Here is a 288358-nt window from a genome sequence, read left to right on the forward strand (position 1 = left end):
GAAAGGTGACATTCCTTGGTTGACACTACGAGTCAACTGAATCCTTCCTTCACCTGTGATTTTTAGGCAAATTTTAATCTTAAAATATAAGGTGAATTGTTTTTTTTCCCCCCCTAGGGAGCACAAAGGAAAGTATATCCAAATATAACTTTGTTCTTAGGTTTTTGAAGAAATTTAGGTTTCATAAAAATTAAGAGACAGGGGAGACCTTTTCAGAAATGCCATCCATATCCTACCGGTTAGCAGCATGCTTCCCTCACCAGCTGTGACTCAGTAAGAACCTGCTCTGTCAGTGGATACAGCCTAGGAAGTGTGCTCGCTCCACACCTCCTGACAAACCCCGATTCACACCATATGGCGATTTCCATGGTTTTGACTGATCTCGAGCCAAGGCGATAGTAATTTCCCAATGGGCCAGGTTAGAGTGAGTAGTGCCACAGATCAGGCGAGCACACAACAGTCGATGGGCAAAGTCTGCTTCTAAATTAGAAACCACCAAATGCACAAGAGTTTTCAAAGCTCTTTTCCTGACGGATGTGTCTGCACCTGATTTTCATGGTCCTTGATTATAGCAGCTCTCAAAATTCCTTCCAAATTCTTCTCATGCTAAGTTGCAGATTCTCTGCTTGGTTCCTGGTGTTGGTGGCCAGAGCTGAGAATGACCGTCAAGGAGGCCAGGCTGCTGTCATGCCCCATAGAGCCCAGGAGTCTGATTTTTGAATTCTTTCTGGAATAAATCCCTAGATTCTTTGAGAGAGAAGTTTGGGGAACTTTCTACCTAGAGAATGGTGAGGAGATTTGTTACAACTCCTATCTTTTCTCTCATTGCCAGTCAAACATGGAGGATCCTCACTGGGGCTAGACGCATCTTCCCCTATCCAACCTCTTACCTCATGAGGGAGAGAAGTGCAGCAAGTAGGGAGATGATTTGCTTTGACAACATCAGAGTAAGTGAAAAAAATTCTCTTTTTTTTTTCTCTAAGTGGCACACGTCATAAAATTATAATCTTGTACCTCTTCTTGTTTTGGTGCTATCAACCCAAGAGATGCTTTTATTGAAAATATAATTCCTGAATGCTTGATATCAGATATCAGATTGAGATATTTTGTTTTATGACATTTTGCTGAGCTGTGGCTTCCAGAGTCACTTAAGTACATTTTTTTCCCCCAAATTCTGCTGGGTGAAAAAGAGGATTACAATGCAACATTCAATTCCATTTTTATACAAGTGTCCTTAATATCGCTGATAGGTACCATAGCCGTATTTATATTTGGGGACTGAAAATATAAATGAAACTGAATTCTTAAGAAGGTGCTTTGATCAAATTTTCATACTCTAAACTAGTAGTGATAAAGCAATACAGAAATTGTAAGACTGTTTCAACCTTCTCCTGTTTACTAATAAAAGCAGCATTTTTATGCAATCAAGCTTTTGTGTTCTGAGGTGAACATAATATAATGATTGCATTTGCATTTTCAAGTATTGATCATGGTAGCATCTTTTGCAGCACACCTGTGAAATTTATACTTCGGAAAAATTGCTTTGCAACGTGAGGGGACTCCATTCCAGTTCAGTTGTGTGAAGGTGGCCTTATAGAGAAGTGGTTTAGAACACAGGCTTTGGGGTCAAGCAGAACTGGGATTAAATCCCAGCTTTGTCACACCAGGTGTGTGAACCTGGATACACAAATTAACGTTTCTTAACATCAGTTTTCCCGTCTGTGAAATGGAGTTGATAGTAATTCCTACTTCTAGGACTGTTTCATGATTAAAGGACGTACTGCATATAAAGCACTTAGCACAGAAACCTGCGTTCAATAATAGTGCCATTGGTTTATGATATGGGTGTTGCTGATGGAATTGTCACAACATGGTGAGGGAAACTGTTAGACTTGGTTGTTTCTGACTTGCAGACAAAAGACTATGATACCTCAACCTATGGAGGGAAATGGTCGGTAGTTTGGGAGAGAAGAGGTAGCCAGGGAGGAGGTTCTTTGCATATGTAGACTTGGATTTATTTGTTCTGCACCATCAGAGCAAAAGGTTCTTCTTGTAAAGGAAAAAGGATGGAAGAGACTGTTCCAGGATCTGCAACTGCAAACAGGAATGAGGGTTATAGGGTTTTCAGTCTCAAAGCCCATCTCAGGCTCTGCACACGGAAGTCACTGGGGACCTGGGGTTTATTTAAACTATACCATCTTTAACAACATTTTATTTTTCAAGAGGCAATTTTTTCTATTTTCTTATTTTTAGAAACTGCCTAAATTGTTCTTCCTTCAGCAAACTTGGCCTCATTTGGGAGGACCAGGTTCTCTGGTGATTTTGATCCACATTCTTTTTCCTTAAGTATCAGAGGAGTCAGTGAAAGAAGCTCTTTATTCCAGGGATTCTTAATCTTGGGAGTGTCATTGACTACTTTGAAAATTTGATGAAGTTTAAGTGCTCTTTCCCCAGGAAAAAAATGTGAACATAGAACCATAAACACAATTTTGTATAAGTATGGGACTCCCATGTTCTCCTAAAGCCCACCTATGGGCCTTTGGGTTAAGAGGCTTTGATACAGTTATTTTCTAACCTCAGGTATCAAGAAGGAAATAGTCCCTACAATTCACGACTTTGAGTCTGTCGGTTTCTGGGAACCACCATAGCCTTCAAAGTAGAGTAGGCATCTTGGTTAAAAGTGGCCCATCAGAGCCATGATTTTTGGCTACAGGACTGACAGAAGACCAAAGGGGAGACAGAAAGTAATAGACAATTATGTGACTGATCAGAGCCTGGAAGGGAGTAAGGTGAACAAGGTAAAATAATTGGCCCATGAACGCAGACTAGCAATAAAAAGAGAGATTTTGACTTCTTTAAAGGGTGGATGATTGATGCTCTAATTCAAGATTGGGTGCAATGTTTGTGTCTCAGTTGAGGAGCTAATTATACTTTAAGGTAGAGGACTCCATGAAAGCATTAGTTGCTTTGCTAAGATGTCTTATTGGATTAATTAATATCACAAGAAAAAAATATCACAAGAACTTTGTGAAAGAGATTGAGATTCTTCATAGAGAATCTTGGGAAATGAGCTCTCAGGGTGATTAGCTGTTTGAGCTTACAGAATGGAAGAGACGGTAAAAACAACAGCAGAGTATTTTTATGTATTCTTTCAAATATATGTTCTAGCAGGAAAGAGAGCAATTCTAATAATTGCTGGGTTGGCTTTTTTAAGATAGGTCTTCCTTTCTTGAGAAAGAAGGGAAGATGTTCAAAGGACAGCTCTGTGAGAAATGTAGAAAATAAATCTGGAGTCTGCTGAGTAAGAGGGATTCCTTTTCCTTGTGAAACTGGAGCTATTACCTCATAATTTATATTTTCAAATTTAAAAATTATTGCTGCTTCTTCTTTGTGAAATATTTCCTAATCATTTCTCTTAGTGTACTGTTTTAAATATTATCACTTCAGATACTCTGAGTTGTGGAGTAGGAATACGTTATCAATAGGAATACATTTTTTTTTTCTGCCTAAAATTGATCTAAGCTTGCCTAAGGGTATGGGCTCATGGGATTTTGCCAGGAAAGGTGAAAATACAGTCTGACTGGGCTACAATATCAGGTCCTGAGGTCCTGATGCATGCCTTGCTGTCTCCCTCACTCAGTTAGCCTGGAGGAGGCCTCAGATCACCACACAAGAGGTCTGTACCCTCAGGAATGGTGTCAACCACTTACTATTGGGTCCCATGAGCCATTTTTGCAAGACTGAGGTTCTGGTCTTCCTAGTTGGCACCCAAGTTCAGACACATGCAGATGTTCCATATAGAGATCTTTGTGGAAATTATATAGACCCCCAAATCCATCTACTTCTCTAAAGTTCTTTTTTTCTAAACTGTACACCTAAATTCCACCTATAGCTCTTTCAGAGAGAGAAAAGCAGCCACTTGCAAAGACCCACTGTTTTTATGGCAATACTAAAGCTCACAGAACAATAGCTCATAGAATTTCCACAGCAAACCTCCAGGCAGCACTTTGGAACACGCTTGGGTTCCATATTTTAATTTTATCACAGTGGACTTCTTAAAATTTATTTTACTTTTAGACCAAATAGAGATATTCTGTGCTGTTTCTGGCCAATGCTGATGTAGCATTTTTGAAAGCTTGAGAATCCAAATGCTGTGGGAGACCGGGGATTCATTTCTCCCCTTTAGGGAAAAGCTTCATCATTGCTCTTGCCCAGGCATTGCGTGCCCTAACCCTGACTACCAAAGCTGCATCTCTTCATCATGGGTACCCTGGAAAGGGGGCAGGAGAAAGGAAGATGGTGAGATCGCAATGTCAAGAACGTGCCATAAAGAGAAGGTATTGAATGCTGACCATGGGCCAGGCAGGCACTGGGGTAAGCACTTGTGGTGAAGCAGTGAACAAAACAAAGATCCCTACCACGTGTTTTACATATGAGTAAGTGAAAATATGCAACAATAAATGTAATAAATAATTACACTATATAGAATGTTTAAAAGATATTATGGAGGGTGGAAACAGGAAAACGAAGAAATCTGGGGTGATGGAGTGGGTTTCAATTTCAAATAAGATGGAGAGAGTAGGTCTCATTGAGAGGGTGACACTTGAGCCAAATATTGAAGGAGATGAGGGAGTTAGCTTTAGAGTGTGTGGAGAGAGTCACTCCAAGTACAGGGAACAGCTCGCACAAAGACCCTTAGGCATTTTCAAGAAACAAGGAGGTCAGCATGGCTGGACTTGAATGAGCAAGGATGATGTAGTAGGAAAGAGGTCCCAGAGATTACTTGGAAGGGTCAATCCCTGAACAAATCATTTCCTGCTATCAGACTAAGGCCTTGTGTGGATTGGCCCAAACCTGGATTTTTAAGCCAGTTACTGGCAAGAGCAATCAGAAAAACACCACAATCCCATCCTTGGCTTGTGTGTCTCAGAACCTGCCCTTGGAGCTGAGCTGAGCCACCAGACCACATTGTTATTCACCTGGAAAAGGCAGAATGGATGCTGGAACTCAACCAGAATTTCTTCCACTGTTTAAAGGAAAGATTTCCTGGGTAATCTCTCAAGTTTGAGTCTTATTCTTGGCCAAACAGCTTCTCTGTGTTTTGCTATTATACCACTGGCAGTCATCCAAGATTTTTCAACCACAGAAACTGGAAGAGAAGGAAAAGGGCACAGACGAGGTGTGTGGTTGAGGAGGTAGACAAGGAAGAACTCACTGCTAGTAGAGAGCTGTTTCGGAGAAGGATGTTGACACCCTTGCCCTGGAAGCCTATGGGGAGGGGCTCTGCCTGCATGGCTTAGGTGAGACTCTGCAGGGACGCCTCCGACCCAGCTCCACGAGCTCCCCAAGTTCTTCCCAGCATTTATCTTCTTGTGACCTGGGACTTTGAGGGTGGTGGTTCAGGGGAATTCTAGAAGCCAGCTTTATTCTTGCTGGCCTCCTGTTGCCTCCACATTCACTGGTTTCCTTTAGATCTCAGCCAAAATGAACAGACTCATAAAATGTGAGAGTTTAAGAGATGATCTAATGCTAATCCAACACCCTTAGATTTCAAATGGGAAGGGCAGTGACTTGCCCAAATGTACACTCCTGGGGACTCATTTTCCACCCTCTTAATCCAGTATTGTGTCTACAGTAACACTAAACTAGCTGTTATTCCATTTCTTAAGAGTTGTCTATTACTATAGATTTTTCTGAACCCTGGTTATAAATGTCAGGAATCATGTTAAAGTTATTTAGATGATGACAGATGACTCCTATAGTCAGAAGGGATTATCTAAGACTCAAGTCATCCAGGTTGATTAGGTGGTTATTATCTACTTAAAAGTTAGAGGACATGAGAAAGTGTGCGGGACATACACCGTTATGAACATCTACCCCCAGGAATGAAAATAAATAAAGGTGAAATTCTACCTTAAGTAACATCATAATAGTAATGCACACTAGATTTTGAGATGGAAAACTTGGGTTTTAGGTGTCATGTCTGCTATTTCTGTATGACTTTGAACTGCAATGTACTCATCTGTAAATAGGGACAGTGGGAATAAGCTCAGAGTTTTTGTGAAAATTAAGCAGATATGAAAGCACTTTGTAACACTGAAAGCTCTTCACATATGAAAGATACTATTATTTCCAAGTGTAGACTGATAGCTCATTGCTCTGGTGGAGGTAGAAATGTGATAGGGTTCTCATTGACTTAGGCTGGAGACAAATAAATTATTGTAAACAGTTTATTATTGCAATCCCTGCATCTGATCACACAATTTACAAAGTAATCCTTGCGATGAAAAGACTTTGGGGGTGCTAAGCTTCTCTGCAAGGCTTGCAACTCCCTCCCTGAGAGGTGTTACGATGTAGCCCCACCCGTCTACCTTTAAGAACCATTAGTAAAACCTGGATGTAGACTCATAAGGCTGGGTGGTGAAGAAGGAGCAGGACTTGTGTCCATGAGACAAACACATGCTGGATGTTGGGAGATTGGAGGGAGGTCTGGCCAACAGCAAAGGCTCATTTGGTTGGGTCAGAGAGCCTGCTGTCTCACAACTAAAAGACATGGTCACCATTTTTAAAAGATTTATTTATTTATTTGAGAGAGAGAACAAACGTGGATGGGCACAGGAAGAGGGAGGAGAGAAGCAGACTCCCTGCTGAGTGCAGAGCCCAACACGGGGCTGGGTCCCACTATCCACGAGATCATGACCTGAGCTGAAACCAAGAATTGGGTGCCTAATTGACAGAGCTGCCCAGGCACCCCTTGGCTGCCATTTTTATAGAAGCCTAGAAGTTGGTGCCTCAGAAAACTTTCTTTATTCTTGCAGGTAGTATGCTTAATGGTTAAGAGTGTAGGCTCTGGAATCAGATTGCTTAGATTCTAATCCTGATCCTATTCAGTGTTAGTGGTACGACTTTGTGCAAGTTACTAAATACTTTCAGATTTAGTTTCCTCATCTGTAAAATGGGGATAATAATAATCCTAAGGTATACTTTGAGGATTAACTGAAATAATTCCTTAAAGGGGCTTAGGCCAATATCTGGCATGTAGCAAGTAAACTGTCAATGTCCCTTTCAAATCCATTTAAGTAGGTTTCTTTCTCTACCTAAACAACAAGGGATGAGTACCATATATTTTAAAGCCATAAGCATTATTCCTTTTTGTATTTGAATATTTAGTGTTAAAGATTAACCCTAAGGCTAAATTTTTCAATCTCTTCTTTGACAGAAGAAGAAAAAAAATAATAAATAAGAAGAGTACTCTTTAAAAAAACAGATGAAGTTAGCTCAGCATGGCTTTTTTCTTTTCTTTTTTTTTATTATTATGTTATGTTAATCACCATACATTACAGCATTAGTTTTTGATGTAGTGTTCCATGATTCATTGTTTGTGCATAACACCCAGTGCTCCATGCAGAACGTGCCCTCCTTAATACCCATCACCAGGCTAACCCATCCCCCCATCCCCTCTAGAACCCTCAGTTTGTTTTTCAGAGTCCATAGCCTCTCACAGTTCGTCTCCCCCTCTGATTTCCCCCCCTTCATTCTTCCCCTAGCATGGCTTTTTTCTAAATCAACACTTGATCGAGTAATGAACACTATCTTTTGCTTCTATTTTACCTTCTGTTATTCTTAGTTGGGAAGGCCCAGTTTGGAGAACATATTCTTTCGTTTCTGAGAACTTTTGCTGGGCCACCCCATCTCTCCCACTAACTCTCCTGAGGGCCCCAAAAGACCCATCAGAGAGGAATCCAGCATAAGAGCCTTTCCAGGAGAAGGATACTGTGTATCATTCAAGAAAACCAACAGCAGCCTCAATTAGAGGGGTTTATAACAAGGGTCAACCCCAGCGCTGGGGGCGCTGTGTCCTGGGATTTCAGTCTCTCCTTCTACCCAGGGCTAGGATTTCTGGAGGTGAAGAAGCAAAATCTCTCCCTTCCACCCTCGCAGGGCTCTCAGCCTGTGAACCAGCTGTGTATATAATCTGCACACCTTCTCCATATACCACAGGATGCCCCTCCCAGGCCGGGACTTTCTATGTGAAGATAATCAGCCAAAATACCTTCATCCTCATCAGCATCTTGGTGACTGGAAAACTGGATTTGGGATTACCGTAGCTAGCTAAATGTTATCTTCAGAGCCTCATTTTTAAAGAGTGGGAGCATCTTACCTACATTCTTCAATCAACTAATGTGAATAAAAGAAGCAATAAAAGATAGCTGCTGTCTCTAAGTTGGCTAATTAAGATTGTTTTTTCACTTCACAGAAAAAGATGGAATAGGAAAATGAAAATAAGTTGAAGTTTCCATGAAAAGAAAGAAAGAAGCAGTGGACCTTCAGGAATCTTGGATGATAGGGGTACAAGGGAAAGCATTTGTACCCTGCAAGGAAACCCCCATGAGAATCAAAGGACCTCGCATCAGCCCAGTGCACTCCCTGGGGGCCACCCTCTCCCCTTTTCCTGAACCATAGTAAGCTCTGCTCTGGGGAGTAATTCACATCGTTGCCCTTCCTTATGGAGCTAGTGACTCGGAGATGCTGCTTGCCGTCAAGAATTACAAAACATGACTCTGTTCAAATTCTGGGTAAGCAGAAGCAAAATGGGACTTAAATGACACCAGCAGCCTTTTCCGGGAGGGACCACGACCATGGCAATTTTCACCGCCTCACCTGTGAGGTGAAACCTTAAGTATCTAAGTATCTTCTAAGGCCAAAACAGTCATCCCCTCTTTGGTTTTGAAACTCCTTAAACTAATGTCACAGAGAAGCATCTAATGAATTCGTGATTAAGGTCTCTTTTTCTTCGAAGGCCACGTTGGTTTGATCTGGTGTTGCTTCTCTTTGAACCTTTCATCTTCTAACACTGTTGGTCTCCCAACTTCCATCTTTCTTGGGAATATGTATTGCCCAACCCACAGAAAACTAGAGATGGAAGAAGGTTCCAGGAGCACAGAGCAATATTTAGAGGAATGGGATGTCCCAACTTCTACTCTACCTAACAGCTACTCCAGCTTCCATGTCATCACCCAACAAGATTTTTGTTGTAACAGCTAGAGTTGTAATCAGTTCTAGCTTTGGTCATGCCGTGGATCCATGACCTTGTCCAGAGTTTTTTTTTTTTTTTTTTTCTTTTATTTGAGAGAAAGGGAGAGCGAGAGAGCATGTGCTCACTTGTGTGAGCATGAGAGGGGAGGGGCAGAGGAGGAGGGAGAGAGAATCTGGAGCCCCATGTGGCACTTGATCCCAGGACCGGGAGATCATGACCTGAGCTGAAACCAAGAGTCAGACGCTTAACTGACTGAGCCACCCAGGCGCCCCTCATCCAGAATTTTTGGTCATTCTCTTAAAATTAGAGTTGCAGAAATCACACCTTTATTATCCCTGCGCAGTGGTGTGTTCTGAGTTGCAGTTTCTGCTGTGCCTATTCTGAGGAGCGCCCACACCAGCCACAAGGACGGGGAGAAACAGCTATTGGTTGAGTTCATTATTGCTAGTATTAATATATATATAATGAATGGCTAACGTTGTTCTTGAAGCTTATTTGCTCTAAGCACTGTCCTAAGTGCTTTTATTACATGCTTGAACTGGTTTAATCCTTGACGAGGGTGTTGATGAAACCTTATAAGAAGGGCAGTTGTAATTCTATTATTCCTACTTTTATAAACAGAGAAAATTATTTTTAAAGTATTTAAGAAACTTGTACAAGGTCCCTCAGGTGATATGTGGCGGCTCCTAATGTAACCCACACTTCCTGTACCCAAGCTTATAATCACTATCAGTCTCAGTTCATTCGGTGCAGCAGAAGCTACTCTAGGTCATCTGAGCAGAAGATTTACCACAGGGAATAAGGGGCTTATACAATTATGGGAAGGACTTGGGAAGCAAAGGTCAAGAAGGCTACTCCTGATTTTCAGAAAATCTCGATGCGCTGGAACTGCAGGAAAGTCACTACTTGTGATTTTAGCTTCCTGCAGCACAAAATGGTTGATTCTTAGGAGGATGCTTGACGCTGCCAGCCAAACTCCATGTGTTCTGCCTGCGAATGCCAGGGCCCTGGCCATTGCCAGAGAATGTTCTTTCCCTTTCTTTCACCCTCTAAATCTCATGGGAGTGCATCTCACCCACAGAATCTAATCTGAGACCCTGCAAAACAAAGAATCCTGGAAACTGTAATTCCCAGGTTTATCCCCTGGGGTGGTGGGAAGAGTGTAGAAGGAATTGGGGATGGTACTGGGTTGACCACAATCTGTTCTGGTCACTGCTTTCTACGGCCTTCCTCTAAAACACACTTTTCCATGGTAGTGGACAGTACCCATTCCTCTGGCACATGGTCATTGAACATCTACAGATGCTAGACACAGGGGTCTGAGGGTTTCAGAGCTGCTATTCCTGGCCTCATGTGCTCGTCACACCACCTACTTATCTTATTTAGGTGACCGAAAGCTTTTTTTGCTGTATCATCTTTTACCAAAGAACTCACTTTGTTTAGTAAAAGACAGCAATTCGCGTCGGATGGTAAGCATTGCAATTACTGCCATCCATCACTGTCTATTCTCTCTCCCCCTCCATTTTATCTATTACTTGGTTATTTTGAATGATTTTCGCCAATTGTAGAGGAGTAAATAGGGGTGTGTCTCCTGTTAGGGTTTTTGGTGTTAGTGCCTGAGATTGTTTAGTGGTTTACTATTTACAATTAAATCAGGGGGTGTGACATCTCCATGAGACCCCTCATCTGTCACATGCATTATACCCACAGGGCCTTCTGGGTCCTGAATTCTGGAAGACCAGCCGAGCCATAGACTTGACTGGTAGAGTTAGGGCATGAATAACAGAAGAAGGAACACTGGGGAAAAGAAGAGGGAATCAGGTATGTGAGAAGTAGAAGGAAAAGAAGAAGGGAGAAAGAGAAAAGAACTGTATGTCATGAGAAAGGGGTGCAGTCATGCCACCAACTGGCTTTAAGTGGACCAGAAAAATGGAAGCGATAAATTCTATCCCCTTAATATATCTCAACTCTGTCTCTTTCTCCTCCCCCAATGCCACCATTCATCATCTCCATCTTAGATTATCGTAACAGTCTCCTTATTTGTTTCCATGTCTCCAACCCCACTCCCACCAGTGCAGTCTCCTTAGGACAATCTTACAAAAAAAGAAAATATAATTATTTTGCCCACCCTCCCTCTCCAAGCCTATTCATAATCTGTTCATGTTTGCAAATGTTTTTAATGGGGAAAAGCTGATAAGTTGAACTTTTAAAAGGCATGTGTAAAGTTGCTTTTAAATGGAGAAAATGGAGGCCCAGAGAAGTTTTGTAATCTTTGTGAAGTTTCCCAGTAGGTACTACCCCATAAACATTACTGAGTATGCTGACTACTAAGTCCTCTGTTAAATCACTGATCCTTGCTACCTGTCAGGTAAAAGAATGGCAGAGTTCTCTAATCTTTAAGTCCTATTGATTGGGTTAAAATTTATTGGGAGGTACTTATTGTCCTGGTCAGTCTTTAAAATCCAGAAGATAAAAAATAATCTGATCCAATTAAAAGGATGTTTCCCCCCTACTATGAGAAATTAGCATCTTTTCTTTGTTCCAATTTTCCAGGAAGTTTCACAATAGATTCCAACCCTGGGCCAGTTTATGGCTCTCTTGGTACTTAATTGATTTAAAGTGGCAGAGAGTTCATGCTCAGAAATTCTTCCTCTCTAGGCAAAGAGTTAATAAGGATCCATCCTTTCTGTCTCAATTCTGATACAATTCATTCCATATGTGGTAAAAATGAAAAGATATAAAAAATAACACAATGTTATTTCTTACCAAATTCACAGCAGGAGATAGATAGATAGATGATAGGTAGATAGATAAACAGATAGATAGATAGATAGATAGATGATAGATAGATAAACAGATATCTTAATCCCCAAAGATCCCTAAATTTTTCCCATTTTATTTTATTTTATTTTTTAATTTTTCCCATTTTAATCTATTTTTATATAGACTTGCTACCTAATTGTTATATCCAGTCTAATTTTTTTCCCTCTGTATTCAGTGATATCTTTTTTTTTTTCCCACAGTAGAAGTAACGAGTATAGGAAATAGTTTTTAAGGTGAATTTTTAAGGGGAGCTTTTATTCACCTTATTTTCCATGTTATTTTCCATCCTTAGTTGAATGTGAATGGGTTATTTTAAATGAAGTTCCAAACTATTTCAAGGTGTATTACTGTCAAATGACTTGTTTTCACACAGCAATCATAAGTTAGTGCCTCTTCCATCTGAGCACTGTTGGGTACATCTTTCTCTTTTTAGGAGTGATTGTTAATATATAATAACAGCCCCATCTACTATTCTAATGAAGTTATCAGTCACTTCATCAGATGCTGCAGGAGAAAGATAAAATTAAAGTTGAGTTTGTCTGCCCAGTAGTAGAATGGGTTCCAGAAATAAATTGGACTATAACTCTTCATAGAATCATTACATTACAGGGACCACCGAGTAAGAGATTTTTGTCAAATTAGTCTATACCATCAAAACAATTTGTACTTTGAAGCCTCGCCAGTTTGTGTTGCTATGCAAAGGACTCCTACATGATCTACTTGAGATGAGGTGTAATACAAGAGCCGCCCTGGGACTCTGACTACATATAGTCCAGAAGTTGATTTCCTGGTCCAACAGTAGGAGTGAAATAAATCCCCCAATTCTGAGGAAATGTTTTAGATTTTTCAATGTGCATGTTAGGATTATCATTTTGGATATAAAAATAGATTCCCTCTTATTTCTGTTTTTTCTTCTACAGTGTTTCCTTTCACATTTCCCTTGTATATTTGTCAAAATGCCATCAGATTCAGAAAGAAATGAAGACACCAGGGGCAGGAGGATGGGGAGGGTGGTGGAGTCAATGAGTGGGAGCCCCACTTGAGATACTCTTGAAATCAGGGTACTGGAAGGAACAGGCAGGAAATAGAGGAATAGGAGGCTTGAAATGGAGAATATGGAGAGGCTGCAGATGCCGGTAATGACAAAGTCTAGACTGTGATGGTGGGAGTGAGTGACTGAGATAGGATAGAGGCCAAAGTAATTGGAGAGAGAAGCCCAGAATATCACAAGTATTGTCCCTCTGAATATAAAAATCACTGAGAGTTAGGACTGATGCAGTGTGAGGATTGACAACCAGCCCGGCGTGAACATCTCTGAGGAAAGAATGGGATGACTAGGGGTCGGCAGGTGACTGCAACAAGTAAGGATTCTGGTTGGTGTGTCTGATGGCAAGAGCCCCAAAGGAGCTGAGGGCTTAAAGGCAGGTGAGAGGGTCAGGCCTTCTGGAAGGAAATGAGGAGTGAGGAGGCTACTTATGGCAGTTTTAGGTCCATTTGGAGGCAGAGTGTAAGAAAAATTCATGCAACTTGTTAAGGCTGCTGGGGAGGCGGTGCCTTCAGGGTATGGCCAGGTTTCAGTTAGAAGAAGAAAGGAGAAGGACCAATAGGAGGAGAGGTGAAGGATGAAGGGGATTTGGGTGTGTTCCAGAGAATGTAGTGGAAGGGTTTAGGAAGAGATGAGGGAGGGAGCCCAACTGGGGGATACAGGGAGGTAGAGAGGCTGAGGATGGTGTGCCCCCCTATAGAGTGCACAATGACAGACTCATCCGCGTTAGCAGAACAGCAGTGCTGGGCCAATAGTTCAGAGCCCAGGGCCCCGTGGAGTTGACGTCTCACCTACCGTGCACTCAGAAATCTTTGTGTAGTTCTGCCGGTTGCCCTGACACAGGATCTCTGGATTAATCTGGAGCCAGGGGAGAAGGAGGGAGCCAGGGCCCAGAAAGGGGTTGGCCCAGTGCACTCCAGTCCCAGCAGTTTCACTACTGCTCCCTCACAGGTTTATTCACTCAGTAAACCTTCCTGAATCCTCATCGTGCTCCTGTATGACACAAGGGTTAGATTACGCCAGATCCCTGCCTCCATTCTCCCACTGAGACATGCAAACATGTGATTGCAATCTAATGGGATAGGGGAGAGTTAAAGAGTTTTGTTTAATTTAATAATTTAGTTCAGGGTTTTTGTGTGTGGGTCTTATGTACCAGCAGAGCATACATATAGGGTTCTTTAAAAGGCAATTGGTCTATGGATCTGGAGCTCAGTGGGAAGCACAGGACAGAAGTGTAGGTTTGTAAATTTGGAAGGCTTATGGGGGGTGTCCAACAAATGATAAATAACAGCCCTTCTCTTCACGTGAGTTCTAGATCAAAAAATGAAAGGGGAGAAAGATAAAACTCAGAGTGGAGAACATAGCTCGCACCTGCAGAGAAGGAGCTTTTGCAATGCTGAACACCAGCATTCGATGGAATTACCCATTCGGTGACAGATAAACTCTCAGGGGCTGCCCCTGTTAGGTCAGGGCCTTGGCCATGAAGCTTATGTGCTTGGGAACAGTGGTGGCACACAGTCCTGAGACAACAAGGGATGTGTTGAGCTAAGCAGACTCAGTTCATTCTTCCCAAATCTATCGATTTAATAACTGACTCAACCTACCAAAGGGTCAAGGAAGTGAGAAGAGGAAAAGGGACCAGGAGGGTTTCACTTGTGGGGACATTTCCACAGGGAAGGAATCATCAGGAGTGGGGAAAAAGCATCTTCCCTGCCCCTCACCTCTTAATGAAATCAGACAAAATGAGGGCACGGGCAGTGAGGAGAAGATGCCGGAGCAGGGACTCTGGGGCACTAGAAACCAGAAAAGGGTGAGTCCCCATCGTAAGAGAAAGAAGACTCTCATTTAAGTGACTAAGCCTGACTCTGTCTGTCACTCCAAGAGTTTCTTGAATGTGATGATTGTATGTTAATAAAATTTTGCCTGCATGACTCTCAGTGTTTTCAAAGTGTTTCCTATACATTTTTTTTAATGAATACTCACCACTTAGAAAACCATAAGATAAATAGTATTTCACTGCGATCTTGTAGAGGAGGCCACTGGCATCCAGAGAACGTGAATAACTTAATCATAATCACTCAGCTAGTCAGGAGAATGCTCAGGCCTGAATCCTGGATTCTGACAACTGGCACACAGACAGCCCTCTCTCTAGGTACATCGCTGGAAAAATACATGTCGATCATCTCCTTTGAGTCTGTGATTGTTTAAAAGAAGGATGACTGCAATGATCGTCTGCTATTAGTTATGGCACGATACTAATAGGACAATTAGAAAACACAAGAGCTTCTATTCTTCATAAGAGCGAAATAATTGTAATAAATTATCTGTATGTTGGACATCAGATGAGTATTCCTCTAACTGTGACATAATTGGGTTCTTTTGGGCTCTTTAGTACAGGAGGAGATTCAAAGCTGAGGCAAGTTATACAATATCTGAGAAAACATGTATTTAGCGTCAATGCGACGTTGTGACTTGTATGGCAGTTTTCACCTAATAATTTAAAAATAGCATTTAACGTAAAGAAGTTGAACCTCGAGATTTTTTTCCCCCAAAAGTGTACTTGTCCCCAGTCTGTAGCAGGACTCCCTCCAACATTCCCTAAGCCTTAATTAAATAAGAGCAGGAGAGAGCACTGGGCTTGGGTTCAGGATAAATATCCCCGGCTTGAACGGGAGCTGTTGCTTTAATGACTTGGAATGCATCCAGAAGGCTTGGAGGGGCCAGCAGGCGAAGCTGACAGCTACTGGATCTTGCAGCAATAACCTTCTAACCAATTAAAAGCTGAGCTAGAAATAATGGTTTGTCACTGAGTGGTGTTTCAGAAACCAATTGGTCCAGATTAACCAGAGGATTAACTTTTCTAACTGAATTTAAAGGTCACGGGAAGCTGACTTTAATGAAAAGAAAGAGAAAAAGCATTCAATTAGAAGGGGAAAACTTACATATAGAAATTAGGTTAATAGATCTTGCTGTATTATTTATAGACGAGTAACCAAACTGCTGTCTTCTTTTACAGCAAGAGTTCATAGTCAAGGATAAATATGTTCATTATAAAAAAGAAAGTTAAATGAGAAATCAAGTATTTCTAAGGGATTCCTCTATCGGAAAGGACATGGATGGGCTTCCAACCTCCACAAGTGTGTTCATTTTTAGAAAGGATTCTTGGTAGGTAAATCCAACCTACTTTTGACTGATACTAACTCTGATGGGATCGAAGTGCAGTTAATGATTGGACCATCTGCCTTGTGGGGTCCCAACTCATCAGATGGCACTTGTGTGGGTAAGACCACCCCAGCGGCCCATCTTTATCAGAGCAAGTGAGGCGTGTGCAGAGGAAAGGCTCCAGTGCCACTTGCAAAGCTTTTCACCCCTTGTATGAAGGATGACGTGTCTTGTTCCTCTAAGATGCACCTCTTCATACAGTAACCAACTCCAACAGCATCCATCTCCTGGTGGGCCTGTCAACCCCTTACACATGAAGTGGAAATAGTTTGCTACGGGTGCAAGAGTCTTGGGATAGACCATCCATGAGTTACTGGTGCGCAGTTCCATGTTAAAATGATTTCCAGTTTCAAGTTATTTCCTGTGCCTAGGACGCAGTAGGTTTAATAATCACTTATGGAGAGAAGGTTGGGTGAAGGGGAGTTGAAGGGAAAGAAAGAGGGAGGAAAGTTGATCTGAGGGAAGCAAGATGTTGCTGTTGACTGGAAGGGATTAGAAGGGCCCAAGTCAGTTCGGTGCTGTCATATGTGTAGAAGTTAAGCGGACTGGATTTTGATGTGAAGACTAGCATCATGTCAGAGTGTGTGAAGGACCTTAGAGAAGTATAACCCCCCAACTGGTTCAAGGGAGCCTTTTGCTCCCTCTCTGTGATATGTATCAGCAGCCCTTAAAAGGAACCAATCCTACCCAAGCCAGGCAGGGACTGGCATTTTCGGCAGGATCTGAACTCTTACAATGGATCTATTCACAGACATACCAGACCCAGACAATTTTCTGGACTCTCTCCCCTGGTTAGTTGGTCTAATGCTCAGTCCAGCTGGAATATCCTTCTGAATAGGGTTGAGCACTCATTAAAAGTTCCTCAGGGAGAGAAACCAGATTTTATGCCTATATTCAGGGATAATTTTCAGTTGGTGTGCTCTGGTTTGGCTCTGCTGACTATTAAGAGATCAAAGTGGTTTTGTACCTGTGGAAAAGGGCTGTTGCCATTAGCACCTCCCACCTCATAACGCTCCCCACCTTTGCCGCCCTCACCTCTCCTTCGCTATCCAGCAACCAAAGGCCTGGCCCAGAAGGGGACCTCCAGGACTCTGAACCACCCACCCCTGCAACCAACGCCCACTCTTAAGGGTCGGGTAGAATAGTTCAGATATCGCTCCTGCCTATATCTGTGCTCTACCGTCAGTGGGTATTAATGCTTCTTATGTGTATCCCCCCATTGTTTCAGTTTAGAGAGGTCCCCACACGGACTCCGCTTGACTCAGAAACACCTAAGTAAATTATCTGCAGCTGAACCAGTGAAGCTGTTGGTCAACATCCTTCACCTGTAAACACTGAGGCTGGACCTATATATCCCAAAGTGAAGCTTAGAGCTTACTGTGGCCGGCCTTATTTTCACGTGAAGGTGGTCAAACTAGTTTTCTTCACATAAAATAAACTTTGCTGACTGAATGAAAATGGACCAGTTAGGGGGATTGAATTAACCAAATAGTTGACGACCTCACTTCATTCCAGGTATAACCTTGGGGTTAGCATTTTATAGCAAGAAACATGAGCATTTCAATCCTTCTCAGCTTCAGCAGAAGTCTTTTGTCATAGTTCATTTTTCTAAGCTATCAGTTTAAGCTTTTTTTCCTTTTAAATCAGTTTGACTCAAATCATAAGAGTAGCTGTGACCAGATTGGCAAATGTCCCTATTTTACACCTGCTAAAAAGTTCTTGTCTTTCTAGTAACATTTCACCTCAAAGTCAAGTCACCCCTCCCGTGGAGGGGTAGCCTGCGGCTGAGCGGAGTGGTGTTTGCTCCACTTCCGAGACCCGGCTGAGCTGCAGTTGATAGGTTTTGTGAAAAGCGCAGTCAGCAAATGCTGCTGGAGTTCTGCTCGTGAGCCATGTCCTCCTCTGAGTTGTAGGGACTCGGCAAGGAGCAAAACCAAGTCCCTTCCCTGCGGGGCCTTAAAATAATCCTAAACGTCCATGCTGCTTGCTGGAAAAGAATCAGAAATTCCCAAAATGTTTTGATGCTCTTAAAAAAGACTCTGCTAAATTATTTTTTTATCTTCTTTTCCATTCATTCTAGTGGCTGTGTTTTTCCATATTATATCCTGGCTGGAAATGAGCAAACCTAAAAAGAAGGGAAAAACCTCAGATACTTCCTGTTAGAGTTACCATTTATTTATGCTCCAGATCGTTAGATGTAATCCTAATCAACTACTTCCCCATACATTTTCCACAAAGGGAGCACCTTTAGTAGAATGCCTAGTGCTCAGGATGGCTCTATCCTGGGGTCCTCCCTGTATTGCACAGGGGCAGCCCTCATGCTGGTACCTCAGTAGGGAAAATTCTTCCCTGCACATCTCCACCTGTGCAAGTTCAGTCTTCTTGGTCATTTGCAGACTCACTGCTTTGGTGTATACGTTCCCTCCGTATGTGGGATAGCCTTTAAAATTGAGGACGTTAGGGGCGCCTGGGTGGCTCAGTCGTTAAGCGTCTGCCTTCGGCTCAGGTCATGATCCCAGGGTCCTGAGATCGAGCCCCGCATCGGGCTCCCTGCTCCCACTCCCCCTGCTTGTGTTCCCTCTCTCGCTCTCTCTCTCTCTGTCAAATAAATAAATAAAATCTTTAAAAAAATAATAATAAAAAAATAAAATTGAGGACGTTACAGCCAGGCGGAAACTGCTCCCTCCCCTCAAATCCTTGCTTAAACATTGCCCACCCCAGGATTTCCTCTCAGAGTCCCTGGCACGGAGCTCATCTCTCTTTCCTCTTCCAAGGCCCGTTCTTTAGCAAGTTCCTGCAGTCTATCCTGAAGTAGGGCCCTTTGTGCGTGCATCTGCCTCTTTTTCTAAAGCATGAGCTTCTAGAGTACCAAGACTGCTGTATTTTAATCATTTTTGTATTTCCCAGAGTACCTAGCACAGTGAGTTACACAGAGTAGTCTCTTAATAAATGCTTATTGAATTGAATAGAATAAAATAATTTACCGTCAGTGCGGTCCTTTATCACTGACTTGAAAAGATGGAGAGAGAGAAAATTGGGTTAAGCTGAGCTATACTCATTTTTGCAATATACTACACCAGACATAAAGATCGTTCAATATATTTGTTTCAACTTTCTTATAGAATATTCCTTCAATTCACAGATATACTGTATATTGGAATGCTGAAGTGAATTACACATGAGGGTACCCTGTCTAAAGTATACGGAGTTTATAGAATTGCCTAGGCTTTCTGGGACCTCCAAAATGAGAGAAATAAAGCCCATCAAACTTTTTCTGAAAGCCACGGGAGAGGAATAACGTACAAAAAGGTAATCATGCAGGAGCAGCCGCAACCAGACTCCCTAAGTTGTGTCAAACTGCCTGACTAGTTAGAGCCATGTTCAAGGGCATCTCCCGCCTTTTGCTCTAACTCTCCATCCCTCTGCTGCCTTGGGAAACATGCTCTCATTAAAAGGGGTGGGAAACTAGCCACATCATTACATTCACTTAAGGCAGAGTTTAGCTGGTCAGTTCTCACCGCTGTCAGCAAGAGCTACCACTTTGGGATTTTGAGCACTTATAGGCCTCATGGTTTGGGTTGGGATTTTTATTTGTCTTACTTTAAAATTTACATGTCTTGAGAACAACTAAAATTCACAAGAACAAACTAATTAATGGATTCCATTTTTGACAGCTACAAGAAGACGGATGAGAAAGGAACATGCTTCCGGCAGCGTGTTATCAATTGGGAGGCAACAGTGCATTCCCTCTGTGTGGAACAGTGAGCTGGAACCGACCCTGACAGATGACACGGCCCTTTGACGGTGATGCCTGTACGAGCTGACAGCTCCACTTGCAGTCAGTCAAGTCCACACTTTGCAGCAGAATTTTAACGGGCTTGATTTGCAGAATATGCTTTGCCTACTTCTCAGCTGGTAGCAGAAGTGAATAACAATTTCAAAGCATTCACAGTAAATAGTGGATTCAAGGATCTCTTCCCCAACTTTCCTTTCCCATCAAAACTAAGAGTAATAACAGTACATAAAGCATAATCTTGGAGAAAACCTGTAGGAGACCTAGGAAAGGAACCATCCTGCCCTTAAAATGAGGTTTCCTATAAATCAAGGTAGTTCCCATATTAGTCAAAATCTCTTAGGAAGGACATGATGCCAAAGTTCCCAGGGTAATTAGGATTTAATCATAAAAATAAGTGTGTGTGTGTGTGTGTGTGTGTATGTATGCATGTGTGTGTGTGTGCGTGTGTATGCATATGTATGTGTGTGTATATATATCCAAATTGCAGTAAAGGGACTGGCTGATTTCATTATGTTTTTAAAACTTACTGAATGTGCTGAAAAACTGCTTCCAAATATAAGAATATTTTCCTTTAAGGGAATTCGTCTTACTCATTCACTCCCAGGTTTTAGATCATGCTTTTTTATTTTATCTTTTTTTGCAATCTATTCTCTTTGAACAAGACATCTGCATGAAGCTGATTTTCCTGTGTGACTTCTATAGAGTTACTATTCTGCGTCTCAATTCCTGCACAATAAAATGTAGCTAATCACCCTGTCACCACCAACACACCTCACAGGCTCAGAGCAAGAAATAAGGGCATCTGGGGTTGCAAACTAGTGACTGGAAGGCCAAATTGGATTGGCAGGGGTGTTGTGAATTTGAATGCCTCTAGGCTGGGCAGGTACCCTCCAGCTTCCAAAGCCTCTGCTCCTTGTCTAACACTGTGTCTCTTTGCACATTTACGTAACTTGCCTGGGCTAGGAAGACAATTGGATTTATGACCTTGGCATCATCAACCAAAGTATACTCACTCCTGCTCAGAGAAACACAGAGTAAGTCTATCATTGTTGGTTTCAAAAGACTCACCATAAATGGAAGAAATAAATAGAATTTAATGGTGGAGACAGGCAAATGCAAATGAAATAAGCATACAGTTACAAAGAACCACTACAGTGAAGGATAGTATTGGGATATATTGCAAACTCTGTTCCAAGGATGGTAACTAGCACTGAGCCACACACACTCTTAGCCAGTCCTCCCCTCCATCCCTAGAGCCCTCACCCAATAGACAAACATTAGAGAGCCAAAACTAGCAATCTTTTCTCAGGCCAAAGCAAGGGACTTATTTGTTACTTGGGTTATCGAGACAATTAGGATAACTGACCCAAGCTTCACATATGTATAATTACAAAAGATTAGAGAAGTCCCAGGGAAGGCAACTGCCCCAAGCTTCACATATGAATACTTACAAAAGATTAGAGAAATCCTAGGGAAGGCATATGTGGGAGAGATGAGTTTCTGAAATGTCTTGAAGAAGAAAAGGTTTGTGGATTGGTGGAGGAAATGAAGAAGTCATTTTAAGCAGAGAGCATGGTTAATGCAAACGTTCAGTGATGAGAAAGACTAAGTTATCATCACTAGAATGGAGCCCATGTGGTTTGTAATGAGGAAAAGATAAGGCTGGGCTCCCTGGATTGACTACAAACACAAAGTATTACAGCATGCCAATTTGTAAGGAAACACATTTCATAGACTGCATACAAAAGCCAAGTAAAATGTAATGACCTTCCATTTGTTTTATGGTAATTGGACATTTATTTCATAAAGTAAGTGCTGCTATTATACCGTGACCCGTGATAAAAAGGAAAACTTCTCAGTTTACATTTCACCCATCATAACCTTGAATATTAAAATAAACTTACATGCTCCATTAACTAGAAAATAATTCCCTTCCATGCTTTGAATTTGCCTAGGGTGTGGTTCTCAGTGAGGACAAGTTCAATTGATATGCTTGAAGAATTCTAATTAAGAAACAAGGTAATTTCAAAGGTATGACATTTAATGCATTACTAGCGTCTTTTTTAATGCATGTTTTTATTCCATTCTTCAATTTCTTGAAACCCCATATTTTTTTAAGGTTTAACTTTGTGATTCCTATATCAATTAAACCTTATCAGCTAATTTCTTATCCCATAGATGAAAATTATCATAGGCTGATAAAGGGTATTTGATTAATGCTTAGTATGCTTAGAATAATGTATCAATGAGCATTAGTTGGATATTTATATGCTAAGTGCTTTGGTAGTATTCAAAGAATTATTTTTTCCCCTCTAATGAAGCAGTTGATGATATAAAATAGATAATTGTAGATAACAGATATCCTTATTAAATTAATGCTTTTTGCCAGGTTTCTCTTTTCTTGAATCTCTGGATAATCGATTTTTATTTGCAAAGCCCTTGACCAATTAAAAGAGAGAGAAACACAAAATGGTTATAACATCAAATAGATTATATACGAGTTTTAAATAATATGGGTAGACTGTAAAAGATTCTAAGAAAATTTCCCATCATAGATGGAAAAATGAGGGAACAACATTCAAATAAGTAACTCTAGTCAGGTAACAGACGAGTATCCAAGTGAGACAGGATGCCCAAGTGCTTGGGGCATCCAGGACTGTGGTCTCCTCAATGGCCAATGCATGCTGCATCCACACTACATTCCCACAGTGAAACCAAAAGCCTCTTTGCAGGAAAGACACAACCCAACATTACTTTGCACGGGAGTGAGAAAATCAAGGCAGTCAGGAAATACGTGGTGATTTGGGTCACCATCTTAACTGTGACTGGATTTGTCCCCCTCTTTTTTAACCAGGATAATCAACGGTTTTTGTCAGGACATTACCCTAAGCATGTAAGCATTCGAGACAGGATGATAGATGGCAGAAACCAAGGTAATAGCTCCTGGCTGGAACAACCTCCATGTTCAAAGCAAGTCTTTTTTTTTTTTAAGATTTTATTTATTTATTTGACAGAGAGAGACACAGAGAGAGAGGGAACACAAGCAGGGGGAGTGGGAGAGGGAGAAGCGGACTTCCCGCCGAGCAGGGAGCCCGATGCAGGGCTCGATCCCAGGACCCTGGGATCATGACCTGAGCTGAAGGCAGACGCTTAACGACTGAGCCACCCAGGCGCCCCTCAAAGCAAGTCTTAAAGTTAATTAAGAACTTTCTTTTTGATTGTTTCTATACACTGAAATCAACTTATCTGTTTTATGAATTTTCTACAAAAGAGTTGTATGGAATTATGTGGGTTGGCCTATTCTTCTTTCCTCCTAAGTGGAAGATAAAATTTAAAAAATGATATAAGAACTTCTGTCTGATGTTAAGTGACAATTTTATTCAATAAGAACTTCTTCATAACAGATGTAGCTAGAAATGAGTGTGTTAACTGCAAATAGGTCTTTTCAAAACCTATTCATCTTTTTTTTTTTTTTTTGAAGATTTTACTTCTTTGAGAGAGAGAGAGAGCACAGGCAGGAAGGGGGAGGGAGAGGGAGAATCAGGCTTCCCACTGAGCAGGGAGCCCCATGTGGAGCTGGATCCCAGGACCCTGGGATCATGACCTGAGCCAAAGGCAGCTGCTTAACCAAAGCAAAACCGACTGAGCCACCCAGGCACCCCCAAAACCTATTAGTCTTATCAGCAATCATTTACTCTTTCTTTCTTTTCTTTCCTACACACAATTCTGGCCTCAGTTGCATTAGGTTCACCTTCCCACATCTTCTGGGACTCTACCAAATGGATCTTAGAGACGCCAGGAAAACCAACACACAGTGTAGCCACCATCTCTTTGCTGACATGGTCCCTTGCTGTTTGCTCAGGCTCCAGATTCCTTCCTTTCCCTTCATTTCTTCATCCATTCAGTAAAAATTGATGGACTGTGTGTCAGGCTGTGCTCAGTGCTGAAGAAACAATGCTGAACCCCGTAGGCTTGGTCACTACCCCTGGGGCGTAGTTGGCAGAGGCAGCTATGTAAGCAGTTACAGCCCAATCCAGGAGAGGCTGAAACAGGGAAACCTGGAAGGGGAGCCCAACCCAAAGGCCTGGAGACACTTCCGGGAGGAGATGACATTTCAGCAGATACCTAAACACAAAAGGAAATTGGCCAGCGAAGGGGTGGAAGGTGTTCCTGGCAGACAGCGTAGCATATGCTGATGCCCAGATGCAAGGAATGTGAAGGACATTCAGGATGGCTGGGACGTGGCACACTTGGGAGGGGATGGTGGAGACGGGCCCGAAGCTGCACAGCTGGGCAGGGGCAAGGTCCTGCGGGGCCTTATAAACCATGTCAAGCTAAGAGTTCATCCTTAGAGAATGGGGGGGCATTGCAGGAACTTCCGTTTGAACCACATATATGTTATCTACACTCCCCTTGTTATCAAGGGCAACGAAGGGAGAGAGGCCATAATTTCTCTCCTTGACAAATACCTTATTGTCCTCTTTATCTTACTATGCTCTTCCTCCTCCTCCTCTTTCTCTCTCCTCTCTCTGTATGCACTGGAAGAAGAGTTTTCCATCTTTTGGGGGGTTCTCTCTCCTTGAAGTGGCCTTCTAAAAATCTCTCTGTCTTCTTTCGTCCTCCAACACTCTTTACTGAAGTGTGTCTTCCCAGATTAAAAAAAACATTTTAAAGCACCTATTATCGTCAGGCATTGTGAGCAAAAACAGACACACTGCCTGCTCTGTTAGAATTTACATCTTTGCTATAAATTCTTAAAGAAGATCCTAAGTAAGTAAAAAAAAAAAAATAGGTATTTTCCCAGTGATAAAGGAATAAAAGTTTGGAAGCACTGAGCAACTTTTTTCCCCCAAGAACACTTCAGAGCATACAAATCTGGATTGAAATGAATTATTGGCTCATATTGAAGTGCTGTTGACATGAAGACAAATATTTAGGCAAGTTATAAACTGATGTGTGAAGGCCACGGCAGTATCTTAACTTCTCCATCTCCTCTCCCGGCTTCACTCAGAACTGTTTTGTGAAAATGTCTCAAACTGCTGCAGTAGACAGTCACACCAAAGGCAGGTTTCCAGGAAAAAAAAAATAAAAGAAAAAGAAAACGTGGCAGCAGCTTCTTTGCCACCACTGAGATGAATGTCGGTCTGTTATTTATACCCTTGAGCACATGACTCCGTGGCGTGCCTGGAGGCGCGACGGAGCAGGAAGGAAGAGAAGGACATGGGACAGGGCTTGAACACACATGGCTGGGGCAAGGAGGCCTGCAGGCGGGAGAAAGAAAATGTATGCCATTTTCCCTAGGATTCGGTGGGGAGGGATAGCCATTAAGTCAACTTTGCTGGCTAAATTCACATCCCCGAGCTGAGATGTATTAAGGGTTGCCGTAATGAGGGGTTGGCTCGAAGATGACAATCATTAATTCATGAGTATTTATTGGCCACCTTTGTAATAGATGGCACCGAGAGTTACAGAAGAGCAGAAATCCAAATGAGGAGGTAAGGGTGTGTGTTTTCTTCTAGCTGCTTGCCACTGGTTCCTTCTCTGGGTGGGAGGAGCTGCTGTTGCCTGGCTTGGGGACACTGACATCTTGGGGAAAATGCTTCCCTTCCCTGTGGTTTCTCTCTATGCCATTCTGGGACTTCCTCTCATTGGTCGTACCTCTAGAGAGTTAAAAAAGTCATTTCTGGAATGAGGCTGCAGATGCTGTGATGTGGACATTCCTTAACCAGAAAACTGTTGGGATCTGGCTTCCATCTATTGGGGGTTCATCCTGCCAATGGAAGTACAGGGGACTTTTCTTAAATTGAATTGAAGGTGTATATGGGGCAATGGTCTCCAACCTGGCTGTCTACCGGGATCCCTGTAAGGGCTTTTAAAAATATGCATTTGTGCCCTATTGCCACACCTTTGACTGAGTCAGAATTTTCAGAGTTACCAGAATCCTGAATTTTCAAAAGCTCTCAGGGTGAGTCCTCTACAACCAGTCCTTGAATGTGCTGGGGAAGAACTAAATAGCAACTCGTACTAAGACTATGTTGTTGGACTCTATAAACAGTTCGCCTTCTGAATTTCGATTAATTGAGCAACGATAACTTAAACATCTACCAAGTGTTGTATGGGAGTCACTAACAGACATGGTTACTTTTCTAAATGTAGGTTAACACTGTTTAGCTGCTCACAAATACAGTAGTCCCATATTACCCACAGCTTTAGCTACTTGAGAGCAGTGGCAGATGCTCCTTTCGAGGTATTGGCAGAAGGTCAATAATAGTCCCCTGCTAAGTCGCAATGCCTACATCATTCTCTTTACTTCATCTCATCACGTAGGCATTGTATCATCTAACACCATCACAAGAAGAACGGGAGCTCAGTATGATAAGTTATTTAGGGAGAGAGAGAGAGACCACATACACATAACTCTTATTACAATATATTGTTATAATCGTTCTGTTTTTATTATTAGCTGTTGTTGTTAATCTTGTACGGTGCCTAATTTATAAATTCAGCTTTATCATAGGAATGCATGTATAGGAAAAAGCAGAGTATATATAGGGTTCCATACTGTTTGCAGTTTCAGGCATCCACTGGGGGTCTTGGAATGTATCCCCACGGATAAGGGGGGGACCGTTGTATTATCTTCTTTAAATGTATTGTTTTAAGATTTTATTTATTTATTTGAGAAAGAGATAGAGAGCACAAGTGGTGGGGAGGGGCAAAGGGAAAGGGAGAGGAAGAAGCAGACTCCCTGCTGAGCAGGGAGCCCTAAGCAATGTGGGGCTCAATCCCAGGACCTGAGCTGAAGGCAGACGCTTAACCGACTGAGCCACCCACGTGCTCCCGTATTATCTTCTTTAATGATTAAAACAGCACTAGGCAGTAAATACTATTATTATCCCATTTTGCCGATGGAGGTGCTAAGGATTATGCCAGTTAAATATCTTGACTAAGTCATGTCAGAATTTGAATCCAGGTCAGTATAACCCAAGAGCCTGAGCTCCTAACCTGTCAGCCTACTGAATTTCTGTGCGTTTAATAAAGATGAGACTTAAGAGGAAACACTGTGCACTACTGTGTGGCACATCATTTAAACAACTGGAAAAAATTACTAGCTTTCTGAGTAAAAAGCTTTAAGTGGACTACTTTCTGAAGTTTTTTTTAAAGTTAACTTAATCAGTGAGCAATGTGTGAGCTCCATTCAAAGGTAAGAATGCAAAGATAAAATACTGCTGGATTCAATATTTATGAGTATAAATAGAAAGTTACTTATTTACATAGGTAGATGTAAACATAGCCAAATATAGACATCTATGATTTTTTCCTCAGTCAAGCTTTCTTAGAATTCCTACTCTGATATATTTTAAGTGATTTATATTTACATCAATGCTGTGGTGATGATGCACTTCAAGGCTCGCAGCTTTTAAGGTATCTTCTAAATTTGCATGTGTCCAATAAAAGCAAATAACAAAATGACCTTGATGCAAATGACATATTTTATTGAATTATAAGAAATAATAAATGTGACCACAGAGGAAGTTCCCTTGACTATTTGTGCTTTTTAAACTTATCTACTTTCAGTACCTAGCCATATAAAATAAATGTTTTCATATAAGATAAGCTGTTTGCTAACAATTCTGGTTTGGGCCCAAAAAGAGGGTGCTAAAGAATTAAAGAAGCATTTACAACAAACCCATTGGAAACCGATAATATATGTCACGGTCCAGGATGCTCCTTAACCTGTTTTCACCAATTTAATCACAGTGTGAACTCTGAGCAAGTTACTTAACCTCTTTGTACTTCAGCTTTCTTATCAGAAAAATAAGGTTGATAGTGGTACCCTTTTCTTAGGGGGGGATTGAAGGATGGAAAGAAATAGTAAATGTAAAACATTTCAACAGTCTTTGGCATAGGAAGCACCCAATACAGTTGGCTCTTGTTAATTCAATTCAGCAAATATTTACTGACTGCCAGTCATAGAAAACAAAAGCTGTCCATCTTGTGGATAATAACTGTGTCACGTACTAAGCCACACACTTTCTATGTACTCTCTCATTTAACCCTCACAGTAACCAATAGAGTCAAGATGCTTTTTAGCCTGTTTTATAGATGAGGAGACTGAGGCCTAGAGAGGCCTCAGGTAGAAGAGCTCCCAAGCCCAGAGCCGGCTCCCCTGGCCACCACGCCCTGAGCTGGGCACTGGAAGGCCACTGTGAGCCTAAGCCCCAGGATCCCTTGCCCTTGAGAGGCTACAGTCTAGAAGAGAAGACAGCCATTAATCAAAAATTACCAAGATAATTATGGTCTGGCCCTTCTCTGAGGAACTGACATTTGACCTGACTGAAGAGTCCAGAGGAGTCAACCTGATGAAGGAAGCATGGTAGTCACTGGGAGAATGTTCCAGGCCAGACGACTTTCCAGGTCTTCCCCATGAGGGGAGGCCACCCTTTTCTACTGCACAGTGCCCTGACCTGGGAGGTCCACTCTGCTCAATCCCTCCCAACCCTTCCACATTCCTCTCTAGCAATAGGGCCCCACTACCTGTTGCTTCAGGTGTCCTCTCACTCCAGACCTCAGCCTAGCTACCTCTGCTGTATTTGTTTGATCCGTGGGGAGTTCGGCCATTTTGCCACAGCACATGGTGAAAGGCCAGTGCCGTGTCTTCAGCGTTCTCTTCTCACCCTGCCATCTCACTCAGTACACCCAGAATATGACATTGCACGGGACACATTCAACCAGAGAGTGAGCAGCCAGTCTCTTCTGACAGACTTCAGCCTCTGCAAGTCATGCTCTTAGAGCCTTCCTGCTAACTTGGCAGAAGTGTTGAGGACTGGCAAGAAGGAGGAAAGATAAAACCCACACGAAGCACTCCCCAATGAGTTGATGACTTCTGACTCCGGTGTTCCCTTTAATCCCCATCCCTGTAGTAGTAGAACCAATTGGGCTAATTCTTAACAAGCTCCAAGGATGGTGTTTGTTTCTACTTGCTTTCTGTTTTCCTTATAATGGGGTGTCATCGATTCATCTTTACATCAGTCTTGGGCCCTGAATGTGAGAGAATCCAGGAGAATAAAAAAAAAATTCTAATCAATATCTTGCTATAGCCTACACATTTCTAGCAGTTTTCTGTTCACAGATTTATGCTGCCACCTGATAATGGTGTATGTGTAGGGGGTGTATTTCCTCAAACCCCAGCTTCTGGAACATAGGCCTCCCTGTGGTTCTATAAGTCATCTATCTCATATGTTCATATATTCTTCTGCTGATATTTTTATGTGCTTACTAGTGTCATGTGCTCTTTGGGGAGCAATTAACAAAACAGACAAATTGGCTGTCTCCTTGCAGCTTGCACTCTAGCAATGGAGCAACCATTCTCTACGCAGGTAGATTAGTACAGGTAAGAACATGAAAGAAATTAAGTCTCCCTACATGGCTTGGGCTGTTCCAGATTCTGGTTCTTTTACAATGAGATATCTGCCATTTTCTGTGTGTGTGTGTGCGTGCGCGTGTGTGTGTCTATCTGTCGTCTTTCTCGCTCTCATTGATTAATCCTTAGTCTGTTGAAGCTGTGTTTCTTTCGCCACCTATAAAATCTCTTTCTTTCTAAAACTATTCACTTCCTCTTGACCCACTTCATGGAGTTCAATTTTGATCTCTTGTACCCTGATACTAGAACCACTGGGCTCCTCTGGGTGATTCGTACCTGTTCCTTATCTTTTACTTATCTCCCATCTCTTTGCTCCCACAGCCCGTAGCTTTGCTTCCATTATAGCATTTCCACACTTGAGGGCGGGGGCTAGGTCACTCCTCTTTGTAACTCTTCTGCCTCACACTCACACACACACACACACACACCTCCACCTCCATCACCACCACCACCACTGCCCACGTCACAGCTGCCAACACTACTATCTTTGTGCCTTGTACAAAGCAGGAATTCAACAGAAATGGTTTGAGTTGAATTGTTTATCCATCAGCAATTAACCTTTAACAACGCCCGTGCAGTCTTTTAATAACTCTGGTCGGTGGTATAAGGGCTCCTCCACTCCCAAGCTGGCCACAGGGACGATTCATCACAGATGATTCTACAGGAAGTGACCGACCCTTGCTGCCCAGCTGTCCATTAGCTGTGGCTATTGTAAGAATAAGCAGAGGCCTTCGAATTCCATGTCTTCTCATGATCTGTGAACTCCCGGAAAGATAGATACATAAAGGAGAGGTCTGTTTCAAAAAGCTTTGCAGTGTTAGCCAGACTTTAAAACCTTATTTATTGTGTTCATAATACGTCAATTTAGGACTCATGTTTGGTCAACTCTGCTGAAAAATGTTAGAATTGCAATCTGAGCTTTCTTTGTTGGTTTGAATTTTCCATAGAAGAATTTCTCCTATAATGAAAATAACCAAAAGGGCTTTCATTCATGAAAATATTTGAGGCATCCGAAAGCCTAGTACATGTAGGAGTACTTTTGTACTGGTCTTTTTGAAGAAAATTTCTTTTAACTCTTTTTTAACTCTATCAAAAATATTATGACAGATCTCTCGGCAAATGCCTCTTCACAAATGACTGTAAAATAGACACTAATTTTTAGAAAAGATATTTTCACTGGGAGTGGACAAAAGTGGAGGGTAGATCAAGGTTAATCTCACTAAAAGAAAATAAAGATTAAAAAACCTCCTGGGGTAATGGACTGAAAAAAAAATAAACAATGAATTTTCCAAGGCCAATTTAGGGCAAATTTTCTATGGTAATTTCTGATTAAACAAAAGAATAAAGAGCGAACTTGACATGTCATTTGTTCTCCACATGATTTGGAGACATTGTGACTCATGCTTTCCTTAATTTTATCCCTTGCTACTTTGAAACTCGGCAAAAGGCTTGGTCATGGAGTTAGAGCGTTAGAAGGATAATTCCTTGACTCTTGAGCCGCTCAGTAGTTTCTAGAAAGATGGTCTTTCAGGAGATCCTGCAAGAAAAGAAGTAGAATTTTTCATAACATAGAAGAACGTAAAGGAGGTTTGCACTGGGGATAGAAATGGGTAGAATTATAGTCATTAATTTAAATGGTTTAGAATAGATAGGATTTGCTTCAATTTAAAATGAGAAAACAGTAGATGATTCCCTCATTAATCCATTCAATCTTCTAACAGATATTTACTTTGCATCTGCTATGTGCTAAATATCCATTCATTATGGAAAAAAATAGCCAGGTAGCAAAATTAAACTAACCTATTTTAAAGATCCCATTGTCCTATTACCAGCATATGATTTACCTGGAAGCATGCCATAATCTTCTGTATTAAGGATTCCTAGAAGTTTTTCTAGGGCTAATCAGACTAAAATTCCAACTTCCATAAAACCTATAAAAATTCCATGTTTCTTCAAAGAATCAAGAAAAGTAAAGCAGTGAAGTTGTGTCAGAAGCTGCAGGATTGGTGACTACATTAAGTATGCTCTACAAGTGGTAAAGTGTAGGTCATAAAACAAATGTCATATGGAAACATTAAGATTTTAATAATAAAGTTGCTAATAATTATATTTAAGAGTGACATTCTTTCCTTGCTATCCTTAAAGAGTAAGTCCAAAATAAACATAATTCATTAATTTAGGAATTAAGAGTACAAATTAAAATAGCAATGAGATACCTCTTTGCCTTCTGATCAACAAATACCATTTTACAATGAAAGTGCCTCTTGTTGGCGGGAGTTCTTGATAATAGGAAACCTCAGATAACCATCAGTAGGAGTATAAACTGAAATAATCTTTCTGGAGGGCGCCTGGGTGGCTCAGTCGTTAAGCGTCTGCCTTCGGCTCAGGTCATGATCCCAGGGTCCTGGGATCGAGTCCCACATCGGGCTCCCTTCTCGGCAGGAAGCCTGCTTCTCCCTCTCCCACTCCCCCTGCTTGTGTTCCTGCTCTCGCTCTCTCTCTCTGTCAAATAAATAAATAAAATCTTTAAAAAAAAAAAAAAAAAAATCTTTCTGGAGGACATTTTAATACATATAACAAAAACTTCTAAGATATTCATTCTTTTTGATCCAGCCATTCTACTTCGAGGAATGAGAGCTATGTAAAAAAGATAAATATCCAAGGATATTCATACCACATTATTTATAATAATCCAAAATTGAAACTCATTGAAATGTCCAATAGGAACTATTAAAAATTTAGGTTGCATCTATGTTTTGTCATTAAACATTAAAAATCACAGTGTATAATAGTTAATGCACAGAGAAATGTTCCTCATCTACTGTTAAGTAAAAATAACAAATGATACAGCAGTGGATGATACGCATGTTTCAGTCTGCTCAGGCTATTGTAACAGGACACCACAGATGGGGCGGCTTAAACAACAGAAAGTTATTTCCCACAGTTCTGGAGGCTGGAAGTCCAAGATCAAGGTGCCAGGCAATTTGGTATCTGGTGAAAACTGTTTTCCTGGCTTGCGGAGGACCACTGCCTTCTTGCTGTGTCCTCACACGGTGGGGAGAGAGAAAAAGGAGAGGAGGAGAGGAGGGTGGGTGGGGACAGAGGGGAGAGGCTCTCTGCTGCCTCTTTTTATAAGGATACTAATCCTATTGGACTGGGACCCCACCTTCATGACATCATTTAACTTTAATTACCTCCTAAAGGCCCTATTGCCAAATACAGTCACATTGAGAGTTCAGGCTTCAACATAAGAGTGGGGAGAGGGAGGAAGTAACAAACATCTGGTCGATAACAACATGTATATTTCCAAATATACAACATATATTATATATGTATATGGAAAGAGGCCCGAAGGCTACACATGATATGTATCAAAACATTAACAATGTTTATGTTTAGGTAGTAGGATTGAAGGATTGATGTTTAGGTAGTAAGTAATTTATATTCTTTCTTTCTTGGTGCGTTTCTGTCAATTCAAAGTGTTCTATTAAGAATGTGTAAATATCTTCTCCCATTCCATAGCTTGTCTTTTTGTTTTGTTGATGGTTTCCTTTGCCGTGCAAAAGCTTTTTATTTTGATGTAATCCCAATAGTATAGTTTTGCTTTTGTGTCCTTGCCTTAGAAGAGTTATCTAGAAAAACATTGCTATGTCTGATGTTGGAGAAATAACTGCCTCTATTCTCTTCTAGGATTTTTATGGTTTTAGGTCTCACATTTAGGTCTTTAATCCATTTTGAGTTTATTTTGGTGTATGGTGTTAAAAGGCAGTCCAGTTTCATTCTTTTGCGTGCAGCCATCCAGTTTCCCCAACACCATTTGTTGAAAAGACTGTCTTTTCCCCATTGTATATTCTTGCCTCCTTTGTTGTAGATTAATTGATCATATATGTGTGGGTTTATTTCTGGGCCTTTATTCTGTTCTATCGACCTATGTGTCTATTTTGTGCCTGTACCATGCTGTTTTGATTACTGCAGCTTTATGGTGTATCTTGAAATCTGGGATTGTGATGCCTCCAGCATTGTTCCTCTTTCTCAAGACCCGCACTACTTGCCCAAGTACATTTCTTGCAGAACCCCTGGGATATGTTAAAGTTGCGGAAAAAGAAACCTCTGTAGTTAAGGATTTTAAGGGAACAAAAGAATATAAAAACAAACAGCCACTACCAGGCCAGGAGATAGCCTAGCCATATAAGAGACAATAAATCAGTGGTAAAACTCCCAGTGCTGTTTCAAAAGTAAAGACTGACTTAACGCATATTCTTGAATCCTCTTGGCGGACCGAAACCTCTTTGAGTACTTGAACACCGGACTAACTAGAGCCTGAGAACTTTTGATACTGACCCCTGAAGGCCCTTAAGACTTTAATCAACTAGGACCCTGGACTCTGTTGACTTAGGATGACTTTCGCCCCAATTCCATACTGAATTGTCCTTTGCTGAGCCCTTCATGAAAGAACGTGTGTCTCCTTAGCTTAAGACTTCCCCAATTTTGTTGTTCAAGGGGCCATTGCCCTGGTTCTCCATGCTTGTTGCAAGTAAAACAAACACTTCCTTCCCCCCCCACCCCCACACAGAAGTATTACTTTTGTGATCAGAAAAACACAATAAATAGCGTATGTATTTTTAATCTCATCACCATAGCACGGATCCTCAATGAGCTGACCATGCGCAGAGCAGGCTGCCCATTGTGGAATTGCTTTGGGCAATGTATGCACAGCGCAGTAGGGAACAGCCCGACTTGCTGAACTTCCAAAGGAACCCGTAAGAGATAATACAAAGACAAAGCTTTCATGGGATTTCAAGAAACAGCTACTTCTCCAGGAGGGCCTTATTATAAATGGGGTTTCCGAAGAATATGAAAGCCAAATAAGAATGACTAATGCTTGAGTGGCACTTTTAACTTTTCCAAAGCACTCTCACATTTATTAATTCATTTGATCCTCATAACAACTATGCAGGCAGGGCAGCTATTAGTATTCCTATTTTAACAATGAAGACATAAAGGTAAAGAGCGATTAAGAAGAGGAACCCACAGCACACAATTAGCAGAGCGGGCTCGCACTTGGGACCCAGGTCTCTGGCTCTCCTTCCAGAGCGCTTTCTGCCCGTGCGCCCTCACTCACAGGATCTCTTCCACAACAGAGCCTTGGGGAAACTCCAGAATCTTTTTTGCTCTTATTAAAAGAAAAACGTCCCCCAGCTTTCTTGTGAAAAGAATGAAGCCAAGTAGGGCTGCAAGAAATAATATAATTCAAAAAGCCAGATACAGACTATTTTCACCAAGACTGAAGGCTCTGGTGTAGTACAGGGTTGTTCTGGGCTTAAGATGGTGTCACTTTTTCTACTGATTCCATACAGTTGCTCATTTGCCCTGAGATAGACAGGTAACAGCTCTTTCCAAGTTAAGCGTGGCAAATACTACCGTGGTGAAGTGCTTAAGGACCATACTTATTTAATCCTGGGTTGAGTGACTAGATGTGTAATATAAAATTACACTGTCCTAACCTCTATTCTAATTAAGAAAGGATTTCCTAACTAAGGACGTTATTTTGAATACTAGACAACTTCACAGTTCTACCCAAATGCGGTGTAAGAATATGATTTAATCATTTTGTTTTAAACACGCAAATATGGCAGTTTGAGAGATAGTTTACAACTCTATTTTTAATGAACTGATTTAACTATAGATATTATAACTGCAAATAAAGCACATTTACAAAAAGCTGTTGTCTTTAGAATTGTAAATCTGGCAAGGTTTTTAGCAGTAGAGTCTTAGATAAATAAAAAGTTGCATCTTTTTAAACTGCGGGTGTTAATTGGGCTTTTCTTATCGTCAAGAGAAGTAAAAGCAGATGTTGATCTGAAACAACCACTTATCGTGTGCTGTGGTCCTAAGAGATGGCATTTGCTTTGATGCCCTTATTTGTTCTGATTTATTATCGACCAGATTTACCTGCTGGTCACATACTTATTCTGACTTGGAAATATCATCCAACAATAAGTAATTCAGGAGGTAGCTATTACTAGAAGGGAAGTAGCCAACAAGAATGTCACAAACGTGTGTTGTCAGTGGACTATAGCAGTGTCAAGGTGAGACAAACTAATCGTTTCACCTTGACGGGCTAAATTAAGTAGTGTGAAGAAATCAGAAGACAATGGTGAATAAAATCAGCTGAGTGAATAACTTGCTATTTCCTTGCATAAATAAATTTTTTGTGATGATTAAAGCCTAGTGAACAAGTTCAGGGGTGGGGGTGGGGGAGACAATTATCTCACATAACAGGAGAGAGCATCTATAATTATTTCATGATAACTATTTAGAGTCAAATGGGAAAAGTTATCAGAAGGGTCGTGGTGGTGTATTTATCTAGTAAGCCAGGAATGGCACAATTTGTCATTCTGACTCTGAAAACTTGGATTCATCCCTTTCAAAGTGAGAAAAAAATATTATACGTGCAGTCATTTAAGAGAGGTTCAGGTACAAAAAGAGTGAATAAATGCAAACACCGGAGGCTTTTAGGTCTGAGGCAAGTCGCTGAGGAATGAACCAGAGCAAGAAAGCTTCCTCTCCGCTTCCTCTCACTCTTGACTTTACTCTTTCTCTCTCCTTCATTCCGTTCATTCCACTTCAAGAACAATATTTATGGGGGAACTTGAGTTCCAGGTCCTGTGCCCATGGGCAGTGACCATGCCATGGAAACAGTCCCTGCTCTCAGGGGGGGGACTAGTTCTAGCAGGTGAATTTCTTTCTTTCTGTTTTTTTAAAGATTTTATTTATTTGAGAGAGAGAATGAGATAGAGAGAGCATGAGAAGGGGGAGGGTCAGAGGGAGAAGCAGACTCCCTGCTGAGCAGGGAGCCCGATGCGGGACTCGATCCCAGGACTCCAGGATCATGACCTGAGCCGAAGGCAGTGGCTTAACCAACTGAGCCACCCAGGCGCCCTAGCAGGTGAATTTCTTGCTTTAGTTAAGTGCAATCAGAAGACTTTCTGCATCAGATTGGAGATGAAAAGCAGTCCCAAAGCAGCTAAGGAAGGCTGGATAGGAAAAATACACATTATTAGGTAAAGTGTTAATGAGAGACAGCTGGCTTCTGGGACTGTCCAGTTTGCTTCTCCTTTAAATGCATATGGATGTGTGTGTGCGGGTACACGTACGTGTGTGTACAGGTGTGTGGGTGTGAGCATGTGAGTGTGCACACATGTGCATGCAGGCCTCTAGTAGACCAGCAGTCAGTACGGCATGGCGTTTTGCAAGTCTGAGGGCCGAAGTCCAGGACTTTAACCATCCTACTTTTACACTACTATTTATTCTATGTCTCAAGTTGGTAATTTTCCATTGCATATGCGTTCTAACAACAGAACTTCCCCACATTTCTTTCTAACTTATATTGTTCCCACTTATGTGTTGACATATGTCTTGCTTTACAAAACCCTTTGGTTGCAACTTTTCCTGCCCACCCTAACTCTTTTTGCTTTATACTTTTTAAACCAGTCCCCATGTTTCACTGAAGCTAGTACAGGGCACATGTACTAGGAACGTTCTTGCTTTTCTTACAGAGACACAAGCCGGCAATGCCACTAGGAATTGTAACATAACACACTTTTCTATTAAAACTACGCAAGGCAGGGTCCTCAGGGTCCTTGGCTCTTGCTTGCCAGAGTTAACTCGGGTTTACTGCTTAGGGCCATGTGGTAAGTGTTGGGACAGCAACTGAACCCAAAGGAGGAACCCAGGACCAGGGCAGCACAGTGAAGGAAGTCTTCCTGGAGGAGGTGTTAACCAAGCTTAGAACTGAAGGATAAGAAAGGAGTTAGCCAGGTAGAAGATGTGGAGGAAATATGGCTCAGCTAGAAGGCTCCATTTTAGAAGTAAGAGAAAGTGATACATTCAAGGAGCTTGTATTCATTTGTGAGAGCTGCCGTTCCAAAATACCAAAGACTGGGTAGCTTAAACAACAGTAATCTATTTTCTCACGGTTCTGGAGGCTGGAAGTCCAAGATCAAGGCGCTGGCAGGGTTGGTTTCCTCTGGAGCCTCTCTCCTGGACTTGCAGATGGCTGTTCTCTTGCTCTGTCTTCAAGTGGTCCTTTCTCTGTGTGAGTGCACCCCTGGTGTATTTTCGTGTCCAGATTTCCTCTTCTTATAAAGACACCAGTCAGATTGGATGAGGGCCCATCCTAACAGCCTCATTTTAATCACCTCTTTAAAAACCCTATGTCCAAATACAATCACATTCTGAGATACTGGAGGTTAGGGCTTCAACATATGCATTTTGGGGGGGACACAATTCAGCCTATAACAGAGTTTAAAGCAAAATTTAACATTATCTGTTCATTGATTAAGGAGAGAACATTCGCATAAATTCAACAACCAAACCACAATGTCAAATATATCAGTATTTTGGGACCCTTCAAAAGACTGAATCAGTTGTTTCAAAAGGAACCATGGGCCATTCTCTTCTCCCCCCCAGATGGAACTGAAAACAATATTCTGTCCATGTGAGTTGAAGATATGGGCTTAAACATTTCAGCAACTTGATAGTAGCAGTCCCTGGAATATTTTGTTAAACAAACAAACAAACATCCCTGCCTTTTAAAAACAGCATACATATTCCCTTACTCTATTGGCACAATACCAGAAGACAATTTTCTTTCGGATCTCTGGGGAAGGACTGACAACACTACCACAAATGATCCTTGTCCCCGCACCTAGAGCGACATCATCACGAAAAGACCTGTTGACCAAGAGTAGCACCGTGCGGGATCATTTTTATTAACATGATAGAAAATTCATGCATGTATAGGGCAGGTGATTGTGTCAGCTTGTAATGAGAGAGGTCTTCCGAGTAAGGTTTGAGCCTCAGGGGCCTATCACTGTGGTCTAATTCCGAGAACGACCTCCGCCTTCACTGTCAAGAGACCTGGATTCAAGTATGAGTTCTGCTGCCTACTGCGATCTTGATGTTGCTCCCGGCACTAACAATCTGTGATTCTATATCCCTCATAGATCAAGTCGTGCCCTCGTATATCATGTCATGTCACAGCTAAAGAGTTAAGGCTGCACTTAGTTGTGGCCCACATCTCCAATCATAAACAATGAGCTGATGTCAGAAAGCTCTCCTCGCATGCCCTCAGCCCTAAGAGCCTGCGGATGGCACTATTAATGGTAGGATGCCTGCTTTTCTTTTCTGGGCCCCTGGGCACTAGGCAGTTGAAACCGTGCAAAACTTGGAAAGCTCTCGCCTGCATGATTTATGGCTAGAGCCAGTTCTTTATTCCCTCACTTTCATAAGCACCAAATTCCGCTAGAAAACTTAGGGGAAAATCTGCCAATCCTGGGCTATTTTGGGGTTTCTTCATCATCTCTTGACCTTTGATTTGACAAGCCAGATAACAAAATGAAAAATGGGCTCTGTAGGCTTGACCATGATTACCAACCGGAGCAGGCAGCACAAGGAATGGGAAACAAAAAAGCCACACCGTTTGGAGGCAAAGGTTCTGAGCTAGCGGCAAAGGAGAAACTCGAGGATTTGGACACAAAGTCTCGATAAAGTAAATTATTTTAAGTATGACAAATTATGTTTCTAGTTTGCATCTATCTTTGTGGGATAGAAATGGAAGCGTCAGGACTGGTATGCCATTTTAAGTGGCCGCCTATATCAAGCACATCTTGAAAGGGTAATTTTGATATCCTTGACTTCTAGGAGATAGTGGCTGTGGAGCCTATGAAATTTACTTGGTATTATTAATATCTTTAAGCTATGCCTCAAAGTTAACATTTAAAAATTTTGCGTCCCAATGATCACGATTTTCTTGCATCGTGTTGTAATTTTGTAGGAACATCAAGGTATTTCAGTATTGTTGACGGTTTTCCATTCTTGCTATATATAACATGTCTAAATTTGAAAGTGAAAGCAAAGTAATGAGGAAATTTGCAAAGCACAGAAATATATTCCATTCGTTCCCTTCCTGAATTTTTCCTTGCAGGTAAGGAAGAAGGTGCAATGTGCAAGTTAATCTATTTAAATGAAACCATAGCTTTTTAAGGTTTGAGGGAAAATATTTTTCAGACATTTACATGCATAAACAATTGCACTATGAAAGCTAAACTTAGTCATACAATCTACCTAGATCTTTAGAACATGCGCATACATTAAACCAGCTCAAAATTAATAAAACTCTCTAAATTATGCATGGCGCAGAGGGTGCAAAAAGTTGATAACAGGAACTGCTGTTTGCCTGGTGCTATGAATTTGGTAATGCACTGAGAGCAACCCTATGGCTATGCACTAGAGAAGATCATAATAAGGTATAATTGTTGCTTGCTCATTTGTTTGAACTCCAAAACTATATCAAATAACACTTAATTATACACATAGAATACCATTACGGCGAAGAGCTCGCACTTGAATAGCTTAGTATAAGTGAGGACATTTAATAATACTTGGCTCCACTAGGTGCAAAAAGATACAAAGTAGCAGCTGCTAATTAATCTGGAGTTCTAGGTTTGCAACCTCAAAAGAAAATCTAAAGAAAATTTCCTGGAGTTTGAATATGTAAAGTTTTAACAGCTCCATCTGGTACATGCCCTCTGATTACCCAGAATGTTGGCTGGCAGTTTGAGGGACGCATTTGATAGCTGGCCAAGTTTAAAGGTCTATTGGAGGTAAAACAATGCCCACCCTTTAACAAGAAAGCCATTGTTCCTTCACAATGAAGCTCTCTGGCTTATTTGAATGTCAACAATTCAGAAAAGTTGATGTTTGGAGCCATCAAATAAAATGTTTTTGTGAAACAGTTTATTATTTCAGTGGTAATTATTTGAATCATTCATGGTAAAGGATGTTTGCTAATGAGAGCTTGGCTGCTGTAAATTCCAGAGAGACTGAATGCTCTTTGTGCTGACAAAAAGACCCAAATCACTGGAGAGCGACTGACTGGACAAATCATTCATCTATGCAAATGCCAGCCGAAATGGTCAGATGCATTTATTACCCTCCTCATTATAGTAAACAAGGCAGGAATCGTGACTGGCAGTTATCAACTTGCCCTGAAGTATGATTTGTTCTCCTACTACTATTTAAATGAGAGGAAAAAAGGCATGCCACCAGGGACTTTGTTGGTTTATAAAAGAGTAAATGTCACATAGCCCAGTGCTTAAAGACTTTTGATTGACAAATGTTTTATTTGACATATCAAACAATGATGGTTTTCATATCAAATAGTCCATATTTGTTAGCAAAAATCTTAACCCCTTGAAGTTTGGCCAATGCTTTTAGCTCGCTTCTGCCAATGCTTAGAAACTAGAACACAGATGGCAAGTTACATTAAAGGCAATACCAAATATCTCTACACATAATGTGCAAAGACCTAAAAATACTCCGCATCGGGTGACAGAAATGACACAGTGTTTTATCACAACACATATAGTGTAAAATGTTCTTCTGAACTGATAATGCAAATTAAAGTGATGTTGACCTACTTGCACTTACTAAGTATTCTTCTGCTGTTTAGTGCAAGATAAGCTAAACATTAAAGAATTTATACAGCATATGTCACAGTGAAATCTAAATTGTCTGGTGTAACTCTTCTTAAATGTCACAACAGTGTCACAACACGCTCAGGGTTTCAGGGCTCACACTTAAAGCCACAGTACCCTCATATAACCTCTTGTTCTCGTGGGCTCAAAACTTTTCCGTCCTTATTTCCCGTCACTGGAGTCCTGTACACTTCATTTCCGCCAGATTACTATTTACAAGCATACCTCAGAATACAGAAGCATGCCAGGCAGATATGCGAGCCTATGGAATTTGTCATCCAGGTTGTGACTTTGCTAAACATCATATGACAACATGCCTTCGAGACACGATGATGCGTTCCTACACACGCTTTCCTTTCCTATATTTTAGGCTGTCACCACTGCTGGAGTCTAAAGCCTCTTCTTTCTTAGAACCAAGATGGAACTGTTCGTTTTGAAAAGCTAGAAAGTAATCACTAGAGGAGGTTCTAAACCAACCCCAAACTATGGTATGTTTTCCTAGCAAAGACAATCCAAAGTTTCATAACCCTAAGCTAGGGGTTCTCAGTCAATGACCCCTAGTTACATAGTCCAGTGCTTAAAGACTTTTGATTAAATTTTGACTTAACTGTTAGTTAAGCTGACATATTTTTAGGCATGTATGTTGTTACCCTAAACATAAAAATAAAGGAAGCCCTTTTCACTGACAGAACTTGAGCATTCGAATGAGCGTTTTTATCAGAAGAAATAGTTGTATTCCTCCTTTAAATGGAGGACTGTGAAAGTGGTGGTTCTCAAGTAAAACCATATCATCTGGGATCTAAACTCACTCCACAGCAACACTTCCACTTTTGTAATTGCCGTCACAGAAGAGAATGTGCTATTGGAGAACACCGACTCTCAGTCCTGCTGTTTCTTTCTATGTGGAGGGCCATCCATTAGGAAGCTCAGCTTCTCTCTGCCCTGTCACCGGGTGGCTTCTCTGGCTGGCGCACTTGAGAAAAGCCCAAGCTCTATCCTCTGCCTATCACTTGAGGATGCATCTGCCTCACTTCCTGGAGAAACTGTGAGCTCCAATCTGCCGCTGGAGTGGGAAGGTGAGATCTCCAGCCACTCCTAAGACTGAATGACTAAATGTGGGGGCAGCATGGGGACGCCCATAGTTGCCACGTACCAATGCCATAGTCTTCATAGTTTTTTCAGAAGTTTGATCCCCTTCCTCTTGACTCCTTTATCTGTCAGTTGGTTCAAAACTTGGGGGAGCAGGAGAAGTATATTAATATTAATATACCATGAAATTTGTTTCATTGATAAGATTTGGGGAATACATTTCTTCTGAACTAAGTAACACAAATACATTAAGAGGCTGGACTCGACTGGCTCTGGTAAGTTCAGCGACGCCAGGGTTGAACAAAGTAGAGAGGGCCACAGTCACACACAACCAGCTTGCCTGGGGAGGGCTTAGTCAGGGCAGCATGGGAGGTGGGGGAAGCCCCTTCTGGCAAAAGACTTTCCAGAAACAGCACTGCTAGGCCACCACCCAGAAGGGGAATAGGGCAGAGGAAGTCCTAAAGAAGTCAGGGGAAATCAGAGTGAAGGGCTCTGATTAGGTGCTGTGGTTCAGCAGTAAAGGGTGGGGGGGGGGGGTTCTGGGTCAGAGAACTCTGAAGGGCAACAAGGACTTGCCTTCTTTTATAGCCACAGGCTTTGTCTTATCTATGCTTAGCAGATACTGGGTGCAGTTTCACAGGGTATGTAAAGTAGGTAGGCTCCAAATGGCTAAAAATATGTTTATTTGGATTCTATGTAAAGCAATTCGATGTGTGAACACTTGAGGTTGGCACTGGCAGGCTTGGGGCTAAAGGTCTTAGCCTGCTGTGAGGAAGTAAATAGCCACGGGGCCATTTTCGGCTAACAGGGGCTGTCTCTGGCTCATAACTCTAGCTCAGTCACATTTTGTTTCTGTTGCATGTAAAAAATGTCTCTGTAGGACTAAGGCACCAAGCTTTGTTCTCTTACTGCACAGAAATGTCTCTGGGAGTGGGAGTTTTGGCCTTAAGGAGTAGGGCGCATTAAAGGCCTGAAGTGAAGGTACTTTTCCAGTCAAATGAAGACCGAGTTCTGAAATCACTCTAAGCACCTGGCTGCTCATTTCCCTTCCCACTGGGGGCTCTAAAGCACATTTCTTGATGGAAAGCTTCCTGAGGGCAGGGAAGCCTTAGGGATTGGAACAGGTCTCTCCTCTTCAAAGCAGTGACTTTTGCCTCAGCTACAGCTAGGGACTTCACTGTTTTTCTCTGACACTGAGCTTATCTGTGTGAATTTGTCAAATTGGACCTGGGTTGGACCAGCCATGTTTCTTATGCTGCTTGTTGGTTTGCAGGGCCGTAGCTGCTCCTTGCAAGAAATAACCATCTTTGCTGCGGGGCTTTTGCCGAAAAACATTGTCCCATCTTGCATGGCAATTGCACTCTACTGCTATTGATTGATGATAAATGGGATATGTGTTGCTGTTCTGGTTTGTTCCCCAAATATATCCCCCAGTTTCTAGCTACAAGCTTGTCTTCATCCAGGTGCCTGTCTATTGGAGCTCTACCCTCTGAAATGTTCACGAGGTCATCTCTAGATGATAGGATTATGGGCAGTGGGTTATTTACCTCTTTAGCCTTGTTTATGTTATCTTTATGCTTTTCTATGTTTATTTTATAATTGGGAAAGGACTATAAAGTTATAATTAGGAAAATAGATTCAAACAACATCATCAGTTACTCTTTGGTTTTTTTTACGGCTTGTGAGATAACAGAAATACATATATTGGTCTCTGCTCCCAGGTCCCGACAGCTCCTAAAACCCTCATAAATTCCTAAGTGATAAGAACACTAGGAGCATCTTACTGAGCATCCTACTGAGGTGACTGTGGGTGGGCTCCTGGGTGGCTCCTGGATAAGGACTGGTCACTGGAAAGACCAAGCCTTGTTTAGACGCTGGGAAAAGCCATGATTTTCAGCCCTGCTCCTCATTCTCCAGGGAAGAAAGGGGCTGGGAATGGAGTTAATGATTGATCATGCCTACAGAAGAAGCCTCTACACAATCCCAGTAGAGGTGGGTTTGGAGAGCCTCCAGGCTGGCAAACACATTTATATCCGAGAGGGTGATTCACCCCCAGCTCCACAGGCACGGACGCTTCTGAGCTCCGGAGCCTCCCAGACCTCACTCTGTGTATCTCTCCATCTGGCTGTTCCTCTGTATCCTTTATCACATCTTTCAATAAGCTGGTAAAGGTGAATAAGTAAGTGCCTCCCTGAGTTTTGTGAGCTGCTCAAATTAATTGACCCCAAGGAGGGGGTTGTTGGACCCTGCAACCTATAACCAGTTCGTCAGAAGCACAGGCAACAGCCTGGACTTGCACCTGGCCTCTGAAGGAGTGGGGGCGAGGGTGAGGGAGGGGAGGAAAGTACTGTCTTGTGGGACTAAACCTTTAACCTGTGGGATCTGGGATCAGACACTACCTCCAGGTTGATAGTGTTAGCGTTGAGTTAAATTGTAGGATACCCAGCTGGTGTCCCAGAGCATTGCCTGCTAGTGTGGGGGAAAAACCTCTACACATTTGATGACCAGAGGGTCAGAAGTAGAGTGTTCTGTGTGAGTAGTAAAGGAGACTCACAAGGGCAGAAACTCGTAGTAGGGAAGAACTGGGTTTCTCTCTGCTTAAGAAGGTAGGACACCGAGTTTCTCCAGTGCACTGTTGAACTGTGTTTCATCATTGTTGATCTTATTCCTGGACCTGCGCTCTTCTTGTGGTTGCAAGCTGGCTGCAAGTGCCCTTGGGGCATAGTCTTCGTGGCTCATGCCCACCAGGGAAGTATGAGAATATTTGTTCCAGCGTTCTCATGAAAAGTCCTGACATTCACTCTGATTGGACCGGGTGAGGTCACGAGCCCACCTTTGAGCCAATCACTGTAGTCATGAAATTTACATATTGATTAGCTGAGGCTTGGGTTTACCCCCTAGGGTTAGGAGAGGTCTCATCTGACCTCTGATAAGAGAACTAAGAGTGGAGGAGAGATGCATCATTAATCAAAAATTATCCAAGCAAGCAGTGGACAAATGTCTACTCTGTCTTTCTGGCTACCTTCATTTAAAATGACCAAGAGAATATTTACTGAAGCCACAGTGTTGATTAGCAGTCCTATGACTCTCTCAGCCTATGCCTGATTTACCTTTCCTGTGTTGGCTACTATGACTTTTGTCATGGAGAGTTTAAGTGTGATTTTATTTTCTAGAAATTTCCTATTGCTTAGTGTATAGTGTCTTGAATCCCAGTTGTAGGTTTGTTTTTTTGTTTGTTTGTTTTCCTATAAGCCTTCAAAGCATAGAACACATATATGGTCAATCTAACTTTTTTGGAGGACTAATTAACAAGAGTGACAATGTAATCAACAATGGTAATAAACTCTTTAAAATCTAACAGTGACTTTTCTATCCTACATATATCTTCTAATAAATCATGATAGAAATTTTAGGTCACATTTGGAATATTTGCTAGAAGTTTTGACAAGAGAAGGAAATGCCCAAATTATTAATATATCAAATTTAATGAGGTTAATGCTCAGAAAAATTAGCACATGTACTCTAGATGCTTCTAGAACTAAATTTTTTTTTTTTTTTTTTTTTAAAGATTTTATTTATTTATTTGAGAGAGAGAGCACATGAGATGGGGGAGGGTCAGAGGGAGAAGCAGACTCCCCGCTGAGCAGGGAGCCCGATGCGGGACTCGATCCAGGGACTCCGGGATCATGACCTGAGCTGAAGGCAGTTGCTTAACCAACTGAGCCACCCAGGCGCCCTAGAACTAAATTTTTAAAAACAGCAACTCATTAAAGTGCATATAGAGTCCTGTAAAACATAGAGACCTGCTAAGTCAACTTTTGATAGACCTACACTGAGAGACTGAATGTACAAACAAACAAAGGCCAAGCCATATGTAAAAATAAAACTCTGACCCACAATGTGCAGCAACCAGCCCAGGAAATGAATCCATGACCTCCAGTAACTAGCCTAGGAAGTCAACCTGCTGTAAGTCAAACTTGTGGAAAGTCAGACCACTATCGCTAGCAACTAATCCAGGAAGCCAAACAATAATGTTCATAACAAAATGGCCAGGACTTGATTAATAACTGACAGGTTCCCTAATTCTTGTCTCTGCTCCCAACTAAGGGCCAACGAGAGAAAACCAGATATGCACTCTAAACCACTCACTTAGGATGCCCCACCTCTAGTTAGCCTATCTACAGCTTCCCCATGCCAACAGTCTCCAATTAGAGTACACTTAAAAGTTCTCTTCTTTCTACTATAAAATTTTCCCACTCCTCTGCTTGCCTTCGAGTCTGCCACAATGCAAGTGATGGTGGCTGACTCCCTTGTGATCTCAAGCTCTGAACATATAGCCCCTGTTTGTTCTCATTTGGATGGTCTTTGTTTTTTTCTCTCAGTTAACTTGAGAAGTCACCTAATTGTCTAATATGCTAATGCATGTGTCCTATAATGCTTTCTACGCATGCAATGAAAACTGTAATTGTGTTCACTGAACTAGAATTTTTCAGTTGCATAGTATCAGATGTTCTTAAAATATTAATTAATTCTACCAGGATCCTCACACTGGTATCTCTATTTTACAAATGGAGTGACCTAAAACTGCTAAATTGAGTAACCTGTAATAAATGAAAGGCAGAGTTAGAATTCAAACTTGACATTTTCGTTTCACAACTGATCTTTAAACAAACATATAATAGGAATTGTAAGAGAAAAATATAGCTAGAACTGGGTTTCATTTTTCTTAAATCAAAGTCTGAGGAGAGACAAGATTGAAGTTTATAAAATAAAGAAACGTATGTTTACCATGGGCATCCTCTGATATTTGAAAGGCAACACAAGGACAAATGAAAGAAATCGCTATTTTATTTGGTATAAAACATATTTCTTAGTTGCTGTGTTCTTTGGACTGGTAAAGGATAATAGGCAAGTGGAAGAATTGTGTAGTTAAATGAAAATCAAAGGCCTAAATCCTGTCCCAGGACGGATCATATCTACCTGAGTAACCATGGTCAAGAAACTTCACCTCTCTGGACCTCAATTTCCTTATCTTCTAAAATGAAGCTTATAACCTCTGTCTGCCAGACTATTGTAGGAATTAAATGAGATAATGTGTGGCATCTAATATATATTGGTTCCTCTTTTCCTCTCTGTTCAGAGTGCTCTGTCATTCTCAGAATCATAGCTGTGTATAGATCCTAGAGTACCACTGTTAATGATTTGCCAGCCATTTTCTCTCAAGATTGAACTCCTCCAGGATAGGGATAGAGTCTTACTCATGTCTGTATACCCAGTTACATTTAACTGCAAAGGCTACTTAAATAAAGATGAATGATTTCAGATTTTAGGAAGCCTATATTCTATAGGAAAAGACTTACATGCATGACATAACAAAGGCATGACACAAGATAGCAAATACTCAAGGGATGAAATCTGTGGCACTGAGTGAATGAAAGAAAATGGGTAAGTGAATTTAAGGAAAACCTCACCGAGGGTGGATGAACCATGAGGTAGACCTTAGCAAAGGAGAGGATTTTGCTACCAGGGTAAAGGTCTAAAATGTGGTGCCATGAGGAATGTACAAAGGCATAGAGGTAGAAGTAGGCAGGAACGGCTTGGAAGGATGGTGCAAATACGAGCTTAAGAAGCAGAAAATTCATTTGGGGAATGGGGGAGTAAAGAAAAGGTTGCCTAGTTATGGTCAGATTGAAAGCCAGTTTTGGCCTTGAAGTTGTCAGGTATTTCAGAGGACCTATCCATGCTTGTGCTTGCAACAGCCTACATCCTCTGCTAACCCCCCTAAAACCTGCCTACTTGCTGCTTCTGGAACATGCTGGGCAGCATCCTGCCTTAGGGTCTTTGCTCTTCCTGTTCCCTCTGCCTGGAATGCTCTTTTCCCAGATATCTTTCTGGTTATTTCCCTCACCTCCTTCAGGCTTATGCTCCTATCTCACCTCCTCCACAAAGTCCCCCTTGATCTCTATATTTAATATAACAACTCCACCCCACCTCCTCTCCTAATTCCTCCCCAGCCTGCTCTACACTTTTCTTGTTCTCAGAGAACTAATCACCTACTCACATACCATAGATATACTTATTTATTAGGCTTATAATTTTATATCCCCACTCAAGTATAAGCTTTGTGAGCAAAAGGTCTTAGCTTTATTCACTGATGCTTCCCAAGTACCTGGCACACAGTATGCCCCAAAAAGGAGTTCCTGAATGAATAAGTGAAGCAGTGGAAAATATTTGGTTTTACTCAAATGAAAACAATACTGAGGTCTCAAATTTAAGTCAACCCTCTGCCAGCCAGTGCTCGGATTATCGACATCTTAGCTTCCTAGTTTAAGACTCTGACCGTTTTGGTAATACCTGCTAATATCTGAACAATCTGGACTTGTATTTATTCATCTGAGAGTCAGTTGAACTTTACAGAGGTCAGAGGAAAAAAGAGAAAGTAACGGATAAAGAGTGACAGATTTCACGCTGACACTGGGGGAAGCCAAGGAGCCACATCCAGAACAGAAAGCTCTCAATCAATGAGCTTAGTTTCAAATGTGTATTAAGAAAGCCTGAAGTCTTAATTCCCTTTCTCAGAGATGTAGAAAGGTCAGGAACCTTTGTGACAGAATTTTGTTTTATTTCCCAGCTGAAGTTTCCAAATGTTTTTCAGATATTTAAATGTGGACAAAAAGGTCAAACATCTCGAACCAGAAATTACAATCAGGCTTTAAAACTTGGTGCATTAAATGGTTACACAAACTAAATCCCCATTCATCAGGGAGCAAGAGTAACCTAGAAACAAAAGCTATGGCACTTAAACATCATCAGCACAAACAGGAATTTGGCAATCAGCTCAGTTCTGGGCAAGAAATCTTCTGTTCCCAATGGGGATAATGGTTATAAGTATAATGAGACTTTTGTGCCAAATGGAGAGAAATAATTTAGCCGTACCATAAAATTCAAATTGAAGTTTCTTATTGGAATTAATAATATTATTTATCCGTGGGACTCCAGTCATGTAACTTTGGTACTTCGCCAGGAATTAAAAGTTGGAAGTTTAACTCATTTTTCCCCCTCATACTCTATATTCATGTATATATATTCATACTTCATATTGTATTCTACTAATCAAACATCGGAACTTATGGATCTTTCTTTTGAAAGTTCACTAGTGCTTATGCCTTTTCTATTCTGTCACACCCTAATTAGGGTCTCTCAGGTTTTTTGGTTTCCCCTCTATCTGGGGCCTATGACTTACTGCTTTCAGAATAATCTTCCTAAAATTCCTCCTCCAAAAGTCAACTTAATAAAGATGTTATTAACCCCTCCTATGTGTTGTCTACCATGCAGATGTTACACCTTCCCATGTATTCCCTACTGGAAGCCTGGGACTAATGCATTCTCTGTCTTTCTCTCATCTAACCCAGAATGTGGCCACTGTGCTAGATGCTTTCCTGCACGTCAGTGTTACTCCCTGAATATCTCTCATCCAAACTCCTCTCTACTCCTACGGTTACTGTCTTTGTTCAGTACTCAGTGTTGGCCTTAATTAATGCAGCAACCTCCTAAATTGGCATCCATTCCTGTCTCCCTCCATCCTCACTGTGTTCAGAGCAATATTTTAAAAATATAAACCTTAGTCTGCAGCGGCCCACGTAAATTCCTTCGATGACTTCTCATTAACTCCAGGATAAACCCAACTTCCTTAAAATGGCGTGCACTATTTTTCTTGGTCTGGCTTTGTCTAACCTGAAATATCAAGAGTGGGCCTTTAGGTGTCATTAAGAGTGGCATCATTATCAGCTTCACCCTCTGTGTCCTGAACTCAAATATTCTGGTTATGAGGGAGGTGGGGCATTGCCAATCTAGAATACACGCTTTGTTCTGTAGGGTCGAATCCCAGCCTTGCAAAGGATTGTGTCTAAAGTAGTCTAGTTAAAGATTAATATTTTGCTTACTTCCAAAGAAGGAATCGAGAGCAGGTTCTTTTTTTCTAACCAAATGGATCTTTTCAAAAGAACTCCAACTCACCAATTCCTGATGAAGCCCAGGCAAGCTTCTTTCCAGCTTCCCCAGACCAAGTGGATGAAGAGTGGTTGCATTTCTAGCCTAGAGGATAGTAGAGGGCTTCTTTTCCCATCCCTCCAGGCAGGATACAAAGCTAACTAGAAGTAAGGGTGACAAGTGGGAGTTGGAGTGATGTTACCTCAGGAATGATGAAAACACCTAGTCTGAGCAGAGAAGGGTCAGCATTTCAGCCACTGGACATTTCCTGTTACTTAAGACTGCCTGGGAGAAAGTCAGGGTGCTCTTTTCTTTCTCATACTAATGCATGGTGGGTGTAGGTGTAGACCAGGTACTTACTGAGAGCAGCTGGGTGCTCAGGACTTGGGCTGTGGGGGCAGAAAAGGGTTAGCTCAGTGGACCTCGGTTGTTCATACTCATCACATTCCAGAGAAAGCCCTGTCTTCAGGGCTGGCCCTGGGCTAACTGCTAGGAGATAACCTCTGACACCTTGGAATATTCTGCCTGATCAGAGTGTTTTTGTGTGCCTGAGGCCTTGGGCCATCTATACCTGTTTGACCAAATAAGCTTACTCTAAAAGTATGCTTCATATGCGGAGCTACAGAAACTCTCATTCATTGCTGGTGGGAATGCAAAATAAAACAGCCATTTTGAAGACAGTCTGGCAATTTCTTAGAAAACTAACATCTTCTTACCATGCAATCCAGCAATTGTGCTCCTTGGTATTTACCCAAAGGAGCGGAACACATTTCCACAGAATAACTTGTATGCGGATGTTTATAACTGCTTTGTTCGCTATTGACAAAACTTGGAAGTAAGCAAGATGTCCTTCAGTAGGTGAATGGATAAATACACTGTGGTACATCCAGACACTGGGGTATTATTCAGTGCTCAGAAGAAATGAACAGGCCATGAAAAGGTATGGAGGAAAGTTAAATGCATATTATCAAGTGAAAGAAGCCAATCTGGAAAGGGTAAATCCAAATGATTCCAACTATATGACATTCTGGAAAAGGCAGAACTTTGGAGACAGTATAAAGATCAACGGTTTCCAGGGGTTGGGGGGTCAGAAGGATGAATAGGCTGGACACAGAAAATATTTAAGGCAGCGAAACTACTCTGTATGATACTATAATGGTGAATACTTGTTATTACAAATTTTTCCAAACCCATAGAATGTACAACACCAAGAACACAGCCTAGTGTAAACTACGGGCTCATGGGGATAAGGATACAGCCGTATAGATGCATCCATTGCGACAAAGGTACCACTCCGCTAGGGGACGCTGTGCACGGGTGGGGCAGGAGGTATTTGGGAAATATTCGTACCTTCTACTCAGTATTGCTGTGATTCTAAAATAGCCCTAAAAAAAAAAAAAGACTATTTAAAAAATTAAAATGTGATTTGTGATGAATACCTGTTTTCGTCTGGGCAGGTAGGTGGATTCTGAGGAGCTGTGATAATGCAGCTCTGCATGCCTACCTGACTGACCTCCCGTAAAAACCCTGGACACCAAAACTCACTGAGTTGCCTATTTGGGAACACTTGGTACGTGCTGTCAAACACTGTTGCTGAGAGTATTAGGTGCGTCCCTGTGCAGTTCGACTGGAAGGGGGCTCCTGGAAGCTTGGTCCTGGTGTTTCTCAGACCTTACCCTATGCTCATCTTCATCTGTATCTTCTCACTGTAGTAAACCACAGCCATGAGGACAAAAGCTTTCTGGAGTCCTGTGTGTCCTTTCACTGAATCATTCAGTCTGACAGTGGTCTTGGGACTCTTGAAATAGCTGCCTGTGCATGCAAACCACCAAAGTATATATATATTTTAAGATTTATTTATTTATTTGAGAGACAGTAGGGAGAGTGGCAGAGGGAGAGGGAGAAGCAGACTCCCCACTGAGCAGGGAGCCCACCACGGGGCTGGATCCCAGGACCCCGAGATCATGACGTGGGCTGAAATCAAGAGTCAGCCGCTTAACCAACTGAGCCATCCAGGCGCCACCCCCCAAGTATATTTGTAAAAAGTAATCACGTGCTTAGATTTCAAACATCATCTTTTCACTTAAATTTCAATCTTTGCCTTATAAACAATTTTCATCATCTACTATTCGTTTAATGCCTGCAGGCTCCGCGATCAGGCAGCTTTGCTTCATATAGCAACTTCTTCCCCTATTGGCATGGGCTAGAGTGGCAGGTGGGCTTCCCCTGAAGCAGGACGCACATCTCATCCCCAAGCTCGAAGGAAGACAAAACCAAACGAAACAAAGCAGTTCGGGAGACCGTCCTTAGAAAGTGGCAGTGTGCCTGCAGGCCCTGAGGTCTTCACGGCCCTGTGTAACCTGGTCTGCACATCTCTCTCTCTCTTTACCTTCCAATCTGTAGGATGCACTTAATTAGAAGTAAATATCCCAAACTATAGCACGTAGTCAGTGTGGTTCCAGATGTGGCTACGGTCATGGTTTTGGTCCTGTCGCAGTTTGCCTGCTCCTCCTCTACTGAGCTGAAATCAATGACTTTTTTCTGTTCCCCACCGTTTGGGTCCTCTCTCACCTACATGAAAGGATCACCTCTCCACACCGGAGTTGTAATGTCCCTTCCAGAGAATGAACAGCTTTTTCATTGGCATTTGCTCCATCGGGTGTATTTCTCCCTGACAGCATGCTCATTAAAGCGCCTGCCGTGGCTTCCTGCACTGTCCCCCTGTCCTCTATACCCACTCTTCTCCAGGGAGGTGCCGTGCCAGGGACTTGGCCTTTCAGTCTCCATTTCTGGGAGGAGAGAGTACATAGAATTGGATTGAAACAGGCTCCTTCACTGCACAGAATATGTGGAGTTTTTGCTACCTCGTGACATCTCAGGGCATCTTGTTTCACTATTTCATACCATTTTAAGAGCAGATGATAGTTATGCCAACCATAAAGTATCTGTGCATTTTCCTAGTTCAAGTTTATAAAAATAAATGCCTCCTCTTTTTTTTTTTTTTTTTTTGCAGTACACAATAATAGTATGATTTTCCTTTTGATCTATTAATACATTTCCCACTATTGAACTATCCTTGCATTTTTGAAATTAACTTTGCTGGGTCATTCTTTATCATTTAAAGTAAATGGGTTTATCTTTCACTTGGGAGTTTTGTGTCAGTTCTTTCAAGGGCGATTGGTCTGAAGTTTGTGTTCTCCTTGTTAAATGGATGCTAACTTCATATAAGGAAGAGAAACAGTTTCTTTCTTTATCTATGTTCTGGACCAGTTTATATAACATAGAAACAATTTGTTCCTGGAAAGTTTGAAATAATTCATCTGTAAAACCATCTGGGTCCTGCACATTTTTAAGTAGTAGTTCTGTGACAACTTTATTTTTTTCCATGAAAATTGATTTATTTAGATTTACTACCTCTTCAAGGGCCAATTTTGGAAATTTATATTTTCTTAGACTACTGTTCATTTCTTTTAGGTTTCATTATTATAGAGCTGTGCAAAGTATTTTCTTGGTGTTCTTTTAATAACTTCTTTGTTCTCTTTTTCATTTCTAACTTTGTGTGTAGGGCACTTCTGACAGCATAATTGGTTCTTATATGATTGTTAGAAGTCCAGTCATTCTTAGACAAATTCTTTTCATCTTGTAGATATAATGTTACAAATCAGAGTTCTGTCCTATTCATACTATAAAAATACCAATGTTAATCATAGAAGTAAATGCCAGGAAAATACAAAATATAGTTGTTAACTAGAAGCAAATATTTATAAATTTAAAAAACAAATATTAAGAATAAAATGTAGATTGAAAACATACCCTTTGGAGGATTTTTTTCCCTGTGGAATTATACTAGGTAAACTTTATTTTCTTTCTGGAGCCCAATGCAGGGCTTGAACTCATAACCCTGAGATCAAGACCTTAGCTGAGATCAAGAGTCAGATGCTTAATATTAGGTAAATTTTCTTAAAAAGAATTCAGAAAGTTTTGATTGCGATAGTTTCTTTTCTGTTTCTTGAAGCCAGTAGAGATGGTCTTTGTTGATCAGGTTAAAATCTTCTGTTTTAAAAATTCCATTATGCCAAGTTTTTGAAGGGTAAATTCTGGGAGGGGGGTTATTTTCATGATAAATCCATATGACTGATCATGGAGTACAAGGGGTAGAGATGAATCTGGAGAAAGAAGCAGAGAACAGATCACAATATGACATATATACTGTGTACCATCTATAGAATTTTGGGCTAGATCCTATAGACCATGAAAAGCCACTGAAGAGTCTTAACCATTTGTGCAATATAATCATATTGCATTTTACAAATATAACTCTGGTAGCAATGGGTTAGAAGGGAGAAAGCATGAAGGCAGAGAAACCAGTTATGAAGGCAAGGAAATGAGTTAGGAGGCAGAAGGGACAGATTCAAATAATATTTACAAGGTAAAACGGGAAGTCTTAGAGACCAATTAAATGTCAGGGTAAGGTAAGAGGCGACATTTAGATTGGTTTCTTGATCACCCATTGCCTGAATGATTGGGTAAATGATGGTATCATTAGTTAAGGTAATTTGGAAAAGGAACAGGTGTTAGTGGGAAGATGATAAATTGCTTGGCACGCATTGAATGTTCAATGAGTGTTCTGTGGAACATTCGAGAAGAGCTGTATTTGGGACCCAGCTGTATATACTAAAGTTCAGCAGAGAGATTTGAGCTGGATTATGAATTATGACATGATTAGAATATGCTAACCAAAGCCATGAGATGAGTTTACATAGAGAGAGGATTTGGGGAAGAAATGTAGAGGGCCCAGGACCAAATCCTGGGAAATATCAAAGTTTAAAAACCAATTATATTTAAATAAAGCATTTTCATTATTCCCTTCCCAAATCAAGTTCTCTCTTCTGATGAACTTCTTTTTAAGTACTCAGGATCAAGCTTTGCGATCAGAGTCCTTGCTCTCCTTTTGTGTGCAAGCAATTTTCAAGTTCTATAGAGTCTCCTTCTACCAAGTCTCTTATCTCGGCCCCTTACTCTCCATTCTCCCTGCTCCTGCCATAAACTCCTAGCATCACCCACCTGGCAAGAGCCCTCCAGACAGAGAAAGATCTCTTATCTCAGATCATTGGAACCAATGGCTTGTCAGTGTTGTTTATAAGTCTGTTTCAGCAGGGAATTATAAAAATAATGATACACGTATACCTTGTAAACATATGAATGTATATTCATGCACTCATCTTTTAATGTAGCCATAGCATTTTCCTGAATTGATCCATTTATTGGTGTTCTGCATTGTCCTTCTTTTATTTTTTTGTTTCTTAAATATGTTTTATTTATTTATGAGAGAGAGAGAGAGAGAGAGCAGGAGCAGGGAGAGGGACAGAGGGAGAAGCAGACTCCCCACTGAGCAGGGAGCCCAACACAGGGCTCGAACCAGGATCCTGGGACAATGACCTGAGCTGAAGGCAGATGCTTAACCAACTGAGCCACCCAGGAATCCCTGCACTGTTCTTCTTTTAAAAACTATCCACAGTGTATAATAATAATGAAAAATTAATAATAATAGCCTTCTTTAATACTTTCTATGTAGCAGACACTCTTTTATGCACTTTATTAATTTTAACTCTATTAACCCTCATACAAACTATGAGGTAGGTACTATTAGTAACTCTATTTTATAGATAAGGAAACTGAGGCACATAAAGGTTAAGTAAATTACCCAAAGTCACATAGATAGCAAATGGTAGAATTGGAACTGGTTTCATTAATTTTAGCTCTATGGGCTCTTAACCACTGTGCTACACTGTATTGTCTACTCTGAAAGTACAAGACTGACTATAGAATCTTTCCAGATTTTCATTTTTTTCCCCAATCTTTTATCTTTGCTCCACCCACCCTTAATCCTACAGCAATTATTAGACCCTTTTTTAGTCTTTCCCAAAACAGGTAGTTTGGTTTTCACAGAAACAACAACCGTCTTTGCTTTTACACTTACCATTACTTTTGTCTTAAAATATTTTCTTAAATTATGTAATTGCAACTAAAGCTCATAAACAGATTTGGAAACAAACATCCTGACTCTTGGTAAGCAAGCAACTCATCAGGAAGGAGTAGGAGTACAAGGGAGGGTTAGGATGTGTCTTACTGGCTCAGCATCTATGGTGTCCTGCAAATCAGTCCATGGATTTTGGAGTCAACATTGAGAGCTAGGAATAATGAGACATTTCTGTTAGGAGGAGATCAGTTAAGAGAAATTCTGTTTTATTTTGGTGTAATCCCAACAGTTTAATTTTGCTTTTGTTTCCCTTGCCAGAGGACACATATCTAGAAAAATGTTTCTATGGCCAATGTTGAATAAATTATTGCTTATGTTTTTTTCTAGGAATTTTATGGTTTCAGGTCCCACATTTAGGTCTTTAATCCATTTTGAAGTATTTTTTTGTGTATGGTGTAAGAAAGTGGTCCAGTTTCATTCTTTTGCATGTAGCTGTTCAGTTTTTCCAAAGAAGACATACAGATGGCAAACAGACACATGAAAAGATATTCAACATCACTCATCACCAGGAAAGTGCAAATCAAAACCACAATGGGATATCACCTCACACCTATCAGAATGGCTAAAATCAAAAACACAAGAAACAACATGTGTTGGTAAGGATGTGGAGAAAAAAGAACCCTTATGAACTGGTGGGAAGACAAGCCAGTGCAGCCACCATGGAAAACAGTATGGACGTTCTTCAGAAAATCAGTAAGAGAATTACCATATGTTCCAGTAATGTCACTACTGGGTATTTACCCAAAGGAAGAAACAAAAGCACAAATTTGAAAAGATGTATGCACTCCTATGTTTATTGCAGCATTATTTAGCCAAGATATGGAAGCAAACCAAGTGTCCATCCACAGATGACTGGATAAAAAAGATGTGGTATATATACAAAATGGAATATTACTCAGCCATAAAAAAGAATGAAATCTTGCCATTTGCAACAATATGGATGGATCTAGAGAGTATAATGCTAAGTGAAATAAGACAGTCAGAGGAAGACAGATACCATATGATTTCACTCATATGTGGAATTTAAGAAATAAAACAAATGGATAAAGAAAAAAAGAGACAAAAAAAACCAGACTCTTAAATATAGAGAACAAACTGGTGGTTGCCAGAGGGTAGGCGGGTGGGGGGGATGGGTGAAATAGGTGAAGAGGATTAAGAATACACTTATTAGGGGCACCTGGGTGGCTCAGTTGTTAAACGTCTGCCTTCGGCTCAGGTCATGATCCCAGGGTCCTGGGATCGAGCCCTGCATAGGGCTCCCTGCTCAGCGGGAAGCCTGCTTCTCCCTTTCCCACTCCCCCTGCTTGTGTTCCCTCTCTCACTGTGTCTGTGTCTGTCAAATAAATAAATAAAATCTTTAAAAAAGAAAAGAATACACTTATTACAAAAAGCACTGAGTAATGTATAGAATTGTTGAATCACTATATTGTACACCTGAAACTAATAATACTTGAATTAAAAAAAAAGAGAGAACTTCTGTTTTCTCTCAGTTTCTAATGTCTTGCCATCCTGCCCAGGGCTTTAAGAATGAGTCATTTTCCTAAATGATTATGTCACTCACCTGATCAAAACTGTGCAGCCATTTCTCCACTGCCACAAAACAAAGTCCCAAGTCCAGCATAAAACCTGAATTCTCAGTGTGGCATTTAAAGTTCTCAATGATTTATCCCAAGCCACCTCTTCAAATATTTTTATCCTTCCCATGCTCCAGGAATATTAATCTATATTGAGTTTGAATTTTGAAAACCCATAGTAAACTTTATTAATAATTCTCCTAATCAGAGTCCAGACGTCTTGTTAATCCTCTGCCTCTCTCTTCATTTAAGAAACCACAACAGTTACAAAAGGTATAGGAGAGGGAAAGAGAGGGGGGCAATGGTATTTGTTCTATGAGCTCTCTAGGGTCCTGTGGCAGATTGTATTTTCCAAATATGGCAATAGCAGTATTTCTGGTTTGACATGGTCTTCAGAACCTTGCCATTCTACCTCTCAAGAGGTGATGTCTCTGTTTTCTTACCTTAAATTTGGCCAGGAACTTGAAACTACTTCCACAGGTAAAATAGGACAGAAGTAATGTTGTATGACTTGCAAAGCGAGGGCACAGAAAGGACATGTGGCCACATGTGGCTCTGTCCCTTAGGATGCTTGCCCTTTGAACTCTGCCGCCATATTGTGATGAAGTCAAACAAGCTTTTTTGCAGAGAGACCACAATGAGAAGCACAGGCGGAGAGGAACTCTCCAGCCAACAGCCAGTGTTAACTGCAAGGTATGTGAGAGAATGAGCCTTCAGATGATCCAGTCCTCCACTTTCCAGCTTTCCAGCTGAGGCCCGGAGAGTACAAAGCAGAGGCAAGCTGACGCCACTAACCCGACCCACAGAATCTGTGAACATAATAGTTATTTTTCTACGTGAAGTTCTAAAGTAATTTGTTCTACAGTCATAGTAAGTGGAATAGGCCCTTTGGGCAAATAAATAAATAAATCGTGTGTTTGGGGGTTCTCTTTCCAGAATTTTGAGTTCGAAATGGTTGAAGAAACCAACCTATCCATTTCAGGATTATTTGCTCGATGCCATCCCAAACTCCCAGGCCCCTTTACCACGGGGCTTCAACTGGAGTATGAAGTGATTCTTGGTGCTTGGACCTGCATCTCAGCAGACAGACTCTCACCCAGCGGCCTCTTAGGCTTTGCCAGCCATCTTCTCTGTGCACTGGGCCTGTCACATGGTTGCTAACACTGTATTATCAGATGATTCTTTTTTCCTTTTGGGTACACCCTAGGCCCCCATGAATGTTTACAATGTTAGTTAATGCCATCCTCATTTGTCTTTGGCAATTCAAAGCAGTGAAATTATTGTGTATGTTCTCCCTGGGAAATCACTTTCTGCTTTAGAATTTCTTCACATATCAATCTGTATTCAAAAACAATTTTTCACAGCATTGATGAAAAGGAGGTAAGATGATCACAAAGTGCTCTGGGTAGCAAAGAAATAGGAGATACTTTGATACTCTTTGCAACTCTCTCCCATCACCAATCCCAAAACACTTCCTGCCTTTTTTTTCCCCCTGCAGGCTTTTTTTCTTGTTGTTGCCTTTGCCTGGAAATCCCTCGAATTGTTATCTTTTTAGCTCAGTTAAATATGCCAACTCCTTTAAGCAGCCGTGCGTAGTGACAATTTTGTCCAACTTTATGCTCACACAGAATTTTGTTTATAATGCTTTTAAGCTGTCCTCTCGTGATTAAGATATTTGTACACATGGATATTTGTACACCTAGATAGTGAGGTCCTTGTTAGTTTTTATTTCCTCCACAACATTCAGCAAAGTGCCTTTCACCTAATAGATCCTTAATATAAGATTGTTGAGTTAATTTCTAAATGAAAAGGAATGGCAAAATTTTAGAGTAAGGCTATATTATAATAGTGAAAAGCTTCAGAAACTTAACACTGATTAAAGGCCTCAACTTGAGTCCAGGGTGTGTGCGTGTGTGTACATTTATACATAAGTGTGTGTATACACACACACACACATGTGATGTACATTGGTATCTCATTTCCTTCAGCATGTCCATAAATTATTGTTGCCACTATTTGGGTTTACTTCTGTAGATAAACTCAGAAAATGCTCTGAGAGACTTACCTGAAAGAACTAAGGGATTTTAGTGATGGCAAACTATCACATACACCTAGTATTTTATCTGTATAGTTAGTGGAAGTGTACCCTAATTATCCCGTTCTGATTAAGAATTAATAAACCCTACAGTGACTGATGTGAAAATTTGAACATGGGAAGTGATAGAAAATACGAGAAGAAGGAGAAAGGAAGAAATTTCAGTGTTTCAACATAGCTTTTACTTTAAGTTAAAAATGTGTTAACATATTTCCATTTCAAAATATTTCCTCAATACATTGAATAGCTTATACTTTGGAAGTGAGATAAACTACATAAAATAATTGTTTAGATGAACAAATACACATGAATGAATTATTTCTTACTAATAATACGATATACATCTTCCATTCAAAGATATTAATATTAATCCTTTCATTATGCAAGATTTTTTTCCAGCTACAGCATTCCATTTAACATACCCATCTATTTCCATATGAACAGGGATCTGTGCTAATTTTACACTAATTCCTAAGATGAATAATTGAGATACTGGATGCAATGCCTCAAAAAACTGACTCTTGTTTGGTGTTTGAAGTAACAGGTCCTGAGCCTTGAGTTAATCAAGAAAACTATACATAGGTCTTCATTAACATACTAAGAATCAGCCTACCAATAAAGAAATCACATGCACATTTAATGGTGTAAAGTTCAATCACACTTAACTTAGCCTGAAAATATCAGTATCTTAATAATTCCTTGATTTATATAGACTAGAACCTTTGCTGTGGAGAGAGCAAAGTTCTCTTGCATATCTTCTTTGATTAACCACATTTAAGAGGAGATGCCATTATCCACACTTGACAAAATATCAAAAAGGTGAAGTAACTCAGCCAAGGTCACACTGCCAGAGAGAAATCTAAATCAACTCTAGATGTCTTGGCTGCAATTAGCACTCTCCTGAAGCCAGAAATAAACAGGACAAAATACATTTCTATACTTGGACACTTCCAAGATATTATAAGGTCTCAGTTGGTTTCACCATCCTCTGCCTCCCTCCCAGTGCTGTATGTGATGAATGAAGAAGTGGAGAAAGAGATGAAGGAGGCACCTGATGGGAGGTTTTGATTCTGGAAAATGAATTAACTGGTAACCAGAGATTTATCTATGTGTCCAACTATAGTGAGCTGTGGCGTGGTCATAAACATTTTATAGTATGATTCAAGGGTTTCTGTAACATGATCCTTCAGGCACAAAGCACCCATAGTAACATGGACTCCTTTGGAAATTTTAACGGACAAAGGTTGCTGTGGAAGTGGTTATGGGGAGCCCCAGGTGCTTGTTAATAATGGAATGAGTAGTAGAAGTTTGAAGGGGAGGTGAAATCGATAGAATTGTCTTAGGCTCTTGATATGACCCTAATCCTTCCTCGGATCTAATTTTGAGGTTTGGTTGGTACTTGTATCTAGGTGGAGAGTGCCAGATAATGAAGAAAGAAAGCTAGAAAAGGAAAAAAAAAAAAAAAAAAAAAACCAAAGAAGGGAAGCATGGATTAGAAGTTAGGGTTGATACTAATTCTGGATCAGAAAGTAAAAGGCACATCTGCCCTCATTCTTCTGTCCTATGACACTGGAAGTGAAATCCATTTGTTATCCGGGACTAGATGCTCTTTTAGAAATCCTTCTAGTTATATCATTATCTTATCCTGCTTAAGTAAAGAGCTTTAAGAAGTTGTAGAATGATAAAATTTATTTCCCACATGCTCTATTCTATTAATTGCCCTCCCTGAATGCACAGAAGTGTGGATTTTTTCTTAAGAGGTAAACTTAAGGCAAGTAAAGTCCTACAAAGTCATCTCAACAGCAACAGGTAAAAGGACAAGATATCCTCTATTTAGATATGTCAATGGCAAATCTCACAGAGAATGTGAACTGACTGATTCAACACTTTTCCAGAAGATGAAGGTATATTAGAGTCCTGAAGAAAACAAGGCTGAGAAAACTTTGCCCATAAATCAGCAATTACTGGTAGTTAGTCAATATCACAGGTTTGATAAAGTGCCAGAGCCCACTAATGGTATGAGAACATTAAGTCTTTGGTCACAAAGTCACAGCAAGACCTTGCTCAGATTTACTTTGGAGCTGTCTGGGCTTGGAACTGTTGCTGTGAATAACAAATCTGATGTTTTTCTTATCCCTCATTTCTCTGCTGGACTTGAGCTGGGTGAAAACAAAGGCAGGATGGAGCAGAACAGCAGCTGGAGACGTGATATTCCTAGTGGAGAACTTTGACATATAGAAAGCTAAATTGGTCAAGTTCATGCAGTGTTGGCATACACCAGAATTTTATCCCCCAAACTATTCTGATATTGGCTGCTGGCTTTCTCAATTACCTTGCAAGATGGGCTTGCCACAGTCTTCTAAGACTAAAGAGATGCCCACTTATGCCAACACTTCATAGATTTTTCTCTTGTACCTGCCTTTTCAGTAAAACTGAAAGAAAATATGGATTACCTGCCCCTACTCCCAAGGAAATCCAAAACCATCTATAGGAGTCAACACAAATGTTTAACAAGATTCTATCAATTTACTTTATTCGAGTCTCCAGTTGAAGTTGAGGTATCGCTTTGTAACATTAGTACCTGTTCATGGTAAGTCTTCACAGTTCAGATATAATACTCTGCAGGGGAAATGGCCTAAAACTTTCTACTGAAAGTGGAGTGCAGGGTTCAGTAATATCTGGATCATCTAGGAGCTTGTGATCAGTTCAGAACTCAGGTTCTACCCACAATGAGAATCATATTTTAACATGATTCCCAGGAGATTCATATGCACATTAAAGGGTTTTTTTAAATTGGATAAATTGGATATGTAACATTGTGTGAGGTTAAGGTGTACAATGTGTTGCTTTGACACATTTATATATTGTAATATAATGGCCAATATAGCAATATTTATCCCATTACGTAATTACGGTATAACATTATTATCTATATGCATGATACTGTGCATTAGCTCTCTGTGGTTTATTTACTACCTGTTACAAGTTTGTACCCTTAAACAACAGCATTTTAATCCTTCCCACCCCATCCCCTGGTAACCAATATTTTACTCTTTTTTTTCTTTTTACAGGTTTAACTTTTTAAAATTCCACATATAAGTGAGATTATACAGTACTTGCTTTCTTGGCTGGACTTATCTCACTAAGCATAATGTGCTCAAGGTCCTTTCATGTTGTCACAAATGAAAGAATATCTTCCTTTCTCGTGGCTGAGTAATATTTCATTGCACATTAAAGTTTTAGAAGTATTGGCCTATAGGACTTCTACTATTTTTACCTAAATTGTATTAGTCAGGTATTCCATGTAAAATAATGCTTGCCTAGATTCCTGTCTGTAGTTGGAGGCACAGACAAAATTGGAATAGAAAAAAAACACCAAACACAATTTGTATGTGAACTCCAACTCTCAGTGTAAATGAACATCAATTGTTAGTGGAAGAATAAGATACTAATATTGCCCATAGAAATATTAAGGTGGCTCCTCCCATCCTCAAAATATGACCTTCAAAGAAAGTAGCTCAAAGACCCACTCTTCTGAGTCTCAAATACTTGTGTTGGTTCTCTGAGGAGGTGCTTCTGAGTGATTGCATTAAGCTCGTTTTCCAGCTGCATTAAAGGCTATGGAAAAATATTCATTATTAGGGAAATAGGACATAGAAATATGAAATTAGCCCAAGGCATCTTCTCCTATAAAATAGTCCAACACTGTATGAATAGCAATCTACTTAGTAAATAGTAAATAAAGTGCCCAGTTCCATAACAGATCGATCCCAACTGACCATTGTTAAATCTTGTCTGGCCCATCGCCAAGTTGTTTGGGCTGTCCTGGCAGCCAGAGGCATTATCAGGGGGCAGGAGGCCAGGAGGCGGGTGGGAGGGGGGACGCTGCCAGCAGGCCATCCTGGCTTCTCGCCCTCTTCTCTTAGTGACTTGCTTTATGAGTCATTTGATCTGGAGGAAAAGACCCCTACTCAAAAGCTATCAAATCTCTCACCATTAAAGGCTGAAAAGATAAGCAAGAAGAAAAATAGCTAAAGAATAGTATATAATAGGGAGCTTTATCTTCAGTAACATTTTGAGAAATGTATTAAAGAAAAGTCAATTTCTCCTCAAAATTCTGGAAACTTTCTACCAATTTATAACTTGGGGGGGGGGAGGCAAGTCTATAAGTAAATTTGTTTTCTGTGTTTCTTTTTAAATGACTTTGAAATAGAGGAATTTTTCCCAATAAGGCACTGAGGAATCGAACCAAGAAACCCCAAACAGAGTACCTCAAAGAATGGTATTTATATGTTTTTTAAAGATTCTATTTATTTATTTGAGAGAGAGTGAGAGAGAGAGAGAGAGAGAGCATGAGCGGTGGTGGGGAGGAGAAGCAGAGGGAAAGGAGACTCCCCACTGAGCAGGGCATGATCGCAGGACCCCAGGTTCATGACCTGAGCTGAAGACAGCCACTTAACCAGCTGAGCCACCCAGGTGCTCCTCAAGGAATGATACTTAAAACTGTACTTTTAGGGAGCTTTCTGCCAGATTATCTTTGTTCTTTCACATAATATCCATGAGAGATGCAGGATTGCTGGATGAAAGAAGTCCATCAGCAAAGGGTTCTGGGTTTGGGGGATGCTTTATAATAAAGTTTCAAAAATTGTAAAGATTTCATTTTAAATTATGCTTAATATATTATTCTTGAGTCATTTGTATTTACTGTAGACATTTTATTACTGACATTAACTAGATGGGGAACACATTTATGGCTCAATAACAAAAATAGGATGCACTTGTTTGTATTCCAAAGGATTTGGGTTACCCGGAAAATGGTATTTTCAATTTTTTGTTTTAAATACACAGATTATATTACAGTGGGGAAGGGACATTCACAGTTGTGTAAGGGCACAAATAAATAGGTGAATAATGAGTGTTTATCAGGATAATCCAGTCCCCTCAAATCTTCCATTGAAGACTGAATTATATGGACCATTAATATTGAAACTCTCAGGTATTTGTTTTACCTGTATGGACAGAAAATCTTTGCTTTTTTTTCTATTGATTGCCATGTCATTCTGTGAATAGACCACAGGGTTCTGTCTAACAGAAATACACAGGAACTCTTTCAAAAGCATCTTCACTTAAAAAAAGAAAAAGCAGGAAGAAGAGAGATTGTAGCAATTGGCCTTACCTGAGACCCTGCCCATGAGTGTCATTTTCGTGGCTGTGTTTTCAATCCTCATAGAACCATAGGCAGGAAGTTACTTCAGGAAGAGATCTGTTTTTGTCCTCTGTATCTAGGCGGTCTTTCTCCTACATTATTCTCAACCACCAACAATGTTTTTCTTTTTTTTTTTAAGATTTATTTATTTATTTATTTATTTGAAAGAGAGAGAGAGAGAGAGAGCACAAGCAGGGGGAGGGGCAGAGAGAGAGGGAGAAGTAGACTCCCCACCGAGTGGGGCACCCAACTCAGGGCTGGATCCCAGGACCCTGGGATAATGACCCGAGTCAAAGGCAGCCACTTAACTGACTGAGCCACCCAGGCCCCAACCACTGACAATGTTTTATTAATGCTTAGTTATGATCCAAGCTATAGGAAAAGGAATAAGTAAATGATCCAGGCTATAGGAAAAGGAATAATACAAGGCAAAACAGCATAGACAGTACGAATTAGAGAAGTTTTTATTTTTTAAAAATACTTTAAAAAAGTATTTGAAGATATCCCTTCTAGGCCTGTGTAAATTCAGTCTGAAATTTTATCAGATTATTTTAAATCATCTTGCTGATTTGTAGTTAGTGTTCACTTATCAAACATATTAGAAGTTCATTGAAACTGCAAGTTGGGAGACCTAATTCAAGTCCTGGTTTGCCAGCAACTTGCCATAAGTCTTGGACAAATTACCCAGTCTTTCTAGGCTTTTCTCTCCTCTGGTGACAAGTGAAAGGATTAGACTAGAATGAATGTGAAAGTTCTAGTCTGACATTTTGTGCTGGAAAGATTCAATTTCTTATCTTTCACATGTTTTAATAAATATTAATAATATTCATACATTTGCATACTACTTTATAGCTCACAAAGTGCTTTCACATATATGATCTCTTTTAAATCCCTCTAGTGCCTGTGAGTTAGGCACATTTCATAGAAGTGAGAACAAGTTCAGAGAAGTTGTAACTTATCCAAGATCACAGAGTTACTTACATAGCAGAGCTGGATAGACAGGTCTTCCTACTCCCAAGTTCGGTTTTCTTCTACTGTATTCAGGGTACTTCAAGGTTATGGTAATAGGACTAGTTAAGTTTCTGTTAAATCATAAGGTAATGTGGCATTGTTAAAAAAGAACCCTCTGGATGTAAAGTCAGAGAACCAGGTGTCATTGAGAGTCTTACAGTATGATTTGGAGAAGTCAATCTCTCTGAGCCTTAGCTTCCTCATCAGTAATATAGGGTTTGGACTACATGACTTTTGGGTGGACTTCTTGCTTAAAATTCTTAGTTTTTTTTTCGTAGGGCTGTGACTGTTTCTAGATGAATATTGTGGTAGATTAATATTAAAATAAAACTTGTCACAGAATCTAAGAGGTTAAAAAAAGTACACCAAAAGATCACTCCTATTGGCTATTATTCATGCTCTTTGGCCACTGGCATATTAAAAACCTTGGACTAATATTATTGATGGAAAACCACTTTTCAACTAACTAGTTGACTTAAGATTTCACAAAGAGGCAAATTATTTTGGCTGAGTTAGTGGAAAATGTATAGAGTTGCATTTTCTGAGAGATCTTGACTTGACAGAAGACTTTACTGGGTAACCAATGATAGAAAACCTAAGGGAGCTCATGGTGAAGACATTTTTGGTCTTCTCTGCAGTGTGCGGAATACACTATTTCTGCCTCTGATGTAGTGTCTTCTTGTCATGCATACTCCTCCCCGTGAAAGTTTATAATTGGTACACATTTCATTTTAAGATAAAGACAAATCACTTGAAAACAGTGGAGGGTATGATGGTGAGTGTTTTAAGAGTTAGAGACAAAGAAGAGTTTTGAACCTGCTGCTTCTTTGCCCGCCTCCCCATCTGAGTAGAACATTGTAACTTTTGAAGCGAACACAGAATGGATCATAACCAGCTTGCTGAGCTGGTTCTTTATGCACAATTAAGCTTTGTTGGGACTTTCTTTATTTGTAATAGTGCTGTTACGGCGTGGGATGCTATTCAGCTCCAAACAACATTCCATTTAATAACTAGGCATTAGTTCACCCATTAAATCAGTGCCATCACTAACTGATAAGTATCGCCCTGTTCCTTGGCCCCACTTGGCTCTTCTGCTCAGTAAATGAAGCATGGCAATGTCATGGCGCTTGAGACGAGAAGGTTGGAGGGAGGGTAGATTGAGCAATGATGACCAAAATTCCGTCTAGTCACAGAAATGAAACTTTGCCCTAGTCTTTCCCTTTCCTTAAATATAAGCTTACATACTTTCTAAGCAGCACTTTAAGTGCCTTTAAAAACAAAACTAAACCAAAACACTCAATAAAACAAATAATAGCACCAACCACTATATCTCTTCTACACCAAGGAGGTGAAAATGTATGGGGAGGCATGCTAAAGATATGCAACAAAAGATATGAATAAGAATGTTCATAACAGCATTGTTTGTAATAATCAAAACAAAAAAACAGCTCAATGTCTATCAGGAGTAGAATAAATAAGTTACGGTATATTTATACAATAGAAACTCAAGAAACTACCACTACACTCAACATGAATAGCTCTCACAGACCTAATGTTGAGAGAAAGGAGCCAGACGGTAACGTATGAATCCAACTACATAAAGGCAAGAAAAAAAAAAAAAAGGCAAGAACCACTCTGGTATTAGAAGTCAGGAAAATGGTTACCTTTGGGGAGGAGTGAAGGATAGAGTTTTCAGAAAACAAGTGGGGGGGGGGTTCTGAGTGCTAGTAATTATTTATTTTTTTATCTGAGTGGTGAATACGTGGGTGTGTCCTTTTCTGAATATATTTTATACCTTAATTAAATTTTTTTTCAAAATTATTTATTTATTTCAAAAATTAGAAATGAGAAACTTTTTTTAAAATTTTTTTATTGTTATGTTAATCCCCATACATTACATCATTAGTTTTAGATATAGTGTTCCATGATTCATTGTTTGTGCATAACACCCAGTGCTCCATGCAGAACGTGCCCTCCTCAATACCCATCACCAGGCTAACCCATCCTCCCACCCCCCTCCCCTCTAGAACCCTCAGTTTGTTTTTCAGAGTCCATCGTCTCTCATGGTTCTTCTCCCCCTCCGATTTCCCCCCCTTCATTCTGCCCCTCCTGCTACATTCTTCTTCTTCTTTTTTTCTTTCTTAACATATATTGCATTATTTGTTTCAAAGGTACAGATCTGAGATTCAACAGTCTTGCACAATTCACAGTGCTTACCAGAACACATACCCTCCCCAGTGTCCATCACCCAGTCACCCCATCCCTCCCACCCCACCCCCCACTCCAGCAACCCTCAGTTTGTTTCCTGAGATTAAGAATTCCTCATATCAGTGAGGTCATATGATACATGTCTTTCTCTGTTTGACTTATTTCGCTCAGCATAATACCCTCCAGTTCCATCCACGTCGTTGCAAATGGCAAGATCTCATTCCTTTTGATGGCTGCATAATATTCCATTGTATATATATACCACATCTTCTTTATCCATTCATCTGTTGATGGACATCTTGGCTCTTTCCACAGTTTGGCTATTGTGGACATTGCTGCTATAAACATCGGGGTGCACGTACCCTTTCGGGTCCCTACTTTTGTATCTTTGGGGTAAATACCCAGGAGTGCAATTGCTGGGTCATAGAGTAGCTCTATTTTCAACTTTTTGAGGAACCTCCATACTGTTTTCCAGAGTGGCTGCACCAGCTTGCATTCCCACCAACAGTGTAGGAGGGTTCCCCTTTCTCCGCATCCCCGCCAACATCTGTCATTTCCTGACTTGTTAATTTTAGCCATTCTGACTGGTGTGAGGTGGTATCTCATTGAGGTTTTGATTTGGATTTCCCGGATGCCGAGCGATATTGAATACTTTTTCATGTGTCTGTTGGCCGTTTGGATGTCTTCTTTGGAAAAATGTCTGTTCATGTCTTCTGCCCAGAAATGAGAAACTTTTTTTAGTTGGACTGGGTCTGAGTGCCCTAAAGGCATTAACTCAATTAAGTTGCACTGGCAATCATAAAAGCGCAGGTTTTATTTACTCATTAATAAATTCATTTATTTGTAGTTCACTTTTGATTTTAGAATAGACTTGAGATTTGCAGAAAAGTCGCAATGGTGGTAAAGAAAGTTCTACATACCACTCCTCCATTTGCCCCTTATTTGTTAGCATCATATATTATAATAGTACACTTGCTACAACTAAGAAACCAACATTAGTACATTAGTACATCACTGTTCACTACATACCACTCATCCATTTGCCCCTTATTTGTTAGCATCGTATATTATAATTACACTTGGTACAACTAAGAAACCAACATTAGTACATTACTGTTCACTAAATTCCATTCCAATTTCACTAGTTTTCCCACTAACATCCATTTCACGTTCTAGGATCCCATTCAAAATACCATGTTACATTTAGTGGTCCTATCACCCAAGTCCCCATCGGGTCTGTGATAATTTCTCAGTTTTTCTTTGTTTGTTTTGTTATATTTTTTCCGTTAACTAGATAGTTTGTTCAGGTATTTTGTAGGTTTTTCTGGGTTTTCTAATGTTGCCTCAAGGTCAGACTGGGTTTATGGGTTTTGAGGAAGAAAATTATGAAGATGAAGTGCCTTTCTCATCACACCATATCAGGGTGCATGCTATTAACTTGGTTTATCACTGATGGTGTTATCTTTCATCTGGCCAAGGTAGTGTTTACCAGGTTTCTCCACAATAAAGCTACTTTTTCCTCCCTTCCATACTCTTTGGAAGCAAGTCACTAAGCTGCCCACACTCAAGGGAAATTGGGGATTAAGCTTCAAGTCCTTTTTAAAATGTCCAGTTTTGCATGCAATTTATACTGCACATCATATATTCTTTTTAAAAATGTCCAGTTTTGCATGCAATTTTTATTGCACATCATATAACAGTTCAGTTCATATATATAATTTATAAATAAATATCTATTATCTATTATTTTGCCTCTTTAGGGGCAAATAGATAGCAAGTAATATGTTTTCGTCTCTTCATTAGTCAATGTTTTTTTCATCTCAGTAGAAATCTTGTAACGAGATCAGTATAATGCAAACTTTAAAAAGTTTATATTGTATCTACTGAAAATAAATAAAAGTAACTGAGTAAGGGAGACGTGAGACCATCTCGTTCCTGAGAGATCATGGTCACGGGTTCCACATGTGAGGGAAATGAGCTTGCAGGACGGATTTGTATGTGGGGCAGAAGAGATTTGCGAACTTGGTGAATTATGCCTCTAGAGCACCTATAATTTATTTTCCATTTCAGCTCTGAAGACCTTACCACCCATAATCCCTATCCATTACCTGACCCACCAACTCTGGACTGCAAAAGCCCTAGCAGGACTACACTACAGATGGCAGGCTGGTGCGAGGAACGGATTACTCCCGCAGTGGATTTCAACCACTGCCTGCTGGGTAGTAACTGGGCGATTTATAGGGCACGACTCGGGCTGGGAAGTCTGTAGGAATCTCCTCCCCTCGGCCTAGGAGGGGGCGGTCCAGACGCCTCGTAAGGTTCCAGCGGGAACGGCGCCCCGCCTCCCCTCTGGCTCGGCCCCGCCCCTCCTCGCGGTCTTTGCGTCTTCCTTCCGGGTCGCGCTGGGCCGGCCTCGCAGTCGCCGTGCCGGAGCGCGGGACTCTGGGAGCCGCACCCGCGCCCGCGTCTCCCGGTGCCGCCTGGGTCGCTGGTGAACCCCACGGCGTGCACCTCTCCCGGACCCTGCAGGGTACGGCCCTTCCTATACTTTTTCCTCCTGCGGGTCTCCGTCTTCCTCCTTCAGCGCTGGGGCGGGGCCGGGCCAGGGCTGAGCGCCGTGCTTCGGGGAACGCGGGCGCGGGGCAGAGGTCCCCCACCGGTCGCCCCCCCTCGAAGCCTGCGCCGCGCTTGCGGAGCTTGCTGGGCACCTGTGAGCGGCTTACGTGCCTTGGGCGCTGCTTCTCTGCCCCACTCTGTCTGCACGGCGTGAGGCGTCGTCCCGGCATCCACCCTGCCCAGGGTTGTTTACACCGCGGTATCAGCGGGCGGTGCTGACCCTGAGGTCTCGCGTCGGCCACCTGCCCGCCTGTGTACTTGTTGCTCCTCTGCGTGTTGCCTCGGTTTCCCTCTGGCATGGATGGTTTTTGACTAACCAGGCCCATGTCTTCAGGACTGCCACAAGATACCGGCAGCAACCTTGTTTCTATGTTTAGGGGTGTCCTTTAGAGTGTAGTGTTGATGGTGACCATCCACTTGGCCTCCTTGTCAACATGCTTACAGTGGGAGTGGTTTTGGATTGCCTTGATGGTTCCCAAATGCTTATTGCCACATAGCCTCGGGATGCAGTCACTAATTGAAATATACGAATAAATAGAAAATCAAGGTGATATAAACCTGTGGTCCGGTAGTAGCACTGACGAGATCCCGTGTTTGGCGTTGTGCCCTGGAGGATTCAACACGAGGTGTGGTGATCTTGTTCCAATTTGTTTGAGGACACAAGCTGCCGTTACTGCTTCCTGGCGTGTAGTCCTTGGTTTCAGGCACATTTTATCCTTAAACGGCTCACTTAATGCCTCTGTAGTTCTGTACTACATATTATACCTGTTGGTTAAGTAAAGGGAGATTTTTCTTAATACATCAACTATCCTACAGTTCTTCATTTGGGGGAAAGAGACAGCGTTCTTGTCTTCTAGTGGCAGTGTGGATCACCCTATGGTAGGCTCTCTCTAATTGCTCATTGAATTGGATTCTTCTTTTCATACCTTTTTTTTGAGTATCAACTTTTTAAACTGTCTCAAATTTTGGCTTTTTCTGAACCCTGCAATTTCCTGCGCTTCTCTTCTGTTACTGACTTGAAAATCAGAGAGGTCATCTCAATGTAAAATGGTTAATTTCTTCTTTATAATGCTGTGATCAAGTAATGCAATTATAGTACTGTGTACATGACATCTTAAAATGTTAACTGCTGTCTTTTACTTTCAGATATGGTCAGTTAGCAAAAACTGCCCCTTTGTTCTTTGCTGTCTTAGTCTCTGACTCATCATCATAATTTTCCTGTGATCAACATTCTGTCTTAACTTCATGGAGCTAACTTTGGTGTCCTCTTAGACTTTTTGCCACATGAACTGTAGATATATATATCCACCTGTTTTTTTCTAGTACTTTTAATGATCTTAGACTTCATCCAAAAATCTTTAACCTACCTCATGTATATTTTAGTGTGAGGAAGGAAGTAAGGCACTTCCCCCCATCCATAATTATCAGCCATTGATCCCATCATCATTTGTTGGATTCTGTTTTTCCCTACTGATAACAAATACTCTATTTATCCAAGGTCCTAATTCTTGCGTATTCTAAAGACGTTTTCTGAACTGCTGTTCAGTGATTTCTGGCTTCTTGTGCTGATACCATGCTGCTTTTCTTACTCAAGCTTTATAATGTGTTTAATGTCTAGTGATTCAAACAGTGTCTGGCATATCATAGACCACTAAATATTTTTGTAATGAGGACACTTAGTGGGGTTAAATAGACTTCCTTCCCTCCCTTCTATTTTTTTTTATTTATTTTAAAAGATTTTATTTATTTATTTGGAGAGAGTATGAGCAGCAGGGAGGGGCAGAGGGAGAGGGAGAGAGAAGATTCAAGCAGACTCTTCATTGAGCGCAGAGCCCAACCTGCAGAGCAGGGGCTCCATCCCAAGACCTTGAGATCATGACCTGAGCCGAAATCAAGAGTTGGATGCTCAACCGACTAAGCCACCTTACCAACCCCTCCCCTGCCCCTCTGAAATTTCTTGTCTACGCTTGAAATTATTATTTTTTTAGTTAACCTAGTTCATGGTTTGTTGAATCATTAACCATTGCTAAATAAATCCCTTCTCTTGGTACCTCAGAACTTGCCACGTAGAGTTGCTCCTCAGAGTTGTACATAGAAAAGCAGCTGTTCAAAATCTGCATTGTGTTATTAGTAAGTGTAGTGTGTCTCTTCTCAGCTATGACTCAGGACTTTCTGTACCTGGTTTCAGCAGCTCTGAGGGATAAGTGCCCATAGAAATGACACCCAGGACAGCCCCTTGTCCATTTGTACTTTACCATCCCAACTGGACGTCTTAAATGTAATGAATTTTCAAGTGCTGCCGTAACAAATGCTTAGAAACTTTATTAGATTATAAAATGAATATATACATTCTTCAAAAAAAAAAAAAAAGTCAAGTAATACAGAAGTAGCCAAAGGAGAAAGTGAAAATGTTGTGTGCCCACCTACTCAATAACCACATTTCCCAGAGATCATCATTAATCATTTGTTCTCCTTCCAGACACAAAAAATACATGTGTATAAGTCTACATTTGTTTCATAAATGGCAGTGTACTATATATAATTTTCTATAAATTCCATTTAGTAATAATTGATGAACATCTTTCTGTGTCAGTGCATATAACATTATCTTTTGAAAGACTCTGGTATTTCAGTGTAGGAATAACCGAAAATTTATTTAACTGATTCCCTGTTGATATTTAAGCTATTTCAAATTTATTTCTATTACAGAATGGAAATTTAAGCTATTTCAAATTTATTTCTGTTACAGAATAGAAATTTATTTCTATTATTCATTTTGTATGTATATATTAGCACATTTGTTTATTTCCTTGGTGTAAATGCTTAGACAAGCAATTGCTGGGTCGAAGGTTATATACATTTTAAATTATGATAGATTGTGCCATATTGCTCTTCAAAAGGTGTTGGAAGAGTAAATTTATACACTTTATAAGAATGCTGCTGCTGCCATATCATTGCCATGGATTGTTACAGGTCTTGAGATTTTACCCTACTTGCAGCCAACAGTTTCATGGTTACTGGCAAAAGACATGAGACTCCAGGGCCAGAGACAAAGCACAGCAACAGCAGTAGCCAGAGTATCATCATTTTCTTGTGCTGCTTCCTTGAACCCATTTCTGCTGGGTGATGTGATAATGAAGAGATGACTCTAGCACACACAGATTACATTACAGGACAGGAACCCTGAGTTTAGGGAACCTGAATCTTCCATAATGGGCTGCAAGTAAACTTGCTTAACCTTTGTCCTAGAGAGAGGCATTGTATTTATTATACTGGATAATAAACAAACCTGTCCTTTTCTCCAAAGGGAAACCTCTCTTTATCTACCATGGATGTTTGTTATGTAGACCTTCCTGAAAAGATAGTCTGGAACAAAGGCCATCAGTGCTCCGGCTTATAAGACATGCAGAAACATGAGAGACCTGTGAAGAATTGTATCCAGGTGATACAATCATTTTTAACATTTTAGTAGTTTTATGGATGAAAAATGGTATGTTTTTACTGTTTTAATTTTGCATTTCTTTGTTTATCGATGGAGTTAAATATCTGTAAATTATTGGTCATTTGCATTCTTTTGTAACTTACATGTTCATCATCTACTTAGTTTTCTGTTGAAGTGTTTCTCTTTTTCTTATTGGTTTGTAATAGCTCTTTACATGTTGTGGCTATTAGTGACTTTCTACACTGTTTGATAGTATTTTTTTTTTTTCATAGTCTATTCTTCTAATGCTTTTTCTGGGAACTTTTGCTTTACAGAAATTTTGTTCTATTATTCTCTTCCTTTATGACCTCTAAGTTTCCACCCCAAGATTATTAAAATACTTGTACAAATTCCCCTAATTGGATATTTTGTATCATAAATTTAAATTTAAAAATGGTTGCTATGATAATATTCCAAATTTATTTTTCTAAATATCTGGACATTTTTCTAAAACATTTTTTTTTTTGATAAGCCATCCTTTCCCTGTTGTTTTTACTACATTTATTATACTGTATTATTTTTTCCCTCAAAATTGAGCAAAATATGTTGGTTTCCTACTGTGACTATCAATTTGGTTGAATTCATCCTATGTGTAATTGTTTGGATTTTTGTCTTACAAAATATAAAATATCCTTTTTGCCTTGTTTAATGATTTTTGCCTTGGAGTCAACACTGTCTGATAATTACTATTGCCATCTCTGTCAGTTTTGTGTCTACCAGATCTTTATTGCTCATATGTTTAATTTTAGTCATTCCACATCATTTTGCTTTACTTGCCTCTTTTAAACATCAAACATCATATAGCTGGACTTTTATTTCTCTCTCTAGTTTTCCCTCCTCCTAATTCAAAAGTTTATTTTTTTGCATTTTTAAACTTTTTTTAGAAAGATAATTATAGAGGGGCGCCTGGGTGGCTTAGTCGGTTAAGCGTTTGACTCTTGATTTCAGGATTTCAGCTCAGGTCCTGATCTCAGGGTCATGACATCAAGCCCTGCATTGGGCTCTGTGCTGAGTGTGCAGCCAGTTTAAGATTCTCTCTCTCCTTCTCCCTCAGCCCATCTCCTCCCTCTGGGAAAAAAAAAAAAAAGATAATTATAGATTCATATGCAATTATAAGAAATAATACAGAGAAATCCTATGTATACTTCACCTAGTTTCCTCCTGTGGTAACATCTTGCGTAACTATAGGACAGTATTACACCCAGGAAATTGACATTGGTACAATTTATAGACCTCATCCAGATTTCATGACTTTTACATGCACTTGTGTGTGTTTGCATTTAATTCTCTGCAATATTATGTATATCTTGTGACCACCACCACAGTCAAAATACAGAACAGTTCCATTACAAAGATCCCTTGTGCAAGACTTTATCTTTTAATAGGATAATTTAATCTATTCATATTTACCTTTTTTTCTCTCTCCCTTACAAGTTCAGAAATTCTAAAATCATCTATAACTGTTCCCTTATACCTCCATTCAATAACGTGAGGCTGTAACTCCTTGCCTTCCCTACATGCTTAGTTTTATTGATTTAATTTTTTTTTTTTTTACGTTACTTGTGTTTTTTTCCCCCAACCATCCTTTTCATCTTCACCAGTACTGTATCTGTAAAGATTTAAATTTGACTGTAAGGTCACTAGTAACTTGAATATTACATCTTTCCCTTTTGAAAATACTTACTTTCTTTGGTTTTTGACTGGAATATTTTCTTGAAGATTTTTTTAAGAAGAGTTACAGGAAGTATATTTGCATGTCCAGAAATATTTTTCATTGTGTTTTTTGTTTTTCTATGTGAATAAGAGTTTGAGTCAGTTTTTTTCTTTAGAATTCCTGAAATATTACATTATCTTCTAGCATTTCCTTGAATTTCTATCAGCTTCAGTTTCTTGCATTCATTTTATATAGGCATTAGGTTTCTTGTATCTGTGTTCTAAGTTACTCATCATTTTTTTCATTTAAATTTTAATTTGGCCACCATGTTTTTGATTTCGAAGACCTTAAAATTTTTTTAAAATAGTTTCTCCTTGTTTTGTGAATCCTATACTCTATTAATTCACACTAAAGATAACAATTATGATTTTAAAACTACTTTCTTATTGTTTACTAACTTTTACTGGAGACCATTTGCTCTAATTGCCCAACTTATTTCCTTGTCTTTAAGATAGGTAATTCTTCTCCTACATATAAATGCAGATCTGTGTTGGCTGATTTGTTCCTGGTTGGGAATCTCTGTGAAGTCATGAAGGTCACTGTTCTCTCTTCCAGAGGGGTAGTTCCCTAAAGCCAGGTGAATGGAAGGGCCTCTGTGATTGGGCTTTGTCCTAGACACAATGAGTGGGCAGGACATGTCAACTAATAGATATCTTTCAGAGTGTGCTGGTCAAGAACAGACTAATAAAGTAGGACCCCCATAAATAAGCCAATATGAGGATGTTAAATCTCCAACTTGACTTTGTTTTGGTCCAAAACAAAGACTGAAATCAAAAAGCATACAGAACAGTCCTATCACCCAAGGAATTCCTTTGTGTGGGCCCGTTGTAGTCATTGGAGTCAACCTGTCTTTTCCTCTAACTTCCTGGCAATCACTGATCTGTTTGCCTTCCCTATAGTTTGCTTTTTTCAGAGTATTCTATAAATGAAGTTCTATAACATGTAGCCTTTTGGGTATAGCTTCTTTCCCTTACAAAATCATTTTAAGATTCATCTGTGCTATTTGCTAAATCAGTGGTTCATTCTGTTTTATTACTAAGTACTGTTTCATTGTATGGATGTGTGGTTGTTTATCCTTTCACCTGTTGAAGGACATCATTCATGTTTCCAGGTTGGAGTGATTATGAATAAATATGTAAACATTTGTGTACAGGTTTTTGTTTGCAAATAGGTTTTCAGTGCACTTGGATAAATAATGTAGGAGTAGGATTGCTAAATGGTTTGGTAAGGGTATGTTGAGCTTTATAATAAACTGCCAAAGTTTTCCAAAGTGGCTATACCATTTTGCATTCCCACTGGAAGTGTTTGCAGCATCCAATTTGGTATCATCTTAAAATTTCATTAATCTGTAATTAACTGTTCCCAGGTTTAAGGTATTAAATATTATCTGTCCCAGAGTTTACCCTTTTGAAATTATACTTGACATTGCTCTTAAGTAAAATGTTCGCTAGGATACACAAAAATATGCCATAAAAGGAAAAAAAAAATGATAAATTGGACTTAATAAAAATTGAAAAGTTTTCTCTTTAAAAGATATTATCAAATAGATGAAAAGCCCGGCACAGACTGGTAGAAAATGTTTGCAAAACATATATCTGATAAAAAGCTTATATCTAGAATGTACAAAGAACTCTTACAACTCAATAATAGGAAAACAAAAAAACCTGATTCTAAAAAAAATGGGTAAAATAGACATTTCACTAAAGAAGATACAAATAGCAAATAAAGACATGAAAAAATGCTCCACATCATTACTAGTCAATTGAGAAATGCAAATTAAAACAAGATATTTACCACCCACCCCCTGGAATGGTTCAAGACTGACCACATTGACTACTGATGAGGATGTGGAACAACTAGAAGTCTCATATATTGCTGGTGGAAATGTAAAATGTTGGCAGCCATTTTAGAAACACTTTGGCACAAGAAACAACCCAAATGTTTATCAACAGGTGAGTGGATATGTCCATATAATGGATATGATTCAGCAATAAAAAGGAGCAAACTAGTGATACACATAACAACAGGGATAAATCTAAAGATAGGCTGTGCAGAATACCCTAGACACAAAAGAATACGTCCATATTATTTCACTTATGTGTAACTCTAGAATAAAGGACAGTCTCATTTATAGTGATAAGAAGCAGGTTAGTTTTTATCTGGTGCAGGAAGTAGATGGGTGATGGGGAGGGAGCAGCAATGAACCTTTTGAGCTGATGGAAATATTCTATATTTAGATTCTGGAGGTGGTGACATTGGTATATGTCTTTGTCAAAACTCATTAAGCTACACACTTAAAATGGAGTACATTTTTTTTTTTTGGAATGTAAATTGCACACCAAAGTTAATTTAACAATATTATACCATTTTAGTTAATTGCTCTTTTAGCATCAATAGTTAGCAGTGACATACCTATGATCTTGTAGTTGGATTTTTGTTAGGAAGGCTAAGTGTAAATTCAATATATTTCTATTAGGTAAAAGCTCTTTATTTTACTGTACAAAAATGTATAGTTAGTGTTTGAACAAAGTAAATTCAATATACTTTATGGTTTTAGTAGCTAGAGAGATTTGTTTTCTCTCTTCAGTCTTTTTGGTTTTCAGGAATTTTCCTCGGCCTTTAGGTTTTTTCTTCCTGAGTGGTTCCCCTGCTTTCTTTTGCTCTATTTGCCTGGATTTTCAAGAAGCTTTGAAGCTAGCTAGGAAGCTCTGTGTTCCCTGTCCATACACTTGGCTCAGTTAAGAACTTTACATGTTTATTCTATATTGGGGCCTTGTTGAATAAAAACTGTAATCAGAATAAAAGTGTTTTAACTGGAGGAGAATTTACTTAGAGGAAGAGAGGCATGTAAAGTAATATTCCATCCCCAGTAGTCTCCTTACTGACATTGGTACATTATTTTATTTTATTTTTTTAAAAGATTTTATTTATTTATTTATTTGGCAGAGAGAGACACAGTGAGAGAGGGAACACAAGCAGGGGGAGAGGGAGAGGGAGAAGCAGGCTTCCCGCTGAGCAGGGAGCCCAAAGCGGCGCTTGATCCCAGGACCCCGGGATCATGACCTGAGCTGAAGGCAGACGCTTAACGGCTGAGCCACCCAGGCGTTCCAGGTTATCACTTTTTCTAAAAACTTCTTTTCTACTCATAGTTTTTCAGTTCTTCTTAATCATTCTATGGTCTTAACACAGATTTGGAGTGTTAAAAAAATTCATTGTATTTGAGAAAATAGTTCCCTTTTACCTCTCCAATCATCTCTTTCATGGATCTTTCTTTAATTTCAATCAGAGTTTCTTTGTAGCCAAGGTCAAGTCTCTTTTATGTGTTCAGGGGCTGCTTTTGTACTAACAGAGGTTACTACTTTTTTACATTCTCTTTGAATGGTAAAATTTCAATATGTATCCTATTCCTTATTGGATGGCTTCAAAGAAGGTCATACATTTGATTCTTACCTATTGTGTTTCGGTTTTTATTATCCATTTTTCCCCTCTTTTGCTCTGTATCAAGATACGGAACTTTTTTTGCTTCATTTTTCGGTCCTTGTGTTCTTATCTTGAAGAATCCCTGGTTTCATTTCTGTGTTTATTTTAATTCTGTCCCACCATCTTCTCTGCCCATCTTCAAAAAAACCCAGAACAAATGCTTATTGAGCATATCTTGGCATGTGCTAAGCCCTAAGGGTGTAGTTATGATTAAATCACATTCTCTGAACTTGAGGAATTCATAGTCTATTGGGGTAGAAGAAAATCTCACCACGTAAGAAATGGCACACAAAAATGTAAGAGCAGAGAAAAAGTGAGTGGTAGACCAAGTCTGTACCTGACCTTAAAGGATGAATAAGAGGCTGCCAAGTGGGGAAGAACAGGGCATTCCAGAGCAGCCCAGCCTCAGTGGAAGACTTGAGGATGCTGAGGTGTGCAAGCACGAGTGTGGCTGGGGGTGAGGCAGATGTTCTACAGCAAAGGTCGGGAGTGTGGAAATGGAAGGGACGGGGGGAGAAGACGTGCCAAGGTAGGTGGAACATTCTTGGGTGTCATTTTATTAAAAGTTGGCCTTCTCTTAATGGTACCTCTATATATTTGAGAATGAAGAGGAAGAAGGCTCGGGAAGGAGAAGTTATCAGACAGGCAGAAGGAGATAGAAGAGCCCGCGGTGGTCTAGAAGCATAGAGGGGGCAGGCCAGGAAAGAGGGCTGGTTGTGAGGGGCAGCTGCTGCACTGAATTCGAATATAATTCCCCTCTTCTTGATTGATATTTTCCTCCATTCACCGATGTCTGGATTTCTAGACTTGTCCAGAAAAGTCCCTTCCTCAAAATAGCATCTCTTGATCAGTTTCAGCAGGATTCAGAAATGATAACATTACCAGGTTTGGCCTTTTTATCTTGATTTCTTACCACATGCACTCTGTTACATTTTGGTGTGATGCCGCAGAGCTGCCTAGACCCTCGTCTTTCCCCATCACTTCATTGGCTTGTGTCTGTGGGCCGTTCTGCGGCAGGACTGCGTTGTGACTTGCCTTCAGTATCTGGCTGTGCCTTGTTGCCTGTCCTTTTTGCTTCTCCTCTCTCTTTTCACTTTAAGTTGAGAATCCTCTTGGGGTTTTAAGCTTGTTTCTAGGTTCTTTCATCCCACTGTGAACTTGGCCTTGGCGTGGTCCTGTTTCGAGTTCATTTTGATGGCCTCCTTTTGTTTATTTTATGGGCAGTCCTTTGCCTTCCTCCTCTTTGCGGTGCCGGAACAGGAGCCATCTTCTCTGCGGTTCCTGCCATCCTGCTTCTCTCCGCCTCATCGACTCCCCATCTCACTTCAAATCTCAGTAGAAAACATATGTTCTCCCTTGTCTATACCTCTTAATTTCTCTTTTCCACTGTTATTGCTTTCTCTGTAATTGTATTATTTAACTTTGTTAAACATTTTATAATATGAAAGATGTAGTTGAAAATAAAGTTGTATTATAATAAAATCATGTTGTGTAAAGCAAGTTGTTTCCCAAGGAGTATGAAAGTCTCAGGATAGAAGTTAAAATGGCTGTTGTTCTGTATTCCTTGATTGTGCTAGTATAAATTTCCATGTGTTGTGGAGAATTTCTCCCCTCATAGCCATTGTTGATAAGTAATTGGATTAAACAACTAATAAAATAACGGTGACCCTATTTCTAATTGTGACTTTTTTTTAAATGGAAAATAATATTTTTATATGCTGTGAGAGCTTTAAAAATTAAAGTAGCATTTTGAATGAACTGGAAGAGAAAATGTCTCTCAAAAGGTATATTTTATAATCACCCTTTTGGACCACTTTAGTATACCAGACTAATATTTATTTATTTGCACCAGGTGGGAAAAGTCATTTTGTCTTTGAATCCCATTCTCCTCATAAAATAGAGTTATTGTATCTTTTGCATTTGGTTCATTGCTCATTGGGATGTTCATTGGTTATCACAAATTGCCTCCATGCCTTGGCAAAAGTCCCGACAGTACATGGACAATTTGGACTTCATCATTGGCCGTTGCTGGCCACATGAGTCCTGAGACTATGGCTCTATTCCCTTTTTCAGCTTCATTTCCCAGGGAAAAGTAAAGGGAGCTATCCTTTCTTCTCCATATGTTCTTCTGCACCCCCCCCAAACACTTTTACAGTGTCATCTTAGTTGATTGGAAAGGAGTTTATAATCAATAAAGGGTGTTAACAATTGGTTGCACACTTCCTTTTTTATTTCTATGCCTTATTTTCAAAAACAGGTTTTAATTTTATTATATTTTTCTGAATAGTATTGCTGGAAAAGAGTAAATATATTTGCTTTTTCAGTGTACTGTATGTACACTGCTTTTCCTTCTTTCATAAACTTGTCATTTTTAGCTTTATCTTACAAAAAATAACGATTATTGTTATTCATAGTTGGGAAAATAAAGCATCCATTTACATTTCTCTTCTCCTGTACAGAAGTTTGAATATATAATACATATATTTACAGTTTATAACTCACTTTTACATATGTTGCTTCAGTGTAAAATTTAACTTTAACGCAGCTTAAAGATGATATTGCTCATATGGCATTCTTGCTGCTTTTGATATTATCCCATAATCTAACCAATCCCCCCCCCCCCAAAACCCTCAGTTTGTTTCTCAGAGTCCATAGTCTCTCATGGTTCATCTCTCCCTCCAATTTCCCCCCCTTCATTTATCCCTTCCTTCTCCTAATGTCCTCCATGCTATTCCTTATGTTCCACAAATAAGTGAAACCATATGATAATTGACTTTCTCTGCTTGACTTATTTCACTTAGCATAATCTCCTCCACTCCCATCCATGTTGATGTAAAAGTTGGGTACTCATCCTTTCTGATGGCTGAGCACTACTGGGTATTTACCCCAAAGAAACAGATGTGTGAAAAGAAGGGCCATATGCATCCCAGCGTTCATAGCAGCAATGTCTGCAATAGCCAAACTGGAAGGAGCCGAGATGCCCTTCAACAGATGAATGGATAAAGAAGATGTGGTCCATATATACAATGGAATATTTTCGCATATTTATAACATGACCTATACTTTAGCACTTGGTGTTATATTTCCTGAGGTGAATCTGATTTGTTGATTCATGGTACATTAGCACTAGGAATGTGTGCTACAGAAGCACCTTGTTATTTTAATACATGTTTTATTACTCTTCCCTAGAAAAATGTCTTGTTCAGATTTTTCTATTATTTCTTGTTCTTGGGGTTCAAGTTCCTCCATTTAGTGAGCCTGCCTACTGACTGACCTTCATTGTGGTTCATTTTCCCTTGGAGTCTGTTTTTACTGTGATGTATCTTTAGTAAGGGTTTAGTCTGTCCTGTGTCGTGTGTCATGGAAGTATCCCTGCAAAGAGGTTTCACATCTGCTCCTAACAGGTTCTAAAGTTTACCAGTTCAGAGCTACTTTATCTTTTTAAATTTTTTTGGCTTGGGGATGGGGTAGAGATTCTAACTCATGAAAGTAGTGTGAATTTAGGCCCTTGCTGTATGCGTAATGTACACCTAATAGGGTTCTGATTTCCCTCGGCGACTTTTCCCCATTACCCAAATTGAAGTCATATCTCCTTAGGCTTCCTAGCCAGTGAGTTTTCGTATTTCTGATTTTAACAGATAGGATGATCTTTCCTTATTTTTGGCTTTATGAAGATCTTTCCACATATGACCTGGCTTGAAATAACCTCTCTGTATGGGTATTAGAAAGTCCCCTTATAACGATTAAGGCCTGTACCTGGTTCCAGGAGTTGTATTAGCTTCAGCTCCTCCTCTCTTGTCTGTTTCCCACAACTGTGGATTTTCCTCGCTTGTTTCAAGCTCAGTTCTTTATTTATTGTTTTACTGGTTATATTTTGTCAAGCCTTTCAGTGTGTTTGAATCTGGCTGGGATTAAGAGGCACAAGAATACTGTTATATAATCTTAAATTATTTTGGACTTTTGTAGTATTTTTTGTTTGTTCATCACTTTTCTGTCAACATGTCAAATATTTTGTGCCTACCATGTACTGAGTACTTTGAGAAATGAAGATCTTTGGCTAGATTCTGCCTTCAAGAAACAGTCTGATTAAAAAATGGGCAGAGGACATGAATAGACATTTTTCTGAAGAAGACATACAGATGGCCAATAGACACATGAAAAGATGCTCAGCATCACTAATCATCAGGGAAATGCAAATCAAAACCACAATGAGATATCACCTGACACCTGTCAGAATGGCTAAAATCAAAAAGACGAGAAATAACAAGTGTTGGTGAGGATGTGGAGAAAAAGAAACCCTTGTGCACCGGTGGTGGGAATCTAATTGGTGCAGCCACTGTGGAAAGCAGTATGGAGGTTCCTCAAAAAATTAAAAATAGAAATACCATATGATCCAATAATTCCACTACTGGGTATTTACCCAGGAAAACAGAAACACTAACACAAAAAGATATGCTCCCCTATGTTCTTTGCAGCATTATTTACAGTAGCCAAGATATGGAAGCAACCTAAATGTATAGATGAATAGATAAAGAAGATGTAAACACACACACACACACACACACACACACACACACACACACACACACAGGAATATTATATGGCCATAAAAAAGGATGAGATCTTGCTATGTGTGGCAACAACATGGATGGACCATAGCCATTATGCTAATTGAAATTAGAGAAAAACAAATACCTTATGATTTCACTATATGTGGAATCTAAAAAACAAAACAAATGAATAAACAAAAAGAATCAAACCTATAAATACAGAGAACACTGATAGTTGCCAGAGGAAAGGGGGGTAGGGAGTAGGCAAAATGGGTGAGGAGTGAGAAATACAGGCCTCTAGTTATAGAATGAATAAGTCGTGGGAATAAAAAGTACAGCACAGGGAATACAGTCAATGATACTGTAATAAATAGTGTTGTATGGTGACAGATGGTCACTACACTTGTGAGCACAGCATAATGTGTAGAGATGTTAAATCACTATGTTGTACACCTGAACCTAATGTAAAACTGAGTGTCAACTATATTTAGAAATTTTTAAAAAAAATAAAACGAGATAAAAAATACTGTGTGGTCCCCATAATATATGTCTACCCACATACTTGGACCCATAGCTATAGGTTTGTGTTGTTTATATAGAAAGGGGTCATTATTACATTTTTATTACATTCTGTATTGAAATTTTAAAATTATATTATTTAGAATTGTCCACAAAATTCAGAAATACGTGACCTGTTCAGTTTGAAAGTTGTACTTAATAGGTAGCTATTTATGTTTGTCTGTTTATCTAAAAGATGATCTATAATCTTTTTGAGATATTTGACTTCCTAAGTTGGAAATAAAAAGATCTTCTAAAACTGTTGTCTTATAGGTAAAAGAATGTGACATTTCAACATTTGAACCTGAAATCAGCATGCAATTTTCAGGCCACATGGATGAATGCCAACTTTTGCATTTCCTGTGTGTATCCTGTGACCATTCTCTCTGGGGTGAGTGATTTCTAAGAGTATCTGGCAGCAAACCAGATGCCAGCCAGCCATGGCCTGCCCTAACAAATACTGCTAAGAGTTATAAATTAAACACTGTCTGGTGATCTGTGATGTGTAAGGCAGTTAATTTAGTTGGTCTGGATTAACTGTCAGCTCCAGAAAACTATATTCCCATAACGTGAAATCTGTACTTAGCATGTTTGGAGGTGAGTAATAATTAACAATAGGGAATCATTTGTTAAAATGTGAAATTATAAAATGCCTTAAAGTTCTTTTGGATTTAAAGCAGTGTTTTAGTGGTTTGCTAGATATTTTAAATAATTTTCATTTTAGAAGTTCAAGGACTTTAGTATTTTTTGAAAGATAGTTATAATTTTGTATAAAATAGGGTTTTTTGGATCATATACTTTCCATTGTCTTATAATATCGGTTTTGCTTCCCATATAGCATAAAATTGTATACATTATCAATATAGGTTTCTTAAAAATTCATTCGATAAATTATACCAGAGATTTACATTTACAGTGAATTTTGCTTTTTCAGTTTCATTCTGGGAAATTACATTGGGGGAAAAGCCTAATTATTACCTTATCCATGCATTTTTCTGTATATTTGAATTATTTTTACTTTACTAAGCCATTCATTTTTTTTAGAACATCCTTCAAAGAGTTCATGCGTCTTACTGAGGACACCTGACCTTTTGAAGCTTCATAATTCACACCTAGATGTCACCAGTCTTTCCCATGTTAACAGTTCTGACCATGTTTTATTATATATGCCTTCGGCGCCGAGCCAGGACAGCTACAAGAGGAGAAATGATGAACAGCCGTAGAACTATAGAATCAAACAGCCGGACTTCCCCTCTCAACGCAGAGGTGGTCCAGTATGCCAAAGAAGTAGTGGATTTCAGTTCCCATTATGGAAGTGAAAATAGTATGTCCTATACCATGTGGAATTTGGCAGGTGTACCAAATGTATTTCCAAGTTCTGGTGACTTCACTCAGACAGCTGTATTTCGAACTTATGGAACATGGTGGGATCAGTGTCCTAGCGCTTCCTTGCCATTCAAGAGGACACCGCCTAATTTTCAAAGCCAAGACTACGTGGAACTTACTTTTGAACAACAGGTGTATCCAACAGCCGTTCATGTTCTGGAAACCTATCATCCTGGAGCAGTCATTAGAATTCTGGCTTGTTCTGCAAATCCCTATTCACCAATTCCACCAGCTGAAGTAAGGTAAGACTCATTTTTTAATGACCAAATTATATGGCTGAAAGGTTATGTTTGTTTTAATATTGGATGTCTTTTCTTATTCTAAGTAATTTGAACAAATTGGATTTTTAAAATTTTCTTTAGTTTTCTGATAGGGAAAGAAAAATCACATATTTAAAGCTGTAATACATTCTTTATACATGTAACACTTACACCGTAATATTCATAGGTCATGAGATTTATGCATCACAAGTTACTATAAACAAAAAGGGTGATTTCAGTTAATTGGGATGTGGGCCAATCTGAGAAGTTAGTAGGAAATATGACCTGTAACATATTTTCAAACAAGCATCATGTTACTGCTTTTACACACAGTGAGTAACTCAAAGTAGATCTATAGTGATACTTTAGGAGGGGTACTTAGGGAATTAGCTTTAATGTTAGGGGAATGTCTTTGTAACAAGCATATTCTTTTAAAAACAAATGTTGCTTTGAGAAATTCGTGCATTCTTTCTAAAAGCCTGTTTACTTACATCAATTTGCATAGCAGTGCCTCTGTCTCTCTCTCTCTCTTTTTTTGTAGTTCAGCCTCCTGTTTTTTAAAAAATATAATTATTGACCTGGTAATGTATTCACATAGTTCAATAATCTAAAAAGTACATAATGCAGTCTTGCATGTACTCTGTTCTCCATGTGCCTAAGACCCACCCATCTTCAAAGAAATCACTTTTATCCACTTATTTATTTCTTTTCAGTTTCTTTATGCAGATATAAACAAATATAAATACATTTTTATTTTCTTTATACACAAAAAATAAGCATACTATTCACATTGCCCTATACCTTGTTTCATTTAGTAGTATATACTGTTATCTTTTCATATAAGTGCAAAGAGAGGTTCCTCATTCTTTTCTGTGGTTGTAAGTAATGCACAGTGTATATGTATTCCAACTTATTGACCAATCACCTTTTGATGGGTACTTAGTTTTTCCATGCTTTTGCTATTATGAACATTAATGCAATGAATAACCTTGTCATAAATCATTTTACATATGTGCAAGTATGTCTGTGGGTTCAGATGCCAAAAGAATTGCCAGGCCAAGGGGTCTATGCATTTGCAGTTTTGATAGATAGTGCCAAATTTCTCTTCAAAGAGGCTCTGCTTATTTATATTCCTGCTAGCATTGTATATGCATACATGTTTTGTCCAAGCCTCATGTGAGCTACAGAGTGTGTTAATAAATTTTAATATTTTTGTCATTTTGGTAGGTGAAAATGTTATCTCATGTAAACCTTAAGTTAAAATACTTTTATTGTCTCTGAGGTTGTATATGCTTTCATGTTTAAGAGCCATTTATGTTTCCTTCTCCTTGAACTATCTAATCATATTATTTTGTCATTTTTCTATTACTTGTTGATATCAGTGATCTTTCTATCACTTTGCTAATTCATTCATTAAATATATGTGTGTCTTCCATGTGCTAAGCATTGATCTGGATACCAGGGATACAGCAGTGAACAATGAACCAAGTAGACAAAAAGCCCTGCCCTTTTGAGCTTATTCTAACCCCAGAGCAGTTTTTGGGCACCTATTAAACTGTCAGTCCCCAGCTGCCACTGGAGGAGGAGTGGGGACAAGGATCACTTAACCACCTGACACACTGCTTCCTTGAGGGCTCTTGTATCCTCAAAACACCTCCCCAGTGTCAGGAAACAAATGCAGAGTACAGCTCAGCTCAAGCTGGAGCCTGCTGGGATGATCTTTGTTTGTTCTTTTCAGAATGACCTTGATAATTCATCGTGAATAATATTATTAATGAATCTATTTTTTATAAAACAGAGAACCAGCATCCTTTAATATACAGATTTGTTTTGTTTAATTTTTTTCTGAGAGAAAAAGTACCTTGGGCAGGATCCTTTCTTTATGTGAGAATTGTTTTTATTGGATTCTGTCATTCTTTGTCTCTTTGCTACAAAGTTATGTACTTTTTCCCTAAAAAGCTAGATAAATTTGGGAATGAGATCTATGAAACATGTAATATCTTTAATCTAAACCATAATGTGTGCATAACTGATTTTGAATATAAATCATGCTCTTGGGTTCCTAGCTGAGAGTTGTAGTATATGGTTGTGATTAAAGTGGCAACTTTATTTACAAATGTATCTCTAATTTGCTTAACTGACTTTTAGCTTTATTCCACAGAAAATACCATTAAATTTTAAGAGAAAAAGGATCCAACCAATATATATTATTGCAGGATAAAAAAGGACCTTTTAAATTTTACTGATTATGAAATCAGTAGATGTTTCATTGTTTAAAAAACTTGTTATATCAAGAAAGAAAATACACAGGAAAAAAAAAACCCTCACAACTCTCCCCAGATTCGGTAACTGTTAACATTTTGGTGAATTTCTTTAAACAATCGGAAACATTGAACACCCTCTCTGCCAGTTCACTGCTGGGAACAAAACAAAGAACCAGATGAACATGGCTCTTGTTCTTTGAGTGTTTTATAGGCCAGCCTGGAAGAAGAACGTGAGATCACAGGGAACGTGTAGTGGTGGAGGGCAAACCTAGTCTTTGGGGCTCAGAGAGGTCTTCCCTGAGGAAGTGACTTCACTGAGACCCAAAAGTTGAGTGAAGCTTTAGTTTGGATGGGAAAGGTGGAGAGAGAACAGCACGTTGCAAAGGTGAAGTCATGAGGTGAGGTCTTGGTGTTTAAAGAAGTGAAAAAGTGTGGAGAACAAGCTAGCGAAGGGCCACAGGCATGGAAGTGCCATTCTCAAGATCTAGACTAGTGGTTTCCAGACTTTGGGAATCACAGGCTCTTGGATCCAGTGTCCCAGAAGCAGACCTTGAGAAGACTGTTGTTACGCAGATGATTCGCAATGGAAGGGCTCCTGGAGGAAGCACTAAGAGAGTGGAGAGAGCACTGTGGGGAAGGGAAGAAGTCAGGCAAGGATGCACTTTCCTAAGAAGTTGCAGTCAGCCTGGAGGAAAAGTTGTCAGGGAGCCGGGCTCTTAAGCTCCTGCACCCGTCTGTCTTGGACTGTGGGTGAGGGGAGTGGGAAGGGGAATGGAAATCTTCCAGGCACATGCTACCCTCTGGATGAAGAGGCTCTAGGAGCCCAAGTAGTTCTCTGAAGAAGGCTGCAGGGGGAAGCCCTTAGCAGCAAAGCTGGGAGGTGTGGAGAGTGGGCCCACAGAACTGCCCAGGAGGTCTAAGTGGAGCACAGGTAGGGAACATTGGCTGTCATAAACTAGGAAACATAATAATAATGATAATAAACATTAGAGAACTGATACAGGTTGTCACATTATTTACTTTGCTAAATGAGTACACCTAAAAAGACAAACCCATGAAATACTAACATCATTTATCATCACCATCACTTTATACAAGAAACCTCAGTTTATACTGGGAAATTGGCATGATCAGAATCTTAAAGAATGGCTAGCGATTTTACATGTGTATGTGTGCATATTTTTATATATACCAATACATTCCTTATTTTTCACATTTAGTCATGGAAATCTCCGTCACACACTGTTGTTTGGGAACCCCTGGACTGTACTGCCTATTATTTTAATTGAGCACGTGGTTTTATGCCCACCTTAAGAGTTAGCAAGCAAGAGAGTGTGTTGGAGTGGCTCAGGAATTTGTTTGCAGGAAATGGACTTGCAGTCCCAGAACATTCAAAATTTAAAAGCAATCTTTCCCCTTTTTTTCTGGTTGCATTTTTTTTGTTCAGTAAGTGAAGTAGACAAGTTACAGGTAGTTCTATAAGATCTCAAAGTCTTCTTACTTCTTGCTTAGTGCCCGATTCAGAGAAAATAAAACAGGTAGTATCCAGTGTCCCAGTCCTGAGGATAAGATGTTAATGGAGGCTTGTGTAAGAGTCAGAAGATAGGCTAGCACAGGGTTACACATTGGAAAAAAGAGACAGGAAAAGAGGAGAAAGAAAATGACAAATTGAGGTCATATTAAAGAAACCTATTGGAATAAAGTTATTTGGGGATCAAATTTAGTGGATTTTTCTGAGCATTAAAAACACTTAATTAGGGGCGCCTGGGTGGCTTAGTCGTTAAGCATCTGCCTTTGGCTCAGCTCATGATCCCAGGGTCCTGGGATTGAGCCCCGCATTGGGCTCCCTGCTCAGGTGGAAGCCTGCTTCTCCCTCTCCCCACTCCCCCTGCTTGTGTTCCCTCTGTTCCCTCTCTCTCTCTCACTCTCTGTCAAATAAATAAATAAATGGTCTTTAAAAAAATAAAGTGAAAACACTTATATAATACTGAAGTTAAGAAAGGGAGAAAGACAGTGGCTGTCACAGAGAGAATTTGCTGCCAAAGGAAGTTGCTTAAGCAACAGTTTCACAAATTGGTCGTTGTCTGGTCCTGACTTTGTAGGCCAAGAAGCATGATTTTGTTAAAGCACATGCTAGTCAGTTCCAATTAGAGATGGGCTGGGAGGCAGGGAGTGAGTAGGTGTACTATCTAAATAGTTTTCTTTTATTCTTGTTGGTGTTCCTCTTCTATCCCTTTACTTTTAGCTGATGGAATGGAACAGTGTTGGCAAGAGAACTTTCTTTGTGCTGGCTACTAGATATGCTTACTAACCAGGAGAAATTTTGGTTATAGGGAAGCTTTTTGCATCCATGTGCCAGGGTCCAACCTAAATATGCTGGAAAACTTGTTTCTCTGGTTTCCCTTGGTGAACATCTCTCTTTCTCTGTTTCCCAGTTGCTTCTGGGGTGCCCTAGAGAGACTTTCTCAATGGAGAAGCAACAGATCAACATCACAGAGAGGGATTTGTTTCTAAGAACTGGACACATAGTAGGCATTCAGTACAATCAACAGAAAGGGAAATAAGTGGGCTGATGAAGAGAATGCTGTTGGTTACCATTCCAGAATTAAGTGCTCTAAGCACAGCCAGAACGGAATTCCAAGCTGATTTTTCATATGTGATACTGTAGATTTAAATACTTACCTAGGACGTTGGAGTTGGTCAGATTTGTCCCATACATATATACAGTGTGTGAGCACATATAGTAAACAGATAAATGTACAGACCACAGAGGACATGACTTAAAGCAGTTTACTCTCCTTAACACTGCCCTGGGTCAAGAGGATTAAAAGAGTTGGAGCTGTCTCACAGAAAGGAGTGTGTGTGTGTATGTGTGTGCGCATGTACATTTGTTTGTATTTGCTTGCTTGTTTTCACTGACTAGGTTTTAAGATTCTGGGTTTAGTTTTCCAGAATAAAATAATATTGGCATGTTCTCTTGTTGGATAAAATAGATACCTTTCTCTTTCTAACTTGGAAATAATATATTCTAGTTCTATTAGGAAATTTTAAATAAAAATTCACTTTAATGCAGATCCCTCAGGATCAATTTGTATTGGTCTTATAGTTAATGTTAGTTTAATTCAGATGGCCACAGACCTATAAAATAATTTTTCTCTTTTTATAATTTTTGTTACTTTTTAGGTTATCAAGAAAAAGTAAAATATGACTAATTTAGATACATGAAAGTTTTTTATATTTAGACATTTTAAAATATTTCTAAAAACTGATGATATTGATGTTTTTCTTTAAGTATGCCATCATATTTACAACTTAAGATATATGTGTAAGTAAATATATAATATTCATGCTACATAGAAGAAGCAAAAATGTTGCTAAAATAGTGTTACTCCTGATATGTTTAAATATACAAGAAAGGTTAAGGAAGTCAATTTAAAGCATCGTCTAACTTTGTCCATTCTGCAAGGTAAGTAGGGAGGACTTTAGTGGATTAATACCTTATTAAAATAGAATATTTCTGCTCTAGTCAGAGCTTTTCTTTAAGCTTATGTTTGTAAATTTATAATGTAATTTGCATTATAATGCAGTTCAAACTGTACATGAAGAACATGTGTTAGTTGTGTATTTATTTATTGCAAAGGACCTGGCAGAGGTGACTTCTACATCACATTTTCAGTGTTTCTGTTAAGTCTCATAAAAACTCCTCACTGAAGCTAAATCACAGAATAGATAGGGTTAGACCATATGTGTTGTGACCCAGTACACGCAGTTATTTCACAGGGTCCTGTGCAGTCCCTGTTTCCTAGACACGAGACGTTCCTCTAACATCGTCTGATGTCATTTTACTGTGGCGACAAACAGTAAGAGTTTACTATTTATAAACAGTAAAAGCATTTGCCTCATGATTCTTGGAAATATACTGTCCAAAATTAGGAATGCATTTTCCCACCAACATGGTTTTAAATGACTCAATTCAGTTCCTTGTACCTGTGTGGCTAGCTCTGTTTAACTGTGTAGGTTTACATTAGAGTGTTCAAATCAATTCTGTTGTTAGGAACCCTCAAGATTTTTGCAGTTAAGCTCTAGGGGTACGTAGGTCTAGCCTGGCACTCCAGGTGGGCTTTCCTGCCTTGTTACAGGAAGAGCAAGGCGCCCAGCCTGCTTTCCTTCACTCTTTGAACCTGCCACAACTTGCTGTACTCCTTAGAACTTTTCCCTAGTCTCCCAAGGTTGGTTAGACAGTGGGACTGATCTCTCCATTCTGACTTCCGTGTTGTCTCCAGTTATAGTACTCATAGGCTCTTTATGTTTGATGGGGTTTATTCCAAATTTTCGGGAGAGAATCAGCAAAAGTAGCAAATATGAGGTGATTATAAAGGGTCTAGTAACTGCAAGTGGGGGGAGGGGCAGAGGGAGAGAGAATATCTCAAGCAGACTCCATGCTGAGGGTGAAGCTGGACACAGGGCTCAATCTCATGACCCTGAGATCATGACCTGAGCTGAAATCAAGAGTCGTAGGCTTAACGAACTACACCACCCAGGCAGGTGCCTCTCAGTAGTCATTCTTATATGCTGTTGGCATAAGCTTCTTTGAAAGCAGTGTGTAGTATGTATTGAGAGACTTAAAAATACTTAGTTTTTGTCATAAAATCTGTATTAAAAAAATTCTAACTAAATTAGAAATGGAAAGATGTTTATTGAAGTATTTTTTGTCTGTGCTTCTAATTTTCTCTGATATATTTGGAAACAATATTAGAAATGGTTACTTATAACACATATGTGAGAATATTATATATCTAATGATGCTATGTTATGGAGAATCTTTAAATAATTTTGGAAAATAGTTTTATAAGGAGACTTACATGAAGAGATGGCAGGTGAGTTGGACCTTGAAGAACAGATGGGCATATAATTGCAGGTTGGACATTTCGTTGTGGGGAGACAACGTGAGCAAAGACACAAAGGTGGAAATGAGTTTATTATCCAGAAGGTAATGATTAATCTGGCTGGAAAGGGGGGGTTCATTTTGGAGGAGTAGGAGAAAATGTTATTTACCCGGTATGTGTTAGATACTTGCTAGGTATGGAACATACACAGATGACTAAAAGAGGAGAATAATGGGAATTCCCAGAGGAAGAGCATATAAAAGCGACAATTTCATGAAAAATTTGACAAAACTTAATGACCAGATAAAAGAAAATCAGAGGTAACGAAAGTTTTGAGTTTGTGTGATGCTAGTGACAGAAATGGAAAAGTTGGAAAAGGAGACCCTGGTGTGACAAGATGCTCAGTGTAGTTCCCACAGTTGGTTTAGGACATGCACACAGCAGAGCTTTATTCATCCTGTACGCCTTATTCTAACTTTGGGTTTCCTTTTTCTGTAGAACCGAATGGTGTGCCTCATGTAGGTCTAGCTATGCCAGTTTCTAACTGACCAATGTGAAATGTGCCAGAAAGCACTTTCTAGGAAATTATAAAAATAATTTAAGTAGTACAAATATTTCAAGGTCTATGACATTTAGTTTGTTTGTTTATTTATTTATTTATTTATTTATGTACTGGAAATAATACTTGTGTTTGATTCTGTTCACCTTATTTAATACCTTTGTGCATCACGCTGTAACATGTTGGGCATGGGGCCATAACCTGAAGGTAACAGTAAATCTCATTCTAAAGTGTATTATAGGTAAATCTCTTTCTTTGGCAGATGGGAGATTCTTTGGTCAGAGAGACCGACGAAGGTGAATGCTTCCCAGGCTCGCCAATTTAAACCTTGTATTAAGCAGATAAATTTTCCCACAAACCTCATACGGCTGGAAGTAAATAGTTCTCTTCTGGATTATTACACTGAATTAGATGCAGTCGTGTTACATGGTACGAAGGACAAGCCAGTGCTTTCTCTCAAGACTTCACTTATTGACATGAATGATCTAGAAGATGATGACTATGAAGAAAAGGATGGTTGTGGAATGGACAGTCTTAACAAAAAGTTTAGTAGTACTGCCCTCAGGGAAGGGCCAAATAATGGATATTTTGATAAACTGCCTTATGAGGTAAGACAAAGATAATCAGTAGCAGTATTGGACATAACACTATAATTTTTAAATGTTTAGGTATTAATGTTTATTTTGCTAGCTATCGGAGAAATAGAAGCATTGGTAAAGTGTACATAATCTCATGTATTATGTGTAGTTAACCTTTGAACAACATGGGTTTGAACTGTGTGGGTCCACTTATACATAGATTTTTTTTTTTTTACAGTGTAATACTGTAAATGCATTTTCCTTAGGATTTTCTTAACATTTTCTCTTCTCTAGCTTATGTCATAGTACATAGTACATATAATATACAAAATGTGATACTCGACTGTTTATGTTAGCTGTAAGGCTTAAGTCAACAGTAGGCTCTTAATAGTTGACTTTTTGGGGAGTCAGAAGTTATACATGGATTTTCAACTGTGGAGGGGGATGATGCCCTTAACCCTTGCTGTTGTTCAAGGGTTGACTGTATTTCGATTCTGAAAAAACAAGACAAAATTATGTTAAGTAATCTTACCACTCTTGTCTTGCATTAGAGTATTAGTAAGACTGTGAGAGGGATGCTTATCTACTTGATAAGCCCATAGTTTCTCCAAGTGTCCTTTATGCTTCTCTACTAACTCTCTTTTATATTCTGCTGACTAGTTATAATTTTTGGTCTAGGCAGGTGGAGGGTGTCTTTGCCTAAAGCCTTGTTTTTAGTGTGTCTCTCCAGGGGCATTTCTGCAGTGTAGCAGTTTAGCATCCCTGACTCCCAGGCATCAGGTGCCAAAAGCACACCACCAGGCATTTTTGCCCCTTGCTGACCACTGCTATGTGTGGTTAAAAATAATATAACCAAATCTTTTCAAGAAAAATTTATAAACAAATTTCAGCCAATTTAGACTATCCCCTTCCAACTTGGTAGGTATTTCAGGTTTCATTGTAATAACACAAGTAACTTAACTTGCAGAGAACAGTAAGATGGCCTCTTGAAGGCCTAACGGTCACCACAATGCCCGTACAACATTTTGCAGTTAAAATGCTGTCATACATCCTGTGAAGTAGCTCAAGTTGGCACATAAAGATGAAGTTAAGGATCCAACGTAATTTAGTCAGTAAGCCATGGGACCAGGGTCCCACCCAGGCCATCTAGGTCAGGTCTTGTGTTATAGAAAGAAAGCTTCACAGGTTGGATGAGACCTTCTGGCTCTTGGTTGGGAGGACTGAGGAAAGTCGAAGGAAGAATTGAGTTGGGGAAAGAGGAGGATATGATCCTGACAGGGTTGTTCCCCAGGCTTCAAGGAGTATCTGTCCTCTCGACAGTGGGAGCAGTTCATCAGGAGGAAACGAAATCACTTCTTTGATTCTTACCCATTTCCTAAAACTACAAAATAGAGATTTAAATTCAGCAAATATATTTTGAACAGTTTTTGAATTTTATCCAGACCTGAGAAAAGGCTGACACACAGCATTCAGATGACTAACTGGGGAACTTCCGGCAGAAGGAAGAGAATGTACAGAGGTGAGAGGAAGTGAAACCCTGTGACCTGTTTGGGAACTCCGGTCTTTCAGGGTGACTGGGAGAGGATTGGATAGCAGAGGCTGTAGGAGATGAAGCTGGATGGAGGCTCAGAACAGCCTCGGTGCCTAACTCTACAGCACCCCGTTCGTGGAGATGACAGTGATTGGGACATCATGGCATTGGCAATGCACAGCCTGCATCTGAAAGGGCTTGTGGGTTTACTGAGAGATTTGCGTTTTATCCCTTCAGCCTGTGTTCCTCAGGGTGCTGTATTTCTTCAGTACCCAGCAAAATTAATCGGGGCGAAGTCCTAGATACTTGAGACTTTATATAAATACCTTGTGGTAAAAAATTAGAGATGATATACCTGTAATAGTTTCACACTCACTTTCTTGTATTCTCTTGTATTCTTCATAATGCTTTTTTGAGTGGGAGAGAAAGGTGTGGAATAGCTAACATTCCAGGAACGTCCCATAATATGCAGGCATTTTTGCACATGCGTTGTCCCACAATTAGAATAATTGCCCAGGTTTTTGGCCTTCATGTAAATTTTGTCTTTCATATGTGTCATGGTATTAAAAAGACTGTGGACCTTTTCTGTAGTCAGTGGGGAAATACTGAAGGTTTTATTTAATTTATTTAAAAAATGAGAATAAGAAAATGAGATTTCTGTCTTGGATTATTCTGCTGGCAAATGAAGAGTAGACCAAGAGGAGGTCAGGGTGGGAGTCAGGGACACCGGTTAGGAAATTACTGCTGTAATTGAGGCAAGAAATGATGAAGCCTGGATACTGGAAGATTTGGAAAGGAGATGAGTAAGAGAAATATTCTCAGAGCTCAGAGGGTAGAAATTGAAAGTAATAAGTAAATGTTCATCTCTAGATGAAGCAGACCATCAGAGAGACTTTCAGGTTTCTGGTCGAAATGACTAGGTGGATGGACATGCCATTAATCATAAGACAGTGGGTGAAGGTAGGAAGGACATACTGACTTTGAGGTGCCTGTGATTCACCAAAGCATCTCAATGAGGACAGTAGGCAGTTAGTATTTCAGTTTGAAATGCAGGAGGAAGGTCTGAGTTTATATTTGAGTGAGTCTACTTGAAAGAGGCAAGGGGCACCATGGTAGATAAAATTAACTGGGGAAAGTCTGTCGAGTATGAATCAAGGGCCAAGAGCAGAATTCTGGGAATACTAACATCTAGGAGTCCCATAGAGGAAGACCCGTCAGAAAAGGCACTCGAGATGAAGATGAGAGTCTTAAAAGCAAAGCAATAGGCATAGAAAACATAAAAAAGGACATAGCCACACTGCTGCAGAGAGCTAAATTACAAGTACCCACAGGTTTTGGTTGCTGGGAGATCTTTGATAATCCTTTACATTTATCAGTTTAGTGGAGCCATGAACATAGGTGAAGAATGAGAAAACCTTGCCATATTTGGTTAAGGCATGAAGGAGGGTGAGAGAAGCAGAGACAAAAACTGTTTACTTTGAGTGTAAGCAGAAAAGTATTTCTGTGAATGTATTCTTTTTATGGGCTGTAACATGGAGAAGACTGTCCACCAATAATGAATACTACTTTGTCATCTTGCGTAACATTTCGCCCCTTTGTGTGGCACTCAAAAAAGGCATATCAAAATGGGGGAGAGTATGAATTATAGGAATTATCTGTTCTAACTTCTAAAAGGAGAAAAGACAAGTGAATGGTGGAGGGAGCAGCAGAGTAGGAAGATTTCTATCTGTGATGCAGGCTGGGAGAGATTTCAGCATGTTTCTATGCTGAAGGAAAGCAGAGAGAGAAGGCTTCCAGTACAGGTAAGGGGTTTGATCAGTACCACAGAGGCATGGGGAAGAAACCGGGAGACAGAATCTGTAGTCTGAGGACGTTACGTAGCCCTGACGAAAGCCGAGCACCATGCAGAGAGAGCACCATGCAGAGAGAGAGAACACTGAATGATCTCTCAGTGACTAAAAAAGAGAAACTTAAAAAAAAAAAAGTTACCCAAATTATCTTAAGATAATCCAAATTATTTAAAGTGGAAAAAAAAAACCCATATATAAATGTGTCAAATGACAGTGTTTTCATAGTTGAAGATAATTGTATTATGAGTAGAGTGGGTTTTGAGGGCAGATAGATCAATTCTGTTTGGGGAGTCCTCCCCACCATCACATCCTACATTCGCTGTAGTATCAAATGGTACTTCATGCTAGGATACCCCCATATAAAAACACGTTGTAATAGATACTAAATATGTAATGATTAATGGGTATTGTCTTGTAGGCCTGAAACGTGTCATCTCTTATTTAATCAAAATCCAAAAGTGCTTTTTCACATGTCAATGTCATGGTCTCTGACTTTTTGCTATTCTTTTTCTATTTTGATATTTGCTTAAAATGTAATATTAAGTATCATAGAATGTTTTCACACAAAATACACATCTTTTAACACTAGTGTCTTTTGTTTGGAATGATGCCAGAAATTGCCGGGTGTTATTTAAATTACAAATCATCTGGAAAAAGTGAATTATTGATCCTCTGATACAGGGATATATTTAATTTTTAATGCCTTCTTGCACTAACTGCTTAAAAATTCTCCTGATATGACTTAATATTGTAGTTAAAACAACAGATTTTTAATTAATTCTACAAATATTTTTTTTTTTTAAGATTTTATTTATTTATTTGACGGAGAGAGACACAGTGAAAGAGGGAACACAAGCAGGGGGAGTGGGAGAAGGAGAAGCAGGCTTCCTGCTGAGCAGGGAGCCCGATGTGGGGCTCGATCCCAGGACCCTGGGATCATGACCTGAGCCGAAGGCAGACGCTTAACGACTGAGCCACCCAGGCGCCCCTCATTCTACAAATATTTAAGATCCTACTGTTGCCAAGCCCAGATGGCTCTCATAGGTTCTTTCAAACGTTTAAGAAACAGATAAATCCTATATTATTTAAACTCTTCCCATGGCGTAAAGAAAAAGGAAAGCTTTCGATGTTTTTATGAAGCCAGGGTAACATTGTAGCACATAAAGACTACCGACCAATTTTACTTCTGCAAACAAATACAGTAGAGTAAATAGAATTATTTTAAAAGATAATACAACAAAATCATTCAGGACGCATTCCTGGAATTCAAGGGTGTTTTGCTATTAGAAATTGTTTTTGGTATTAGAGAATTATTATACCATAGTACTAGGTCAAAAGGAGAAAAATCCTATCCCATCTTAGTGGATACATAAAATTGGTTAACAAATGACAGCTGGATAGATACCCAAATTTGTTATCCATCGCCGTTAAAAAAAAATATACATACCTTGTTAAGCTTCTTGATAGTAATTGTTTACTACCAAATATTATTAGCCAAAAGCTAACATCACATTTAGTTATCAAACACTAGAAATTCTTTCTCCAATGTGGTAGCCACTAGCCACATGTACTATTGAGCACTTGAAATATGGCTAATCTGAATTAAAATGTGTTGAAAGTATAAAATACAGGATTTCAAAGACTTCATACAAAAAAAAAGAATAAAATATCTCAGTAGTTTTATGTTGATTGCAAGTAGAAATGATCATTTTTAATATAGTATTAAATAAACTATATTAAAATTAATATCACTGTTCTTTTGCCTTTATTTTTAACTTTATTAAGGAATAATTGAAAAATATAATTGTATATATTTAAAGTGTACAACATGATGATTTCTTTTTTTTTTTCCTAAAGATTGTATTTATTTATTAGAGAGAGAGAGATCACAAGTAGGCAGACAGGCAGGCAGAGGGAGAGGGAGAAGCAGGCTCCCCGCTCAGCAGGGAGCCCGATGCGGGGCTTGATCACAGGACGCTGGGATCATGACCTGAGCCGAAGGCAGACACTTAACCGACTGAGCCACCCAGGCGCCCCTGATGATTTCATATACATATACATTGTAGAATGCTTTCCAAGATCGAGATAAGTGACACATACGTCACCTCGTATCGCTCTTTTTTTTTTTTTTTAATGTTTGTGTTGAAAATGCTTAAGATTTACTCTCAGTAACTTTCAGGTGTACAATACAGTATTATTAACTGCAGTCTTTTGACTTTTTAAAAAAATGTATTTACTTTAAAAATTACATATGTGCTACATTTGTGGCTCACATTTAAATTAAAGCCAGGAACAAGACAACAGTGTTACTTAACATTATTCTAGAAACACTAGCCAATGCTGGAAATATGAGAAGGAAAAGGCATAATTTTTGGAAAGGAGGCTATAAAATCATCATCATTTGCAGATGATATGATTATGTACTAGAATTCTTAGAATAGACAAACTATTAGGAACAAAGGTTGGCAGGTCACAAAGTTAATAGACAAAAATCAATAGCTTTAGGAACTCTAGGAACATGAAAGATCATTAAATGATAAATCGTACCATGCCCTTGCCTAAGAAGACACAATAAAGTCAAGGTGTCAGCTTTCCTTAATCTGTGTATTCAATGAAGTCCCAATTAAAATACAGAATTTTTTTTATTGTTTTTTAATTGGAAAGTTTACCTGAAAAAACATGAAAATACTCAGGAAAATTCTGGAAAAGAAGAGTAATGGAGGGAGCGCTAGTCCCACCAGATAATAAAGCATATTCTGAAGCTATGGGAATGATATTTGTGCATCAACAATGAAGATAGATTCTCATTTGCAGCCAAACAATCCAGTGCATTCCAGTGCATAAACTCTAAAAAAATTAGAACAAAACTCATTTGACTTAGAGGTCTATTGATATGAGAGAAATAATGGATAAATAAATGGAACAGAATAGAGTCCAGAAACAGACCAAAAGAACAGAAATATTGGCAACTCCCTTGGCAAAGGGTTACATTTCTGTAGTTAAAAAAAGAACAGCAATAAAAAACAACAGTGCCATACTGTTTTTGTTTTTTTTTTTAAGATTTTTTTTTTATTTATTTATTTGAGAGAGAGAGAATGAGAGACAGAGAGCATGAGAGGGAGGAGGGTCAGAGGGAGAAGCAGACTCCCTGCCGAGCAGGGAGCCCGATGCGGGACTCGATCCCGGGACTCCAGGATCATGACCTGAGCCGAAGGCAGTCGCTTAACCAACTGAGCCACCCAGGCGCCCCTTTGCCATACTGTTTTTGTTTTTGTTTCTTCTTTTTCTGGTTTCAGAATGATGAAATTTATTGCTAACAGTGCTGTCTAGGACATAAGTGAATGGGTACTTTAAAAAAAATTATTGGGGCACCTGGGTGGCTCAGTCAAACATCTGCCTTCGGCTCAGGTCGTGATCTCAGGGTCCTGGGATCGAGCCCCGCATCGGGCTCCCTGCTCAGCAGGGGGCCTGCTTCTCCCTTTCCTCCTCCCCCTGCTTGTCCTCTCTCTCTCTCTCTGTGTGTGTGTCAAATAAATAAAATCTTTTGAAAAAATTATTTGAGAGAGAGAAAGAGAGAGTATGTGTGAGGGGAAGGGCAGAGGGAAAGAATCTCAAGCAGACTCCCTTCTGAGCACGGAGCCTGATGCGGGGCTCGATCCTACAACCCATGAGATCATGACCTACGCCAAAACCAAGAGTGGGTCACCCAACCGACTGAGCCACCCAGGTGCCCCTGAATGGGTACTTTTTTACACTGTAGTAAATTGATGCAAACACTCTGAAAGGCAATTTTGTGCTTATGTCAAAACTTAAAAGCATGAAATTTACCCTAAGGTATGTTTGCAAAGTTTGCCAAGATATACATACATGCACACACACAACATTATTGCAGTATTAAAACAGGAATTATGTCAGTGAGAAATCAGTTGGACAATTGATGTGACAATGCCACATCTACAAAAAGGAATGGGGTGGATTTCTATGTGCAGATAAAGAGGTACCTATAAGATACATCATTAAATGAGAAAAGCAAGGTATAGAACAGTGTATATAGTATCATTCTTTTAGTGCAAATCCAAAATGGGCTTTTGTACATATTTATTGGAAGAGATCAGAAAAACGTAAGGGCTTACCAGTGGGGAGAGGGTTCGTTAGATTTGATGATAGAAACTTCTCATTTTCTACCTTTCTTCGGTGTTTGGGTTTTCTAATGTTTTACCCCGATTTTCTTTTGTTGTTTGTATAATATTTTACATGTCAGCAGTTTACATGTTATTGGGGTGATGGGATTTTAGAATAATTTTTAATTTCCTTATCGTTCCCTCTTTTTTATATCAGACACCTTTAATATTTTTTAAAGTCCAGTTCAGTCTTAAAAATAAAGAGCAAAAATACCCCAAGCCTTACTGAACACAATCTATGTATTAGTCAGCAATGCTCATATTTTATGTACCCTTTAAGCTTATTTTAAATATCACGTTGTTGTCACTATTTTGTAAGTTTTTGGCCTAAAACAGTGAAATTCTGTCCTGAAGTGAATATTGGGCTTACGTAGTCAAATAAATTGAAGAACATCATTTAAGGTTAAAGGGTATATTTGCAAAACAAAAAGTGTAGCTAGACAAATACGCTGCATTAAGCAAGAAACTCAATATTCTCTCTCATCTAAAGATTTTTACCATTTAGCAAATATTTGATCTTTTTTTTTTCTTTGTTTCTTGGTCCAGAACAGGCTATTTAGCAGTAGTTCTAGAAAAATTAGTTTAGAAGCCCCAAACTGCTCATAGTCAAGGAAAAAAAAAAATCTTGGACTAGTTCAAGGAAACTATTTTAATTAGAGATAAAAAAATCTTTTGGATTCCTCCTCTTTAATACTTTTTGTATATGTTTGCTACATCATCACTGCCAGTAGGCCCTTGTTTTCTCTTTCCTCTGGGAATTCTGTAGCAGCTCCGTGGCTGGTTTCCCTCCCTGCCTCCCTGCCTCCCTGCCTCCCTGCCTCCCTGCCTCCCTGCCTCCCTGCCTTGAGGAGTACCCCCTGCCATGAGCTTTCCAAATGCAAATCTGACCATGTCATTCTGCAGTGTGAAGCCCTTCAAGACTCCTTATTGCTTTCGGAATAAATTCACGCTTCTCTGTGAGGCTCCTCATAACCCAGTCCTTAACCACTAACTAGTCTTTCACTTAGTTTGCCTTTCACCCTTTAAAGCTGAGCCTTCCTGGTATAAGTACACTCTCCCTTTGAGGTTAGGCCTGTATCTTCCAGAGCAGCCCCTGCTCCTGTCTTTCAAAGCTATTAAAACATGTCATTGTACTTACCAGTTCCCATTGGACTCTGCAAAACTCTGAAAATGGCAACTCTTCATCTCTCACCATGTTTGAGGTATAGTAGATGTTCAGTAAATGTTGAGTCTATGAGAAACTATTATTCAACAGATTACCAAAATAGATGTTTGTACTGTAAAAAAAAAATGAGTAGTCGACATGAGCCAAGTATACTTAAAACAATTTTGAAATGTAATATATATTGTCTTATGTAAGTATGGTTTCTTCTGATTTGGGTAATGCTGTGGAGTCTTGATGTTGTATGTGAAAATATTGTTACGAATTATGTGACACTATTCTTTATTAGACCGGACAATATACTTAAGTGATACTGTTTTTCAATCTGTTTGATGTAGCTCATTCAACTGATTCTGAATCATCTTACACTACCAGACCTGTGTAGATTAGCCCAGACTTGCAAACTACTGAACCAGCATTGCTGTGATCCTCTACAATACATCCACCTCAATCTGCAACCGTACTGGGCAAAACTAAATGACACCTCTCTGGAATTTCTGCAGCCTCGCTGCACCCTCGTTCAGTGGCTTAATTTATCTTGGACTGGCAATAGGGGCTTCATCTCTGTGGCGGGATTTAGCAGGTTAGTTCCAAGCCTTGCTGCGCTCATTTTACCAGCACACGGTACTTAAACTGTTGAGTCGTTTCCATAGGAAAAGTTTAAAAGTATCTACTGTATACTTTACAGAAATAAAAAAGAAACCCATTTTGTGTATCGTCACGTTCAGAATGCTTCTACTTATCAAAACGAGTGAGTGTCACCATCCTCTTCAGCTAAACTTCACAATAATATGACGCAAAATTCTGCCCTTTCCCTCCAATTTTGTAAATCCCAAGTAACTTTCAGCAGACCTCCTTTTTTTTTCTCATATTTTCAGCACAGATGATTAACACATTTTAAAAACTATTTCCAAATCAAAATCCACCTCTCTAATGTGATTTGTCAGAAATGGAAAACAATTTATTATAGAACATTTTTAATTAAATCTTAATTACACGTGCAATACATCACCCAAATTTAGAAGCTCATTTAAACTAATTATGTTGAAAATGCAGTTGCATGCTAAGTAGGCGACCACACTTGCAGACCTGCCCAGGTGTTTCTGCTCCTTTCTATTTAAGCATTTCGTTTTCTTACTATTAAATGTCACCTGTTAAACATTTGAAAGCTTGCACAAATGCATATTCATTTAGTAATGCCATATTAATTTTGCTTATGATACATACAGGTGTTTTTCTCTTAACCTTGATGAGGGTTATTCTCATTGTACGTTACAGTATAATCCCATCATTTCATTAAGTTAAATAATGAAGGAGTAGAAACTTTGGGGAAATTACCTGTTATTTTTGTTTAATGGATAATCTTATATTCGGTTTTTAGAAGTTAAAAATGAACAACAGCTTTCTCTTCACACATCTTCAGTGGATACATTCTTGAACAGTGGTTTATGAATTAGAAATTTGTATATTGAGCCTTGTTTTCCCTTGACTAGACTATAAAAATAAAGATGCAGTTCCAGAAATAAATATTTGATGCCATAAAATTCGGATGAAATAATAATTTTTGGTAGAATAACAGTGTGTTCAAAGTGCTAATATTGATAGTTTATGCAACAAAGTAAAAAATAAACACAAGCAGTAATGGCTTATAGCACATGTCGAAACCCTGGATACCCTGAGTTCCTTCCTTTCCCGCCAAAAATAGAGCCATGGAAAGGAGATCTTACATAAAACATTACGGTATTGTGGGTCAGAGAGTGTATATATATATATATATATATATAGCATGCTATGTGTACAAAATGTTTTCTGTTATGTAAATTTGCTTAGGAGATACCTAGGGTAAAAAAAATAGGCATTTCTTTTTTGGTAGTATGATTTTGGTGAATTTTTATGGAATCCACATTTTAAAAATTGCTGGACATTTGACAGCTATCCAATGAAACACAGCTGAATCCTTTCTACTTCCCCTTGCTCCCCCCACCCCCACCCTTCATTTGAAAATTTTCCTCCCTGCTAATAGGACCAAGAAGGACTGAAGCTAATGATGACTGTGGGTGTTTAGAGCATGCGCTGTGGCTCAAAAATCAAGACTAACTCATAGATAGAATGACTGGTGTCAGTAAGCATTATTTTACGTTATAAGGACCTTTTAGGTTATTTTAATTCCTCTAAGAGCTCTTTCTTCAATGTTTCCCACTACTCGGAATTTATTGTTTGTTTTCATCCTTAGTGTTTAAGAAATTATAGTGAGTGTTGACTGTGTAAAGAAATGTTTAACATAGTTCCTACGTCAGGCTATAGGAAGAATAAAGATATAAACATGTAAACATCCTTCCTATATTTTTATTAATAAAATAACAGGATGATAACTAATGAGTGTAGACTTTAAAGAAAACATTGGTAGTGAACAGCTGAAGTCCAGCTTCTTTGGCAAAACGTTGCATAAGACCATGATATAATGAGTAAAATGGAACAGTAGTATTAAATCACTGTTTTAAAACTCCCTTTGTTTCGCTCATTCTGGTGCATGAGCAGAGGCATAAGTTGTGAGAAGAAAGTTTAGTAATGCTACTTTTTAAATTTTAGAATCATAATGGATAAAGATCTTCTTTTGCAAGATTAAAGCTCCAGTCTACTTTCTCACCAGCAATTTCTCTTCCATTTTCAATTCAGCCATGTTAGTTGCTGTGGGGCTGTTTGGATAATCACAAAGGTACATACATAAATTTAAGTTTTCCATATTTTACGGTAGTATTTCAGCCAGTGAAACTATAAATCTTGATAGCATTCCTTTAAGCATAGTCCTTGTTCCCATGAAGGAAATAAAACATTTAAATACCAGGAAGAGAGAATTCTTTTTTGGGGTGGGAGATACTGGAGTCTTGCCTACTGATTGCTGTTGGCCTCCTTGACTTGACTGCCGAATTGATAGTCATTATGGCTTGTAGGCAGCATTCCCAGAATAAACAATACATATTTATGGCTTGATTATTAATGAATAATCTATGAATAAGTATGGTCTATTTATGCTCATTACTGTGAAGAAGACTTATTTATAATACTTTAAAGAAAAAAGTACATTTTTAAACTAGAGACCAGTGATAATGAGCTGCTGTTGAGCAAGTCTTTGGGAAAAGTTTGATACAGTTTATCTTTGTTGCCGAAAAACCTTTCCTCACAGGTTGGAACTGTTTAACTGGATTTCAAAGAACTTTTTAGGAATTTATATTATTCAAAAGAGTGGGAAAATAGGTTGAATTGGAATAACAAGAACTTAAAAGTTTTAATCAGTTATTAAAATCCTATTCTATCTCCAGATTTGTGATTTGCAACTTCAAGTACTGCTCATGCATATCATTACTCATTAGAACCACATCTTTTATAATTCCACTTTTCTTTTATAATAGAGTTCCCTAGTCTTTGATATTTCTTTGCCCCCCACCCCACCTGTTTGTGCTTTTAGGCTTAATCGTATCACTCTGATGCTCAAAAAGCCTTAGGTTTATTTTTCCACTACTATTTTTCTTCGGATAGTTGCCCAAATTAATCACCTTGATCTCCACCTCAGTTATGTAGAGATTTTTACCCCTGACTCCTCTAATTGTTTCATTCAGGAAACATTCTTGGATGCTTTTTAGATACAAGAATTTTATTAGGTGTTTTGACACAGAGCTACAATTTTATGGGATAAAGAGCTTATTGCTTATTTGTTTGTTTGTTTATTCAATTGCCTACCTATGCTTTATACAGTTACCTCTTTTAGAATGTCAGTTCCCAGAGATTTGAGGCAATTTTAAGACTTTCTTTCTCCTGCCAACAAGGAGTTTTGTTTTTAATGGCTTTATTTTGGATCAGATGTATTAAATAATGTTCCAAATTATAAGGGATTAAAGATTTATCTTAAATATGCTGTTTCATAAAACTCAGAGTCAGCTAATAAAATGTACCAGTAGGAATCAGAAGCCATAGACATTTATGTCTCATTCCCCCTTTCCCTTTTTCTTCCCCCTTACCTTTATACATCAGGCAAGTTCTGAGGATTGGTGCCTTTTATTTTGATGAGTAAACTCAGATTAAATAATTTATTCATATGATTTTATTATTTTAGGGTGCAAGTTACCATGTAGTAAATTACTTCTTATGTGCCTATATTACTCTGGACAAATTACTTCACCACATAAGGATAAGCCATTTCTTTCTTTTCCCATAACAAGAGACCTAGTTTAGGTCTTCTCATAATACCCTCAATATCAAGAAATACTTTATGAGAATTCATATCATGGAATGAAGAGGCTGTAGAAAATAAAGAAGCTGTAGTTCTCCTTTTAGGTGACCAGTATCACAATTGAGACAAATAAATAGATGACCAAGACAAAAACATGTATGTAATTACGCAGTAACATAAAACTTACATGAGGAGCATTAAGGAAAGAAACAAGAGTTGTGTTCGGCTAATTAATTGAGTCTGCTACTACGTCTGCCTTCTTGAACTGCAGAGATCATGAAGAAGTAGGTAGTACAGATCCTGTAAGTTTAGGAAGACACAGTATGGGGATATTAACTAAATAATCTGCTCAGAGTAAAAATATGCAATACAGAAAAAGAGAGGGAAAGTCCGAAAGGTACTGTAGGCATGATCATTATCTTTATTGTGCTTTCAAATTCTGTCATTCATTAAATCAATTTGGGAACTTTTCTAGTCTGTTAACAGTTAGCTTTCTGCTGATTGGCTTCTCTCTCAATTCTTTAGAGGAGAAAAGTTCAATAATGAGGTAAGGAGAAAAGAGATGTCAAAGTGTTGCAAGTATCAAATCAAAATAGAATAGTCTTTAGTTCTTTGAAACCCTACATCCGTTTCTAGGTTGCTAGCTTACAAGAATATGAAGAACTACCTATAACTACTATTTATACTCAAAGTTAGGTAAAATTGTTAATTTCATCATATTTCTTGGGAATAGTTTAACCCTGGTAAGGGAAAAATACCCTGAGCCCATAGAACTTAGTCTGTTCTGGAGTAGAGGAAACTTAAATTCTTCAAGTGAATTTTCTTAATTGGAAGATACATTCAGTAAACTCTCATCAGATGTTTTTTCCATGCCTGGCATTGTGCTAAGGATTGGGTATGCCAAAAATCTGTTTCGGTTGCCAAAGGATTTGAGGCAGCTTATAAATCTCAATATAAACAAATTAGTAGGGAAGGACATTGGAGTTAGGAGGGAAAAAAATGTAGTGGTTTAGGAATAGATGAGCCTGAGTTCAGTTCAGTGTAGAGAAGGTGTGTCATAATTTAGTATACATTGCCCACCTTTGAAATAGATCCAGAATCTGAATATTGAGCACCACATTCAGTGCTACCATCTGGATCCAGTGCACCATCTTCTCTTTCCTGAATATTTTAGTGGTGTCTTGACTGTCCCCCTATTTTTACTCCTCTCCCCCTTCAGTCTATTCTCTACACAGAAACCAGAGTGATCCTGCTAAGACACAAGGAGGTTGTGTCACTCTTATGCTCAAAACCCTCTGATGATTGAGAATGCCATCTCCCTCAAAACCGAAGTGTTTATGGGACACACACTATATGAACTGCCTCTTAACCTCTCTGACCTGCTCCTCATCTGTCCCTCACTTTGTACCTCCTGGATTAGTCTCTTTACATTTCCTCACTCTACGTGGTATCCTGCCCCAGAGCCGTTGTGCTTGCCCTTCCCTCAGCCTGGAATGTTCTTTCCCAGATACCTGCTTTGCTTACTGCCGTACTTCCTTTGGGTCTTGACTCATCTTCTCAGTGAGGCATCTCTGACCACCCTAACTACTCTTGATACTTCCTATTGCCCTTCCCTGCTTTTATTTCCTCCTCGACACTTTTCACTTTCTAATATACTATTTGTTTTACTCAGCTACTTGTTTATAGCCTACCTCTCCTACCAAAATATCAGTAAGCTCCATGAGAGCCAGGACTTTGTTTTGTCCACTGCTAACTCCCCAGGGCCTAGAGTAATGCCTGGATCATAATAGGAGCTCAATAAATATTTGTTGAATGAATAAGTGAACATGCTTGATGCAAACCGCAGTTTAGCTAATTCAATTTAGCAAAGGTAACAGTAGTGAGACAGGTTGGAAGAAATCTGGGAGAGGGAGTAGCTTGAGGAGTGTCAGGGAATTTTAAGGAAGGGGTGGGCAGTTGTGTGAAATGCCACAATAAGTCAAGTAATTCAAGCACTGAAAAGAAAGGGCATTGAGTTTGGCATTTAAAAGGAAAGGGCAAATTTAGGGAGAGCAAAACACATATTGCAGTGGATTAAGAATAAATGGGTGTTCAGGTATAAATAAGATATGTCGGCAATAGTTATTTTCAACATTTAAAATAAATTTGTAGCAATTGAATTTTTTATTGTTTGAATGTGAGTTGGCCAAGGTTCAACTTGTATTTTTATGTTTGTGGGGTGCTTTGACCTTTACCAACTGCTTTCACATATTGTTTGATGTTCAAAACCATGAGGCAGTGTGGTGAGTGTTGTTATGTAATTCTAGTCTGCCTTTTACAGCTGAGAAAGTGCTGAGACTTGGGTAAATGCCTTTTCCAAGGTCACATGCCAAGAAGTGGAACAGGGCAAAAAATTAACCTTTTGACTTAGAAGTCCAGTGTTACTTCTTTTATTTTCATAAGGGATTGATTTAGTTAATTTTCCTTTATATGTGTATTTGGAAGCTAATTAATCCATTCAGGAAAAAAGATGTGGAGTAAATAAACTAACAGTATGTTACTAATGTGGCACTGTGATAGGCAAGAAAATGTCAAGAGACCTAGACAGGGATAATTGTTACACTTAAGGGTTCAGTTTGCTTAGTTGATGAAGTTTCATGGATTCAAATATTCCTAGACTCACATTTACTTTTATATTATTTTCAGATGATGATTATAGACAGGACTGTCCTCCCCCATCTGTAATGCAACTACAATAAATATTGTTATTACCACTCTGATATAGAGTTTTATGTCCGCCATGTTGAATTACTTCTGTGTATTTATGTGAAGCTGCAATTGAATATCTTGTAATAATTTCAACATCAGTCTAGTAAATAGTAACAGTTTTAAGGAACATTACAATAGGACGGTTAAACCAGTTCAGACATTTCCTTAGTTGAGAGGAGGCTAGTCTGATTTATTTTGAGGTCATTTAATTAAAGCTTTCATCTTGTGTGCCATATTCAAAATAAATTATCCAGTACTGTATGTGTATTGTTTAGGGGGAAATACTTCTAAGAGTTATGTTATGTTTTTGGTTTTTTGGCTCTACCAATTCAGATGTGAATTTTAGATAGATAGGAGAAATACATTCTCTACTTTCTTAATTTTTCACTTCACGTTAGCTGACTTTTTATATGATATGAATACATCTTATCATATCAGGTTGAATTATTTTAGCCTAATCATGCCTATTTTGGTAAGTAGTAAATGAGAATTTAAGGGAAACAAGTTTTACATTTTCTGTAATAGAAATCCATTCTTCTGAAGGTATCTACCAAGAGTTGAGGTAATTCCAATGTACTTGCAAAAGTATCTTTTAGTTTTACAAAATTCACACAGAACATTGTTTTTACAGGTTTCTGAAGGTTTGTGGATCTGAATTAGTGCGCCTTGAATTATCTTGCAGCCACTTTCTTAATGAAACTTGCTTGGAGATTATTTCTGAGATGTGTCCAAATTTACAGGACTTAAATCTCTCATCCTGTGATAAACTACCACCTCAAGCTTTCAACCACATTGCCAAGTTATGTGGTCTTAGACGACTTGTTCTCTATAGAACAAAAGTAGAGGTAAGAATAATCATCATTTACATCTTTGCTAGTGTGATAGCCAGCTGAATATTTAGTTGCCTGTAATTGCTCATGATAATATGCTTTCTGATTTTTAAATAGATTTGATGCCCCTTGACTATTCTAAAATTAATAGAGCTGATTCAGTCGTTTCAAAATTATTTAGTCTATTGTATTGTTTGTATAATTATAGGAAAATGTTCTTCTTCTCTGTATTCTTAAAATTTTTGTAAGGTTGTTCATGTTTCCAGGTAAAAAAATAAGCAATGGGTTGAGGTGAGCTGAAATGCTGGCAGGGAATGAATTAGAGAAGGAGGTAGAGTGATAGTGTGCAGGATGGGGAGGAAGCAAAGTGGAATTTATCCAGGGCTAGACTTAGGAGTTAAAATTCTCAATACCATGGGGCGCCTGGGTGGCTCAGTTGGTTAAGCATCTGCCTTAGGCTCAGGTCATGATCCCAGTGTCCTGAAATCGAACCCTGAGCCAGGCTCCCTGCTCATCGGGGAGTCTGCTTCTTCCTCTCCCTGCTGTTGCGCTCTCTCTCTCTCCCCCTCTCAAATAAATAAATAAAATCTTAAAAAAATTTTTTCCATACCATAGTTTAGGAGTCTCATTAATGAAAAATGGAATCTTGTCATTTATATTGATCTACTTGCTTGTTTTCGCATAGTATCTCTAGGACTTCTTTCAAGATCACTACATATAGCATTTGACTCTTTTCATTAACTGTGTAGTATAGGTTATACCATAATCTATTCAACCATTCCCCAAGTGATCAACCTTCAGGTTTTTCCAGTTGTTTTCCTTTCACAAATTATCTAGCAATAACATTCTTTTGTGCAGAGTTTTGCATATACATGCTGTTATTGCTGTAGGATAGAGTCCTGTAGGTGGTATTGCTGGATCAAAGAGGATGTGCCTGGGCCCCTGTAGTAAACACCCACTTATTGTCATATACTCCCTTCCTCTACTCCAGTCATGTTGACCTTCTTTCTATTACTTGAACATTCTGACCTGGTCCCAGCTCACGGCTCTTGCTTTTCTGCCTGTCTAGAATACTCTTCCAGCTTATTACGTGGCTGCCCTTTTCTTAGCTCAGTGTTCAAGTATTTTTTTTCTTCAGAGATCACTTTTTGGGTATTGATAAAAAGGTAGCCCCCCCCTTCTGGTTTGTTTCTTTCATATCATCCAGTTTTATTTCCTTCTTAGCATCTGTATCACTCTGAAGTGATTTTGTTTTCTTCCTAGTATCTGTCTCCTTACACTGGGATATAACTGTCATGAAGGTAGGAGCCTTGTATATCTTTTTCATTGCCGTATTTCCAACATCTAGAATGGTACTTGGTAAGATTGGTCATTTGATAAATATTTATTAAGTGAATGAATAAGATAACCACATTACTTTTCCAGAATGGTATGCCAGATGCTTTCCCGCTGTAGTGAACCCTTGACTATCTTGAATTTTACCTTAAATACCAAGGTATTTTAACCTCTGGTATTTCAGTTTTCTCTTCTCTAAAATGGAGAGAATAAAAATACATATCTCAGGGTCATTGTGAGAATTAAATTACATGTAAAGTGCAAATTACATGTAAAGTGCCTAGAGGGTGCCTAGAACATAGTAAACTCTCAATAAATAAATGCTAGTGCTAATAGTATCATCGTGGCCGTTTTGTAGTATGTTTTACTCTACGATAGGGAAACCCTCATCTCCATTCTCTTTAAACATTTTTGTTAATCCTTGTATATTCTTCTTCTAGTTGTATCGTTCGGCAAGAATTTTATTAGAAGTACATTATATTTCATTTTGCTCTTTAATAAGGCTTCCTATTGTTCATGTAGGCCTTGTTTTACATCCAAGAGCATGTTATAGTTTTCTTCACTTAGGTCTTATATCCTGGTTAAAAGATTTATCTTTTGCATTTTATAGTCTCAGATACTGTTTCTTCTCTTTAATTTTGATTGATTATTGTTAGTTTAGAGTTTATTGTTTTTTGTATATATATCTTATATCTGCTCACCTTGCTGAATGCTCATAATTGTTCTAATAACTTTTTACTTATGTCTTTTGGATTTTCTCATGATACAATTATATAACCTCAAAATTAATACACTTTTTCTTTCTTTTTCAATATTTAAAGTGTTGTTTCATTAGATAGAACTTAATAAGTAATGTGGAATAATAGAATCATAACAGATACACCAGTCTTATTTTTAATATAGTGGGGATGTCTTATTGTTTCATTTCAAAAATATCTATACAACAAATATTTGACTACCTATTATGTGCCAGGCACTGTTTTAGGCACTGGAACTTTAGTGTCGAATTAAACAGACAGCTTCTAATGCAGCTTACTAATTTTATATGTTGTTTGATGTTGCTTTCTGCTAAGTAGTTTTTATCATTCTTGTTTGATTAAGAATATTTTATCAAAAATGTATATTATTTTTAAGCCTCCATTAATGCATTCATCTTTTTTCTTCTTTTACTTAACAATATAATGACTTATGTTGAATAGTCCTTGCATCCCTACATGTTTTTAATTTAATACAGAACTAGGTTAGTTTCCTAATATTTTGGAGCCGAATTGCCTGAATTTGAATTCTAGCTTTATCACTTACAAATTGTTACCTTGAGGAAGTTTCTTGACCCCCTGTGCTTCAGCTTTCCCTTCTATAAAATGGAGATAATAATAGTATGCATCACAAAGAGTTGTTGTGAGGCTTAAATGATTTAATATACATGCCGTGTCTATAACAGTGTCTATAATAAGTGAGATTGAGCTGTGGTTTTCCTTTTCATGCTATTTTATCAGGTTTGGGGCTAGGATTGTGACAGCATAGCAAAATGATTTGGGAAGCTCCTGTTTTTCTCTTTGATCTGGCATAACTTGAATAGATGGAAATTACCTGTTATAGAATTTACCTATAAAACCATCTGGGTATATAGCCTTTTTTATTGGTAGATCAGAGTATATACCTTTTTACAGACATGGTATTTTTTCTAATCTTTGGAAGCCTGAGTATATAAGAGCTTCTGTTTAATACAGTTATTTTCAATTTGGGGCAAAATGTTTAGCTAGAGTTTAACTGGTGACCTAGTATGGTAGAAAGGAGACTGATTCTAGTTCTGGCCCAGTGACAAGCTTAATGATCTAGGGTGAGTCACATAGTCTCTCAAATTCCCAGATTTCTTTGTAAAATGAAAGGGCTATTGTCCCTGAATGCCAGCTTAAAGATAATATTAGCCCATGTTTTCATTCATCTGTCGTGAAATGACTTACCATTTGTGAGTATAAAATCGTCAGCTATCTTTTCTTGGGTAGGTCTGTCCATTCTTAAATTATACCATATCTTATTTTTATTGGTATTTTTACTGTTTTATTGGTCTATGTACTATGAACTCTGAGATCCTTTGAGCAAGATAATGCCTCCTTTAAAAATTTTCTGGTTAAATTTAACTTTAAGGAGAAATATAGCAAAGTTAATTATTAAATAAATCATCAGGAAGAAAAATAGGGTAAGAACCAAGAAATTATATTAAGCTGCTAGGTACCTTACATCTGTGATGATTTTTAAAAAAAAAATCCCATGGTTAGTACCTGGGTAGCTCAGTTGGTTGAGCCTCTGCCTTCCGCTCAGGTCATGATCCCAGGGTTCTGGGATCGAGTCCCGCATCGGGCTCCCTGCTCAACGGGGAGCCTGCTTCTCCCTCTCTCTCTGCCCCTCCCCCTGCTTGTGCTCTCTCTCTCTCTCAAATAAATAAATAAATAAATTCTTAAAAAAAATATCCCATGGGATGCTTTTGAAATGTTCTGTATTAACATGGTCTAGGTGTTAGGAAATCATTAAGCGATCCAGTTTTCTTTAATTTACCTTAAGAAACTGATAGAATATGACTATATATTTCTGAAATCATTTTCTTTTATTTTTTATTAATTTCAGGTATACAATATAATGATTCAACAATTCTGTATGTTAGTACTCATTGTGTTAAGTGTACTGTTGATCCCCTTTTTCTGTTTTACCCACCCTCCCATTCACCATCCCTCTGGCAACCACCCAGTTGTTCTTTGTATTTAAGAGTGTTTTTTTCTTTGTTACTTTTTTCTTTTGTTCATTTGTTTTGTTTCTTAAATTCCACATAAGAGTATATTTTTTTAAAAAGTTTGATTTATGAAAGACTGAGAAGATTTCCTGTTTCAAGAGTGGAGATCTATACATATATATCTAAATCTAGATAGCATCAGCTCCAGCTTCTTTCAGTTACTTCAATATAGATGTAAAATTGTTGTATGAATCCATTAAATAAAATTTGTATTGTACACTATGTTACTACCTCTTAAAGTTTATTTTTATTAGTACATCTGCTACAATATTATAAAAATAATCTATAACTTTGTTTTATACAGTTTTTCTGACATTGAATATGTAAAAAAATCATAAAATTAAATTTTAATGATTTACAGTTGACATACAATAAAATAAAAAATAATGCCATTTCAGTGATATAAAAGGGAAAATCCAAAATTGGGAAAAACACAGGCAGTGTTTACTTTCACTGCTTCTCAAGTCTGTATTCAGGGCTCTTTACCTATACTCTGCTCACTGCTGTTGTCCTCTCCTCCTTGGGCTCTGTATCAGACACTGACCTGGGTCCCGAGCAGCTCACAGGAATGAAGGGAGAAGGCAGCATGGTCAGCTGGTCTCTTTAACAAGCACAAGCTATAACACTGGTATTCATATCAATCTGCAAACACTTCCCTCTTCGCTTAAGCAAAGCATTACGTCACCCCTTCTTTCTTCCATGCATGTACATTTCCTGTCCTGCACTCCGTGGTGTTGGTGGATGGAGAGCAAACAGAATAAGAAGACACGATCTAGGGGCCTGGCTTCTCTCTAAGCCTTCCATGTAATCATTGGCAGTACATTCAGATCTTATAAACTGTTTTGAAAAGAAGGAACAGCAGTTAATCTTAAATGCCTCTGTTTGCTCTAAGGAAATATGTAGAAGAAAAAGAAGATACAAATTTGAACTTCTTGGGAGAGTTTTTTTTTTTTAAACAAGGAATACAAATTATCCAGTGTCACTTTTACCCATTTTTCTAAATTCTACGAAGTTCTAAAATAAGCAAAAATGAATATTATAAAATGTTGAGTTTGTTATAGCATTTAACTTCAGAGAGGTTAGATTGATGATTTAGTAGAGTTACACTTTATGTGCCTATATATAATTTACACTAATAAACATAATACATCTGTGCCATTTTATAAGATTTAAGTAAGTCTGTGTGCATAGTGAACAAAGCTTTAGGTGATATTGGAGACCTGGGTTTTAGTCCCAAAATTTGGGAAGGCTTCCTGAATATATTGTGTTTGCTGTCCTAGACATTTTGCATATAATTTAATTCTTTACACTAGTCCAGTGAAAGTGGTATCACTCTCATCTTACAGATGATCAAATGGAGGTCCCAAAAGATTAGTAACTTTCCTAGTGGCACAGAGCAATAAGTTAGAGTCAGGCTTTGAACCCGGCTTTGGTGGTCTTAGTGTTATAATTAAAATTATAAGATATATAAAAGCATAGAATGGTGGTTATTCTAATAACTTGGCTGTCCCTATTTAAACCAGAGATTTTTCCTTACTACCTGTTCCTTTTCTAGTTTGCAACTGGTGAAGAAGTATAACATTGTAACTAGCACACACAACATCAGGATCCAGTGTAATATACAAACTACTAAGTTATATTATATAAATATTTTCTAGTTGAAACTACTACAGGAAGTGGAAGTTTTGTCTTTTATTTTTATTATGAACAAACTTACTTTGAAGTCTTAGTTCTGCATTTATAAATAAGTTATTCAACTTATATATATTCAAATTACATTTAAGTAATAGTTTGTGGAATCAGTATGTAATAAACTGCTTTAAGCAAATAGTTTATATAGGCCAATTCTCAATATTATACCATAATGGAGAGTAGCATTGGGATAGATAATCCCACAAATAATATTGGCATGTAAAATGATACGTTGTTGATGTCTAGTGGTATGTTCTTAAGTGGTTAGGCATAGCCAGGCGTGTTGCAGGTCTGATTACTCAGTAAGACTGAGAACCTGGGAGAATGAAAGCATAATAGGGTGAGAATTGCCTTTTATGCTGGTAGGTAGATCCTGGCATGCTGGTGGGGCCCCTTCCTGAGCCAGTGGTGAAACAGGCAGTGAGCACAGGGCAGTGGGCTTCTCTCTCCCTGACAGATTTTACCATCAGGGCTGCTGCATTGACCACCGAGCCTCATGCGTAACCTTGTCGGGAGCTGGGGTTGTATCCTGGTGCATATCCTTTGTACTGCTTGATTGCTGCTTTGGTAGTAAACTAAAATGAGAGCAACCTTAAAATAAGTCCTAGCTGTCATTTTCACCAGTTTTTGAACCCAGCTTTTTATCTGGCCTAGTTCATTTAAAAAGCCAAACCTATAAAAAGAAAAAAACAAAGTAAAATGGTGCCTTCCAGGGGATAAGGGGTAGGGGGAGGATAAGATGAATAGTATTTAAGGGTACAAATGTGTAACGTGTAATAAATAAGCCAAAGAGATCTAATGCACAGTGTAAGGAATATAGACAATAATATTATACTGTAATGATATAATTTATTGATTGCTTCAATCGTAATCATATTACAATATATAAAGGTATTAAAGTATCAAGGTATACACCTTAAATTTACAGAGTGCCACACATCAAATTTATCAAATTAAAAAAAAAAGATTTTTCTGCCCAGCTCCACTGCTTTAGCTAATACTGTAGCTGGTACCTACAGTGAGAGAAAGCAGCAGTAGGATCTTGTTGAGACTTTAGCTGTGATTAAAACTTTTGCTTAGCAGTAGGGTTCAAGTATCTGATTCACACACTATTTGATAATTTAAAAACTGGGAAGATATTTGTTATTTACTCTGTATCATGGACCTAAGTCATATAACTTAGTCCTTATCTTGGTTTTTCCACTTAAAAGATGTATGTGCTTGGGTAAGTCACTTGTACTAAGCTAAACGTTTATTTGTCTATTAAAAAAAAAAAAAACAAGCTTACCCTATCACATAGGCTATTGAGAAGACCAAATTAGGTTATATGTTTAAAAGAACCACACACTTTATAAATCAGATGAACTTGTGTAAATGTGAAAATGGTGGTACAGATTTACTCAGCATGATCCTACACAAATATTTCCACCTCTGGGAAGTATTCTTATAGATCTTCCTAAATAGGAGTATCTTTCCCATCGTGTGCTAAGGGAGATTTAGGCTGAATTATCTCTTTCACCCTTTTGATTTATTTCTGGTGAAAGGAATGTTCATTCCTAACTTGCGAACTCCCTAATTGGAAGGACCATGTTTGACTGTATACTTCTTCACGGCTAGTACATAGAACAGTGTCTGGTGTTCACTATAATGAATATATGTAGTAGGTATTCAGTAAACTTCTGTTGAATGAATGAGTAATAGCTAGCTCTTATCAGTTCATTTTTTTCATTATTAAACATGTATTAAGCAGATGGATGGTTAGATCTGAACTTGAAAAACTTGTAAGAAAATATTTGAACTGTATCTATTCAGAATTCTTAGCCCTGAAAAATAGTGAAATATAGTTCAACTTGTTTTGTTCATTTATTTCATGAGATCCCTTTCATTTTTTAGATGTTTAGGCTTGAGATGAAAAATTGTTTCATCAGAGAAATAACAAATGTCTTCTTATAACTCAACCAAAAAAAAATCACTAAATAAGCTATTTGCAGAGTTAGTAGTATACATTTGTTGAATTTCAGTGGATACAAAGCAGTAAACATATGCCTGTAAAGAACAAGATAGTATTGTGATAAAGAGAGACAAAGTGGACTGGTGTGCAGTAAGCCCAGATGTATACTAAGAATGTCAGCTTGTGCTTAGTCGGAGAGGGGTCCATGTTGGGCAACCTTTTTGAGAAGAAATGACCCTTGAGCCAAGACTTGGGCCTTGTTTACTACATGATCCCAGAGTAACTAGTGAAATGGGTTGGTAAATAGGGTAACTTTCTTTTTAATGAATTTGGTGGATCTTTTAGGTTGTATAGACAACATTTTAGGCAAAAGATGGGAACTTAGAGCAGACAGGAAAGAAACTTCTTGAACTAGGATCTTCTGCCATTCATGACGAAGAGGTAATTATAATAGATATATAATGATAGGAAGGACTTTGTTTCAGTCCGATTGGTCCTTTTCTTCTCTGTTCACAAGATTCTTATTATGTATGATAAGCATTGATTACAAGCATTTCTTCCATCATACATGATGATGTATTTTCATGAGAGGAGGGCTGTAAAAATTTAACTCATTAAATAGACTTTTAAATACTTAAAAGGAAACCTTTTATTTCGAAATGATTTTAGACTTAAAGAAAAGTAGAATAAAAAATACATTCCCCTACCAGATGCATAATTTTTTTTTTCCTGAACCATTTGGAAATAAGTGGAAGATACAGTTCTTTGCTTCTAAAGGGGCATATATCTGCAGCCTACTCTTAAATACTTGTGTTATGAGCTGAATTGTGTCTCCCCCAAATTCATGTGTTGAAGTCCTATCCCCAGTAGCTCATAATGTGACTGTATTTGGAGAAAGGGTCTTTCAAGAGGTAATTAAGGTTACATGAGGTCATCAGGGTGGGCCCTAATCCAGTATGACTTGTATCCCTATAAGAAGAGGAGATTAGGGGTGCCTGGCTGGTTCAGTCAGTTAAGAATCTGCCTTTGGCTGAGGTCGTGATCCCAGGGTCCTGGGATTGAGCCCCATGTTGGGCTCCCTGCTGAGCGGGGAGCCTGCTTCTCCCTCTCCCTCTGCCTGCTGCTTCCCCTGCTTGTACACTCTCTCTGTGTCAAAAATAAATAAAAATCTTAAAAAAAAAAGAAGAGGAGATTAGGACACAGATACACAGAGGGAAGGGCACGTGAAGGCGGGAAGAATACGGCCAGTTTCAAGCCAAGAAGAGAGGCTTTAGAAGAAACTAACTCTGCTGCCACCTTGATTTCAGACTTCTAGCCTCCAGAATTATGTACAAAAATAAATTTCTGTTGTTTAAACCACCTAGTCTATGGGATGTTGTTATGGCAGACATAATCAACTAATACAACTTGTAGAGGATGGCATAACAATAACTTTTTAACACATGGCATAAAAAGTGTCTTTAAGAGCAGTCCTGTGCATTTACTAAAACAGTCCGCATTAGTGTTAGAAGTTTGAGCCTGTTTACTTTTTCTTTGTTTGTAAAAAATATATATATATAAATCTGGAATGGGTGTGAGATGGGGCATGATAGTAGCTCAGTAAGAATGTCATTCTGTTGCTTAGCAGCAGACAAGAAAACCAAGTGTGTTTTTTAAAAGTTGGAGTTATAAATGGAACACCTGCATCCAGTTTTGATTGCCTCACTTCAAGAATGATAGAGCATAAATTGAAAGAATCTGAAGAAGTGAAAAAACTGATTATAGGTATTGTGGGGGACTAGTATATGACAGTAATCCGCAAGTATGGTTCAGCAGCTGTTTACTTGGCCTACCAGGGCAGAGACGACAGTTTCAAGGACCCCGCTGCCTTCATCTTCATCAACTAGAAGACAACAAAAGTAGTCGATCTTTACTTCTGTTGGATATCAGCACTCTCCTCATATTTTTTTTTTTCCTGTGCCAGGTTATTTGGCAAAGAGGAGATATATAAGTAAAAATGCATACCACCCTGTGCCTCAGCTGTCCCACAAAGGATACATAAACTGTCTTTTGAAAACAGTATGATTTGATTTAATGCCATGAATTTGCTTTCTGAAACAGAGATAATGGTGATCTCACTGCATTCTTATTTGAGTTAAAGAACACATTATTTTATGCTGGTGAGTAGAAGCAGGGATGGCCTTTCCTTTGATGGAGTCAGTGCAGCTAACAGACTCAAATGAAAGGGATGGCCACTCACTTAACAGAGCCAGAGTGGATAACCGAGAACAAGAGGAGAAACTGATATAGGAAAAACCTACGTTGGTCACCTACATTGACTAATGCAGGCGGTCATTGGCTAACTGCCATTTAAATGCAGTCCACTTCAGACAGATTAATTTGTCTAGATAACATATAAAACGAAAAGATATTAATAGTTACTTTGTTCTTAAACAGAATTTTTAAAAATATTTTATTTATTTGAGAGAGAGAGAGAGAGCATGAGCGGGGGTGAGGGGCAGAGGAAGAGGGACAGGCAAAGTCCCCACTGAGCAGGGAGCCCGACGCAGGGCTCAATCCCAGGACCTCGAGATCACGACCCAAGCCAAAGACAGATGCTTAACCGACTGAGCCACCCAGGCACCCCTGTTCTTAAACAGAATTAAGAGTTAGGAATTTTAATAACTTTTAATATATTTAACTTACTATCATATACTAAAAGTTAACAACTTTTAAAGTCTTTCCTATATGTCTCCAGGCAAGGATATATCTATACTTCTTTTTATCCTAATAGGCTTTAAAGAAGTTCCAGTGGGAATATGAGGCTTCTGATGGGGTTGAGTGTATGTGGCTGTAGTTCGTTCAGGGTCAAGGTTCATTTAGGGCCAAGAAGCCTGACTTGTCAGTGCAGTGAGGTGGGATGTGGGGTCAGCGTCATCTCTTGGGGATCAGACTCATTATCATCCCCAGTAAGTCAGGTGTAAGCAACCTACCTGGCAAGGACGTCATTCGTTAGAGGTAGCTGATTAGCACATTATCTCACTGTTGGCATATCACAGGGGAAACCAAATTATAGTTATTAGACTTATTTGGTGAGTTTAGAGTGAGAACACTGAGAGTTAGTTATGTGACTTAAATGATTAAAGGCATCAGCACAGAACAGGTGGACACTTTCATCTTAACAGGAAAGAAGACAGATAAAGTCTTTGGACTAATGTGTTCTCTTTAAACAAACAGTGTCAACCAACATATGCCTCAGGCTCTTCTTATGTGCTTCTTTGACAGTCCAACACTTACCCCTCTGACTGAAACATTCTTTTTTTATGTAGTCAGTAAGGCTATTGTCAAGTCCACCTGGTGTGGGAGCTGGCATGACTTTGTGACTGCAGATCTCTGCCATCATCCATGATGGGTTGATATGGAAATTGGTCAGTTTAGTCATCAGTGAGCAAAGCTCACTGTAGTCAACTGATTATAGAAGAGATCCACTACAGTGGTAAAAATAGCTTCTGAATGAGGCTCGAGGGCAGGGTCAATGTGTGTGATTTAGTCTAAGATTTTGTTCTGTCACACACTTGCACTTTGGGAATTTAACAAATTATTGGAACCATATTCTGATATTCAGTTGTGATTATCAGATTATATAACCTATACCATATTGTATATCTAAACTGTATAAAAGATAACACTTTGTAGTAGATGGTTCATAGCAAATCTCTGTAAAGTAATTGAATTTAAATATTCTAGAATGATGATTGTTTCTACATATAGTTAGTTGCAAGTGCTTTAAACAGTTCTCAAAATACTTTTATTTTTTTAAGATTTTATTTATTTATTTGTCAGAGAGAGAGAGAGCACAAGCAGGGTGAGCGGCAGGCAGAGGGAGAAGTAGACTCCTCACTGAGCAAGGAGCATGATGTGGGACTTGATCCCAGGACCCTGGGATCATGACCCGAGCTGATGGCAGACGCTCGACTGAGCCACCCAGGCATCCCACAAAATACTTCTTTTATTCTATATTCCCCTTCCTCAATTTTATTGAGATTGGAGCACTGGGGCAAAAAAAAATTTAAATTAGAGAAAGAGTGATTCATACATATATGTGTATTTTTTTTTAAGTAATCTTCATGCCCAGTGTGGGACTCGAACTCATTACCCAGAGATCAAGAGTCACATGTTCTACCAGCTGAACCAGCCAGATGCCCCCATACATATAGGTGTATTTTAAATTCTGCTGATTGATTGTGTTCTTGGGATTTCTTTGGTGGTGTTTGTTATGCAAATTTATGAATTTTCACATTGTGAATATACTTTTGTAAAATCCCATCTCTTTAGTTATAGATATTATTCTGATGTATTTGAAATATAATGATCAGTGAAAGTACATTTGTTTGTGATCAGGTGAGGTCCCTAGTCTGTATTTTAGCTAATATATGTCTGTAATATATAAACTTATAATGTTCCTTTAGAATGTTTTCTAGGAATCATTTTTTAGAGTAGAGAATACTGATTTGGAATCCTACCTTCCTCTATTAAGAATGTTGTATTTAAGGGTTGCATTCTTTATTAAATTTAAGCAACAACTAATTTTAACTGACCAACTAAGGTCATAAACTAGCTATAACAACTATAAACCTGTATTAATATAAAAAGTGATCACAGTACTGCACACATTGATTAAACAATGTCTTACTGTATTATAAAATGTACATGGTGTGCATAAATATAATTCTTTTAAGCCATAAATCTGGACTGTCTAAAATTTATATGTGAGTATAATAAACAGCAGTTATCATCTTATTATTTTTGCTTAGCACTTGAGAAGTCTGGCGGATGGAAGGTTATGTAGTTCATGGGTAACATTTCTTAAAAAAACTGTGAATGAAAATTTGAATTTCCTTCTTTTACCTCTTAATAAATTTCCTTATAACAAGGAGAGGCATTAATAATTCTCTGTAACGGATAGTTACCCATTGGATTTTGAAGCTGTTGAACAGGGTTAGTAGGCAGATTTTAGGTGGGATGCAAAAGGATCCTTTCTTTAGGAGCATATATTGTACTACCAGATGCCAGCATTCACCTAGGAGATGTTTTGATAATTCTGTAGGAGAAATTAACATGGATCTAGTCACTCCTTAGTGAATTCCTTTCCATGGTGATTTAAATAAGGTTGGACCTTTGTTTAAAAATTACAAACTCAATTGAAAATGAATCTGCTGTCTTGCATTATTAAAGCTGATAACTATTTAACTTGTATTTTAACTTTATAGAGCTACTCTTGCTTCTATTGAATTTTACAGAACTAACCAGCAGAATTTGTGGACTTGGGGACCTAATAGATATCTTAAATCTTAAATAAGAGATTCATATAATTTTTCACTTTTTATTTCTGAATTCCTTTTGCATAGCATATTTGATAATGTAGGTTTAATCCATCCATTTGTGTGTTCTAGACATGTAGAATTGCCACAAGAACTCATTATGGTAGAATTGTTCTCTTAAGTAGGGGTGGGCAAACTTTTTTCGTGAAGGCCCAGATAGTAAATATGTTAGGTCTTGTAGGCCATATGATCTCTGTCACAGTGTAAAAACAGCCATAGACAATACATAAATGATTGGGTGTGCCTTTGTTCCAATAAAACTTTATTTACAAAAGCAGGCAGTAGGCTGGATTTGGCCTGTGGGCAATAGTTTGTCAACTCCTGCTCTAGATCATTGAGTCTGTGGTTCCCCACCAAATCAGGCCCTTTTATATCTGGAAACAAAGAGTTCATTTCTCTTTAGTTTCTCCTCTTTGCTTCAGCATCACTAGCAGTACTTTAACTCTGAATACTAACAGCATAGAGAAAGAATATCCTGAAGATATTCTAGGAGGAAATTGGTTAATTGGACTTAGATTGCAAACTATTGTTGTCTTCTCTAAACCTGGGTACTCCCACAGTCTCTGGCTTCTCATGAGCTCTGGAGAAAGTCATGAAACTGTAAACTTGTACCTATTCACCTCAGTGCTACCTGTCAGCCCTTGCGTTTATCTCTATTTGACTCCTAGTTGCATTCCTCACAGCATCTCTCCCAAGGTCATCCTTGTTTCCCGTAGCCATCACTTCCATTCCCTTGTATGGCGGTCTCAGCATTTCATCTCCCATCTCTTATTTAGCGAAGTTGTGTGATATCATTTGACATGAATCTCTTTTATTCTGTGTTCCTTCTTTAAGGCGGGAATGAAAATAATAGTTCTCTTTACTATTAAATGAATTTTTAATTCCCAGTTTAATGTGCAGCCTATGTAAGTTATTGTAAAATATTTCCATGAATAAGTACAGTATGCCATGAATTCCTCTTCTGTGGCTTGAAATTCCTCCAGAATGCATCTACCCTTACATAAAATGTTTTCTAGATATATAATTATGAGAATTTTAATTCAAAAGTATGTTGTGTCTCAAAGTTACAATCTTTAAGCTGGACAGTAAGCAATAGATACGGCTCCTCTGAGGAGCAGTCCAGACAGGTTAATATGGTGCTCTTCGCAATAAATTTTTTGCCTTACTCTTAATTTTAATTAGAAGAACTGATTTAACAGGAATTCATCTCAGACTTTATCAAGAGAATCTTATTGTCCCAACATGGGAGTAGTCAGAGCTAAGTGACCATGTTAGATGGCTGTCCAAGCCACCCCAGGGATTGGATGGAAATCTTAGAGAAAGGAGGGATTTGGATCTGGGAACATATACTAAAAAGTATCTAGTGACCTGGCATCGGCTGGACCTTGTGATCAGAACTGAGCCAAGCCTCTCCTGATTCTGCAGTATCCCCAGGACCACTGCAGAGCAGGCCCACTGCACTTTCAGTAGAAGTCCTGATTCTGGATGGGGGCAGTCAGCAAGACCATTAGCCAGGGAAGAATAAAAGGAGTGAGGTCAGGGAATGGGAGTTCAAAGAAGAAAATGAAAGCACCTTTTAAAATGGAACAAGAAATTATGGAACACACACTGAAACAGCAAGAACAAGTAGTTGTGGAAAAGAACTAGTTGAAATCTAGGAAATAAACAATAGTTATTGTAATAAGAGTTGATTACATTCTATATTGGACACAAAGATAGAATTACAAAATTAGAAGAAGAGGTCTGAGGAATGCACTTAACTTGTAAAAGGTTTGAATGCCAGGCACCACTGCATGTAGTTCGTATGTATAAAATACACACACACACACACACACACACACACACACACACCTCAGTTAATCCTCATAGTAATCCTGTTCATTGATTTAATAAATATATATTGTGTCTACTCTATATGCCAGTCATTATGTTATTTATTTGTTATTGTACATAGATTACCCCCAAACTGAGTGACTTAAAATAGCTGACATTCGGGGCACCTGGGTGGCTCAGTCGTTGGGCGTCTGCCTTCGGCTCAGGTCATGATTCCAGGTCCTGGGATCGAGCCCCGCATTGGGCTCCCTGCTCAGCGGGAAGCCTGCTTCATCCCTCTCCCACTCCCCCTGCTTGTGTTCCCTCTCTGGCTGCGTCTCTCTCTGTCAAATAAATAAATAAAATCTTTAAAAAAAAAAAAAATAGCTGACATTCATGATGTCGCACAGCTTTTGTAGGTCGGGAATCTGGGAGCTGTTTGGCTGGAGAGTTTTGGCCCAGGGTCTCTAACAAGGTTGCAGTCAATCTTAGAGCTTGACTGCAGCTGGAGGACTAGCTTCTAAACTTATACACATGGCCATCAGCAGACTTCCTTGTTATTTGTTGGCCAGAGTCCTCTTGCTCTCTACATGGGCTTCTCCGTAGGCTTTCTGAGTGTCCTTATGACATGGCAGCTGGCTTTTCCTGAGTGAGCAGCAGGAGAGGGTGGAACCAAGAGGAGCCATTGCCCTTTTATAACTATATTAGAATTCTCTAAAGAAACAGAAATAAGAGGGTGTGTGTGTGTTTGTGTGTGTGTAGCTTTATTCTAAGGAGCTGGCTCACATAATTATGGAGGCTGGCAAGTCAGAAGGCCTACAGGGTGAGTCAGCAAGCTAGAGACCCAGGAGAGCCAGTGGTGTAGTTAAGTCCAAGTCCAATGGCCTGAAAACCAGGAGAGCCAATGTTTCCAGTCTGAAGGCTGGCAAACTTGAGACCCAGGAAGAGTTGATGTTTCAGTGTCGGTCTGAAGTCAGGAATAAGCTGATGCCCCAGGTTGAAGGCCATCAAGCAGGAAGAATTCTCTTAACTGGGGCACCTGGGTGGCTCAGTCATTAAGCATCTGCCTTCGGCTCAGGTCATGATCCCGGGGTCCTGGGATCGACCCCTGCATCGGGCTGTCTGCTCGGCGGGAAGCCTGCTTCTCCCTCTCCCATTCCCCCTGCCTGTGTTCCCTCTCTCGCTGTCTCTCTCTGTCAAATAAATAAATAAAATCTTTAAAAAAAAAAAAAAGAATTTTCTTAACTTGGAGGAGAGTCAGCCTTTTGTTCTATTTAGATCTTTGATGGATAGGCCCATCCACATTACAGAGTTAACTGCTTTCGGTCTACTGATTTGAATATTAATCTCATCCAAAACCGTCCTCTCAGAAACACCCAGAATAATGTTTAACCAAATATCTAGATACCTTGTGGCCCAGTCAAGTTGATTAATGTAAATTAACCATCACAATAACCTAACATACCATCACTTCTGCTATGTTCTTTTTGTTGGAAGTAAGTCACTAAGTCCAGCCCCCTCTTAAAGGAGAGGAACTAAGCTCCATCTCTGGAAGGAAGAAGTATAGAATAGTTTGTGGACGTATTTTTTAAACTACTGTAGGCACTGGTCTTGGGAGACTCCAATGTTCATTAGTAGGTGTTCCAGAAGAAAAAAAAAAAGGAACATGGCAGAGAAGCAATATTTGAAGAGAAAATTGTTAACAGTCTTCATCTTTCGTAATGAAAGATGCAAGTCTTTGAATCAGATGTTCACTCAGGAAACCAAACAGAGTAAGTGAAAATAAATCTTTAGGTACATTGTGATGGAATTGCAGAATATGAGATAAAGGAATAAGAGCTACTGGAGAGAAAAGACATATTACCTACAGAGGAAGACAATTAGACTGACGGTAGACTTCTTATCAAAATAATAGAGGCTAATAGGTAATGGAGTAACCCTTTCAAAGTGATGAAAGAAAGTAACTGTCATCCTAAAATTTTAAGCCTGGCTAAATTTTCATTCAAGATTGAAGGAAAATATAAAGACTAAGTATGGTATTTAACTTTCTGTGACTCACATTCCTTATCTATAAGTTCCTTATCTATAAATAAATGGGAATAGGAGCGTCTGGGTGGCTCAGTCAGTTAAGCATCTGACTTTGGCTCTGGTCATGATCTCAGGGTCCTGGGATCAAACCCCAAGTTGGACTCCCTGCTCAGCGGGGAATCTGCTTGTCCCTCTTCCTCTGCCCCTTCCCCCGCTCGTGCTTGCTCTCTCTCTCTCTCTTTCTCTCAAATAAATAAAATCTTTATAAATAAATAAATAAATGGAAATAATAATATCTACCTTATAGGTTATTATCTGCTGTGTTTACTGATATATCCCAAGTGTCTATACAGTGCCTAACACAGAGTAGACATTCAATAAATATTTATTAAATGAGTAAATGAGTGTGTAGGGTTGTTGTGAGGACTAAACATAAACAATAGGGTTGTCGTGCGGATTAAATATATAATTTATAGCAGTACCTGCCATGTTAATAACTACTCTATAAATGTGTGTTGTTGTTAAGATTTTACCACTCACACTCACTAAAAGAACTATTAAAAGTATTCTTCAACAAGAAGAAAAATTCAGTGAGAAGGTATCAGATAAAGTCAGCAGTTATGACACAGAAATTGATAAAATGCCAATAAATTAAATACAGTTAACCCTTGAAGAACTTGGGTCGACTTATGAGCTGATGTTTTTCAATAAATACAGTTCTATGTGTTTTTCGATAAATATAGTACTGTATTTTTCAATAAATATAGTACTCTACATGCATTTTCTCTTCCTTGTGATTTTCTTAATAACATTTTCCTATATCTAGCTTGCTTTATTATAAAAATACAGTATATAATACAGCATACAAAATGTGTGTTTATCTGACTAAGTTTTTGGTAAGGCTTCCAGGTAACTGTAGGCTAATAATAGTGAAGACTTGAGGGAGTCAAAAATTATACTCATGGGTTTACTGTGTAGAAGTCAGCACCCCTAACTCTGATATTCTTTAAGGATCAACTATAATGACCACGGGGGAAGAAAGAAAGAAAAACTAATCTTTCTGTATTACTTTTAAAAAGGTAAACTAAAATCTTTAAGGTGATTCAAAAATTCATATGAAAGAGCAAAGGACCAGGAACAGTTAAGAATTTTGAAGAATGAGGAAAAGGTGTTTGCCTTACCACCTTTATAGACTTATTACAGGGTATAGTAATTAAGACTGAAGTGTTGATGCCGGGAGAGGCAAATAGACAAGAGGAACATGTTGCTAGTGACAGGTGCTCAATGGTTGTTGGTATCGTTGTCAGCAGAGAGAATCCTTTGACATTAAAGTCACCAGCTCGATCCTGATTTGGGGTGACTATTGGCAGCTCCAGCAGGCGGCAGCTGATCAGTGACTGTCAGAGCTGCCGCTGTTCTTTAGAGTGTCACCAGCCCTCTCTGGGTTTTGGCTTTTTTTTTTTTTTTTCTTTTCTTTTCTTTCTTTCTTTTTTTTTTTTTTTTTTTAGGGAGAGGCTGTTTAGCTTTTCTTATTGTCCAGTCTTAACCAGATTTTCAAATTGCATACCTTTGGAAGATGGGCTGAGAGGTCACAGGGAACAAAGGTATCGGTAGGGCATGCAAAACTGAATACCAAGAGGCGACTCACATGGAAACTAGTAATGATTACCTTGACTTCAAGCCAATCAATGGTGGGAGCACCTGGGGACTCATTAAATGGCATTTGTGGTGTCTGTAACCTGGGTTTTGAGCTCTGTTTCAGGAAAAGCAGTGACAGCCTCTAATGTCTAATTGACCTCTTCTCTTTCTTTCACTTTCCGTATTTGCTGCCAATGCGGTCCCCGATGGCAGCAAACAGCGCTGCTCAGCATTTTGAACTTCTGTTCAGAGCTTCAGCACCTGAGTTTGGGCAGTTGTGTAATGGTAAGTATTTGAGAATTCTTTCTGCTCCATCACTTGTTCTCTTTTTCTTCCCGTGGGGGAATGTTATCCTGGCCCGCCCACTCCACACTCACCCGCAGCTCTTCAGATTTATGGTGAACTACTGTGTCCCCCGCTTTCAAACATTTTTCTCAAACTGGAGAGTATGTCTTTGAAACATCGACATTATTTATCTATGAGAGCAAGGAAAGAAGTGTGCGTGGTAAAAAGAGTTTGGTTCTGCCTCAAGCCAGATGTTATTTCAGACAAGCTATTTACCTCTCTGGATTTCTTTACAAAATAAGAGATCAGTCATACCCACATGCCAGTAGTGCTGTCAGTTTGTCACAAAGCTAACTGTAGTTTTTAAGTTGTGAAATTATTTCCGGTATTTTAAGTCAGCATTTTCAAGTTGACCCATGGAATGTTAGTCCTAAAAGATATTCAATTAAGGAAGGATGTGTACTGGGGGACAGTGACGTAGGGATTCCTGGTCAAAAATTAGGAAATGATGCTACTCTGTCTTCCTCCTGGAGTTTTCAGTGATATGTCCTGCAGCAGAGACATTGTGCCTTTATGTAAGCCAGTGTTTTCCAGCTTTACCTGACTACCAAACCCATGGTTCCATAGTACTTCTATTAATACAGGATTCTGTAGAAAACGCTACTTAAGCATGACTTTTCTTTTTTTTTTTTTTTTAATTTTATTATGTTATGTTAGTCACCATACAATACATCATTAGTTTTCGATGTGGTGATCCACGATCCATTGTTTTCGTATAACACCCAGTGCTCCATGCAGTACGTGCCCTCCTTAATCCCCATTACCGGGCTAACCAATCCCCTGTCCCCTCTAAAACCCTGTTTGTCTCTCAGAGTCCATAGTCTCTCATGGTTCATCTCTCCCTCCGATTTCCCCACCCTTCATTTTTCCCTTCCTTCTCCTAATGTCCTCCATGCTATTCCTTATGTTCCACAAATAAGTGAAACCATATGATAATTGACTTTCTCTGCTTGACTTATTTCACTAAGCATAATCTCCTCCAGTCCCATCCATGTTGATGTAAAAGTTGGGTATTCATCCTTTCTGATGGCTGAGTAATATTCCATTGTATATATGGACCACATCTTCTTTATCCATTCGTCTGTTGAAGGGCATCTTGGCTCTTCTTAAGCATTTAGATAAATAGGCTATTTTTATCTATTTATTTGTTTTATTTTTTAGAGATTTATTTATTTGTTTGAGAGAGAGAGGGAGAGAGCCAGCAATGCTGGGAAAGGCAGAGGGAGAGGGAAAAACAACTTTAGCAGACTCCATGCTTAGCATGGAGCCTGACATGGGGCTTGATCCCACGACCCTGAGATCACGACCTGAGGTGAAACCAAGAGTCGGACGCTTAACCGACTGCACCACCTAGGCACCCCAGTAGGCTATTTTTAAATTAAAGTATGTAGTTATCAGTAAAATATGGTTGCTATTGGTATTTGTTTGCCAGGAAGTTAAGTTTTAAGGACTTGACATTGAAGTTCAAAAATACTAATATTGCTGATCCTGTTACGAACGTTGTGGCCGGAACGTTCAGCACCTGTCATAGAAATACTGCTCACATTTCACAGCAGATTCAGGGTTCACCGGAACAGTAACACAGACAGGTCTTTGTTGACACTTTAATACCATGTTTATTTCAGTTGCTTTTCTGTCAGTTGACCAGAGGGCAGGATGATTCATTTGATTTTAGTTTTGACTATCAGAATAATAGCAATCAGAATCATGGGTTTGCGAAAGTTTTTAAAATTACTTCTTTGTAAAAAAGTTAATTGGCTGCACTAATTTTCAAAGCTACAGGTTTGTATAGTTGGGGTACACTCACTTAAGTAGTTATATTCCCCCCAAATCTGTTTCTCATGGTCTCCTGCATGATTCTCCCACACACAGTTCCTGAAGACCAGAACCTTAGAAATCATCATGACTACATCTAAGCCATGAGGCCTTAGTTCTGACTCAAAATATAGCCCCAAATCTGTCCATTTCTCCAGTTCCACTGCTGCAAACTTAATCCAAGCCTTTGTCTCTCTACACCAAGCTCATGCAGGCCTCTTCGCTGGGCTTCCTCTCTCCATTCTTACCCGCCATAGACCATCCTCCAGACAGAAACCAGAGAGGTTTTTGTTTTAATGTAGATCATATTTGTTTCAAACCCTCCATTGATTTCATGGCCTGATGGCCTGGCCCCTGCATAACTCTCTGCCCTTACCGCCTCTCTCCTTACACCCCTTGAGTCTCCTCACTCCCCTTGGGCCATACCCAGTCCTATTTCTGTTCCTTGAATGCACCAGGTACATTCCTGGAAATCACCACTCCCTTCCTCCCTCCCTCCTTCCCCCCACTTCCACCACACCTGACACTCTGAGCACCTGACAGGCTGATCACCTTGTTTTATTATTTTCACACCACTTATCACTCTCTAAATTTATTTTGCTCATTTGTCTGTATGTCTTTTCCAAAAATGTGAACAAAGTCTTTGTGTTTTGGTTCACTGTTGTTCCTAGCCTCTGGAGTGGTGCTGGCACATAGTAGTTGAAAATATGAAGAAACAAATGAACAAAAGGAAGTAATGATTGGAAGTATTAGCTATTTTGTTTCCTTTTGACTTCTGGTGATCATTTTGGCACCTGATTATAAAACCAATGAAACTCTTAAAAGAAAGCTGTCCAAAGAAACGTTATGAAAGCATATAAAGCCCATGAACTGAAATGTTTAATCCTTGTCTGGTGGGGGATTATCCTGTGATCAGGAAGTAAACTGTGGACACCGCAGTAACCGGCACTAACATATCATGATCTAAGTTATTTTCGTGTTGTATATTCAGTCCCCAAGTGCCTCATTTCACTCCAAACCAGGATCATTATTAGTACTCTCAGCATATTCACATACTATTTTAGAGCCTGGTGAAGTGCACATCTTTGTCAGGGAGATCTTCTATACCCACCAAAGTTGATGAATTATATATAAAATAGAAGAAACTAGGCCCCGTCAACAAGTAGCAGAGCAAGGCCAAAATGGAAGGCATACGAGAACAACACAGAATCCTCACATTCTTTATGAGAGACTGAAGATTTCATATGCTTTGGGATTTAATTCATGAGGTCCTCTGTCTGGAGTTCTGTTAAATGGATTTTTAAGTAAGCGATTATTCTTGCTGTTTTATGAAACAGTGGCAGATCCGTAAGACAAGTGGGTAGATCTGCATTAACAAGAATGTGGGTCTGTTTACGTGGAAGCAAACAATAGGAGATAATTAAGAATGTTTTAACTTAAATAAAAGGAATGTTTTAACTTGCTCTACACAGTTTGTATTTCTGAGTGTAATACGTAAGAGACTGGAATGATTTGATTTCCAGATTGAAGACTATGATGTGATAGCCAGCATGATAGGAGCCAAGTGTAAAAAACTCCGCACTCTGGATCTGTGGAGATGCAAGAATATTACTGAGAATGGGATTGCAGAACTGGCTTCTGGCTGCCCGCTTCTGGAGGAACTCGACCTTGGCTGGTGCCCTACACTGCAGAGTGGTACCGGGTGTTTCGCCAGACTGGCACGCCAGCTCCCCAACTTGCAAAAACTCTTCCTCACAGCTAACAGGTCTGTGTGTGACACGGACATTGAAGAACTGGCATGTAATTGTACCAGGTTACGGCAACTGGACATACTAGGTAAGGGCACAGTATATAAATTTGTTTTAAAGCCTTGACATGGAAGCGAATCTCAGACTTGTTGCAAGGAAAAAAAAAACACTTCTTGGATACAATAAAATTTTGTCCTGATAAGACTGCTTGGTTTGAGGAAGTGCAAGATAGGCCAATTGATACAGAGAATAATAAGGAAAATAACAGAATTTTGTAGTTGAACCTATCAGAAAGCTCTCATAAATAAGCACTAATTCTTGGTCTAGTAAGAAGAGTGAGAATTTATATGAGCTATGTTCTCCATTTTTATTAAAGACAGAGAAGAAATCCATTTGTATAATGAATGATACACACACACACACACACATATATATATATATATACATAAAGCTCTTCGATGTTAAACTCGTGATTAAGGAATTGCCAAGTCTTCATCCCTGATAATTCTAGATTTTAGGAATAGTTCTACCCCAAGGCAGATCTCTTGAAAATCCTTCCCAGTTCTGGGATTCCTTGTGTCCACATTGCCGTCCATCAGCTGGGAGCCCTGTGAGGTATTGCTGGCAACCCCAGAATTATAACTGCCCATATGGTTGGTACTTTGTGAACTCACATAGCACTTGGACTGTGTTCTCTGGTAATCTATGAGTGTTAGTAGGTTAGCTCATAAAGTGCTAATTATATCCTTTCCTGTTAATTAAACATTCAACAACAGGAAAGCCTGAAGATTTTCAGCATCTGAGTTTGTGGTTTCCTGGAAAATGCACAGTCCAGATTTATGATACATTTGTGGTTGTTGCTTATATGGTTGCATGTTACTTGTTCAAGCTACTTTTAAGCAGAACTTCTTACCTAAAAATTGAGGGAGAAATTCTTGCCTGTTGCATATATATTTTGGGCTAGCTACTTCAGCTGTGTTGTATTTTTCTTCATTCTTCATAGCTCAGGGAATTGGATATCATTGTCTTTCATAGAAGGGGGACTGGAGCCCAGCAATTAGCATATGGCAGAACGTGGTTCAATGCCAGGTTTGGGGCCCCAGCATAGTGAGTACTGTCTTTCCATCCCATCACAACTGCTTTTCTTATTTCTTTTCCTTCCTACCCACCTTCCACCTTGAATTAGTCTAGACCTCTTATAAGAGAAGTATTTGGGGCAGTTCAAGAAAATGAGAGAATGAGGAAAGGTGGCCAGGGCCTTTAAAACTGGATCACTAATTGCACGAGGCTTCGCTTCAGAGGATTGGTGGTATTGTTGGTTAATACCTGTATTACAACTCTCCCCCTCAAAACCTTATACAGTAGAGATGAAGAGTAGCCAGCATCTGAAAGAGATGCTACAGAACCGCAAACATAGTCGGTAACACTGATCTAAAACAAAAGCACAATTGTGGTGAACAGTGGGGTTGGTGGTCAGGTGGCCTAACTTTGGCCAAGAAATGCATGAATTACTTGACAGAGACATAAAAGGAAAATAGGTAAGAAGTATAATGGCTTCCCAATCTGGATGAAATGGAGGCCTTCCTGGAAACCTATAAGCTGCCAAGACTGAAACAGGAAGAAATGGACAACCTGAATAGGCCAATAACCAGTAACGAGATTGAAGCAGTGATCAAAAACCTCCCAAAAAACAAGAGTCCAGGGCCTGATGGATTCCCTGGGGAATTCTACCAAACATTCAAAGAAGAAATAACACCTATTCTACTGAAGCTGTTTCAAAAAATAGAAACAGAAGGAAAACTTCCAACTCATTCTATGAGGCCAGCATTACCTTAATCCCCAAACCAGGCCAAGACCCCATCAAAAAGGAGAATTTCAGACCGATATCCCTGATGAATATGGATTCCAAAATCTTCAACAAAATCCTAGCTAATAGGATCCAACAATACGTTAAAAGGATCATCCACCACGACCAAGTGGGATTTATCCCCGGGATGCAAAGGTGGTTCAACATTCGCAAATCAATCAATGTGATAGATCACATTAATAAGAGGAGGGAGAACCATATGGTCCTCTCAATTGATGCAGAAAAAGCATTTGACAAAATACAACATCCTTTCCTGATTAAAACTCTCCAGAGTATAGGGATAGAGGGAACATTCCTCAAGCTCATAAAATCCATCTATGAAAAACCCACAGCGAATATCATCCTCAATGGGGAAAAGCTGAGAGCATTTCCCTTAAGATCAGGAACACGTCAAGGATGCCCACTCTCACCACTGTTGTTCAACATAGTACTAGAAGTCCTAGCAACAGCAATCAGACAACAAAAAGAAATAAAAGGTATTCAAATTGGCAAAGAAGAAGTCAAACTCTCACTTTTCACAGATGACATGATACTTTATGTGGAAAACCCAAAAGACTCCACCCCCAAATTACTAGAACTCATCCAGCAATTCAGTAATGTGGCAGGATACAAAATCAATGCACAGAAATCAGTTGTTTTCTTATACACTAACAACGCAACTGTAGAAAGAGAAATTAGAGAAACGATTCCATTTACAATAGCACCAAAAACCGTAAGATACCTCGGAATAAACCTAACCAAAGAGGTAAAAGATCTATACTCTAGGAACTACAGAACACTCATGAAAGAAATTGAAGAAGACACAAAAAGATGGAAAAATATTCCATGCTCATGGATCGGAAGAATAAACATTGTTAAAATGTCTATGCTACCCAGAGCAATCTATACCTTCAATGTCATCCTGATCAAAATTCCAATGACATTTTTCAAAGTGCTAGAACAAACAATCCTAAAATTTATATGGAATCAGAAAAGACCCCGAATCGCCAAGGAAATGTTGAAAAAGGAAAACAAAGCTGGGGGCATCACGTTGCCCGATTTCAAGCTATATTACAAAGCTGTGATCACCAAGACAGCATGGTACTGGCACAAAAACAGACATACAGACCAATGGAACAGAATAGAGAACCCAGATATGGACCCTCAACTCTGGTCAAATAATCTTTGACAAAGCAGGAAAACCATGCAATGGAAAAAAGACAGTCTCTTCAATAAATGGTGCTGGGAAAATTGGACAGCCACATGCAGAAGAATGAAACTCGACCATTCTCTAACACCATTCACAAAGATAAACTCAAAGTGGATGAAAGACCTCAATGTGAGACAGGAATCCATCAAAATCCTAGAGGAGAACATAGGCAGTAACCTCTTTGACATCGCCCACAGCAACTTCTTTCAAGATACATCTCCAAAAGCTAGTGAAACAAAAGCAAAAATGAACTTGTGGGACTTCATCAAGATAAAAAGCTTCTACACAGCAAAGGAAACAGTCAACAAAACAAAGAGGCAACCCACAGAATGGGAGAAGATATTTGCAAATGACACTACAGATAAAGGGCTGGTATCCAAGATCTATAAAGAACTTCTCAAACTCAACACCCAAAAAACAAATAATCAAGTCAAAAAGTGGGCAGAAGATATGAAAAGACACTTCTCTGAAGAAGACATACTAATGGCTAACAGACACATGAAAAAATGTTCATCATCATTAGCCGTCAGGGAAATCCAAATCAAAACCACACTGAGATACCACCTTACACCAGTTAGAATGGCAAAAATGGACGGGGAAAGAAACAACAAATGTTGGAGAGGTTGTGGAGAAAGGGGAACCCTCTTACACTGTTGGTGGGAATGCAAGTTGATACAGCCACTTTGGAAAACAGTGTGGAGGTTCCTCAAAAATTTAAAAATAGAGCTACCCTATGACCTAGCAATTGCACTCCTGGGTGTTTACCCCAAAGACACAGATGTAGTGAAAAGAAGGGCCATCTGCACCCCAATGTTCATAGCAGCAATGTCCGCAATGGCCAAACTGTGGAAAGAGCCGAGGTGCCCTTCAACAGATGAATAGATAAAGAAGATGTGGTCCATATATACAATGGAATATTACTCAGCCATCAGAAAAGATGAATACCAGGGCGCCTGGGTGGCTCAGTTGGTTAAGCGACTGCCTTCGGCTCAGGTCATGATCCTGGAGTCCCTGGATTGAGTCCCGCATCGGGCTCCCTGCTCGGCAGGGAGTCTGCTTCTCCCTCTGACCCTCCCCCCTCTCATGTGCTCTCTCTCATTCTCTCTCTCTCAAATAAATAAATAAAAAATCTTTAAAAAAAAAAAAGAAAAGAAAAGAAAAGATGAATACCCAACTTTTACATCAACATGGGTGGGACTGCAGGAGATTATGCTAAGTGAAATAAGCAGAGAAAGTCAATTATCATATGGTTTCACTTATTTGTGGAACATAAGGAATAACATGGAGGACATTAGGAGAAGGAAGGGAAAAATGGGGGAAGGGGAATTGGAGGGAGAGATGAACCATGAGAGACTATGGACTCTGAGAAACAAACAGGGTTTTTAGGGGAGGGGGGAGGGGGGATTGGTTAGCCCGGTGATGGGTATTAAGGAGGGCACGTACTGCATGGAGCACTGGGTGTTATATGAAAACAATGGATTGTGGATCACCACATCAAAAACCAATGATGTATTGTATGGTGACTAACATAATAAAATTTAGAAAAAAAAAAAGTATAATGGCTTCTTTTTGAAGACATTTGTAACTTTCCTAAACATAAGAGCAAGGATATATGGATAGCTCCAGTCCAAGATGGCAACATAGGAAGACCCTGAACTTACCTCCATGGAACACAGCAGTTCATACCTATTTATGGAACAGTTCGTCCTGAAGAACTGAGGGTTGACTGAACAGCTTCTGCAAGGCCAGAGATAGAACAGCAAGAACAACTGAAGCACAGTAACAGAAGGAACCCCCCGACCCCGACAGTGCCAACAGCAGTGGGGAGGGGGAGTACTGAGGGACGGGAACAGGTCTCTCTGTCCTTGGACAGAGAAAGCCTCAGTGTAGAAGAGCAACTAGCATATAAAAGAGACAACACTGGAACCCCATCAAACTGCACTGGAGCTGAGGGCTTACTCTCTGGGTCAGAGGGACTGGAGAACAACACGGTTTATGTTCCCACCCCACCTTAAAAGCCTACACCCCAGCAGAATCTGGACAGCAGCGATTCTGGTCATCACAGTGAACTGGCGACCTCAGTGAGACCAGGGTCCACAAGCCCACACCTTGGGGACGGTGGTGCTGGGGCATAGAAAATAAGCTGTGTTTTTTTTTTTTCTTTTTTTTGTCTTGTTTGTTTCTGTTTTTGTTTTCATTTTTATGTTTTTTTCTTTTCTCATTTATTTTTATTATTATTATTATTATTATTATTTTCTTTCTCTAGAAAGCCGTGATCTAAAAGAACAACTAGTATATAAAAGAGTTGGTGCTAGAACTCCACCAAACAGTGGGGGGGGCGCTGCTAGGATGCTCTCAGAGTGGGCGGGGCTGATGGACATGGTCTGCTCTCCCCCTCCACCTTGAAAGCACAGACTGCTGCACAGTCTGGGCACCCTAACTGGCCTGGTGCCTCAGTGAGCCCTGGGCCCTTAGCCCACACCAGCCCCAGCTGTCCTACCAAGGTGGTCACAAAGTGGTGCACACCAGGACACCCCTGGTTAGTTCTCACTACAGCCCCAGCCTTCACACCAGGGTGACACAGGTGCAAAACACTCCAAAACATGCCAGGCCCACACCGCTTTGGCTTCAGATGACTTCTAGGACACCACCAGTGCAGAGTGCTTCAGACCACCCTGGCTGACTTCTGCTTCAGATCCAGCCACCCTGCCAGGGTGCTTCCTGTGTGGAGCACCCTGGGTACCCTAGGCCCATGCCTGCATTGATTTCAGCCCAGGACACCCCCTTTGTGGAGCACCCCGGAACACTTCTACCCTTGCCAGCCTCAGCTCCAACCACCCAGCCAGGGCACCTGCTCCATGGAACACCATGGGACAACCCAACTTGCACCCAATTCCGTTTCAGCTGTCCTGCCAGAGCATGTTTTGTGTGGAGAGCCCAGGGACCACATTTTAGTTTTAGTTGTCCTGCTAAGATGCCCCCTATATGGAATGCCACAGGACCTCCCAGCCTATAATCCATCTCAACTACAGCCACCATTCAGGGCACCCTCTGTGTGAAGAATCCAGGAACACCCCTAGTTTATATCCATTTCTGCCTCAGGTGTCCTTCCAAGGTGCCCTCTATGTGTGGAGCCCCACGTCCCCCTGGCTTGCACCCACTTTAGTTTCAGCTATCCTGCTAGGGTACCCTCTGTGCAGAGAGCTCAGGGACCTCCTGGCCTGCACACCGCATCAGTTTCAGCCACTTAGCCAGGGCACCCCCTGCATAGAGCACTCTGGGACACCCTGGCTTGCACCCATTTCAGCTTTAGCTGTCCTGCTAGGGGGCCCTCAGTGCATAGAACCTTTGGGCACCCTGGCCTGCATCCACTTCAGTTTTAGCTATCCTGACAGGGCACTCACTATGTGGAAAGTACCAGGACCCCCAGCCCATGCCAGCCGCAGCTCCAGCCAGCCAGCAAAAGTGAAGCACAGTCTACATAGGGAATGACCAAACACAAGACCATTCCTTCAAATTTAGGAGAAGCAGCTCTTCAGCCTAATCCGTAGAAACAAACACAGAAAGTCAAGCAAAATGGGGAGACAGAGGAATATGCTCCAAAAGAAAGAATAAGGAAAAAAAAAAAAAAAAACTCGGGAAAAGAACTAAGTGAAACACGAATAAACAGTAGGCCTGAAAAAGAATGTAAAGTAGTGATCATAAAGATAACCAGGCTGGAAAGAAGAGTGGAAAAACCCATTGAGACCTTCAATAAAGAGATACAAAATATAAACAAGAACCAGTCAGGGTTGAAGAATCCAATAACTGAAGTAAAAAACACACTAGAGGGAATCAATAGATTAGCAGATGCAGAAGAATTTATCAGAGATCTGGAAGACAGGGTAATGGAAAGCACCCAAAATGGACATTGAAAAGAGAAAAGAATTTTTAAAAATGAGGATAGATTAAGAGATCTCTTGGACAACATCAAGCAAAAAACATTTGCTTATAGGGGTCCCAGAAGAAGAGAGAGAAAGGGGTAAAAAACTTATTTGAAGAAATAATAGTTGAAAACTTCCCTAACCTAGGGAAGGAAACAGACATCCACATCGAATAGAGTTCCAAACAAGATGAATCCAAGGAGGTCCACACTACAACACATAATAATTAAAATGTCAAAGGTTAATGATAAAGAGAGAATCTTAAAAGCAAAAGAGAGACAAAAAGTTGCCTACAAGGGAAAACCTACAAGACTATCCGCTGATTAATTCAGCAGAAACTTCGCAGGCCAGAAGGGTATGACATGATACATTCAAAGTGCTGCAAGGAAAACACCTATAACCAAGAATACTCTACTCAGAAAGGTTGTCATTCATATTTGAAGGAGAGATAAAGAATTTCCCAGACAAACAAAAAAATAAAGGAGTTTATCACCACTAAGCCAGATTTTCAAGAAATATTAAAGGGACTTCTTTGGTGGAAAAGAAATGGCCATAATTAGACATAAGAAAGTTATGAGTAAAAAGCTGTAAAATAGGACAACATATTCATAAAACAGAAGGTGGAAAAAGAAAAAGGTTTTTTTTTTTTATTTTTCTGTTTTGTTTTTAGAATGTGTTTGAACTTAAAGATCATGAAATTAATATAGACTGCTATATACTTAGGATGCTATACATGAACCTTATGGTAACCACAAATCCAAACCTATAATAGATACACAAAAAACAAAGAGAAAGAAAACCAAACATAACACTGTAGAAACTCATCAATCATAAGGAAAGAGAGCAAAGGAAGAAAGGAACAGAGAAGAACTACAAAAACAACCAGAAAACAAATAATAATATGGTAATAAGTACATGGCTATCAATAATTACTTTAAATGTAAATGTAAATGGCCAAAACCTCCCATGGAGGCAGAATGGATAAAAAAAAACCAACAAAACAGACTCATCTTTATGCTGACTACAAGAGACTCACCTCAGACCTAAAGACACATGCACTGAAAGTGATGGGATGGAGAAACATTCACCATGCAAATGGCAGTGAAAAAAAAAAAAAGGGAAGGGTAGCAATAGTTACATCAGACAAAATAGACTTTAAAACAACGACTATAACAAGAGACAGGGCATCACATAATGAGAAAGGGATCGGTCCAACAAGAAGATGTAACACTTGTAAATATCTATACACCCAACACTGGAGCACCTAAATACATAGAGCAAATATCAGTGGACATAAAGAGAGAAATTGATGGTAATACAGAATAGTAGCAGCCTTTAACATTCCACTTACATCAATGGATCATCCAGGCAGAAAATCAACAAGGAAATAATGTCTTTGAATGACACATTGGACTAGCTGGACATAACAGATATATAGAGAACATTCCATCTGAAAACAACTTTATTTATTTATTTATTTATTGCACATGGAACATTCTCCAGAACAGATCACATATTAGGCCACAAAACAAGCCTCAATAAGTTTGAGAAGATTAAAGTCATACCATGCATCTTTTCCATCTTTTCCAATCACAACGGTATGAAACTAGAAATAAATCACAATGAAAAAAAAAACAGAAAAGATGCAATCACCTGAAGACTAAACAGAATGATACTAAACAACCAATGAATGGGTCACTGAAGCAATCAAAGAAATAAAAAAAAATGGAGATAAATGAAAATGAAAACCTAATGGTCCAAAATCTTTGGGATGCAGCAAAAGCAGTTCTAAGGGAAATTTTAGTGATACAGGCCTACCTCAAGAAACAAGAGAAATCTCAAATAATCTAACCTTACACCTAAAGGAACTAGAAAAGAAGAACAAACAAAACCCAAGGTGAGTAGAAGAAATAGAAGAAAGGTCAGAGCAGAAATAAATGATATAGAGACTAAAAAAAAAGAAAAAAAATCAATGAAACCAAGAGCTGATTCTTTGAGACAAATCAATGAACCCATAGCCAGATTTATCAAAAATAGAAGAGAAATAAAATCAGAAATAAAGAGAAGTAACAACCGACACAACAGAAATACAAAGAATTATAAGAGAATACCGTGAAAACTTATATGCCAACAAACTGAACAACCTAGAAGAAATGGATAAAAATCATCTGATTATCTCAAGATGCAGAAAAAGCATTTGACAAAATTCAACATCCATTCATGATAAAAACTCTCAACAAAGTGGAATGAACTTACCTCAACATAATAGTAATAATTAAGAGGGGACCATACCTCAATGTAATAAAGGCCAATATGAAAAACCCACAGCTAACATCATACTCAATGATAAAAAACTGGAGATTTTCCTCTGAGACCAGGAAGAAGACCAGGATGTCCACTCTCACCACGCTTATTCAACACAGTACTGGAAGGCCTAGGCATAGCAATCAGATAAGAAATAACAGGAACCCATATTGGTAAAGAAGAAGTTAAACCCTCACTATTTGCAGATGACATGATCCTATACATAGAAAATCCTAAAGATTCCACCAAAAAACTATTAGAAGTAATACATGAATTCAGTAAAGTTGTAGGATATAAAATTAGTACCCAGAAATGAGTAGCATTTCCATATACCACTAATGAAGTAGCAGAAAGAAAAATTAAGAAACAACACCATTGACAGTTGCACCAAAACGAATAAAACACCTAGGAATAAACTTAACAAAAATGGTGAAAGAACTGTACTTGAAAACTATAAAGCACTGATGAAAGAAATTGAAGATGACACAAATAAATGAAAAGATACTCCATGCTCATGAATTGGAAGAATTAGTCTAATTAGAATGTCCATATTTCCCAAGTCAATCTACAGATTCAGTGCAATCCCCTTCAAAATACAAATGGCATTTTTCACAAAACTAGAACAAATAGTATTAAAATTTGTAGGAACCACAAAAACCCTCAAATAGCTAAAGCAATCTTGAGAAAGAACAAAGCTGGAGGTATAAAATTCCAGATTTCAAGATACACTACAAAGCTGTGGTAATCAAAACAGTATGTTACTGGCACAAAAATGAACACATAGATCAGTGGAACAGAATAGAGAGCCCAGAAATAAACACACAATTATATAGTCAATTAATTTATAACAAAAGAGGCAAGATTATACAATGGGAAAAGACAGTCTCTTCAACAAATGGTGCTGGGAAAAGTGGACAGCTACATGTAAAAGAATAAAACCAGACCACCTTTTAATACCCTACACAAAAATAAACCCAAATGGATTAAAGACCTAAATGTAAAACCTGAAATCACAAAAATCCTAGAAGAGACCACAGGCAGGAATTTCTCTAACATCAGCTGTAGCAAGATTTTTCTAGATATGTCTCCTAAGGCAAGGGAAACAAAAACAAAAATAAACTATTGGGACTACATCAAAATAAAAAGCTTTTGCACAGCAAAATAAGCCATCAACAAAGCAAAAAGACAACCTACTGAATGGGAGAAGATACTTTCAAATGATATATCCTGTAAGGGCTTAATATCCAAAATACAGAAAGAACTTAAAAATACCAAAGAAACAATACAATTAAAAAATGGGTAGGGGACCTGAATAGACATTTTTTCAAAGAAGACATGCAGATAGCCAACAGACACATGAAAAGTGTTCAACATCACTAATCATCAGGGAAATGCAAATCAAAACCACAATGAGATACCACCTTACACTTATTAGAATGGCTAAAATAAAAAACACGAGAAATAAATGTTGGTGAGGATGTGGAGATAAAGGAACCCTCGTGGTGGGAATGTAAATTGGTACAGCCACTGTGGAAAACAGTATGGAAGTGGCTCAGAAAATTAAAAATAAAATTACTGTATGTTCTAGTAATTCCACTATTGGGTGTTTATTCAAAAAAAAAAAAACCAAACACCACAAATTCAAAAAGATATATGCACCCCTATGTTCATTGTAGCATTATTTATAGTAGCCAAGGTATGGAAGCAACCTAAGTGTCTATCAGTAAAAATGGATGAGGAAAATGTGGTGTATAGATAAGCAATGGAATATCACACAGCCATAAAAAAGGATGTGATTGTGCCATTTATGACAACATGGAGGGTATTATGCTAAGTGACATGTCACACTGAGAAAGATAAATAACATTATTTCACTCATAAGTGGAATCTTAAAACAACAACAACAAATGAATAAACAAACAAAAAGCAGGATCAGACCTATAGGGAACAAACTGATGGTTGCCAGAGGAAAGGGTGGTGGAGGGATGGGCAGAATGGGTGAAGGGGAGTGGGAGACACAGGCTTCCAGTTATGGAATGAGTAAGTCATGGGAATAAAAGGCACAGTAGAGGGATCTAGTCAATGCTGTGGTAGCATTGCATGGCGCCAGTCGGGAGCTACAGTTGGGGTGAACGTAGCGTAATGTATAAACTTGTTGAATCACTACCTTGTATACCTTAAGTTAATGTAACATTGTGTGTCAACTATACTCAGAAAAGAGGAGTGAGGTAGTATCATTATTAGGCCAAGACAAATTAGAGGTGAAACAGGGCCATACATGCCTATGTATTAGAACATCTTATTTCAAATATGAAGAACACAGTAAAAATATCAATAATAATAATTAATAATAATGTTAGCAGCAATGTTACTGTGTGCTTTATACTGTTGTGAGCCTGTATTAACTGATTTAACCCTCACAACAACTCTATGAGGTATATTATAGCCACAGAAGTGGAAACAGGCTGAAACAAGTTGTGTGATTTGCCCAGGATCTCATGGCTAGTGAGGAAATTTGAATTTGAATCAGTCTATGCTCCTAAACCACTATGCTATATTTTCATTTTTATTGTTGTTTTATGGTTTCCTTTTATCCTTAAGTGTTTGAATCCACTAAAAAAAAAAAAAAAAAAAAAAATTTGTAGTTAAACCCCAAGCGGACAGTGATTATTTTGTCATTTTGTGATTGGCATGTATGAACGTTAGGTGGCATACCTTCTTCATACCGAAAATGCTTAGTGATCAGTACAAAGCTGAGCAAGATACAGTCCCTACCTTCAGAGAGTTTATAACGTGGCCAAAAAAAAAAAAAAAAAAAAGTAAAACAGTATATAAAGAACTTAAATGCAAGCCAGAAGGAAGTGCATTTTGGGGCTCAAAGAAAAGAGAGTACATATGATTAGAGAAATAAGAAAAAGTTTAATTAAAAAGGTTAATAGGTATTTGAAAGGTATCCTTGAAAAGTGAATAGGAAATAAGGGGAGGAGAGCATTTTAAGCAGAATGAATAGCGTGAAACAAAAGCATCAGAGTTAAAAATACAGAGTATCTTCAGAGAATAGACAATCTAATTTGACTTAGAATGTTAGCATAATGGAGGCTTTCACAGAGAGTTTTGAACACTGGGATGAGGAATCTGCACAGAATTAAACAAGGAAGAGCTATTATCAGGTTTAATTCAGGGCATGAGTGATATATTTAGAGCTTTTTAGGGATATTAATCTAGAAACAAGTGGTAGGTGAACTGGAGATGGAGGAGATCAAAATCAGGGAGATTAGCTGCGGTAATCCATCTAATAAGGGTCTAAACCAGGGTGGTGGTATTGGGAAATTAAACACCAGCCTTCATTCTTTCATGTATTACACACTTATTGAACATATACTGTGTCAGGCATTGTTGCCAACACTGGAGATGGGTCACTGAACAAGATAGATGCTGCCCCAGCCCTGAAGGAGCGAGCTGGAGAACATAGCTGTGTCATAATGGATAAAAAAACAAAAGCACATGGTGTCTGCAAGCATAAGACAGGGCGTCCTAGCCTAGGTCAATTTCCAATCTCCCGACTGCCTTCCCTGACATTCTCTTAGGCTTTTAGGAACTTCTAATTTATCAGGAAACTCATATTCTAATGACCAAATAGAAAATGGGTGGGTGAAAAACACCACATAGCTAGGTGTCTCAGCTGAGGTTCTCTGAGCTTGTGTAACAGAAACCACTCACGCTAACATATATATAAGGGAAAGAAAATGATTATGAAGATAGAGGTGTCTCTCTGAGATCCATAGGTAGAAGCTAGCTATGGTCAGACCTCAGGAGAGACTAGAAAACCATCAAAAGGCAAGAAAGCTGTTTTTTTCTTTTTTCTTTCTTTTCCTGTCCTTCATGCTCAGGCACCAGCCCCCTCCCCCTTCTGCCCCTGTATCTATAAACTCACAGATACTCTTATGTATGCTTCTCCCTTTGGCTTTGCCTTGTTCTTTTCTTATCATGCTGGCCATCTCTGTCTTTCTGGGTACACATGGCTAAATCTAACAGCCCCGATCAGTTTTTCGTGTCTTTAGTTCGAGAGAGATCTATGGACACTGAAGGCTGTCCTGAAGCCCCATTCTGAATGCCCGGGAGAATCTGGGGGCCAGCCAGAGTCAATGTGGCAGTATAGCTACTGCCTCCGGAGCCCACGGCGGGGAAGGGAGTCAAAAGGATTTCTCAGGGAAAAAGGCATTAGGTTAACTTTACGGATACTTCGGTCCCCATAACAGTAGGAGTGTATAAGTGATAGGATTGTGATTTTTTTTTTCTCCCTAGAAAACCTGTAGTTAAAGCAAGATTTGTTTTACAACAGATGATATCCTAAAGCCTAATGATATTTGGTATTTATTGAGTACCTGCTAGGTAGCAGGTGCTTTTCATAACGTATGTAATTGAGCTTCTATCTGAACGTCCCGTAGTGTCTTCACATTTAACGTGAGCTACACAGTATCTAGCGTCCATCATCTGACTTCCAGTCATGCCGTTTTGTACCCACCAATTACTGTCAAACTGACCAAATTGTATTGTAGTTACTTGTTTGGTCAGTGAGCTCCTTACGGCAGACACAGGTCTTACTCATCTTTGCATCTCCAGTGCCTGACGCACAAGTTTCTGCAGGGGTGGTTGCTCAGTAACTGCACTGCATGGAATATGAGGGGGGGTCACTATAAGCATTGCTGTCTGATTTGACCCACGGGTTGAGGAAAACTTGGGTGACAGAAATAAAAAGTCTGGAGGAGCTGACTAGAAGGAGTTGGAGGTAGAAATGAAGATAGTGGGTAGAGTATTGACAAAATCCAGGTCCTAGATGCCAAATTGGCTAAGGAGAATTCAGTTTGGTATTTTTTTTACAGGATTATTGCAGTATGTCTTTGGTTTAAAGAAATGCTTTTTCCTTTTAAAAGGCAATTTATTTTAAGTGCATTTTAAACAATAAATAGTAAAGGGGCTCTTTATCAGGACATTATATAAATATGATATTTACGGTGTTTTGTTTTGCTTTAACAGGAACAAGAATGGTAAGTCCACCATCCTTAAGAAAGCTTCTGGAATCTTGTAAAGATCTTTCCTTGCTTGATGTGTCCTTCTGTTCACAGATTGATAATAGAGCTGTGCTGGAACTCAATGTGAGCTTTCCAAAAGTGTTCATAAAAAAGAGCTTTACGCAGTGACTTAATATGTGTTCTGTAATAAAATCAATGCGCTTTTGTAGAGTTTTATTTTAGGGTTGGTTTTGTTTAGTTCTTATAATGGTGGGAATGTCTTAATGTTCCATTAAGGCATTTGTAGATTTTGAAGAAAAATATGAAATTGTCCATTAAATGAAGTAAAAATGTAAACAGGTGTTTTCATAAAATATTGCAAGCACTTTCCTTGAAGAGTATGTGAGTGGCTCACATTATTTTTACCTTACGTTAATCAGTCATATTATTCTTTAGTCAGTAATTACATGTGTAATAAAAGAGTAATATGGAAACCTTTTAACATTTTTAAAGGAACATGTTGAGCCAGAAAGTATCATGATATTTAAAAATAAAATTAATTTTTCACACCTCCATGTAAGGATGTCTTATTAATAAGCCTTATGACCTGGCCAGTGTTTTGTTTGGGTATATACAGAATTTCCAGAGTTAGTTGGAGAAACTAATCATGCTGTGGTTATTTTTTAAGCTGATTCATTAACTCTTCGACTTGAAAATTTTAGTTTTTCCATTTTTCTTCTGACATATTTATCTATTTTACTAGTGGATCATACCAGTATAAAAATATGAGCATGATCAAGAACAGAGGTAAACTACTAAAGAAAATAGCTTTCCAACTGTTAAGCAGATGCCTTAAAAATTTGCCAGAGGGAAAGGTTTAAGGTTTACATAATATATGTGGATTTCATTTATATATATATATATATTTTTTTTTTTTTTTTCTGTGCCCTAGCACCTTAAATAATTAGAAATCTGTTACAGTGGAGGGAAAACAAACAACATTGTTTTGTTAAATAGTGAATTGATTTAATTCTGCTGCTAAAAAAGTAAACAAAAAATATTCTGTGGCACGAAAAGACAAGGCTGTTTTGAGTAGCACACTAAGTATATGGTGTAACAAAATTTATTTTCCCACGGAGAACAAAATGTTAAATTCCAACTTCTGCACGTGCTAGAATAATCCTGTAGAACTCTGCTGTCCAATATGGCAGCCACTAACCATGTGTGGCTATTTTATTTAATTGTAGTTAATTGTAATTAAATGTAATTAAAATGTAATTAAAAATTCTGTACCTCAGTTGTGTTAGCCATATCTCGACAGTGTTCAGTAGTCACCTGAGGCTAGTGGTTATCATATCAGACAGCATTACTCTAGAATTTCTTGTAGTCATTTAAGAAGAAGCACATTCAGCTAAAAAATTAACATGATTAATATATGACTCTAGGCAATTTTTGAGGGTATTCTCAACAATACATATATGAAAGCATTTTCCCCCCAAAGTAGTTAAGCTAGTGAATTTATACATATGACAAATATTAGGCATTCAATAAATATTTATTGAATGCTAAGAATATATTGCTGAGTTAGGCCATATAATATGTCAAACTTTAAAAATGTAATGGTTATAAATTATTACTAGTAGTAGTACTGTGCTTATTCTTTTATTGAATATAAAGAATGTAATATTGTGACATTTGAAATATTAAAATAGTAATACAGTCTCCTCCGTGTAAGAAACCATCGGTATGAGGATTGCTGTCATGTGTATGATCCATTCTATCTTCCGTTTCATGGTGGAAGCACGTGACGTTGGGAAAGGGCTGGGTTGACCTACCTTGTTACCTTCATGCACTTGGATTTTCTTTTCACTCACAAATGTATGTAAACATTTTAAATGTTTTATCTGGTGAAACTTTTAGGAGGATGAGATTTATAAATTGACTACCAACTGGGTGAAGTAGTACTTTCATCTTGAATTAGCAACTGGCATGGAGTTAGTGCTTACTTTGTGCCAGACGCTCTGTGTGCTCTGCGTTTCCTAAGCCACTGCATCTTCACCACAACGCTGTAAGATAGATACCATTACTCACTCCCGCTTACGGTTGAGGAAACTGAGGCAAAGAAAGATGGAAGAATGTACTCATGTCCACATCACTGCTGGTGGCAGCACCATTATACAGCCTCGGACATCTGGCTTTAGGGACAGTGCTATCAACCTATGTTTTAAGTGTCTAGGGTGGTCCCTAAGTGGTGCATGGGTCTGCACACATTTCCTGTAATGGACTCCGAGGCAAAATTGAGATTATTGTATGGGTATTATAAAATGATAGAGAACATGAATTTCCACAAAATTTTTATTGCCAGAATTCAAAATGTAGTAATTGAGAACCATTTTTTTGTGATATGGTTTTCTACCAACAAGAAGAATGAAATACTCTTCGGGAGGATAATATTTCACTTAGTTGGGATTCAAAGTTACTATTTCCTGTCATCAAAATTGATTTTAAGTATTCATCTGTTAATGTTGATCTCTAGTGTGATTTTACATATTTTGTCTTTAAGAATATCTTTTCATACAGATAAGTATTGCCAAGTACATATGTTAATCCATGAGAATATTTTCACTGGGCATATTTATCCCTTGGAAGGCATTGATAGAATGCTATTAGATTATTTCTTCTCTTGGTATTTTCCTTTTAGCATGCTATTTATTACCTTGCAGATTAATCACGTCCAGTTGAAGGTTAGGTGGAGCTCCTCAATTGCACAATTGAATGGATTTGAAAAATGGAAATTTCCTTTACATTTGCATCAGGGTCCAGAAAAACCCACTGCTGGACCTGTGGTTTCAGCTCAGAAAATGTATGCTACAGATTCCTGTGAGAATGGAGAGTCTGCTTCTTGTCTTACCTTTTGATAGCGCAGGAAATATATAAAGCTGCTCGGGGTTACTTTGTGATTCAGATTACGTTAGTTGTCATCAAAATTACTTTAGTGTATGTTTCGCATATGAACGCTGTTTTGCTGGCTTTACCTCCAGAGCTTCTGATTCAGTAGAATTTGCATTTTAATGAGCAGTCATTGATGCTGCTGGTCTGAGGGCCACCCTTTGAAAAGCACTACTCCAGAATGCTCTTTGAGTCCGGAGAAGCCTTTTCCTGAATCCCACCTACAGTGGGAATAACCGTTCCCATTGTTTTGCTGTGTTTCAGTTTTGGCTCGAATTCCTTACAAAACAGGATCAAGTCTGCAACAAAAGCTACAGTCCAAAGCCATTTGGTGTTCCGTACTAGTGGTTCAGGGTATTTCTTCTGGTCCAGAAAAATTGCAATAACCGCTCTGAACTCAAAAAGTCAGGATAAAACTACCACTGTTAAGCCAACAGACTGCAGTGTGGTAGGACAGATCGGGATATTCAGCTTCTGTAGCTGACAGATGACAGCTGAGGATGGTTCAGTGACGTTCACTGCTGAGGGCAAGGTCATTAACACAAGGTCAAGTCACATGTATTCCACAAATAGCTGCCATAAATAATACAGTAAATAACCAGTTATTGGTATGTGTTTTGAACACTTTACATTTTCACAAGTTTTCTAAATTTGACCAACTAAGCCTTTTTTTGCTCCCCACATATTTTGACCATCAAATATGACACATCTTAGCAGATTCTACTTCAGGTTGCCCCGAAGTCCTATTTTCTTAACTTCTGAGAAAATACTCTTGCCTGTAGTTGCTCCACACAGACTGTTTATAGAAACTCACTCTCCAGTCACTTCAGCCTCAGCACTGACGTATCCGATAAACAAGAAGAACGACGCAGTAGCAGTAACATCTGTTGACTCAGCAAGAGCCAGGGAAAACCACTCCGAATCATGGGCCTCATTTTTTTACTGACTGTTGATGTTGTTCCCAATGTTCTCAATTCTTCAAGCCACTGTTCTTGCCAAAAGCCTAATTAAATAGTTTAAGCAAGTTTACTTTGGACACTTTTCTGTAGCTGATGAATCAAAAACAATTTAATTAACTCACCATTGGTAAAAGGCTTTCCTTGCAGGGCTAATGAATGAACCACTCAGAAGCTTACTTTGGCTGCAGCTTTATTTTCATTTTTTTTTCTTTTATTGAAAGAAATTCTGTAATGAGTAATGAGATTACTTGTTTCAAAATTCCTAATTTTTCTGGCCACTGTGATGAATAGTTCATCTGATAATTCCATTGTGTGTTTAGTATTCTTCCAGAACAGCTACAGTGTCATTGCATGTTAAACACAACGCTTTGCCATCTACTGTGGTAACAAAATTATCCATACTGCACCGTGCCTTAAACACAGGAAACTTGGAGCCCACATTTCTTTTTTTCCTTTTCCTTTTTGTTCTGGCATCACGGGTGTCCACTGGTAATAAGAAAACATTGCGACATGGCAATATACGTGGCATTCAGAATGCGGAGAGTTATAACTGCATCCCTGCCATCTGTAACGTGTACGCTGACAGCACCGTAGATCTGCGCCGTGGCCACTCACCCCTTCCGCTGGGGTGCGGAAGCAACCATAGCACATAAATGAATGTGGCCGCATTCCAACAAAACTCTATTTGCTTATGGACACTGGAAGTTTAATTTCATGTAATTTTCATGTGTCAAAAAATACTCTTCTTCCTTTGATTAATTTTTTTTTTACCATTAGAAAATGTTAAAGCCATTTTCAAGTGCGGTCTGAATTTGGCTGGTGGACCAAATCTTTGACCCTTGTTCTTGGATATTCCCAAATCATTACTAAGCTCAGGTTTGCCCATTCCTAATTTTATACACCACTCAAACCTGTTCTCAGCTTTTATCTTTCTCACTTTACCATTTAGATTTTAATATGAAGAACAGTTTTTATTGACTTAGAAAAAAACAAAAATTTTTACTGTAACAAGAGAGAATTTTGGATTTTTTCTTTTTTATTAAGGTATATTTGGCAACTAAGAGTTGTATATATTGAAGGTGTACAATGTGATTATTTGATATACATTGTGAAGTCATTACCACATTCAAGCTAAATAATGTCTCTCTTTAGATAGTTACCACTTTTTTTTTTTTTGGTGGTGACAATTGAGCACATTCCAAGTACAGTAGGTATTGTCGACCATATTCACATTGTTGTACATTAGATCTTCAGAACCTATTCATCTTGCATAACCAAAACCTTGTACCATTTCCCCTTCCCCCAGTCCCTGGTAACCATTATACTCTACTTCTATGAATTTGTTTATTTTAGATCCCACACATAAGTGAGATCATGCAGTATTTATCTTTCTATGTCTGGTTTGTTTTACTCAGCAGAGTGTCCTCCAGGTGCTTCCGTGTTGTTGCAAATGGCAGTATTTCCTTCTTTTCAAGGCTGAATAGTATTCCATATTATGTGCGTGTTATATATGTTATGATATAAATCATATATATACATCATCTATCATATATATATCAACACACACATCCCACATTTTCTTTATCCATTCGTCTGTTGACAGATATTTAGGTTGTTTCCATAGCTTGGCTATTATGAATAATATGGAAATGATTGTGGGAGTGCAGATATCTCTTTGAGATCCTGATTTCATTTTCTTGGGATATATACCCAGGAGTGGGATTGCTGGATCATATGGTTGTTCTATTTTTAAGTTTTTGAGAAACCTCCATATTTTTTTCATAATGGCTGTACCAATTTACATTCCCACCAGCAGTGTATAAGGGTTCCCTTAACACGAGAAAATATGTAGACTATCCATTAAAATTTGAAGCCAAATGGCCCATCATTATTAATATTGTCAACTGACCTAAGTTTTTTAATATTTATTAGCATTGTGGTAAGATAAATTATCTTCCCAGTGACTAGTAATAGATTAAAATACATCCCTAACTCTGTGAGCATTAAGTAAAGGAACCTCTTAATTTAAACTGCCCTGAAATAAGACCCTAAAAATATACAAAATATAGAAAAACATTTAGACAGCTAATATTCTTCTTCCTTTCTTGTGGGGTGATTAATTTTGGGCCAGTATGTAGCAAAGAAAAAGTGATTTTTTTTAAAGAAGTTTTCTTTTTTTTTTTTTTTTGGTGTTTCCCAGAAATTAACTAAAGACTGGAAACTCATATTTACAAGTATAGTAATACTAACAAAGAGATATAAAACCAAATATAAATTTCATTTGGTTACCATGTAAATTAATAATGAATGTTTGACTGTTCATTTTTTACTTTACGGTATTAAAGGACACCTATTTCTGACACAGTAATTTTCATTTTCAAAGCCATTTATCACACATTTTTCAGTGTTATATCTAGTTTCCTCCTCTCTTAGCACATTTAATACTAAATTAATACTTCAGAAGAACTTTTCTTTTCAGCTATTCTGAAAATTTTGTCTGTGACCATTAACAGAATGTTAGCTATTGCTAAAAAACTATTCTAGCAGCTGCGATTTTTATGCTTGCAGCCTAGTCCTCTAGCAGTACATTAGTGTCAATAAGCAAATGAGATGATGATTGACAGCAATAGCTACCAGTCAAAAGGTAAAAGATAAATTAATCAGAGATCATGATTTATTATATATATTTTATAAATGTGGAGAGAAGCCAAGATTTTTCCTTTGGTACAGCAGAAAGTGTATTTAAGATTTTGCCTCTAGGTCTGAATTTTGGGCTTAAATTTTTGTACATAGGAATACTATTAATGGTTTGTTACATTTTGAAAGGAAAAAGGTAATTATGTTGAAATTGACATTTTCAGAGGAAGGAAGATTTTATCTGTGTATTTGGCGAAGTAAATTGGTGCAATCTTAGCTATAAAATTTTTAAGGAAAAATTTAAAAGCAAAGCAGTCGTATGATCAGATAAATTGAGTAGATTACACCAAAGATAAAACAGCTCTTTCTGTTACAAATGAGAATCTGTACAGACAACTAACGGAGATGTTTTAAATTTTATTTGTATAAAAATGCTGTTCAATGTCTAATGATTTTTATTGTTTGTATTATGCTGTACTTGAGAATAATACGATAAGCTTGAGTATCTCATTAGCTCACTTTCAAAATTGATCATTTCAGGACACTGCTGACTATAATGGAAGGTTTGGGTAAATAGGTTTGTGTCAAAGCCTCTATGAAATTAGACGAGGATAAGCCTGGTAGATGAACCATCATCTATGTGCTAACCACTCACAATCCATCCTCATGTTACGAAATGACATCAGCTCATTTTAAACTCTAAAATTACACGGGTCTGCAATTAAACTGCAGACTGCAGTCACACTGTTCTTTACTTTTCTCTCCTTTCTCAGTAATTCCCCCAATTAAGATTTATTTATTTAAAGTTTGTTTGGTTTGTTATTTAAACCAGAGTTTGACACACAGTTTACTTATAAGGTATCATTTCTGTGGCATTTGGTTTCTGTAAAAGCCAATCCCTTCATTACTAATTAGTTCCCAGGTTCTACAGTTCTTGTTGTGCCCCAACTATTTTTGGTGAGCTAGAATGGAAAGAATAACACAAGATAAGACCCATTCATCCATCCACTTAGTTGATAATGTATATGGACAACAAATATATGTGGAGATCTCTGTGCTAGGCACATATTAGGGTGGGGGGACCGGGTTTACAGAATGCATATAAATAATCAAAGAGCAATTTTAAGAAGTGGTTATGTGCCAAGAAAAAAAAAAAAAATCAGTGGTGAACTAAGCATGGGATACCATGGATTCAGCACAGTTAGGGAGATTTCTTTACTACTGAACCTTTCTTTACTTCAGAACCTTTAATATCTCCTGGAAGGTGAGATGAGGTAAGGTTTGTGGTGTTTCCCACTTTTCTGTGGAATACTTGTCAACATTTCTTGGAAACTATAGTTTCTCAGGGCACAGTTTAGAAAGCGCTACTAAGCAAACAATGAATCATGGAACACTACATCAAAAACTAATGATGTAATGAATGGTGACTAACATAACATAATAAAATAAAATAAAAAGAAAGTGCTATTAAGCAGTATTATATGGTGTCTTATAAAAAGTATTCACCACAGGGGCGCCTGGGTGGCCCAGTTGGTTAAGTGCCCCACTCTTGATTGCAGCTCAGGTCATGATCTCAGGGTTGTGGGATGGAGCCCAGCGTGAGGCTCCATGCTCAATGGGGAGTCGGCTTGACATTTTCTCTCCCTCTCCTTCTGCCCCTCCCCTGACTTGCGTGCTTTCTCTCTCTCAAAATAAATAAAATCTTTTAAAAAAAATATTCACTACAGGGGCGCCTGGGTGGCTCAGTCGGTTAAGCATCTGCCTTCGGCTCAGGTCATGGTCCCAGGGTCCTGGGATGGAGTCTTGCATTGGGCTCCCTGCTCAGTGGAGAGCCTGCTTCTCCCTCTCCCTCTACCCCTCCCCCCCCGCTTGTGATCTCTCTCTCTCACTCTCTATCTCAAATAAATAAAATCTTAGAAAAAAAAATAAACACACATACACATTTCAATCTCAAGTAAGTATGTGTTTAATTTTGTTAATTTTTTTTAGTGAGAAGTTATGCTTCTGCAGTGCTTTCTATAGAATATTTGTAAATTGCTGCTAAGATTACAACCACAAAAGCTCGAGAATTATTAATACCAACACAGATTCCGGCACACCATCTTTCTTATTTGAGATGTTTTTGCTGACAGATACCCCAAATAAAGAATTGATAGTGTTGAAGCCCTGTTTCCTTTGCTTAAAAGTCCTAAAAATAATTCCACCCAGAAAACCTAAAATAAATATTCATAAGTCCTTATAATCAGAAATATTCGTAAAATGGCAAGATCTGAAAATGTGTGTTTCTAGCATATGTTTCCTTAGCATCTGTCAGCAGTGTGTCTGATCATGTGTAGCTACACAGAAAAGAGAAAAAATATTAGACTATTCGACAACTGTTCTGCTTCTGTCTTTCAAAATGTCTTCTGATCCCCCTTCTATAGACACTCCTCACCAAAGTCAGGGGTCTCATGTCCTACTCTCGGTTCGTCAGTTTGACCATGGCCCGGGGTCTGAGTGCAAGGGCATTCCCGGAGCGTCATTAGGCCTGATTCCTTGGCACCAACAGTCCTAAACCTCTGTAACCAGCCGCTAGCTTCGGTTTTAACTCGGTACTTGTAAATCCTCCCTCAGAAATCAAACTAGGCCATCTATTTTTTGATGTTCTGAACATTAAAGTACCAAATGTAAAAGAAGGTGACTTTTTAAGCCTTTTGATAAATGTTTAACCACCAACTCTCTGGTGGGGGGGAAAAGCCCTGATCTGTAGTGCTTTCCAATTTTTGTCATGTAAATACTCCCAGTGTGACTGATTTCAAGCTTTCAGTGTGAAGTCACTCAATGCTGAGTTGGGATGAGATGCACACACTGTTCTTTTGAGCTGATGTGAACCGGCCGCAGCTCACGGCTGCCGGATGAAAAACAGGCATCAGGAGCTATCGCTGGTTTTCCCACAGAGGTGGTATTATCTGTGGCCGAGTGGTCCTTCAAAATCAATGAAAGTCTTCCTTGCCACTGGCTACATTGAAAGAATAAAGTTAAAATAAATTTTCCTAAACTATTATCAAATGGTTACTAGGAGGAGAATTAAGAGTACTAAAAAGAAAAACCACAAAATTATGAGAAGCAAAGTATTTTTACTGATGTAAATCTGACGTCAGTCATGTAAATTGATAGAGCATTGTGTGTTTGTGGGATTATAATTTTTAAAAAGACATTCCCCCATATTTCCATGGACTTTGAAAATTATATCCCCAGATAAATTATGACATTTCCTTTCTGCATGTTGGTGCAATTTTACATTATGAAATTGTCATGGAGATTCATTACACCTATTTTCTAAGCACAAATGACCATAACTCAAATATGTACCTATCATATACTGAACGCTAAACTGCATAAAAACATTCTATCACTAATGTATATGTAGGCACATTGATAAGATATGTACACATTTTTATCACAAAGATTCTTGGAACCTCAGAATTTTTACTTTTGATACCTTTCTGCCTCAGGAACCGGATGGATTGTTGGTCCAGATTTGGAAGCATTTATGTATTAGCCTTTATCAGGCTACAGTGAATAACAACCTCAGAAGTATCAGTGGCTTCCGATAACATCTATTTCTCACTCATGTGGCACGTTAGCTACTGTGGGTTGGTTGCCATAGCCGTCCTCCAAGACGTGGTTCAGGCGCAGGTCGGCTCCAGCCAGGACCCAGACTGAAAGAGAAGACCCTAACTGGGATATGCCTTTCTAGTGGCAAAGGGCATTGATCGAAGAGAACTGGCAGCAATGTGAAATGCATCTCATAGTGTCCAACTGGATATACTAAGCATTACATCTGCTCACATTCTGTTGGCCAAAGCAAGGCATGTGGTCAAGCCCAGTCATCAGGCAACAAGACCACTCTCCTTCCAGGGAGCCATGATAAGTCATAGCCAAAGGTATTGGGAACAACTAATTCTGAACAATAATACCCCAGGTACCACAATTTCCCACAAGTAATTGAGCTCACTATAAGTAGCCAAAGTATGTCAAAATAATATAAAAGGAAATAATATCTTAATTTTTTTTAAAAAGGAATGTATGATACATTGGTTTAGGTTCAGAATTTTTAGAAGGATTCTCATTCTTTGTATTTCATCCTTTGGAAAATGAAAAGATTTCCCCAAATACCACTATCACCTAATTCTGTAGGAAATAAAAAATACGATAAACTCATTGAAGTGGCCCTAGCTAATTGATGGTGTAGTCATGGGAACAATGGAAGGAAAGCAGGAGTCCTGAGGAATCCACAGTCTGGACTGTGCTACTTTGTGGCTGTTATTTAACTCTTCTGCCTCTCAATTTCCTCATGTGTAAAATAAGAAAGTTGTTCCACAAGTTTCCTAAGGTCATTCTTACTATAAAGCTCTCATTCTAATGCTTTTTTATTGTCATCTAAAACAAATCATATCCTTCTGCAATTTTTATTATAGTTTAACTCGTTTTTCCTAGAATTATGGCAGAGCAATGGAATCTTAATTTTCTTCTATTCATATCCCACCCTATTAAAAAAAGGGTTTGAGATGAAGCAGTAAAGGACAACTCTCCTTGTTTTTAATCTTAATATTCAAACTGATATTCTTCCATTACTCTGAGATTTGCCAGTTTAAACATCATTATATGTAAGAATCATCTGGGCGCTTGTTTAAAATGTAAATTTCCAGCCCCCTAGCCCCTGGAGATAACAAGCCTAGACAGAACCCAGAAAACCACATTTCTAACAAACACTCCAGGTGTCCAAAGTAGTCTAAGCAGTACAGACTCTATAAATTATATTGATAATAATAATGACAATGATATTGATAAGCCCCCATATGCTAGGATACTATATACTATAATAATTTAAAATAGTTAATACCATGCTTCTCAATTATACATTCCTTATTTGGTGGTTGTATTTTGTCTTCATGAATTTAACTTTTTTTAAAAACCATATTTAGTATATTGGACCTCTGTAAGTGATGGAATTATGTTCATATGTAAATTTTAGAAACGTGGAAACCAAATGTCTTAATATTCCTTTGAAGTGAAAGTGCTTTGATTGTATTAGACTCTCCAAATCCACAGGGTAGATCCGCCTCAGATTGAAATACTACAAAATTAAAACTACTGTTAGATGGTGACATCCAGTCTCCCTGCTTCTCCCCTTGTTTCCTCACAATCTCATCTCCACGTCCACAAACTGCTTTTATTTTTATTTTTTTAAAGATTTTATTTATTTGACAGAGAGAGACGGCGAGAGAGGGAACGCAAGCAGGGGGAGTGGGAGAGGGAGAAGCAGGCTTCCCGCGGAGCATGAAGCAGGATGTGGGGCTCCATCCCAGGACCCTGGGATCATGACCTGAGCCGAAGGCAGACGCTTAACGACTGAGCCACTCAGGCGCCCCCACAAACTGCTTTTAAAATATACTCACATATGTCATTTCTCTGCTTAAAACCCTCCAGAATAAAAACCCAAACCCTTATCCTCTAGTCTCTTCTCTCCCCAACTGCCGCCCTCGCCTCTGCACCTGCTCCTTGCTGCAATGCTCTTCCCCAAGCATCTTCCCCGCTCTGGAGCTCGCTTTCCTCGGGGCTCCGCTCCCATAGTGCCTGCGCACAGAGCCCCTTATTTGACAATCTGATAGAGCAGCATATTCTCCCCCACCCATCAATCACTAGCCTTTGTACCCTACATTTTTGTTTGGAACACCTATGACTATTTGACATACTATGTGTCGATTTGTATCCACCCCTCTATAATTTTTATCTAAGTACAAGGGCCTTGTTTTGTTCACTGCTCTGTCTCCTGGGAATGAGACTAATACCTGGCACAGAGTAGGGACTCAGTTAAGTATTGGTTGAACAAATTTTGGAGATTATACACAGGTCGGCCTGGCTCCAATCTAAGGCAAGACTATTAAGACCCAAGTTTTATAAAATAGGCAATGTTTTTAAAGGCAGTTTTATTTTCTCTTAATTTCCCATCTATTTTGTAAGTCATTTTAATTTATTACTTTTAGATTTATCATCCCTTTTGCAAAGTCTCTTTCCATCTTTCTCTAGTCTATTTTTTAATTATGTGTGATACTTTATTTTGAATTATGGCAATTTAAAGATGATATTTCACTTCAGCAAGTTTTAATTACTTAATTGAAATAGGAAACTCCAACTATGAATTCAATGCTGGTGAAAGGCCCCAGATTTACACTCTCATAAAACTAAGCACTTATCTTCATGTGATACATATATGGGGTAGGTAAAGGAATGTGTAATAGCATTCACACTTTCCTCGGAAAACTCGAAATCTTCTTGATTAAAAAACAAACTAAAGAGATCATTTATTTCTCAGCATCCTCTGATACATGCCCTCTAAAACCAACATATGTATTGTTAGAAGTTTTTATGCCATAAAAATATGCCTGACTGGGGTGCCTGGCTGGCTCAGTCCACAGAGCGTGTGACTCTTGATCTCAGGGTTTTGAGTTCCAGCCCCACACTGGGCATAGAGCTTACTTTAAAATAAATAAAATAAATAAAAATAAAGATAAAAGCCTGACTGGGATAGAACTGAGATTATTGAGACAATCGGTCCAAAGCACTTTGAAAACTGAAGAAAAAAATAGCTGTTGCAATGTTTACAACATTTTTAGTAAAATAAGATTAGACCGGGGTGCTTGGGTGGCTCAGTTGGTTAAGCATCCAACTTGATTTCAGCTCAGGTCATGACCCCAGGGTCATGAGATCCAGCCCTGCATCGGGCTCCACACTCAATGCCGCGTCTACTTGAGAGATTCTCTCTCCCTCTCCCTCCCCTTCTACCCCTCCCCCCACTTGTGTGTGCACTCTCTCTCTCTCTCTCAAATAAATAAAATCTTTAAAAAAAAAAAAAAAGAAATGATTAGACCACATTAAAGCAGTCCACTTATTTGGACATTTTCCCCTCTCTGGCCTAGATCTCCCTAATTGTTACTTACTGCCTGGTCTGGTGCCTAGAAATGTCCTATGTGCCAGAACACTGTCAGGAATGAAGGTTTGGGTCACCTCACCACCTGAATAACCAAGACCAGCAGAGGTGCTTGCTAACGGCTAAGGGAATACCAATGGGTAGTGGAGGGAGGTAGTCGTGAATACCAGCTACGACCACACGGCCAGTTACAGAAGTAAGGACTGTACTCATGACCGTATGAGTACTTGCTCTTTCATTATGAATATGTTTGTGTGCATATTTATAGCGAATAACTTTGTTTTAGTCTCTCTCTCATCTCCTTATCATTTAATATAAGATGTATTGACTTTATATCATAGTATCTAAGTATTGTTAATTTTACATCATAGCATTTATATTACAAGATATCAAGAAAAGTAAACATCATTTAAGGACTATGCGTTTTCTTCTGGGGAAAAGGTTAGTGGGTTTTTGGTTGAATGCAGGATAATTGTATCAAGTTAGGTGGAATTGTGACCTTATTTTTTTAATTTGGAGATTAAGTACAGTTTCAGAACATGTGTATGGATGCCAAGTTTAGAAGGGGTACACGTGTGATGGCTAATTTTATGTGTCAATTTGGCACCACCAGGTGCCCAGATATTTGATCAAACGTTCTGGGTGTATTCTTTGTGTTTGGATGAGATTAACATTTAAATTAGTGGACTTCGAGTAAAGCAAAATGCCCTCTATAATGTAAGTGGGCCGTATCTAATCAGTTGAAGGCCTGAATAGAACAAAAAGCCTGGCCTCCCCCAAGCAAGAGAGAATTTCTCCAGCATGCTGCCTTTGGGCTTTCTCTGCAACATTAGCTTTTCCTGGTTCTACAGCAAACTGCCGTTGGACTCAAACTAGAACACTGGTTCTCTTGGGTCTCTCCCCTGTCAGCATTCCCTGCAGATTTTGGATTTGCCAACCTCAATAATTCCATAAGCCAACTCCTTTTACTATTGTATAAATATTTATACATATATACATACATATATACATATCCTGTTGGTTCCATTTCTCTGTAGGACCCTGTCTAATACACTTCCCAACAAGGCCAAAAGAGCTTGTGACCTACAAATTATACACGAGAAAATAAAGACATTTTATTAACTGGATTCAAAACATTGTATACATAGTAAATACCATGTCATATGATCATTTAAAGCTAGCAGCAGTTTGTAATATATATACTTTATTGGAGAGATCTAGTCATTCACTGAGCTTTAAATGTATAGGTTTTTCTATCACTATGCACTTGCCTATCTCACAAATATGTATTTTTACATAAGCATCATTTTTGTATGACTTTTGCTTTTTTATGAACTTAAGACCCAGAATATTTAGGTTACTTTATCACTGCAGACATTTTTTTGTAAATTCTATAAGTTAACACTGGTGCACAATGAAATCTATTTTCAACTTTATGTATTACCAATAATGGTAACTTAATTTTTTTCTTATAAAATAGTAGAAAATGTTTTTGTTGTGTACGGTCCTACCTAATATCTGTAGGCTGAATACAAACTAAGAAGACAAATAAAAATCAGATTTAAATATGTTGGCTACTACATTCTTTAAATCAATTACATATGAAATTGAACCACAGAAAAAAGTAAAAAATTACGGGATATATTTTCTGAATCATTTCAGAAGCTTCTGTGAGATATCGAGAGTCTATAGAACAGTTTACAAAACAACATACAAGAAATTAGAGTATAGCATTAGTAGGCTTCCTACAAGAAAAAAAGCAATTTTTGAAGTTCCTTCAAGGACAAAAGATAATGGATGTTTTTATAGTTTGCATCTGGACTAACTCTATTAGCATCATTAGTGGTAATGTATTCCAGAAGCCATTTAATGTAATTATGCAGATAATATTTTTTCGTTAAGAATGTTGTGGAATTTCAAATAAGAACATATTTTTAGATGAAATCTTTTAATCTTCTAAGAGTAGTTTCCTAGAAAAATCTATTACCTCTACAGTAAGAAATAGGGAAACTGTAGGTTAAGAGACTAATAACATTCACTTTTGTAACTCACTTAAATAATGATATAACCCGGGGCGCCTGGGTGGCTCAGTCGTTAAGCGTCTGCCTTCGGCTCAGGTCATGATCCCAGGATCCTGGGATCGAGCCCCGCATCGGGCTCCCTGCTCGGCGGGAAGCCTGCTTCTCCCTCTCCCTCTCCCATTCCCCCTGCTTGTGTTCCTGCACTCACTCTCTCTCTCTGTCAAATAAATAAATAAAATCTTTAAAAAAAAAAAAAAAAAAAAAAAATAATGATATAACCCATTTTTTAAAATAGCTAAGTCAAGATAGAAAAGAAGGAGTTCTGCAAGTACCCTTACTTTTAGGTCTTAGCCTAGAGATGTTTAAAATATAAGCATTACTGTATTAAAAGTACATTGATTACAGTAGACACTTTATTTTTCTTCATTCCTATTTTTCCTGTTCACGCTACCTTTTAACCTTTCTTGCACCACCACCCTGACTTTCTTTGGGAAAACACCCCTCTCAGACTAGGGATATATGGTTTAGATGGAGCTGGTTCCTTAGTTTTAGAAGTTGGCATGTGAACTCTGGACTAACCAATCAGAGCACTGCAGCTCTTTTTACACGCACGCGTGTGTGCGCACACGTGCGGGCACACATACACGCCCGCAAGTGCACACATCACACACTGCCTGTTTTAAAAGAATGAGTAATAAGACTAATTCTTGCCCTCTTCAAGATTAGGCTCTTTGTAGTACAGAATACAAACCTAACTTTGATCATCAAGCCAGCAGGTTTGGTCACCAGAATGAGTTCACCTGCCAGGAGATGAGGAGAGCCCGACTCAGTCCTGCTGATGTCATTTGTCCCTCTGCATCAAGTCATTTCAGAAGTTTTACGTTGCATGATCTAATAAATTCCTTGTTTTGTTTTTGTTTTGTTTTATTGTATTTTTTTTGTGGGGGTGGCTAAGCCCGCTTTATTTAGTTTCAATGACTTGCAAATGGAAGAGTTCTAATAGCCAAATACTAGTATTCTGAAAAAAAATATTCTTTCAAGCGACTACTCCTCCCACCCGTTTCCTCTAAAGGGCAAGTTTCCTTTGCCTTTTCCGGTTGTTCCCTCTGTAAAGTATCAGCCCACTTCTTCTGCCAGATCACATCTCCTCATCTTAAACTCTGCTAACTTGTTTTCTTGTATTACTCTTCTTAGCTTTGGATTCTCCTCCAATTAAGAATTCTGAGTCAGCTTACACATAAAATTCATATGCTTCTGTCGTCCCGGAAATTGGTATGGATTTCTGTACTCAGTTTATAAACTCCTTGCGGCAATTATAAATACTACTGACACTACCGGAGGAGTTCAGGGTTCCCCACACACTTAGCCATACGTGCAGTGCCGTTTGGACTGGTTATTTGAAAATTTTCATCTAGGGTAAAGTCTCTTTTGCTCACAATTGACACGCCTCAGAGGACTGTGAGTTGGGCAGAAACGGCACCCTAAGAATTTTTAGATATTTAGTTTCACTAAGATGCAGAACTGGTAAGACTCCCTTTTGTGAGCATTTTTTGTGACTTCACCTTACAGCGCAAATATGCTAGACCTATAGCACAAGCCCATTCTCATATTACTCTTTCTTTCAGTTATTGCTTCATTGTAGTTCCCTCAAAATGTAGCACTTGAAGCAATAGTGATTTATCATTTCTCACGGCTCTGGATTGTTTGGCCAGTCCTTCTGTTCTTGCCTGTAGTCACCCGTGGCTGCATTCAGCTAGCTGATCGGCTGGGCTTGGGTTCAGCCAGGTTGTTGGCTGAGGTGCCTCATTTCTCCTGTCCCCTCAGGGGTTCCAAGAGTTCAAAAATAGAAGTGACACGGACTCTTAAATCTTAGTTTTGCGAGCCACGTAGAGTCGATTCCATGGCCACATTTTCTTAATCAAAGCCAGGGCCAGCCCAGCTTAGGTAGGACTTGCGGTAGGGGGTCTAACTCCACCATGTGATGAGAGAATGGCAAAACCTCATTGCAGAAGGTGTGCGGGATGGGGGCTAGTGTTGGGACCATCTCTGGAAACAACCTGTCGTTTTTATTCACAATTGGAGAAAGAAACTACCTTTTCACATCCAAATTCTCTTGATACATGTAAGAGGAATCCTTCTTGAGCCATTTGATACTTATAAAAGTACTCAAAGTGAAAAAACAATGCTTCCATCGGGAAGTAAATATTTCTGAGGTGGCAAGTATTTCTAAGTACACACATATGGTCGTGTTTGGCTTATATACACAACTAAGCTGATTATTTGTAAAATATATAGGTTTTGCTTATTGAAAAAGGCAAAACGTAAATATTGCAATTGCTATCCATTCTGCCTTTTACAATGTCCTAGAGAGCTTCAATTTTTGAAAGCGTAACTGGTTTAGAATAGCCATACAGGCCTTTGAGCCAATATACTGCATTATGTAAGTCTGAAAAGGATAGCAGTGCATCCAAAGATGCCCGTCGTTTGCATTTGAGATCTTTAACATTTTTTCTACAAAGTGTGGTTTATTCAAAAGTTTTAAATCATTTATATAAAATTTTAAAACATGAAAAACTCTTAAGAATAAAAATATATGTTGGGGCACGTGGTTGACTCAGTTGGAGCACGTGACTCTTGATCTTGAGGTCGTGAGTTTGAGCCCCACGTTGGGTGTAGAGATTACTTAAAAATAAAATCTTAAAAAGAATAAAAAAATATATGCATAAAAATATAAAGAAATTAATGGGTGGAAAACACTAAATTCAGGATTGTAGTTACCTCTGGTGGAGAAGAGAGGGAAGGCTACGAGGGAGCCAGATCTGAGGAGCAAGTGACGTGCTGACGATGTTCGGTTTCTCAAAGAGTGCGGTAGGTATGCGGGTGTTTGTGATACATTTCTTTAGATCTTTCTACATAAAATACTGCAAAATTATGAAGAGAATTCTATATCATCTGATTAAGATGCCAGTCAAATCTACGCCACCTGAAACTCTTTCAGAAATACTTGTTTAATTGGTTTCTAAAACGTTGCTTTACTATACAGATAACTCTAATAACTCAGCCCCCATGCTGTACTATTTTAAAGTAGCTCTTTCTCTTCTTTCCAAATTAGCTGTGCTGACGACAGACAGAGAAGAGAGGCAGGCAGCACGGACAGCTCTTCTACTCGACACGCACATCCTCTAACTCAGAACCTGTCCACTTCATTGCCCCTGAGAGATTTTTACAGGATGCATTTTGCAGTATCAGAGCGTGGTGTGGGCTGGGAATAGAACGTTTACGTCTGAAGAAATGCTTGGGGAAGGACTCTAGAAACTTTAATTCCCTTAACAAATTAGGATTAAATCTTATTCTGACAAATATGGCAGAAAATAGTTTCTCATTTTTTCCCAGGATTCCCCCAAATATTCATTAATAACAAACACTTTCAGGTAAAAAGTTCTTTTCTGAGAAATGGAGCTTCCAAGGAAAAAAAATCAAGGACATCTGGGAGCTTGATTTACACGGGAAGTGGAAAGTAAAAGCAATGTAGGTTGACTCTCTATGGTATACGAAAGAGTAAGAGAAATTATATGAAGTCAGTTCACACTCTGTCTTTTAAAGCAGGCCCTCTCAGTGACTTTACACCACATTCAAGGGAATATTGGCAGAATCACGTTCCGCTGCCCTCTATTCAAATTGCCTTCCTTTCTTCCGAACTCATAGTGATCCAGTATACCGTTCCTAGTTTTTTGAAGGCTAGGAAATCTTGGAGAGGGTTTGCGCACTTTTATTGGGAAGTAGCATTAAATATAAACAAAGACAGTATCCCCCAATCTAACCCCTCATTGATTCAGACGCTTGACATGTTAAATAAGGAACATTTCACGTATATCTAAATTTTTTCAAAACAAGACTTCTTTCTTTAACTCCCTTAGAAGCAAGTTAAGATTTGGATGAAAATATGTGATAGAAAATACATGAAAAAAAGGAAGCGACATGGCTTTCACAGGCCTTGCTCCGGGAAGTTACAAGAACCCTGTCTATAAAGGTTTCGCCACATGCTTGGCACCTTCTGTGTATGAAAAATTTGTGACCTCTGATATATGTTTGTTTTCTCTCCCTTCCTATTCTTTCCAGCTCAGTTACAGAGACGTCATTTAGGAAAGGGTTTAGCATCTGATAGGTGCTTAATAAAAATGTCCTTTATTGAAATTGAGTTGATTTAACCAGCTTAGCCTTAGAGGTAGGTTCAACAAATAGATAAGTGTTGCTGAAAAACCTGCTACCCTGATGACTTTGTGATACTGTGTGTGTGTGTGTGTGTGTGAGAGAGAGAGAGAGAGAGAGAGAGAGACTAGTGAAAGTAGTATATCTCAAACTGAACACAATTTCTTTGTTCCCGGCTCTCTCTCCTTGTCCATCTGATTCCCCAAGAATGTAATCATGGGCTGGCAATTTTTTATCTCTCCTTTTAGTGCCCACAGCCATGTCAGCCCCATCATCTGCCTGTCGGTCTCAGCCTTCCGTGACAACTTTGAGTCAGACTACTCCCCGCAGCCCCCTCGCTAACCTCTCTGCTTTTCATCCTCTCCAATCTATCTGATGCACCGCGCCAACTCTCTTCCTTTCTGAAGCATTATTTTCATCGGATCACTCCTCTACAATGGCTCTTAATTGCCTTTTGAATCTAATTAAAACTTCTTCAAGATCCTCTACCAATTAACTCTGTACGCAGGCCCCTTTAGCAGCCTGCTCGTGGCGGCGCGGGCTCCTGTTCTCAGGCCCAGCCCACCAAACCCGCTCACCCTCTGCCTTTTCCTGCTGCCCCGGCCTCGCCCTGTGCCGGCCGCCTCCTACCTAGAGTGCCCACTCCACTTCCTTCTTCTTTCTGCCAAAGCACCCTCTCTCTCAAAAAAAAAAAAAAGAAAAAAAGATTGCTGAATTACCTTTCCCTTCCAACTTTGATTATTCTAAGAATCGTAATGGATTGAACATGGGTCTATCCTTTTGGAAATGCGTGTGCTCTCATGTACCCGCACGATCAACGCCTTGCTGCGGGGAGCAGTGCCAAAACACGTCTTGGCTCAGGGACTCCACGCATTTGGAAGAAGTCCTGCTGTTCTTGGGCTAGTGGTTTGGCTTTTCCGACAACCAGGTGAAGGTGCACCCAGGATTCAGTCTTTGGCTCAGGCCGGATAGGCAGGATCGGGGACGTCTTGGTGCCGCCTCACTTCCCTTCTTCGCCGGCAAAGCACGCTGCCCTCCGGGGCCTTGGGCAGCCTCGGCCGCCTCTCTCTCCCCACCCCCGTGAGCCGGGACAGGGGACGCCTCAAGGGCCTCCAGGCGTTCAGAAGGTAACCATCGAGGCGAGAGCCCTGGGAGCACTGCTGGGGCCACAGGGCGGAGGACGTAAGGCGCAGGTCATTTCCCGGCCGGGCCACCTCCTCGTCTGCGCGAGGTGTCTTTGCCGGGTCCCGGGGGTGACCCGATGGTGGGGCCCCGCGGGCCGGCGACCTCCTCCTGCTTCCCCACAACTCCTGAGAGACAAAGTGTAAAACTTGGCTCTGGCACGCCCCGGCTGCGCCGCGGTGCCAACAAGAAGAAAAGGGGGGACAGCCCAGAAGCGGCCCGGGGCGAAACCCTTGCTCCGCCGGTACTTCGGGCGCCCGGAGCGCGCCCTCGCCTTCGGGTCGCCAGCTCAGGGACCCGCGCGCCCCCTCGGCCTCGACTGTCCTCCGCAGGGACACCCGGGCCCGAGGCTTCCGCGCGGGCGGGGAAACGCCCAGAACCTCTCCCTCTACCCCGGGCCGGCTGGGCGCCCCAAGAGGGCCTCCGGACGCAGGCAAAGGGAGGGACTGGCCGGGGCCACTCCTCCTACGCCTAAGGGGCCGAGGGACCCCCGGGCCGGCGGCGGAAGGAACTTCAGGGCGGTGGAAGGACGCTTCCAGTGGGCTGGGATCGTCTGAGTGGCGAAGGGTACCCCAGAGTGCAGGACCCGGCTTCCGCCACAGCGCCCCTCGGGGGAACTCCCGGGTATCGCAGAGAGCCTGTTGGATCCAAACTGTCTTCATTTTCCAAGTTCAGTGACTGGATGTGGCCCGCGACCACTGGAGCTCTCCACAGGTGGGAGGCCTGTATCGATTCATGAGAACCTGCTGGTGGTTGGTGCTCTAGTTGCTGTGGCTGCTTTATGTGTATGTGTGACCGGTTTTAAGTATATGGTCCCAGTCTTCTCTTCTTGACTAATGCAGGCTGCTATAAATGACACCCAGAGAAGGACGCTATAAATGTCAAGAGGTTGTAAGATGTTAAAAAAAAAGAAAACAAAAAAACAAAAGCGGGGAGGGGGGGAAGTGGTTTGCTGGAGTACTGGGCTGGTCCTGGCATCCCAGCGGAGCTACAAGGGCTGGGATTGCTGTTGTGGGGCGCTGGAGGCCTAATGATGGCTTTCACCACAAGCCGGAGCCTGAACATCCTAAATTCAACAACAACAAAAACCCGGTGCCGTCATAGCCTGATTTAAAGCTAATCAGAATCACTGGGTCCTTTCCTAGATAATGCACTTCAGGTGGCTACTCCTGCATTTTTTTTTTTCTTTCTCCACACTGATAGACACAAGGCTGCGTCATTATTTTTAAGCTAAAAGCATCTTTTGCTGGACAGTCACAGCAGAGGCCTACAGGGGAGCTGGTGACAACGGAACTTCACATTGGTCTTGCACTTTATAGGCTTTTGGGTACATTATTTCATTTGAGCCTTACTTAAATCTTGTTGGAAAGAAAGAAGTGGTATTATCCACATTCTGCAAAAGAGAACAACTGAGATTTGGAGGTGTCTACTGACTTCTCCTTGGTTGCTCACACGTAAGTGCAGAGCGGGTCCACCAACGCAGGTGTTCGGACTGCAGGCCCATTTCCAGCTCCATGAGCACTGCTGCGAGCTGTCGGGGGTCCTTGTTCTCTTCTCCCTTCTTATCCTGATACTTGGGATAAAAGCAGAGGGAGAAATCACCGTTCGTGGTGAGAATGGCCTATAGTGTGGGAGAAGGACTAATTCACTGGGCTCTGAAGGAAGCAAAATTCAGCTCCATATGCTGAATTGATGCTTTTGGTACGTATTTCTTTGGAGTAGGGGGGTCCCTATTCTGGAAAGCTCTTCCATGGATAGATCTCTGTTCAAGCAACAGCTAGAAACTCACTTTTTGAAACCTAAGACTGAACAAACCTACTATATAGAAAGAAGTCACAGGTGTAACCTGGGCTGAATTAAAATAGCATTTACTGAGCACCCTTTTCCCTGACGAAGTATCCTATTTATTATTAACCATTGCTTCTAACCTGGTATTCTGGTCTTGATGCCCCTAAAGCGCCAGGGCTTCTCTGAGAGACTGAAGACTTGCCAAAGTCCAGACACGTATGGGCCAAGGGTTGGGGAGCAATTCTTTCTTCTTATCTTTTGTGGGGGAACCTTTCTGTTATAAAATATATGATCTTTCCAGATGAAGCATTTCAAATCCCTACTCAGGAACTACATAGAACCGGATGTTTAGAAACCTTTGTATGAGTCATATGTATAAAGTCACCTTCATAAGTATTTGGCTGGGAGTTGAGGGAAAGAATGTAGAGTGAGGAGGGAGAGGAAGAGGAGGGGGAAGACAATTGGATCTGAAACAAAACATTTGAGCTGATCAGGCTGTAAAATCGAGAGTAATTCCGAGCCGATTCCACTGTGGGGCGCCAAAGTTCTACTCGGCTAAGGCCTGCGGCCGTGTTGTGCAAGGTGCGAGGACTGAAGTCCTGGAGAACAGATGCACTGGGGGAAGAAAAGAGGGAGGAAGGAGGGAAGGGAAAGGAAAGGAGGGGTGGGGCTGGGGTGTCCTTTATTCTCCAGTTAAACTCGCCGGGGAGACTTTGTTACATAACAAGTCTGTGCGTGGTGGAAGAAGACTTTGTTGGAAGGAAAGAAGGAGGGTGTGAATGGGCGAAAGCGCTTAGAAAAGAAGACAATCTCAGACCACTGAGCTGACGGATAAGGAACGCAGACGCTCCTCTTCGCTTCAGAAATTCTTGGGCTTCTTCTAAAACTGGGGCCACGACCTCTTTTAAAGGGGCGTGTGACGAGGGAGATTAGGAGTGGATCTGCTCCCCACAAACACACCGGCTACCCCGCCCAACTTCCTCGTCCCCCACCCCTATTTGGGGGCTGCCGCCACCGGGAACCCGGGCTCTCTCTCCTCCCCGGGCGCTGCGGGGTTGCCCAACTCCGCCTGCAGCCCCCGAGGACTCTTCAGCCGGGATAAAGGGCGGCTTCCCTCAGCCTGCGAGCGTCCTGGATGCTCAGCCGTCAGCTGCCGGGAGGCGCTGATTTCATTCCCGCGCGGCTTTCGCGGCGGGCGGCGAGGGGCGGAGGGCGGGGGCTGGCGGGGCGGGGTGGGGGCGGGGGGCGGGAGGCTGCGGCCGAGACCCGGGGAGGCTGAACCGCCCGGCCCCGCCTGGGTTTATTACATCCCAGCCACCGGCAAAGGTTAGGAACGCGCATTTCGAGACGGGATAATCCGAGTTTAAATATTAACAGTAAAAGCAGAACCGGTGGAATATTTACCTAGAAACTGAGCAGATCTCCTTTTGCCAAGGGAGAGGAGCGCCGAGGAAGCCCGGCTCCCAGGCCCACCGCTCTGGAGCGGCGCTTCCCCGCGGTGTCGCCGGGCGGGCCGAGACCCACCTCCACCTCGGAAGCTTCCTCAGATTGTGGTTAAGTGGGGAGGGCCGCGGACCCCCTCGTTTTTGCCAAGTCGATCCGAGTCTGCGGAACTCGGTCCAAATCTTCTGCTTTGTCAGTCTCCTTTTTAAGGGTCTCCCCAACCAACACAAAAGGTGGAGGAAAGTACGTTGGATCAATAGCAAAGATTGTTATTTAGATAACGAATTAATCTCCCTGTTATAATACTTTTATAGTGAACTTTGCACCCCTTCCATAAGAAAAAAGGAATTTAAAGGAAAAAAAGTCTCAAACAGGATTAAGGTTTTAATTACAATTCCCTATCGAAATAGTATGTTTGATGAGCTGATCTTATCAATTAATAGTAACATTAAAGCTCAAGAAACAGATTCACGGAAAATATGCTTAAGGGCGTCTTTTAAAAGTAATCGCACCCAGGGAACTAGCGGGGCAGGAGGCCAGCGAGGCGGCGTCGAAGCGGGTTTCGGATCCTCGTCTGCTTGGGACTCGGCCAGTGCGGGGCGCGCATCTGGGGCTCAGGCTGGGGCGGGGGCGGCGGGCCTGGGAGACGCGGCCGCGCGGGTGGGAGGGAAATAATAAAGAACAAACGCGTCTTCCAAGCTGAGGCCCACATCAAAGTTGGGGCCCTGCAAGGGCCGTGCAGTTCACTGCGTTTGGGTCAGCGTTATATTCCAGGGGCAAATAAAGTAATTTGAACATGCACCAACAGTTTTCCATAAAATACGAGTTAAAAGAAGTAATAGAACTAATCACTGTCTCCTCAAATCAAGTAGAAAACATTTCAATGCACTAATTAGAGTAATTAGAATAATAAGCCTCTGCCTATATGTGGTAAGACAATGTGTACAAACAACTTTATTTAATGTATACTGGTAATCAGCGATGCGTGCCTGCTTGAATGCTTAGCGCAATAAAACTACCCTCCGTCCGCCCAAACAATCAAATACAAATTAGTTTAATGATTGTGCCTGCTGAATGTCTTAGAAATCCACAGGCAGAGGCGAGTAAATAGAAGCATCCTTGTTTGCGTGCGTCCCCGCCCGGGCTGGCCGCGGGGCCCGGTGAGTGGCCGCGGGCTGGCGCGGCGGGAGCGAGCAGGAGGCCCCGCGCGCCGGGCAGAGGCCGGGCCAGGCGCCAACACCGACCTGCGCCCGGCCAGAGCCCCTGCTACCGTCCCTGGCCGCCTTCCCACCCCTCCTCAGACAGCTGCCCGCCCCCGTGGCCCCGCCGCGTCCCCAACCCCCCAGAGCCCCTGTTCCCCGCCAGGCCTCACCTCCTCCAGAGGCAAAAGGCCGTTTTAGAACTCCTAGGGCCCGACTATGGGGCTTTTAAGAATTGAGTGATTTCCTCCCACTAGGCGACTCCTCCCAGGCGCCTTGGAGGGCTAAGGGGGAGTGGGGTGGGGGTCGTTCGACCGTGCTGTGAAAACCCAGACTGCAGGACCCCAGGCCTCCGGTCGTGGGGCGCGGCCCCTCCCCGCTCGCTGCCCTCACCTCTGACTTAGGAGGCTGGGGTACCCAGAGGGGCTCCCTGGTTCCCTTCGCTGGGGAACTGATACTCCCCCTGTGTAGATAAAAGAGCGACTTTAGGCCCAGCAGGGAGCGGTCGGTTTCCGAGGGGTTTAGAGGTTCGCTTTCTTCCCGGCTTCAGCACTTGGTGGGCAGGCTCTTCCTACTGGAGGCCCGGAGCTGAGGTCAGGCGCAACCAGAAGTTTGAGGGGTGTGGGCTGAAGGGAACGTGCTTCAGAACTTCGCTTGCCAGCTCTGGGCTCCCTTGCTCCACTCCTTGCCCCTCTCCCAGTCGCCCCCAAACAAACAAATACACCAGAAAAGGCCAAATTACTCTACTTCCCCCTTTCCTCCCCAGTTTTCCTGCAGTGGGCTCCTCCGCCCTCTTCTCTCGGGGCACCTTCTCCCACGCTTGCCTCCCTCACGCAGGAAGCGAAGTCCTGGGCCCAACTTGGCAGACTCAAGCGGAAAAGCCGCGCAGGCAGAAAGCTCGGAGATTCACTCGCCCCTGGACCCTCGACCCTCAGTCACCTCTGCGCCCCAGCGCGTCTCTGCCCCGGCCGCACGCACCCCCAGAGAGGCCCGCCGACTCGCTGCGACTGTAACCAACTTTCCCAGGGGCGGCAGCTGTACCCAAGGCTTCTGCCCTCCTCCCCCTAGCCGCCACCTCTATCCTCAGCCTCGGGTGGGTGAACCCACCAATCGTTGACTGCCCCCCCCTCCAGGGTGTCCCTGGAGAGTGAGAGTGATGGACTAGCCCGCGACGTCGGGGCTGGCCACCCTCCCCGTAAAGATTAGGACGTCGGAGCCGCTGGAGCCGCAGAGTCCCCGGGTTCCTAGCAGACACTGTGGGGCTGTTCAGTGTCCCGGAGCGAGGGCCGGGGTTGGAGACAGGGACAGCCCGGCTCCACGGGCCCCTCTCCTCCCTCCGCCGACAAGCTGGGCAGTGTGGGCCTTCTTTTCAGCGGCCTGGCCTTCCCCGAGGCGGGGGTTCACGGCGGGGCTGGGGAGCCTCCTCTGCGTCCGAGCGCCCAGTAGCAGCCTGCCCGGCAGCACCCTCGCCAGCCTTGGCCAGGCGCTGTAACAACTTTGAAGGAATATTTTGTTAAGGGAGCAAACAAAAAGTTATTGATGTCAAATCATTGTCTCCAGAATCGTGTGCTGTGGAACGTAAAAATTCTTCGGACGGAATAGAGATTTCTGAACAGGAAGAGGGAAAGAACTCCCAACCCTTTCCACGAGCATTTGCCTGAACCTTAAAGCCCAGTGATTTACAACGGCTAATTTGTGTTACAAACCCCCGCAAGAAACTTTTTCTTTCTTTCCACTCTCCTGCCAAACTCTGGCCATATTTTTGTGTGTGTGGCTCCCCCCCCCCTTTAAACAACAAACCCAGAGGAAACACTGGTGGGAGGAAAAATAGATGCCCCAAATCAAAAAGGATGCAGATTCAAATGTACTCCACAGCGAGGTTTCGTACTGCTGTCGTTCTGCACACCGAGAGTTAATCGTATACAATTTATAACAATCAAAATCCCCTCCATATTGCTCAGATGGGGTCCTAGTGCTCCCCTGTCTTTCTAAAATCAGTGACAAGTGAGTCTTTGTGGGGCATTTATTTCCTTCTTTTGCTAGATGACAGCTCCCCATTCTGAGAGCAGAGAGCTGTTTGCCGCCAGCTACATACAGCCCACTCCAGAGCCCAGGCTCTTCACGGACGAATCGCATATGGAAGTTTTTGCCCCCCTCCCCCCAAATCCCAGACAAAGAGCTATAAAAACTCAGAAAGACGTGAAAGGAATAAACTTTAAGATATAGATGCACTTTTACTGGTGTATTAAATAACATTTCAGACATTTTTTTTTTAAAGAAATACATCTTCATGTTATCAACAACCAGAATTCTAACAATAAGAGGCCAGGGTTGTTTTGATGGGATATGATATTGTTTCTAAAACCTCTAACAGCTAAGCCAAGCAGAGTTGTTATTAAGGTAAAGGGATAGTACTACGTGGTAAAGTTAATTAACTTTTTTTCCTTAAAAAATAAAGGAGGAAACAAATTTCCTAGCTTCCCACAGAACATACGGACAATGTGAAAATATTCTGATTGTTTATCTCCATAACCAAGTGAAGCCTTTAAGAAAACTAAAAAGCCATTTTCTGGCCCTCCTGTACCCACCTCTAGATAAGGAAGCATTGAAATAACTCTGGCCCAAGTTCTACCAAGGTGGGCAAGTTTATTCCTTGATTTTCCAGCTAAGTGGCACGCCCCTGCCACTTTTGCATTATTTCCTGTACTGAATCAAGTGGTGAGAATAGGTACCAGGAGCCCTGGTCCTCTCCTACCACCATCTGCCCCCTGTTAAGATATTATGCGTCACTGAAAAAAGTAAACTTTCCTGAATAGGGATAATGTTGGTATAAAATTTAGCTGAACATCCCATTTAGTCCTATTGTCAAGATTCATTGCTAGTACCTCCAAGATGCATTTTTCATTTTAAATAGACACTGTCCCTTTTACCTCACTGAAATATACAAGCAGATCCAAAGAAACACTTTTACCTTTGACCCTCCCTTCACCATCCGTCTTTCTTTTTCGGTTAAAAGCTCCGTTCTTTATCTCATTCTTTAACTTGTCTGGGGATTCAATAGAATCTAGAACACAGTTCTATAAACTGATTGAAAAATCAACAAAGACAAATCACAGAAGCCAGTGACAAAATGATAATTTCTCTCACCCAGCAACCCAGCATTACCCAAGCTGCTTCCACAGGAAGGCAAGTGAAAGGCCAAAGAAGGCAGCATAGGGACCTACATGCACAGGTACCAAAGCTCTCACATGCCATTTCCCCCATTGTTGCTGTTGCATCTCTTTATTAGTTGCTCTTGGAGAAATAAGAAGGTAAGAGAGATGAGTGCCTTTATTAGAGCCATTTCATCTGAAAATCTTGCCAACCAGTGTGTGGCTTCCACTGGTAGGAGCAGAGGTGAAGAAGAGTGCTTTTGTGGCTGCCATCTCAAATATACAGGACGTAACTTCATGGGAACCGAGAATGTCTACAAGTGCCAAGCATAATATTATCTGTGGCCATTCCCTCTTGCTGACCTTCACGTAACTCTCCCACAGGATCGTTTCTCCCCCATCTTATACCATAAATTTTAAAAAGTGACATAGTTTGAGGAAACAACAGGAGCTTTTGCAGGATGGCCGCATTCTGCATTATTGTCTTTGGGGGAAAGAAAGGGTTTGTTATTGTGGCTGGCCAACATCTTAGGGATGACTTCCCCACAAATTTCTCCCAGGGGCAGTGATGGAGTTTTTCACTTTAGCGTGTCATACATTCCCCAAACCGGCATTGAAACTGCCTGAGTAGCTTTAGAATCTGAACGGCAAGCATGGGTCAAAACCATGGCATGTCCGTTTAACACGTGATGGTTTCCAGTCAGTAGCCCCTGTGGCTAAGAACAAAAACCGCCTTCTCAAGGTCCACTAAAATGCCCTGCAGAGGGCAGATGCTGCTTGTTTTCTACCTACAATGGAGGAGGATATTGACCCAGAACTCAAATCTATATCCAGCTTAAACATTTTACCCATCAGCATGTCTGCGGTCACAAAACACTTCTTCTTTCTGTCACTTCTTGTTCAGACTATTGATAAGATCATTTGGCTGAATCTGTTTGGGACCTGTGTAATATTGACTAGGAGTTAGAAAAGATGATCAGATGTAATAAGCCCAGAAACCGCCTTTCAAAATGGACATTTATACTTAAACCAGTGTTCCAAGGAGGACTTTAAATACATCAGCAAACTTGTAAACTAATTCAACACTGCTTGGATGTTGCACTAACCTTACACTGATTTTGGTAAGTATAATGTTCCCTCTAAGAATATCTGAAACAGTCTGTGATTAGCATCACAGCCTTGAGTGTCTTCCATACATTCTTTCCTTTTTTTTTCTTGCCCTGTGTGAGAGCCTGTTTGCTTGCCTGAAGAGAAACAGACACTATTGTATAAACCATTGCAAAATCCATTTTTTTCCCTGTAAACCTAACAGGAATAATACATGGGACCTACCAATAATCACTTGGTAAACACACATCTTGCATATTGTCAGAGTTACTCTTGGTTGAAAGATATTTGTTAATTATTAAAAAGAATAACACCCTTAACTAAGCTTTGTTTTTTAGATCCCAAATTATGTGAGGACATGTGGGTAAAGATTAAAGTCCACCTAGTTCCACTGATGCTCTTCAAAAAAAAAAAAAAAAAAAAAAAGCACAATCAGTTAAGGTAAAGGTAACCGAGAAAGAAGATGTAGGGATATCTGCATTTATTTAAAGGCGACAAACATCTCTTTGTCAGACCATGAAATGGCAAACAAATGGAAGCTCAAACCCAATGACCATTTCAGTTTAATGCTATAGGTGTAGTGACTGAAAGGTCTGGAACTGATAGTTTTTTGCAAAGAAAAGTGAATTAGAATCAGAACAGTAGTCTCTCTTAAAAAAAAAAAAAAAGCTCTGAGAGTTATAAACATGAAACCTGGCAGTATGCGCATAAAATTTATTCCAAAACTTTATGAAGTATAAAGGAAGGGAAGTATTTTACACACAACTCAACTCAGTCAGTATAAGGTCTAGGGTTTTCTCCCCCCTTAAAACTTGGCACTATCTTTAAAAATAAAATAAAGATATTTCAATAATTAGAACAAACTATGAAGGTATTGTGCATTTCTGTTTTATGTAGATAATAAAATATTACTTTAACATAAATATATAAGGATCTCTGCGTTTTTATTTTCCCCACAAGCACAACCAAATGTACCAAAACAAAATATTCTTAAAGAGACTGAACAAAAAAATTACATCCCATATAGATTTTGCTCATCTACTCATTTAAAGCTACAGAAAAACAGTTTCCAGAACCTTTTTGCTTTAAAAGAAATAAATATACATTGAGGCAGGCCACTTAAAAATGATATGAAAATATTTCCCTGGGTAGCATTAAAAAAAAGAAAAATAGACAAAGAAACATTTAAACTATTTCTGCATTTCAAAAGACAGATATTAAACATATATACATAGTGGTAAGGTTCAGTGGTAACTTTCATCTTAGTAAACCTATGAGAGTTAGAGGACCTATAGACACGTCCCCTGAACTCCAGCATCTGACCTTACCCACTTGGTAATAAGAATCTGAAAATTCATTTCCTCCCTTTACCATTGGCTATTTGCCCTGCTCTGGATTGCTTCACTAAAGGCCAGTCCCCACACCTCAGGAACAAGCAGCGTGATGCACCCCGAAGCAGCAGCTCCGTGCCCATCTCCTTGTGACATTCGTTGGGGGAAATGAAATACAGGCAAATAAATATGCCCATTATAAGTCATCATTTATCTTGCAAAAACATTGAAAATGAAACAATCACAGGTGTTTGAAAAGACAATATAAAGTATATTTCCTAAAACCTTAACTACTGAGTGCAATGCTAATCTGATGCTGAACCATAATTTTATGGTACTGAGAATTTAATTTTTTAAATAAAAATTTGTCTAATACTTAACCAGAAAAAAAGCCCCAAACTTTTAAGATTAATAAAAAGTGTTTTCCCTTTGAGCGCCCTTTGTGCTGATTATTTTTAAATATTTTAACTGATCACAGTTTAATGGTATTTATTTTCAATACAGTTAGAAGTTTTTTCACCTACACTTCCCAGTAGAGTCTTTTGTTATGGGAGTTAACCATTTTCCATCAAGATAAGGTAAAAACGCACTTAAAACTATTAACAAAGGGAGAAAAGGAAGGATAGAAAATAGCATTTTTTCCCAGTTCATTTGGCTTCCTTAGTGAAAGAGGGGGAAAAAGCTGTCCAGGTCAAACTGGTATTTTCCGTAATAAATTAGAAGAGAAGAGGGTGTGGGACCTTAAATACGATTGGATAAACAAATGAGCTAGTGAAGACAAAACCAGTCTAGAGTGGAGATATGCTCTGTATGCATGTGGGTATTTGCGTGGTAAGAAACAGTCTATGCATACACCATTAAGTTCCCAGATTATTTTCTTTATGTTAAAAAAAAAAAAAAGCTATTAGAGGAACAAAGTTTAACTGCTGCTGTCAGCACAAATAATTCCTCATAATCAAGTTATTAATACTGAAGGCAGAGAACTATACAGGGGTTTCTGAAGATATATATTTCCCTAGTTCTCTTCAAAGTGCCACTTTCTGTTGGACAACTCTGGAAATATATTTAACCTCCACATTTCCTCTGAGCTCTTTCACAATGGGCCCGCCTGATAAAATGAAGCAATCAGTCACTCACTATCGATTTTTCTTTTTCTCCCCTCCACAACCTCCCCCAGAAACACTGCCTGAAAATGAAGTTTACTTTGTGGCTGGTAACAAAAACCAATGCTTGACTCATTTTTGTATTCCAAACCGGATTCTTGCCTTGGATAAAGCGGGTAGACCATGCACGTTTCCTGAAAGCAGAGAATGATTTATTTTGTACGAAGCCAATCATTTTTGCTTTGGTAAAAGAAGCAAATAGATGTTACACCAATGTTGGGGTGGGGGGGGGACCGAAGGTAACCAAAGTTCACAAACAGTAAGAAGAACAAGGGGCAACACGAGAACGTTGGAAATGGAGAGTAGCCAAGAGCTGGCTTCAACTCTCTCTGCTGAATAAAACAAAACAAAACAAAACCCGGCAATTTCAAAATTAACGGTGGGAGAAAGAAAAATACGTTCATGAATTTGTTCATGTAAACTTCAATTTTCTTGCAGTGCAAATTTATGTGGTGAAATTTTGACTACATTAAGGAACATGTGTATTTTTCCCTCTTTCCTGATGAGGATCCACATTAAACCAACACAGCGGCATGTGCCAACTCCGAGCATCAGGAAGCTGTTTTGTGTTTATCACGGTTTGGTGGATGTTTTTTTTTCTTTTTGGTAATTTATTTAGTTTTGCCAGGTATTTAACTCAGTGCTTGCCATCTCTCTTTCTTTCTTTCTCTCTCTCTCTATTACACACTCTCTCCTCACTCTCTCTATGAGACACTCCACTCCATTGCCTGGGTACTAGCCTGTAAAGGTCAAAACACATCATTACACCTGCTACCGTTTAAAGGATAGTCCAGTGCCTTAGTTGCTTTCCTTATTATTATTATTTTTTCTTTTTAAGGGACGGGGAAATAATAATTAAAATAAAAGAACAATCAGAAGTTAGAGAGGGAACAAGGGGGCCGGGAAAGGGCCGTGGACCGTAGAGGAGGGGGAGCCCCCGCGCTCTGCCCCTCCCCCCCGCTCGAGTTCACTGGACGGGCGTCTGCACCCCGTGGTGTGGTGGCGTGTCCCTACTCCCCCCGTACACATCCTCGGCGCCCGGCAGAGTCCCTCCGGGAGGGGTCATCCTTTTCTCTTTCTGTCTCCTGTTACAAAACCAAACTCTCACCACCTCCTTCTCCAGCTGTAAGCTGTCCGCGAGGGAGGTGATCTCCTGGGCCGAGGGCTTGGGGCATTTGAGGAAATGGCTCTCCAGAGCCCCCTTGACGCTCACCTCGATGGAGGTCCGCTTTTTCCTCTTGCGCCCCTGCGCTGCGATCTTGTCTATGCTCGTGGGGCTGCCCGAGGACGAGTCCGCCTCCTCCAACCACTTGTTCAACAAAGGCTTCAGCTTGCACATGTTCTTGAAGCTCAGCTGCAGGGCCTCAAACCTGCAGATGGTGGTCTGCGAGAACACGTTGCCGTACAGGGTGCCCAGCGCCAGCCCCACGTCCGCTTGGGTAAATCCCAGTTTGATCCGGCGCTGCTTGAACTGCTTGGCGAACTGCTCCAGGTCATCCGAGGTCGGCGTGTCCTCGTCCGAGTGCGGGTCGTGGTGCGCGCCGGGGTGGCCCGGCGGGCCCTGCGGGGGCGGCGGCGGCGGCGGCTGCTGGTGCGGGTGCGAGTGCGGGTGAGGGTGGTGGTCGGCGTGGTGCGGCTCGTCGTGCGCGTCCCGCAGGCCGTGGTGGTGCAGCCCCGCCGGCTGCCCGCCGGCGCCCAGCATGCCGTTCACCGTGAAGCTGGGCTGCGAGTAGAGCAAGCCGCCGTTGGACGCTCCCATGGAGGGCGGGAGGTGCGCTGCAGCCGCGGCGCTCCGCCATGCCCCGGGCCCCGGGTGGTGGTTGGCGGCGTGGTGCACCAGATGCGGCGGCCGCGGCTGTTGCTGCTGCTGTTGTTGTTGCTGCTGCTGCTGTTGCTGCTGCTGTTGCTGCTGCTGGTGCTGCTGCTGCAGGGCGCCTGGCCCGTGCAGCTCGTCGCCGCGGCCGCCCTGCTGTACCACCACCGAAGGCTTGATGTCCGGCTGGCCCAGGGGGCTGGTGGACCACGGGGAGCCGTCGCCGCCGCCCCCGCCGCCGCCCCCGCCCCCGCCGCCGCCGCCACCGCCCCCGCCGCCGCCGCCGTGGGACAGCGCGGTGATCCACTGGTGAGCGTGGCTGAGCGGGTGCCCGTTGCTCTGCAGCGCGCCGTAGTCGCCCTGCACCAGGCTCTGAGCCTCGCGGTAGCCCCCCGCGCCCTGCTGCATGCCGCCCGGCGGCTCGGCGTGCACGATGGAGGCGCTGGAGGTGAGCAGGCTGTAGTGGTTAGACGCTGCGGTCGCCATGACTCTCGGAGCCGGACTGAGCGCTCCGGTTAAAGGAGCCGCGCATTTGACAGTTACTTTTTCGCCTCGGGCTCCTCTGCTCGCTCGCTCTCTTTCTCTTTCCTCTCTCTCTCCCCCAGCGGGCAGCTCCGACGCCCGCTCCGACGCCTTCTGTTGCTGCTCCTGCTATTACTGCTGCTGCCGCCGCCGCCTCCCGCCCGCCCTCGCTCTCTTTCTCCTCCTCTCCCTCCTTCTTGCTCTCGCTCACTCTCTGACTAGCTCCGCGCTCCCCCCTCTCCCTGCTCTCTCCAGCTCTCTCCCGCTCTCTTGGCAGCGCCAGCTCGCAGCGGCACGCGCCTGGGCCCCGCCCCCTCCGCCCCCTCCCATTGGCTCCGCGCCCTTTGATTTACGTGGATACCGCTAGCAACCTCCCAGGCCGGCGCCACTGATTGGCGTAGAGGTGCCCCCTCCTCCTCCCCCCCCCCCCGGGCGCTGAGTCCTCTCAGCCCTCCTCCAGTCCCCCCTCTCCACCCAATTCAGATTCTCTTAGTTCTCACCACCCTAGCTCCCCAACCCCGGGGCTCCTCCGCCCCTCTTGGATGGGCCCCGCCCCCCATCTGTCTCCCTAGCAGACAAGCTGTGCGTCGGGGGGGGGGGATGGGGGTGGCGGGGTGTGTGTGGCGTGGCGGGGGTGTTGGTGGTGGGGCGGCCTCAGCCCTCTTTCGACCACAGCCACTTGGAAGACTTGGGTGTGTGTGGGGGGTGGAGGGGTGTGTGTCGGTCTACCTTCTCTACCTATTGGGGCTGGGGTGGGGGGTGAAGGAGAGAGAAAAAGAAAGGCTGAGTCGCACGGAGCCTGGGGTAGTCCCATTTTTACTCACCTTGGGACACACACACACACACACACACACACCAGCTTTCTTAAACCTAGAGCCAGAAGCCAGACTTGTCCCCCTGTTGAAGTCTCCTTTCCCCCCACGGTTAGAATTTCAGTGTCCACGTGCTCCAAGGCGTGCGGACACTTTTGCCCCAAATAAAGGTCCTCTTCTTCCCCTCCAACCCGCCGCTAGCGCAGGCTCTCTTCCCTTTAGGTTCCAGGCCCAGTTGTCTCCCAGCCCCTGAGCGAGGACCCCATGAGAGGCTGGCTCAGCCCACGCTCGTCCGCTAGTGAGAAACTCCTGTAAAGGCGCGGAACTGCCTGCTCTGACAGCGCAGCGGCCTGGACTGAAAACAAAACAAAACTCACAAAGTCTCTGTCAGATTCACACACTGGGGCGCGCGCACAGTTTTTGGTTTAGAAAAGCAGGAGCCTGGGCGGGCGGACCTTTGCTTTGTGCAAGGCTACAGGAGTGCAGGCGAGAGGTGCTCAGCCTCTGGGTGCGGTGGAGGCACCGAGGGCCGCTCGGGGAAGCCGAGACGCTGGGCTGCGTGCGCGCTTCCCTGAGCGGCTGGCGTTTTTCGATGCAACTTTTCCGTTAGCTGCTTCGAAAGGGAGGAAGGGTGTGTGAAGGAAAATGGGCTGATGCTAGGGGATTCATCCTAATTAGTAACTTCTACGGGCGCCAGCGGGTGGGGCTGGTCTAACTCAGCTCTTGGGCGCTTGCAAGCGAAGCTCCCCGCTTAGCCTTCAGCCATGAACTCCAGAGCAAGACTGCGGACCCGTACGCTGGCGGCGCCGCTCTACCGAGCGCGAGCGCGTCGCGCGGTCAGTTCCCTAGCCGCCCCGAGCAGGTGTCTGCGAGCCGGGTAGGAGAGACCCAGGCGCGGACCCAGGCTGGCGCAGCGGGACCACCACGAAGGGCCAAGTGAAGGGCGCGGATGCTGCGAAGAGAATCAAAAGTTGTTGCCGGGAAGAGGAAAAAAGACCCCAGGGAAAGTGAATCGCGTCCCCACCTCTCACCCTTGGCCCTGCGCGTTGTAGCGCTGGCGCTGCCGGTGGTCTTGTGTTTGTGAAGGAAGCCAAAACAGCGCTCAAGGGGAGCACTTTGGGACCTCCGAGCATCTTAATCTAGACAGCAAAGTGGAGCGGGCCAGAGAATTCATCACGACTAACGAGGAACGAGCTCTTCGGGGAGTGGCTGAGTTGTTTATAAATCACCACGTTGAGCACCCGCCCGGGCAAGGCGCTTTGGCTGAGGATTTCCACGTGCCCTGTGTTTATGAGTGTGTGTGTGTGGGAGAGAGAGAAATGGTTAGGGGAGGGGCGAGCCCACAGGCCGCCAACCGGACGGACCTGCATCCCCCCACGCGCGCACCCGCGCGGCGAGGCGAGGACACACACGGAGTGGCGCTCGGTTCCAGCGCAAGCGCGGAGCCACTCCGGCCGCGCGCTTGGGGGCTGCTAGGAATCTCGTAACTTTGCCCGGCTAGGGAAAAATGAAAAAGTCCTAGCCTCGGAGCGCGCAGACTCGGCGGCTGGCGCCTGAGGCTCCTCGACTGGGAGCGGAGGGGCTGGGCGGCGGGCAGGACCGCCTCCTCGCGACGGCGGCCCGGAGTTCCCCGCTCTGGGCGCGCGGCTCTCCTGGGGCTTTGGGAGCGCTCGGGCAGCTTGCCAGCCGCGTCCCGTCCAGGCCTGCCGCTCCCCTCTGCCCCACCCCACCCCCGCCCCTCTGCTCGGAGAACTCAGAGATCCCCAGATGGAAGAATCCAGCAGCCGCCGGGAAGAGCCGTGTCAGGATACTCAGCAGCTCACCCCCCTCCCCTTTCCCCCTTCCAGGGCAGGTGTCTGCTTTTCTCTGGATTTGATTTCACATTTCTCAAGGGACAAGGTCCTTTGCAGCCCTTGGGGTGATACATTCGAGGGAAGAGAAGGGTTTCCAGACGCATCTCTGAGAGAACCTAGGCGGCTGGGCTCCGAGTCAGTTTAAAAGTATCCCACCTTCCTCTTCTTCTGCCTCCTCCCCTCCAACCCCGGGCAAAGGGCGCTGGGTCGGGGTGCGGGGGGGGGGGTGCGGGCAAGAATATGCTGCACGTGTACGTCAAAACTTCCTGTCTGCAACGGGACTTCACTGGCGATTACCACTCTGAGATCCATCCCACGTTGAGGTTCCGGGTCTCTATTCCACCCCACCCGCCCCACCTCATTTCGCTGGCAGGCGTTGGCTCCAAAACGTTCCCAACAGGGTAACCCTGGTAGTTCTATCGGATTAATACACCCAATAAATCCCCGGGAGTACACAAAGCAGTGCCCAACCCCCGGGCCTCAGCCTCCGCACCCCACCCCCAACCTCGGAGCCGGGCCAATCGCGGGGCGGGCAGGGCTGGGCGCGCACTAGGGCTCTGTGTACCACCTCCCCCCGCGCTTCCCCCGCCTCCCTGCTTGTCGCCGGAGGCCCGGTTGGCGCGAACGCTGGGTCCTGAGTAGCCTCAGCTTCCTGTCTGCCCCCCGGCGCGACTCCTCCCTGGGGCTCTGGGAAGCCAGACTCTCGGGGGTTTTAGCTCCAGATGGGGGCTTCTCCATCTTCCTTCCCCCCCTCCCACCGTCTCGGGTTCCTTTCTTTGAGGCTGACCCCGCCAGGGTAGAGTCTGCAGGTCTGCCGGCCTTTCTCCAACCCGCATAAAAGCACGTTGAAGGTGTCTCGGGGAGACACCTCCAGGTTTTGATTCAGCTCATTCCCTTTCACTGTTCAAAGCAGCTGTTCAAATACAGAGGCTGCTTACGTTGACGTGGAGAGGATTTCAAACAACCCTAAAATGCTTTGAACTGACAAGGTGTCTTGATATCTCCCTCACTCCAGTACAGCTCCCTGAGATCACTCGCTAGGACAATGGCTGAGCAGGCTGTTCAGGCGGGCCTCGCTGCCTGGGGGCGGCTGCAGGGTCCCCTGGGCCCTTTCCGCGAGAACACGCTTAAGGCGCCCTAAGAAGAGATGCTGGCAACGGCGCTAGCCCATGCCCTTCCCCTAGGTCCCAGGAAAGCCTGCGCCCTTTTGGCATCCTGACCTGGACGGGTTTGAAGAAGTGGTGCGGACTCCCTCCTGTCCGGGTGCATTGCATAGAGAGGAAACAACTCAACGTATCCGAACTAAACCGAGGAGACCCACATTTTATCTCCACATTGTCACACTCCTCTAAAGAGCGAGCAGGGCTTGGCACCTTAACCCATGGCCTCCAAAGTCTTCACCCGAATAACAGTAATGGTATCAATCCATGCATCTAACATGAACATAATTTATTAACTCATTCATCTACTAAACACACTCACACTATATGTTAATTATCATTTATTTATTTCTATGTACCAGGACTTGGCAGAAAAACCACCATAATCATTCCCATACATTGTGCTGAAAGGACACAGTTATTAAAATAGAGATGAGATGGTATTCATTTGATAGATCTTAATGTATTTCTTATTTATGTAGTCCCATGATAATAGAAATCAGGAAACAAAGGGAAATTTCTTAGGAGGTGGCAACTGGCTTAAACTTGGGTAAAATTGTCTACTGGTGTTTCCTTTATAGTGTATCCACCTTGGAGGAGGATTGTTTTAATCCCTTCTTTTCCCACTCCTCCTCCTCCCCCCTCCTTCTTCTCTACCTCTTCCCCTCCCCCCTTCCTCCTCCCGTGTCCCGGTCATTCATTCCTGCCCTTTCTACTCTCCTGCTAGCCCCCAGATGATGTTTTATTTGGTGGATAGCTCCCCCACATTTGAATGGAACTTCTTTGCTAAGGGCCTACAGGATGTCAAAACTGAGGCTCCCACTTTAGAGCTGCAACTCCAAACAGCCAATCCACACAAAGAGGCAGCTGGCTGCTTTAATGAAAACCTCCTGAAAGCTTCAAGAACGGCAGTCTTGGGGATGCATTTATAAGGAGCATGGAAAATGCATTTTCAAGTTGCTAGTTCTTATGAAAGACACAAACATTTAACTTCTTAAAAAACAACAGAAATTAATATCTTTAATTATGTAGCATCACACTGTCTCCTCAAAGTAAAAAAAATCTCATACAGATTTATACAAATTACTGTCTATACATGTATTGTGGATCTATCTCTATGTCATGAATGTGGATCTATCTCCATGTCATAAATGGTCTTGAAGAAGGAAAAGTTTTCTGAAAGTTGAAACTTCCATTCTTCATATGCTTGGCAACTGTCCATGCCTCACATTCAGATGATTCTATTTTATCTTCACTACTGTGTAAACCAGTGAGATGTAATGTTCTAAGTTCAGTATTTGAAATGAAATTATTTGAATTCATGGATATTAATCTCTTCCCCCTTTACTTCCAGTTCTGAATCTTGTCATTAAAAATGATCCCCCCTTTGTAGTCCGCAAGTGAATATTTTATAGACAGGCACGGTTTGAAGACTTCTAAAACCACATCACCCAGGCAGTCTAGCTGTTTCAGGGATTACTTTGAGTAATTTATCAAAGGAAGCCTGCTAAATTTTGAGTGGTGAATATGAGGCCTTACAGGGGAGAAAGCATAAAGGACACATTCCATCAGTGTGCAAGATAAATTCTATTTGGAGTTAATACAGCTTGTTTATATTGAAATAGCAGGAACAGAACAGGAGGCAATTGGTGGCTCCTAGTTCCCTTCCTGAAATTTTGTTTTTAAAGGGCTAACTAATGACTTCCTAGCAATGGAGCCCGAGGGTGCCCACCTCCCCCCCCCCACTTAAAGCATCCCATCACCCCCCCACCCCCCCGCCTTAAAGCAGGTGGATGGCTCCTACCAGGACGGAATGACAACTCTTTGATAAAGGGATTTCAACACAAACCTCCTTAGCTCTAAGTATTTGAAAATGAAGCTCTTGCCGCAGTCAGTTCCCTTTCTTATGCTCTGGAGTAATTTGAGAAGCGGAAGGCAAGGGGCGAGAGCACCCGCACACACCTGCGCAGAGGCGTAGGGGAAGGGCGTCCTCAGCTATTTCACTGGTGCGGTGTCCAAGCGCCAGAGCTGGGTTTCGATCTCTGGGAGAAACAAGGCGGCGTTTGGTTGAGGTTGGGCTTCGGTTTTTTTTTTTTTTTTTATTCTGGCTGCACAGATTAGGAATGCAAATCCCTTCTAAAGTGTACGAATGCACTTGACAATTGTGATGTTAGTGCTCGGAGGACCTCATCCAGCAGGGGAGGGATGATGCACCGGCGCGAAGTTTTTCTTAAGGGCAGTTAACCACAGCGGTAATAGCTGTGGGCCAGGACTTTCTCGTACGTTTCTGAGTTTTAAACCTGTCATTTTAGGCACCTCTGGACTTAACAAAGTTAGGGATGACTATTTTTTTTAAAGGCAGTTTTCCAGAATGTGGGTCCCGGTGATGTAAAGGGTGGCATCATCCGGAAGACGACTCAGAAAGAGGAAGCTTTAGGCAGGTTGGAGCAATGAGAACAGCTCACTCCTCTTGTCTTTCCTTCGAGTTTTCGATGGTAATCTAGGGCAGCCGGGTCCCAGCATTAAATGCAAAATAGGAACACAGGACACGGCCGAGTCACAGGCCTGATCATATTAACGCCCCAGGTCAGAGGGAGAGAATAATGAATAGGCGCAGAGCTCAGTTCGTGGAAGGGAACCTAATTAACCTTGGGAGAGTGAAAGAAAGTCAGAGATCACGCCTAGGATCTTGGTTTAGGATGCTTATATTTACGTGAACGTGAGTGAGTGCGGGTGGGTGGAGGAGGGAGGGAGTAGTTTGCTTTGTGCATTATATTAATAATTGTTTTTTAACCCTGAAAAAAAGCTGGAGTTTGTGCTCCTCAGGACCATCCAATCACTCACAGAATCCCGCAGAGAACTCCGCTGTGGGAGCTCCCGATCTCTGCCAGGAGGTTCTGCGTCTCGGCCTCGGCCTGCGTGCGGGATCAGCCCTGGTAGGGAGAAGGGGCTGCGGCGTCCCCGCGCCCTGGTCTGACCTCGGGAGGGACTGCTAGGGAACAGAGCGGGATGGGGGTGGGGGCGTTCCCTGCCACTGAGCCACTGAGCTCCTAGGCAGGTTCTGGCTGCGATCCGGTGGAGGAAGACGAGGGCGAGAAGCGGGAGGCCGGGCCATTGTCCAGGGAGGGCGCATTTTTGTCCGGATGCTGCTGGTTGCTATAGCAAGGAGGGAAATCCAAACAGAAGGGCTCAGTTCGCCTTCTGCGGGCCTGGGAGCAGCGTTCTCTCCTCTCAGCCAAAATAAAAGTGCCGCCCGGGGCCTGGCACCCCTTCCCGGGAGAGCTGACCGCAGGCTCCAGGAGAGGGGCCCGAAGGATCCGGGGACCGAGCGAGGGGAGGGGGTATCCAGCCCCGCAGGGAACGGCCAAGCAGGTTACTGCTGGAGCGGGCGGAATGCACCAGCCACAACTCTCTCTCTCTCTCCCCACCCCCCTCCCACTCCTTCTCCCCCCCCCACCCCTCGCTCGCACCCGAGGTGACGTCTTTTATTTAGGAAAACCTCACAACCTCAAACTCCTGGGACTTTCCCAGTGGGTGAAAGCCCCTCTCGGCCGGGGCTGATGGCCGCGTTTGGGCGCTGGGAGCGCCGTCGGAGGAGAGCGACCTGCGCGCGGCACGACGCTGTAGCGGGAAGGAGCGACCATAGCAGAGGCAGAAAGACCTGTTTGTCATAAGTTTAAAAATCACTCAAAGGGAAATTTCACTAGAAGGGGGGGGGAGTGGATGAGAAAATTTTCACATTTAAAAAAGACTTTTATTTTGCAGTAGCGTGTGTGGTTTTTTTTTTTTTTTTTTTTTTTTTTTTAATGTCTTGCTATTCAACTTTGAAAACTGTGTGGAGGAAAGGTTACAATAAAGGCTCTTTACGGCTTATAATTTCTCCCAACAGTATAGCTCAGAATAGCTAGGGGAAGACAGCTGTATTTAGTTAATTGTGAGATGTTATCTTTAGAAATTTTTAAAATGGAAGATACTAGTTTACTCTAGGTCGGGTAAAAAGTTAGGCTATTATTTGTGGGGACAAATTAGCTACACCAGAAGGGCACAGGATAGTAGGGAGTTTAAAAAATTAATTCTCTTACTCTCCTGTGACTTTTAAATTCTCTCTCTCCCTCCTCCCTCCCTTCTCTCTCCTTCTTTCTTTCATTTCTTTTTCTGTCCCTCTTCTCTCTGTGTTTGTCTCTTGCCTAGAAGCTGCCTGAAAAACTAGAGAGGAAACTTTTATTTGACCAGAGGAAGCCATTTGAAAGGCATAGTCAAGAGCTTTTTTCTCCCTCCTCCATTTAAAATATATCCTTTCCTTCCCAGTGACAAGTGCCTTAAAAAAAAAAAAAAGTTCACACAACTTTGTAAGAAGTTCCTTAATTCATAATAACATTCACATTTTAAAAAATGCTTGAAAGAAATCATGTTAATGAAGAGAACATTTGCAGTAATTTGGTGATAATTATCAGAATCGCCACATACTCGCAGAGGCTTGAACAATACGTGTTCGGAGAAAAGCAAAACACATTATTTTAATAGTCTGATATGCAAACTATGGACCGTTCAATTATGTGGCTTAATAATGCATACATGATGTGATCTTGTTATTGGGATGGGAAGGTCTGCGGTGAGTCACTCCTAAGACCAAGTGTGCTTTCACATCCAGTAAAATCCATTGCCATGGATCAGGGGTCCCTGCCAAACTGCATTTAAGAGAATAAAAATTAATGACTGAGAATTTGAGCGTTAAATTAACATTAATTATATGACCTGCATGCTGGAAAGATTAAATTTCTTACGCCCTAATTAGATAACGTCTCCTCATATATCAAACAATTTCCATTTTCATTTCCAGGTTTCAGGAAAACAGGGCAAGGTGGGGAGAGGCAGTAGTTAAAGGTTTTCCTTCTCTGAGGTCAGAGTTGGGGTCTCCAGCCACCATCTCCACTGCTTCCCTTTTCTTCTCCCCTTGACTTTGCCATGAAAAGCCCTCAGGTTGGAGGTCACATTGCAGAGAAGTAAGCTCATTCTCCACTTCTTACTGCCACTGGTAGTTGGAGAGCAGGGGACTTGGTGGGCAGTCCCCAAATAGACCTGGAGCATTGGAGAGGGACCTCTTGCAGCTGTCCCAAAGAAGCCTGGGCCACCTGTCAGTGTCTTAGGCCAGGAAAACTAGGTGGTGAGATCCCTGGCAGGGACGCAGAAGAAAGGAGAGTCCAGTCAAAATGTACCGCAGACCCTTTTAGAGTAGAAACGTCTGAGCTAGAAGTGCAAGGATGCAAGTGATGCTCAGTGTTGTGTTTGGAAAAGAAAAAAAAAAGGTTTTCTTAGGTGGGGGACAACCAAAGGCCAAGACAACCGTACCCCTTTCTTTCGTGAAGAGGTCCATAAGAGGTTTGTCTGCCATCTCCCCAGCAGTGCCCTGACATTTTGAAATCTCACCCCATGCTGGCCACAGGCACCCATGCCGGCGAGGCTAGTATGGCCTGTCTGACCGTGTCTGGGGCCAACACACGGCTGGCCTCGGCCCCCAGGTGAAGAATGAGCCAGGTGCGTGGGTGGGTGTGTCTCCAGGACTTGAAAACCTGTTACCGATTAAGCGGGGGCAGGGAAAGGTCAGGATTAGGGTAAGCAGTACCCCCACCCCATCCCCACCCCCCAGGACAGATGGTCTGTGGTGACGCGTCCCTTCCCTCCATTCCTAAAATGCAATTTAGGGGTCCCAGGGCTCCGAAGAGAGCTGCCATGTGCATTTGGTTTGGAAACAATGCACGAGGACTTAAATTCCTGGGATTAGAATTCCGAGTTTCCTCTTGGCTACTCCGTGTGGCCCCAGACCTCTCACGTTTCCTCCTCCCCCTTCCTCCTCGCCTCCTCATCTCTAGGGACCGTAAAGACTGCCGGGACCTTTCGGACAGCTGCCCCGAGCACCGGGCAGGACAAGCCGAGCAAGATTAAAACCTCAAGGCGGCGGATTCTAAGTCACTCAGAATAGAGTTTTCACGTGTCAGTGTTCCCATTCAGCCACTTTCAGGCTTCTGGTGAAAAGGGCAGGCGTGCGTGAGCGCGAGTCTACGCGGTCGTAAATAGTGTGTTACGTGCCAGGGGAAAGGGGGGTGTTAGGAAAGTTAGCAGATGCGGGAGGGAGGGGGTCTCTGCCTGCGGGTTCCCCTTCCCGCGGAGCCGTCGGGCACCGGAGGGACGGTCGCCGCCATGGGGGCGGCGCGGAGAGGGGCGCGGAGACGGGCGCGTCCCGCCGGCCCCTGCAGGGCAGAGGCTCCCGGAGGCCCCAGGCGGGGCGGCTGTCTCCCGCGCTCCTGCCCCGCCGGGCCCTCCTGCCGCCCGCCCCACGGCGCCGCTGCACGCTGCCCAACGCACGCTCACCCTTGGCAGTTACTTAGCGCTCTCCGAGTCGCCAGTGAAAGCCAACCTCAGGGGTGGAATGGACCTGAAAGTTAGCCCACCTGTTATCTGGGGCTCGACCGTGTCTGCCTCAGATCCGCGCCAAGCCTGGGGCCCCGGGATTGCGGGCCGAGGAGTGGGGGCTGGGCTCCGAGGCCGGGTGGGGCGCCTGCACCGAGTCCGGTGAGGGCTCGGGGACTCGGGAAAGTCTGGCGACGTTTCTCCTGCTCCCCGCCCACCTGCTGCTCACCGAGGGGGCTGTTGGAAGGGAGGGCGTAAGGATCGGGGGTAAAGTGGGTGAGGTGGAAGTGAAAACGAATAAAAGATGGTCCTTCCCGCCTTCCCGAAAAATACAGAAATTTCTCTTTTGGCAGAGAAACGTCTCTCCTGGCAGGTCTACAGAATTAGAACGTCGCAGCTGTTGTGGCAAGAACTTCGCAGCCCCGCTACTTGGGCAGAGAGAAGCCTCTGTTCACTCACCACAGCTCCCTCTTCCTCTCTCCGCAGCGCTTTCGGTTTGAAACGTGTTTCTCCTTTACACAAACCACCCCCCACCCCAGCGTGCCTTTGCTCGAAATGGTGACTCCTTTTAGAAATTGGAAAATCAATACTAGTTTAGCTTCTTCCGTGAGATGATGCACTGTCTAACCTTACAGGGAGGGAAACAGCCGAAGGCACAGCTCCAGCCTCTGGAGAATTTTACATAGAAATTTACAATGAATGATACTCCTGAGCGCTGCTGAAATATACTTTGGTTAGTAGCATTACTATAAGCCCAAGACACACCTCTTAAATACGTATTCACTATTTGGTCGTGGTTGAGGTTTGGTTAAATGATTGATCAGAAGCTCACACTGTGGGTGTTTATTCTTCCTATTTTCTTAAACCACTTCTTGGATGGTTTCCTGTTAGTTTTCAGATGTCATTTGCAGCACAGACAGATTTCATATGCCTAGTGCAGATTGTCTTCAAAGTTCTAGTTTAAAGAGCATTATGTAAGCCTCTCTCTATTTACATAAGAGCTTTAACTCAAACCTCTCAGAAAACCATTTATTACCAACTGAAACCCATCCAGGGGAGCAGCATAACCGACCTGTATCTTTGACACTCTCAAAAACAGCAGTAGTTCATTCATTTTGAAAAAAAGAGAAAAGTAGATGTAACAAAGAATTGGAATATTTTGCATTTTACTCAGCTTGGTTTTATATCATTTAAGCATTATTCTTAAGCTTCAGGCAGCGCCAGTATTTATAGGATGCACTTTTTCTCTATCTGGTCATTATTTAGGTGCGAGAGATGGTCCTGTCCCCCTCAAGTGCATTCCTAAATGTGAGAACAAAGATCTTTTAGTTAGTAGAATCAATTAAGTACAAATTGTACTAAATTCTAAATGACTAAAAGGATTCATGAATACATGATCACTGTAAACAAAAGTCAAGCAATAATACAATATATAGGATAAAAAGTTTTATTATTTTTTTACTATCTGTACTTTCATCACATTCCCTTTCCCATAGATAACCACTGATAGTGTTTCCTTTCTCCCTTTCTTTCTCCCTTCTCTTCCTCCCTCCTTTTTTTCTTTCCATCTACTTGCTAAACTTTGGAGCAGATTCGGATTGTTACACATTGTTACAATTACTTTTAGGAAGATGGAGCCTGGTGAGATAGGAAATTTAGTAACGAGGAGTTAAAAATTGGGACGCTATAGGAAAAGACAATATCTTGTCCCAAATCACCTGGGATGCTAGTTTTGGGGTATTGCTCAATTTGTGTTCCTGCATTAGCTGGGAAAAAAGCCAGTTGGACCCTGGCACCTTCAGGTCAATAGAAAAGATCAACAAGGGTCCTCGGGACATCTTTGCTTAACTATTAGAAGCAAGGAATTACTCCAGGAGAGTTTGTAGAGTCTGAGGTTCTTCATGGTGGCCATCTTTTATTTAAACAATCTTCTCTCTCCCTGCACTGGCAGGACAGATGCTATTCTACAGCTGTGTCTCAGATATGGAATTTGCCCCATTAGGGACTTGTCCTGTTAGGGCATCTTCTCAGAGGAGGCCCCTTCTAAGATGTAAATAAGTGCTGTTATGGGTAGTTACAGCAAGAGGTTTTGTGAATCAGACAGGTTGTGTCTCAAGTGTTTTCTATCACCTGCCACCCTTCTCCTCACTCTTCCCTATCACTCCGGCCACACAGTTCCAAGTCTGCCCTTTGTAACTTTTTAATCCATTTAGACCCTTTTCTCTGAGGGACTCCTCACTATTGCCTTCCCTGTCATCATTAATCTGATAAGGCAATCAATGCTAAGGTGTTAAAAGCTGATAAAAGCTAAGGGACATTTACTTTTTCCAAAGCAGTTGGAGGGTCCATGTCATAGGCCCACAACAATGAATCTCAGTAGTGGAACTGGAATTTAAGACTGTGGTTAGCAGATGGGGAAGATATTTTAGGCAAGAGGCATTCACAGCATTCCTAAAATAAAGCCACATGGCCGTGAGTCATGTTCTTTGTCCTCTCTTCAAAGACCTGCTCTACCTCTGTGATGTACCCAGATACGAAATTTCTACTGGAAGAACAGTGCCCCAGTAATTGAGCAGTGTTGGAAACATTTTAATGAGATTGATGTTGTATTGAAGAATTTACTTCCAGTAACAGGTTCCATGGAACTGACCACTCTCTAGGGAGAATGACCCATGATTGGCCAATAGAAGTATTTGTCCCCATAGTGATTGGTTCAGGAAGTGCACATGGCCTGAGCAGACCGATCAGAGCCAATGAATATTTGGACTCATAATTTTGGCCAGGATGATGAGAAAGGAGAAAAAAAAATAAAGCTCAGATACCTTATATACTAAGATAAAAGCCTTCATCTTCTGGGAGCTTTGTTGTGGTGAGGATATGCTAGATAGAAACCAATACAGAGAAAAATAACACAACATGATATAATTGAGCCCCTGGATTCATCTGTGTCTGAGTTGTTGTTTTTTTGTTACTTAAGCCAAGAAATCAGCACCCTGCTATCCCTGAAGTTAGTTTGAGTTTCTATCACTTGAAGTTTAAACAGCCTTGATTCATGATTCTCATGCTCTTAAGGTTGAGTTAATCATACATCTCAGTTCATGGCACATTATGATTATTGCTTCATGCAAAGCCCTTTTCATAGCTATCTCCTTTCCTTCCTTCTCCTTTATCCCTATATCTCATTCTGGTTCCTATCTGTCATAGCCACCGTTCTTTTTTTTTTTTTTTTTTTTTTAAGATTTTATTTATTTATTTGAGAGAGATAGAGCATGAGCAGGGGAGAGAGGGAGAAGGGGAGAGAGGGAGAAGCAGGCTCCCCACTGAGCAGAGAGCCCCACATGGGGCTTGATCCCAGGACCCTGGGATCATGACCTGAGCCGAAGGCAGACGCTTAACTGACTGAGACACCCAGGTGCCCCAATAAGCCACCATTCTAATATGTTGTATGTATTCTTGAAAATACATATTGTTTTTCTGAAGGAATTATTTTTAATTCATATAAATGACACTGTGTTGAATGTCTTGTTCTGTTTCTTGCTCTTTTACTCAGTACTGTGTATTTAATATCTTTTTGTGTTGCTTATGTTTACATCTATTTTGTTGCTTCCAACTGCTACATAGTTCTCCTTCATGTGTGTATTAGTCAAGCTCCAGTAGGCAAAAAACAAACCACACTAGGTATCTCAATAGGGAATTTAATATAAGAAGTTGATTACACAGGTGTTGGAGAGCTGAAAATGCAAAAAAGCAAAGACTAATGGAATATAGACGTAATAATTGCACAAAGAGTAGGGCTGGGAGAACAAATATAAAAGACTGAGGCTATTTAAGCTTTCAAGTTTGGAGGAGAAGCCTCAGGGAGCTGGGACTCAGAGCTCTGAAGAGGGAGTGCTCCTCAGCTGGTACGAATGCACCTGAAGTAAAAGGAATAGTCTTGAAGAGTTGGGACTCGAACTTCAGGAGGCGCTGAGGGCAGGACTAACCAGGCTGCTTCTAGAAGTGACACAAAGCATTGGAGGTTAAAATTTACACTGCTGCCAGGGTGAAGTGTCTTTGCTTGGGTGACATTGACAGGTGTCAATACTTGGCCACTTTATTTATTTTAATTTTAATTTTGCTTTTTTGCCAATTAGTACTCACATATACAACTTCCTGTGAAAATTTTCTTTAAAATGTTATGATAGGGGAGCCTGGGTGGCTCATTTGGTTAAGTGTCTGCCTTTGACTCAGGTCATGATCCCAGGGTCCTGGGATCGAGCCCCGCGTCGGGCTCCCTGCTCAGTGGAGAGCCTGCTTCTCCCTCTTCCTCTGCCACTCCCCCTGCTTGTGCTCTCTCACTCTCTCTCAAATAAATAAATAAATAAATAAATAAATAAATAAATAAAATCTTTTAAAAAATAAAATAAAATGTTGTGATAATCCTATCAAACATTTAATGGGTATGAATTTACCAATATATAAAAAATCAATCAATAAATAAGAAGAAAACAAATAAATACACACATATACTTTTTAAAAATCTATATGCTTAATGATTTTATTTCTTATTTAATCCATCAGTTACACACATTTTAGACATTCATGCTCCGTATCACTTAGGCTTTCTCTCATATCTAACATTCATGTCCCCATGCTACATTCTGAAAAACTTTTCCAGGTCTTTACTGCATTTCATAACTTTACACTAATTCTTTCTTCAGCTGTATTTAATATGCTATTAAATCAATCTGTTAAATATATCATTTTACTTTCACATCTAACATTTTTAGAAATTATATTTGCTTTTTTGTTTGCTTTGTCATTCCTTTTTTTTTTTTATTTTAGAGGGGAAGGGACTGGGGGGATGGGTTAGCCTGGTGATGGGTATTAAAGAGGGCACGTATTGAATGGAGCACTGGGTGTTATATGCAAACAATGAATCATGGAACACTACACACATATACTTTTAAGTATTTTCAATGCTGAAGAAAGAATTTTGCGGGATAAATTCAGTCAACATTTCATCCTCAAAAAAGAGTTTCTGGCTTTGTCTTGCAGAGTTCAGGAATATTCCAGTCTTAATGCAGGGGAGCAAGTAAACCTCATCTAATTCACACTGTGGGGACAGTATAAGAGCAAGCATTCACTAAAGCTGGAAGTGGGCATTACTGGCTACTCAAAACAGTTTATAAGAAATGGCCATCCATTAAATAATGCATTGTTTACATTACTGTCTGTGAGAGTGTCCTCCTTGGAGGACATGTTCAGCTCTTCCAGGAGAGCCCAAGGAAGTCCAGATAAAGGACAAAAAGGATGCATTTTCCCTTGTGCTTCATAGTTTTCCCTGGGTACTCAGTCAAGGCCAGACTGTCTGTGGTATACTGCCTATTCAGTACCTGGCTCTGTGTTTATGGGGCTGCCACGGTACGTATGAAAGTGGAACTCTGTTCTATTTTTCTATTTGAGATACATGAATAAAATTTAATCTTTTCTTAATCTTTTTCTACTTAAAAAATCTTTAATTGACCAAGGAAATTCCTTTTGCCTTCCTTCATGCTGCCTTTCTCAACCAAACATCGAGCTCTCACTAGATGCCAAAGGATGTAAAGTGAATAAGCCACTGTGTTAAGAGATGAGGCTAGCAAATACCACTGCGCTTCTCACAGACTAGTAGGGGAAGATAGATAGGTAAATATTAGAATGTGGGCTGTGATATCTGTCACTCATTTACTGACTAAATTTACTTATTCATTCTATTTTACATGCCCCTGTATGCCATGTACTGTACTAAACCTCTAAAGCAGTGGTTCTCAATCTTGGTTCACATTAGGTGAGCCACCTGAGAAAACTAAGAAAGAGGTGTTGGTCTACCCTTAGGAGTAATCATGTAAGAGGTTAAGCTTGGGCACAGGGAGTGTGAACACTGCCCAGGTGATTCTTATATGCAGCCCAGGTTGAGAACCCCTGTTCCAAAGAGATAAAGACATCGTCCCGTTCCCCATAATTTCATGGCAGAAACAGACAAGTAACCAGACAATTATAATCCAGTGTGAAGAGCCTTATGACAGAGACGAGTATGAGGAGCTAAGGTCCTTCTTCTTCCCAGTTTTACGGATGAAGAATCTAAGAGTCTCACACGTTAATAGATTTGCCCAGAATCATGGGTTGATAGAGCCAGGGTATAAATCCAAATCAGTCAAATCTGACTGATCTAAACTGCGACACTAACTCCCAATAGAAGGAAACTGTACCTCCCCGTAGAAGGAAAAGATGAGAGCCAGGACTATTTATTTTCATTATTTTATAAGGGAATTCATAGTGTTTTTGTATGTTCTAATATGGATATAGTATTCATATGAGTTTCTAAAGGTTTGCAAGTGAAAAACTATAACAGCTATAAAAAATACTCTGGTGATTCCATGTTCTCAAAATATTTTCTGAACTAGATATCCATAAGGAAATCCTGTAAAGGTGATATGATATTTTTACATCATGATTCCTGTGTGTCTTGGAATAGACACCTAACACAATTGGGCAATGTTTATTTACTTATTATTCTCATGGGAGTATGATAATAGCAAATATAATTCTGGAATTCAGGGTGGAGGCCTCTATGATAACCTGACCCATAATGATTAACTCTTGAAATATACAACACAATGTAAATCGGACATCCCCTAGGCCTTCTCAAGTGTCATTCTAGTTAGTCGTTTTTGCTTTCCTAGAGACTGCACAGCATCTTCTTATTTTTTATGCAGGAAACTGTAAAAATCTGAATGCAAAGTTTCTGTTTAAGTTATTCAATTTTAGGTTTTTATTTTTTATAGTTTTTCTTTAGGAAAACTTTTGCCTGTGGAAAAACATCTCAGCTCATCATAAAAAGGGTATACGCAGGCAAAAAGCAAAATGACTTTTCTACATTTTCTACTGATGTTTTATACATCAGTGAGGTTGTGCATGACATGTCCAAATTGAAAAGAAAAAAAACTGAAGCAGCATCTCTGCGATGTCCATCTGGAGGTTTCCTGAGTAAGGTGTATTAGCCAAACTCTAGAAGAAACCCCTAGCCCTTGCCAAAACAGCACTGGGGCTGGAACTGACAGAAAAGATGTGAAATAAAGCATAATTTTACAATTTTAACTACACTGCAGCAGTGACCCAGTGAGAACAAGGGAGTCTAGATAGAGAGTCAACTTCTAAAAATAAACTTTAAAAAGAAAAATAAACCCACTGAGGCAAATACTTTCTGAGATAATAAGCAGTTGAATGTCATTGAGATATTTAATAGTTATATTAGAATGCTTTTGATTCAGAGATTTCAGAATATCTGAAACTTAAAAATATCACAATGATTCAAATTATGCATATCTATCGGGGGTCTGTTAAATGTCATATAGTCCTTTCATTTTTATCTGTGAGATTGTATTCAGTTTCTATTGAGCTGATTTTATGAAAAGGTCCTACAAAATTTGAGGTAAATTTTCTCCCCTAGATCTCATTTTGTAATAATAATAAGCAATGATTACTACTTTTGGTCATTGTATATAATAAAAACTACTTATTTCCATTCATGGGTTGATATATGCAAACCAACTTCTTTCTGGGCCACACCCAGGAAGCAGGTATTTGTCTTTATTTGGTATCTCAAAGAGACTGGGACCTGCAAGAAATTCAACATGGGTAACTCAGCATGATATGCCCCGCGATAGGCATTTGATCCTCAGGAAGCAATGGATGGAGGTTGGAAAGGGCTTTTCCAGGATGCAAAGTTATACCTGTGATAGGCAGCTTGCCTTCTATACAAATTGTGTGTGAAACTGGGCTGTTGTAATGTTGCTACTGAGCAGAGCCCCCTGTATGAGGAAGGATGCAAGTAATGACTTCTAACCCCAAACCCAACTGTCTTAACAATAAGAAAGTTCTGTTGTCCTACATACCAAGAAATCCTGAGAAAGCATAGCTCCCATGTTGTTCATTGGCTCATTGATTCAGTAAGAACCCAGTTCTATTTTTTTTTTCCCTCAGCTATCTCTAGTCTTCTCCTCAGCTGGCTTCCCTCGGGGTTACAAAGTGGTTCCTGCAGTTCTAGGCATGAGATGCAGATACCACGATGCTCGATAGTTGAAGGATCTTTGATTCCATGTGTCTCTTTAGTGAGAGGAAGTTAACTTTTCCTGAAGTCTCCAGCAGTCCATATCCATAGGCTGGAACTGGGTGGTATGCACATGCCCAAACCAGCTGCTAGCCAAGGAGACAGGATCATCCCAATCGGATCCTAATGAGGATTTACCCTGAGTCATAGGAGGAGAACGGACACTTAAATTGGAGCCATTTCTGATAAAGAGGAAGGTGGAATGACTCTTAGCTGGGCAAAAATAGGTGACTCTCTGGGGACAATAAAGAGAGGGATAGAGGAGAATGAGAGGGACAAAATAGTTTAAGGAAATAGAACTCAGAGATGATTCTTCATAACAGATGGATTTATAGCTATTGGAAGAAGGTGGCAACAGAGTAGAAGGACTCTAATTTTAGCCATCCTAAGTGGGCCTCTATGCACACCAGGTCAGCACTGTGGGTAAAACAGAATGGGGAATTGGAAGCTTCGTGTATTACTGAATTAATGTCAGTTTTGTTTTTGGTTGCTTAAGCCAATTAAGGTTATTTTACAATAAAACCTTGCAAGAAGAGGCTGCAGTTGAGTGACTTGCTCAGATTCACATGATAAATTTGATGATTCCCTCCACCTGTGCAGCTTGGAAACAGATGTGGAAATAGTCTAGAGGGAATGTCTGATTCTCTTCATTCATTCATTCATTCATTCATTCATTCATTCATTCATTTATTCCCTCACTCATTCATTTCTTTACAAATATTTATTGAGCACCTATATGCCAAGTGCCATTTTAAATTCTGGAATTAATACTGAAATAAGTATAGGGTGTCTGTCATGAAGCTTACATTCTAGAGGGAAGAGAAAAACAATAAATATATAAAGAACAGATGGTGATAAGTTCTATGGAGAAAAATAAACCACTGCAGGGTAGGGTGAGGCAAATTTGGTGTTTTACATGGTACGTTCAGAAAAAACCTTATTAAAAGGGTTTTTGATCTGAGACCACAAGGAAGGAGTGGCCTTGAGGTTATCTAGGGGAGGAATGTTTCAGACAGAAGGAATAGAAATTACAAAGATCCTGAAGTAGGAGCTGGCTTGAAGGCCACAAAGGCCAGAGTGGCTGGGCCAGAGAAAAGAAGATGGAAAATAATGAGGAGTGAGTTTAGAGAAGTAAAAAATTATGCAGAGTATCGTCGGCCAGTGGTTTTCACAGTGTGTTCCCCAGACCAACGGCCTCAGCATCTCCTGGAAACTTGTTAGAAATGCTAAATCCGAAATTCTGGGGGCTGGGCCCCAGCACTTGGTGTTTTAACAAGACTCCAGGTGATTCTGATTCTGTTGCAGCTAAGGTTTTAGAGCTAGAGTTGGAGGCTATTGTAAGAACTTTGGATGTTAATATTTAAACAAAATATCACCTTTTATTTAAAAAAATTTTTTTTTTGAGAGAGAGAAAATGTGAGCCTGGAGGAGGAGCCGAGGGAAAGAGAGAGAGAGAGAATCTCAAGCAGGTTCCACACTCAGCACAGAGCCTGATGTGGGGCTCAGTCTCAGGACCCTGAGATCATGACTGGAGCTGAAATTAAGAGTCGGGTGCTCAACCAACTGAGCCACCCAGATACCCCCAAAGTATCACCTTTTAAATAGAGACAGGATCTTGCCTTACGCTTAGACTTTTTTCCCTTACCTTGGTCTGGGCCTTGTCAAATGCTGCCTTTATTTAAAATTTTGAGATTTTGTTCATTAATTTTTTGCATTTCTTTACTTTTTTAAACATTTAAATTCATCTAATTAACATATAATGTATTATTCATTTCAGAAGTAGAGTTCAGTGATTCCTCAGTCTTATATGACACCCAGTGCTCATTACATCCTGTGCCCTCCTCAATGTCCATCACCCCATTATCCCATCCCCCACCCCCCTCCACTCCAGCAACCCTCAGTTTGTTTCTTATGATTAAGAATCTCTTATGGTTTGTTTCCCTCTAATTTCCTCTTGTTTTATTTTTTCCCTCCCTTCCCCTATGATCCTCTGTTTTGTTTCTTAAATTCCGCATATGGGTGAAATCATATGATAATTGTCTCTCTGATTGACTTATTTCACTTAGCATAATACCCTCTAGTTCCATCCATGTCATTGCAAATGGCAAGATTTCATTTTTTTTGATGGTTTAGTAATATTCCATTGTGTATCTTCTTTATCCATTCATCTGTCGATGAACATCTGGTCTTTTCCATAGCTTGGCTATTGTGGACATTGCTGCTATAAACATTGGGGTGCAGGTGCCCCTTCAGATTACTATATCTGTGTCTTTGGGGTAAATACCCAGTAGCGCAATTGCTGGGTTGTCTGGTAGCTCTATTTTCAACTTTTTGAGGAACCTCCATACTGTCTCCAGAGTGGCTGCACCAGCTTGCATTCCCACCAACAGTGTAGGAGGGTTCCCCTTTCTCTGCATCCTCGCCAACATCTGTTATTTCCTGACTTGTTAAAATTTTATCCATTCTGACCAGTGTGTCGTGGTATCTCATTGTGGTTTTGATTTGTATTTCCCTGATTTGCATTTATTTTCATTTAAAAATATTACATTAAAACATTACTTATCTCAATTAATGAGTTGTTGGCATTTCCTCAAAATTTGCACCTGCAATGAGTATCTCACCCACCTTGTTCCACTGTCTAGGCAAAATAAACACAGAGGCTAGGAATACAGTCAGTGGTGACTCTGATGAAAGATGGCTCAGCATTGATGGTAGGATAAAATTAAACTGGGAAGGTTCAAGAGGGAAAGGGAAGAGAGGAATTGAAGACGGTGAAATTACACCATTCTTTTAAGGAGTTTTGCTATTAAAGAGGAGCAGAGAAATGGTCACTAGCCATAGGGCATGTGGGGTCAAATGTGGGTTTTATTTTATATGGAGAATATCGCAGCATGTTTGATGCAGAAAGAATGTTACAGAATTGGGGGGTTGATAATACAGAAGAGGGAACATATACCATAGATGGAAGAGAAGCTGGACACCTGAGTATGTAAATGTGTTGCTGAGAGGGCCCTAGGCTTGGAGTGAGGACTGGGATATATTTTCAGTTTACTAGAAGCAAATCAAGGGGCGCCTGGGTGGCTCAGTTGGTTAAGCGTCTGCCTTAGGCTCAGGTCACGATCCCTGGGATCTAGCACTGCATCGGGCTCTCTGCTTCCTGCTCTCGGGGAGTCTGCTTCTCCCTCTCTTCCCTGCTCACGCTCTCTCTCACTCTTTCTCTCTCTCAAATAAATGGATAAAATCTTTTTAAAAAAGAAGCAAATCAAGTCAGCTGTTAAGAGGATAAATGCAACATATTCCTGTAACTAACCTTTGTAACTATTGTAAATGTAACCTGTGTAACGGAATGGGCAAACATTCTTAGCAATTGTTTCGTCACACATAGAGAAATGTGATCAATATGGATCATTCTTGTAATGTCCTTTGACGAAGGGCCAGGTCATATGAAGGGAAGTTGCTTGAGTATTTAACCTTTCGATGTTTAATAAGATGTAAGTCGAGAAATCGCCTTTCAGAGGAGCAGACGGATGAGCATTCTTAAATGTCCTTTCTGTCCACTGGGTTTTTGGTTAGAACTGCATGTCAAATACTTCAAGGTGATTTTGTCAAGCTTGGTGTCTATCAGTTATTCCCATTGTGGAATAAGGACACAGGGCACCATTTTGGGAACCAAGTGGTGGTATCAATACATTTACTGAGAAAGTTAAGGAGCTTGCTTTGGGTTCTGGCCCTGACACGAATTCTGCAATTCACATGGAGGGTCATAGACAGAACTGAGGGTTTTCCTCAGAAAGCAGCTGAAACAGTGTTTGGTTAAGACTACCTAACGAGCACGGCAGAGATTATTTTAGCTTTGATTTTTTGGGGGGAGAGGGTGTTATCAAACATCCATAGCCATAGAAAAATGTTAGGTTGCTGCAGTATGCATTTACTAGCCTGGCATCCTGACAGGCCTCCCTGGGGTACAGAACACATCCCTCAGAGGACAGAATGGATTGGACGCATGTATGGAATTATTTGTTATTGATCTTTTAAAGGTTGGCGATATCAGCCTGGAATTGTAATTTTCATTAAAATTTTCTTTTTCTTAGTTTTTTTTACCCCTGACAGTAAGAGGCTAAAAAGGATCATTTGGCACTTAAGAAAATAGTCGAATAAAGCAAATGCCACAATTAAAATATAGTCAAACTAAGTATTTTGTATAGCACAAACTAAATAAATGTGCACTAACTTGGGGTGCCTGGGTGGCGCAGTTGGTTATGCGTCTGTCTCTTGGTTTCGGCTCGGGTTGTGATCTCAGGGTTGTGCTCCCAGGGGCCTGAGATCAAGCCCTGTGGCCGGCTCTGCTCTCAGTGCGGAGTCTGCTGGAGACTCTTGCTTCCTCTGCTCGTCCTGCTTGTGCCCCCTCCTCCTCAAATAAATAAATCTTTTAAAAAAATGTGCACTGACTACCTTTTGCAAACTTCAGCTTGTGAGGTTAGTGACAAATAAACCCAGCCATAGCATAGCCATACTGTGTATCTCAAATGTCTTTTATCCTTCCTTTTTTCTGCCACCAGTGAAGAAACTGGGTAATGGGGATGGGCTGAGGAACTGCAGCCATAGTAACTGAGCATCAGCCTGCCTGGAGGAGCCTGGACATACTGAAGAGGGTGGAAGGAAGGAGCAAAGTCTTGGGGCTATGCTAGATGACAAGGGGGAGACAGGGTGCTGAGGGGCCCAGAGAAGTGTCACAGGGTTAAACTCATGTAGACACCAAAGTTCCACTTGGGGAGGATCACGAACTGCTATCCTGGGGTTAAAGTGCCAGGATTTTCACGAAACCACTAAGAAGTCCTATCTTTGATGGGGAAACTATTCAAGTCTCTGCTCTCTTAGAGATGACTCATCTCAAAGTCATTTTATACTTTTGAAATTTGTCAATGATATAATGGGAGCAAAGTTTTTCCTGTAAAGAAGACATAGGCTGTTTGTTCCCTGCAAAGGAAGTGAAAAATGAGGAAACCATCTGGCATTTGCTCAAAATATCTAGATAATTGAGGCCAAAGTATCTTTTAGCTTAATTTTATATCAATGAACATCCTTCATGCCCCCTTCCACATTTGCTGTGTAGAAAGTATCTTAAGGAAAGGGCCTGAAATTTTCTAAGAAGGATTTTGAAATACAATGGTTATTAATACTATTGGATTGTGCTTTACACTACCCCTAGCAATTCTGCTCTTCTTGAATTTAATATATGTGTGTGTGTATAATTAATTAAAGAGATAGTCTTTAAGAGTTTTTATAGATTGAAAAGTCCTACCTTTATTGAAAATTTCATAGCATTGATCAGATATTTCTCACAGGTGATGCGATCTCTCTGTTATCTCTCAAAATTTGCATTTCAAAGCTGATTGATAGACTAAGTGAGATGAAGTTGATGTCCTTTCTGTACAACAGAGATATAGGATGCATTTCTGCTTAGAAACATTATTATTTACTGCCAGGGTTATTTAATAAATTTAGTTTTGCATTTCCAATTCAGAATCATATATTTGATGCCACATATTCAAGTTTTGTTATAAAAACTCACATTTTTTGGGAAGACAGAGCCATATTTAAAAGACAGTTAATAGCTGTTTTCTCCCCCTCTACGTAAGTGTATCAAGTATTGTTTTATTATTCTTAAGTGTGATTATGTGATGGTATCTTCTCATGTCAATGATGAGTACCATCTTTTATTCCTAGTTTTAATCTGGGTGTAGATCACTTTCTGGTTTACTGGGAATAAATGTAAAATATTTGGGAAACATTGTAACTCCCTAAAGAAAAAAATCTTTATTTCATAGGAAAAATAGTATTAACACTTAATCAAACTTGAAGCCATTATGTCAAACTGGTGCTAGTATATTTAGCTGAGTTAATTAAATCTCTTAACTCAGTCAGTATTTGAAAGTCACTGTCAATTTTGCATCAAAATTCTTCCTAAATTTCATCACCCTAAATGATACAGAAAGATTATACTATAAGTCATGTCCTTTAAAGTTTAGAAATTGAATGATCCAATTAGTTTATAGGCTTAAAGGAGGCAAATTGACCCAGAGTACTAAAAATAAAGAATTTTGTGGTTTTTTGAGAAATATATAACAGGAGCTATATGACAGAAAGTTGGTTTTGTCCTTAGTATTCTGTACTCTAAAAAATATATTCCTACTCTTCCAAGTTTCTTTTTCTTCTTCCTCTCCCCTTCTACCTTTTCTTCTTCCTCTTCCTCCTCCTGCCCTCTTAACTTAGGGTTTGACTCCATTTTCAACAAAAATGGCAAGCATCCACTGGAGATCACTGTAGGTAATTAGTCAAACAGGAGATGAGCAGTGGCTTTTCTTAGTTGAAGAATCAACATGACTCCTACTTTATATTTCTCTATTTTTCCCTAGGCCATTCCTTAACTAGCCATCAATTGAACATAACTCTGGTTGATCATTTTGGATGGAATTTGCCCATTTTTTTTCCCTGTATTTTAAAAAACCTGATTTAGAGGACCTGGTTTACCTTCTTACCCTAAGGAACTACAAAGCTGGAAAAAATACATGAAATAAGAGTTTTTAAGACAAGACATTAGACGATGATTCCTGAGAGATGGAAAACTAAAGAGGGAGCCCTACGATTACACCAGTTTCCTGTCCATAGAGAGTTTCAAGGCTATAGCACAGGGAAGGGGGACCCCAAGTAGATTTTGGTAGTCTATCTGAATTCTATATCCAGTGAAATTAATTAATTATTTTTAAAGATTTATTTATTTATTCTTAGAGAGAGAGCTCATGAGTGGGGGAAGGGGCAGAAGGAGAGGGAGAGAAATCTCAGACTCCCCATCAAGTGGGGAGCCCAATGCAGGGCTTGATTCCACAACCCCCGAGATCATGACCTGAGCCTAAATCAAGAGTAGTCAGATGCCCAACCAACTGAGCCACCCAGGTGCCCCCAAAGCATTTAATTTTAAATAAAAATTAAAAAAAATATTTGTTCAGGGGCACCTATCTGGCTCAGTCAAGAGAGTATGTGACTCTTGATCTTGGGGTTATGAATTCGAGTTGGGCCCATGTTGGGCATAGAGTTTACTTAAAAATAAAATAAATAAGATAAATTAAAAAAATATATTTGTCCAGTTTTATTGAAATAAAATTGACATATTATGTTAGTTTAAGATATATAGTGTGTTGATTTGGTATACAAAATGATTACAACCACAGCCTTAATACCTCCATCATGAAAATATTTTCTAAAAACAATGGTGAAGTAAGGACTTTTTCAGACGTACAAAAGCTGTAAATATTTATCACTAGCAGAAGTGTACTGAAAGAAATGTTCATGGAAGTCCTTTAGGCAGAAGGAAAGTGATACCGGGTGGAAATCTGAATCTACAGAAAGGAAAGAAGACACTGGATTAGTAACCAAGTGAATAAATGTAAGATATTTAAGTCTTTTTGAAAGATAATTGTCTAAAGAAAAAATAATAATGTATTTTGGGGTGTATGATATAAGTAGAAGTAAAATAGATGAGAAAAATAGAACAAAGTTCAGTAAAGAGAAATGAGAGTATATTATTATAAGATTCTTATATACTATATATAGAGTGGTATAATGTCATTTGAAGATAGTATAAGTCCTAAAGCAACCACTAAAATAACACAGTGAAGAGGTTTATCTACTAAACCAACAAAAGAGATAAGACAACATCATAAAAAATGCTCATTGAATTTCAAGGAAATCAGAAAAGAGGAAAAGGGGAACAAAGAACAGATGGGACAAATAACAAGCAAATATGATGTGATAGACAAAACCAAATTATATTACTAATCGCATTAAATATAAATGGTCTCAGTATCCCCATTTAAAAGAAGAGATTGTCAGATTGGATAAAAAAGCAAGGTTCAATTATGTAGTGTCTACAAGAAATATGTTTTAAGTACAAGGACAAAAATAAGTGACAAGTAGAAGGGTGGGAAAAGAGACACCATACTAATCAAACAAAAGCTGGAGTGGCTATGTTAATATCAGACAAGAGAGACAAATGACCTTCAAGACAGGTTGTACAAATTATTCATTCCTTTATGTAAGTCTGAAATACAAATATTACAAAGACTAAACTTTGTCCTGATCTCATTCAATAACGTGATTCTTCAACCATAGTTTTAAAAACTGTAGATGCATGCTCTTCCATGCATATCTTTCTTTTAAAATGCTCTTTTCAAGGCTGGAGAGAGAGAGAGAGAGAGTGTGCACACAAGGTTGTGTCAAAACAACCACATAAATGCAGGATGAATTCTTAGCTCTCCAGCTGATTTGGGGTCAGAAGAAGGGACAGAGGAAGTTTTCTTTCTTTTCTGAGGAGGATCCTTCCATTTTTCCCCCCATTTGGAATTGTTGTACCAATGCCTTGAGGTTCCCCCCAAACATGTTTAGGCATTCTCATTCCACTTGACAGTAAGTTCGCCTCTTCAGTTGCTTGAGCTTAGAGCCTTGGAATCATCTTGAATCTTCTCTTTCACACTCCACATCTTAGTGGTTAGTCTGTTTACTTTACCTTTGAATTACACCTGGAATCTGGTTTCTTATCATCTTCATTGCTATTACCTGGTTTGAGCCACCGTCTTCTCTTCCCTGAGTCACTGCGATAGTTTTTTATATGGATTCCCTGCTTTCACTCCTGCCTCTCAGTAATATGTTTTGTCTGTTTAAAATCAAATCATATCCTCTTCTCTTCCACAACCACCACACCCTACCTTCATCAGCATTCCCTCTTCCTGCAGTGTAAAATGTGAGATCCTTACAATGGCCCTTAATGCTCAGAATGATGGGACCCCCATTAGTTCTCTGCCTGTCTCTTCCGCTCTTCCCTTAGCTCACTCCCTCTGCTCCAAACCACTGGCAGACTCTATGTTCTTTCAACATGGTGCACACTCCCTCTTTAGGGCTTTGTACTGACTGTTCGCTCTCCCTGGGACATTTTCCCCTCAGATATCCTCACAGAGACCTCCTTCAGCTCATTCAGATCTTTGTTCAGATGTTAACCTCTCCAGAAAGTCTACCCTGACTGCCTTATTGAAGTCATAATCATCCTGGTTTCAACCTGCCTCTCCACTCTCTAACTGCCTACTCTCCTCTATCTTATCCTATTGTAGTTATTATTTTTTGACCTCCTATATAATCTACTTATTTATTATGTTTATTCTTATTTTTGGTCTCTCTACACTAGCATAGAAGCTGTATGGGAACTGGAACTTTTGTCTGCTTTTTTCACTGGTGTATATCCCAATGGCCTTAGAACAGTGCTTAGTAGTACAAAATAAGAGTTTAATATTTATTAATGATCAAATGGCTATTTGCAGAAAAGCTGAAGAATCTTGTCTGAAATAATTTCATCTTTTCCACCAAAATGTCTACCACAGTGCCACATGCATCTCAATTTATATTATTGGTTGGCAAACATCTAAAGCCGACATTTTTAACAGATGAGAGGATGACTAAAGATTCTGGCCATCTCTGCAATTGTTTTATTTTATTTTATTTTATTTTTTAAAGATTTTATTTATTTATTTGAGAGAGAGAGAATGAGAGAGAGCAAGTACATGAGAGGGGGGAGGGTCAGAGGGAGAAGCAGACTCCCTGCTGAGCAGGGAGCCCGATGTGGGACTCGATCCAGGGACTCCAGGATCATGACCTGAGCCGAAGGCAGTCGCCTAACCAACTGAGCCACCCAGGCGCCCTGCAATTGTTTTATTTTTGTTATATTCCTGTGGTATAAAGATCTGATTGTTCCTATTTGGGTGTAATTTTTATATAACCCAGCCAAATGATTAACATTATTAGTTGTTAGGGCTGACGGGATAGAATTTTACCTGTTTAGTTTTTATCAATTGTCAGTCACGGAGGAGGGAGATGTACCTTTCAGAATGGAAAGTTTCTCTGGCTTTGTGGATTCTTGAGAATCACTCTTAGGCTTTAGTGGAAGATCTCAATATTTCTTTAGGATCTATATGGTGAGTCTAAAGATAGTACCCTTCACATGGAGAGATATTTGAAGCAAGAAAATAGGGAGCCAAAGCTTTGATGTACCTGACTATGGGGCTACTGGGCACACACACACACACACACACACACACACACACACACACATCCACCCTTCCCATCCCCGCCCCTACTCCCTACTCAGGACAGTTGTAGAGCAGGACCAGTGCGGTTGAGGATCAAGTCAGCCAAGGAAGGAGGTGACTACCTCCTTTCAAGGTAAATCCTTTCAGGGTTTGAGTTTGTTTAAATGTCTGGTTGACATTTGCAGTTTGAATTTGCTATGTATTTGGCTAGTAGTCTGTACAGGGTGTTATATTTAAAGTAGCCAAGAGTTATATTTGCCATACCTTGCTGGTTGCTGAAATTGCAGTCCCCTGTTTGACATGGTTGTTACAGCATCCTTTGAGCTGATTGAGGACACGTGTTCTATTTCTTTTCCAGTCTTCCACTGCAATGGTGTTACTTACAAATGACCTAGGCTATGACCGTGGCGGCCATAACATCAGGAACAACTAAATCACCTTCCATTTATTGATCATCTGCTATATGGCAGGAAATATATTAGATATTTTACAAGTTTGTAAGTGTATATTGTTATTATGCTGTCTTTCATTTTCTGTGGTTTTCTTAGGCCCCGTGACAATCTCTGGAGGAGATGTATTTATTTTTATCTGCCATATTAATCAGTGTCATTAGAGAAAGGACTGGAACAGGAATATGGTGATGGCGGTAGGGATATGGAATGTGTAGAGTCACTACCAGCTAATCCACAAGCAGACAGATTAAATCTGTGGCCCAAATAACAGTGAGAGCAATAAACCAAGAGTCCTGCGATGGAAATTCATGGGGGAACTCGTTGGCCAGAGTAAAAAAAAAAAGAAAGATGGAGGGATAGAGCCAAGCCTTATCAACTAACTTTTGATAATCAGCTCTGAATCAGAACTTTAATAAACTGAAAATACTTTTGAACCCTTTAATAGTTTGTCTGTATTTTTTGCATATCTCTTCCTTTCTAAGAGTCAAAACAAAATTTGTCAGTTTTCTATTGTAGTTTCAATTTTATTCTAACAAATCATATATATATGATATATCATATATCACACACACATACACACACACACACTTAGGAGCAGAATTGTCAGGTTTAGAGTTTGTGGATGTTTAACTTTACAAGGTTATGTTACATTATTTTCTAATAAGTGGTGCTCATTAAAAAAAATTTTTTTAAACTACAGAATTACCCATGATTTATCCCTAACTCCTGCCTGATCACTGTATTCCTGGTTCTCGGCTGCTTATAAGAATCATTTTGATGCATTAATTTTAACACCAACTAACCTCTCTTTATTGCTGTCTCTAATTATGAGGAAGATCATCTTTAATTTATTCCAGTGAAAAGATCTCAGGTCCTATGTTGAGTAACTCAGAAGATGAAGGAACATCATAATTCTGAGCTCCTCCTAGGAGGTGGATGTACTGGGAAGCTAATGATGCTTAATCTTCAAGACCCTTATTTGCGCAGGTCCCTACTCACATCATTGGAGAACATTCAGTTTTGTATACATTTTTAATTCATAATTTAAAATTATTTTTCTAAAAAAGGATTCCAACTCATATAAGCTTAAGGTCCCACAAAACCTGACTTCGTCCCTAGTTTCTTTTATGTTATAATCTTTTTACTTTGGGGTTTAATTTACATTTTATAACCTTTGTTTTCCCAGTCCTCTGCAAAAACTTTTAAGAGACTTTTTAAAAAGATTCAAAACAAGTTTCCCCTGAATATTTAAAAAATTACCTCAACCAACAAACTAGTCATTTATCTCAGTAATGGGCTCTTCCTGGGGGACATCATCCCAGTTTTAGTGAAGTTGCTTGGAAATGAGTCAGAATTCTGATAGTTTTCAACACAATGGATTAATTTAATCGATTTAAGTCATTCAGTTTTGTTTGGTTATGCTGTAGCTCTACGCGCCACATCAGATTTAAGGGTCAACGTATGGTGTTAGTGTTCCATTGACTTGTCCCGGAGTTTCCCTATAATCTCTGTTTGATTTCTCTGAATTAAAATAATGGACGATATAAGGTATAATAAATCAATGAACTATTTATGAGAAAGTAGTGTGCCTATGAATAGCTAACAATCAACTGGTGGTTATTAGTACATTTGGTCACTAATTTAAAGATGTCTTTATTGACTTCTGACCATTGACCTCAAGACACATGACTACAAAAAAGCACTCATTAAGAAAACAGCAAAGTTGGGCGCCTGGGTGGCTCAGTTGGTTAAGCGACTGCCTTCAGCTCAGGTCATGATCCTGAAGTCCTGGGATCGAGTCCCGCATCGGGCTCCCTGCTCGGCAGGGAGTCTGCTTCTCCCTCTGACCCTCCTCCCTCTCATGCTCTCTGTCTCTCATTCTCTCTCTCGCAAATAAGTAAAACCTTAAAAAAAAAAAAAAAAAAAAAAAAAAAAAAAAGAAAACAGCAAAGTTGAGTTGGAATATCATCACTGAGTTTCTAAGCAGATTATTTCTTGTGAATGTAACTGTGTGTCAGAGTCCTCTGATTTTTGTTCCAGATCCATGGGGACAATTAGAAAAATCTTTGGTTTCTAACTAATGCCAGAACCTTCTCCTGGGCTTTTATTTTATGGCACTCTTTCCACACTGATAACCAGAATCCTCTATTGTTACTCACTGAGGGCACCAAAGCTTCCAACTCTTCAACCATTTCTCTTATTTTGTTCCCCACAGGGGGAGTGAATCAGGCCAGACCTCTACTGAGTGTTTTGCCCTTTCTGTCCCAATTTAACCAAATGCTATGCTTAACCTTCAAAGCCCCTTACATGCCTGGGCCCTATCTACCTTGGTTAAAAACTACTTACTTTTGGGGCACTTGGCTGGTTCAGTCAGAAGAACATGTGACTCTTGATCTTGGGGTTGTAAGTGAGAGCCCCACGCTGGGTGCAGAGATGACTAAAAGAAAGAAATTAAAAAAATACTTTTGTAAATAATTTATGTTCATAGTGTTTTATTCTTTTTCGTAAAAGGGCTCCCAGATGCACACATTCCTTTTTAAAGAATTAGGTAATCTCGGAAGTGGTTTTAGTGTAAGATAATGTTTCTTGAATTTAAAAACTCTTAGGTTCCTTAGAATATACCCACAGACCTCCATTAAAAAAGCTGGTACAGGGGCGCTGGGTGGCTCAGTCCATTAAGCATCTGCCTTCGGCTCAGGTCGTGATTCCAGGGTCCTGAGAGCGAGCCCCACATTGGGGTTCTTCTCGGTGGGGAGCCTGCTTCTCCCTCTCCCCACTTTTCATGCTCTCTCTCTCTCAAATAAATAAATAAAATCTTAAAAAACCCCAAAAAACCCCCAAAAACTGGTATAGAAAATTTGACATTTTAGTCAACTTGGATATCCTCAGACTCATCAGGTGAGGCCTTTTCCCATTTAAGCCTCTGCCATGAGCATCTCCTTTGGATGCTCCTTCCATCCAGACCTATCTTTCTCCCCTCCCCTGAGGACTTCCTGTCCAGGCCTAGCCTCCCTTCAAGTATATCTGCTCTACTCGACTTCTTCCCAGAGCAGGATTTGCCTTTGCATTTCTTAAAAACCCCAGCAGCACCTCAGTCTCCAACAGGGTGTGCTTTGATCTCTCCCCGCACCTCTGAAAGTAGCACTAATCCATCCCCTGACTATCTCAGACTAGATAATGGGATACTCAGCCAGAGGTAGGATGTTTTTAGCCACAGAATAGCAGCCCCAGTTAATTTGCACGGAATATCTTATTCTGATGTCTCTCTTAGGTAACACTTTCCTTCTGGTGAATGTAAGACTCCTCGAGCAATAATAACTTGCATTTATACAGCCTTATGAACATGAACTCACATAAATCACATTCATTAGTGCCTCTTCCCTTCAGAGGTCCCTTTCCCAGGTGACTAGCGCGTCTCCAGCCTGCCTCCCAAGCTCTGCCTCGCCTCTATTATTGGTATAATCGTACTTGACTTTCCCAGGGGAGGCCCACCTGCCCAGTCCTTTTCTTACTCTTCCGTGACTCTCTCACCAATTTAGCTGAGGCCCCTGACTCCCCCTGCCTGTTCTGACGAGCCCTTCGTATCAGCTGCTCCACTTACCTGTGTCTCCTCCAGTCGGAGTCACTCTCTTCTGGGTTTTGTCCAGAGGACTGAGGCCCTCTGTCTCCTGCCCTTCCTATCACTCTCGCATCCTTCGTATAATATTGGCCACCTCATCAAATGAATCAATACAGCATAGCATAGTAGTTAGAAGTATAAGCTGGGGTTGACTCCGGCTTGACTGCCAGTGTTCTTAAGAAGTATCCTGTCCTTAAATATTTTAACTAGGGGACAATTAAAAAAATTCTGTAGGCTTCGGTTTTCTCATTTATAAAATGGATTTAATAATAGCACTTCAAGGAGAAAATAAATGGTAAAGTATTTATTGAAGTGCTTGACACACAGTCCACAGACTTAGTTTTCATTACAGACTTATCCAATAAGATTGCTATTTGATCTCTCTGTGCCAAGAAGAGTGAAATGTTTATACTTTGTACAACATATCCAAAAAGTTTCAAATCTGAAATGTTATACTTTATGCAACATGTTTGATTTATTTTTCATTAGGGATTTTAGTATGACTATCTCCTCTTTAAGTGTTTGAAAATAGAACATCGTTTGCCCTAAGGCTGCATGGGTAGTATTTTTCTACATAGGCTGAAACTCTTAATGAACAAATATTCATCCATTTTACTCATCTTATTGAAGAAATTCTAGGACAGGAACTGTATTTTATTATTACCATCCCCATTTCAAAGATGGGGCAATGAAGGCATTGAGAAAAAAGGTAATATGCCTGAGGTCACAGAATAACTAAGTGGGGAAGATAAGGTATAAGCCTAGACTTAGTTTGCTCTTTGTGTAATTTTGTATCAATATTTTTAAAAATGCACCAAAAAACCTAATCAGAATCTTCTGAATAGCAATCATGTGCTGAAAGATGGTGTATTCTTTTTGCATAAAAGATTTTCTGCATTACAGCAGGGGGCCCTACCCTGATGTGTCAGGAGGAAGAAGAAAATTCATTTCTTATACCAGCCTGTCAGCTGCCCTTTATGATTGAACCATATACCATTAGACAATCACAAACAGTGACAAGAGCTTTTGCTCTGTAGCGATTCTCATGTTTGAATTGGTTTGCTGAAATGCTGCACTATGCTGCATTACTGGAAAAACACTACAAAGAACAGATGTGCAGTACCATGCAGTATTTATCATTTAGATGTTTAATCTGGGTGTTTTAAATACTACTCCGATTTTGTTACACTTGAAGTGTTTTGTTTTTTTTTAAGAGCCATGTTAAAAGCACAATAAATGATATATTTTTATGGATTAAGTAAATCCTTCATGTTGACATAATCACATCCTGAAAGTGACTGAAAATAAAAATATTCCCAATTTTCATATATACATAATTTTGATGGTGTATTTGTAGCAATTTTATCAGAGTAAATTCACATCCTCTGTAGCTGGTATAATTCTTATACCTACCTTAGGGGAGACTCGTGTAGAAACACAGAAGATCTGTGCTCTGGTATTAACTCCCAGTAGATTACAAAAAGTAATCAGAACCAAATGGAAGATATACTGTCCATCATATATTTTCAGGCTTGAAGTAGTATTTTTTTTCCCTGCATACTAAAGCAAGTAGGGACCTTTTACATTATCTCTGGTCCCTTTATAACTCCTTGAGTAAGTGTATTGCAAATAAGCACATTTATCATTGAAGACTGTTAGTAAAGAATATGGTATTTATTCAGATGATTCAGAGACACAGCATTTGAAGAGTTTTTAAATTGCTTATTTGGTTTAGAGCCATATTCACTTCTTGACTAAGATATTGTTAAGTGATGAAAGTTAGAAAGCTTATCATTTCACTGATCTCTGTCATAGTCAATGAAAATATTAATTTTAAAGAATTAAAATGTAGGAATAGGCTATATGAATTTTAATAATGTTTCATGTTTAAATTATTAGAAAATTTAATAGAACATATACTCCTAAGGTTAATTTTAAAGACATTGCATTTCTTGAGTCAACATGAACGCTATGAAGAGATTTCAGGATGAAAAATTAGTACAGAACAAAGCCCACTGTGGAGAATCACTAAGCACCAGCTATGATAATAGCCTATTACAAGGCACCTGGTTATACCATGGATTTGATCACGGAGGTCAAATCGTGTTCTCTGTGTACATAGTGATGCGTGGTGCATCCCTTTTCTTATAACTTGGAAAGCATACAATGAGGGGGTTCTGTGTGTCCTCTGGCTCCTGCATTATAACAGGACTCTAACGTAGTAAGGCCATTAAGATATTTATGAATGCATCAATGGAGACTTAGCTGGAGGTTGCAAAATGCCTGTGGATGGAAAATTCATGCTTGCATATTTATTTATTTATTTAGGATTTTATCCTTACTGCCATAGGATATGGAGTGGCTTCCATACTTAAAGCAATGAAGTAAATATATCAAAACAAATATTAGCCTTTCAGACAAACATTTTCTCATTAGTCTTCTCTCTGTGAAGAGAATGAGGTTAAAAATGGTTTGAAGTTTCTTAAGTCATTATGTTTTGTGGCTTTTCTAAAATTAGAGTGTCATGTTTTCAGTAACTGTGTTTGTATTTACATAATTTTATTAATTTTTATTACAGTTCAAAGCATACAACCATTTTACCAATTGCCTTTTTGTAATTAGAATGTTATATCTTCACTTTGTTTTGGCTCTCAGTGAATACAGTAGCATCACATTTCATTAGCAAATACAGAACGGTATTTCCTGATGTAATTAGACAAGTGTATTTGGTGTTTAACATGATTTTCATCTTCATTAGAGAGAAATATGAAACTTATGAGTCTCTTTTATCACTTAGAAAATTCGTCTGTCTTGAAAGAAAATCTCTGTGTATTTTTTATTATTCCTGTTTGATTTTATGAGGCAACACGTCACCTGGATCTGCGGATGTAGCAAATTATCTTAGTTTGTCTGGTGGAAGAAGACAAGAGGGTGTGTGTGTGTAAGATAGAAAGGACCACGCTTGGAAAAGGTAACATAAAAATGATTGTTTTGCTCAAATTGAGGAAGATTTGTCATTAGACTTGCATATTTGACTGAGACCTTTCTCTTGAATTAAAGACTATTTTTTAAAATTTTATTATGTTAGGTTAATCACCATACATTACATCATTAGTTTTTGATGTAGTGTTCCATGATTCATTGTTTGTGCATAACACCCAGTGCTCCATTCAGTACATGCCCTCTTTAATACCCATCACCAGGCTAACCCATCCCCCCACCCCCTCCCCCCTAGAACCCTCAGTCTGTTTCTCTCCTACACTGTTGGTGGGAATGCAAGCTGGTGCAGCCACTCTGGAAAACAGTATGGAGGTTTCTCAAAAAGTTGAAAATAGAGCTACCATATGACCCAGCAATTGCACTACTGGGTATTTACCCCAAAGATACAAATGTAGGAATTAAAGACTATTTTTGAATGTGCCAGCATTCGAAGCATTAGGTACTTGGTTACCTACGGCCCACTCTGTGGAGATCGATGGAGGTTTCCGGTTAAATAGAAGAACATGATGCACTAGTGGACAAACTATTATTTAAGGACACTGGAGAAGCAGATTCTGTAACAGCCATTTGTCACTATATCTCCTTCTACTAGAATCAGAAATTATGTATTCATTCTCTCTTACCGTGCTATAGAGTCAACAACGAATATAGGGTTTTGAGGCACTTGAAGCTTTTTTCTTTCTTTTTTTAACAAAAAAGTCACCTAATCATGTTGATTCTTCCCCCCTCCCCTTTCATTGGTAAAAATACAATTTGTATATTTCTATTTATATCACCACTGTGTGGCCAGTTTTAATTTGGCTTTTATTTCTATACAATATTGTCCTTCATGAAAATGTCACTAGCAATGGTGTGGACGTACAAATTTTATAGGATTAGGTACTAGTTATGATAATATAAATTGGTATTTGGAAGTACATAGAGGTTGAATACCTGTGACATTTTTCATCTAGAAAGTTATTTATGACATTTACTTGAATTTAGGATAGTTCTTTTTGGTGAGGTCTTCTCTGCAGTGGTTTTGAATTAAATTCTTAGTTCAGTGGAACAGGTAGATATCAGTGGACCTTTGTGACTATCTCAAAAATTCAGCATGAAAGGATCAAATATTATGCTTTTTCTGTTTGTCATATATGTCTTTTAAAATATTATTCATTAGGATGCCTGGGTGGCTCAGTCGTTAAGCGTCTGCCTTCGGCTCAGGTCATGATCCCAGGGTCCTGGGATCGAGCCCCACATTGGGCTACCTGCTCCGCGGGAAGCCTGCTTCTCCCTCTCCCACTCCCCCTGCTTGTGTTCCTGCTTTCGCTCTCTTTCTGTCAAATAAATAAAAATAAAATCTTAAAAAAATATTATTCATTATACTGTATTTCCTCAAGGGATTTGAATTAATTTATCAAAAAGGGCAAAATACAAAATATTAAAAAAATAGGATTAAGGAAAATCAGAAGTAGAATAAGTGTCAAGATGAGAAACAAAACAGGACCCAGGTGAACTGGCTGTGCTCTGTGGTCCTAAAGGAAATTTCTCCCATAGAGCTGCATATGAGAAGGTCCTGAAGAGCATTCTCAACAATGTTCCTATCGTCAATACAAGGAAATGTTTCCAAAAACAAAGCTTTTTTCCTTTCCATTAATTTGAATGAAAGCTAAAGGCAGATGATGAAAGAAGAGTTTAGTATAAGCAACTCCATAAGGGGTCTTGACAGTATGGTAGTAATGAGAGTGTTTGGATATCTACCTCAGTCCCTCTAGGGGAATGGATCATAGCAAGCCCTTTAAATTCTTCTCCCATGGATGGTAGGCAGTTGGAGGCTACATCTCCGGTGAGCTACACTGTGTTGCGCATTGAGGTTATGAGTGCTCGTGGTGCTGTGAGTGCATACCACATGACCACAGTCCCTTTATGAGCACGTAGTTCCTTGTATAACCATTTCCTGCCATGTCGTGTGACCTGGCTATTCCAGCCACAGCCAGAGTTGGGCCTGCAATCGGTGCTAAGACCCAGGTCAGCATGTGAGTGGCCTGGGAAGATCTCTCCTTCCATTGTGGTGCTCTAATCTGGATATGGACTGATTATGGAAATGGCATCTTTGCTCCTAGGGAGCGGGACTTTCAAATAAAGGAAAAGATGGAGACCAACAGCATGGCCCTGGGGAAGTGAAGACATACCCTGAATGGAGACAAGCAAAAGCCCTGAGCTGGAGAGAGAGGAGGAGAGGGAAACCGAGGCACACAAATGGCAGACTCCTGGCACTGCCGTTGAGCTTCTGACATTGTAGTGGAATCATGAGTGCTGTTCAGCTTCTTCTAAAGTCTTGCTTGGGGGATTTTTTCCTGCTTCCTTACTCACTTGAGTATCCTTATAATAAAGGCCATTATACAAGGTAATCTGCATATTTTGTTCTTTGTAACTGAAAAGAGCCAAACAGAAGGGTTGACCCATGTAATCTGGAGATTAAATGACAGGGTAGTTTATTATTCTTTTATAGAAATTAAAGATTCTAAGAAAATGCTTACCGGGATGAGTCATATATGTTTATGTCTTCTCGTCATTAGTGATAGAAACAAAGCATCTAAAATTTCTTCTTGACATAATTATAAGTAACACCTATTGAAGATTATTGAGGCTTATGTTTTTGTTAAATCCATAAAACATCTAAGAATTATACATAGAAACCTGGTAATGCATTTGTTTCAATAATAACTCTGGGATTAGAAATTGTGATGTTTTAAAATAGCACAAGATCTCTTAATACAGCGGTGTAAATGTTAGAGAGCATTAACCAGACCTCTGGAAAGTAAGGTCTTCTACGATTTAGCATGTATGGGGCTGATATCTTTGATTATAATCAGAACACACAGGTGGACTGCATTTACTGTGTTACGTTTGTGTTTTGGAGAAACAATGTCATGGTCCAATTACCTATCCATTTCCAACAAGAGGAATATGAAATCTGGGACTTCTGAGCCCTCTTATTGTCACTTCCTACTGTAAAATCAGAATATCAAGTTACAGTGAGGTAATTCTAATGAAGCAAAGTACATTCATTCTTTAGCCCCTTGAAGAGCACTCTGGTAATGTGGTCTCTTTTCTTTAACGTTTCAACCCAAATAGGTGATGACCTTTCTAATGAAACATAAAGCCTACAATATGCAACCTTATTAATATATTCTAGTGTAACAAGGTCACACAAAAGGCTTGTTAAGTTTGCAATGTCGACTTTTGCCTTTACTGGAATTTCTAGTTATACCAAAAGTGCGTCACCCCTCACTGTGTCACTGTAATCCTACTCCAAATAAATAGGAGTCTATTAAATAAAACTAAATATTATCACCCTGTAAAATATATTAGAGTGTTTGATGACTAAAAAATCATGAAAGATAGTTAAGAGTAATAAATTAAGTTTTACACATTACTAATAGCCATGCTATATATTATCATTTATGTATTTAAAGACTATTATATGTATTCTTTCCTTTTTAAAATTTTTTATTTGAGAGAGAGTGAGAGCAAGAGAGATCACAGAGGGAGAGGAAGAAGCAGACTCGCTGCTGAGCAAGGAGCCCGATGTAGGGCTCGATCCCAGGACCCTGAGACCATGACCTGAGCTGAAGGCAGACGCTTAACCGACTGAGCCACCCAGGTGACCCTATTATATATATTCTTAAAGAGACAGAATTTGATAAATGAATGAAATAGTTCCACATTTAATGGTGTTTTGTAGTTGTCCTCATTAAATGGTTTCCTTATTAGGAATAATTTGTTGTTTAGAGCTGCTTTAGGGATGTTGCCCTCCTAAATAAACATCCACAGGGCCAATGTCCTGTAGTGACCACACTTGTCTGTTTGTTGAGCTGCTTGTTGAAAGCTGACATTTCAGAGGCGCCCCCAGTTCTTCTGAAAAAGTACTAACCATCTGTGCTATATAGGATTGTCATATATAGATATGAAATCACTCAATGACCTCTTAACGTAGAGTTACTATTTTGCATGAGCAAGTATGGGGAGAAGGAAATCAAAGCCCTTTGACTTGCAAGCATATCACTTTTTTCTCTTCTCTGGCTACACATGGCCACTCCTAAGCCCAAGTTTCTGGAACTGCTGCACCCGCAGGACCCTCACTGGCCAATTGCTCTCTAGAGATAGGCGGTTGCTTACTTTCCGTGTGGAATTCACGTAACACAGATAACTGTCTGCCAGAACGAAACGGAGCCCACGGAAGTTATTGAAGGGGTGCGATGGGCTCCCGCCTGGTGAAGCGGGTGGCAGAGGAGATCCCGGAGGGGCCTCGGAGGGAGCGGGGCTGGGGGTGGGGGTGGGGGGGCAGGCTCGGCGGAGGCGGCACGCTCGGCCGGGCTCCGGGCAGGCGAGTCTGGGCTGGCTTCGCTACAGTCGGCCACCTCCGGGGGACGTTGCTGCGGGCACATCAGAATCTCTCAATGCACTGAAGAAGAAGGGCGAGGCGGACAGCAGGGAAGGAAAACCAGCGGAAAAACGTATAAAAAATTCGCCACATAAATTAGCTGAACCTCTTGTCGCCCAAACGGACGATTTCATCTGAACGTGAATCCCGGGCTGCTGCTTCAAGTGCCTGGAGGAATCGCACCACGTCATCCACAAGGTAATCAGTAAGCATGCATAGATGGTCACGTAGGAACAAAACTCTGGAAACTTGTCTCCAGAAAAACATAGAAGGTCCGCATATGTCAGTGAATTAGAGTCTGTTTTCTTCTAACAGCTGCTATTTTGGGAATTCCTCGGAGGATGTTTAAAGAGCAAGTTTTGTATATTGAGGTGGCTGCTCCATTGTGGCGGACAGTTGAAACCAGAGTAGGCTATTGAGGGGAGCTAACGGTTTTGGCACTGGTTTTGGGTGTTAAGTATCAACTAACATGTTTATGCCCGCCCTTCAGATGTCCACATACAAAGACCCCTTTCTCTCCCTTCTGGCAAGAATCCAGGCCAATCTTGGAATGCTTAGTCCCCCGCCCATCATTAAGGGCACCGTGTTAATCGTGGGGCTTCGTCTGAGAAGCACCCTGGAAAAGAATGCTCACTGACCCACAACATCCACATTTCCGCTGCTGTGGAAATTGCATGCACATGAACATGGGGTTCTGAAGCAGAACTAAGAAACAATCAAGTTCAAGTTCACTTAAAACTACCTAGAGATTTAATATTTTATCCAGGCTAATGGATAGGTCATTGAATTGTTGCAACCAGTTAAAAAAAATTTGTGTTCTATTAGGAATGTATGATATATGTATATCCATGATATATATATCAGATTCTTTCTCACCGTTACTTCCACGAAGAACATAGATACCACATATTTTATTCAGTGAGTTGTAGACCAGTCTTAGGCTGCTAAAAAGATGTTTGCTTGATCTGAAATAATATCTTCAAATTGGGTTTGATAAATAGGATGATAAGCAGGTAGGCAGAGGAAACATTACATCTTTCCTTATAGCTTTAAGTCCAGGACTAGAACTGTGCTGGTGTAACTAAAATCAAAACAAAACAAAACATTATTTTCTTCTGTGATCTATTTGGCATTAAAATTATCTTGATATGCTGTAGGCTTTGCTGAGACTGAAGATTTTAATGAGTTGTACATTTCTGAATTTATTAATATAAAATCTATTATCAATGGAGAAGAGAAACTTGAATCATTCTCCTAGTAAACAATTTGCAAGGTATTTTTTGGAAAATATAGAAGAAAGGAGTAAATAGTATCTTTTGTGAATATTGCAAGTTGGTACTTTCAACTTGTTTGGGGGAAGGAGTTAAACACAATCTCACATCTAAATTTTTACGGATTTTTATATTATATAAATGATTACTTATTTGCTCAAAATTGTGACTTATTTAGGTTATATATAGAGCATTATAGTTTTTCTCAGATGCTTAATTGTTTTTGATTCAAAACCGAGTCTTGACAACTACCGTTCTGTTCTGTCTCTATGAGTTTTGTTTTGTTTTCTTTTGTTTGTTCATTTGTTTTGTTTTTTAGATTGCACACGTAAGTGAAATCATATGGCCTTTGTCTTTCTCTGTCTGACTTCTTTTACTTAGTATAATATACTCAAGTTTCATCCATGTTGTTGAAAATGGCAGGATTTTGTTTTTTTATGGCTGAGTAGTATTCCATTGTGTATATATAATGATAAATTTAATTTATTATAAATTACAATAATTATAATATTACATTATCTAATATATCTTACATATTATTATATATTACATCTTTATCCATTCATCCTTCACAGATGGTATCTAGACTTATTGTGCTAATCAATCACATTGTATGCAAATATCAAATCATTACGCTGTACCCCTGAAGCTAATATAATATTATATGTCAATTTCACTTCATTAAAAAATATGAGTCTTGAATCTTTAGAAAAGCAGAGAAATTCTCCCCTACATGCCAAATATTTTACATATTTATGCTAATTTTCATTCTTTCTTTCAGGATATTAGTGCAAGCAAAGAATAGTGAGAACTAGAATAATTTGTTTACTTCTTTAAAAAACCCTCACACATTAGTTTCATTTATTACTTCCCCAGTTACTTTGCCAGCATAGTGTCTGGTGTCTTTTTCAGGCTAGCCCAGGCATGATTCTTCATCCTTCAGGCTGGAACTGTGGTTTTAAAAATCCTTGGCGACAAGGCCTGAGATCCTTGCCGGGTGGGACATCTGTCCTGCTTAGTACCGTATGCCTGGCACAGAGCTGGCACCCAGTAAATAATTTTTGAATAAATAATTGGAGACAGACCCAAAGACCTTAGTGATTTATGTGAGTGCGGGAGGAGACATCAGGCCCCGCCCCTGGTCCCGTGTGTGCTCTGCAGACACCACAGCGTTTGACAGGCTTACAGCCTGGATGAGGTTCACTTAGGTTTCATGACAACAGGCTACAGCTTCTGGGTCCTTGGAGACCAGGCCGCTGTCATGCTTTGTGCCATTGTTGGGAGTAGTCAAACTCATCCAGCCTCACGTCCCTGCTCTCACTGTGGAAGGTGAATGATTTCTACTGCAGAGAACGGGAGAGCAGGGGAGGGCAGGGAGGGTCGATGTCTCCATTGTTTGTTTTCAGTATCCTCTTCCCCATTCACCTCCGTGTCCCCTCTCTGACCCACCCCCCATTGACTCTAAGGTGGCTCGCCACCTCTCTTTGATATTTCTCTCCCTTCTACTTTAGTCACTATTCACTATTTAATCCTCTGCTGTTTCCATAGTCTTGTTACTCCTTTGGCATTACTTTAGATTTTTTGCTTCAACTCTGATATTTCAACATCCCACTTTCTGACAGTACGTAATCCATCATTTTTTCCTTCCTCACTGACTGCATTTCTTCTGCAGCCAGAGAAGGACCTTCAGTTCCTTGAACCCCTTACGTTCTAACTTCTCTCTCTTTTCTTCCGTACTTAATTTAGATTCTGTACTCTATCCCTTTAATTATTCTCTTGCCTACAGCCTTTATCCCCTCGCCCCATTGCCCCATACACCTGCAGAACCCAGCCCCGGTTCAGTCTAGCTCTTGGTCTCCTCCAATCCTGCACCAGGCTGCCGTGCCCTACGAGAAGAAGACCACTTGACAAATCAGAAATTTAGCCATCAACCTTGACCGCTCTTTTCCCATTCTCCCCTCTTTCCCACCCCCGCCCGCCCCAGGTTCTGTGCTTCTTCCCTAAATACCTCTGAAATTTGTCCTAGTCTCATTTTGCTCACTGCCGTGCCCCTAGACCAGGCTACTATTACTTTTCACTCACATAGCTGCGCTAGTTACCTGGTCTTGCTGTCCTCACTCTTGTCTTCCTACTAGCCAGGCTCCACACAGCAGTTATAATGTTCTTTACACATTTCGAATATGATCAAGAAATTTCACTTCTAATACCATTTAATGGCTCCTTGGTTAAAGGCAGAATCCAAAGTTTTAAAGACGGTGTGTCCCTGTGTGATCTGGCTCCTATCCATAGCTCCAATTTTCCCTCCTTCCTCTTGCCTCCCTTCCCTCCAACTCCAGAAGTGCTTTTTTTTTTTTCTCAAAGATTTTATTTATTTATTTGACAGAGAGAGACACAGTGAGAGAGGGAACACAAGCAGGGGGTGTGGGAGAGGGAGAAGCAGACTCCCCGCTGAGCAGGGAGCCTGAGGCGGGGCTCGATCCCAGGACCCTGGGTTCATGACCTGAGCCGAAGGCAGACGCTTAACCGACTGAGCCACCCAGACGCCTCAAGAAGTGCTTTTTTTTTTTTTTTTTAATGTTGTCTATTTCTTCACTGTTATCTTCTCCACTACCACCACCAAAACCAAGTGGGGTCTTGGAGTTTCCTTTCCCCAAAAAGGTGCTACCTTATTCCCAGGCAGATGAGGGAGGATGGGTTCTCCCTCCCCCAGCTTGGAGCCAGGGAGGGGAAGTGACACGTGGTGATGGACAGATGGAAGGCAGGATAGACGACAGGAAGGGCCCGAGAAAGTGGGATCAGGAAAGGGCTACTCCAAGCAAAGCCCCACTCCTTCCAGTCTTGCCCCTGGGGGTAGGCGAGGCATGACTGACCATCAGGGCCAGGGCGGCGCCTAGCAGGCCACAGCCCTTTGTGGGGTAGTCCAGCAAACGTCGTGGATCCTCAGCACCGCCGTAGTCCACAAACATTGCGGATCCTCAGCACCGCTGGTGCCTGCAGTCTCAAGGCTGCTGTGGCCACAGACACCTCTTGGTCCTCTTGGCCTTGGCTCCCCAGCAAGCCGATAGTGGCAGGAAGGGGTAGCCCGGGAAAGTGGCCCCTGCCCTGGGAGACTCCCAGGCTGTTCAGGAGAGTAGCCAGCCTGGGGTGGAGGCAGCTGGATCTGAGGCGTGGCTGACCCACACGTCATAGATGCTCTTACTGGGTGGCACCCCCTGGAAGAGGGCATCTAGACCCCAGAGCAGCCCTGGGGGCTCATGGGCTTCCGGGGTCACCCCCCAGTAGGCTGGGCTGGTTGAAGGTGGGCACTGGGGACAGGGTGTGGGTGGTAATGGAGCCAAGGGCATTACCACATTGGGGGTGTAGGTGGGCAGTAGGAGGTGGACACCGGCCCCCTAGGTGAGGCCCTGTGACTCCTGCTAGACAGTCCCCCAGGCTCTGGGGTATCCTGTGGTAAGTAGAGGGGCCAGGCTCTGTGCTCAGGGGAGAGGGGTGGGGGTGAGGGCCTGCTGGTTCCCCCCGAGAAGTCTCCCCCTCTGCTCTCCTGTGCCGGGGAGAGACAGAGAGGCCACAAAGTCCTCTCAGAGGGCAGGGGTGGAGCAGGCACCACCTCCTCCCTACCGTGCCCAGAGCCTGCCCGACCTGGGCTGCTCCTGGTGCCCCCATCCTAAGGTCCCCTAGCAGAGACTTTAGGCTGAGGCCCTCCCTGGGCGGCGGCTGGGCAATGGGCCGCCAGTGGGGCCAGCCGGGCAGCACGCAGGGGCCCAGGTCCTTGGCGAAGGCTCCCCTCGCGCCCCTGCCCTGCCAGCACCAGCACAGGGCCGTGTTCTGCAGCCGCGGTGCGGAGCCAGGGACCCGGCTCATGGCGACCGGCCGCCCACAAGTTGCCCTTGGCCTGGGGCTTTGCAGGGTTTTTTGGCACCTGTGGCAGCATCAGAAGCAGAGGTTGGAGGAGAGGTGGTGGCAGATGGAATCCTTCCAACCCTCGTGGTTGTCCCTGAAACTGGGGACAGGGGCCTGGACCCTACAGATGACCTGGGCCAGTCTTAGCCTGCGGGAGGGTTCAGCCTGGATCACCAAGGCAATCATGGCCAGGTAGGTGTGGGGGTCTTTGCATATTGCAGGTATCTCTTTTTTACTCCCTGGGGGCCGGGAGGATGATTCTGACAGACCTGGAAGCCCCAGGCGTGGGTTGCTGCAGGGCCCCCTGCAGGGGAGGCAGGCAAGGTGTGCAGGGGCTGGCCTCCAAGGGCGGGGGCAAGGCCATGGAGCAGGGCCCTGGAGCACTGTGGGGATGCAGGGCTGGAGGCCTGAGGGTGCCTCAAGTGCTTTTCAGTTCTGCAAATGCGCCATGCATTCTCTTCCCTTTGGGAATTCTCTGTCTTTCACCCTCCTCTTTACCCTCTCACCTCCAGCTTGATTTCTCCGGGTGACCTCCTACTCATCTTTCCAGTTTTTGTTTACTGCTTCAGGGAATTCTTCTCTGAGATTCCCTCTCCCTCCAAAAACATCTGACTTGTGCACACTATAGCTCCTCTAGGCTAATACTTAGAATACTGTATTTTAATTGCTTATTCATCTATATCTCCCACTATTTCATGAAATCCACGAGGGCAAAGGCTCTGTCTGCCTTGTTCATTGTTGTGCTCCCAGTGCTTAGGACAACGCTTGGACTATACCAAGTGTTAATCATTATTTGTAGCAGAGAGTGTAGAGTGATGGTAAGGAAATGAACAGGAACCAAACTGCCTGGGTTCAAATTCTGAGGCTGCCAATTACTTGCTGTATAATCTTGGATAAGTTAGTCAACTCTCTATATTCAGCTTTCTTATCTGTGACACAGAGATTGTAATAGTGCTCACCCGATGTGGTTGTTGTGAGCACTGAATTGATACATGGGAAGTATTCAGAACAACACCTGGCAGTAAACACCCAACTGACTCCTTATTTGTCAACATATTGGATGTGGCCATTAGTAAATAACAGGAGTCTTATCTACCTGTCTGTCACATATCCATCTGTATCTAGAGATGTATCTTTAGCTGGAAATGGCCATATCTTTACACACTTTTATGAACCAGTTGTGCATGTTAAATTGAAACCATGACTCGGTTTGTCGAACACTTTCCTCATTTGAATAATATAAACATGCCCTTCTTTACGTTGACCTGTGTTGTTTCATCTTTTTTTCCGGTCTGTTCTTACAGAGATCTCACCCAGCACCACCAGCGGTGAATTCAGCTATCACGCTGGCCATGGCTGCCTTCATATCCATCTCTAAAACCTGGCATTATCAGACTCACTGAATTTTCAAATTAGAGCTTTCCTTAATTTTTAGAGGCTTGAAATGGTCCTTCATCTACACAGTGTGACCTGAGGCGGAGGCGGTCACACCCTTTTTTCCAAGGAGAAGGAGATTTCCAGCCATCTTTTATAAGTAGGAAAATAGAAGCTTAGAAAGGCCTAGTTATTTGTCTGGAGACACATCTCAGTTAATACTAAAACCAGGATAGAGAACCAGCATTCTGTGGCTCTCTTGAATTCACAGTAAAACATTACAATATATTATTAGGAAAAAAACCCCTCAAGTGTGGGAACAGAAAATGTGGTATTCTTTTTGAAACTATAACCATGAATTTATGCTACACTGTTCCAATTTTCTCATATGGTGAAAAGAATTGATAAACACAGGTCCTTCAGTGTGCATATGTATGTCTGTACGTACACGTATGTCTCCCTCTTCCTCTCTTTCCTTACCCCCATCTATCTATAGATATATATAGATATTGCCTATGCAAATAAAATGAAGCATTGGGTTAGATAACAGTTGCTAGTTCTTCTAGTTGCTTTGGGGCCAGACATTTGCTCAATTTTTACTTTATCTCTTTGGAGAGTGAGGTGAAAATCTTTCATCTGTGTCCTCGATGGCCTGCAGTCTTAAATCCTAGGTTCTGCTATGTGAGCAGCACTCATTTCCTTCTTTCCTTTATACCCTGTCAATCTTCTGCTATGATGCATCCCCCATCCCAGAGGACGCTGCTTCCTAACTGCTTTCTCATTAGTCTTTGGCAATCTAGCTTCTGGTCTTTTCACTGGACGTAGAAATAACAAAAGTCACCTGTGGTCCTCTGGCATTTTCTTAGCTGTGATTCACCTTGAAATTTCATTCTAGGTAATGCTGTCCATCAACTCTACACTATGGAAACACACAGCTGCTGGTGGTAAGGAGCCTGAGCTTATCCAGGTCATGTTATCCTGGTTCTCTCCTGCCTTGCCCTTCTCAGCTTCCTCCATTGGCTCTACTTCCTCTTGCATGTTCGAACAAGGACTCACCAAATTGAAACCTCTTCCTTTTCTTCTCTAATTTCTGCCCTTGGATCATTCCATTCTCTTCCACAGTTTGTGCTGAGCTTCATGAAAGGAGGAACTCTCACTTATATATCTATTCCTCATATGTCGCATAATACCTGGGTCCTGGTAGGTGCTCAAAGAGGTCTGTTGCCTTGAACTGGAGCTGTGCAGATGATTCCAGAATTTACATCAATAACTGACTTTCTCATCCTCTAGTTCCAATAACATTACCTACTTTCTGTGCATTTCCAATAATAGTAAAGATAGTTACTGCTATTAAGCACCCATTGTGGATTAGTCAGTCTGCTAGGTGATTGCAATACATTATTTGTACTCTATGCAACCCTCCAAGGTACCCATTGTCACCAGTACTTAATGCAAGACAGAATCAACATCCACTTGGATATCTGGTAAGCATCTGGTAAGAACCCTTGCCCCAGATCTGCTCAGATCCAGTTTTCCCCATCTCAGGAAGCAGCCCTCTATTCATGATTATTCTCCACTCAATGCTTTGCTTTCCAACACCCAATCCACTAACATGTCCTGTTGACTACAAAAAATACTTCTAACCTATCCAATTTTCTTCATTTTCCAGTTTGGGCCATCATCATCTTTCCCACACCAGTGCAAGAGCCTCCTAAGTGGGCTTTCCTTCGACCCCCTGCATGCCGTTCTCCACACGGCAGCCTGTGGTCCTTTAATCAGATCATGTTACAGGAGCCATCACATCCTGCTGTGGCTGCAGAAACTATTTACTGGTTTGATTGGATGGTATCGGCAGTGTGGCTGCACTCGTGCTCTACTTTAAGGCGGATGTTTGAAAATTTAAGTTAGCTAAAAATATAAACTGAGGATTGATTCACCTGTGAAGGGATTAACATCTACATCCATAAGCAAGCCTAAGAAATGATTATTTTATTAGCGAATGCTATACTTTATAGAAACATAGTATTCCTTTACATAGCAGGCACTTAAAGTATTAGCTCATTTAGCATAATTTATAAAACACTTGGAAGGAATATATTGAATACATAATGTGAGGGACATTTGTACCCACATATGGATAACGTATGCTTCTTAAATTTTACTATCCTATTCAAACAAGTGCAAAATAATATCTCTTATAATATTTGTATTGCCTATAATTTTGATTTTCACTGAAATCTAACTAGTGGAAGAACAAACAACCAAAGATAGAAGTAAAACAGCCAAAGGAGCTGTCATTCATAGTTCATGGTTCTGGCTTTTAAACCACTATTATTATGCATTTGGGATCAAATTAGCTGGTGCTGGCTCTGAGACTCATCGATGTCACCTGCTCTGGTTGTTTCTGGACTCAAGTACTCTTGTCCAGAAGACAAATGCTTGGATACTAAATATAAGTCCTACTTTTCTTTTTTCTTAAGTAGGCTCCACATCCAGCATGGAACCCAATGTGGGTCTTGACCTCATGACTCTGAGGTCAAGACCTGAGCTGAGATCAAGAGAAGGACGCTCAACCTACTGAGCCACCCAGGCCCCCCAAGTCCTGCTTATCTTGATACGGTGTTACAGTATGTAAAAATTTCTCATACGCATAGATTCATGTTCATGTTTTTGAACAAGTATTTCTAAAAAAAAAGTCATTTTTTATTAGAAAAATGTGACTTTTAATGATTATTAGTGATTTATCAGTAATGCAAACATTCATCTCTCTTTTAATTTGTGGAGACAAGTTGCAAGCTGAGAATTGTTGTGTTAATGTCTGCTTAACTGGTGCAGTTTTCACTAAAAAATTTTTACCTATTTGTTAAATGGTCTGAACTTGCTCTCGTGGAAAAACAAGGGTGGAAAACGTTAAAACTTTTTCTACTTAAAAGTATTTTTTGAGAGGTTTTTTTTATGCTCTTGGGTCTTTCCTGAAGTTTGTAAGTTTAAGAAATTATTGACTTGATGGAGAATTTGTTGCCCAGAAGATTTCTTGTTGATTATTTGCAAATAATGTAGTTACTATTCAGCTACAAAAAAATAATCAAGTTAAAGGAAGGGAAAATGAAATATGAGGAAATTTTAATCCCAATCTCCATTTAGATGGTCAGCTTTTAAATTTTTCTCATTTATTCTCCTTTTTGTTTCCCTTCTTCCCTCCTTTGTGGACTGCTGTTCCTCACATCAGCTCTTATAGCCAAGGGTTACATCCTGGGTGATCTCTTCTTCTCCTCTGCATGAAATTTAGCATCACTGCTAGGTTCACTCACTTCCTTGGCTTCAACTGTGCCCATGGCAATGACAAGTAAATTTATATCTTCATGCTTTACCTCTCCTCAACACCTGAGCTGTTTTTCTAGGAGTAACTCACACTCAAAATGTCCCAAAATGAACTTACTAACATCCTAAATCAAACTTTCTTTTCTCACATTTCCATGTTGGTTAATGCTTCACCAAGGGACTCACCATCTCTTCTGTGGCTCAGGCTAGAAACTATGTCATCCCATACTCTAATCTCCATCTCACTCTCTACCTTGTGTTCCCAGAGTCACCCAACCCTGTTAATGCTGCTGCCAAATATCTTTTTGTTCTATTTCTTCCTGTGCTGACCTATCATAATGACTAAAATCCTCACCATGTCTTGCCTGTGGTTTTGCAACAAAATCTTAACAGGTCTACTTGCCTCCAATTTTCTTGGCATCCAGCCCATTCTTTAGGCTGACATTATGGTAACATTTCCATAATCAAAATCGGATTGTGTTATTTCTCTGCCTTGAAACCTCTGATGATCATATTCTATCAAGTTCAAACTCTATCGTAGGACATATGAAGTTCTTCACAACTTGTCCTTCCATCCTCATGGGATGCTATGTAATGGTTAGGACCTGTGCTATCACATTGCGATCAGAGACAACAATTTTGTATTATTATTATTATTATTATTACTTTTTAAAATTGAAGTCAAATTGGTATATAACATTATATTAGTTTCAGATGTGCAACCTAATAATTTGATATTTGCACATAGTACAAGGTGATCACCCCAATAAATTCAGTTACCATTCAACACCATACAAATTTACCTTTTTACCTACCCCCCAAACCCCTTCCCCTTTGATAACCACCAGAGATATTCTTCTCTGTGAGTTTTCTTTTTTTTGTTCATGTGTCTTGTTTTTTAGATTCCATGTATGAATAAAATCTTAAGGCATTTGTCTTTCTGTCTGACTTATTTCACTTAGCATTATTATTATTTTCAATTCATGAACACAAAATGTCTTTCCATTTATTTGTGTCTTCAGTTTCTTTCATTAATGTCTTACAGTTTTCAGCATGTCTGTCGGTCTTTCACCTCCTTGGTTACATTTATTCCAGGATTTTTTTTTTTTTTTTTGATGCAATTGTGAATGAGGTTGTTTTCTTAATTTCTCTTTCTGATAGTTTGTTATTAGTGTTTGGAAACACAAAAGATCTATGTATATTGATTTTGTATCCTGCAGCTTTACTGAATTCATTTGTAAGTGCTAATGGTTTTTGGTGGAGTCCTTAGGGTTTTCTATATATAGTATCATGGCATCTGTGAATAGTGACAGTTTTATTTTTTCCTTTCCAGCTTGGATGCCTTTTATTTCTTTTTCTTGACTAACTGACATGGGTAGGACTTCCAATACTATGCTGAATAAAAGTGGCAAGAGTGGACATCCATGTTTTGTTGCTGATCTTTTGTTCCATTGAGTATTGATGTTCGCTGTGAGCTTGTCATATATGGCTTTGATTATGTTGATATGTTCCTCTCTACTCACTTGTTGAGTGTTTTTATCATGAATGGACGTTGAATTTTGTCAAATGCTTTTTAGGTATTTATTGAGATGAGATGATCATATAATTTTTAACTTTCATTTTGTCAATGTGGTGTATCACAACAATTAATTTGCAGATATTGAACAATCCTTGTATTCCTGGCATAAATCCCACTTGATCATGTTGTATTGTCCTTTTAATGTATTGTTGAATAATTAGTTTCTTAACATTGTGTTGAGGATTTTTGCTTTATGTTCATCATGATATTGGCCTGTAATTTCCTTCCTTCCTTCCTTCTTCCTTCCTCCTTCCTTCCTTCCTTCCTTCCTTCCTTCCTTCCTTCCTTCCTTCCTTCCTTCCTTCCTCCCTCCCTCCCTCCCTCTCTCTTTCTTTCTTTCTCTCTCTTTCTTTCTTTCTTTCTTTCTTTCTTTCTTTCTTTCTTTCTTTCTTTCTTCTTTCTTTTCTTTTCTTTTCTTTTCTTTCTCTCTCTCTCTCTTTCTTCCTTCCTTCCTTCCTTCCTTCCTTCCTTCCTTCCTTCCTTCCTTCCTTCCTTCCTTCCTTCCTTTTTCTAGTGTCCTTGTCTGGTTTTGGTATTAGGGTAAATGCTGACCTTGTAAAAATGAATTTGGAAGCATTCCCACCTCTTCAGTTTTTTGGAAGAGTTTGATAAGGACAGCTATTACATCTTTGAATGTTTGGTAGAATTACCCAGTGAAGTTGTCTGGTCCTAGACTATTATTTATTAAGATAGGCTTTTGATTACTGATCAGTCTTTTTACTAGTAATCAGTCTATTCAGATTTTCTCTTTCTTCATGATTCAGTCTTAGAAGATTGTATGTTTCTAGGAATTTATCCATTTCTTCTGTGTTGTCCAGTTTGTTGGTGTATAATTAGTCCCAGTAGTCTCTTATGATCCTTTGTATTTTTGTGGTATCTGTTGTAACTTCTTCTCTTTCAACCCTAACTTTATTTATTTGAGACTTCTTTTTCTTTTTCTTGGTGAGTCTAGCTACAGGTTTGTCAATTTTGTTTATCCTTTTGAAGAACCAGCTCTTAGTTTCATTTATCTTTTCTATTGTCTTTTGTCTCTTTTTCATACATTTCTGCTCTGATCTTTGTTATTTCCTTCCTTCTGCTAACCTGGGCTTCATTTGTTCTTCTTTTCCTAGTTCTTTTGGTTGTGAAGTTAAGTTGTTAACTTGAAATTTTTCTTTTTTCTTGAAGAAGGACTGTATTTCTTCATTGACCCACCTGTTCTTCCGTAGCCTGTTGTTTAATCTCCCCATAATTGTGTTTTTTCCAGGTTTCTTATGATTGAGTTCTAGTTTCATACCATTGTGGTTGGAAAAGCTGCTTGATATGATTTCAATCCTCTTAAATTTATTGAGACTTATTTTGTGGTCTAATATGTGATAGATCCTGGATAATGCTGCTTGTGCACTTGAGAAGAATGTGTATTCTGCTGCTTTTGGATGGAATCTTCTATATTTATCTATTAAGTCCATCTGGTCTAATGTGTCATTGAAGGCTGATGTTTCCTTGTTGTTTTTTTGTCTGGATGATCTATCCAATGATGTAAGTAGGTGCTAGAGTCCCCTACTATTATTGTATTGCTCTCTATGCCTCCCCTTAGTTCTGTTAATATTTGCTTTATACATTTATGTGCTAACAATTTTGCATTAAGAACTTAGAAGTTGCTAAGAGACTGGATCTTAATTTTTCCCACCACAAAAAAAAGAACTGATAAATATGTTATGTGATAGAAGTGTTAGCTAATACTATGGTGGTAATCACATTATGATACATAAGTGTATGAAATCAACACATTTTCCTTAAATTTGCACAATGTAATATGTCTATTATATATTAACAACAACAACAACAACAAAAAACCATGCTGGAATCTGGCTATCTGAGTTTGTATGTTAGTCTTGCCCAAATGAAAACTTTGGACCTATTATTTAACGTATGTAAATCTCAATTTTCTCATCTGTAAAATTTGGGTTATTTTGAAAGGTATTTTGAGGATCAAATGAGTTAATGCATGCTAAGTGCTTTGAAGAATTAATGTTGGCTAAATAATGTTAAATAAATAAAATACCCTTCTTCCGTGTGCGTATGGAATTTCACTGTTTCTCAAACAGGCCACATATTTTCTTGTCTTGCCTTTGGAAATTTGCATGTGGGGTTGTTCCATTCAAGAAGCAACTTAAATGTCCTTTCTCTGGTGAAATTTTCTTTGAGACAGGCTAAATGCATGACTCCTTTCTCTATGTTCCAGTGGGGCCTCATAAAAACCTTTATTACAGCCCCTGTTGAATTGTTTTGCAATTGTTTATGTATGTGTGTCCTCAAATAGACTGTTGGAGTAGATGATCTTATTCATCTTTTTATTTCCCTCAGTGCCTATCACATAAAAAGTGTTCAATAAACATTTGTTAAAGGAATGGATTAATTGTGGCACTCTCTTTTCTTGGACTCATGTTGTTTCAGTACCATAAAAGATTTTTTTTTTCTAAAAGACAATAGTATTCCAAAGGGAGATTTAATAATTTTGTGACTTGAAAAAAATCCACAGTTTGTTTAGGATGAACATTTTTCTTCTCTGGGAACTTTATCCTGCTGATGTGAGCAAAATGAATACAGTGTTACCCTGATTAAAATTAGCTTAGATTAGGCTTTATTTGATTTTTATTTGAAAAAGAGGAAACATCTAGACAGAAAATGTTAAAGGAGAATGCATTCTCTTCTCTTGCATAATTCTCCTGGTGCATTCTTGCCTTTTACACTCAAACCGTGATTACCAGGAAAGTTGTTCAGCACCACAGTTAGATATTGTGAGAATTTTTGAGTTTAATCTTGCAAATATTAGCAGTTCTGCTGAGCTGGAGCAAAAGGTTAAAGTAGGTGAAGTCTGGAGTTTGAAACCTCCACTCCCAGACTCTCCTTTCCTTCTGGGATCCTCTGCTCTTCTGGTGACCTCTGCTTTTTCCAGCCTCAACTGCCAACCATCTTCCTCAAGACTCCTTCTACATGCCTTTCCTAGCTCCTCCTGTCTCTGGAAAGTTAGTGATTATTGCATTCAATCCAAGATGGGCCTCAGTTCTTCTGGTCTGAGAAGAAGAAGGACTGTATTTCTTCATTGACCCACCTGTTCTTCCATAGCCTGTTGTTTAATCTCCCCATAATTGTGTTTTTTCCAGGTTTCTTATGATTGAGTTCTAGTTTCATACCATTATGGTTGGAAAAGTTGCTTGATATGATTTCAATACTCTTAAATTTAAGAAGACTGCACTGCAGCATCTAGAATGCAAGGCTTTGACTCAGAGGAGAGAATTCAGTGCTGGCAATAACATAGCCTTTACCAGGATGCTGTAAGAGACATTTTGTTAATGAAGAGCTCCTCCACATCACTCTGTTATGGGTAAAGGAGCCCTTGAGTGTCAGTGCTCTTAAATGCCACTGGAAACCAGAATGAAAAAGCAACTATTCCTTCATTCATTGTAGTGTTGTAAATGGGGCAGACTATGAAGTCAGGAAGACTTGGGTTTGAACCTTCTCCCAAAAAGTCCGGTTATGGTTGTCATTGCATGACTTCTTTCCCAGTTTCAGCTTAAAATGGGAATGTAAAATGGGAATGATGGGAATGATTCCCAGCTGTAAAATGGGAATGATGCCACTATCTAGGAAGCGTTTTTGTAAAGGTTAAATGAGATAACATCAGTCAACTGCTTAGAAATGGGCCTGGCACAAAGGAGTATGTCATCAATAAAAGATATAACTATTAGTATTTTCACCCATTCAAGCTTTAATTGATGGCTAACTTCATTCTAGCTATTGTGTTAATAACCGAGGCTTCAGGTAATCTCATATCTTTATTGTAGCCTAAACTTTTGTGCTTATCTATACTCAGACCCTTTAGACACTTTCCCCAAATAGTTTTCCACCTTATGGTTAGGATCAATCCCCCTTAGAAAGAGAGTAAATGTTGAGAATGGAAAAGGACAAGACTGTTTTACGGACACAGAATGGATAACCTGTCCCAGAATGCAGTGTGCCACCATGAAAATGATTTGGAGAGTGGAGAATCTGCCAAAGTTAATCAAGGAGTATTAACAGCTTGTTGAAATCCCTTATATTTAAGGGGAGAGGAGGAGAAGAAGAGATAGGAGATTAAAAGGATGCCATTTAGTAGGCAAATGTGAAAAGTCCATAATATTTAGTTTGGATTATCAGTTCCAAAATAGTGTGAATTTTGTCTAGGTTCCATTGCTGATCTCTTTTCCTCTTGGAGTAGCTTACCTGAATCACTTTTTAAAAAAGTAGTAAAGGTTCAAAATGAAGACTAAGATTTTTTAACCTAGACCACTAACAGTTACTGCGCAACCACACTGGAGAGCCTACTCTTTTGGAAATACAAAATCAGGATCATTAACATACCACCTTTAAGCACCTTTTCTATAAATAAGAATATTTGATAACTCAAATTCACTGGGAGAACATTTGCTCCTTTTCCTACACAATTTCAATGGCTTATTCTGCTGTACATGTTAATAGCACATGTTGCTTATATCTCTGCAAGTAGAATCTGTCTGATACCCTTCCATAGACCTTTGATTAGTTCTCAGTTGCTTGAAGGCTATAATGCAGGGATCATTCAGGGACATAGTCACCCTCAGAAACCTGAGCAGACTCCTCAAGGGGAATACTGCCAAGTTTCTTTTTTGGGTGAATTTCTTCAGCAAAGATTTCAGTAGTCATATTTATGGAAAATTGCATTACCCTTCTCCATTTATTTCGTTATTGAACCAATAAGCATCTTTTCCTGAAATGGACTCTGTAATGTAGCTCTTGCTACATCCTTTTACTTTTATAAGTAAATGTGTGCACTAAAGCTGATATTAATGTTGATGAGATCAGATTAAGTGTAAGTGTAATTTTTAATTTATCAGTTACTTCATTCAAGCTTAACTGTAACTAGAGAGTTGTAACAAAATGCTTAATAGTATTATGTAAAGCAAAAATTTGACATCCTTGCACAAACAGAATTTATGTGACAGTGTAACAAACTAATGAATAATGAGTTGGTAATGAATATATACAAATTTTCAGGTAAGATTTTAACTTCAATTTAGGCAATTTTGTACTACATGAAATAAACTGTATATGGCTTAAATCAATTTTTAAATTATTCATCTTTTTTTTTAAAAAACAGATTACCAAAGTAGTGCTTCTCAGACTTAAGTGTGCATTAGCATTGCTTGGAAGGCTTGTCAAAACATGGCTGGCCCTCCCTTCTAACCCCTATCTCCCTGGGTCCCCCTGGGGTTTGATTCTGTTGGTTTGGGGTGGGGTCTGAGAATTTACATTTGTAACACGGTCGAAGTGAGGCTGGTGCTGCTAGTTGCGAAGAACCACAATTTGAGAACCACTGATCCAGGGATTGTGGTGTCAGAGAAAGAAAAAAGTCTTAGGAAATAGATTCTAGTATCATTGGCTTCTCCACATACAAGCAGTGTAACTTTAAATGGATCTTCTCTTTGGGGGGCTTATATTTTCATTGATGAAATAGGGATAAGACTGTTTGTCTTGCCCACTTCCCATGGATAGGAGGATCAAAGACCACACTCTGAGTAAATACAGGACAGTATTAGCATTGACACAGAGTAGGAATTGCTTGATGGAAGCCTTGGCGCTTCTCAGGCTATTATTTACAAAAGGGTACTTTGAATTAATTGAGAAGACCTGTATTACAGAATGGGAATTCAAACCTCTCAGTTTTCTAAGAGTTGTCTTAATTTACATGCTGCATAAATAGTAATATTTGTAGAGAACCTCAGGACTCCAATACATAATCAGGTCAGAGGAGCTGATTACAGAGACAGTAAATTAATCTTCTTTTAGTACTAATTAGCATAGAAACTTGGTTCTGAGTCTGCATTTACTTAAGAAGACCTACATCTTTTCCTTCTCATTTTTTTTTTTACTCATCCAGAAAGTATTTATTGGGGGCCCACTGTGTGTTGGGCACCATGTTAGAAGTGCCGTTTCAGAGATGCATTCATTGTATTCACAGTCTGTAAAAATACTTATAATTCAAAGTAGTAACTGTTGCATAGCGGACTGTGCTAAGCAGTGCAGGAGCACAGAGCAGGGAAGACCCGATCTGCCTGAAGGGGTCAGGGAAGGCTTCCAGTTAATGTTGCTTTCTTTCTAAAAAGCAAGTGTACAGATATCTTGGAGGCTGCTCCAAAGTCAGTCAAATATATCACCCTCACAATCCTAAGGAAAGAGGGGAGAAGACAAGAGAGGAATGTAGTATTTATTTAAGGAAAACAAACACCTAAAAGTGATATATGACTCCCTCTGTTTTAAAAACTCTTGTTCCGAAGGATCAAGTAGTTGGAATCATTCATTCACTCATCCACTCATTCACCCAATCTCTAGATCTGAACATTTCAGGGGCTTTTCAAAGCACTTGAAATAAAATCCCCATTGATTGTCATGGCTGGTAAGGTCATGCACAAGTTGGCCATGATATGGCCAAAGACGGTCATCGCCTCCCTCACCTCCTGCCACTTAGCTCCATGCTCTCTTGAGCTACACTGATTGGCTCTCCATTCTTTACCAAACCATACTCTCTGCCATCTCAATGCCTTGACATTTGTTGTTTCTTCCATCTGGCTATCTGCATGGCAAACTCTTCTCATCCTTCTGGTCTCAAGGTGTATGTCTCCTCCTCAAGATGTCTTTCCCAGTCGTTGAATCTGAGATCCATCCCCCACCTCCTTCCTATAATCCCTCATCAGACCACTCTGTCCTGCTCCACTGGAGCATTTCACAGGTTTAAATGATATGTTGGTTTGCTACTAATTTGTTATCTACCTTCCCTATTCTGTTTTGTCTCCACTGTCAATCACAATGCTTTTTGTACAAAAGAGGTTTTTAATACCCATTGGTAGAATGAACAAATATTTTTATTTTATTTATTTATTTTTTTAAAGATTTTATTTATTTATTTGAGAGAGAGAGAATGAGAGAGAGCACATGAGAGGGGGGAGGGTCAGAGGGAGAAGCAGACTCCCTGCCGAGCAGGGAGTCCGATGCGGGACTCGATCCAGGGACTCCAGGATCGTGACCTGAGCCGAAGGCAGTCGCCCAACCAACTGAGCCACCCAGGCGTCCTGAACAAATATTTTTAGAATGCTTGCCAGGGTTAGAAAAATGATCACCTCAGATAAAACTGAGAACTTTTTTGGGGCTGGACTGCACAATTAAGAGTAAGCTAACTGGGGTCCACAAACAAGGGTTCTGTTTTCTGAATAGTGAGATTGGGGTTTCTGAGCTTCTTCCCTGGGATGTGGCTCCCAGTAGGAGCAAAGGGGAATCTACCTGCTAGGAGAACAGCCATGGAACTTGTGGTCACTTCTTTGCCTCACTGAGCAACCACTGCCTCTCTTGTAAGGGTTGCTGCTATAGATTTGGGAAAATAGTCTGGAAGGATCATGAGGATTCTACCCAGATTGGGACTTCCAGGTTAGCCAACTAGCAAGAAATTTTTAGCACCCACAGGGCACGGTGTTAGAATAAGTAGGCAGATAGGTTAAGTTACATTTTAATTCATTTCAAGAAGTTTGTTTTTTTTTAAAGAAAATGTCTTGCACTTAGTACTAACCTGGGAGGCAAGGAAAAGGAATAAAGGTTTTTGATATGTAGTCCCTGTCCTTGAGAAGCTTCCAGCTTAGTGAGGAGACAGGAAGTGTGGTTAAGTGACTGTTAAATCAAAATGTGGAGCAATTTGCAACTGCAAAATGAAATGAACACATTGGACTTTGAATGCTTTAGGACGAAATGTTCTATTCTCATAAAATTGCTTTATCTCTATTGAAAAATAACCATGGTCTCTAACATAAAAGACCTCATGGTTGAAACTAATGCAGTGTTGTCCAGTAGAACTGTCTGCAGTAATGGAAATGTTCTATAATATGTACTGTCCAATAAGGTAGCCACCAACCCCATGTGGCTTTTGAGCACTTGAAATGTGGCTAGTGTGACTGAGGAACTGGATTTTTAATTTAACTTATGTTAAATTTATTTATTTATTTATTTATTCCAGTTGTATGTCTTTTTTTGAAATTTTATTATGTTATGTTAATCACCATACATTACATCATTAGTTTTTGATGTAGTGTTCCATGATTCATCGTTTGCGTGTAACACCCAGTGCTACATTCAGTATGTGCCCTCTTTAAGAGGTGCATATGACTAGTGGCCACTGTATTAAGTAATAGTGCAGATCTATGGGGAAAGACAGAATTTGTGTCCACTGGAAGGTTCAGGAGAACCAATACTAGATATGCTTTCATATAAAACAATTTTTTTTATTATCAGAAAGTAATTTATCAGGGATAGCACTGTGGCACAATATGTGTTTGTTACTATCATAAAATAATAATTCTAAATAATATATTTGGACCATCTCTATCACCTTTAAAATGAGATGGCTTAAAGGAATGTTTGTTTCTATTTTTAAAGCATGTGTACTTGAAAATACTCTATTTCTTGAGTTTGCATACTTTGGTGCTGAGACTTCTATAATTTTCAAATGATTGTGATGACAGAAGGAAAAAAGTAATTGGAATTGTAGTTGAAGTGGGTACTCTGCAGAATTTTCTTTAACTAATTTAAATAAATCAACATCTTTCCTTGTATGTAAAATTTTTGAAATAAATGCAAAATTGTCTTAAGAAAGGGCTCATAAATATCCATGTACTTTTTGGATATCATTTAGTTAAAGGGCATGAGAGAGAGAGGGAGAGAAAGAAAAAGAAAGAGAGGAAGAGAGAGAGGGAGGGAGAAGGAAGCTGTATAAAGCAAAGCTTTCTGGCAAAATTTGGAAATAGTCTCCAAAGTTAGAGGACCGTCAAAGACATAATTTGCATAATCCATTCATCACAACTCATCCAACAAGTATAATCCAGATCAATCACCCACTAGAATCTAATCAGTCACCGGAAAGACATAATTATTCACCAACTCTGCCCACCTCACCCACCAGTATCTCCTTACCAATCTTGCCTCGACTCTCTCAAAAGAGTGAGCAACCCTGATTTATTCCTGCAAAATATTCCTACCAAGCAGCATAGACTCACAAAACCAAGGATCTTAGAGTATTAAAAGCTTTCTGCAAATAAAAAAACCCAGCCAACCCACCAAACAAAACCTGCCTGGCATCCCAATTCAAAATAGCCATTTGAGAAAATGGACGCAGTTTTATATGGACAGATTGGAATAACTTTCCTTCTGTTTTGCAAAAAAGAGCAACGGGATTTTGAAGACTGACCCCAATTGTGATAATAAAAAATGGTGTGCCTTGCCTGACTTCTGATCGCTGGCTTTTAGAAACTTTTTTGAGATTTGCCTGTGACAAGGGTCCTTCATCTGGTCTCATTGCATCAGCTTTGGAAGGAAAACACAGTGAGATTTCATGATCTTGGTAGCATTATTTTGTTTTGGGGTGGAATGGTCTTTCAGTATTCCCTTAAAATTTGCTCCAGAGCATTTATTTAATTTTTAACACTTGTATGGAGTAAGTAGAAGAAATTCATGATTCTGGTGCAGGTGAAAGCTGGCTCTGCCACAGCCAGTCAGGGCACAATCCTGAAGAAATTAAACATGAAAGATGCTGTAAGCTCCAAAACAGAAGCAGTGCGGAGCATGTCTCCGAGTTCCAAGAGTGTGTCTCAGGGCCCGAGAGACGGGCCCTGTGGCCATGTACCCTGGCTGTCGAGTGCAGGCTGGGCGGTCTGAGAGGGGACACACATACCAGAACTACCCACATGCCCACTGAACGGATACACTGGGGTTCTAGGAGAAACATCTCTCCAGAGAACATGCTTATCGGAAAGATGCGTGGGTTTTTTCTTTAATAAGGAACTGGGACCCCAAATAACTTGGATCTGCTTGTCTTTTGTTCCCTACTTATTAGAGTAGAAGTTTCTTAACTTGTGTGCATGTGTGAGTACGTTTTTACGGCCGGTGATGGGGAGGGTCAGAATGTGTTCGGAAGCTGCTTAGTGAAGGCTGTTTTCAAGTGGTGATTTTTAAATGCTTTAGTGGGTATAATAGGGACCAGTTTAGGTGTTTAATTGGGGCCTCTGGACAGCGGTCACAATCCTGCCTGCAACTAGGGAGGAAGAAAATGTAAATAATGAAATTCACATAGAAAATTAAACTAGCCTGTGTGCTGGAGATCATTACTTATATGAATTACAAAATGAATATTTTATGTTTGACAGCTAAATTGGTTCATTTTTTTTTTTAAATAAAGGGTTTGGATCAGTTAGAGAAGTGTAAATTTCATCAAAATTTGTCCAGGAGCTTGTTAATACTTCTCACCCTAAATGTATGCAACTCTCATATGTTATAGAAACTCTCGGCTATTATTGATGAAGCATAAATGGCCAGACTTCAATTTTAACTCATCTTTTGGATATTGAATTCACCTATTTCCCCCCAGCCTGAATTGGTGTCCGAAATAAAGATGCTCTTCTAAACACTCCTCAGAGGCTTCTGAAGTTCTTTGATTGTTAAATCAGACTTACACTGTGGCAGGTGGTGGTGGTGTTTGGAGTGTATCTCTCTGGAGACCTCAGGAGGAGTGAAAAGGTGAGCCAACTGGTGGAGCAGAATGCCTGAGTGGGCCACTTCGCATGTTGCCAACACATCTGCTGGGTCTCTCGCACGGGAATAGAATCGAGGTGCTGCATATGGATGCCAGTGGTAGTTTGTAACAGGGGGTGTAAATGCCTTTTCATAGCTGTTGATATATTTTCAGAGTTTACTTGGGTTGAGGGTCTACCAGATAAAGCGGATGAAAGGACTGTCCAGGATATTGACCCAGTCCCCAGCTCCGGCAGGGCGAGCCAGAATCTTCAAACCAGCAGGTGAAGGACACTTTGAATATGCCTACAAAGAAACACTTGGAGGATTATAATGGTCTCCATTTTTGTCATCAAAGCCCCGTGACATGGAGGACTGTCCGGTGCTTCAACTAGACGTTGGAATTAAAAGTGGGAACTTGCACGTCGTGTCTGTGTCCTTCGGAGTATTACAGCAGATTAAATAATCTCCCCTGCGGGAAGGTCTGTGGAAGACTTAGGTGGCACAGTAACAAACGTTTTACTAGTTTCGAGACCCTGCGTGCTGGTGGCCATTTGTGTTTATCTTAGGTGAAGGAAACATTTGGAAAAGGGAAGGAACAAGCATTCATTCAAGCAGACATTTAGAGCTACATATATACCGAGGGGGAAGCCGTGTCTAGTTTACAAAAGGAAAGGTTGGGATGTGCAGAGACCAGTGCAGTTGGTTATCTTGGAGATTTCTACAGAATACTCCAGCACAGGATCCTTCAGCCAAGGGCAGGGCTAGTAAAGTCCAAAGCACCCAGGCTCTGGGGCCAGACGCCCAAGTTTGAGTTCCCGCACAGCCAGTAGACAGTTACTTAGCATCTCTGTGCCTTAGTTTCCTTGTCTGTAAATGGGGATTATAACTGTATCTGCCTCACTAGGTTATTATGAAGATTGAATGACCTACTATTAGTAAAATGCTTTCAGTAGTACCTGCACATATTAAATACTGTACATGTTCATTAAATAAAAACATCAATACTTGGGGTGGCAAGACATTCTTAAGAGGTGGACCCAGATTGATGCCAAGGACAGAAGTGAAGAAGATGGATGAAAATCAGTTTTGTATCATGCTGCCTAGCCTTGCTTGTACACATACCTTTCTCCGGAGCGCGGAGACCAGTATAATCAGCTCCTTGTCCCTGGAGCTCCCCCAGGTGGGGGTTGTGGAGATATAGGTCCTCAGAACCTGGTATGGGCTTCCTGAAGAAGCTGCCTTTTGAAATCAAAGAAGAGAGCTGAAAGGCCCTCAGGTTTGCATTTGACAAGTGTGACTATCGGACAATTAAGCAACTAGCAGAGTCTGAGTCTAAGAACATTAAGTTCAGGCCAGACATGTAAAGCAAAGTTAAGCCATGCTCTACCTCTGAAATGAAAGTCAATGCTATTTAGAACTGTTGCCATTTTATTATTAACGGTACACCCTAGCCCTATTTCTAGGAGCACCATGAGATGTATTGATGAGTCAAGTTCCATTTCCTTCTGATAAACTAGCCAAGTTTAATTCTCTATTCATAGGCTTGGTGAGGATAAATCATCAGCCCATCAGAACCGTTTTATTCTGATGTTGAGATCTAGCTTTGCCCGAGGGAGAAGGCTTGGACTGGAAGGGTATTATTTTGACAGACTACGTAAAATATCTCTGATTCAGCAACATTTTAGGGCCATGGTGACCAAAATATAGATGGACTAGGGCAGACTTTTACATTTTCACTTTGAGAAAGTAATCCTTAAGTTGCACCTTTGTTCCTAGACAAGAGGAAATCCTTAAAGAAAAAGTATCTGGTGCCCTGAAGCTGTTTGGGGCACACTACGAAGCCAGGCAGAGCAGAGGGTAACAGGATGTGACAGTGTCCCCTCAGGATGTGGGGCTGTTTGTGGGGCTGTTTGCTTATGAAGGAGTCTTAGGACTGCGAAGCATCATGGGGTAGCACCATTTAAAAATGGCACTGGCGATGGGTGGAACTCCTGAATGCTGTGTTTGGTGAATAGCTGGGATGGAAAGGAGTTAGTCCATGGTGTAAAAAAGAGACCATAAAATGGGAAACCAGGCTTCCTCTAGATCATTTCGTATAAGCAAACAAAGGAATGGTAAATCAGAAACTGGGCCCCTAGAGATGGTGTGTGTGTGTATGAGGCGCTGCTCACCCAGCAGGTGCTGAAACACTGTGTGGCCCATGTGCCCCCTCGCGGGCAGCTCGCAGAGCCCCTTCCTCCTCCTCTATTTGTACTTTACCAGGGATGGAGATGGTCAGAACCAAACTAGCACCCTGCTCTGTGTGTGCTGCAAAGGGGGAGAAAGAATTGGTTTTGGGCCTTGGCAGAAAATTCCAAGAAATTCATCGATTATCCCATAGTTTTTCTTTACTCCCAGCTTGCTCTGATTCTCTTGTTCTCACATTCTGCCAGAGCAGAAACCATGTGGGCCCTCTTCATGGCGACCTTTTAACTTGTTTACAAGACGGCCTGCTCTTTAGCAGTGCTGATGTCTAAATCAAGGTGAAAGTACTCAGGGATGCCTCCTGTGTTCTGGTTTGGTGGATCCCCGGGCCAGGGTGAACTTCCTGCCCTCAGCGTCCCATCTGGGACACACTGAGGCAGCGTCTCGGTGAATGCTAAGCGCTCTGAGGCCCATATGGGTATAAAAGTGGTCGGTATTACTGGTGTTTAAGGGGTCTTATAAGTGGCTCCCATTCCCCACCACATTCATAAATAACCGAGAGAAAGGCAAAAGAGTCAGGCAGATGAAGATGAAGACTCCAGCTTTATTCCTGTTGGAGTTGTTGGAGAGCAGAGGTGAGATATGCTGCCAATGAGCATGCTTCCTAAACCAAGCTCAGAGTGGGGCCTCTCCATTCCAGGCAGCACGAGAGAACCGTCCACTGGATGGAGAGGAGGAGCTGAAAGAAAAGTTCTCGAGATGAAGGCAGATCCCAAAGGAAGTGGACCAAGTGGCCAAGCCACGGATACCAGTGTAGGATTCTCAGAGTATGGTCACCAGTTCCCTGAGGTCAAAAGTATTTGCATTTTCACTCTCTTTCTCTCAAGGGCGTATGGCAGAATTTTCCGGAGGCCACATACGTGTAATATTACAAAAGATTGATAAAAAAAATTCATGTGCCTTCTCTTAAGTCAGACATTAAAGAGATTTGCAAAAGTGTAAAGCAATGGCACTCTTTTCACTACAATCTTGTTTGGCAAATACACTCTTTCATAAAATGTTATTTATGTTGACATATGGCAAATTTATTCTTGTTATTTTAAAATAAGTAATCTTTTAAGTTCTCAGTTTTAATTTCAAATGCAGTGAATATCGATAAATATAACCCCCCTAACTAAAAGTTCTTAGGGGTTATTTATGAATTTTAAGAGTGCACAGGGATCCTGAGACCAAAAAGTTTGAGGATCACTATCTTAAATTAACAATCACATACATCCTGCCTCGTTCCCTGAGTAAGAATGAATAAGGGGAGAAGAGACGCCAGAAGGTGTCAGCTTAGTCCATTTCCCTGTGCAGGAGAAGTGCACTAACCACCCCCCCACCCGCCCCCCGCCTTCCTAGTAACCCTAGAACAATCAGGGTAGCAGCTGTTGAAGTTCATTGCTCTGATGTTTGTGAATAATGATGCCAGTGGAAAGTAGGGCAAAACCCTTTCAACTTCAAATGTAGTGATATTAAGTTCTTTGGCCTTTCTGTGGATGGGGATAAGCACCACCTAAGAATCTTAAACTGGATTTCAAGACAGGGAGTTGTCTCAGAGTTCAGAGAACGTACGGACGCTGGCAGGAAGTTTAAGAAGGAAATGGTAGACCAAGAGAACAGCTGACACTCTGCAACTTATCTCCTGATCAGGAATGGCTTAGATGCCCTCAAATGCGTTGTGGCTTTTTATGCATACTTTTCTTTGTTACCTATGAAGAGAAGGCCACCTCTAGAGACAGGAGGGAATAGTGATCAATATCTACTCTTACACCAACTTCGAGAACTTCTTTTTTTTCCACACTGGTTTTCTCTTCTCATTTACTATTTCTTTTTAATCTAAGGAGGATTGAGATAGGGAAAGAACATGCTTTAAACATAGTAAACTAATGCATATGCTTTGATTAAAGATAGATTGGGAGTTGGGACTCACTTGCTGGAACTATGAAGAAAGCCCAAGTTTTATTATATCCAAATAGCCTGATCCTGGAGGTAACAGCATGCAGACATTGTAAGACTCAGTATTTGTTGAATAAATGATACATTCCAGCTTTGGTCTCAAAATTTAAATATTTAAGGTGATTTCAAACTCCCATTCTCCTCAAACATGGATTTGCAAGCTGTGAATAGTTGAATAAGAATGGTTAATTAAATAAATAATAATAATTGAAGGAAATATTTTAAATTAAGTCTTTATTATGCTCTCTGAAATGACAAGCTCACACGATAGTCGCTAATACACTGACCACTTACACCGAGGCAGGGACGGTTTTCAGGGCGGTATATTGAGGTTTAATTCTCCCAGTTATCCTGTACACTAGGTTATATGGTTATGCCTGATTCATAGGTGAAGAAACTGGGAAGAGGATCTGAACCTGGCAGCCCATTCAGGCCCATGGTCAGTGGCTGAGCATGTTGGCAACAATTCTCCCGCCTACACTGGAGAAAGAAAAATCCAGTCCCTTTACAATTACTACCTTCACTTAGGAGATTGTGCTAGTATTGGCTGGTTTTGCCAACAGGAAAGTTGGGAAGAGTTCTTGCGGCTGTTCTGCTTTCTGACATGTCCAAGCCTCACACAAAGCACGTGGGTCCAACTTTCCGCATCAGTCTGTTCCTCTCTAGGCCAGCTACACCTCCACCGGAGGGTCTCGACCCAGAGGGGTGAGAGTGTTTCAGAGCCAGAACAGAATTGCCATGATGACAGGGAAGTCGTCTACGTTTTTCTTCTTTTTCATCCACAATGGAAACAGCTTTATTTTGTCCTTTCAATCATTTAGTGGATGCCTACTCGCTGAAAAAAAAAATCAAACTTTATTAAAAAAACAGTCATCAAGAAAATAGAAATCAACCTGAAACTTACTTCCCAGAGGTGGTAGCAATAACATTTGGGTGAATGTTCTTACATGCACCTCTTTATATATACCTACAAACACTTAATACATCATCTTACACAAAGGAGATCATATCACAGGCTATCTTTTAATCTTGGACTTTAAATCATTTTTTATTTTTTCTTATCTCTCCCTCCTGCTCTTATATTTCTCTCCTACTACAGATCATTCTCCTTTACCTAAAGGAACCCATGCTATTAATCTTTTGTATTTTCCCATGTTTTCTTCAAGCTTTTTAAAGAATTCAAAATATAGTTAATATGTAATAAATATAAGATCATTGTTTTTTTTTTTTTGGTAGTTTTTAATTTTATTATATTATGTTAGTCACCATACAATACATCATTAGTTTTTGATGTAGTGATCCACGATCCATTGTTTTCGTATAACACCCAGTGCTCCATGCAGTACGTGCCCTCCTTAATACCCATCACCGGGCTAACCAATCCTCCCTCTCCCCTCCCCTCTAGAACCCTGTTTGTTTCTCAAGTCCATAGTCTCTCATGGTTCATCTCTCCCTCCAATTCCCCCCCACTTTTCCCTTCCTTCTCCTAATGTCCTCCATGTTATTCCTTATGTTCCACAAATAAGTGAAACCATATGATAATATGGTAATATTCTATTGTATATATGGACCACATCTTCTTTATCCATTCATCTGTTGAAGGGCATCTCGGCTCTTTCCACAGTTTGGCTATTGCGGATATTGCTGCTATGAACATTGGGGTGCATATGGCCCTTCTTTTCACTACATCTGTGTCTTTGGGGTAAATACCCAGGAGTGCAATTGCTGGGTCATAGGGTAGCTCTATTTTTAAATTTTTGAGGAATCTCCACACTGTTTTCCAAAGTGGCTGTACCAACTTGCATTCCCACCAACAGTGTAAGAGGGTTCCCCTTTCTCCACAACCTCTCCAACATTTGTTATTTCTTTCCCTGTCCATTTTTGCCATTCTAACTGGTGTAAGGTGGTATCTCAATGTGGTTTTGATTTGGATTTCCCTGATGGCTAATGATGATGAACATTTTTTCATGTGTCTGTTAGCCATTTGTATGTCTTCTTCAGAGAAGTGTCTTTTCATATCTTCTGCCCACTTTTTGACTTGATTATTTGTTTTTTGGGTGTTGAGTTTGAGAAGGTCTTTATAGATCTTGAATACCAGCCCTTTATCTGTAGTGTCATTTGCAAATATCTTCTCCCATTCTGTGGGTTGCCTCTTTGTTTTGTTGACTGTTTCCTTTGCTGTGCAGAAGCATTTTATCTTGATGAAGTCCCAAAAGTTCATTTTTGCTCTTGTTTCACTAGCTTTTGGAGATGTATCTTGAAAGAAGTTGCTGTGGCCGATGTCAAAGAGGTTACTGCCTATGTTCTCCTCTAGGATTTTGATGGATTCCTGTCTCACATTGAGGTCTTTCATCCACTTTGAGTTTATCTTTGTGAATGGTGTTAGAGAATGGTCGAGTTTCATTCTTCTGCATGTGGCTGTCCAATTTTCCCAGCACCATTTATTGAAGAGACTGTCTTTTTTCCATTGCATGTTTTTTCCTGCTTTGTCAAAGATTATTTGACCATAGAGTTGAAGGTCCATATCTGGGTTCTCTATTCTGTTCCATTGGTCTGTATGTCTGTTTTTGTGCCAGTACCATGCTGTCTTGGTGATCACTGATTTGTAATATAGCTTGAAATCGGGCAACGTGATGCCCCCAGCTTTGTTTTTCTTTTTCAACATCTCCTTGGCAATTCGGGGTCTTTTCTGATTCCATACAAATTTTAGGATTGTTTGTTCCAGCACTTTGAAAAATGTCATTGGAATTTTGATCAGGATGGCATTGAAGGTATAGATTGCTCTGGGTAGCATAGACATTTTAACAATGTTTATTCTTCCGATCCATAAGCATGGAATATTTTTCCATCTTTTTGTGTCTTCTTCAATTTCTTTCATGAGTGTTTTGAGTTCCTAGAGTATAGGTCCTTTACCTCTTTGGTTAGGTATATTCCGAAGTATCTTATGGTTTTTGGTGCTATTGTAAATGGAATCGTTTCTTTAATTTCTCTTTCTACAGTTGCGTTGTTAGTGTATAAGAAAGCAACTGATTTCTGTGCATTGATTTTGTATCCTGCCACATTACTGAATTGCTGGATGAGTTCTAGTAATTTGGGGGTGGAGTCTTTTGGGTTTTCCACATAAAGTATCATGTCGTCTGCGAAAAGTGAGAGTTTGACTTCTTCTTTGCCAATTTGAATACCTTTTATTTCTTTTTGTTGTCTGATTGCTGTTGCTAGGACTTCTAGTACTATGTTGAACAACAGTGGTGAGAGTGGGCACCCTTGACGTGTTCCTGATCTTAAGGGAAAGGCTCTCAGCTTTTCCCCATTGAGGATGATATTCGCTGTGGGTTTTTCATAGATGGATTTTATGAGTTTGAGGAATGTTCCCTCTATCCCTATACTCTGGAGAGTTTTAATCAGGAAAGGATATTGTATTTTGTCAAATGCTTTTTCTGCATCAATTGAGAGGACCATATGGTTCTTCTCCCTCCTCTTATTAATGTGTTCTATCACATTGATTGATTTGCGAATGTTGAACCACCTTTGCATCCCGGGGATAAATCCCACTCGGTCGTGGTGGATGATCCTTTTAATGTATTGTTGGATCCTATTAGCTAGGATTTTGTTGAGGATTTTGGAATCCATATTCATCAGGGATATCGGTCTGAAATTCTCCTTTTTGATGGGGTCTTTGCCTGGTTTGGGGATTAAGGTAACGTTGTCCTCATAGAATGAGTTTGGAAGTTTTCCTTCTGTTTCTATTTTTTGAAACAGCTTCAGTAGAATAGGTGTTATTTCTTCTTTGAATGTTTGGTAGAATTCCCCAGGGAATCCATCAGGCCCTGGACTCTTGTTTTTTGGGAGGTTTTTGATCACTGCTTCAATCTCGTTACTGGTTATTGGCCTATTCAGGTTGTCAGTTTCTTCCTGTTTCAGTCTTGGCAGCTTATAGGTTTCCAGGAAGGCCTCCACTTCATCCAGATTGCTCAGTTTATTGGCATATAGTTGTTGATAACAATTTCTAATAATTGTTTCTATTTCCTTGGTGTTAGTCGTGATCTCTCTCCTTTCATTCATAATTTTATTAATTTGGGCCCTTTCTCTCTTCTTTTGGATAAGTCTGGCCAGTGGTTTATCAATCTTATTAATTCTTTCAAAGAACCAACTTCTAGTTTCGTTGATCTGATCTACTGTGCTTCTGGTTTCTAATTCATTGATTTCTGCTCTAATTTTAATTATTTCTCTTCTAATGCGTGGCTTAGGCGTCATTTGTTGCTTTTTCTCTAGTTCTTTAAGGTTTTCTCTAGTTCTTTAAGGTGTAGAGTTAGTTGGTGAATTCGGAATTTTTCTATTTTTTTGAGTGAGGCTTGGATGGCTAAGTATTTCCCCCTTAGGACCGCCTTTGCAGTATCTCATAGGTTTTGGACCGATGTGTTTTCGTTCTCATTGATTTCCATGAATTGTTTAAGTTCTTCTTTGATTTCTTGGTTGACCCAAACATTCTGGAGGAGAATGGTCTTTAGCTTCCAAGTGTTTGAATTTCTGCCAAATTCTTTCCTGTGATTGAGTTCCAGTTTTAGAGCATTGTGGTCTGAGAATATGCAGGGAATAATCTCAATCTTTTGGTATTGGTTGAGACCTGATTTGTGACCCAGTATATGGTCTATTCTGGAGAAAGTTCCATGTGCACTCGAGAAGAATGAGTATTCTGTTGTTTTAGGGGGGAATGTTCTGTAAGTATCTATGAAGTCCATCTGGTCCAATGTATCATTCAAAGCTCTTGTTTCCTTGTTGATTTTCTGCTTCGATGATCTGTCCATTGCTGAGAGTAGAGTATTGAGGTCTCCTACAATTAAGGTATTGTTATCAATATGACTCTTTATTTTGGTTAACAGTTGGCTTATGTAGATGGCTGCTCCCATGTTGGGGGCATAGATATTTACAATTGTTAGATCTTCTTGTTGGATAGACTCTTTAAGAATGATATAGTGTCCTTCTGTGTCTCTTATTACAGACTTTAGTTTAAAATCTAATTTGTCTGATATAAGAATTGCTACCCCAGCTTTCTTTTGAGGTCTGCTGGCATGGAAGATGGATCTCCATCCCTTCACTTTCAGTCTGGATGTATCTTTAGGTTCAAAATGAATCTCTTGTAGACAGCATATGGATGGGTCCTGTCTTTTTATCCAATCTGCAACCCTGTGCTGTTTTATGGGAGCACATAGGCCATTCACATTGAGAGTGATTATTGAAAGATATGAATTAATTGTCATCATGTTGCCTGTGAAGACGTTGTTTTTATAGATTGTCCCTCTAAATTTCTGTTGTAGATCACTCTAGGGGTCTTTCTCTTTTTATAGAACCCCCCTTAATATTTCTTGCAGGGCTGGCTTAGTGGTCACATATTCTTTCAACTTCTGCCGGTCGTGGAAGCTCTGCATCTCTCCATCCATTCTAAAGGAAAGCTTTGCCGGATAAAGTATTCTTGGCTGCATGTTCTTCTCATTTAGTACCCTGAATATGTCTTGCCAGGCCTTTCTGGCTTGCCAGGTCTCTGTGGATAGGTCTGACGTTATTCTGATGGTCCTCCCTCTGTACGTAAGGAATCTCTTCCCCCCCGCCCTTAAGATGGTTTCCTTGGTTCTAAGATTTGCAAGTTTTACTATTACATGCCGGGGTATTGGCCTGTTTTCCTTGATCTTAGGAGGGGTCCTCTCTGCCTCTAGGACTCGAATGTTTGTTTCATTCCCCAGATTAGGGAAGTTCTCAGCTACGATTTGCTCAAATACATCTTCTAGCCCTCTCTCTCTCTCCACTCCCTCCGGGATTCCAATTATTCTGACATTGGAACGCCTCATGGTGTCACTTATTTCTCTGATTCTATTTTCATGGATTCTGAGTTGTTTTTCCCAGGTCTCCTCTTTTCCCTCCTTATCTATTATACTGTCTTCCAGATCGCTTATTCTCTCTTCTGTCTCAGTTACCCTAGCTGTTAGATTATCTAGATTGGATTGGATCTCATTGATAGCATTTTTAAGTTCTGCCAATTCACCTTTTATATCTGCCCTTAGAGACTCTATGTTGCCATTAATTGATTTCTCCATTGTAGCCATTGTCCTCACAATTTAGCCTGAATTCCATCTCTGACATCTTGGTTATGTATGCATCCATTTGTAAATCTGCAGCATAAGTCATAATCTCTGAGTCTTTTCTGTTTTGGGGGCTCCTCCTCCTAGTCATTCTGTTGATGGGTGTTTGAGGGAATGTATAGAGTCCAAATTATTGACCAGAACCCAAGCAAGATGCACCTGTTTTCTTGGGACCTTAGGGTTGCTGGCCTCTTGTTTTCCAGCCTGTCTTCTGGGGGAGGGGCCTGCCGCGCTGTTACTCAGGCAACCCTGTTTGGGCGGAGTTGCCCTGCGCCCCTGTGGCGGGGGATGGGCTCAGTGGGAATCAGTTCTGGGGCTTTTGTTCTCTGGCGCCTTTCCCTGGCGGCTTTCCGCATCTCTTCCACGAGTCAGAGCAGAAGAGACCGTTTCCAACCCTCTGCCTCAGAGCAGAGAGACCTCAGTCTGTTCTTCAGTGAGCTCTCCGGGCCACACCGTCTCCGTTTCTGTCTGTGCTGCTATAAACTGCAGCGTCCTGGGTTGTGCGCCCCTCTGCAGTGCCCCAGTCCTGCCTCCAGGTCGGGGCACGTCTCTGCCCTTTGTGCTTCTAAAACCGCAGCCGCTCCCAATTCACGTGTGCGTGACTCCGCCGCTCGGGGTTTCCACCCCGGGGTTGCAGTTCACCGGCGGGACCCCGGCGCACCGGGTTTCCGTCTCGGAGGCTGCAGTTCGTGTGCGCGCGACCGTCGCTCCGGGTTTCTGTCCGGGGGGGCTGCAGTTCGCGTGCGCGCGACCCCGCCGGTCTGGTTTTCCACCCCGGGGGCTGCCCTAAAGTTCTTTCCCGACGCTCCCGGTCTGCGAGTCTGTGCCCCTCCGCAGCGCGCGAGGCTGTCACTCACCGGCGGTGCAGGATCCCCACGGCCAGGCACCCTCCCACCTCCGTTTATCCTCCGATATCTGCCCGCAGAATCACGGCTCTCCGCTTCGTACCTCAAAACCAACTGCCTGCGATATTCTGTTGTAGAGATCCAGATCTTCTTACATCTCAGGCTGGTTTCGTGGGTGCTCAGAGTGGTCTGGTGGATATCCAGCTCAATTCCGGGGACCAGTTGAAATAGGGTCCCCTACTCCTCCGCCATCTTTCCCCTCCTCCCCTGCATTTTCTTAATATACCCTAGTATCCTCAGTTTAATAATCTGAGGGGACTATGTAACTTTCTATAAAGCAGGATAAGATTACTTTTCCACAATTTCATTTTGTAGAAAAACCTGAATGTTCATATGCTTTCTCATTACTCTGTTCAGATCATTGTTTTTGATATATATGCACATATAAAGATTTTTTTTCCATTTTTTACAAACAGTAAGATCACATACTTATTTGGCTGTCTCTTGTTTTTCTCACTTAATAAAACCTTGTGAATATTTCTCAAATTGATTGGTATATATCTAATTCATTCTTTTAATTACATTACAGCATTACAGTCCATAAACTGGACGTAGCTAATACCTTTTCAGCTATACCCTACTGATGGACATTCATTGTGTTTTTTCTTTTCTAAATTAAAATTTTAAGGTTCTTTCCAGCAACCTAGGATCTTGAAAATCTTGTCTCTGGTGAAAAAATAGAGGAAGCTATTTCACATCTTACAGTTTTGATATGGATTGAAAAGATCTTCAATATTATCAATTTAGAGATAAATAATGCAAAATGATTAATATATAGTATTGCATCTAACAGAAAAAAATCTTTTTCTTTGACCCTAAAACTGTGCAATTTCACAGGAAAGTTTAGTAAAATTATTTACTGGAATCCTTTATAGGTCCCACAATTAGAAAAAGCACTCCAATAAAGAAATTACTGCGATAGTAAAAAAAAAAAAAAAGTATGCAAACATCCAAGGGGCCAGTAGTGGTCAGCAGAATTGAATTTCTTATTTCTTAACAGACTGTGTTACGAAGCAGACCAGATAAGACAGGCCACGTGCTTGTAGGCTGTGATATACGATTGCTTTCTCATTCATGGTGAGCGATGGCCAATAAGCAGGAGAAACAATACGAGCCTGGGCATTGTGTGTGATGCATGGGGTCTGATTGCAGGCAGAATGGTTCTGAGGAATCTGGGAAATAGCGATCCCAATCTCATTGTGTATGGGATCAGGATGAAAATGACAGTGAAACAAGACAGAGCAGAATCAAGTGAACTCTGGAATGGCCAGTTTTAACAGAATGCAGAAATTGTTTAGAATAGGTTGGGAACTGATGGAAGAAAAATAAGACATGGCAATAACATTTCTCGGAAAGTCATGACAATGCCTACGTGAATTAGCCAACTAGTAATTTAATAATTATGGCTGAAACAAGATACAGGACATAAAGAATAATATGTTAGAGAAAGTAAGATTAAAGGAGACCTAATAAAATTATTAGTGGTCGAAGGCTGCTAGAAGGAGAAATGAAAACATAGTAAAACAAAGCTTAGTTACAAAGGCACCTGGACTTTTCCCGGACACAAAAAGGCAGCTGGTAATAGATGCTGTGTGTCCTTGAGGGTTTCAGTGAGCTTTTTGCTTTGGAGGTTGCAGGGGTAGGTGAAGGTTGCATTTTGGAAACTGGGATCTTTTTTTCTCAAAGGAAAGAAGGGGGCAAACAAAGTACTAAAGATTCTGAGATCAGACTCAAGGAAATTGACCAGAGAGAGAAAAACTGACTTTTTGGATAAGAAAGACAGTGTGTCTTCAGTGTTTTATCAAGAGTAACCTGAGGTCTAACAGAGGAAAGAAATCTGTCTCAAAAGAAGGTCTCCATCGATGGATATTGAGGCTGCTTCTGTGAATAGTGTTGTAATGAACATAGTGCTAGTATCCCTTTGAGATTCTGATTTCAGTTCTTCTGGATAAATACCTGAAAGTGGGATTGCTGGATCTTTTGGTAGTTCCCTTTTAATTTTTAAAGGAACCTCCATACGGTTTTCCAGTGGCTGCACCGTTTTGCATTCCCACCAACAGTGTGCAGAAGTTCCTATCTCTCCACATCCTCGCCAACACTTACTGTGTTTTGTTTTTCTGATAATGGCCATCTTGACAGGTGTGAGATGATAGCTCATGATCATGGGATACTTACTATTCAGCCTTAAAAAAGAGAAGGAAGTTCGCACCATGGAACAACATGTGAATCTTGAGGCTATTATGTCAAGTGCAGTAAGCCAGTCATAGAGAATAAATACTGCATGATTCCACTTATAGGAGGAATCTGAAAGAGTCAAGCTCATAGAATCAAAGAGAAGAACGGTTGTTGCCTGGGGCTGGGTGGAGGGGAAATGAGGAGTTACTAATCAACGGATATCCAGTGTCCGTGAAGCAAGACGAATACGCTCTAGAAATCTGCTGTACAACATTGTACCGACTGTCAACAGTATACATATACTGTATACTTAACAGTTTGTTGAGACGGTAGATATCCTGTTCAGGGTTCTTCCCACAATAAAAAAAAAAAAAAAAAAAAGAAATTGTCTGTGTAATGAGAAGGTCATCTAAAGTTTTAGTAGGACTTTCCATCACAAATCTAGAGTTTTGGGCACAAAATTCTAGGTGCTTAAGAGTAATGAGGAACTAAAATTGGCCTGTCAACAATGCTGATTTTGTTTTGCCAATTCTGAGCCCAAAATACTAGCAGTTATCATTTAATAGGTATCAGTTGGTGAAACATTTACTTTCAAAATTATGGTGGCTACTTAATGCAGACGAAGACATAACTATTGAAAAAGCTTAATTATGGCAACCTAATTTATAGTATAAAATCTGCTTTAATAAATGAACTTATGGATATTTTTACTTTATGGGACATTAATTATGGTGTTAGTTTCTTAAGGAATGAAAAGATATAGACATAAAAATTGATGTGATATGGATATCTTAGATTCTCTGGCTTTCGTTAAGCAAAATAAATAAATAAAATTGAGAGCTATAACCACACATACAAAATGCAACATTCATAGTCGGTTTTGTTTTACTTGTATGAAATCTGCCTTTATTCCTGTTGAAAGTTGAGAAAGGCCTGTAACAGTTTTTAAAGCATTTTAGGAACAGGTAAACAAGGATATACATCTTAAATATAAAACCTGAGGTAGCATTAAAGATGACAGTTGTAGAAAGAAAATGACATAGCTTTTGTGGTGGAGATATTTTAGCATGTAATTTTCAGCACACAATGCATATAATCAAAAGGCTTGAGATGACCTTGAGAGGTCATCAGGCTCATCCTTCTGCTAGTACAGGGAACAGCTAACATGAAGCACTGTGCAATAAGCGGCACAAGCAGGTGAGTAAGGGTGATGACAGCCTTATCTAAAAGTAACATTATTTCTTGGGGCGCCTGGGTGGCTCAGTCGTTAAGCGTCTGCCTTCGGCTCAGGTCGTGATCCCAGGGTCCTGGGATCGAGCCCCACATCGGGCTCCCTGCACCGCGGGGAAGCCTGCTTCTCCCTCTCCTACTCCCCCTGCTTGTGTTCCCTCTCTCTCACTATGTCTCTCTCTGTCAAATAAATAAATAAAATCTTAAAAAAAAAATAAATAAAAGTAACATTATTTCCAACTGAGTTTCAAAATAATGAATGGCCTTCTAGTAAATACATGACTCTTCTGGAACTTATCTAAATCCCATATGGCAAATATTTTTTCTCAAATTACACTTGGCTTTATAAATAGCAATCACATCATCACATGGTACAAAGAAATAGTTTAATGTAGCCATCAAGGATACATATTGAAACAAAACCATTTTTTAATGACAAAATTTTCAGAATTTGTGCTATGGTTTAGAAAAGCCTTGTATATAGTCCTCACTTCCAAATTTGATTATCTTCTGTCCTAGCTTTTATTTTAGATCAGGTTGTGAGTCTGTTTTGCAATTTAGGGCAACCTTTCTTCTGACATATTTTTACAGAAGAGTTTCCTTTTGAATATAATAGGCCTGAATTTAGGGATATAGATGGTAGAATAGAGAAGGATTACAGAATGTCCCTCCTCCCAAAACTTAAAAACATTGTAAAAAGGCTGGCCCTAACATTAGTCAAGTAAGGAAAAGGGTATGCTTTTTATTAATAAACCTTAATAAGTGGGGGCAAAAGAAAAAAAAATGGAAGATTATGGTGCAGAGAGGTGTTACTTCTTACTTTGCTCCTAGTTTTCAAGAAACAATGCAGAGGAAAAGAAGGTGAATGGGAAAAAAGAAGAAGGAAGGAGGGAAGGAAGGGAGAGAGGGAGGGAGGAAGGAAGGAAGGAAAGAAGGAAGGAAGGAAGGAATGAAGGAAGGAAGAGAGAGAGAGAAAGGAAGGAAGGAAGAAGGAAAGAAAGACAGAAAAGAAAGAAAGGAAGGAAGAAAGAAAAAAAGAAAAGAAAACAAAAACCAATTCTCCCTAATATCCTATTTTGGAGAAAAGCGAATTGAGGGCAGTCTTTTTAGATAAAGTTAAGGAAAACCCTCTAAAGCAGAAATCTTATATATCCAGTAGTGATAAGAAGGGTAAGAAGACAATCTTGCCATTTTCCAGGGCACTGAGAGGGCTGGACATTCTCATAACTAAATAGAATGACTATGATACTGGATGTTTAATGGGATTTATCAGAAAATCCCAGAACCCAGATTCCTCAGCAAAAATTACATTCAGTCCCAGCAAGTACTGACCATTCTCTTATGTGATGATTAATTTCATGTCAACTTGGCTAAGCCATGGTATCCAGATATTTGGTCAAATATTCTAGATGTGTCTATGAAGGTATTTTCTTAGCCTGACTACAGCCTGCCAGCCTACCTGCAGATTTTGGACTTGCCACCTTCCACAGTTGTGTGAGCCAATTCCTTAGAATCTCCCCCCACCCCCGCCCCACTCTCTCTTTCTGTATATACACTCACATACACATATCCTATTGTTCTGTTTCTCTGGAGAACTCTGACTAATACGCTTAGTAAGGTAAATTTTATTTCTTGCTCTTGTAAATGCCAACAAAGATGTTTTTGGTTAGCACATGGCCTTCTACTAAGTTAATTAGGGATCCAAGTGCCTTCCATCTGTGGCTTTAGCTAATTCTAGGGCCTTGAAGTTCTCTTCTTAAAGTTCAGGTGAAAACCCCCAGTACCTTGCCAGCAGGCATGGAAAGAGTGAAGAAAGATCATTTGTGGGAGGCTTCTATGGGTTGGACCTGGCACCAGCACACATCACTTTGCTCACAGTCCATTAGGCTGAACTTAGCTGTGGGCTCACCCACCTGCCAGGGAGGCTGCTGGGGAGGCTGCAAAATATCGTGCATCTGTCTGCCAGGGAAGAAAAGAAAATGCACTTTTGTGAACTTATAGGGGTCTCTGCCATCCTCTCTTACCTAATTCATATATATGCTCAGATTACCAAATGGGAAAATGCATTAAAACAACCAAGTCTTATCCAAATGTGTGCTATTATAATCATTATCTCAAATATTGAGGTTCTGCAAAAAAGACTAATTTTTCAAATCTGTGGTGAGCTCAGTATACTATCTGATATAAATAATCAAGAAACATATTCAACGTGGGGCATTTGAATAGACTACTCAAAATAATATTTATTGTTCTTACTGATGATAAAATAACAGGTGTGTTGTAGAAAATATGCAAACTAGAGAAAAATATAAAAAGCAAATCCCAGGCGCTCCCAATCTTTGTACACAGTCTGTACAATTAAAACTCTTCGAGTTGTAGCAGCTTTCACCAGAACTGGCTGAAGCAGAGCAGAGAGTCAACTGGCTTGCGGAACCGAACAGGTCAGGGATCGGTCTCCGGCTGTAGGCAGTTGAAGCCAGGCATTCCTGCCTGCAGCGGGACTTTGACTGCACTGCTGGGGGTCCTCCCCTCCCCTCCCCACCTGCTTGGCCCCCGCTGGGCACTGACTCTGGCCTCAGGCTGCTCTCTCCTGAGAGTAGAAATGGCTGAAGCAGTTGCGGTCATGCGCTTACACTGTACTAACCAGAGGAAGGCAGGATAGCTCTTTCAGTTGCTTTCTCTGAAGAACTAACAATCTTTTTATTCCTTCCATCCAGAAGCTTCCTCAAAAATCTTGTGTCTCATGGGTCTGAATTAAGTTGTGTGCCCATCCCTGATCCAAATATGGACGTGGGGGTTTGCTCACGTCAGACAAGACCCAGCCTGTAGCGGAGTGAGGGGGCAACTTCCCTCTGAGCACATGGGCTGCGTGGGGCAAGCATGGGTACCTGATGAAAGCTGGAGAATTGTTATCAAAAGGGAAAGGGGGTGGATACCGGGTATTCTAAAGCAGCGAATGCCTCCCCACACTCGGGAGCACACACACACACACACACACACACTCACACCACTTAACAGAATCCGTACTGCACATACTCTTTTTTTCACAGCCTGTTTTATTCTTCCACTTAAGGACGACGCATCATAACCATGCACACACAACATGGAGGACCTCCCATTATAACATTGAACAAGAGAAGCCAGACACAAAAAATGTACCTACTGTATGACTCTATATGAAGTTCAAATCCAGGCAAAATTAATCCACGGTGGTAGTGGTTGGATTAGTACTTGCCTTTGGGAGGTATTATTACCTGGGAGAGGCTACTAGGGAGCTTTCTGGAACACTGGAAATGTCCTATATTTCTGAGTGGTGGTTATACAGATGGATATTTATGAGAAAAATAATTGCGCCTTGTACTTAGGATTTATACCCTTCTCTGTTTCAAAGTGATACTTCAATACAAAGTTAAAAATTTAAATTAAGAATATTAAATTAAACTGTAAACATGTAAATATGCAATGCTAAAAAGGAATTTAAGCAGATATAAATAAAAGTTTTGGTGAAGTTGAAGAAACCTAAGTCATCTTCAGAAAACATACCTATAATGTCATAAAACTTTACTGAAATACAGAAAAAAATAATAGAATATCCATGTTGTAGTTATCAGAATAGAGGCTTAGTATAACTCAATGAGACATCTCATGAGGTAATGGATGTGAAGATGTGTTTTAAAATACCATATGCTATATATTTATTAGTTTAAAAATGATTTTGGAGGTAGTGAGTCTGGGCAATGATCATCCATGGCTGCTGAAGACCTGATGTGGAAGCCTAACAGGAAACTTCATCACCCATGCAAAGGCTCTGACAACAGCTGAACTCACGACTAAGCTTAAATCACAAAAAGAGAAAAGCATTCATTATGAGCTTCCTGATGTGATGTGTGGAACACATAGCACCTCCTATGAAGTATTATTTTTTTTTTTAAGGTTTTATTTATTTATTTGAGGGAGAGAGAGTACATGAGTGGGAGAGGGGCAGAGGGAGAAGGAGGAGCTCCATCCCAGGACCCTGAGATCAGGATCTGAGCCAAAGTCAGACCCTTAACTGACTGAGCCACCCAGGTGCCCCCTCCTATGAAGTATCCTTGCCACAAAACTGAACCTGAACCTGACCTAGCCTCTGGCTCTGACTGCTAGTTTTCAGGAATTATGAGGGAAAAAGGACCACGTTAACAACATGTGGGATGTAATTGGTTAAAATCAGGATGTGGGAAACTATAGGACAAGTGACCTTATTTTTAAACTAATAAACGGCAAGGAAGAAAAAAGAATGGAGAGAGATTGCGCTATCACAAAAAGCCTAAGGGGTAATTCAACTAAATGCAATATATCAACCTCATTTAGATTCTGATTCCAAGTAAGCAAAACACATTTATGAGACAATCAAGGATATCAACTCTAATTAAATGTCAGATGATATCAAGAAGCTATTATGACTTTCTAGGTGTGATGATGTTGTTGAGGTCATGTGTAAAAAAAAAAAAGAGTCAAAGCCTTATCTCTTCGACATACATATGTAAGTATTTATGAAGGAAATGAGATGAAAATCCAATGTATGTTGGGAAGGGCACAGATGAAGCAAGTTTATCCATATGTTGATATATTTTGAAACTGGATAATAGGTGTATGAGGGCTTATTATGTTGTTCACTATAATTTGAGTTTGTTTAAAAAATTTCAGTAAGAACATTAAAATCATTTGCATTGAATTTAATAATTGAGACTAAAATTATTAGGGAATAAGTTGGGATGGGAAAGATTTTTGGTTTGATCTTTATTTACTAAAACATGATAGATCCAATGCTTACACTTTTATCTTCATAGGCTATGTACATTATTATGCATTTATATACATATAATATACACCAATATCTTTTATGATGTTAGGTATCCTTCAAATTATTCTTACCTTTAACAAATTGACACCATATAATTTATCAGAGAAAATAAAAATAGGTTCAAATAACATTTTTTAAAAAGACGGAATTTCTTTATAACACTCAGAGGGTTATTGTCTCTCTTCATTTTTTTTTATTTTTATAAGCTTTTTTAATAAGTCAGACATTGATTTGGCATTTACTATAGGTACATTCCAAAGGAAAAAATTCTTGTCTTAAATATTCTAATAAAATCATGTGACAATTTGTATGGTGGCTTCTCAGTATACAGATGCCAATCTGCTCAATAGCATTTCAGTAGGTTCTGGTCTTAGATTTGAAAAATCAATCAATATATCTACAAGGCAAGAAATTAGCTTGACGATTCCCCACTGGTGGATGTGTGCTACGCAATATCTTTGGTAGGCGTTGGGCAGGAACCTGTTTGGGGCTGGACAGTGTTTATCTGCTTAAGAGAGGTGCTTGGTCTGAGGTGTTGAAATTGAGCCTGTTGACCAGAATGCAGCTGCCACCATTGTCTTTCCAACATCCACCCAGCAAAGCTGGGCTAGTGTAGTGGCAGACTTAGCGGTTTCAGGGAGGATTGCGGAAAAATGTTCTTACTTGCCCTCTCCTCCCTTCCAGCCACTGGCTCAGGGCTAGAAGCTTGCATCTTGTTGTGGAGATGGCCCTATGCCAGGCTGACTCTGATGGGTATGTCAATAAGTAACATAAAACATTTGCATGCTTCCTTTTGCTGAGAAATGAAATCTTTATTTATATTACTAATAGCTCACTAAACTCTTTCAGGCAGGTGTAAATTTTAAAATGTCTTTTGCCTCGGGATGCATGACATTCACATGGGAATTTGCGTTTCAGCCCAATTGGTCTACTTTTAGAAATATTTCCTCAAAATTTACATTTTCGGTTTAGTTTTCAGATCATCCAAATATTCAGGAGGAAAATATCATGAGCGATATTTCCTTGCTTAATGGATAATTACAGATTGGAATTGTTAGTGAAACTGCATTATTAAATTTATTCTCCAATTACTCTTAAAATATGCAGGACCAGAAGACTAAAGATATAAATAGCTTTGATTATAGGCCAAATTCTGCATAATTTTGTTATTTTGTAACTTGGTATCTTGAAGGGGATAAAATCTTAAGTTCAATGGACCAGGCCAAAAGTAATGAGAATGGTATTTTTTTTTTATAAGCATGTAAGATCTTAAATGTTTACCCAAGCATTACTTTCTTCTAAAAAGCCATTTTTGGAAGTTCATGTGTTTAATAATGTTTGCTCAAAATATGACTTTTAAAATAGTCATTTTCAAGTCACACACAAAAATTAGTCTAATTCTATATTATTTTTGAACAAAACAGGATTAGTCAGCTCATTCAAGCTTCTTATTCACAAGATTCAGCACTGAATACATTTTAATTCCAAAAATGAAATCCTCTCTTTAACAATAAAGATTTTCCATAGTTGAAAAATACTCAAATGAATGTGCTGCTGGCTTTCCATGTCCAAATACTGGGTACAAAGGCAGCAGTTTTGCTATATAGTATCGCCTTTGAAGGGGGCAGTGCATAGTTGGATGGAAAACTTTTGATGAGCTTGTTAATATCCATCATGTAACTCTGAAGTGACATGTTCTTTGAATTTTATGTGAATTAATTTTTTATGCCAAGTTTACTGATTTTTATAGACCATGTCATACCTCTCTAAAATTCTAGGTTTTAGACTTGAAGGTGTCAGCCCTGCACTCACCTTTGTTTTCCTTACATTAGTCCTGTCTGCATTTTTGAAATAATTCCATGCAGTTAGAGACAGAGGTGGTATTTATTTACATGTCTGAAGAAGGAGAGTGTAAAGTCAGAAGGCACAGCCAATATGAACAATGAAGCCCATCACTCTGCCCGTGTAGGTGCCAAGTGCCAATGAGACAAGTGATATCAGGAATTTGGATGCTGTGGGGCAATCACATCATTGCCAGGTTTATATGGGTTTGTTGGGTTCCTGGGAGCGAAAGAGAGGACATACACACCATTTCACTTAGGACTCTAGATTGCAAGTGACAGAGAAGTGAGTCTAACCTGGATTAAACCAAAAAGCTGTCATACTGACTCATGTAACAAAATGGTCCAAGAACACTGTTTTTTAATCATGGCTCAAAGAAGGTGTCATGATCTGGTTTCTTTCTATTTGTTGGCTTTGCTTTCCTTCTCAGAATTCATGTGGAGTAAAGATGACAATAGCAGTTCTATCCCATGCCTCAAGGTGCAGGTGCATCTGGGAAGAATCCTCGCATCTGTCCCCAAAGTCTAAGCAAAAGTTTTATTGACTCTGATGGATCACGTGCCTGTCCCTAATGTCTTTGAGAGGAATGAGATGTGTGGATTGGTTTAGCCAACTGGGACCTATTCTTGGAGTTGCGGCGGGGCTAATCCTGCCCAAATGCATGGGTTGAGAGCAGAGTTAGGGTGGTTTCTCAAGGCCACGTTGGAGTATGGATGCTGGCTGGCAAAAACAACAGATGTCCCCCATGGGCACTTTGGTGATTCTGTCTTAGCTGCAGGATAGTGAAAGAAAGGGTGGTGGGGGAGGGGTAGAGAGAGAGGAAGGGATCTTGGCATGAAGTGGGAAAATCTACTCCTTGGGGAGACCTGGATATGGAGCTCCCAATCTTACCTTATGCTGATTCTCTTTTTTAAAATATATTTTTAAAATTTATTTGAGACAGAGAGAGAGAGAGAGAACAAGAGGGGAGGAGGGTCAGAGAGAGAGGGAGAAGCAGACTCTCTGCTGAGCAGGGAGCCCGATGTGGGGCTCGATCCCAGGACCCTGAGATCAGGACCTGAGCCGAAGGCACACGCTTAACAACTGAGCCACCCAGGCGCCTCCACCTTATGTTGATTCTTGATTGTGTTTTCTAATGGAGACATTTTTGCTTTATAGCAGGATTGTGTGAATTAATGCCAAATAAAACTAGGTAACATTTGATGTAGGTAAGACTAGACAGCTGACAACTTCTGCCCCCTGCCCCTCCTCACTGGCTTCTCGGTACTGCACAGAATGGGTGCCACGATTTTGAAGCTATGCATATGTAATATACTATTTCAATGTAAGAGAAAATAGTCATTTTTTGTCCCACCTACTGTCTAACACAGAGCCAGGTACCCGATGGGATGATAATTGTTGATCAATGTTTCAAAATGTAGGTGTAAAATTTTCTGATGCATAAGCAAAGTAAAATCCCTCTGACTTCAGGCTGCTACTTAACAGCCTAAATAGAGCTTGTAAGGGATAAAGGAAAGAAGATCTGTGAAGATATGGCCCTTCATGGCTGAGTCAGTCATGGGAGAGGAGAGAGAAAACCAGTTATTGAGTAAAGCCCTTTCCCTTGTAATCTTGACCTTGAAAAACCTGCACTTCCCTCTCCTTCATGTTGGTCTCCATAGGACAGGCAGAAGGAAGTGGGAGAGATGCAAGGGTGTCCCAGTATCTGTAAAGGATTAACCAACAGAATATGAAACTGGGGCTACGGGAGAGTTATATTTTGTCGGACTAAAAAATCCATTCTATTAAAAACCCATTAGAGTATTTTTTTATCATCTTGTGATATCTGCACTCAGGTAAGCTACCTGTTACAGAAAATATTATAGTTTTCACATTTCTATAGTTTTTAAAAAAGTTCCACGGTCTCAAAATTATTCTAATGATGCCCGTGCTGTGGTTGGGATGTGGCTTCTGTGAAATCAAGCTCTCTCAGGCGCCTGGACACACATTCAATCCAAGAGGTAGTCTCCGAGAGGGGTGAAGTTTTCTTTCGGGGCTATAAACCAGTCAAAATTCACAAAAAGGAAGCTTTAAATTTCCACATTGGGAAGGGAGCTGTGAAAGCTGGCTTTTAGAGGGATACAACTGTGATTTGGTATTCTGAATACATTCTCTGTTGTCCCCGCCCCTCCCTCCACTCCCTCTGTCGGAGGGCTTGCATTTAGAAACTGGTAGAACTGTTGTCCACATTAACATTGCCTCCTTTCTCCATTGATTTCTGCTGTGAATAGGCTTCCTTGAATTCATGGTCATCTGCATCTTTAGGGTTCCCCTAAGGGATATTGGATTTCCTGCTTGGAGGACTAATCAGAACCATTAATCAGCCATGAAAATAAGCACCGGCCTATAAGCCGAAGGCCTGAAGGAAATCAGGGCTGGCTTATTGAAAATTAGGCAGAACGTATAGAAGAAATATATTTATTTATGAACACTGTGTAGGCTTATAAGGAATTTGAAGTGACAAAAGAAAAAGATTTTTAATGCTTGTGTGCACCAAGGAGGGGTTCAGCACCTTCTTCCGGGCGAAGTAGAAGCTGCCAGGAGGCCCTCACAGTCCCACAGTCTGAACGGGGCCACAGGGCGCAGAGGACAGAGCTTGGACTCTGGCCTTAGGCAGCCTGGGTGAGAATCTGTGCATACCATTGACTTGCTGACCTTCATTTCCACATCTGTAATTAAATGATATACTATATAATTCTAATCTTTACCATAGATTTCCTTAGAGAGTTGTTATGGAGATTAAATGATGGACTATAGATGTCACAAAACAGGAACTCAAAGCTGCTTGTTGCTGATTTCGTTTGGGTTTTCCCTGAAGCAGGTCCGGAGACACAAATTTGAGTGTAAGAAGGTGATGTGGGAAGTGTAAGGGATACTGGTAGGGAAGTGAGGGGAGTAAAACAGAGAAGGTGGGTAGCTAAAAGTTAGTGAAAGCTAGCTCTCAAGCCAGCTATCACTATGGGCGACTGTGGCTTAATCATAAAGGGAATCTCTGGGAAACGGGACAAAGCACCCATCTCAGAATTATTGCTTCCAAGGGCTGAGGGAGCTGGGGTATTGAGACAAGTCCTGAAAATGATTGCTTAGGTGTGCTCCTAGTCAGTGTGGATTCCTCGGCATTTTTGTACGCTTCCAGATTACTGACCACGGGTAGCATGACTTTCTGTATGTTTTCAGTATTCCAGGAAAAAGAGTTCTCGGAAGGGCCAGAGCGTAGATCCCCACAACTGGAAGGTAGCAGCAGCTCTGGGAGTGCTGAGTGATATGACCAGTTAACTGGGTTATGACCCCATCTGCGGCAGAGGCGGCTGTATTTATCCTGAAACACAGAGTAAACGGGGGACCTCCCAAACCCACATTACTAGGAAGTTGCTTGAAGCTGCACTCCGGCAAAATGAGGATGTCACAGAGAATGAGAAATCATGGGATGAAGAAAATAGTAGACCCAACCCAGGAAAGCAGTGAAGGGGGATGCTAGGATGGGGGCAAGTTGGCAGGCCATGGGAGCAATCAGTCTAGGTTAGAAATGAAAGAGCAAGAGTTCTGGCGGGGGGGATGGTTTCTGGGTAAAGGAAAAATGGATAGAATACTCAATAAGATGGAGAATTATAAAAACGAAAATACTGATAGAGACTAATAGTTGCTGAAGAAAATCAGTGAGGAATTTCAAGAAAGAAATAAGCTGTATGTGAAAACAACTGTTATTATAGTTTGCTATTTAAGTTTCAAACAATATTTTCATACTCAAATTTCCAACTTTTAAAATCAGGGGTGCCTGGGTGGCTCAGTCGGTTGAGCGTCTGACTCTTGGTTTCAGCTCAGGTCATGATCTCAGGGTCGTGAGATGGAACCCCTTTTTGGCCTGTGCTCAGCACAGAGTCTGCTTAAGACTCTCTCTCCCTTTCCCTCTGCCCCACCCCTCTGCTTGCTCTCTCTCTCTCTCTAAAATAAATAAATATATCGTTTAAAAAAAACCCAACCTACAGACAACGCAGTTATGATTATGATAGACCTAATTATGATATTACAATGCAACGTAAGTATTACCAGCAAAGGTAAAAGTTGGAGAGTGAAAGAAAGCTAAAGGGAAGCATGAGAGAGAGAGAGAGAGAAATATTTACAATCTTCATTTTCTTGTTCCAACATCCATAGATATCTTTTGACTCCTCACTTTGGCAGAGACCCCTATAAGTTCACAAAGTGAGGAGTCAAAAGATATCTATGGATGTTGGAACAAGAAAATGAAGATTGTAAATATTTCTCTCTCTCTCTCTCTCTCATCTCTTTCTCTGTCTATGCCTCTATCTATCTCTAGGTATACAATGGAGGCCAAAACAATAAATTAAGTCTCAATGGAATTTTGTGAAGTAAATGACTTTTGAAAATATTTTTATGAGGAGGTTAATTATTATTTTATTTGATATAAAAGTATGATATAGATTCACAAAATTTTACTCCCTTAAGAGTCTTAGAGATGATCTAGAACAGCCTTCTCACTTTATCACGATAGCAGCCCAGATCCCGAGAGTTGAACTAACCTGCCCACATTTGCATAACCAGCTAGTCTGTAGAAAAGACAAGCCTGGGGCCCAGCTGTGTCTGCTAGTCCTCTGCTCCTTCCCTACCTTGCTGTAGAGTTAGAATCTTGGATAAAGAGCTACTGGGGTATTTAGCAATAAGAAATGACAAAAGCTATTGTGGGAGAGTAATTAACCCCCACCAATATCACATTCTCTTCTGGAATCAAGAAAAAAGATACTTCTCAGCTCTCTTGCAGGTAAGCGAGGCCATGTGGCTAGTTTTCCCATTGGGATGAGGCATTTGATGGCTAGTGAGCTATTCTCTTTCTCTCTCCTCCACTTTCCTTGCCAGTGACCCAGGAGGTGGTATTTCCAACTGATATGGTTATGCCATTGCCAGCCCAGATCTCTAAGTGACTTCAGACCCCACTGTTGAAGTGCTTTGGACATCTAGTGTGAACAAGAAATGCCCCTTGTGATGTTAAGTAACTGAGGTTTGGGGGTTGGTTTTTTTTTGTTTTTACCATAGCATACTTTCCTATCTTAATGCAGACATCAATACTATTTTCACTGGAATTAATTTATAATATTCCAGAAAACTGAAATTGGCCTTGAAATAATTCTATGGTGTAATGGTTTAGTCCATGTATAATAAGGCAAAAACTACATCTATTTCACTTTAATGTATTCTACGTAGAACATTCCATTTGAAATTGAAAATATACATATTTTTCCAGTGGTCTCAATTAAATTACTACATAATCTCTAAAATGAATTTCTTGTCCTAAACCTTTGTTGGAAATCTAATTTAAAATTTTTGTGTGTTTTTAATTAAAAATAACCTTTCTTTAATATGTGTGTTGACAATATCATTTTATTGTCTAATAATACATTTATAATTTTCATAACATTGATAGCTAAAAACCCCTGAAGAAAAATAAAGATGACTTTTAATTCATCACTGTTAATAAGAAGTAATATATTTGTTCCTCAATACTTTTAGAATGTACAGAAAAATATTAACAGTAGAACATTTGTAGTTCTATGACCTTAATTTATGTGTACCATATTTTTTGTACATGTTACTACGATTTATAAGTTTTACAATTTTCCATTTTCTTCCACAGTGTTTGTTTAAAAGTTGACTTACCTAACTATTAATGTCTTGCTCTTGGTGCTGTATCTTATTCCAGCCAGCAGGCAAGAATCGTCCTGGAATTGGCAAAGTGGAGGTAGATTTCATTGCATTGTTCCCTTTTCCTTGAGGAGACCCTGGAGGTCACATGGGACGAAAAATCACTGGAAAACATAAGGGCAAGAACTTGCCAACAAACCAGATTTTTTTACTTTTGGGAATTTTGGTCTCACATATCATTGAATACTTTTCATTTGCCTTTTAAGAGTAATGCATAACCGATATGCCTGTATGTGTCTGATCAAGTGAATAAAAGTAAATTCACAGAGCTACTTTTCATGAGTTACTGACTGAGTCTCTGATATGAATGCTTCTACCTGTTAGAAAAACGGGGTCTGGCTTACATTATGTTTGTGAGGGCGTGTGCGCACGCGCACACCTCTCCCTTTCTCCAGCATCTGCAGTGCTTTTTCATCTGATGATGAGCTGTGTCACTGACTTGCCGGTTTGTCCACCATCTCTCCTATGATGCAGTCTCATGGAAAGCCAACATCACGTCTCGCTTTACCTGTCTCAGCTTTCAGGATAATTTTAAGGATTACGGGGGTCAACATACCTTTTTGAATGAATAAATATATTTCTCTTAGCCTATGCGTTGTCATTTACGCCTCTCTATCAACCCAATCCAATATATCCAATTTTCTTTTTTCCAATTTATTTATAAACAAAATGCTTCTTCATCCCCAGGGCTTACTTTTTAACATGGTTTCCTACGCTTCTTCTCCCTGTCCCGGTCCCAGAGGGCTCACCCCGTGGTCACTTCACGTGCATTTACACTCCTCCTCCAAGACTCCCTTGTCTGTCTCAATTCTCTCTTTTGCTTCCTGGCAATTTCCTCTGCCTGATGTAGATTACACTAGTGTCCACTGATTCTGGTTCTTGGGGTTGGTATTGGTGGCCTTGATCTTCAGGGCCATTTCATGTGACATCATTTCTGTGTTACTTTCCATTTGAGGTTCACTACCTCTCGCTCTACTTCTGTTGTTGACTGCTCTTTCTTACTCTCTTGTCCTAAGGAGCCTTACTCCAGCCATGGATTTGTGCACCCTTTCTCACCTACCTCCAACCCCACATATTTCCTGCCACTGTCTTTAGCTTCATCTTCAGCTTTGTCTTTAGATATGTCTCTACTCTTATTTATCACCCCTTGGATTCTTCTGCCTCATAGTTTTTTCTCTCCATGATGCTGCACTGTCCTTTGCCACCTGACATCGGGTACTTAGCAGCATATACAACTTGGATCTCTAGATTCCAAGGCAGTGTTCCACTTCTACTCTAAGACAACTTCAGCCTGGCAGGCTGAATCTAAGTCTAGAAATTCAACTTTTTCATTAGTCTTGTTCCTGAACTTAATTTCTATTTTAAGTTCTTATTTCCTAGGTGGTAGAGCCTAATTTTGGTCAGTTCAAGATTCCACCTTTCTCCCTGTTGCATCTAAGTTCTGGGTTGGGGTAGGGCACACTTGTGCAGAGTGATGGGGAGGGTCTGGTCCTCATTGTTAATTGTCCATGTTGCATAGATTGGGTGTTCTTGCTTCTGTTTGATTCAGTAACCAGCCCAAGTTGCTACTGTGCCGTCTTTTGCTCCCAGTGGCAAGTTCTTCCTGTCCATAGTGTATCCTACTTCACCTGGCACTATAGAATACTCCATGAGGCTGTCTACACCTCTTTCTGCTTGGACACAACCCATGGTCTTCCTCTTGGTCTTCCCATGCAACTCAGAGATTTACCCTGAAAGGGCCATAGGTTCCTCTCCTCTCAGATTTCCCAAACCCATCCGGGAATTCCACCATCCCTACCCATCTCTCCCTACCCAACAGCCCTTTCTCTGTGTAGGGGAATCTTTTCTCTAGCCCCAGGGTGGGATCGTCTAGTTCTTTCTCTTCACGTCTTCTCTTCCAATGTGTATTTATATCCTGAGTTCCATTAGAACCCAGGCTTTTGAAATGCAAAGCCCTTTTCTCTGCTTTCCCTAATACAATGAACACAACGAGGTTGTGTATGTTGGGTGAGGGAAATATAAGAGAGGGGGAAAATTCTAGAAAAAAAAAGTTAATATGTAAAAAATTTTTGCTCATCACTCTGGCTTTTATCTCTTTGATCATATCCCCCTATCTTTCTTTTCTTTCCCCTCCAACACCCTTGCTCTTTGTTCTTAGCTTCCAGAAGGAACTACAGCCACTCACCCCTGCAATTGCACCGAGAGCCTCAATCCCCCAAGGCTACACTGAATTCTCTGAGCCTTCCAGTTTTCCAGGAGTCAGTCCCCTCAATGCCGTGGTAAGGGTGTGGGATTGGAATTGCAAGACCCATTCCAGTCGTGGCTTCAACCCTCACTGACTCTGAGATACTGTGATAGTGGGCTCATCCCACTTTTTCTCTTATCATATAAATTCCTTACCTGTAAAATAGCAATAATAGTATCTCTTTCATAGCTTTATTTTGGGAATTTATTGTTAAAATGTATGTAAAAGTGCTTTATAAATGGAAATATTTACATGAATTATTATTCTTTTCCTATCTCCTTGACTTTTTGCAATTCCCTGACACTCCACTCCCGTCTCTGAATCTTAGGATATAAACAATCAAAAATAAGTCTGTTAATGAAAAACTTCTAATATTTTCTTGATGCAGATATAAGAATTGAAGCCTTGGCTCACCTTCAGCTGTGTTCTTTACTCTCATTCCTGAACTGGTAGAGATTTAATTAAGCAGGATACAGAATTATGGTGATTGGGTATGATCCAAGTTCAGGTTATAGTAATTTTTTTTGTCTCCTTCTGACTTCCCAGTATATCCCCTCTGAATATTTGATTGATATTCAACTATTTAACTCTCAGCTTCCTTTCCATTTCCAATTGATGACTAAACTACACAGCACCTAGCATATAGTAGATATTCAAATCTTATTGGTGAATAAACATGTGATATCATTCATTTTCTTGATTTTCCTCCTTTTCTTTTCTTTTTTTTTTTTTAAGATTTTATTTATTCATTTGAGACAGAGAGAGAGAGAGAGCGAGAGAGGGAGCGAGCATGAGCAGGGGGGAGAGGCAGAGGGAGAGGGAGAAGCAGACTCCCCACTGAGCCGGGAGCCTGACATGGGGCTCCATCCCAGGACCCTGAGATCATGACCTGAGTGGAAGGCAGACGCTTAATCATCTGAGTCACCCAGGTGCCCCTTTTCCTCCTTTTCTGAATCATCCTGTCCCCTTTCTTTCCAAGTCCATAGCTTTTAGTGCTGTTTCTTGCTCTTTCGTCTTACTCTTGTCATTTCTCCAGTAGAGAAAATTCCTGAATTTACATATTCAAAGTTAAGTCTTTCTCTTGAGCCCTCAATCTATTGTTCCAACTTTCTACTGAGCATCTTGAATGGCCTCCCTTCAATATGTCCCAGACGGATGTCGTGACATTTCCCAACTCAACTTCCAACGCAGTTGACTCTCTGTTGAACTGGACCACCATGATACCCATGTCACAGACTTGTTTGGTTAGATGGAAATGAGATGTTCACTTTAAACTACTCAACACAGTGCCCAACACATTGTACATGCTCAGTAAATGTTTGCTGTTCCTGTTATTATGTAAATGGGTTGAGGGGCTTCTAAACACCTAGATTTGTGAGGTTAAAATTTTTTCCTTTTAATGTATCTTTCATTTTGACTTTTCAAGAACAGTCGTTAATAATAGCACTATTATTATTTAAAATGGAAAGTTGAGGGAAGAAAAAAAGAAAGAAAAGAATGTTTAGGCTGAAGCACAAACTACAACAAGTGTACACTATTTTTCTAAAGGTCACTGGAAAATTTTCAGATCTTTGCATTAAGCAAGGCAGATCCTGTTGACTGAGCACACTAGATGAAAGGTAAAAAATCAGGGCATTCATGAGTATCTGAAAGTGTAGAAGGAAGGGATTTTCTTAGGTTGCATCAGTGATTCACTGACAATTAAAACTAGTTGATATTCTGGGATTAAATGAATGTGGACTATATATAGGGAAATACTAAAAAATTGTTAAAAAGATTTTGGAAATAACATAAAGACTTCAAAATTTTTTCAGTTTTTCCAGATAATTATTGGTTTGGAAAAGATTGGCATCTATTTGGTTGTCTGTTCTAAATACCGAGTAATGAGTGAATGAATGAATGAGTGAATGAATGAATGAATGTGGGAATGTATGAATAGATAAATAAAGTTGGAAGTTTAAAGGCTAATGATAATTGAATTCTGTTGGCATAATTATTGTAACTACTTACTTATTCTAGCCTTGGCAGTTCAATACAGATACATTTTGGTAAAAAAAAAAAAATCCCAAACCATCCCTTTAGTCAATATACTGCAGATTAAATCTAGCATAGGGTAAAGTTACCAAGATTAATTTGAATTTTTAAAGTAAAAATTAGAAAGAGGGAAAGCTAAAGCATTCTTCGAATCTTTCATTTGAGATTTGAACCTCGATCTTAAGTTTGCAGAGTGCAGAGAGCATTCTCCAACGCTACTGTCAAGGTCCCTCTTCTCAGTCAATTTTATTTATGTAGAATCTTTCATCAAAAGATCACAAAGAGCTGTCTAACCAGCTATAAAGAAACATAAATCAAAAAGAAAATGAAATGCTCAAACAATAAAATTATACATTAGAGGCCCATTTAAAGCAGAGCATTTTAAGATGAGAGAGAAGTCTTGGCTGGAGTATACAGAACATAAGTTATAATGGGAAGCTATTTCATAATTTGGTGAAAAATGAAAAAGGCCCACTTCTAGTAGTGGAGAGCCTATTATTAGGAATGATCACTTGCATACCAGTGCTTTAATGAAGGGGGTGAAGAGCATAATAACTTGAAGTGGATTTGACAAAGTATGGAGGCACTCTTCTTGCTGCTCCAGGGAGAAAAAAAATTTTTTTTTATTCCATAAATGGGCATTGTGCCCAACTATCATGCTCTTTAGCATGCCTATTGCTGAATGCTATTGTGCCTTTCTCAGAAGGCTCTATGCTAAAGTCCCACAGTACATACATACTATACATATCATATTTATGATATATATCCACCACAGGGGCCTCAAGGAAGCCAAGGTGATCCTTCAATCTCTACTGTCATCTTTACTTCTTCTTCAGCACAGATTAATTCAGTGTCCCTCAAGTCTCAGGATTTCCAATTTATAGTAGGAAAATATTCATTTTAATGTCCCCAAGCATAGGGAAAATATAAGAATGTTGTAATACTATTGCTTTAACAAAAACCAGCAGAAGTCCTTTTAAGCTTGCTTATATAGAGAAGCTAAAGAATCCAGAGACATCAGTCTTTTGTTTTATTGGCATTAAAATAAATATCAAGAAAATGTTCTTTGGCATAAAGTTTATAACATTCAGATTAAAGCCTACATTCTGAGTTTTAGAATTTCAAATATCTCTAAGTTTCCAGTCTCCTTTTGTTCAAACCTGACTCTTCAGATAATTTTTCTTATGGCTTGAGGATTATGCCAGACAACTTGTAGTAAGAGAATTTACGCAAAGTGTGATATTTACACCTTTGTTAACGTTAAATTTCATGTTCAAAATGATGTACACTCTGCATGCAATATATAGTGATTGTAAATGATAGTGAAAGTGGATATACAATTTTATCTTTTATTCATTTATGATCTCAAGAATATGCAGTTTATTGTTTGTGTGCTTCCCAGAAATTAAGAATTGGCAAGTAATGGACTAATACACATGCAAAGGAAGAAGAAAGAGGTGGAGAAAAAAAGGAAGCAACATGAGCATAGGATCATCTCTACCACATGGGAAGGTCTTTCTGAATTAGTGATGTTTAAAGTAAGACCCAGAAGAAGAAAAAGAAAAAAAAAAAAAAAGAGTTCTCAGCAGAAGGGAAGGCAAAGATTTAAATATTTGAAGAACTGAAAAAAAGTCCAGTAAGCCTGAATGCAGTCAGCGCTGGGAGAAGTTGGGTAAAAATGAAGATTCACAGGCCAGGTATCAGTCAGGTCCTTGGCTGCAAACAACGGAAGGCAGCCATGGCTATCCTAAACAGAAAGGAATTTATTGTAATATAGTGGAGAGCATCCATGATGGATGGAAAAGATGGACAAATGGGCTTGGAGAATGAGCCAGGAACTAAGGAAGGGTAGGGGGAGAAACTCTCTCTTTAGGATAATGCCAGGGTTTGTGCCTCCATTGGATAGTTCATGCTGCTAATTGACCTCAACAAGGAAGAATTTCTCACCTATCTCTATAGCTTTTCGGCCTTCTCTCAGGATTCAGAATCCCAGCTGGAGGGGTCCAACTGGCCAAACATAGAAATTTGGCTGTGTGCCCTAGCGGGCCAGGGATGCAGTAGTAATGCTTGGACCCTTGGCTTCAGGAAGACTCACAAAATGGGATCTCCTTCCACATAGGTAGGGAATTCTGTTGCTGGGCAGTCAGATGGCCACCAATGTGCAGTAAGAAATTTAGGTTTTATTTAGGTTCTATTTAGGCCAGTAACAGTTTTTGGCAGGGAGATGGTATAGTTCTATGTCTTATATAAAGATCACTTCAGTGGCTGCTCTTGAATGTGTCTTGGGATAAATGAAATAACACTGTAATCTTTGACATAAGTAAGAAAAATATCAACCCCAGATAGTTGAAATATAATGTCTATAATAGGATAATCCCTTCTTTCAGATAGTGACTAGAATTGAAAACCTGATCAAGTAAGGTATAAGTGCTTTGAATATTTTTTCTCTTACATTTTAACTGCCTCTATCTTCTCATCCTTTAAAGTCAGGAATTGAGGAGGGTTTATTTTGACCTCCACTTTGACTCTGGAGGACTAAAGCAGGAGATCAAAGAACAAAACAGGCACTATATAAAGCACTGGAACCTACACCAAAAACTTGGTTAGGTTTCAGTAAAACTCAGAAATGAAACTGGACAGATTTTTCTTTTTTTTTAAACAAAGAATACAAAGCTACAAACAAAACATTTGGCCCTGTGAACACTGGTATGTTAAAAATTGCTGCTCTTTTCATTGTATCTTCTTTGAAAGCAATTTTGGAAAAGTAGAAATAATTTAAAATACTGGTTTTTTTTCCCGAGTCATAGATTTTCAAGTCACCAGCAGACATGTTACAAATTCTTAGTGGATGTGTAAAAAACAGAAAAATTCCATTTGAGAAAGGAGTGAAACTTGCTGCCCATTCATTTCTCAAAGTGAGCAATTAAGATCACCTGGAAAGATAACATCCCGGTGTCATAGGGTTAAACGCAAGTACCTAATATATTTTGACCTACATTCATAATCTAATGAATTTGCTAAATGATTACTAATTCATAAAACAGTCTTTTCGTAACAAGAAAATGAAAAATTTCCTGAATTTACATTTGAGATAAAAATAAGTGGGAGGCATTTCATAAGATCAACTCTTGCCAGAAAGCCAAATTAATTAGTGTCACATGTAGCTCATCTCAGTGGGCATGCGCACACGTGCACACGCACACACACCTGATTCATACAACACATTAGAGGCACTTATTTGATCAATTTGTCAATTGCCCTTCGCACTACCGTTTTTAGAGCCAATTTGATTTCCATTTTTTTTAAAAAGAAGAAAGAGGAAAAACAAAATACTTAGTGAATATTTTCTTCTAGGCACTGTGCTTGGTGCTTTGTATGTGTTTTTTATTTAATTCTCATGATAACCTTCCAGGTGGTAATTACTATTTGATACGTGAGGAAATTCAGGGCTCAGAGAAGTTAGGAAGATTTACAAGGTCACAGAGTTAGTATGTATGAAGAATCGAGATTCAAAAAAAGGTTTGACTAACTTCCTTGTTCATATCCTTTGTGCTATACTGTGCATCCTCCCAGAATTTAAACAAATTAGCAACTGCAATTTAAGCCTAGAATGTGTATTCGTATTAGATAGAGCCATATGAAATTCTAACACTAGATTGTTTTGACCTACAAAAATGGCAGTATTCATATTTTTACTGAAATTACAAAAACCTGCAAATGATGGTAAATACTCCATTGTAAATATTGGTGATATTAATTTTGGCTTCAATCATTATCTGGTGATAACATGCTTTTCATGCAAATAACATAGTGTATAAATTTTTAAATGTTAGGATGGCTTTGTACAAACAAGAATGTAAAAAATGACATAAAAGTCAAAGAAAAACCAGAATCAAAACACCAAAAGAGAGATTAAAACAGATAAATTAAATCTCCCTGATTTACCCATTAAGTGTACTTGTATGAAATTGGTAACTAAATTTCATTCAGACATAAAATATCAAACCCATTAAGTTATTAAAATGATTATTTTAAACACATTTCTCTGGAACTACAAAGGTTGAAAACAAAAGTATTAGATAAATTTTCAAGGTGGAACTGATTAAAAATTCTAATATAAAAGTACCAGATAAACTGGTGAAGTACATTCACTTTTCTGATCAGGTGCATTAACTACAGCAAGCTTTGAGTAAATCATTCGTCACAACAAGCATTCACTGGATAAAAATTGATGGACAACTCGAATTTTAAAATGCATATTTTATACATATTAAAATCTTTGAACTAATGAACTACATAAGTTATTGGTATCACATTGAAAATTAATGTAATAGAGAAGAAATGGTTTGAATGGTGTGTGAACTAACTCCCCAGTTTATTTGAAAGCATATTGCTTTGATTGTAAATCTCAGTGACTCTAAGTGGGAAATATTGATACATATTTGATTGGGACATCAATTTTTGAAGAGCTCAGAGAAGATTATTATACTAATCATTTAAAGAATTAGTTTATCAAAAGCTTATTCAAACCTACTATGTGTCATCAGGGATTCAGGGATTAACAAGGCATTTCAAGGAAGTTTCAAGCTGCTTGATCAAGAAAATGTGAATCCCTTTGTCCTTTAAAGGACACTTGGTTTATACCTTAGTGAGGAAGAGAGCAAAACTATTAGAGGCATTTTCTTGCCACTTAGTAAGAGCTCAGGAAATGATAGCTCTTTCTGTAATTGCAGTGATCAGTTATTATACACGTGCGCACGCGCGTGCACACTCACACACACACACACAATCATTTATAAAAGAAAACTCTTTTTTGGTGTTTGGATTCCAGCAAGAGTCTCAACATCACCCCCTCACAAATGACCAGGAAAAACTAGCATTGGGAGGGGCCTTACAATGGAAATAGTTCTCCAGATTTCTGGTTTTTTTCTATGATCAAAGCTCGTGAAAGCATTATTTAAATTGTGAAGTGTTGTGCAAAACAAAGCATTATGATTGTTGTTTTCAGCAAAAGATGTTTTTGCATATAGCGAGCCTGAGACAGGAAGTACTGCATTAATTACCTGTTTGGCGGTGGGATAACTTGACGGAGGGCTCATTTAAGGAGACCTGAAGGAAGTCAGAGTTTGACTTTGAACCAGTGCTCCAGTGATTCGGTCTGGTAAAATTCTTCCATCTGTTATACAAGTCTTAACATTACTGTCTTCAAGCCCACAGCTATGGATACAATTTGCTCACATACTTAAAAAAAAAAATTTGACATGTGGGTAGTTAGGGAGTCGCTGCCTGAATTTGTCTCCTCCAAGAATGACTTGGGGAATCAGACAGGGCTGGGGATTTGGAGGACACAGCTTTCACTGTGAGCACACAGGTGCCCGGGAGCTCACAGACTCAAAGACTGGGAGGATCAGACCTCCGAGTGTAGCAGAGTGTGTGTTGAGTGTTCCTATGGGGATCCCAACCAGGCTCGGGGTGAGTTCTGTCAGCCTGAGAATGGAAAAGTGTACCCGCAGCGAGTGTCCCTTTGTCAGACACTGTCCATAATTCCCAGTTCAGGAACCACTGTTGAAAATGTTTAGGTCAGTGCTTAAGAAATTCTGGCATCCTCTGCTCTGTCTTCTAGTCTGATCTTCTGCCCTGTGAAAGATTTCTCAGAAACCTGGGTCAGAAGTTAATGGCCTTAATGTGGTGGAAAATTGGGTGAGTCCATCCTCTCTTGCTCTGTTTCAACTTTAGTGGAATAAGATTTCTTTCTTTCTCTTCCTTTTTTTTTTGATCATAGTCTCTATAGGAAATTTTGAGGGAGTGCTTTCCTGCTTTGTCACACTGTGGCACATAGAATAATGATAATATTTGTATATGACCTTGGGGAGAAGTTCCTGAGGCTGCTCATGGCAGGAGGTGACTGAAGGCCTTGCCCAGCCTCTCTGAGGACTGAGAGTCTATATTTTCAGTATATCCATTTATAGCTCAAAGGTTGGCAATTTCTGTTCTAGGGGAACTACATCTATTACACAGTGAACAAATGGGGTACCCTACCTTATAATTATGATGGCAAATACTTACTATGTACCAAACTCCACTCTGTGCACTCCGTATGTATTAATTTGTTTAATGCTTCCACAATCCATGAGGTAGATATTGTTATTCCCATAATATGAGAGGAAACTGAGGCATATGAAGACCAGCGATTGGCTAAGGTCACATAGACTTGTCAGAGGAATTGACCGAGACAACATTTGGACCTATGCAGTCTGGCTTCAGAACTGTGCTCTTAAACACTACCTTATATTGCCTGAAGGAAGCAGTGGCAAGAAGGGTGAACTAAGCCAATAATCCATATAATATCAGCACCAAGCCTTTTGGGTCCTGAATCCTTTGAGAAGATTCTAGGCCACAGAAAAATCTCACCAAAAGCAGCCATTGGACCAAGGCCAGGGTTAGGATCTGGAGAAGACGAATTCTTACAACACAAAAGTCACGACTTACTTTGGGCGGTAGGAATATGGAAACTGAATCCTTCGATTTTTGAGCATAAAACCAGTAACCTGCAACAAGTAGGGATATTTTTTTTTATCTCTAGATAGGAAGAAGGTCCTTAGGTAATTAAGAGATCCAGACCCGGAGGGAGACATGGTAAGGGGCTCCTTGACCACGGAGAGATGGTTCTATTCCTGGCCCTGCAAAACAGACGCTGCTTAAATTCCACTTGACAATCCAATGTAGAGCTGAAGAGTGAGCGGCAGGAATCCTCAGTGAGGGGCAGGGCTGGGATTTGGGAGCTGCGGTAATTATGTGGAGTCCTGCGGGCATTTCCCAGTACTGTATGCAGCTCCAACTGAGCCTCAGAGGGCCAGGCCAGACTTGGTTTAGTGACTCCTAGTTTTGTACAGTTCCCTATGACAGAAACAGTCAGCCTGGAAATCTAAGGCTCTCTCTTCCTCCCTGCTCCGGACCCCGAAATCATCCAGCTAGAAGACTTCATTGCTTCATGCTGATAAGGATAAGGAAATGAGAGGGAGGATAGCTTATGGCTGATAGGAGATAATATCAACAGTTGATAACTCAAAGTGAGTTAATTAGTGTCTAAATTACTTCAGTCTTAAATTAGCCCTGAGGTTTGTTCAGGAACAATTTCCCTTGAGGGACATGAGGTGGTTGTAGGAGAAACTAAACTCATATATGATCACCGAAGATTTCTTCCTCCTGGGCACACAACCAGACTACAGCTCCCCTTCCATTCCATGAGGCCATGTGACTTGAGTGCTGGCCAATGGGATGTACAGGGAGTAGGGTACGTCCTTTCCAGGCCAGGTCCTTCAACACTGCCCTCGCAACCCTCCTTGCACGCAGCCCTCTTTCTTTCCTGATCTGCTGGCCAGAGAAGGTCCAACAGATGGCCAGGGGATGGCATGGACACAAGATGGAGGGTGCCTGTGCCGTTGAGTCACCACAACTGGACTTTGTGAAGCTAAGAAAGGAATTTCTATTTTGTTAAACCACGCAGGTTTCAGTGTTGGCTTGTTGTAGTTACCAGCATCGTCTAATCCAGGGCTGGTAATAGCAGAAACAACCAACATGGCGGTAGTGCTTCGACGGACCAAATAGGCTTTACTTATATTAACTCAATCCAAATAAAAAAAATATAAGGCAAGTATTTTTATTATCTATGCTTACAGTATTTTTATTATCTATGCACAGTCAATGTTGACTTGCCCAAGGTCACACAACCTGTAGAATACACAGTATTTGAACCTGGGCAGTGTGGCTCCAGAGACAGTGCCGTAGTTTAGCATTTAGAGTTCCCTCTGATGATGTAAGGTTCTCTGAGAAGACAAAATATGTTCCCTTTAATTAAGAGAACATGGTTTGATTTAGGCCCATGCATGAGTTTCCTGATTGCCATGGGTCTCTGAACCATGAACAAAGATGAGAGGGTAGAGGAACTGGTCCAGGGGAGGGAAGAGGAGGGTCACAGTGTGGGGAAAAGAGAAAATGAATTAAGGTCTGAGCTTCTGGAGCTTCGAAAGAACTGGAAGTAGGGGCCAGAGGGGTTGGGTGAGCGGTGCGCAACACCCCAGATGAAGCTTGCTGGGAGAAGGGAAGAGGCTCTTGCACTTACAGGGTCACTGTGGCCCCAGACTGATTGCTCGGAGAGCCTCCCCTGCAGAGAAGAGCAAGGTGCAGAGGGGAGGGAGAGGTGGGCTGGATAGTCATTGTATCCAGCTGCTCTGCACCCCTACCTATTCCTGACCTTAAAAATGCTGTAAGTGTGTCAGGTGTCAGGTGACCCAAGACCCCAGCTCACAGAAAGCATTTCTGAAAAAGCCAAGGGGAGAAGAAAGTGTGTCCCTCTCCTTTCCTTTCTGGCCACTATCAAGCAGATATGGACATCGAGAATCTTGCCAGTATTGGCCCCTTGTTCCAAGAGGACAATGTATGACTATTTCTCCTAAGGGATGCCTTGGGAGAGCTTCCCAGCGCAACAACCAAATGATGGCAAGTTCTGCTTTTCAGGCCGTTCCAGCAGAGCCAGCGTGCTGCGGACCTGAAAGAACTTGACAGAAATTTTGATAAGGAGCGTCTGGATATTACCGAGTAAACGGGTTGTTGGAAAGGCTCGTTTCTTTCCACTAACATTAAGAAAAAAAAAAAAAAGAAAACCCCTTCTTGTAATGATCTGGATACAGGTTCTGTTAGAACCAAAGATGCAAAATGTAACATTCTTCCTTTTGATGCCTATGTCTTGGAATACGTTTGCTGGATTTATTTAGTCAGCTCTTAGGAGAGCCTGTTACCGGGGTGCACCCAGCCCCGCACAGCTTGGGTAGGTGCTGGAATCCGAGGGCAGCGGTGGAAAGTGGCGGCTACGAAAGCAGCAAGACAGGACTTCTTACTATTAACCTGGTGAGGAAGACACGCACAGTTCATGAAACGGAATGAATAACAGGAAAATGAGGGCAGGGCAAATGCTGAGTGCGAGCTAAGTACTAAAGCACTCTTTGGTTGTTCGAAACTGATATTGAGGGGCGTTTGTGTGTTGGGAGGGGCTGGGGACAGTGGGTCAGGCGGTTGTAACGAGTCCCATAGAAAGCCGACCCTGCGGCAATCAATGGGGCTAGTAAATTGCACCAAGTACACTTATTTCACTTGAGTCACCATCTCACCCCGTGGGAAGTTCCTGTGCTCGTTACTGTATCAGTGTTTTAAATGAGGAATCTTCTCTTTCTTTACATTAAGTGTGAGTGGAGTTCTGTGACTGACAGCAAGCTGCATATGCAGACACTGTGGTGGGAGGGCCCCTGGGGAAGATACACTGCATGCTTTGTGACATTTCAAGGAGGTGTCTGTGTGAGTTACAGCTGAGCACTCAATGGCTGCCACGTTTGTTTACACCATCCCAGTGTCGAATTCATTGTTTTTAAAGCTCTTTGGGATCATTTGTACATGTAGGATTCCATATAAAACCAGTGTTTACTCCTTTTTGTGTTACGGCATTTGGAGCCTGACACGTAAGGGTGCTTTTAGATGCAGTGTGCAGGAAAGTAAGCACTCAACTCTTACTAACACCACTAGGCACTGGGCTCCGGGTGGTCTACCTGCGGGCAGTGGAAAGGGGCTCCAGGTATGCAAGTAAATGGAAACAAAGACAGGGCAAAACTCAGGTATTTATTCAGCTGTTGAAAGTTTTATGGGCAACCAGACTACAAATAATGTGAGTTATTTTACTGAGAGTTTGCTGAAGAAATGGAGCTTTAACTACCTCCTTCATTTTATTTGTGAGTGGTGTGTGTGTGTGTGTATGTGTGTGTGTGTGAATATTAAAATGTCTATTCTCAGCATCTTGTTACCTGAAAATTTCCATTAATTGACATAATTGTGGTTCATTGAAGAAACGATGTTATTAATCTATATTATAAGCCTGAGACAGGGCAAAATCCTTAAGTTGAGTCTTATTGAGACTTGATGTTTATTGCTTTTGAATTCTTTGAGCAGAGATAATTTTTGTGACATGTATGGTGACTTCCTAAACAAAATATGGAACTACTCAAAAATATTTCACATTTAGAACATGTTGAATAAAAGAGATTGTAATAAAAGGCACACAATAAATCTCCCATGTTCTTTAAAGACACGCAAACTAATAAATTATTCTTGCCTTTATATATATCATGTAATATGATCTGTATTATACTCACACACACTCATACAGCTGACCATTGAACAACAGGGGTTTGAATTGCACAGATCCATTTATATGCAGATTTTTTCTATGAATATGATACATACTGTAAATGTATTTTCTCTTCCTTATGATTTTCTTTTTTCTAGCTTACTTTATTGTAAGAATGTAGTATATAATACATATACAAAATATGTGTTAACTGACTATTTATGCTATTGGTAAGTCTTCTGGTCAATGGTAGGCTTAGTAGTTAATTTTTGGGAAAGTCCAAGTTATACTCAAATTTTTGACTGCGTGCGGTGGGAGTCAGTGCCCCTAATCCCCCTTGTTCAAGGGTCAGCTGCATATGACAGTTTTGTGGTTCATTTATGACACAGCACATCAAAAGGGTGTTGGTTGAAGCTTGCAAATTGTGGTTGGTCTTTCTTACCTGTAGTCTAATTGTTAGGAAACCCCTTGGTTATAATAAAAAATGCTAATACAGCAGCTAGACAGTGTCAATGAACTGTAGATAGGGACCAAGAGTGATTGAAAGTCTGATGTACATGTTGTGATTCCAGAAAAGTCTTCCCAGGCACTCTCTACCCACTGTGGTGGATACTGAAGTATGCACACAGTGTGAGATTCCCATTTCTCAGTGATTTTAAGGTAACAGATTTTGATTTTTCCATGATGACCTTGGGAAGTGCTATTTAACTCATATAACCCAAAAGTTCACAGATCTCATCAGCATGTGGATTCGAATGAGGTCACTTATTGATGTTATAATCACAGTACTTGTGTGACTTTGGGAAGTCACTTAGCCTTTTAAAGACCTGTTAGCTTATCTGTAAAATGAAGATAATAATAGGAACAACATTATTTTGAATATGGATCAAAGAGGCTGATCCATGTGAAGAATTTAGCAGAGTATCCAGCATATAGGAACTTAAATATTACTAATAAAAATATTATTTTATTTATTGATTGGTTTACACTCTATTTTTTAAAAATGATTTGAGGTGATAAAATAAAAAACAAAGGAAAAGTAGGGATTATATGCCAATTTTATTTTTTTCCAATGAAGTTCCTTCAGAGCAAAATATTTAAAAAGAAAACAGGGGTCATTGGGAGAGCAAGAGTTTTCGGCATTTCAAAAACTCATTTCAATGATGTAATGTATGGGGATTAACATAACAATAAAAAAATTTAAAAACAAACAAACAAAAAAAACTCATTTCAAATACATCTTAAAAAGTTGAATCTTAAAAGGTGAACCATTTAATGTATCTTTAAAGTCAGTCAATTTCTATAATTTGAAGATAGATTCAGTTTCATAGTTCTTTCTTGCCTGCAACACAGCTAAAATATAGAGTTTTCATTTTTTTTCTATCCGACTGAATTGCTATCAGATTTTTGTAAACCATTCACTCTGGAAGAATGCTTTGTTCTGGAAAAGGCAAGTGCTGGGATAAACTCAGCAAGGCTGCATAGCTTTTCTTTGAAAACTAGCACTTGATAAGGGTGTTAACTCGACATGTAATTCCACTTAGTAAAGGGATCATTGAACAGAATGGATGCAATGATTAAACCATAATTATACACTGTAGCTATAATTATTTTGCAAAGAAAAGGTACATGTAACAAATAAAGGAAATATTTAAACATAGGCATACAGGAGAAGAAAAATCCATTATTTAGGATGAGAAAGGGTAAATCTGTGTGAAAATCAATGGAAATAAAAAGCAGGTTGGAAATGTTTGCATTGAAATAATAGGAAGAATAAAAAGCATCAGTTATGATTCCCCCATCACAGCAAAACTCTTTTAGACAAGGTATTTTATAATGCAAACATTGAGAAAATGGGAGGGATAAATGTTTGTTGAATGAATGAATCAATGAATGAATGAATCCATGAATTGAAGAGGAGACCTTTAATAAAGTCTGTGCTATCAAGAGAAAATAACCAAATTAAGACATGAAATTTCGTATAAAGCTCATTTTACATTTTACCACATTGAGGGTGTTGAGCTAATTGCTTACATCTTTTCTTTAAGAACCAAAAATAGAGGGAATAGGAAGCAATATTGACATTTGGAAAAAAAAACTATCACGGAAGACTTTACAAAAATAGCTGTTAGATTGCAGTGAATAAGGGGAAAAGGTAGTTCTCTAGAAGTGGTGATTGCTCTAGTTATCGGGTGCAGCAGGCTTCACGGCAAGAGGCTGGGGCCATCTTACAGGACTTGGGAACCAGGCAGGGACAGGGCTGGGGTGTGAAGGAGAAGCAGAAGTGCTAACTCTGGGAACACAGTGAAGAGACTACATTAGGGGTCAGGAAGGTACAAAATGGAAAAGTGGGGTGTGGGTCTTTGGGGCTGCGACGCATTGCTTGTGGCGGGGTAGGGAAGGATGACCTGCCCAACCAACTCACTGGTGGGAGGATGATCTGATCTGAACAAGAAGGTCACGGTTTTTTAGAATCTTTAATGGTCCAATTCTTTCACGACTGTGGCCAAGAAATCCCAAATACTTTTCAAAATTTGCGGGAGGGGTGGGTCTCAATAGATCTACAAAGTACCTATGACA

The 288358-nt window shown here is 40.3% G+C and overlaps 2 protein-coding genes and 1 pseudogene across 5 annotated transcripts; 1 reads left to right on the forward strand and 2 right to left on the reverse strand.

Moving 5' to 3' along the window:
• The first annotated feature begins 25286 nt into the window (after positions 1–25286).
• FBXL4 (F-box and leucine rich repeat protein 4) lies at positions 25287–148340 on the forward strand. 4 transcript variants are annotated; one of them, XM_078054962.1, is made up of 10 exons: positions 70477–70626; positions 74020–74202; positions 84769–84886; positions 85540–86123; positions 94113–94458; positions 103491–103735; positions 110760–110973; positions 129776–129847; positions 133246–133558; positions 147791–148340. In XM_078054962.1, exons 4-10 carry the CDS (start codon positions 85612–85614, stop codon positions 147952–147954), a joined length of 1866 nt encoding a protein of 621 aa, XP_077911088.1. In that variant the 5' UTR covers positions 70477–70626; positions 74020–74202; positions 84769–84886; positions 85540–85611; the 3' UTR covers positions 147955–148340. The 4 variants fall into 4 exon arrangements, with proteins under 4 accessions (XP_077911089.1, XP_077911088.1, XP_077911087.1 ...); XM_078054961.1 differs by having other exon boundaries at positions 74020–74154; XM_078054963.1 differs by lacking the exons at positions 70477–70626; positions 74020–74202 and adding an exon at positions 25287–25418.
• A 26994-nt stretch (positions 148341–175334) lies between these two features.
• POU3F2 (POU class 3 homeobox 2) lies at positions 175335–182462 on the reverse strand. Its single transcript, XM_078054964.1, has one exon. The coding sequence runs from the start codon at positions 182175–182177 to the stop codon at positions 180846–180848; it is 1332 nt and encodes a 443-aa protein (XP_077911090.1). The 5' UTR covers positions 182178–182462; the 3' UTR covers positions 175335–180845.
• Positions 182463–226600: 44138 nt separating this feature from the next.
• On the reverse strand, positions 226601–228750 carry LOC118532379 (forkhead box protein H1 pseudogene; annotated as a pseudogene).
• Positions 228751–288358: the final 59608 nt, after the last annotated feature.

The sequence above is a fragment of the Halichoerus grypus genome, chromosome 9, assembly GCF_964656455.1.
Source record: "Halichoerus grypus chromosome 9, mHalGry1.hap1.1, whole genome shotgun sequence".
Classification (NCBI taxonomy): domain Eukaryota; kingdom Metazoa; phylum Chordata; class Mammalia; order Carnivora; family Phocidae; genus Halichoerus; species Halichoerus grypus.

Excerpts from the sequence above, each read along its gene's own strand:
- FBXL4 (XM_078054963.1), top strand. The coding sequence starts at position 85,612 with ATGTCACCAGTCTTTCCCATGTTAACAGTTCTGACCATGTTTTATTAT. Across the intron at positions 110,974-129,775 it reads TCTATAGAACAAAAGTAGAG|CAAACAGCGCTGCTCAGCAT; the intron begins GTAAGAATAATC and ends CCCCGATGGCAG. Across the intron at positions 129,848-133,245 it reads GTTTGGGCAGTTGTGTAATG|ATTGAAGACTATGATGTGAT; the intron begins GTAAGTATTTGA and ends TTTGATTTCCAG.
- POU3F2 (XM_078054964.1), bottom strand. The coding sequence starts at position 182,177 with ATGGCGACCGCAGCGTCTAACCACTACAGCCTGCTCACCTCCAGCGCC.